Below are 288,358 nucleotides of genomic sequence, written 5' to 3'. Positions count from 1 at the left end.
AGGCCTGGGGAGGCGGGGGGGCCAGCTTCCCAGTCGCTAATAAGGTCACTTTGCAGAGATATCAGGGGCAGGCTGACCAGAGGGGAGGGGCTGCGTGCACTCCAAGCCCACCCAGCCCCCTACTTCCGCCTTGCTCCCCTTCCCCCAACCCTACCCCCAACTTCCAGGTAGGAGAAGTGAATGATGGTCATCAACAGACTTTTTTAGGGGGCACCCTCCTCCCCAGGGCTGGCAAGGCCTGAGTGGGCCCAGATCATGGGCCCAGATGCTTGCAGGCGGGGCCAGAAGGGGATCCCAGCAGAATCCGGGGACCCCCAGCTACAAGGCCCATAGGGAGGAGGCTGTACTTCCTACTTGGGTCTACCATAAGCACCCCAGAATCTCCCAGGGCCTCTTGACTTTCCAACAGCAGCAATGGAAGTCAGAAGGCAGTGGAAAACAGTATTTTCAATGTGCTGAAATAAAATTACTTTTTTGAAAAATTGAAGTATAGTTGATTTACAATGTTGTGTTAATTACTGCTGTACAGCAAAGTGATTCAGTTATACATATATATACATTCTTTTTATGTATATTCTTTTCCATTATGGCTTATCATAGGATATTGAATATAGTTCTCTGTGCTCTACAGTAGGACCTTGTTGTTTATCCATCCTGTATATAAAAGCTTCCATCCCTCCCCCAACCCCTCCCCCTTGGCAACCACCAGTCTGTTCTCTGTTTGTGATTCTGTTTCTGTTTCATAGATAGGTTCATTTGTGTCATATTTTAGATTCCACATATAAGTGATAATCATATGGTATTTGTCTTTCTCTTTCTGACTGACTTCACTTAGTATGATAATCTCTAGTTGCATCCATGTTGCTGCAAATGGCATTATTTTGTTCTTTTTTATGGCTGAGTAGTATTCCATTGTATACATATGTACCACATCTTCTTTATCCATTCATCTGTCAAGGAATATTTAGGTTATTTCCATGTCTTGGCTATTGTGAATAGTGCTGCTATGAACATAGGGGTGCGTGTATCTTTTTTTTGCTGTACGCGGGCCTCTCACTGTTGTGGCCTCTCCCGTTGCAGAGCACAGGCTCCGGATGCACAGGCTCAGCGGTCATGGCTCACGGGCTCAGCCACTCCGTGGCATGTGGGATCTTCCCGGACCGGGGCACGAACCTGTGTCCCCTAGCATCGGCAGACGGACTCTCAACCACTGCGCCACCAGGGAAGCCCCGTGTATCTTTTTGAATTATACTTTTGTCCAGATATATGCCCAGGAGTGGGATTGCTGGATCATACAGTAATTCTATTTTTAGTTTTCTGAGGATGTTCCATACTGCTTTCCATAGTGGCTATACCATCTTACATTCCCACCAGCAGTGTAGGAGTGTTCCCTTTTCTCCACACCCTCTCCAGAATTTGTTATAAGTTTTATCTATCAACACAGAAAGTAGAATGATCATTACAAAAACTCAGATAAATGTCATTTTGCTTGAAATGCTCCAGTAGCTGCTCTCTTTGCTCAAAGCCTTTACAATGGCTACAAGCCCCTCTGTTAAGCTCTGACTGCCTCTCACACCCTTTCCCCCACACACTCTGTTCCATCCACTCTGTTCCTTACTGTTCCTTGAATGTGCCAACCACACTCTCATCTTAGGGCTTTTGCACCAGCCCTTCACTCCATCTGGAATGCTCTTCTTTCACAAGTCATCTTCTCAGAGGTCTACCCTGACCACCGGCTCTTCTGCAGGCATTTCTGACTTCCCTTATCCTGCTCTACTTTTCTTTTTGATGTGGGTTTTCACTTTGTAACATACAGGACACTTGGCTTGTCCATTTTGCTTATTATCCCTACCTTGTCTTCTAAAATGTAAGATCCTCAAAGGCAGGAAGTTTTGGGGTTTTGTTCATTGAAGTGTTCCAAATGTCTGGGATGTGTCCTGGCACATAGTAGGCCCACAATAAATATATGCTGAATGAATCAATTCTATATTCGTCATGATTGTGAGATAAAGACATTTTCAGATAAACAAATATTCAGCCAGACTTTTATAAAATGAAATTTCGTTGTGCTTGAGGAATGCAAAGGATCTCTGGTGAAAAGACTGAGATGCAAAAAGTAAGGAGGAGCAAAAAATAATGGTAAATGTGGGGACAAAAAATAAACATCGCCTGTAGAAAACATAATAATGCCTAATGTGTGTGCTGGGAAACAGTTGAGCACTAAACTGCTGATCAAAAAAAGCATGGCAATTGGAAGGAGAAGTGATTTCACTTAAAGAGTTCTAGGGTTCTCATATTTGTCAGGAGGGGGAAATAAGTTAACTGTAGAATTTATTAAGTATGAATGTTAAAATAGCTATCAGGGCTAAAAGAATAGACATGCAATATATTACTCAAACAAATGGGGACAAGGTGGGAAAATAAAATGAAAAAAAAAGAGAGAGGAAACCCCCTCTAAAATCTTCAGTCACTCATGGTGGGATATATTATTGTTTAGCAAGTATTCACCCTGCCTACGTCCCACTCCACGAGGGGAATAGATAGCCCCACTACACTGAGCTTGAGCTTGAACATGTGACTTGGTTTAGCCAATGGAATGTGAGTAGATGTGGCACAAACAGGAGTTTGAGATGTCCTTGCACGATTTGGCTTTGTCTCTTGTGTTCTTGCCACTGTTACCCGCCCTAGACAGCCTTTGCTGCTTCAGCCCAGTCCCAGTGAGCTTATTTTTGGAATCGACCCACAATATGGAATAATAGGAAGACCAGGCAGAGCTGCAGCCAACCTCAGACTGAGAGTGAGAAATACCTTTTTGTCGTTGTGAGCCCCTGAGATTTTGGAGTTGTCTGTTGCAATATTACTGCAGTCATATCAAATTAATACACAGGTCAAAAGAAGACAGGAAAAGAGCAGGAGGAAAGAAGCAGAAAATGCAGGTCAAGTTAGAAAATATAATGAGATGGTAGGAATAAACCCAAATTGATCACCAATCACTAAAACATAAATGGACTAAAACTCTCCAGTTAAAAGACAAGAACTGTTGGGAATTCCCTGGCGGTCCTGAGGTAAGGACTCAGTGCTTTGCCGCGCGGTGCAGCCAAAAAAAAAAAAAAAAGACAAGGACTGTCAAACAGTATTAAAATAAAATTCAACCATATGCTCTTTACAAGGGATGCACACAAAACATAAGGACACAGAAAGATTGAAAAGCAAAGGATGGGAAAATATGTTGTAGGCATATGAAAAAAGAAAAGAAAAGTGGAAAGGCTTTATTAAGCTCAGAAAACAAATTGCCTTTAAGGCTAAAAGTTTTACTAAAGATAAAGAAGATCAATGAAGAATTAAAAAGAGTTAATTCACCAGGAAGGTAGAAAAATTCTTATTTTTTTATACATTAATAACATAGCCTAAAATATTTAAGCAAGAATGGACAGACAGGGACTTCCCTGGTGGCGCAGTGGTTAAGAATTCACCTCCCAATGCAGAGGACGCGGGTTCGATCCCCTGGTCAGGGAACTAGATCCCACATGCATGCTGCAACTAAGAGTTTGCCTGCCACAACTAAGGAGCCCTCCGGCCGCAACTAAGACCTGGCACAACCAAAAATAAATAAATAAAATTAAAAAGAAAAAGAATGGACAGACATGAAAGGAAATACAGAAGTCCAAAATGATATGGGACAGTTAAAATTATTGCTTATGATAGTTAATAAATCAAGTACATAAAAACCAGAAAGTATTTAATAGTATATATCACAGACTCAATCAAGTGGATACGTAGAGAACATTGTACCCAACCAGAGGAGAATATTTATGTTTTTCAAGTGCACATGAATACTTATGAAAAAGACCACACGTTAGTTCGTAAAGCTAGCTTGAACACATTTCAAAGGATGTGTATCATAAGACTATATTCTAGTCTTAGAATAAGACTAGAATTAATTTGTAAATTAATTTACAAGTCAATGATAAATAGATAACCAGAAAACCAGTATACATTTAGAAACTTTAAAAAAATGTCTCAGTTCACAAGTCGATCAAAAAATATCCATATTCATGAGGTAGGATGTTATGGAGAATAAAAACAAAGTAAATATAGCTATGTACCTCAATATAAATAAATCTCAAAGCAATATTTATCGAAAGAAGAAAGTCATAGAAAAATGTATGCAGTATGAGTCCATTTATTTTAAGGTCACAGAGAAGCAAAGTGAAAAACATACTATTTAGGGATACATGTAGATGGTTTTAAAGAAAAGCAAGGGAGTAATTAACCTGAAATTTGGAACAGCGGTTACCTCCAAGGACACACAGGGGGCTTCTAAGGTTCTAGTAATATTCTAGTTCTTAAGCCAGGGAATGGGTTCCTGGGTATCAAGTTCATGTTTATCATATAAAGTGTACCTATTCATTTACTCCATTCTGTGTAGAGCTGATATATTTCACAAGAAACATCGTTTTACCAAAAATCCCCAGACATGGAACTTCTCTGCGGTCATGAGCCCTCATCTGGCCAGAAGGATGGTCCAGCTCCTGGAAATAAAGAGCTTCTTTCTAAACAGATAAATCAGGATGGGCACAAAACTTGGCTTAGTTCATTAGTGGGGGAAAAAATGAGTCCTGTTGAATTGGTATTTTTTTCCAGATGGTATTAATTTTAGGAGACAGCCTGGGCATCATCACTGTCTCTCATTTGCTGAAACAAATTCCCCACAAATAAGGGCATGTTTCCATCTTGAGCTGCTGTTCCAGCAGCTGCTATTGTGGCATCTCCTTTCCTGCCTTGGGCCCTGATTTGCTCTCCTTCCCTTTGCTCCTTTTCCTCATCTCCTTTTCTTAAAATTTCAGGGTTGGAGGATTCTCATCCCACGCAGGAATCCTGCCAACACCATCCCAGCTGGGTGGAGGTGCAGCCTCTGCTTACACACCTCCCCTGATGGGGAACTCACTCCTACAGCCCTGCCCTTCTCTGCCCACGTCCCCCTCTTTGGCGACAACCACTTATAATTACAGTTCCTTAATAAGCCCTTAATAAGGGCTTCCTTATTTGAACCCAACTCTAACTGCCTGTAGCATCGACCCATGGCTGATGGCTCAGCCATCTGAGGTCCCAGATGGGGGACGACTCAGAAGGGTCTACCTCTCTTCCTTGGATATTCTGCAGATGTGGGCCAACGGCAGCCTGGTCCTCCCTACTGCCCCACCCCCATCTTCTCCTTCTGGGAAAACTTCTTTAGTTTCTCAGTTCATTCGAAACATCACTGCTGATCTGTCTGAAAATCAAATCCACTCCCTACTGTGCACATACCAGTGTGGGGCTTTATGAGGGCCTGGGGGATGTTTCTTAAGGCTTTTTTAGGTTTTGGGTGGACTTGGCCATGGACTGGGAGGGGAACCTGTGGGAGGGCAAGGAGATGAGCCTGGGGGACTGGAGGGAGCTTGGGGCAACGGACCAAGTACAGAGCTTGTCTCCCATGGCTGCAGGGCGCCAGCCTGGCTTGGCAGTAGAAACTGCTCTGAGGATCCGTGGACCCCCAGTTCACCCATCCCCATCACCCCCCCATTCAGTGAAGACCTTAGCCCCCCAAACCGCCCCCGCTTTCTCTCACACCACCCTGATGGCCTCCTGCCTTGTGGGTCACACATGCCACACCCTGGCTGGCAACTTCCTCTCCACATCACTCAGCCACTTCCCCCCACTGTCACACCTCAGCCTTATCATCAACTAGAACTTGACCCCTGAAATTTAAAAATAGATATATTAAATTTTAATCAAATTAATAAATGCACATGGGTTAAAAAGAGATCATACAGGGCTTCCCTGGTGGTGCAGTGGTTAAGAATCCGCCTGCCAATGCAGGGGACACAGGTTCGAGACCTGGCCTGGGAAGATCCCTCATGCCGCAGAGCAGCTAAGCCCGTGCGCCACAACTACTGAGCCTGCGCTTTAGAGCCCACGAGCCACAACTACTGAGCCCTCGTGCCACAACTACTGAAGCCCACATGCCTAGAACCCATGCTCTGCAACAAGAGAAGCCACCGCATCAAGGAGCCCGCGCACCGCAATGAAGAGCAGCCCCCGCTCGCCGCAACTAGAGAAAGCCCATACGCAGTGACGAAGACCCAATACAGCCAAAAATTAATTAATTAAAAAAAAACCGTATATACACACGTTCATAACAGGGCTATTCATAATAGCCCCAAAGTAGAAACAACCCAAATGTCCATCAGTGGGTGAATAGATAAACAAAATATGGTGTATCCATACAATGGGATATTATTCAGCCATAGAAAGGAGTGAAGTACTGATGGATGCTACAACATGGATGAATCTCAAAAACATTATGCTAAGTGAAAGAAGCCAGTCGAAGACCAAGTTACTATAAGATTTCATTTGTATGAAATGTCCAGAGATGGCAACTCCATAGGGACAGAAAATATATTAGTGGTTGCCAGGGGCTGTGGGGATGCTCTGGCAGCCACTGGCAGGGGTTAGAGGGTAACTGCTGAAAGGTACAGGGTTTCTGTTTGGGGTGATAGATATGGTCTAAAATTAATTGTAGTGATGGTTGCACAACAATGTGAATATGCTAAAAGCCCCTGAATTGTATGCTTTAAGTGGGTGAATTGTATGGTATGTGAATTATATCTCAACAAAGCTGTTAAAAAAAAAAGGATAGTACGCTGGATGGTGTGGGCTCTGTCTCCCGAGGCCCTCCTGGAAAGGTCTGCTATGGTCCGGCAGCTCCCACCATCTTGATCTCAAAGCACAAGTGGCAGCTCAGAGAAGGAGCTCTGGATCAGGAGTCAGCAACTTGCTGTGTGTGCTGGGGTGAGCCTGTGCCCTCTCTGAGCCTCATTCTCTCCCCTGATCCCCCCAGGAGCACTGAGAAGTGATGCAGGAAGCAGCAGTGGACAGAGGAGCCAGTGGTCCCCACGGCAGAATTCTGCCTGAGGTCTGTAGCCCGGACCCCGGCAGGACAGGGGTGGTGGTAAGATGCCCCACTCTCCCTGCCCTGAGGGATAGAGGCCACCCCGCCATGCTCTGTCTTTTAACATCCCAGAGCCCAAGGGTTTAGGTTCTGAGACTGCAGAGCATGAGAGCAAATTACCTACAACTAAAAGCCCTGGGTTGTTGGTGGTAAACAGGGCATTCAACTGTAACCTGTATCCACAACGATTTTGCCAGTCTTTTTTTAGATGATGTTTTCTTAACAACCTACAGAGAACATCAGTCTCCTCCCCTCCTAATCCCTTGCTTTGCACAAACATGAAATTAATCTTCTAAACACCCAAGGCGGTTCCAAAAAGAAGTGAGCAGAGAGAAAGTGTGGGGGTGGGCTTGGGGGGAGCCCCACCCTCCCATCATCAGAGATCTCTCTCCTGTTTGACTCACAGCCCAGGAGGGGCAGGTAGCTGAATGGCCACTGATGCTTCATAACATCCCCTGCACCAAACCCTCTAAGCTTCCGCTGGGCCCTGCTTGCATATCTCCAGTGACGGGGGGCTCATCACCTGAAAAGTCAGCTTGTTGTATCTGAAATAGCTTTGCCTGGGGCAGAATTCTCCCTCAGAGTAAGCTGGCTTCTGCCCACTTTTGCGCTTCTTTCTTGGGCCTAGCTCTGCCCTCTGGGGATTTTAGGACCAGCACCTTATGCCCCACACCTGTTATTGATTAGTCCAACCATTAACAAGAAACCTGTGTGCCTGGCCCTTAAAGGGAAATGATCCCTTCCTTGGTGTTGGCCACAGATGGGGAAGCCCATCCCCCACAGATACCCAGATACCCCCCATCCCACCTGGAACACATCCTCTTTCCCTGCACCCTTCCCAGGCTCAAAGAATATCTTATATAAATTAGAAAAAGATACCCCTGAATCCAGGTAGATGCAGCTTCATGCCAGGATCAGGGGTTCAGCCTTTGTGGCTCCCTTAGCCAAGTGCCCTCGAGCAGTGAACGACATGCACAACTGTACCAGGTGGCCCTGCACCTGCCCCCTCCTGGGTGCCGGGTCTCAGCAAATGGGTCTCAGTCATTCCCCTGTGGTGGCTCATGCCGATCAAGTTGGCTGGAACCTTGTTCCCTAGAATCCTCTCCCCTCTAGTTGGCCTGAAGAGAAATTTGTGCTCTGAGGCCATCCAGGCTAGAGGCGGGAGAGACAGACACAGAGATGCCAGCAGGTTCTGGTTTGTCCTTGCCCTTTCCTCTCTCCTCCTTTTGAGGACTGCTGGCCCTGCTGGCTCACAGTGACCTGGGCCTTCCACCAGATGCTTGGCTATGATCTCGCAGAGCAGAAGCTGTGAAGGCACTTCCATCCACGTCTACACTGGCTCTGCCTTCCCACTCCAGCAGCCAGACCCAGTTGGCTTCTAGGTTTTTCTGCAAGCTCCACCTGCATCCTTGCTTAGAGAGGGCTGGCTGGTGACATTCCCTGGTACCATAAAGCTTCCTACTTTGGACCTTTCCTTCCCACACCCTCCCCAGCGGCGTGGGTGCTAATTCCTATACTATAACCCTCACCGGGGTTCTGCTTCCCTCACTGAGCCCGAATGATGCCCACCCCTTACCCACATCAGAGTAAGTGAGAGCAGAGCCTGGATGCCCCCTTCCTCCTCAGCTCATAATTAATTGCTCCCCATGTCCTGTTGGCTGTACGCCCTTCTTGTCCCTCTAATTGACACACTGCCCCCCACCCCCGCCATGTGCTCCTCCATCCAGGCCTCTGTCACTTCTTGCCTGCACTATTTTTGCATCAGTCTTTTCTGGTTTTCTAGCTCTGGTCCAGCTCTGTGTCTGTGGCTCGTATTTCTCTCTGCCCCAAATCTCTCTGCGGCTCCCAGCCATGCACAAGGACCAAGAGTTTTACCTGGGGTTCAGGGACCCTGCCAGGCCCACACTCACCACCTTCACAGGCAAGTCCCCACCATCTCCTCATCCTGTGCCCTGTGTCAGCCACTCCAAATCGCCCCCTCCACCCCTGCTGAATCAGTGTCGCTAATGATTGTCCTGGGAGAAATGAGAGGGAAAGGGAGTGTCCTGCAGATAGGCTGTCTGAATCCCACTCCCCACTTTGCCCACCGCTCCCATGTGTCTGTCTGGAAAACTCCTATCCATCCTTCAGAACTTCAGCCTCAGTGTTCACCTCCGCTCACTTGTTCCCTGGGCCACACCCTCCCCACTGGCCCCCATTAGAACAGATCACTCCCTCTGGTTCTCCTGCGGTTCCTTGGGCTTCCAGTGTCCTCTCCCTGTCCCACTGGACGACAGTGGCCTTTTGCTCTCTGTCTCCCTCTGCCTATGAGTGACCAGTCAGCAGACCTCCGACATGCCAGGGTGATGGGAGAGCTGATGTGCTGAGGAGCAAGGGGACATCACGGGGCAGGAGCCACGTGGTCAAACTGTCATCAAAGAACTTGCGAGGGGGCCAGGGCCACACCACTTGGGGACACCAAAGGGGCAAGAGTTCTGGGAGAGACCACTGAGGGTGTGTGTCCTGCCTCCCCTCCTGGGAAGCCTGGCCCTGGGCAGTGTGGGCTCACCTGAGTGGACATATAAGAATAAGGGGTGCCTGCCTCGGAAGGAGGGACCATCTTGGAAGTCACCCAATTTGTCCTCATCCTCTTCTTCTTCCTCATCATCAGCAGCAGTACTGCTAACAATTACCATCGCTTTGGGGATTCAGAGTTTACAAGGTGTAACAATCCACAGTTGCTCTGAGGTTCTTAAGGGCCCAGCAAGTGGGGTACTGCACATGCCCACTCGTGGGGGTGGAAGCTAGGATTGGAGTGGAGTCAGGCCTGCATCGGGGCCTCTGTTAAGTGTGCTCTGGGTCCCAAGATGCCCAGAACACCTGGTTAGGCCGAGGGAGGCTGAGTGACAGTGATGACCAGGCTGCACTGAAGTCAGGAGCTGGGCTTTGGGTACCTGCAGCTCAGCCTTTTCGGGGTCTAAACTTAGTTAGCCCACAATCTCTCTATGGGAGTCGGGCAAGTCCCTTTTCTTCCCTGGGCCTCAGTTTCCTCATCCACAAAATGGGAATAACAAAGTACAGCTCTGGGGTTGGCCAAGCGACCCACATGGGTAGTGGCTGTGGAGTCGCTTTGAATCCATACATCCACTTGCTCTGGGAGGGAGGGTTTGGGCCACAGGCTGATGGTTGCAAGGCTCTCTGTGTCTCAGATTGGATAGGTGGAATGCCGTTGTCCTCTTTTTCTCAGGAGCTGCAGGATGCCCCTGTGTGGGTGAAAGGGATTCTCACAGGTGACCCGTCATGCTCATGTGGCCAACGGGGCACACTTTGCACAGAGAAGGAACAGAGTGAGACAGACACTAGCTGTGGGATGGAGTGGTGGTGGTAGTGGTGAGTGTCCTGGACCCAGAGGGATTCTGGGACTGTAGCCTGGCCTGGGGATGGGTGGCCAGAGCTGGAGGAGGATCCTGTGTACATAGAGTGAGTGGCACAGACTCTGTAGTTGGACTGCTGACCCCATCCCGGCTCCTCCATGTCCTAGGCTGTGTGCACTCCGCTGGTTACTTGCAATGCCTTTACTTACTCCTCTGAACAATGGGGTAATAGCAGCACTGCCCTCTGAGAGTTGCATGAGGATTACTTGAGTTTATATACTATGACACCAGGCCCATATTAGCTGTTATCATTCCTACAAGCTGCTGACCCGGTGCAGCAGGAAGCCAGCAGGAGGTTCTGGGGAAGGACAATGCATTCTGCAGTCCTGGCCTCCACGCAGCATCTCCTCTGGGGATGTGGGACCTGTCGCCTCCCTCTGAGCCTCAAGTCCCCATTTTGGGTAGCAATGTGGGCTCACTGGGACCCCAGCCACCGAGGGACTTTTTGGCCGGAAGCCCCGCTCTGATAAAGCCAGCGGTGGAATCAGATTCTGGACCATCAGACGCTTGTCTCAGGGCTGTCATGCGGGCTTTTATCAGAATAAACAGGTTTTGTTATGCATTTCACAATCTTAGCATCTTTAATTTATCGCACAACAAATTGGAGAGGATTTAGCATTATTTAATTAATTTGATGAAAATAGTTCAACAACTGTAAACAAGGCTGCAGAAACACTCTTGCCGGGAAGCGGTGCGTCGACTCCTTCAGGGCTTAGAGAGGGCTGTAGCTTGAGGCTGCGCTGACGCTGCAGGACAGAAGAGGTGACACAGCCTAGGCACGGGGGTGAGGGCTACACGCTGGGCGGGAGGCCAGGGGACAGCCTGGTCACAGACTAACTGGGAGCCTCGGTTTCTTGTGCTCATGAAGGGACAGTAAGCCCTGCCCTGCTTCCTGCTCAGGGGACCAGGTGAGGATTTCCTGAGGTGAGGATCCAAGAAAGTGAGAGCTTGTTATGGGGTCTTTGATGTGAAACTCCCAGCAGGAGGATGCTTTGTGTGTGCACATGTGCACGTGCATGTGTGTGCATGCCCTTCTGGCTGCCAGTGATGCCTGGATGCCTGACCAGTGATGCCTGGATGCCTGACCAGTGACAACCCCACTGGGGTCAGGAGTGCCCCTCATCCTTCCTGGGGGCACATCAGGAGCAGACCCTCATATGACCCCCAATGTACAATCCCTTCCGCTTGAGTGTGTGTGGACCTGTAACTTGCTTTTAACCAAACAAATGTGGCAAAAGTGATGAGATGTCACTCGCATGATTATGTTACATTATATAAGACTCCGTTTTAGCAGACTGGAGAGAGACTTTCATTGCTGGCTTCCCAAAGTAGTTATGTTGGAGAAGGCCATGTGGCAGGGAATGGCACAGAGCCTGTAGGACCTGAGGCCACCTGCAGTGGACTGCCAGCAAAAAGTCCCCAGCCATACAGATACCAAGAAATGGAATGAATTCTGAAAAAACCAGAATAAGTGTGGGAATGGATTCTTCCCCAGTCAAGCCTCCAGATGAGAACACAGCCTGGCTGACAGCTTGACTGTAAGATGCTGAGCAGGTGACTCAGCCAGCTGTGCCCAGACTCCTGTCCCAAGGAAACTGTCAGATAACAAATTTGTGTGTTGTCTTAGGTCACTAAATCTCTGGTTATATTTTTGTTTTGTTTTTTTTTGTTTTTTTGCGATACGCTGGCCTCTCACTCTTGTGGCCTCCCATTGCGGAGCACAGGCTCCGGACGCGCAGGCTCAGTGGCCATGGCTCACGGGCCCAGCCACTCCGTGGCATGTGGGATCTTCCCGGACCGGGGCACTAACCCGTGTCCCCTGCATCGGCAGGTGGACTCTCAACCACTGCGCCACCAGGGAAGCCCTCTGGTTATGTTTTTATGTAGCAACAGAAAACTAATTCAGGAGGCATCAGGGAAAGAACTGATCTCTGGTGTAGCTGTCCCTCACCTCTGGCAGAACTTACACTCCTTGAGGATCAAGCCCCTCATTTGTAAGGACGGGTTATCGGAGATACCCTGGGGTAGCTAAGATCTGAGATCCACTCAGCATGTAGTAGATGCCAGAACACAATAGGCTGCTTTGTGAAATGCTGAATAAAATCAGCTCCAAGAACCATGTGATTTTGGGAAACTGAGCTATGCCTGTACATTTGACCTGAGCATTGTAAGACTTGCTTCCATTATTAGGGAATTTATAGTTTACAAGGAACCTTCCCACTGGGCAGGGGAGCAGGAATTAGCCATCGGCCAGCAGTAACCAGGTAACTAGGACACGTGGTGAAAGGAGCCGAGTCTCTTTGTGGATCTGCTCTGGGCTGCTGGGTCCTGGCCCCAGGTTCCACTTGGCCCATCAGAGACATGCGGCCTCTCCTCTCTGCGAGCTGATGGAACTTGGAGAGCAGGGAACAGGAGGAGTTGGAACTGGTCCCAGCTCCCTGGCTTGGAAGCTTGAATGGATGGTTCTCAGTGTCGGGGATACAGTCAGCATGGGTGTGTGCAGGAAGTGCCTGACTCCCTGATCTGGCTTTGAGGGGCTTCCAGGAAAGAGGCAGGGGCTGGAGAGGGGTTCGAGTCCTCCTGGAGGCTGGGAGTCTGCAAGGTGAGGCTGCCCATCAAGGGATGGACGCCAGCCGGATTACCAGCCTCACAGCTGCAGGCAGGGCAGATGCCAAGGAGGTTGGGGGATGGGTAGTGCAGTGGTTACTTGCTCAGAGCCTGGAGCTTCTCAGTTACTAGCTGGGTGACCTCAGGAAGTCACTTAGCCTCCTCTGTAAATGGGGATCCTAACAGACCACTTTCTAGGGTCAGGGTGAAGGTAAAAAGAGCCAGCCCTTAAAGCACTCGACAGAGTTGTCTGGTCCATCGTAAGCACCAATGAGGCTTGGCTACTAAGAGTTACGCCCTAGGAGGGCAGGATGCTTGTCTTGTCCACTGCTTCACTCCAGGCACCCAGCATCACGCAGGAGGTCCTCAACAGGGGTTTGTGAGATTAGTGAAAAGGGAGCCCCGGGGCTCGCTTCTCCTGTTTGTCCCTTCATCGAGGTTACATCCTGCAGAGGATGTGGGGATGTCCCTGAGTTCAGTGCCGGGGCTCCTCCATCTGGGCTGGTCTAGTAGTTCCTCCATTCCTGCCAGGCAGGGTGGAGAGCCGTGGGGTGGGGCCTCTCCTGCCATCTTGGGGTTGGGGGGGCCCTGCTGCTGTATCTCTGCTGACTTCTCACCCTCGGGGTTCGGGGGAGGGAGCTGTGTCCTCACTTGACCCCGAGCTCTGACTCACACCGGCTTCTGAGGCCCCCCAGCATGATCTTCCCAGGATGGGTCCGCCCCCACTGTTTACTCTTGGCAAATGGGACCTTCCTGTTTCTAAGAAAATGGCTTTAATTGGTAATTATCTCATGTCTTCATACAGCATCTTTCATCCAGGTGCCTGCAGCACTCAGCTTGTTAAACGGAATCCTTAGAAGGTACTGGGACTTCAAAAGTGCCCCTGGGCCACTGGGGCGCCTTGCAGGCTCCCCACAGCGTGAGCACCCTGAAGTCAGCACCAGGTGTCTGCTGCACCACTGGGCCCCAGGGTCTGGTGACAGTGAGAACGTGACCTCGGGTGGCTTCCCTGAGGACCACGATGTGCCCAGCCCTGCGTGGGCTATATCAGGCCCAAGGCAGCCCTGCTCCCCACCCCATTCCCCTCAGGGCCCCCAAGACTAGGGAGACAGAGGTCGACTCAACAGTACATATTTCTTCTTTTTAATTTTAATTTGTCAAATGTAAGCAGACCCCTCAATTAGAGGCTGTAATAAGAGTTGTGTAGTTACACAGTTACACAGGCCTACCCCTCCTCCTGCCCCATTTCTCCCCTGCTGCAGAGGCCACTGCTCTCAATTCTAGCTGATTCTTTCGGAGTTCCCTCCGTAGCACTAAATAACAAGCTTGTGTTGCTACCAGTTGTCTTTTCAGTGTCAAGTTTATCTAAGGACTTCCTACTGTAGGAGGCGAGCGTTTATCTACACACACACACACACGCCCTCCACATTTCCCAACCTACCATCCTCCCAATATATCTGTGCTCCATGCCACCTAAGATGCTGACTCTTCCTTGACCTTTCCAGAAGGTCTCAAGGAAAGGTTATTACACAACTGGGACGAGTTTGAAGCTAATCTGATTCTTGAACAGTGGAGGATGCAAGCCCGGCCTGTGGTCGAGCCAGCGTTTGCAGAAGGAATCAATGCGAAGCACAGTCCACAGCTGTTGATGATAAGTGCCCACTGTGTTTTGGGTCCTCTGCTTCGGGCTGGGGTGCAGGCCTCTATGTGCGTGACACAGACACAGCCAGCATTCCCCTGCAAGTTAGCATCTGGAAGTGCAGTGACATAACAGCCGGCTTATACGCTGGGCCCAAGGATGACTGGGCCACGTGGCCTTGCAGTTGGGGGATCTTGTCACTGACAGCCATGTCTTCTGCCAATGACCAGACAGGGTTTGTAGCCCCAATTGATAATCACAGATCATGTTCCAGGCACGATGCTTTAACCCTCATAACAAACTTGCTGAGTAAATACAACCAATTTCGTTAGCAGAGGCAAACTATTATATATAGGATATCTATCTATCTATCTATCTATCTATCTATCTATCTATCTATATATATAGGATAAACAGCAAGGTCCTACCGTATAGCACAGGGAGCTATATTCAATATCCTGTGATAGACCATAATGGAAAAGAATATGAAAAAGAATATATATATGTATAACTGAGTCACTTTGCTGCACAGCAGAAATTAACACAACATTGTAAATCAACTATACTTCAATAAAATTAAAAAAAAAATACAAACAATTTCGGGTTATGGGTAAAGAAACAGAGACCCTGAGGCAATTAAGTGACGTGCACTAGGGTCACAGAGAAGTCAGGCCCAGCAGGACCCGAACCCAGGTCTAATCCCAAATTCAAGCTCTAGTCTATCCACAGCCCCCAGACCCTGGGGAGAAGATTGCAGCTGTACTGCTGTTCCCCCTACAGATCAGCCCACAGTCCTGGGCACTGGGGAGAGATGCCTTCCAGGGAGGGCTCTGCTTTCCACTGACCCTCCACTGTGGGTGCTCCAGCCTGTGGAGTGGGAGGAGGCCTGGCTCCATGATGTCCTTCACAGGAGAAGGAAGCTCCATCTTCAGACTCTTTTCCTGGGGGGTAGGGGTGGGAGGGGTCATTAAAAAGTGGCCCACCCCCTGTCCTGGCTTCTGATTCACCCCACCCTGAGCCAGGCGGGGGTGGAAGCTGCTGGATGCTGGGCAACTGGGCTAATTGCTAAGCCAGGGCAGCAGGGCGTGGCTTGACATCATTATAGTTTGTCCTGTTGCCTCTGGCCCGGCTCACAGGAGAGGCTGTGAGGAGGCCCCGAGCAGCAGAAAGCACACATTAGTACAGCAAATTGGCCTGCTTGGCAGCCTCCCGGCCCCTGGGAGGGCCCCAAGTCCAAGCATTGCCTGTGCCACTGTCTGCCGCCAGGACGTCCCACATCTCGAAGAGCGGGAAGCCCGTCTGGACGTCCCCGCTGACTCGCCTCCCAGGTGTCTCTTCCAGGATGTGGTAAAAGTCTTCCAGCGGCACCTCGAGCCAGCCCTTCCCTGCCTCAGGCCTCAGTTTTCTCAGCTGTCCGATGGGATGAGGTCTGTGCTTTGTGAACCAGGGGGCTGGTCCCCACTATTCACCGCTTGTGCCCCTCTCCCCTTCCCAGCCCAGACCCCAAACACATGCGTGGTCAAGCCTTCAGATGTTTCCAGTGCTAGCTGTCCAGCCATCCCTGGCCTTAGTCCCAGACACTACAAAGTAGAGACAAGCCTTCCTTGCTATGCATTTTCTGAATTTCTGACCCATAGAAACTGTGAACACGCCACTGTGATTTGGGTGATTCTTTACGTAGCAATAGCTAATAACCCAAAGTAGAATTAAAATGGGATAGCAGAGGGAAAGTTTTTCCCAAGGCACAGAGCTTGGAGAAAGCCTATGGGCCTGATGGCAAATACCCAGAGGAAGGACAATGGAGGCTGGAGAGCTGAAGAGTGGTCCCAGTTGAGTGGGTACAGGCCATGCATGGCCCAGCTGATAAACTGCCACAATTATGCTTCCCACCAAGGCTGTTACTCTCCAGCTGAGAGTCCCCAGCCCCTCGGCCACAATTCATGTGGCTATCCTCCACAAAGCCCTCCCCTGCAAAGCTCAGTACTAGGTTCAAGTCTAAGTTTTCTATTATTTGTGTAGGTCAACAGAAGGTTGACCCTGTAACAGGTCCTCCCTGTATTGAGGACCTAGACCTCTATTAATGCAACCCAAGAATACCTGCACTTTTACAACCACATGTCTGAGCTGAGCTGTGAGCTACAATCCCTAGGTTGCTCCTGTCCTACTATACATCCCTGCAACTCCTCAGCACAAGTTGCTGCTAGGTCTGACCTGCCTTGTGGCTACGGAGGCTGGGAAGACAAGTCACCGTCACCCTCTGCAGTGATGCTGCAGTGAGAGACCCCACTTCTACCCGTGGACCCCTGGATCCTCCTGGCTGTGAGCTGGTCGCCAAACCGTCCTGTCAAACTCTGTAGCCACTTAACTCTGAGGAAGGCGATGTGAGCATGTGAGAAGGATCTCCTCTGGGGGGGTCGGGGGGTGGTCAAGCCAGGGGTCAGGAGGTCTGGGTTCTGATACCTGCTTTTCACAATCCCCCACCTCCCCATTACATCCCCAGTCATGAGATAAGAGACTGGACAAAGGGGTCGGTCCCCTCCCTCCCCCAAGGAGGCTCACCAAATAATCCCTGGGAGGCAGGGCCCTAATACCAGGGAGGTACAAGCTTCCTGAGGACCACTTTCCCCACTCAGAATCCAGACCAATAAATCCGGCATTGGTCGAGGAACATCCAACACGTGCTGCTGGCACAGTAGTCCCTGTGCTCATGGCTGAGGCATCTGCCCCCTCCCAAGTGACCGGGGGCCAGACTCAGGCCACCACTCTGCAGTTAAAGTTTCAAGCAGAACCCGGACTTAGAGCCGATTTACCCTTTGCTCCTTCTTATCCCAAAGGAAATTGCCTTTCACATACATCAGCTTTCTAATTAGCAGATGGGATGACCGAGATCTAAAGGATAATTAGGGGGAGGTCTGTCCCCTCCTCCCCAGGCCCGCCCCTGTCTGGAGCCTTCCTCTAATTTGGAGCCACTTAGAAAAGACAAGGAAGCCTTTAAAGCTAAGAAGAATGTCTCCCAGGATGCCTCCTGCCTGTTTCATAGCAGCGGCCAAGAGGGCCAGTGTGCTCCATCTGCAGAAGCATGGGAGAGGCACCCCGTTCAAGGGGCCTGTGGCCACAGCATCCTGCTATAAAAATAGCTGCGGGTTTGAAGCCTGCAGGAAGAGAAAGGACAGGATTCCTCTGCTCAGTGTGCCAAGACTGACCCTAAACCAAGAGAAGATGGAGCCCCAAGCCCGGTCTGGGAACTCTTTGCTGGGTCCTGCTTGGGGCCTCGAGATCAACTCTCGATGGTCAGGATGCCAGCTCTGAACAGCCCCTGCCCCCTCTCCCTCTGGGCCCCGGCCCCTCCCACTTGGCCCTTCATATCTGAGCAACTCCATGGGTGCCCCAGGACACCCACACCTTATCTGCTCTCCTCCCAGAGCAGTGACCTCTCTCACTGCGTCCTCCTCATCCTTCAAGGCCCAGTTCACCGGGTCCCAGCCCATAATGTCCCCTCTGAACGGGTGGGTGTTGGCACTTTTTGTCTGGTCCCCTCACTCTCAGAGCCACACCTGTTTTGTTCAGTGCTGTGCCCAGCACCCAATAAATAATTGATGAGTGAATGAAGAAACTCAGCGTACATTGTCTGACTGGGTTACTACAATGACCCAAGCCCAGGAATTGTCAAGAATGAGTTCTTAGTCCCCCAGAACACCCAGTGGAGGGCTACAGTAGACAATCAATGAGCATTTGCCAATCTGAGTTGCCTTTGCTTGGGAAGTGGTGAGCTCCCCATCACAGGTGGTATGCAAGCAACAGCCACTTGATGGGGAGGCTGCAAAAGACACTCAGCATCTAGCAGGGCTGGACTCAGAGGACTGATGGTTCCCTCCATGCTCCCATAGGCCAGGTGAGTGGAAGCCTCTAGGTGGGGCAGTGGTGGTGAGGGAAAAGCAGGTGGTCCTTGCTCTGCGGAGTAGAGGTTGGAGATAGACAGTGACTCCAGTGGGGGAGGGGAGGGGGCATGTGACTCAGGCAAAGGCTTGGAGGAAGGAAAATGAAGGAAGGATTTGGAAAGCACTGGAGGCCAAGGTGGTGGCTGGCTGGGGCGGTGGGAGCAGTACCCAAGGGCAGTGGGCCTGGGAGGGCAGGGGACAGCCTGCTGATCACAAAGAGTTAGTGGTGAGAGGTTAGGGGTAAAGTCACCTGCCCCAGCTTGCTCTCATGTGGTCTGGGTTACAGCTGTCACCCTGCAGGGGGGTGGCCTTGTCCTAAGGCAGTTGATCTCTTTCAAGTTCCCATCCTGGCTTGGTCACCCCTGAGACCTCGAGTTGCCCTCTGGAAAGTGGGGTGCTCTTCACAAGCATCTAAGTCCTCTGACTCCCTGGGGCCCACCTGAAATTCCAGTTCCGAGACTAATTGCTCCTGGAGGCACCTGGCTGGGAGCACAAACCCCTCGGGGGTCTCTCGGCTGTCACCCAGTGGTCAGCCGAGCCAAACAATGTGACCTGGTGATGGCAACAGACTTGCCGTAGCCCCATCAGGCTGATGGGGGACTGCGGTGGTAAGTTTCATCAAGAATTCCATCCAGAGACTTCCCTGGTGGCACAGTGGTTAAGAATCCTCCTGCCAATGCAGGGGACACGGGTTCGAGCCCTGGTCCGGGAAGATCCCACATACTGCGGAGCAACCAAGCCCGTGCGCCACAGTTACTGAGCCTGCGCTCTAGAGCCCATGAACCACAACTACCGAGCCCGCGTGCCTAGAGCTCGTGCTCCGCAACAAGAGAGGCCACCGCAATGAGATGCCCGCGCACCGCAACAAAGAGTAGCCCCCGCTCGCTGCAACTAGGGAAAGCTCGTGCACAGAAACGAAGACCCAATGCAGCCAAAAATAAAAATAAATAAATTTATTAAAAAAAAAAAAAGAATTCCATCCATGTGGGGGCTCTGCCCTCCAAACCGGGCCAGTGACTCCTTCCCAGGGCACTGGACCGTCTGATGGCCGCTTCCAAGCAGCCAGCTTGCTGGCACCATTTCTCGGATGGGGAAAACTGAGGGTCTGTGTGTTGCTGAGAGAGAGTCCCACAACAAGGGTGGAACTCAGAGCTTCTTTTTCTCAGGACCGCTGCATGCTCCCCACATCTCCCCCTACTCCCCTCCACCCCAGGGACAAGTGTTTCCCGACCATCTCTCCTTGGGGGTTTCCACGGTCTCCACCAGATTTCTGACTAGCTCTTCCTGCTTTCATAATATGAAGGAGGAGGCGGCCGGGGAAGGAAACCATGGGGACTCATTTACTCAGCATTTGTAAGCTCTGTTGTGACTCACTCTGAGTTTCATTGCGATTCCCTCTTGCATTTCCCTCCTCCTGGCAGGATGGGCGGCTCTCTGAGTGCTCAGGACTGTCCTGGGCCCTCAGGAGCCCCTGCATTGTCCTGAGCAGTGATCCTCAGAAGCAGGAGCTCAGGGGCATCTAGGCCTTGCATATGGACACCTCCGGCCAGCAGGAACCAGGGGTGGTAGCCCCGGATGGCATCATCTCTCCCCACTCAGCAAGCCCAGAGCCAGGAGGCCCCAGGGCGAGGCTCATGGACCAGGCCAGGAAAAGCTGCTGCCAGAGCTGGCATGGACAGTGGCCACCTGCCCCTCCACTCAGGCCCAGAAAGGGGCAGGCGCCTGCCGTGCTCACACAGCTCATCTCCCACAGTGGGTGGAGATGGGGCTGGGACTGGAGTCCTGGCTCCTGTGCCCAGAGCCAGTTTCCCTTCACCCTGACCTGCTGAACACCTGTAGCCCGTGTGGCTGGTCCCTGCCAGGGGGCAGCATGGCAGGGCCTGGTCCCAGCTCAGGGTGGGAGATTCCATCACAGTTCTCGGGGAGGTCAGAGGGGCTGGTCAGAGTCAGCTGGTCCAGGATGGCTTGAGGAGGGGAGCATCGCAATGGGCACAACCTTCTGGAACCACTAGAAAGGAGCCCTCATCCTGACACCACTACTTATCAGCCTGGGTGAATGACTTAACCTGTGTGTGCCCCAGTTTCCTCACCTGGAAAATGGGGTAAAGGAGTCAATGTGAAGACACAAGTTTTAGGACATAGCCTGACTTGCTGTGTTTCATAAATGTTAGCTACTCTTACTGTTTTCATTGCCATCACATTCCCTCCCCCAAGACAGGGGATCAGCCGTACCGGGGCCTGGAGGCCTAAGGCCAGCTCCGGGGACAGTTAAGCCGTCCTGTGCCTGGGGCCGGGTGGGCCCACGGCCTGAGCCCAGCACTGCCGGCCCTGGCAGCCCATCAGACGTGGTGGCCCCAGGTGGGGGCCGACTTGGCTGGATGGACTGGGCAGCCGGGCTGCTTTGGACACACGGGGCCACTGCCAGGGGCAGGTGCAGGCTCGGCTTGTCACATGAACTGGAGAATTCTTGGGCTGGCCCAGGCCTGGTGGGGACGGGCTACGTCCCAATATGTGTGTGGCCAGAGTGGATGGGCATGTGATTTCTCAGTTCTCCTTCATCAGAGTCACCTCCATTTTTCTTGTTTGTCTCTTTGCTCTTTCAACTCCCTGGACTATTTTCAACGCCCTGAGGGGGCCCACGTGGGGGTGGGTAATGGTGGCAGTAGTCCTATTGGTTGAGGGGTCCCTGAGGGCCAGGCTGATGCAGAAACCCTCTCCATGGGCTGACCAGGCAGAGTCACGTGCTCCCACTTTTCATATGAGAGGACCGAGCCTTCTGGAGGATGGTGTCCCATCGAGAGTCACACAGCTTGAGGGGTCAGGCCACGTTGCTGCCCTGAGTTTCCCCAGGTGGCGTGGGTGGCCCTGCCTTGGGAGCTCTCCTGAACTTGCATGGCCCAAGGCCAAGTCTTCCCAGCTGGCTCCAGGCCTCAACTTATCGTGTGTCCTCAGCCAGGAGCCCCTTCCTGGGCCTTTGTCCCTTGGCTGCAGAGATCCTGTTGGCCCTGCACTGGCGGAGATCATTGTGGTTTGGACAGGCTCTGGATCCCACAACTCCACCCACTCTCAATGGCCCCTGACAGGTGCCTGGCAGGGAGGCCCCCTTCCTGTCCTTTGTCACCTTCCAAACTGTTGTCCGGACCTGGAGCACTATTTAAAGAGCCGTCGCCATGCTCCCCCAGCCCTGCTGCAGCTCGAGGGAGCCATCCAGACCATGGTAGGCTGGTGCTGCCCCGCCTCCTGACCTTGACCTCATCCTGTGACCTTGACTTCATTTGTGATTCTGACCTTTACCTCATTGCCTGAACTCACCCTGACCTTGACCTTGTCTCTCTCACTGACATCCTTGACCTTGACCTGATGTTGTGCCTGTCCTGACCTTTTCTTCACCCTTGATGCCATCCCTGCACCCGGCCAGTCCATCCCTGTGGGTCCTGATTTGGGTCTCTGCCTTCCTAGACTCGGTGGGGGCTGCTGAGGTGAAAGCTGGGGCGGGGGGCGAGGAAGAGGAGGGTGGAGGGGGACAGGGTGGGCCAGGCTTGGAGGTTTCAGGGAAAAGTGGGGCTCAGATCTCACTAAGAGAATATATTTCCTGTGGGGGTCGGGGTCACTATTCCAGGACAGCCTGGGTCCTATGGAGCCTGGCATGGGGGCTGCTGGCCTTGCTGCGGGGTCCTTCAGGCCATGGGGGGCCTGCCCTGCCACCTTCCCCTTGCGCCTGTGCTCCAGCCCCTTGGGTCTCCCTGCAGGCTGTCAGTGGTGCTGTTCTTTCATGCCCCTGTCTCACTCACCCTCATCAGTCCCTCCTGGCCTGAGAACTCTGTCAAGCCTCAGCTCAGAAGCCACCTCCTCCAGGAGGTCTGCCCTGAATACCCCAGTGGTACAGAGGCTCCTCTGTGCTCTCAGTGTCTTCCCCCCACCCCCCCATCACCCTCTACTGATTGTCTGTCTCCCAGCTGGACTGTGAGCTCCTTGGGGACAAGGACCAGGCCTGATTCAGCTCTAGGTCCCTGGGATTGGGCGCAGGGCCTGGGTGGAGGTCAGCAGGTACCTAATACATGTCCGGATGCTTTGAGGGAGACGTTATCTCAGTTTTATAAATGAGGCTCAGGGCAGAAAACTGATTTTCCTAACATCACAGAGGCCGTGAGTAGCAAAGCCAGGATTAGAACTCAGGTCTGCGTGACCCCCTTCTGCCCTGAGATGTTCCCTTCAGCTGATTTTTATTTTTTAGAGGCACATTATAAAAGGGAATTTCCAAGATACCTGGGCTGGAAAGGGTCCTGACTAGGAGATCAGAAGCCCGGTCAGGGCCCCGGGCCTCAGGTTTGCCTGTGCAGTAGGAGAAAACAACCTCTTCTTTCCTTGCAAGGTTCTAGAAAGGGTCTGTCACACAGTAGGGTGACATTTTCCCCAGATGGACTTGAAAGGCTGGGGCGAGACAGGGATGGGGGATGCCGTGGCTGAGGGCAGGTCTGAGGAGAGAAAGGGCAGCATATCCCACAGACGGAAGTGATTGCTTTTTATTAACCAGAAGGAAATGTATATGTAATTATGTGAGATGAATTCCACAGGGAGGTTCTTTTCTTTATGATGTCTGAAGGGATTTATAAATATTACAGGGGTTTTACAGCATCATAACGTCCTGGCCGCCCTGCCAGCCCCCTTTCAAAGGACTAGTGGAGACAAAGGACCCAGTAAAAGCTAATTATAAGTCAGCCAGGCACCGGGGCTCCTGAAGTGAGCCCAGGAACCCAGGGGAGTTGGGGGCAAGTGTGGGGGTGGGGACATTGGGTGAGCGGACAGGAGTGAGCGGGGGAGGCGGGGGAGGGGAGACCACAGAGGCGCTGGGGGCGGGCGCGGGGGCGCCGGGGAAGCCCAGGCTCTGGGGTGGGGTGGACGGGGCTGGGCACAGAGGGTGGAAGGGGCTGAGATGGAGGCCCGAGCTGGGTATGGGGACGCCCACGTCTGTGGAGGGTCCCCTTCCACCTCCTCCTTTGTGAAGTCCCGGCTGTCCTTTCCCCCCCATCACAAGCCAAGTCTGGGGCTCCTTGCGCATGGGGACCTTAGTGATGGCTGCTGAGAGAAAGGTCCCTTGGAGGGGTTTGGGAACAGAGAGCTTTCAGCAAATGCCCAGTAGTGGACGACTCTCAGGCACCGTGACTTCCGTAAAGAAACACACGGAGGCAGGAAGTCTGGCCAGAGACCCTCCACGTGGGTGGTCACCTGCTCTGCCTGCTGCCCTGAGATATGCCCTGAGCTCTGGGCAGCTATTTCCAAACCAATCCCCGATGGGAGCCGGGCCCTGGGTGGGGGAGGGGAGCCCAGCGGTGGGACAGACACAGGGAGATACGGCGGGACAGTGTGCTACGTGCTACAGGGTGTGGAAGCCCAAGACTGGTGGGGAGGGGCAGAGGGGGTGGAGGAGCTCTAAGTTGGCCTTGGGAGGGGTTAGTCAGGGAAGGCTTCTCAGAGGAGGAGGAGGAGGAGGAGGATTTGAGCCTGAAGGATGAGGATTCATCCCGATGGAAGGCAGGGAAGGTGTCCCAGGTAGTGGGAATGACAGGAGCAAATGTTGGGAGAGAAGGAAGCTCAAAGCAAGTGGGGGGGACCCAGGTTGGGGGGGGCGGATGCTCTGGGGGAGGGACAAGGGACAGACCTCGCAGGGCTAAGGGATCTGGGTGTTACCCTGAACACCGGGAAGGGTGGCAGGAGAAGAGGGCCCCCACGTGGCGGCTGGTGCTAGAAAAGACGCCCCTCTCTGCTCTGCATCCTGGGCACTGACCTCCTGCATTCTGGAGTCAGGGGCCTGTCGGGGAAGCAGCAGGTAGCCCCGCGGGGTAGCCGCTCTGTTGGCTTCTCTCAGGGAAGAAGAAGCAGGGAAACGCCCTGCTTCTCTGCCAGGCTTCATGAGGAGCCTGGTCTGTCTGCTGGGGTCCGTGGGGGCGGGCAGTGTCATTCAGGAGATGAGCCCTGAGGGTTGGGTGGGGCGAATGGGGGACCTTCCCAGGAAGGGGCTTCTGTAAGGCCTTCCCTGGAACCTCACAGGCATCCAGAAGAGCCCGGAAAAGAGCAGAAGGTGGAGCCAGCTCCAACGTCTTCTCCATGTTCGATCAGTCCCAGATCCAGGAGTTTAAAGAGGTTGGTCAACCACCCCCAGGGCCGTTGGGAGGGTTACAGGAATGCACGGAAAGCACTTAGGGAGCCGGCAAGGTATGGGGTCAGCCCTCAGTCCCTGGGGGGTGGTGACATCACTATCCTTAGAGGCTGCTATGCTATAGCTTAGACTCTGGAGATGTGACGAGCTGTCCTTGGGCAGCCCCTACCCCTCTCTTCCTGAGCCTTTGCTTGCTGTGTGAACTAGGGCAAGCCTTTCCTCTCTCCGAGCCTCAGTTTCACTCTCTGTAAAACGGGGTTGCTGGGAGCATGACATGAGGGATGGGCCCGAAGCCCCAGCACGTGCTGGCGCACAGTAGGAGCCCAGGGCAGGTTAACCATCACTCTCATGCTGGTGTCATGCTGAGCTGGGTGACTGGGTGGCCAGAGGGCCTGTATTGAGGTTACCCAGGCAACAGTGGTTGGGAGGACAGCCCCTTGCAGGGAGGGGGGATCTCTCTGGGGAGGGGGCCTGGGCTTGGGCAGGTGGGCAGGTGGCTGCTCAGTGCCCCTGTCTCTGCCAGGCTTTCACCATCATGGACCAGAACCGGGATGGCTTCATCGACAAGGAGGACCTGAGGGACACCTTTGCTGCCCTGGGTGGGTGACCAGCAGCCGGAGGCTTGGGGATTGGGGGCGAGCCGAGCCCTGGCCATCCAGAAAGAGTGGGCGGCTGGGGGCAGGCCAGGGCGGATGGCACAGTGGGTGTGAGGGGCTGGTGTTCTCTGGGGGTGCTGAGGAGGGGCGGCCACTGCCTGGCAGGTCAGGGGAGACTCCCGGGTGTTAGAGGAGGACTGGCCAGGGGAGGGAGGGGGGCATTTCAGGGGCAGTAGTGACCAGTGCAAAGGCTGGGAGGGGGAGGGGGAGGGGGAGAGGGAGGTGTCAGCAGAGCAGGGGGAGACGCAGGGGGTGGGCAGGAGGCTGGAGATACCCAGGGGCGGGACTCGGGTTACCGGGTGGTCTTCAGCTGCCAGCAAGGCTTTTGCCTTCTCTGAGGGCCCAGGGATGGGCCTTAAGCCGGGATGGGGGCACTGGGGTTGGGGGACAGGGGTGTAAGCAACTCACTTCCGGACTGAGCCTTAAGCTCCCAGAGATCTGGTTGTCCACTGGGACCGTGAGGAACCCGAGTCCCCGTCTCCAGACAGCCAGTGCATCCCTCCTGGGGCACCTGAGCCCTGAGGCCCAGGTCTTCCACCCCTGTGTGCCTCAGCTTCAGCTTCTTTGGGTCTCAGTTTCCTCATCTGTAAAATGGGGATAACCAGCAACTTGCTTTCCTTTCCAGGGAGGCTGAGGTGGTGGCAGTGGGGTGGTGGGGCTGGGGGCAGCCCAGTGCTGACCACGGCTAAATGTGCCTGCATCCCGAGGTCCCCCAGCAGGTGGGCAGGATCTTAGGGCTGAGTGGGGGGCGGTGAGATGGTAGGGCTGGGGGATTCTTCAGGATGTTCCGTGGTCCCAAGCTCAGCTCTCTTGGGCTGCCTGCAGGCAGGGTCCCCTCTGACCCTCCTTGTACTCCTGGGTGTCTCCCCCAGGCCGCATCAATGTAAAGAACGAGGAGCTGGAGGCCATGGTGAAGGAGGCCCCCGGGCCCATCAACTTCACCGTCTTCCTGACCATGTTTGGGGAGAAGCTGAAGGGTGAGTGAGGCCCCAGGGGGTCCTGGGGAGGGGATGGGCGAATGGGTGTGGGTAGGCAGGGCCCTGTGTGCTGACGTACCCCCCACCAATGCACGCCACAGCTAGGAGTATGGCGCAGCCCCAGACACCAGCCCCCAGGGCACACACACCAGACCCTGCCTCGGTTTCCACCTCTATATCACAGAGTGGGGTAAATGTAATGACCCCCAGTTTGCAGGGCTGTGAGGCGCCCAGCGGGACAGTTTGCGAGAAAGCCCTTTGCCCACCATCAGGATGGTGCCCCAGCCCCAGCCCCACCTTCCTAGTCCTGGGCTCATCTTGCCTGTTCTGCCTTACCACCCGCTGCTGGCAGGAGAAGGTGGTATGGGCGAGGGGGGTTCTGGAAGCTTCTGTGGCCAACCCCAGTACAAGATGGGCTTCTCCTCCAGGGAAAGGATCAGGGGTCTCATTCTGAGTGAGGAGACCCAGGCTCATACAGGTCACCACACCTGCTCCAGGTGTCCCAACATCGAAGTGGCAGGGACGGAACTGTAACCCCAACTTTGGCTGTAACCACTGCACTCCCCTGAGATGCAGCATCAGGCCGGGCTGGGGTTCCGTGGTCAGAAGGAAGGGCCAGCCTGGGCTGCGGCTGCCCTTGCGGGGTGGGTCTCATCATCATCCCATGCTCAGGCGGCCCCTGCCTGATACCCTCCTCTGGCGCCTCGGCTACAACTGGGCTTAAGACCTGGTCTCCCACTGACCCCCAGGGTGACCTTGGGCAAGGCTTATCTGCTCTTTGCACCTCAGTTTTTTTGTCTGTAAAATGGGGGTTGTGTTAGTTTCCCGAGGCTGCTGTAACAGATGACCACGAACGTGACGGCTCAAAAAACCAGCAATGTATTCTCTCAGTTCTGGAATCCAGAAATCTGAAATCTGGCAGGTCAGCTTCCCTGAGAGGCTTCAGGGGAGAACCCGTTCTTGACCTTTTCTGGCTTCTGGTGGCTGCTTCGCTCCCATCTCTGCCTCTGTGGTCATACTGCCCCCTCCTCTTCTGTCTCCCTCTGCCTCACTTTTGTAAGGACACTTGTTATTGGATTTAGGGTCCACCCGGATAAGCCAGGATGATCAGTCCATCTCAAGAGCCTTTCCTTACATCTACAGAGGCCCTTTTGCCAAGTGACATTTCCAGGTCCTGGGGATGAGGACCTGGGTATATCTTTTGGGGGCCACCACTAAACCCACGACAGGCTGGTGTTGTCCAGCTGACAGAATAGTGCCCTCAGGCCCACCTCTGGGCAGCTGTTAGGGGTTATTCCTGGGACCATGACCACCTCCTTGAAGAGCGCAGAAGTCCAGGGGGCAGGGCAGTGGTACACTCACAGGCAAAGCCATGCGTGACTCCAGCCATGACTTTAAAGCAAGTCCTGGAGCTCGTGTCCGTCTGCAGCTGAGCTAAGAGCTCTGACCCAGGGCTGCAGCTTTTTCTCATTTTCGCAGGGGCTCTGGGGCTGGAGCTCCAGCTGAGCCTGTCATGCAAACTTGGCTGAGCCTGGGGCGGGGACAGGAGCCGGGGGGCTGGGCAGACACCACCTTGTCCTTCTAATTGGGACAAGGACACTGTCATGAGGTTCCCAACAGCAATGAGGCAAGCAGTCTCCCTGCAGCCCATTTGATGAGGTTTGCAGCCTGCAGAGCAGAGGCCCATTCTGGGAGGAGAGAAGGGAAGACCGGGTGTGGTAAATGTCCAGCCATGGGGCCTGAACCCAGGGTAGCTGGTCCACATGCAGCCAGTCCTGAGGAAAGCAGGCTGGAGCCAGGCTGACCCGGCACGGAGGTCTCTCCGGAGACCCTGGGAGGCAGAGACTGCACAGCAGCTCCCCAACCATAATCCTGTGGCCACCCCTTCTCCTCCTGCAAGGCCAGGCTGTGACGGGCCCTGGACTGAGCCTCTGGCCTGGGCACACTGACTCCCTGCCACCCTACCTAGAGGAAGCCCATGGCTCTGCCTCTAGGAGCTCCCAGGCTGGCAAGGCCAGCACTGAGCCCGGCCCAGTCACTCAGGGCCAGCCTCAGAAATGTTGAGCGACTCAGACATCATCCTGTCCTGGATGATCCTGATGGTGGGGACACAGCTGGCCCTGACCCAGTCTGATGGGGGAGACACAGATGACCCTGACCCAGTCTGATGGGGGGGACACAGCTGGCCCTGACCCAGTCTGATGGGGGAGACATAGCTGGCCCTGACCCAGTCTGATGGGGGAGACATAGCTGGCCCTGACGCAGTCTGAGAAACAGGAGCACAGCATGGCAGAACAAGAAGGAGGCTCCGGAGGTTCATGGAGTTGGCTTCAAACCCTTCCTCCCCTTATAGCTGGAGACCTCAGGCAAGTAACAGAGCCTCTCTGAGCCTGAGTTTCCTCTTTGACAACCTGGCACATCAGGACCTACCACAAGGGGTGTGCTGGAGTCCCACGGGGTACAATGCCGAAGCAGCAGGATGGACTTGGCACAGAGGGCTCAGATGTGTCTGTGGCCGTGATAATGTTGGTCAAGACCTTTACCATTAATGACCCTTTATCTTAACTGATCCTGGGAGGCGGGCAGCAAACCCCGCCCCTGTCTCCATTTCACCAATGACACAGCTGAGCCTTAAGAAGGAAGGGGACATCCCCTGGTTCCACAGTGAGAAGGGAGGTCAGTGTGACGGGGGGAAGAGCACCAGGTAAGGGTCACCAGGCCACCTGCTGTCATTCACACAGTCCCTGAGACCTTGGGTGAGACCCTTCCTCTCTCTGGGCCTCAGTTTCCCCATCTGTGCCACCCGGGGGCTGGGTATTTAATCCCATTGGGTTAGTAGAACCATTTCTTCTAATGACATCTTTCCCCAAAGCCCACACTATAAAAGTGATAAAACCAGAACTGCTCTGGATGCGCCCTGCCTCTCCTGTCCCCCCACCCTCACTCTCACAAACCTGTGGACCCACCTGCCCCGCCTCTGGCCTGGACAACCTCTCAGACTCCTCCAATGCCACTGCCAGAGCCCCCACCTCCAGCCCCCAAGTAAAAGCTCTTTCTCCTCCATCCATAGCCGAATCACATAGCATCAGTTGTGAGAACTTGGAGAAGTAACTTAACCTCTCTGAGCCTCAGTTTCTTCATCTGCAAAATGGGACCAATGGGCAGGAGGGTTAAGCACATAGTAAATGCCTAGTAGGCCTTTCCAGGAGCATCTGTGCAGGCTGATTGTTACTATATGCAGAGCCCTTGGCTATTATTACTGTTCCTTGTTTCTCTGAAACATTCCTTCTCTGGCCTCACTGTGGACTAGAAGCTGGGGAGGAAGCTCCCTGAGCCCTTGGTCTCTGTAGGGGCCATGGGACCTGCCCCACCCCCAGCCTCTGCCTGGCCTCTTTATCCTGATGCTCCCCCTGCCTGTGTGTGCTGTTTCTAGGTACGGACCCGGAGGAGACCATTCTCCACGCCTTCAATGTGTTCGACACTGAAGGGAAAGGTTTCGTCAAGGCTGATTTGTAAGTCTCCTCTGCCTTCTGTTTTGGTTTTTCTCTCCCCAAAGTCTCAGGTGATAGATGGACTGAGGTTGGGTCAGGGTGGCTCGCAGCCCAGTCTCCTGTCCTGCCTGGAACTCAGGCATCTCAGGCAGCTTCCAGCCAGGAGCCAGGAGGCTGCTGCCCTGCCCAGTTCAGCCATTACGAGATGTCCCTTCCCCTCTCTGGGCCTGGGTGTCCCCATCTGTGTGGAAGTGTATGGGGAACATGGGATCCCCAGGCGAGGGCTTCCCAGTAGCTAGGGAGGAACAGTTGGGGGTAGAGGTGGGCCCTGAAGGATGACTAAGGATCCCCCTGGCTGGAGCAGAGAGGGCGTGTTTGGGGTTGGTGAGGAGGAACGGGCTGTGGCTGGATGGCGGCGGGTTGGGGGGGTGGCGGGCAGCACAGAGAGGAAGGCAGGGCCTGTGTGGAGTAGCCCTGGCCCTTGGGTCTGCCCTGGGGGCATGGGAGAGCCTAAGAAGCAGTTAGGCAGGGGCAACATGGAGGCCAGCCTGGAGGAGGAGAAGAGAGGGTTGCAGCTGCCACAAGGGTGTTGGCCATCGGGATGGAGGCGAGTGGATGGGTGAGTGAAATATAAGAGGCCAGCGCCAATGGGATCCAGGGTGTTGGGAAGAGGACTGGGCCAGATGTTAGCCAGGGCCCAAGTGGATGTGGGGATGGAGGCGTAGCCATGGGAAAGAAACAACTCAGCTGGGGCTGCAGAGAGAGTGAGGTGGCCGTGGGCAGCTGTCCGGCCTCCACTGGGCTGGCATCACTGAAGGAGGGACCGCTAATGCCTGCTATGCCTGGGAGCCTCAGCCCTGGGAGAGCACAGGGCAGACAGCCAAGACTTGCGGGCCGGGGCGGGCCGGGCAGAGGCAGCCTGTCCAGGGGCTGAGACACTGAGCCTTCTGAGCCAACCTCTGAGCTGTCCCTTCAGGGCCTCCAAGGCCTCCCTGGGCCTGTGGGTGACCCTGGGCAGGCAGGATGTCTTCCTTAGTCACAGGCTCGGGACCAATTACTGTGATGCTTGAGGCCTCGGCTGGAGGCTGATTTTGCTTTCTCTTCAATATTAGCATAGCACGTGATGGAGGTGGGGTGGAAGAGGGCAGGGGGGCAGGGAGGAAGTGGGGAGGGTCTTTCTTGTCTCTCAGACATTCTTACAGCCCCTCACCCACCAGAGTTTTGAGCCACACTCTCCTCAGGGGTCGGGGAGGGGTTCCTGAGGTTCCCGAGTGTTTCTTCAGGCTGCAGCCCTCTCCTTCACCTCTCCCTCAGAATCCGGGTTCCCACCCCCATCTTGGAGACCTAGGGGTGGCACTGGGGGAACCCCCTGGGGTGAACTGAACCCACCCCTCTACTGCCACCCACCTTCCCTCCCACTAGAGCAAAGTCAGGGCTGGGAGGAACCCTTTGGAGACCCAGTTTGGGAACCGCAGGCGCCATCCCCAGGATATGGGATCTGAAAGACATGGCTGCCTGCCAGGCAGGCCACAGAGGGGGCTCTGGTTGAAAGAGAGTCTGTGAAAAGTCCCTAGCGTGGAGAGTTGGAAACTGTGACTGTCCTGTAGTAACATAAATAGTGGAAAATGTGCATCGGTCTGGAGCAGGGCGGCGGCTGCCGGCGCCACAGGGCACAAGGGTGCTCAGGGCCCTGCTCAGCCCTCTGGTCCCACCCCTGCCCTCTGCACCCCCTGAGAGCTCTATGGGGCCCTCTGAGTTCCTGGGGGCACCAACCCCTCCCCCACAGCCTCAAATGCCCCACCTCTGGCCATTCCTCCAGGCCCCGGGCAGCTCTGGCCCCTGTGGGCAGCTGCTCTTCTGGACCACGCAGGGGGACAGGCCCCACCCTGCCGCTGCACATCAGTACCCCTCCCGAGCCTCAGTTTCCCTCTCTGTAAAAGGGGGATAATAGTACTCCCTTCCCAGGGCTGCGAGGAGCAAAGGAGACCTGGGCAGGCGCAGGAGGACACGGACCTGGGTAGCCTTCCTGCCCCTTGGCTGAGCGCAAGCACCTTGCACGCTGCGAAGCACCTTACAGATGTCAGCAAAAATCATAAGCTGAAGAGGCAGTGCGTCTAGGACCAGGGCAAAGAGGCTCCCCTCAGTGACCTAGAGGTTGATTATTAGTGATGGGACATCAGAGTGGTCCCCACAGTCATGTTGGGGTCCCAAGGTCATTTCATCGGGTCCCCATCTGATGTGAAGAGGGGAGTCCACGTTACAACGGAGGCTGAGAGCTGAAGTGGCCGCCCGAGGCCACACAGCCATCTGGGGGCTGTAGGGCCAGCCCTGGTTGGTCATCAGCCCCAGGATCCGCGTGTCCACATCCAGAGTGGCCCTTACCCTGAATGTGACCCTTTCTCTCCCTTGAACAGCATCAAAGAGAAGCTCATGACGCAGGCCGACCGCTTCAGTGAGGAGGAGGTGAGTGCCGGCTTTTCAGGGCCTTGCCCAGCGCTGATGAGCATCTTCCTGGGAAGTGCTCTTTCTTTAGTGACCTGCCGAGATGATGTCCCCCTTGACTCCTAGGATGGGAACAAGGATGGTGGGATCCTGGCCTGCTGGCCTGGCCTCTGTGGCCTCCACCCTGATGCCTCCCTCTCCAAAGAGGGGAGCGACATTCTACCTAATGCCCTTGGGTGACCCCCAGCTCTGGCCCCCACCTCGGCCCTGGGTGAGGCTGACTCCCGGCTCTTTCCCCAGATCAAGCAGATGTTTGCTGCTTTCCCGCCAGATGTGTGTGGCAATCTGGACTATAGGAACCTGTGTTACGTCATCACTCATGGCGAAGAGAAGGACTAAAAAGGGGACCACCGACGCCCACCCCCACCCCATACACACATTCAGAGGCAGCAAACATGGGGCTGGGGGTGGGGGAGAGGGGCGGCCGTTGAGGAGCCCCTGCAGCCAACGTGTGTGTGTGTGTGTGTGTGTGTGTGTGTGTAAGGAAAAGGCTCTCTGGCCTGTGGGTCAGAGGCAAAGTAAGAATAAATAATGTAACAAGGTCTGAGGTTTTGTGATTAATGCTCCGGTTGGGGAGAAAGCTAAACATTCCTATGTTGTTGGTTTTTCCAAAGTTTTTACTTCCTGGCTTTGCTCAAATGTTCCTGATGAGCTGGTGTTTAGAACTAATTGACAGTTTTAAAGATCCCCAGCTGGGGCACGGGACACTGCCTTCATTTATGAAGCTTTTATTGAGCACCTAGTGCGTGCCAGCCCTGGTGCCAGTCCCAGGGACATGGAGATGAGCCAGCCCTGTCCCCGGGCGGAAAGATCATGCAGTGAGGGAGACAAGAATTGGGGTGGGGACACAGTGGGGAGGAGGTGGGAGAAGGCCTGGAGAGACCTGGCAGCTAGAAGCCAGACAGAGGCAAAGATGGTGGTGGGGGGAGGGGACGGAGGGGGCGGGGGTGGTGGATTCAAGGGATGTTTAAGGAAAAGGCAAAGATTTCTTGAACAGGGCACGCATAGCATCAACCATATAATAAAAGGGCAGAAACTGGACTTCAAATTAAAAACTTCCACTCAGCAAAAGATACCATGAAGGGTGTGAAAAGGCAAGCCCAGGCTGGAGAAGATATTGGCAACAATAGATATTGACAAACATCTTCAATCCCGAATATACTTAAAAAAAAAATCCTACACATCGGGACTTCCCTGGTGGTGCAGTGGTTAAGAATCTGCCTGCCAGTGCAGGGGACACGGGTTTGAGCCTGGTCCGGGAAGATCCCACATGCCGCGGAGCAACTAAGCCCATCCACCTCAACTACTAAGCCTGCGCTCTAGAGCCCGCAAGCCACAACTACTGAGCCCGTGTGCCACAACTACTGAAGCCCGTGCGCCTAGAGCCTGTGCTCCGCAACAAGAGAAGCCACGACAATGAGAAGCCTGTGCACCATAACGAAGAGTAGCCCAGGCTCGCCACGACTAGAGAAAGCCTGCGTGCAGCAACGAAGCAAAAAAAAAAAAAAAAAAAAAAAAAAAAAGGATGTAAGGTCCATGGAAGCAAGGGTTTAAAAAAAAAATCCTATACATCAATAAGGGAAAGATAACCAAAACAGAAAACAGAAACCAGGTAGGTGACGAGGTCAATGGCAGAGCTGGGAGTGGAACCCAGGCAGCATGGTTCTGAGCCTGTGCCCATAAGCTCTACCCCACACTGCTACACCCTGCACTGGGACATGGGGGCGGGGACTGAATTTGGGGTCACAGTGAGGAGGTCCCTTTCCTTGTCCCTTGCCCTCCTGCACTCCATGTTCCCTCTGGGGGAGGTGGGGAGAGAGGCGTCCCCATCAGCCTGGGGCTCCCAGGCTCAGGACACAAGGGACAAGATCTGCAGAGCAGGGCTGGGGAAGGCAGAGGAATATTCCAAAAGATCCCTCCCTCCTCCCAGGCCTTGCTCTCTCTGCTCTCGAAGAGTTTAGCTTTCCTGGAAATCAAGGACTCAGCTGCCGAGGCACTCGTCAGACCTGTTTGTGTCCCCAGGAACCAGGCCAGAGCCAAGCTTTTGGAGGGAGTGGGAGCCGTGGCTACCTGCTCTCCCGTCCTGCAGCTCCGGGCTGCCCTACTCCGTGACACCAGGCCTGCTGGCCCTGCATCGGCCTGGCTCCACGAGGACACGCGGTGGCCAGTGGGGAAGGCCGGAGGGGCTCCATGCAGCTCAGGAGGGGAGACTGGGAGCCCTTCCTTTGCTCATTCATTCCTCCACCCTTCAGACAGCGGTCCACTTACACCCACTCTGTTCCAGGGCCCAGACGCAATTAGTAGCGCCTATAACACCCACCTGGGTTCTGGGTGGGGGACCCACAGGGACAGGAGGCTCCAGTGGCCTAGGGCAAAGAAGGCGGGAGGGTAGTGGGGGACAAGTCGTGAGGCTATTGGTGGCTCCAAGGCCCTGGCCTCTGCTTCTCTTGGCGTTTTTCACAGCATTGCTTGCTCGGGGCCCCTCCCCCTCCAGCTGGGGCTCATTGGTGGTCTTGGCTGCCCCTGACCTGGGCCTACCACCAGCTGCCTTCAGTCTCCATGACTCTCTGTCTAGTTCCCGAGGGACACCTGGGTTGGCACTCCACGACCCCTAGATGGGTTCCTCCGGGTCCTCCTCTGGTCCAGGCAGCTGGGGTGGTCCACAGAGCTGCCTCTTCCAGCGGTGGGGGCTGAGGCTCCTGAAAGCCAGAGAGAAATTGACTCCTCCCTCCTGAGTCATCATATCTGGAATCACCTTTTTAAAGGTACAAGAACTACTTGTGACCTCCCCCACCTGCCCACCTGCCCCTTTACAACCATCTTTATGGCTCTGTGCTTCCCTGCACAGCCTCATTCATTTCCTTGAGTGCCCTACATTCCCTCCTGCCACAGGGCCTTTGCATATGCTGCTTCTGCCGCCTAGGACACTCTCCCACCCACTCTCCCACTATCTCATTGGATAAGTACCCAATTACCCCTACTCAGCTTTCTGCTCTCAGCTCCATGTCACATGCCCTGTCCCTGATGCCTGGAATAGGTCAAATCCCCTTCTGTGTACTTTCATGGCACCAGGTACTTTTGCTGGGGAGATGTACATGATGTTGGCCTTCCCCAAAGAGCTGTAAGCCTGGGATCAGGTTGGATTTTGCCCATCGCTCTACCCCTAGCAACCCTCACTGGACCTGGCACAAAACAGACTCTTGGGGAACATTTAACCAACTCCAGGCAGCCCAGAAAGCTGATCTTGAGGTGCATGAGGCCTCTGGAGGCGGCTTCCATGGCCAGCACTGAGGTCTGGGCCTCCAGGAAGACACCACGGTCCAGAGGCTGAGGTCAGGGCCTGCGCCCAGGCCAAAGCCACGCCCAAGGCTCCATGGGATCTGCCTATCTGTCTGGGCCTCAGTCTCCGCATAGGCAGAATGGGAGCCTGTGGTTCTCTGGGTCTCAGGGATTTCCAGCTCCTCGGCAGCAGCAAACCCTGAGGCCGTGGCTATCCCCAGAGGTGACCTGTCTCGTAAGCTGGCCGGGTTGGCTCTCCCGGAATGCTTGGTGGCTCCAGCGTGCCCTGGAGGGTTATGGGCAGCAAGCCCAGGCGTGGCCATGGCAGGTCTCCGTGTCCCCAGGGAGCTGCGTGCAGGGATCCTGCCCTGCCCTGGTCCCGCCAGCTCCCCCAGCCAGCTGGGTCTTATTGAGGGTAATTAGCCCAGTGAGACGCCTGTGTCTGGGCCTTTCATTTTCCACTGTGATCCGTTAACTGGGGCCTTCGGACAGTGCCCCCGTATAAATCACGAGGGGGTCACTGTTAAGAGAAATGGCAAATTCCTTCCACCCGTGTGGCTGGCTAAATTGATTCTGAGAGCAGATTCCCTCCTGGCGCTCACTCAAGAATGGCCAAGTCCTTTGAAGGTCTTTCCAGGGTGGACCCCGGGGCTTAGAGCCGGCTGGGCGGGGAATCTCCCCGGGAGGCTCTGCTAACTGCGGGCGGGTGGGGCCCCTCCAGGACCTCGTGGCTGCTGGAGAGACCCTGCCTGATGTGGCTCCACCATCACTCTGTCTCCGTGGCAACCCTGGGGGTGACTCTGCACCTCTTCACAGCCAGGAAGTGGCAGGGGTGGGGGGCTGGGGGGAGCCAATGGTGTCCTCAGCCAGGAACGGGGACGCTAGATCTCAGAGTAGTAATGAAACATCCCGGTGGAATTTCAGACCTGGGGGTGGGGAAGGCAAGCAGTGAGGTTCCGAGGGGACGCCCCAGTAGCCATAGAGTCTGTTTGGTGGGAAAACTACTCCATTCCCTCTGTGAGCTGAGCCCTGGGCTGGGCCAAGATTTCAGTCTGGCTGAGGGTTCATCTGGGCCTCCCGGGACCCCCAAGTATCTGTGTCTATTCGTCTCTTCCTGTCTGTCTCACACATCCAGCCCTCAAGTCTCTCTTGACAAAGGTGAAGGGAAGCTGAAGGCGGGGAGGCCAGGATCAGGGATGAGGGAGGTTGGGGAGTGTCCTGTGAGTCTGTGCACGCAGGGTGGGGAAAACCTATTTTCTTTTAAATTTATGTATTTATTTATTTTGGGCTGTGTTTGGTCTTCGTTGCTGTGCACGGGCTTTCTCTAGATGTGGTGAGCGGGGGCTACTCTTCGTTGCAGTGTGTGAGCTTCTCATTGCAGTGGCTTCTCTTGTTGCCGAGCACGGGCTCTAGGTGCGAGGGCTTCAGTAGTTGTGGAACGCGGGCTCAATAGTTGTGGCTCGCAGGCTCTAGAGCGCAGGCTTAGTCGTTGTGGCGCAAGGACTTAGTTGCTCTGCGGCATGTGGGATCTTCCCGGACCAGGGCTCAAACCCACGTCCCCTGCATTGGCAGGCGGATCTTAACCACTGCACCACCAGGTAAATCTGGGAAAACCTATTTTCAAATCCCTGTCCTGGGGCAGAGCGTGGAGCTGGCTCAGGTGTCCCATAAGGCAGAGCCGGGCAGGTGTCTGGAGTACAGGCACCCAGCCTTTGGACCTCTCTGGCTTTCTGAGCCATCCTGGGGACAGGCTCCTCAGTAGGGAGTGAACTACCCGTGACTGGAGGTATGCAAGCCGGACATGGTGAACACGTGGCAGGGATGGGGCTGGCTGGCTTTTAGAACCTTAGTTGCTCCTCAGAGCAGAAAGACAGGGGTGCATAAAGCACCTAGCTCGTTGCCTGGTGCACAGTGGGGTATCCCTCCCCCCATACCCACGTGGCTTCACTGTGGTCCAACCAGAATCACAGAGCCCAGGGCAGGCTGAGCCAGAAGAACCCTCGGTAAACAGATGAGGAAGCCAAGGCCCAGAGGGAGCTCCCCCTTCCCAGCTCCAGACCTACCACATTCCTTCCCTCTTTCCGTTCACACCCCTGAAAACATGGTCAGGATCACATTACTGTCCAAGACCTGTTATTGGGGTGATGGGTTCTAATGCGTGTGTGTCAGTGGGACAGAGCTGGGGGCATGTTAGCATGCAGCCTCTTGGGTGATGATGGGGGACTGTGAGATGTGATTTGGGGCCTGTAGCGGATCGTGGGGGACCTGGGGCTCCTTAGTGACCAGGAAGAGGGCATCCAGGAGATGGGCTGTGTCTTGCTGAGCAGGTCCCTCCGTCTCTGGGCCCCAGACTTCTCGGTGCCACGAGAATGCTGGACTGCGCTGGGGAAGCCCATGGCATGGGCCTGGAGATGGGGCCGGGAGGGACAGGCTGGCCTGGAGCCGCCCTAATCGAGGGCTTAGCTCCGACTTCAAAGCTGGTGGCTTCAGCTTCATTGGAATTGTCCAGCCATGGTGGGGGTGGAGAGGGGGTGCCTGGTTCCCATCAAGCTCCAGAGGCCCCTTGGAGGGTGGAGTGGGTGGCAGGAGGACAGGGCTGAAGATCTCAATTGGAGCATCTGGGGTTGGAGAGCCTCAGTGCCTTATGGCTGTGTGACCTCAGGCCAATGGCTTAACCACTCTGGGCCCTCGTATTTCTCATCAGAGAAACAAGGCGAGTGGTACATCCCTCTGAGGGCAGCACCCAGTGTAGAGCCTGGCCCTGGGTGGTGGCCTCAGTCTACAAGGCCTGGTGTGTGAGCTCTCACTCTGGCTGCGAGGGTGGCCCTTATGGCCGCACAGCGCCATCTATTGACGGATGAGGAGCCTCGCCCGGCTCCGGCTTCCCCAAGGCCTTTCCGGGCCTGCATCTTCGAAGCAGCCATGGGTCAAGGTTAAAAGTGCAATTTGAGGGCAGACAAGTTGGCATGTGAGTCCCCGCTGCCTCAGTTCAATTTCTGGCTGAAAGACAAAGCAAGCTCGTTTACCTCCAGATTCCTGTAAAAAACAGCAGCAGCACTTAAGAGAACCCTCTGTGCACCAGGCGCTGTGCTTCACTTGCATTCACACGTAGAACTCCTCAACAACCACGGGGAGTAGAGCCTACTACCACCCCCTTTTACAGATGGGGAAACTGAGACCAGAAAAGGTAAGACACTGGCCCTAGGCTGCACAGTAAGTGGCAGAGCTGGGATTTGAACCCAGGCAGTCTAAGTCCTCATCCCCTACTTGTCACCACAGGCTAAGACACATAGCATAGCTGCCTTGCAAGGTTGCAGGTAAGAGTTACTCTTGGTAGTTGGGCTAAGACCCTTGGCTCAAGTGGTGTGTCACAGTGACTCCAGCACAGGAGTTGCGATTGCCCTGGGTTCTTGCCCTGGCTCCACTATTCACTCGCTAGCTGTGGGGCCTGGGTGAGCCACCTAGTGCTGGGTGCCTCAGTGTCTTCATCGATGGCTCAGCGCAAGGGTCAGAGATGAGGCATGGAAGGGACACTCAGCCCCTGGCAACCGTGAGCTCCTCATTGTTCTCAGGCACCGGGGACGTCCTTGCTCTGAGCAGGTGGGCCCCTGCTGGTCCACGTGTGCCCGGAGATGGTTGGTCCACAAAGCCATCATCATACCGCCACAGTCCTGCATCCCTGGGGCACCAGAAGGCTGGCAACTGGGGAGGAACTGGATGTTCAGAGAGAAGGGAACTTCATCCTGGTTCCCGCATCCGGAAGAGAGGGCTGAGGCCACCTGAGCCCTGCGGCCTTGAGTGGAGGGAGAAGCAGCCGTGGAGGGACGTCATCTGTTGAGCCCGCCTCACACCTTCCTCCAAGTTTGGTGGGAGAAGTTTTCCTCTTCTTGTAGGCCTCCAGGGGTCCCCTGCATAGCCTAACCCTACCACCCACTTGGGAATCCGGGGTCTCCCAGGACAACGATGGGGGTGGGAGGAAATGCCTGCCACCATCTGTTTGTGATCTGCTCTGAGACCCCTTGTTTTCCGGTCCGCAAAGTGGGTTACATTATAGCTCTAGCCACTTCCAGCTCGAAAGCTCCCACCTTTCCCTTCCTCCCACAGTGAGCCCATCAAGGTGTTGGATGAGCCAAGGACATGGTCCTAGGCCTCCAAACACCTCCTCTGGGGAGCAAGCTTCCTGGCCACCACGGTGGGGGATGGAAGGGCCAAGGATGGGGCCACAAGGCTCAGGCTGCTGGGATGGCCGTCCCGGTCCAGCCTCCCTCTTTCCACATGGGCCTCCGTTGAGTGGAATGCCCCTTCCTGGAAGTGCCCTCATCAGCTCTGTAATTACTGTTTTTTCTCCTTCCTGTCCCACGTCCAAGCTTATAGTGTTTGCAAGAGATAGAAGTCTGCTGTAGAAGCAGGAGGCCTGGGCCAGCTTGAGCATCTCCAAATAAAATGGAAAGGGAAGTGGGGGCCCCAGAAACCTGCTGTCCAGTTTGGGAGACTTGGAGACGGGACCATAGATCAAGCTGGCACAGAGGAGACCTGACCAGGGGCTGTGGACACTCCCTGGGCCACCATCCAGAGAGGCCCTCCTGGATGGAGCCAGTCTCGATGCAACCTGCCAGTGAGGGGGTGAGCTCCCTGTCACCGAGTGCTGGGTGGGGGGGTCGGCCTGAGACACCTGGTACTTAGCCCTTGACAGTCTCCACAACACTTGGACCCCCACTCTGAGGTTCAGGCCTGCCACCATCTGGGAGGTGGGCCAGACAGGCAGGAGAGCCCATTTTACAGATGAGAAGACTGAGGCCCAGAGAGGAAAAGCGACTTGCCTTTGGACATGCAGGTAGGAAGTGGCAGAATAAACCCCAGAGGCTGAGGCTGAGGACTCTGGGCCTAGTGCTCTTCCCATTGCCTGCCCTAGGGGTCTAGTCCCTGGCTCTGGGCTGTTTCCTGGGGGTGGGCACAGAGGACATGGGTGCCCAAAGAGTGCTCAGGGATGGGGCAGGTCATGGACCCCGAGGCAGACACCAGGGTAATGGTGAAGGTCTAGGACGAGGGGGCGTTTTAGACGGCCCGGGGATGAAGCAAAGAGGTGGACTCTGAGAGACAGGTGATGGGCAGTGCCTGAGGCTGGAGAGAAACTGACAATTGTTGAACACCTGGGTGCCAGGCCCTGTGCCTGGGGCTTCATGTGGTTGATCTCTCTGAAACCTCTCTTTAGCCCTGTGATAACTGAAAATAGATCTTGACAAAGACCTCATCTCCTAAATACACTTTTTAAAAATCCTACAGATCAATCATGGAACAACAACAACCCCAAATCTACAAAAACCCAGGTAGGTGACAAAAAAAAAAATATCCAGATGGCAAAGAAAGACAACGTGTTCAATGTCATTCCTCTTAAGGAAAACGCAAGTTAAAACGTCAATAAGGTGTACACGCCCCAGAATGGCTAAAATGAAAAAGATGGTGCATATAGTATTCCCTTCCTGCCGATGAGGAAGCTGAGGCTCAGAGAAGCTAAGACCCCCGTCCAATGGCCAAGGATGCCCAGGGCCTCCTGCCCTCCAAGCCCGCCATCTTTCTACTCTTAAGGGTGTGGCCAGACTGCCTTTTGCTGACCAGAGACTTCCTGAATGCATCAGTCACTTTGCAAACCACCAGTGGGCACCTCCTTTGGCCAGGTCCATGCTGGGGGCTGGGAGTCAGGGCCAGCTCACCCCTGGTCTCTGTTCCAGAGCAGCTGCGTCCAGAGAGCAGTGGGTGCATCCATAAACCGCCCACGTATGGGCTGCACAGAGTCCTGGGGGGCCTGGAGGAGGGACCCCTTGCTGCCAGGGCCAGAGGGAGAAGCCTGGGCACCAATGAGCCTGAACTGCCAGAACAGGAGGAGCTTCAGTGGGGCCAGCAGATGGCCAAGTTCTCAGGTGATCAGGAGGCAGTCCCTGAGACTGAGAGAAGCCCTCAGGGTCAGATGGCAGGGCCTTGGGCCTCTAGCCAGAGCTGGAGGTTTATCCCGAGGGCACTGGGAGCTGCCCTCCAGGGCCTGGGGGCCCACATGGGCAATGTGGCCTGGGCTTCCCTCCAGGGAATGGATGGCAGGCCAATGCTGCCATCCACAGAAGTCATGACAGAAGCCACTGCTGGACACGAGGCTGGCACAGGGAGAGGTGTGCATGCCCTGTCCTGGTCTCCTGTCCTGCGGGCACTCAGAGAAGCCGGAGGCCACTGTCCCATCTTTGCAGGTGGAGCCAAGTAATTGTGCCAGGGAGACAGAGGGCAGTGGCTTCTTTGGCCATCTGAGTTCCATTGCTTCTGGGTCACTTTTGGCTCCCGGGCCATGCCCTGTGAGCTCACAGAAAAGTCGGGCCTCCCATGAGCTGCCGGCCAGGGAATTCTCCATTCAAGAGGGAGCCAGCTGCTCCCTGTGGCTGGTCCCTCCCCTGCAGAGAGCTGGTGGCCAACAGGGGACAAAGCCCGGACCCAAAGTCCCTCTAGCTCCAGCCCCCAGCTGGGCCCGGTGTGTTATGGCCACCGGTTTAGGGTGGTGTGTGTCTGCCTGGTGTCACCAGTCAGCTTGGTCAGAGTCGACCAACCAGAGTGAACATGCTGCCGGGTCCCAGGGAGTAGGGCCTAGGGGCCTGGGCCACCTCTGCTTTGGGCGCTCGGCGGGTCCTGGGCCCCAGTCAGGCCTGGGCTTGCCGTCAGGGTGGACACCCTCTTGCCTGCCTGTGCAGCCCACGGCCCCACCCATCCGTGCCCCTTTCTGGACTGGAATGTGAGTCCGTGGAGCGAAGTGTCGAAGTGTCGGCCAGGCCCCGGAGGCCCAGGGGCCTGTAATTTGTGTCCTGCACATGGGTCATCAAAGGCTTTACGAGGCCCCCTGGCAGGCCCTCTGCGTTTCCAAAAGGTGAGATCATGCACCTGAAAGCAGGCCCGCCTGGCCCTGCGCCCTGAATGGGCTTCTTGTTCTCCAGAACCCGGCTGTCAGCTTCTGGCTTGTGAAAGGGAGGTGGCTCTGTCAGCCGCTCCTGCCCGGCCCGGCCCGAGGCCCTGCCAGAGGCCAGGCAAGGGTGGGGCAGCTCAGGCATGACCCTGATCTCTCCGCATCCCTGGTCCCAACAGGCTGGGCGTGGGGAGGAGGTGCCGCATCACGGAAACCTACACTGTTTGGCCCACTCAGCATCCTTGGGGCTTCTGATCCTCACCGCTCAGTAAGGGCTGTGGAGCTCCTTCATTCAGCAGCTGGGCTCTGATACCTCCCCTGGGATCCAGCCATTTGCCCTGGAGGTGCTTCCAGCCCAAGAAGCAGAAGGACAATAAGTGGGTCTCAATGGTATGATATGGCAGGTGGGATCTTAGAAGGATGAACACAGAGAAGCGGGTGAATGATGGCCTGCGGATGGGGGAAGGCTTTGTGTAGGGGGAGCTATGGTAGGGGCGGGGTTGATGGCTGACTCAAAGGCCTGCAGGGGCACTGGTGGAGGGCAGGAAGGTAGGCAGGGGACGAGGAGGGGGACAGATGTTGTGACCCCTCCCAGAGAGAGGCATGAGGCCTGGAGCACTGGCCAGGGCAGGATGGTGGGGGGAGAGGTGGTGGGAGGGGAAGGAGGAGGCAGTCTGCCTGGATGCTTCCAAAGCCTTAGCGGGTGACCCTGTCCTCTTTTCAATTTTTAATCCCTTTCTTCAAAATCCTCCATTCCTCCCCATCATCAGAAAGTTTCATTTTGACCTCTCCTCAAATGCTTTCTCAGCATTCCTCCCATAATTGTTAAATTTTTGTACACTCTTTGACCATTTTTATACTTCTTCGAACTTTCAAACTTTCAAGTAAACAAATAAATAAGCCAAAAATTTCACAACTTTTTTTTTTTTAATACTTAGTGGACCAAGGAAATAAATGCTTAGAAACACATACAAATCTTTTGATGCCGTGTTTGAAGTACAAAATGATGATGCACATTTAATGTCCTCCAGCAGGGGTTGGTAAACTTCCTGTAAAGGACCAGACAGTAGATCTTTTAGGCTCTGCAGCCGTTTGGTCTCTGCCACAACCACAGAAGTTGGCCATTGTGCAAAAACAGCCAAGGATCATACGTACACAAATGACGCATACCTGTGCTCCAATCACACTTTACGTACTGAAATTTCAATTTCATATAATCTTCATGCACCAGTCACCGAATCATATCCTTCTTTTGATTTTCCAGCCACTTAAAAATGTGAAAACCAGGACTTCCCTGGTAGGGCAGTGGTTAAGAATCCGCCTGCCAATGCAGGGGACACGGGTTCGAGCCCCGGTCTGGGAAGATCCCACGTACCGTGGAGCAACTAAGCCCGTGTGCCACAACTGCTGAGCCTGCGCTCTAGAGCCCACGAGCCACAACTACTGAGCCCACAAGCCGCAACTACTGAGCCCGCGCACCTAGAGCTCAACAAAGAGAAGCCACCGCAATGAGAAGCCCATGCACCGCATTGAAGAGTAGCCCTCGCTCACCTTGACTAGAGAAAGCCCACGCACAGCAACGAAGACCCAACACAGCCAAAAATAAATAAATAAATAACATTTCTTTAAAAAAGTAAAAACCATTCTTTCCTTGCGGGTTGCACAAAAACAGGCAGCTGGCTGTTTTCTGTAGTTTTTGGACACCTGTTCTATAGTGTAGAATGGTTAATCTTTTGAAAAATAGTAGTTAAATACTTGGAAATGCACACACATCTGGTAAATGCATATACTATATGTTTCAGTTACTTGTTGCTGCAACAGAGTGCCCCAAAATTTGGTCGTTTAAAACAGAAACAATCTTGCTAAATCTCGTGATCCTGTGAGTTGACTGTGCTCAGCTAGGAGGTTCTTCTGCAAGTGATGTTCATTTGGGCTGCAGCCACCCGGGGGCTCGACTGGGCTGGAATATCCCAGTGGCTCATTCATGTCACAGGCAGCTGATGCTGGAAGTTGGCTGGGACTTTAGCTGGCACTGTTAAGCAGAATGCCTGAATGTGGCTTCTCCACATGCTTGACCATGATGGCTAAATTCCAAGAGGGGGTTTTCTAAGAGGGAAGAAGCAGAAGCGGCCAGTCTCCTTAAAGGCCGGGACTGGAACTAGCACAGTGTCCCTTCCAGGGCATTCTATGGGTTAAGCATAACCCATCCACTCAAGTGGAAGCTGGCTGAAACCCATTTAGGGACTTAGGGCTAAAGCAAACCTGCTCCCTGGATTCAAGGAGCTCCTAGGGCAGCCGGCCCATGAATAGTTTGACAGGATCAGGGCAGAGGCCTGTGCTAAGGGCTGGGGGCACCAAACATTCTGGGAGGTGGACTCCGAGTCAGGATTTCGGAGGAGGTGAGGCAGGGCTGAACCTGGAAGCAGGTGCCGGAGCAGGCCAGGTAGAGAAAGCAAAGGCTGTTGATTCCAGGCCCGGGCTGTGCAAGGGACCCCGGGCCACAGCTGCTCGGCCCCCTCTGGGTCAAGCCAGGCATCCTGGGCAGCTGCAGAGGGGGATGGGGGGTGGAGGGGTGGACCAGGCCAGGGGAGCTGGCAGGCATGAATCTGCAGGGCTTTGAGCTCCAGGCTGCAGAGTTGAGACCTTGTCTGAGGCACTGGGGAGACATGAAGGGTGCAGATGTGAGGGGGGTCTCCCCAAGGAGAGAGGAAGGGTGCTGGCCTTCACCCAAAAGGCCTCTGGGCCCCTCCATCCTGGGCTCCCCGTCAGCACCATGCCACCCCCTGACGCCATGACCTTGGCCAGGCCTGGGTCCCAGAGTCACCCGCGTCGGACAGCAGAAAAGCCAGCCAGCCAGAGGCCCACCCACGACTGCCCACCTGGGAGTACGGCCCTTGCTGCCGACGGGCCGCCAGCCGCACTGGGAGACCCCGGTGCTCCCTAGGCCCGGGTGCGCGGCCCAGGCTCTCAAGTGCCTTTCTGAGAATCCCCGAAGAAGAAAGAAATCAAAGGCTGGGGACTGAAAAACAAGGATGGGGAGATATGAAACAAGACTTCTATTGAAATAATTTCCTCTAATTGCTGGTAAGAGACATTAATTTTCCTTTTGAGGCCCCCCTGGCCCCGGGCGCCCCAAGACGTGCCAAGGTGGCAGCCTGTCTAGCCGGATTATCTCAGCACCCGTCCACAGGGCTGGCACGGCGCCCACAGTAGGGGCAGGCTGGGTGCTGCTCAGCCCAGGGTTGGGGGGGCCCGGAGTGGAGAGGGAGGTGGAGAGGGAGGAAGCCCCTGATCTGGGGGCTGAAGAACGAGGGGCCTACGGGGCTCTGTGTCTCGGGCAGGCCCCCTGGTCTGGCTCCACCCGGGATGGACGCAGGGATGTTGGGACCCCGGGAGGCCTGGGCCCCTCTTCTTTGCTGTGGAACCACTGGGCTTTGGACACAGGGCATCGGCGGGGTGGAGGCCTGCGAAACTGCTTCTTCACCTCTTCTGCCCTTGACCATGGCCCCCACAGAGGACAGATGAGGCCAGCAAGGGTGAGACCAGGGTGACAGAGGCCCGAGTGAGAGCCCGCCTGTCCACGGCTCCACAAGGCTCCCCTGGGGGAGGTACGCCTCATTATTACACCCATTTGACAGGAGAGAACATTGAGGTTCCAGGTCTGGGATAGGTCTCACTGTAAGAGGGAGGCTGAATGGAGCTTCTGTCCCCAAGCCCAGGGCCCTTCCCTTCACACCCCGGTCCTCAGACAGCAGTGGGGAAAAATGCAGGGGACAATCCAGATTCTTTAGCAGTGCATTCAAGGCAGTCCTCATCTGTTCCCACCTCTCTCATCTGTTCTCTAAGTGTCCCTTCTTCTGGTCCCTCCATCAGCTGGGCTGGAGGCTTCCTCTGGCTTCCTCCAGCACCAGGCTTCCTCTCCCAGCACCCGTCACACACAGCGACTGCCTTGGCCCCTCACTGGCTGGTGCTCCCTCCCTTCTGGGAGCACCTCAGCGTCTGGGCTGCGTCTGAGCTCCCTCTGTGTCCCAAACCAGCCTGGGGCCCACGTCCACCAGGGTGCACGGGGGATGCCAGGTGGAAGGAAAGCCCCAGGCTGCAAGGCAGTGGTGTGGAGTCTTTCAGCGGGTGGTGGATCTCATGTCATCTTTTACCCTAAGAGATTTTTCCTTCCCTTTTGATCCCTCGTGATTTATGAAAAATAGAACACATGTGTTCCTGATTAATTTCTACAAAATCACAGAAATGTTGACTTTTTAAGAGAGTCATTTTATGTGGAGGCTCCTCTTAGATTCTTTCAAGACTTCCTCCTCCAGGGAAGTTGAGTTTGGGGAGGAGACGGCTCACCCTGCCACCCCCCAAGCTTCCATCGACACACGAAGCAGCTGTGTCACAAAGGCTGACCCTGGTGGCCAGGAGTCCGGGGGTGTCCCCACCTCACTTACAGTCCTCCTCGGCTCCTCGTGGCCCTTAGGATAAAGTCCAGGCTCCTTAGCCTGGCATTCAAGAGCTATGCAACCCAGCTCTCCCGGCAACTCTGGGTCCCCCTCTCCTCCCTCGGGCACCCTAATATGAAGCCTCACTGAACTTCTACTTCTTCCTAAAACATTCCATTCAGTTCCTCTCTCTATCCCTTTGCACATATGGTTCCCTCTGCTGGGAATGCTCTCCCTCAACTTTTTCCACCTGACAAATTTCTACTGATCCTTCTAAACCCAGGTTCAATGTCTCCTCATCTGTTCAGCGTTGGCTGCCTAGCCCAGGCAGTCCCCCATGCTTACCACAGCATTCTAAGCATTGAGTCCTCATTTGACCAAAGAGGTCCAGTCGCACCGCCTTTGGCCTGCCTCTTAGGGTCACCAACCCAGGCACGCAAAGATGAAAGGCTGGTATGTCATGGTAAGAAGTAATTAAAGGGGACAGGCAAACCCTCCCCAAATGAAAGCCAGGCACAGTGTTTATTTTTGGTGTTTTATGGGGTGATTTTGAGGATGGAAGATGGAAAAAGAGAATTCCACTAGGAATAAGCAGCAGACTTCCTCTTTGGGCTGGGAGGAAGGAAAGAGGAGAAACAGTCCCTCTGGTCCAGTGCTCACCATTGGGCTCCACCTGGGTCCAGAGGAACTGAGTTGCTGCCCTGGCCCAGAGCTGGTCCCAGGCAGGATTTTAGACCCCAGCAGAGGTCCCCTGGCTCCCCACCTTCCACCCCCATGCCCACCCCCACCCTGAACCCTGTTCTCAAGTGTTTTGTAGCTTATCTTGTAAGCTGGATAGAATGAATACAGATCCCCATTTTACAGATGAGCAAGCTGAGGCCCAGGAATGAAAGCATCAGCTTAGGTCACATGCTCAGTTAGTAGCCGGGCAAGGATTGGAACAAGGGGCATCTGCCCCTACAGCTTAGGCTGATTCTTTCTAGTGCAGCTGTCTCCAGCCATGGGAGAGCGGCCCTCGGTGTCTCCAACCTCCCACCCTGATAGCAGAGGGCACCAGATCAGTCTGTTTCCTCCAGCTGCACCAGGCCCTGGCCTCCTGGACTTCCTGCTTCCAAGCCTTACCATGACCTGCTGCTTCTATGCATGAGGAAGGGGGGCAGAAGGCATGAGGAGTTCCAGCTGTGAAATCACGTGGCCCAGCTGTGGGAGGCTGTTAGTGGGCGGGCGGGCTCTGAGACATGGAAGACCCTCATATGCCAGATCACTTCCTCCCTATCCAGCCACAGTTCAGAGAACCACCTACCCTCTCCCCAGACACAAGAGCCAGGGAAATCACAGAGGGCTTTCTGTAGGTGGGGCCCAGCTGTGGGTGGGAGCCATCCTCTTGAGTAATGGGAGCCTGAAGCCACAATGGAGGCTGGGAGGAACCAGGGGTTGGGAAAGAATCGGAGCTGCTAAGTGCTGCTAGGAGGAGCGGGTGGTGGGAACGTGAGGGGAGAGAGCTTGGCTCGAAAGGGAGCATGCAGTGTATCACAGAAAACTGCATGACCTTGGGTGAGTCCCACTTCCTGAGCACCTATTAGGAACCTGGCTCTGGGTCCCTCACAACCAGGCCCCAAGGAAGGCATGATGGCAAATGCTTTATCCATGAGCAGGGGCCAACACATCATTTTGGAAGAGGGCTGGGTGTAACTCCTCCATCCGCCAATACTGATCTAGATTCACCTCTGACATCTTGAGCTTCTACTAGAGCCCTTCCTTGCTGTCTCTTGTGAATTGCATTTAATTAAGCATTTTCAACCACTCTGGGAGGAATGTAAATGCTCACCAATCAGCCATGTGCTTCTCTATTTCCCAGCGTCCTTTGTGATTAGCCTGGGGCCATGTGACTGGTTCTGGCCAATAGGATGTGAGTGGAGGTGACCCACATCCCTTCTGGGCTGAAGCTGTTATGAGCCAATGTGTCTCCATGTCTCTCTTCTCCCACCGTGGCAATCTTGGAGGGCCTCACGTTCCAGATAATGAAGCTATGAGATGGAAGAAGGCCTCCACATCGGACTTTGCATCAAAAATTAAACTTTGTGTTGGGCTATGCACAAACTGAGGTTTGAGGCTTTCTCTAATGCTGGTTCCCTGTGCATTATTACCCTGAATAACACAATCCTGGGAAATAGGAATTATTGTTTCCATCTTGCAAATGAGCATACTGAGGCCCAGAAAATGGACTTGGCTGAAATCTCTAGAACCACTGTCAGCCCACTGTGCCCAACTCCAGACCCTGTGAGGTGTTCCCCGCCCCTTGCATTGTCAGCTTATTAACAATAGCCCACAGAGGCACAAGCCCAGGAGAGGGAGAGGCAGAGAACAGCTACAGCCTGCTTTTAAAAAATTGCATGTTGTGAAAACCCCATGAGGCTTGTGTAAACCATGATGTGCAGGGTGACTGCTGTTCAGAAAAGCACAAAGGACGCCTGAAATGGGCCAGACGCCTGGGTCCCTCAGGGGAGCAGCAGGATGCGCGCGGGGCACGAGGGCAGTGTGTGAGCCAGCTGCCAGACGCTCCACCTGCAGCATGATGCATGGCAGGTAGGGGCCGGCAGGATGACAGAGACAAGGCAGAGATAGGGACTGATTTACGGGCACCAGGGAAGAAAATGCAGCCAAGATTTATGGGGGCTCAAGTGACTCGTTGGAGCCGAGTTTATTATCCATCATGTGCATCTGAATGTGTATTTATGGCTTTCCAAATGATTCTGTCTCGCTGAAAATTATGTGCAAAGAACATCAACAGCAGTTCATCTGCATTGAGAAAGGCTGATCCAGAGTGGAGTTCAAGGCCTCTCCTCGTCGGCCAGGGAGGCTGGGGGCTGGTCTCCTTTGTGTGTGCACAGGTTCGAGAAGCGGACACGGGTCAATGGAGCCAGGCCTTGCATTGGAGCCAGCGAGCGGAGATGGACCCATCTCACAGGGCGCTCACTGTCTGCCCGGCACTGTGTCAGGCACTGAGCCAGGTGCTAGAGCTCACAGTTACACTAAGGAGGCAGGGAGGGTGAGAATACTAACTCTGCCACTTCACTGCCGGGTGACCCTGGGCAAGCTACTTAACCTCTCTGAGCCTCAGTTTCTTCACCAAGAAAATGGGAGTAACAGTGATGGCTACCCCAGACAGTAAATTAGGAGGCATACAAGATACTGCCTGCAAAGTGCCTAGGTTCTCTGATCAGAGGGAATTTTTTTCTCTCAGAGTTTTAGGCGCATGTGGGTCTACTGGAACCCCAGGAATGCAGATTCCTAACAGGGGCTTGTCTCAGGACAGAGACAGTTAAAAGTGAAAGAAAAAAACTGGGATCACCACACCCCCACCCACCAGGCTCTCAGTCTTGCAAGATGCCCCATTCCTGGTTCTCCTGCCAGAAGACAGAGTTTTTCTTAGAGCTTATTCTGTTTTCTTTCACTTCACTTCCAGGATTTGGGTTATGCTAAAGTTTAACCCACGAGATGTGGAGAAAAACAAACAAACAAACCAGAAAACTCACAGCTATTTCAGTCATTCTTTGCATTTGGATTTCCCCTCCCAGTCCACTTCTTAGGATTGACTTTCCAGAGTCCTCAGATAGCTGCTTTATGTACTCTGTCCAATCTTTTTAATTCTCATCAGTGGGAGAGGTAAGGTGGAGTGTGCTTACACTCTCTTAGCTGGATCCAAGAAGTCCTATAATTGGGTTAGGTATAACACGTTCAGTGACCTTGTTAAACTCACTTACTAATGTTAACAAGTTGTTCACAAGTTTAAAAAACAATTTTTAATGCAAAAATCTCTTCATCTGTGAATAGCAGCAATTTGCTTCCTCCAATCTTTATATCATTTTCTTGCCTTACCAAAGGGGTTGGCAAACTTTTTCTGTAAGGGCCAGATAGTACATATTTTAGGCTTTGCCGGCCATATGGTTTCTGTTGCAACTACTCAGATCTTCATTGTAGTGTGAAAGCAGCTATAGATAATATATAAATGAATGGGCATGGCTGTGTTCCTATAATATTTTCTGTACACAAACAGGTGGGAGGGAAGCACTTCCGGAACGACAGAGTAAAGACTTCCAAAAATATGCTACTTCATAAAAGCAACGAAAATGCTGGCAAAAATTGTCAAAATCAACTTTTTCATGGCTCTAGAAATTAACCAAAGGCTTTAAACACTTGAGGAGTGTTTTGTTTTGCTTTGTTTTTTAAATTATATGGCCAAATCACAGTCAGAACAGCAAGCTTTGTGAAGTTTTAACTTGCCTTATTCCCATTTCCCTTTTCACAGCTCCACTGCAGGTTTTGAAAAGCAATAGCCTCACAACTATGGTGGTTGTGAAAACCAGTAGCCCAGCAGCTACTAGAAGGGAAAGAAAAGGTTTGGAGCTTCCCCTAAAACCCCATGGCCAGAGAATTGTCACTGTTTGACCTGTCTGGCAGCTCCCTGAAAAGCTGCATTCTCAGGGATTGTCTTTATTTAACCTCAGTCTTTGCTCTGTGTGCCCTAGCTCCAGGACATTTGTCAAAAACAATCAGCTGCAATTGTTTAATTTCATAGCTGCCTGAAGTGGTGATACCAGTTGGGGCTAAAGAAAATATTAAAAGGAAAAGCTGGCAAATGAGATGTCCACAGGGGGCTTTGAAAAGCTCCAACATATTCTTGGGTTGCTTGAAGGCCATATGCATGTGCATAGCTCTGTACACGCCCAGGAAAGACCTGTGATGGACCTAATTTCTCACCTCTGGCTGACCTTGAGGCTCTGCACAACCAGGAAGTGAAAGCTAAGGCTAGAGCATTGAAGCTATGCCCCATCACATATACAAAGCCCCTCAACAAAGGCTGAAAGACTTAATGGTTTAAAGGGTTTAAGGAAATCTCTACCTAATCATTAGCTGACCACTAAGCTAACTGAGCAGAAACTTCAGTGGCCAAACACAACAAAGAACACAGATTTTGCAGAATTAGTTCAGGAAAGTCACTAAAGAAATAAGCAGTAGCAGCAACAATAACAACAAATAGCAGTAACAACAAACCCTCGGCAAATGGTGTTGCATGGGAGGGGGGAGATCTGATTTCCAGATTTGCCTCATTATATTATTTTAAATGTCCAGTTTTCAACAAAAATTTATGAGACATGCAAAGACACAGGAAAGTATGGCCCATTCACAGGAAACTGTTCCTGAGGAGCCTAAACACTGGACTTACTAGACAAAGACTTTATTTATTTATTTTTTTTTTTGTGGTAGGCGGGCCTCTCACTGTTGTGGCCTCTCCCCTTGCAGAGCACAGGCTCCGGATGCGCAGGCTCAGCAGCCATGGCTCACGGGCCTAGCCGCTCTGCGGCATGTGGGATCTTCCCAGACCGGGGCACGAACCCATGTCCCCTGCATCGGCAGGCGGACTCTCAACCACTGCGCCACCAGGGAAGCCCTATTTATTTTTTATTAAAATTTTTTTTTAATATTTTTGTTGCATTTCTTTTATTTATTTATTTTTTATTTATTTACTTATTTTTATTTATTTTTGGCTGCTTTAGTTCTTCATTCTTGTGTGCGGCTTTCTCTAGTTGCGATGAGTGGGGGCTACTCTTTGTTCCGGTACGCAGACTTCTCAGTGCAGCGGCTTCTCTTGTGGAGCACGGGCTCTAGGCGCGCGGGCTTCAGTAGTTGTGGCCCGCAGGCTCTAGAGCACAGGCTCAGTTGTTGTGGCACATTGGCTTAGTTGCTCCATGGCATGTGGGATCTTCCTGAACCAGGGCTCAAACCCCTGTCCCCTGAATTGGCAGGTGGATTCTTAACCACTGTGCCACCAAGGAAGCCCTAGACAAAGTCTTTAAATACACTTATAAGTATGTGCAGAGAACTAAAGGAAACCAGGTCTAAAGAATTAAGGGAACAACACTAGCAACCAACTGAACATAAACAGACATCTACAGGGCACTCCAACCAACATTAGAATGCATATTCTTCTCAAGTGCACATGGAATCATATGTTGGAATCTGCAGTTGGAATCATATGTTAGGCCATAAAACAAGACTAAATAAATTTAAAAGGAATGAAATCATACAGCATGTGTTCTCCTGTCTCAACAGAATGAAATTAGAAATCCATAGCAGAAGTATACTTGCAAATATGTGGAAATTAACTAACACACTCTTAAATAACTAATGGGTCAAAGAAGAAATCACAAGGAAATTAGAAAATACTTTGAGATGAATAAAAATGAAAACACAATATACCCAAACTTGTGAGATGCAGCTAAAGCAGTGCTGAGAGGGAGTGTTATAGTTCTAATTGCCTATATTTAAACAGAATAAAGATTTCAAACAAATAACCTAAATTTTTACCTTATAGGAATACAATAGAGAAAAAACAAAACACAAAGTTTGGTTCTTTGAAAAGATCAGAAAATTTGACAAACCTTTCGGTAGACTGACCAAGAAAAAAAGAGAGAAGACTCAAATTACTAAAATCAGAAATGAAAATGGGGACATTATTACTGACTTTACAGAAATAAAAAGGATTATAAGAGAATACCAGGAATAAGTGTATGCCAGAAATTATATAACCTAGATGAAATGAACAAATTTCCAGCAATCACCAATCTGGGTGACTGTATTTTTCTAGTCTAATTACTCTGGGTAGAATCTCCAGTACAATGTTTAATATAAGTGGTGAGAGAGGAAAATCTCATTGGTGTTTTACTGGGCATTTCTTTGATTACCAGCAAAGGTGAATATTTTAAAATCTGTTTCTTGACTTCTTTTATTTCTTCTTTTGTGCATTTCTTTTCAGCCATTTTTCTATTGGAACATTCATTTTTATTTATTTGTAATTGCTTTTTTAAAAGTTTATTTATTTATTTATTATTTATTTTTGTCTGCGTTGGGTCTTTGTTGCTGTGCGTGGACTTTCTCTAGTTGCGGCGAGTGGGGGCTACTCTTCGATGCGGTGCGCGGGCTTCTCATTGTGGTGGCTTCTCTTGTTGCGGAACACAGGCTCTAGGCGTGCAGGCTTCAGTAGTTGTGGTGTGCAGGCTTCAGTATTTGTGGCATGCGGACTCAGTAGTTGTGGCGCACGGACTTAGTTGCTCCGCAGCATGTGGGATATTCCTAGACCAGGGCTCAAACCCGTGTCTCCTGCATTGGCAGGCAGATTCTTAATCGCTGTGCCACCAGGCAAGTCCTGTAATTGCTTTTTATATATGACCCTTTGTCATATTTGTTGCAACTGTCTTAGCCTTATTTGTAGTTCCCCAATAAATTTAATTAAAATGTTCTTTAAAACACAGAGGGGCTTCCCTGGTGGTGCAGTGGTTGAGAGTCTGCCTGCCGATGCAGGGGACACGGGTTCGTGCCCTGGTCCGGGAAGATCCCACATGCCGCGGAGCGGCTAGGCCTGTGAACCATGGCCGCTGAGCCTGTGCGTCCGGAGCCTGTGCTCCGCAATGGGAGAGGCCACAACGGTGAGAGGTCCACGTACTGCAAAAAAAAAAAAACAATAAAAACACACACACATCCCATTTACCATCGCAACAAAAAGAATAAAATATCTAGGAATAAACCTACCTAAGGAGACAAAAGACCTGTATGCAGAAAACTATAAGACACTGATGAAAGAAATTAAAGATGATACAAATAGATGGAGAGATATACCATGCTCCTGGATTGGAAGAATCAATATTGTGAAAATGACTCTACTACCGAAAGCAATCTACAGATTCAATGCAATCCCTATCAAACTACCAATGGCATTTTTCACAGAACTAGAACAAAAAATTTCAAAATTTGTTTGGAAAAACAAAAGGCCCCGAATAGCTAAAGCAATCTTGAGAACGAAAAACGGAGCTGGAGGAATCAGGCTCCCTGACTTCAGACTATACTACAAAGCTACAGTAATTAAGACAGTCTGGTACTGGCATAAAAACAGAAAGATAGATCAGTGGATCAGGATAGAAAGCCCAGAGATAAACCCACGCACATATGGCCAACTTATCTTTGATAAAGGAGGCAGGAATGTACAGTGGAGAAAGGACAGCCTCTTCAATAAGTGGTGCTGGGAAAACTGGACAGGGACATGTAAAAGTTTGAGATTAGATCATTCCCTAGCACCATACACAAAAATAAGCTCAAAATGGATTAAAGACTTAAATGTAAGGCCAGAAACTATCAAACTCTTAGAGGAAAACATAGGTAGAACACTCTATGACATAAATCACAGCAAGATCCTTTTGGACCCACCTCCTAGAGAAATGGAAATAAAAACAAAGATAAACAAATGGGACCTAATGAAACTTCAAAGCTTTTGCACAGCAAAGGAAACCATAAAGAAGACCAAAAGACAACCCTCAGAATGGGAGAAAATATTTGCAAATGAAGCAACTGACAAAGGATTAATCTCCAAAATTTATAAACAGCTCATGCAGCTCAATAGCAAAAAAACAGACAACCCAATCCAAAAATGGGCAGAAGACTTAAATAGGCATTTCTCCAAAGAAGATATACAGACTGCCAACAAACACATGAAAGAATGCTCAACATCATTAATCATTAGAGAAATGCAAATCAAAACTACAATGAGATATCATCTCACACCAGTCAGAATGGCCATCATCAAGGAATCTAGAAACAATAAATGCTGGAGAGGGTGTGGAGAAAAGGGAACACTCTTGCACTGCTGGTGGGAATGTGAATTGGTACAGCCACTATGGAGAACGGTATGGAGGTTCCTTAAAAAACTACAAATAGAACTACCATATGACCCAGCAATCCCACTACTGGGCATATACCCTGAGAAAACCATAATTCCAAAAGAGACATGTACCAAAATGTTCATTGCAGCTCTATTCACAATAGCCCGGAGCTGGAAACAACCTAAGTGTCCATCATCGGATGAATGGATAAAGAAGATGTGGCACATATATACAATGGAATATTACTCAGCCATAAAAAGAAACGAAACTGAGCTATTTGTAATGAGGTGGATAGACCTAGAGTCTGTCATACAGAGTGAAGTTAGTCAGAAAGAGAAAGACAAATACCGTATGCTAACACATATATACGGAATTTAAAAAAAAAATGTCATGAAGAACCTAGGGGCAAAACGAGAATAAAGACACAGACCTACTTGAGAATGGACTTGAGGATATGGGGAGGGGGAAGGGTAAGCTGTGACAAAGCGAAAGAGAGGCATGGACATATATACACTACCAAACGTAAGGTAGATAGATAGTGGGAAGCAGCCGCAGAGCACAGGGAGATCAGCTCGGTGCTTTGTGACCGCCTGGAGGGGTGGGATGGGGAGGGTGGGAGGGAGGGAGATGCATGAGGGAAGGGATGTGGGAACAGATGTATATGTATGACTGATTCACTTTGTTATAAAGCAGAAACTAATTAAAAAAAAAAAAAAAGAGAAATCTAGAAACAATAAATGCTGGAGAGGGTGTGGAGAAAAGGGAACACTCTTGCACTGCTGGTGGGAATGTGAATTGGTACAGCCACTATGGAGAACGGTATGGAGGTTCCTTAAAAAACTACAAATAGAACTACCATATGACCCAGCAATCCCACTACTGGGCATATACCCTGAGAAAACCATAATTCCAAAAGAGACATGTACCAAAATGTTCATTGCAGCTCTATTCACAATAGCCCGGAGCTGGAAACAACCTAAGTGTCCATCATTGGATGAATGGATAAAGAAGATGTGGCACATATATACAATGGAATATTACTCAGCCATAAAAAGAAACGAAACTGAGCTATTTGTAATGAGGTGGATAGACCTAGAGTCTGTCATACAGAGTGAAGTTAGTCAGAAAGAGAAAGACAAATACCGTATGCTAACACATATATACGGAATTAAAAAAAAAAATGTCATGAAGAACCTAGGGGCAAAACGGGAATGAAGATGCAGACCTACTTGAGAATGGACTTGAGGATATGGGGAGGGGGAAGGGTGGGCTGTGACAAGGCGAAAGAGAGGCATGGACGTGTATACACTACCAAACGTAAGGTAGATAGATAGTGGGAAGCAGCCGCAGAGCACAGGGAGATCAGCTCGGTGCTTTGTGACCGCCTGGAGGGGTGGGATGGGGAGGGTGGGAGGGAGGGAGATGCATGAGGGAAGGGATGTGGGAACAGATGTATATGTATGACTGATTCACTTTGTTATAAAGCAGAAACTAATTTAAAAAATTAATAAATAAACTTAAAAAAAAATGGATAACCAGTGGACCTACTATATAGCACAGGGGACTCTGCTCAATGTTATGTGGCAGCCTGGATGGGAGGGGAGTTTGGGGGAGAATGGGTACATGCATATGTATAGCCGAGTCCCTTTGCTGTGCATCTGAAACTATCACAACATTGTTAATCGGCTATACTCCAATATAAAATAAAAAGTAAAAAAAAAAAAAAAAAAACACACACACAGAAAGAGATTTAAATTTTAAGTATTAAATTCTACCTATCTTATTCTTTTTATTTTTTCCACTGCTTTTATGTTTAGAAGTCTTTAGTCACCCCAAGATCAAATATTTGTCTATAATTTCTTCTAGTTTTTTTTATAATTTCCCTTTCTACATCTAATTCTTTAAATCCTCTGGAATTTATATTGAAGTATGGTGTGAAGGAAAGAGCTAATTTTATTTCTTTCCAAATAGCTAAGCAAATGTCCCGGCATAATTTATTGAATAATCTGTTCTTTCCCCACAGATTTGCAATGCCACCTCAGTAAGTTGAGATGCGGTGATCACCTTGGCAACGGGGCTGTGTTAAAAGCATTTGTTCTCACCAAGTGGAGGGCTGGTGCCCAGCAGGGCTCAGTCTGGCCTCACTGCACATCTTCCCTAATTAAGATGCACTTTTTGATTTTGTCTTTTTTTAAAAACAAAATTCTCCTTTTATAGCCATGATGCCAAAGGAAAATTAAGGCCAAGGTCCTTTCACGTCTGATCTGTTAAGAGCTGGGCCTGCCAGAGTGGTTGGAGCATGGGTGGGGCGGGGGGGGGGCATGGACGGTGGGGTGAGAAAGTGGAGAGTGATGTACTCCTGATACATCCTGAGGACCTGGATGGATGTCATCAAGGTCCTTGAATAGCTGGAGGGTGGGGGTGGAGCGGTTATGTTTGAGAATACAGCTATGATGTAAAACAAAGCAGAGACTTCCGCTGTTGGCTCAGAGGACCCCAGCTTGGGGCCCTAAGCATTCCTTCCCCTCCTGGGAAGGCAGCTTCTGCCACCAACAGGCAGCAAAGCCCACACTGCCCGTTCTCTGGGGTTCTGGCCTTAGGTTCCCAGAGTTCTCCTTCCCTATCAGGTATCTGTGTCCAGGCTGGAGGGGATGAGACCTGGACCTGAGTTCATTTGCCAAGAGCAGGAGGAGGAGTCCTCCTCTGGGGTGGTGCCAGGGAGCCTGAGCCCTGGAGTGGAGACCGTGAAGATGCTTGATAACCACCCTGAATGTTGGGTGACCGCAAAGCCACCTACTGTGAGAAAAGAGTGAGCAAGAGGCCATGGCAAGCTACGGTGGGAAGATGCAGAAGCTGTGGTGGGAACACACAGAAGCCACGAGCAGGCAGAAGCCTTAAGGCAGGAGACAGACAACAAATCGTGGTGAGAGGAGGGATGGACACGCAGCAGAGCCATGAGAATCAGCAACCTCCTCCAGCTGCAGAGGTCCCCAGGGCTGACTCAGATCCGGTGTTATTCCCTTGGGGCCTGCCCCTGCTCCCGCCCCTATCCTTTGGGTCCCCTGCGGTCCCTGGAGCCTTGCAACAAGCCCTGTTACTCTCGGAGGCCCTTGGAATGGGTTCATCTCGCTTATAACCAAAGCAGCCCTTATCGCAGTCAGTGTGAGGGGCCCCAGCCTGGTGCCCTTGGCCTTCCACTTGGCACAGCTGTAGGCAGTGCTGGTGGCCCTGGGTCTCCAGGCTTAATTAACCACCCACCCCCTTCCTCTTCTCCGTGAGGACCCGGGTACCGAGGCCTGTAGAGCCCGGGTCCAGGCATCCTTCATCTCGTGACCTCCCTTCCCCTCCTTAACCAGTGACAGAGGATGGTCTGAAGGCCTGGCCCCTGAAGAGCCAGCATCTCCTCCCGCCTCACACCCAGCAGGAGCATCCTTTGGGTGAGAGCCCTGACGCCCGAGATCAGAGCTTCCCAGGCCTGTGCTGCAGGTGGGCTCCAGGCAGTCTCAGGTGGCGGCCCTTGGAGGCTACCAGGGTGGTGCTGGGACAGCCAGAGACCCTGGGCTGGGCACATTGCTGGGTGCACTTCTGGCTGTTTACCCCGAGTGCTGTGCAAATAATATCCTATTCCCTGTGAGCCATGTTGTGAGAAAGATCAGGAAGCTCTGCCCCAGGTGAGGGCCGAGAAGCTGCACTTCAGGAGTGACCGGGCCTGACGGCTGGTCTTCTAGCTCACCCACTGGTGCCTGGCCTCGCCAAGGCTCTTGCCACGCCAGCAATCTTGTAAAGAGAGAGGACAGTGCCGCGGGCAGAGAGGATGAGAGATTCTGTTCCCCAAGTCCTACAGAATCTTCACAGATCAGACCTCAGGGTTTGACTGAGATTTCTGGAATGTGTCAGTCCTACAGAGGGGCTTTCAGAGCGGCCAGGGACCTTACAGGTCATTGTAGTGGTTAAGCATATAGGTTCTTGTTTTGCCACAAAGAGAAATGAAGCCCTGATACAGCCACAACATGGATGAGCCTTGAAATCATCATACAAAGTGAAAGAAGCCAGACACAAAAGTGTCTGATTCCATTTCTATGAAATGTCCAGAATAGGTAAATCCATAGAGACAGAAAGCAGATCAGTGGTTACCTAGGGGTGGGGGGGACAGGAGGATTGGGGGGTACTACTAAATGATGTGGGATTTCTTTAGGCGGACGCAAATGTTCTAAAATCAACTGTGGTGATGGTTGCACAACTCTGAATATACTAAAAACCCCTGAATTGTACGCTTGAAATGGGTGAGTTGAATGGCATGTGAATTATTGCTTGATTTTAAAAAGCTCAGTTACAAAAAGGGGGGTGTAGGCTGCAGGGTGAGGTGGCCTGGGTTCAAATCCTCGCCCCACGACTTGGTACCTGGGGCAAGTCACTTAACCCCCTGGTGCCTGGATTTGATCACCTGCAACAAATGAAGATGACAAATCCTGGGGCTGGCGTGGGGACTGAATGAGTCAATGCACATGACGGGCTCGCCATGGCGCCTGACCCACGGCAGCAGCTGCTCTTACTAGTTCAGTGAAGCAGCCCTTTGTTGGACAAGGAAAACGGAAGCCCCAAGAGGTTAAGTGACTTGCCCAAGGTCACTGTCATAGACTGAAGAACGGCCCCCAAATATATGTCCAAGTCCCAATCGCGGAACCTCTGAGCATGACACTATTTGGAAAGAGAGTCTCTGTGGCTGGGATTAAGTCAAGGATCTTGAGATGAAGAGACCATCCTGGATTACCCAGTGACCAGTGTCCATATGAGAGACACGTAGAGGACAAGACAGACATAGGAGAGAAGGCCGTGAAGACAGGGACAGAGGTTGGATTGATGGAGTCAGGAGCCAGAGGGATGCCTGGGGCCACTAGAAGCTGGTAAAGGCAAAAATGGATTCTCCCCTGGAGTCGTCAGAGGGCGCACGACCCTGCAGACACGTTGATTTCAGATTCCAGCCTCCAGAACCGTGGAGGATAAGTTTCTGGCAATTTGTTAACGCAGCCTCGGGAAACTGGTCCGGTCACTCAGCCCATGGGAGCAAAGAGCCAGACTCTGGATTCTAATTATCACCTGAATCCCCTTCAAGTTGTATTTATGTGAATAAAAACCAGCTTCAACCCCAGATACCGTTAGAGTTCCGGAGACGGGTTCTGTGATCCCCTTTTAAGATGGGGACACTGAGCCCGGTTATCACTTGCCCATCAACATGTCACACACCCATCAATATGGGGGGGTGGGAGACTGGGACGTGTGAGCCCAGCTGTCTCCTTTGGGACACACTGGCTCATTAGATTTACCAGCCCCCGCCTGAGAAAATATTTAATTTGCCTTTTACAATGCACCAACTGCATGTTAATTAACTGGGAATTGAAAGTTATAGGTGGCATTAGAATTTATTAATAACATTGGAGATAAATCTCCCTGGAATTCAAGTAATTGCAAATCTCATGAAATTCTCTTTTTTTTATAATCCATAAAACAGGTCTGGCAGAGAGGTGTTCCAGAAACCTCGAGGTAGTTGGGATTGCAGGTGTGGGATTGCCAGTGGGGAGGGGCTTCTGTTCTGACCAGAACCGTCTTGGATGCCCACCTGGCCCCCTACCCACCACCTCAGTCACTGCCTCTGGGGTCTGGGAAGGAGTCCCTCTCCTTTGTGAACGTCCTGTGACTCACTGCAGTGATCAGAGCTGGGCACACGTGTGACCCTGCCCACAAGAAGATCACAGCCGAGTGGGTGACGTGGGGTGGGGGGTGGAGCTGTGAGGGTGCCTTGTTGATCCAGGGAGGTGAGGGCTGGGGGACCCCAGTAGCACCTGGACCACGTCTGGCTGGGGCCCAGGGCCAGAGTTTGGCAGTTCCTGCCCATCCAGCAGGAGAATAGCCCCCTGTGTGTCTTTGGGACATGCCAAGTGCAGGACGAGAAGAATGTGCCCCCAAGTGCCCTTCCCCCCAGCCTGGAGGGGGCCAACCTCGCCCAGTGCATTCTGGGAAAAGAGATACTCACAGGTGACCTCTGAACCCCTGGGGGTCAGGCGAGTGTCTGATTAATTTCCAGCCTCACCCTGATTCCCTCCTGGTCCCAGGAAACAGGTCACCATGTTCTTGAGTTCCAATCCCAAGGTGGTGCAGCAGGAAACGTGGGGTCCTATTGGAATTCCCAAGAGGAACCCCAGCCTGGGCTCACCAGGGCTTCTGGCCCACTTCTCAGTGTTTGACCATGACCATCCAGCTCCTCCATCCGGCTCCCCATCCCAAGGCAGCACATCAGCTGTGAATTTCTGCCTGAGGTCAGGATGTGCCCCGAGCAGCGGCAAAGCGTACCCCCTCAGCCCCGGCTCCTGCCATCAGCTTCTCATTGCCCATGTCGGGAGAGATGTTAAAAATATTTTATTATCCGTATGGCACAGGATCTCACCCATCAGAACAGGTCCTCTTCCTAGCACTGGAGCGGGGTCCTAGATTCTGGGGAGGCTACGGGAGGGGTCGGGATGGTGGGGGGCATGTGAGGAGCTGGGGTCCGTCAGCACAGGGGTGTTTCGATATTTTAACTACAGGTTTCGCTGCCCCAGTGGGAGCTACTGAAGGTCAGCCCAGCCCGAGTCCCCTCCACGCTCACTGTGGCCACCACATCCGGGCACTTGCCAGAAGTCACCATCTGACTAAGGGGATCCTGAATTTCTGCTATGGCTGGTGGCTGACTAAGGGGGGCTGGCGGGGGTCCCTGGCTATGAGTTCAGGAGCTGCATCCAGGTCCCACACCTACCCTGCCCAGGAGACCCTGGGGACCAGACCAAGGAAAGGGGGGCCCAAGCCGGGGCCCTGCCTGAGCCTGTGCCTTCCCTGGGCTCAGCTAGGCAGGAGGGTGAGGAGAAGAGGGTCCTGCAGACTAGGGCTGCTCAGCGTTCTGGGGGAGGGGGGTCTGGAAGGGAAGGTATTAGTAAAGAGCTGTCGGCCCCTGTCCTGGTTTGATCTGGACACTGGGGCACAGGAGAGAAGTGTGTGCAGGAGGCATTGCCTGGAGGGAGGCTTGGTGTGCCCTGAGGGTGGCTGGAGGATGTAGAACAGAGCAGACTCGGGGGAGGAGACAGGGAAGGGGGTGCGGGGTGAAGTGAGGGGAGGGGAGGCCAGGGGGTCGGCCTGAGCCAATTCTCCCTCCTTAACCCCCTGGGCGGACCCTGCAGGCGGGGCTGGGGTTAGGAGCTCAGAGATGCCCATCCCCTGCACTGGGCTGACCCTCATGAACCCCGTCCCCAGGAGCTGCAGGGAGAGGGGCAGTTTCAGGCAGAGGAGGGTGCTGGCCCTGGAAGCCCAGTCATGGATCCTAGGGGCGCTCTGAGCAATGCTCCCCACCATCTGAATCCATCTTGGGACCTGCAGGCTGAGCAGGTTAGGGTTTCCACACATCACCACAAAGATGCTCATGGTCATGACAGAACCTAGGACCAGAGGGACACAGCCCAGCTGTCAGGCTGCAGGGGTCAGAGGAGGTGATGCGTCTGAGGCCTTTGCCCAAAGCCAAGAGCTGTGCTCCCGATGGGGCTCTAAGTGCCGGACGCCCCAGGCACCCCCTGCTCTCTCCCACGTCCTGCAAGCACCAAGCGCTGGCCTTGCAGGGCACCAGCACCCACAGGCTGCACAGAGACGAGACCAGGTGGTGCCTCTCTTGTGTAGCCGGCAGCCAGGAAGATGGAGGCCCGGATGATGGCACCAGGTTGCAGAGCCCAGGCTGGGGGCCAGAAACAAGGGAGCCACTGCAGATTCATGATTAAGGGGGAATGCTGCCAGGCTTGCATTTCGGAAAGATCGATCTAGCATCCAGACGGAGGGGAGAGGCCAGACTGGGGGGTCCCTGGCTATGAGTTCAGGAGCTACATCCAGCACGAGCCCCCATTGGACGTTGGTTCCCTCCTGAACCCCTTCTGCTCCCAGTGGCTCTGAGATGGGCCTGGGAGCACCTGGACATCCAGTCCTAGGGGGAGGGTCACTCCAGACTCTGCCAGCCCCCAACCTAGGCCTGCCCCGGAAAGTGCAGGGTCCAGGGCCAGGGTACAAAGGGAGGCATCGTACGTTTAAGTATTTAAAACTTATACGTTCAGCTAACCAACTGTTCAATAAAAGATGCTCTACGCTCCTACTTTGACAAATGTCCTTTAGAAGGACCAGGAAGGCCAGGTTGATTTCAGGTTGTGACCTTGCAGAGTTCTGCACTGGACCGTGATGGCCCGGGCAGAGCCAGGCCCTTGCCCTTTGAACCATCCCACGCGGCCCACTTGCCTGTTTGCACTGAGGGTCTTTCTGTGTGCATGTGGACATGAACCCTGCCCGCCTGTGCTCAGTCTACACCTCCCCACCTCCAAACAGCAGCCCTGGATCTAAGGATGCTGATGTTTGTGGGGTCTGTCCTTCAGACATTCAGGGAAAGAGGCCCATGCAGACCATGGGCTGGGGGCCACTGGGGCAGCAGATTTGGGGTCCTGGGTAAGGCAGGACAATCTCTCTTAGGGCCCCCCATCTGCTGCTGGCTCAGTGAGAACGAGATGCCTCGTGTCCTGCTTCACTAAGCGGTGGGGGGCTTAGCTTGTCAGATGGCATCGGTCCTCGCATAGCCCCAGGAGGTGCACTGCTCCATCAATGAGGCTGCACCCCACAAAGAGGGGGTGCTCTGGGCAGGGAGGGCTCCAGTGAGCTGGAGAAAGAAAAGGGGGCTCAACCCTCGGGGGGAGCACTCACACCTCTGCCCATCCCACCCTCTCCCTCCTGCAACCCTGCCCAAGGGGTTAACCAATGATGAGCTGCCCCCTTCCCTCCAAGCCTTTGCCGATGCTGTTCCCCCTGCCCTTTCCAGCTTAGCAGGTTCCCGCTGATGCCTGAAGACCCCTTTCTCCTCCGAGGCTCTTCCTCAGACCCCAGCAGATCAGCTGCCCCCTCCATTGTTTCAATGTGGCCACATGGCATGTCATATTGGACAGGATTCACCACTGTCACTAGAAGTGGACCTTCCGGGGATGGCCTCCTGCAGCATCGGTGGGTCACTGCGGCCGGGCTCGGCAGCAGCTCTCAGCAGCCGTCACTAGGTGTTCTTGTTGGGTAATGGGGTGGGTGTCCCCATCTGGGGGGAAGGCATTCCTTTATTAACAAACTAATGTCTCATCTGGGCCAGGCCCTCAGCGGGGGCGTGGGGAAGGGAGGTGGGCTGGGAAGGTGGAAGTCAGCCAGACCCAGCCCTGCTGTGAGGGAGTTTGTGGAGTGCCAGCTCGGGACGAGGATATTCTAGGGAGACAATGCGGGGCCGGGGGCAGGGGGCACCAAGCCCGAAGCTTCCGTCTGGGAACACAGGGTCTTGCAACGGGAAGGGGGCTGCCATCAGTGCAGAGCTCCCCTGGGTCCCCTCATGTGTGGTGGGGTGGCCCCAGCAAGGGTGAGCTCTGGCTGGACACAGCCTGCAGGAAGCCCTGGGTGGCATTCAGCCAGTCCCCCACCTCGGCTGAGGGCTCAGGGGAAGGTCTGAGATGCTGGGCCCCCAAGTGGACGAAAATGTCCAGGACCCCAGGCCCGGGGCAGGAGCATGGTGGGTAGGGGTCCCTCTGCCCAGAGCCCCGAGCCCTCCCCACTTCACTTTCCATCTAGCAAAGCGGGGCCCAGGCCCAGCCCAGATGCAGCGCTGCTGGGTAGAGGGTGGGGAGCCTCTGAGGGGCTCCCCTCGCTCTTCCAGCCCCCCATGGGGCTCCAGGGGGCAGAGCCAGGCCTCCCTGCCTCAGGGCCTTGTGGTCACCTTGGCTCCCAGGGGCTCCCGTCGGACACTCCTGGGGCTGGGCCTGGCCGAAGCTGACCCGGCACAGCCAGCCTCCCCAGCAGCCGCTGCCACAGGACACCAGAGCACAGTGGGGAGAGCACCTTTATTGTCAGAGGGTTACAGGCTTCCCGCTGCCTCTGACCGCCCCTCCGTGAAGACAGACCTGCAGGAAGCCACGTCTTGGCTCCCACACGGCCAGCCCTGCCTCAAGGGGGGCAGTCGAGGCCTCAAGGGCAGGGAGAGGTTACCAGGGCCCAGAGGGACCAGGCCACAGCCTCCCCGGTGCACCAAGGGCGGTGGGGACGAGTCGCTCCTGCCACAAGGGGAGACGCACCTGGGGCGGTGCCAGCACCTGTGAATGTCTGAGTCTGCGGCCCTCGCTGAGACAGCGAGAGAGGAGCACCAGGGCCAGTCCAGGGCACAGGGCACCCGACACCGGAGAGGCCTCGAGCACTGTGGCCTTGAGAGCTGCTCTGGGGCACCGGGGACCTGGGTGTCTGCTGCGGAGCCTGGCTGGAACCACAGCGCCGAGGGCCGGAGCATCTCTCTCCAGCAGCGCCTGGGAATCAGGCAGCAATCCCTCCTCCTCCTTGGGACATAGGACTTGCCATGTAATGCAGAAGTGGCCAACCCTGCAGCTTCCCAGAGAGCCTGGGAGAGGGCAGGGCTGCAGGGACGGCCCCTGGAGGGTGCACATTTGCATTAAGTCCTCCCTCCTCCCAGCTCAACGGTGGGAGGCCCTGGCAGGGTGGGTGGGGTCAGAGAGATTGGGATGCAGCGGTGGGCAATGCCAATTCAGTTTGAGGGTCCTTGCACCCCAACGCTCCTCTCTCACGGTCTCCAAGTCCACGTGACTGTTTTGGGTTTATTCAAGGTCTCCCTGGCCTCCGAGAGCAGCTACAGGCCAAGCTGCTCCCCAACCCGTGGAGCAGACCCCGAGCCCAGGGAGGGTAGTTGAGGAAGGAAGCCCAGGGCCCCCGCCGTCTCATGCTGGGCAGGGCCCTGCCCTCCTTCCCAGCTGGAGCCTCAGGAGCTACCTGGCCCGACACCCGTCCTGAGTTTCCCTGTGAAGAGGGGAAGCAGGCAGGGTAGAGAGAACATGGGTTCAAACCCTGCCCCAGCCATCATAGTCCGGGGGCCTTGGGCAGGTGAGTTATCCTCTCCAAGCCTCTGTCCCCCGTGTAAAGTCGGGGTAACAAGCCTACCTCCTAAAGGTTAAATGAGACAATGCAGGGAAGCTCCTCGGACAGGCCCAAATGATGCAGGGACCCAGTAAATGATGAGTATTATGACTATTCTCACAGCCCACCCGGCCCACCAGACCCCGTCTCCAGCAAGGAGTGCGGGTGAGGAAGGAAGGGACCAGGGCAGGGCTCTGGCCTCTGGCCCCTGCCCCTGGAGCTGCCATCTGTCCCCAAGGCCCCCAGCCCCCAGGAGCCAGTGTCCCTGATGATCATCCAGGCCTGCAGCCCGGTCCCACTCCGGGTGTCCTCAGGTGCCAGCACAGGCCCCGGGGCTGGGTCTCTGGCGGAGTCAGGGCTTGTCCTGGAGCGCTGGCCTCTTACTTCCCGCCGCTGGCCCGGCCAGCGCTCCTCTGCCCAGGGTCGGGGCCAAGCAGGGCAGCCAGGGAGCCATCGGGTGGGGGGCCACCACGCTTCATCTTGAGGTTGGCTCTCAGAGCGGCATCCTGGCCGGAGCCCCCATCAGGGGAGGCTAGGGGATCTGGAAGGAGAGCAGGAGGGTGGGCTTGCACAGGGCCTTGGGAGCAAGCAAAGCACCTTCACTTCCAGCCCCGCCAGCAACAGAAGCTCTGTGCCCAGCAAGGACACGACAAAGCAGCAGCTGGCTTCTACTCCTCACGCAGCCATTCACTCACTCATTCATCCATTCATTCATACACTCATTCATTCATTCATTCATCCACTCATCCACGTGCTCATTTCATTCATTCTCCCATTTGCTCATCTATTCATTCACCAATTCACTCATTCATCCACTCATTCATCCATTCTTCAATAAATGCTAACCAGGGCCAGGCTCCAGGCCCTGCAGAAGTGCTAGGGAGAGACATGGAAACCCCACCCCATCAGGGAACAGAAGGCCCAGCAGAGCATATGGTGGGGAGATAGGAAGGCGGCTTCAGGGAGGAAGAGATCCTGGAGCGGGTCCTGAAGCGGGAGCTGGTGCCCAGCAGGCCGAGGGAGCAGCCTGAGCAAAGGTGCAGAGGTGGGAAAGGGCCTGGGGTAACCAGATGACGGCTGTGTGTCACCGGACACCAGGCTATGCTGGAGAGGGACTTGGGACCTAGATGTCGGTCACGGGCAGCAGGGAGCCACGGAGGGTCCTTGAGCAGGGGTGGGACAGGGCCAGACTGGCAGCCAAGTGAGGGGCCACTGGGGCAGGGAGAGCAGGCACCAGAGGCAGCACCACGAGGGCAGCAGGGAGGCGGAACAGAGGGAGATGCGGACTCGGCGGCCGCCTGTGGGTCTCCTGTCCGCAGGTCCTGGTCACCACGCACCGTGGATCCCAATCATGTGCTCCAGGATGAGGACTCTCTCAGCCAGGATCTTCAGCGCCTCCCGCAGCTGCTGTACCCCCTCGCCCTGGGGGTGGGGGCGGAGGAAGCAGCCAAGGTCAGGGCTGTCCTGCTTCAGTGTACTGTCCCAGTCCTCCCCACGCCCCCCACTTCCCCCCCGTCACCAACATCAGTACAGCAGCCATCATAGGGTGGACATCCTGGCGCCAGGGCTGGGGTTCCAATTACTAATCACAGACGCGGAACTTGACGCACAGAGAGGGTAACCAGAGCCCTGTGGCCACACAGCCTGGCAATGGCCGACCGGGGCTTCACACCCAGACCTGTCTGCCTCCAGCCTGGGCTCGTCCTGCTCCCGTGGCTGCCTGCCGCTTCCTCTGTGTGCCCTTCTTTCCAGAAAATACTCAGCTGTGGGCAGAGCACCTAGTACGGGCCCACGGGCCGGGGGTGCTTTGCCTGTCTCCTTCCTGGCACTGCCCACCCGAGAGATTTCCAGGGTGGTCACCCGGGCGAGAAAAAGAGCGGGCAGAGCCACGGCTTCTGGAATGCCGGCAGGAGGACGCAATGAGGGCACGTCTGCATTTCTGGGACCCACAGCCCACACACGGGCGAAGGACCTCGTGTGTCGAGACACGTGAATGAGCTGATTAATTGAGAAGACAGGTGACAAGGCCACTTTGAAATAAAAAGTGATGGTGGAGAGACAAGGCCCCGCCCTGGAGTCAGCAGCAAACAGGCATCTTTGGCTGGTAGAACATGACAGCTCTGTCATGACATTCAGATTAATTTAGCTTAAAACAAAAGAAAACCAAAAGCATGCTACTGAGTTACAAGAGAGAGGTCTTCCCACCATAGGCCGTGAGAAGCCGGGCTGTGGGTGGCATCTGGGATGGGGGTGTCCCAGTGAGGAGCAGGCGGTCCAGGCCCCCTCTGTCAGGACCCGGCTAAGCCTCAGTCCCTGGGCCACAGGATGCATGCCGATGAGATGGGGCGGGGGAAGTCGTGGGTATCCTCTCTGTCTCCCATCCCAAGTGACCCCTGCATCCACATCTTCCTCCCACTGCCTCCTGTGCCCACCACGGCTGCCCTGATTCCAGCCTCTTCCCCCTTCTCCAGTCCCGCAAGGACCTCTGGAATGCCCCCTGGCCCCAGCTTCACCCCTCCAGCCCAGCCCGCCTCCCGCAGCTGTCCGCCTCCAACCTCTGCAGATACCCCGACCCCCGGCTTAGAACCTCCCTCAGCTCACTCAGTTAAGGGGCACTGTGTACCCACTGAGCTGGCCAGCCCGCTGAGCCCTGACAATCCCATGGGACTCATTCTCAGCTTGCAAGACCTCTCCTGCTGGCTCTACTGCCTCTGCCCCCTTTATCCATCACCTTGGTCCCCAGCCTCCTCTCCTGGTCCCAGAAGGCATGGCTCCCCACAGCCATGCTCGCACTCCATCTGTGCCCCCTCCCCGTCCCATCGTGCCCTGGCCCCTGTGCTCCCAACCTCACTCTTTCATCGTCCTCTCCCACATCCACGTGCCCATGTATCCTTCAGTCCACCACAGCAACCTTGGGCACACCCATGTGCCAGGTGCTCTCATGGGAGGGTCCAGTCCCTGGAGAGGGACCCCACGGCTTGAAGCCTCCTTAAAAGAAAGGTCTTTTCTGCAGGTCCGTGGTTCCTCCTGCCCTCTCCGGCAGGGTCTCCCCCCGACTCAGGCCCCAGGCTGGTTACCCCATCTGTGCTACCCCATTGCAGCCAACTTCAACCTGTGCTGCAGTTGCTATTCACTCAGCTGTCTCCCCCGCTGGGCTGGGACCCCATTCACCCCATGACTGATGCCCGGCTCAGGGCTGATGGTGTCAGTCCAGCTCTGTTGGGTACCCGCTGTCCTGCTGAGACACAGCCAAGGGGCAGGAGGGAAGCACGGGCCCAGGGGCACAGTTACCTCGGCGGTAGCTTTCTCCTCCTCTTCCCCCTTCCCACCAGGCTCGCCCTGGGAAGAAAGTCATGCAATCAATGATGGGTGCGGGGTGGGGCGCTTCTCCACCCTCTCCAGCTTCTCTCCCTGGGCACCCCTGCACAGCCTGGCACAGGGTTGATTTTAGGGGCTTAATTCTGTTTCTAGGGAGGGAAGAGTCAGGTTTGGAACCCCAAGAGCTCAGGTGTTGGCCCTTCCAGGGATCAAGTCCCCTGCATCTCAGGTCTCTGCTTCCCTGACTCTAAAATGGGGCCAGTAACATCAGCCTCACAATAACACCTAGGTGGCCACTTACTCCTGTGTGACCTTGAACAAGTTACTTTACCTCTCTGTGCCTCGATTTTCCCATCTCCAGAATGGAGGTAATAATAGCCTCATAGAGCTATTAGGAGGGTTAAATAAATCAATCTCAATAATAAGCTTGGAGAAGGCATGGCTTTGGTGGCTAACACTCCTGCGTTTAAATCTTGGCTCTACCATTGCCTAGCTGTGTGACCTTGGGCAAGTTGCTTAACCTCTCTGAGCCGTAGCTGCCAGTTCTGGCAAATAGGGAAAATAAAACACTGTCTCATGGGGTTACTGTGAAGCTTAAACACGCTAGGGATGAAGAGGGTTTCCACATAGAAGATGCTCACCAAAGATCCACCCCTTTCCCCCCAGCCCCATGCCCCTGACATAAGACTTGGGCATGAAGGAGGTACCCACCTCCTTGACCCTGAAGATAGGGGCTGAGACTCATGAATTCTTATTTCCAAGAGGGGAATTAGAGGTCAGCTATCTATGTCTCTATTCCTAGAAGGTTCAGAGAAGGCAAGGGACTCTGCAGGTCACACAGCACATTAACCCAGGGGCCTGGGCTCCCTGGAGGGGACCTCAGGACTCTCATCCAAGCCTCGCAACAGGAGGCTATCTCAGTCCTTACTTCATACGCTCAGTGAGGGGGCTCCCACCTCCCAAAGTCACCCTTTCTCAACTTGGGCAGCTGGCATTGCACCCAGGTTGCCCATTTCTCTCCCCCCGCCCCATCCTGGCTGGGCTGGATCCGGCCATGCCTGGGGAGGCTGGGGGGCTGAACTCAGCCAGGCCGCCTGGGGCAGATGCCCGTCCACCTGGTACCCTGGGCCTGCACCAGAGCCCATCGTCCTGGGGGTGGCCCATCCACACGGTCACACACTTACAGGCGGCCCTGTCACGCCCCGCTCTCCAGCCAGGCCCTGCAGAAAACCAAACAAAGCAGATTAGGCTTTGCCTGCCCTTGACAACCTCTCAGTCCTCCGCTCGCCCTCCCCCTGCACTGGGCTCTGGAAATCTGAAAAATGGATGCAGGGAGGAGGATGGCATAGAGGAAACACGAAGGCCACAGCTGGGGGCCTCCCCGGTCCTGGCGTCCCCGCTCCTGGCCTGTGTATGACCCTGGGCCTCAGCTGAGCCCTCCATCTCCTCAGCTGTGAAATGGGGCAATGCCAAGTATGGTTATCACTCGGAGAAGGGGACCGGATGGCAAAGCGCACATCCCCCCAGCACGCGAGAGAGGGGCCCTCAGAGAACGAGTGACAGCAACGGTGATTGTGAGGGTGCCTGCGTGGACTCCCCATCAGCGCTGATGCCCAGCTGGAAGGCTCCCCAGGGCCCCAGACCTGTGCATCCAGCCATCCTCCAGCACCCTCCCCCGGCCAGCCAGGAGGTGCCCCCTTCGACTTCTCCAAAGTGGAACTCCTGGTTCCCCCCCAGACCCGCCCCCACCCTGCAGTCTCTCCTCTCGGAAGGGAAACGGCTCCACGGTCCCGTGGCTGCTCCCACACACACCTTGGAGTTAACCTCCCCTTTCCCTCCCTCGCCAAATTTATTCCATCAGCCAGACCTGTCAGGTTCACTTTCTAAGTATGTCTGTTCACTTTGCCATTTCCTCTGTGCTGCTGTGGCCTCCTCCCTGGTCTCCCTGCTCCACTGCCGCCTCCCCCGCCTTCCATCCCTCCCGCGATAGCCAGAGGGGCCTTGGAAAGCTGTAAATCAGGTCACGGACTCTCCCTCCCTGAACCTCGATGAGTCCCCTTTCCACTGTGACCCAAATCCACACATCAGCCCTGCAGGTAAGGCCCTGCCCACTTCCCCACCTCATCTCACCCCACACTCTCCTCCGCTCAGTATGCGCCAGGTGTTTCCCTGCATCAAGGCCTCCGTACCTGCCCTTCCCTCGACCTGGAACGCTCTTGGCATCTCTGTAGGACTTCCGGTTCCTCAGGTCTCAGTCAGAATATCACCTCCTCCTATCTGTCACCCGCTCCTGTCACCATAGGTCCTTTCCCAGTTATTCTCTATCACGTCTGCCTCCTGCACTAGACTATCAGCTACCGGAGGACAGCGATCCCCACGTCCTTGTTCATTTTTTTTTTTTTTTTTTGTGGTACGCGGACCTCTCACTGCTGTGGCCTCTCCCATTGCGGAGCACAGGCTCCGGACGCACAGGCTCAGCGGCCATGGCTCACGAGCCCAGCCGCTCCGTGGCATGTGGGATCTTCCCGGACCGGGGCACGAACCCGTGTCCCCTGCCTCGGCAGGCGGACTCTCAACCACTGCGCCACCGGGGAAGCCCGCCACGTCCTTGTTCTTGTGCCCAGTACAGTGTCTGAAGCAAGTGAGGCCCCAGGACATACATAGTTAATGAATAGCATTCATTAAGGGTCTCCGAAGAGCCTGGCATTCTCCACCTGTTTTCCCCATTATTTCTCACAACGAACCTACCCAGAAGGGACTTTTATCCTCATTTCAAAGATGGGGAAACTGAGGCCCAGGGGCTCAAGGACTTGTTCAGGGTCACCCAGCTGGAAATTGGCAAAACCAGGCTTCAAACCCAGGGCTGTCCATCCCACTCGAGAAAGTCGGGACCACGTGGTCCCCTGTTATTGTCCCTTCTCGCTCTTCTTTGACCCCTGCCTAGGAGACATCCCTCCCCACAGACTGCCAATTCTCAGAGGCCTCGACTCCTTGGCAAGGATGGAGATGGAGACTGGGTCATCAGACTGGCCCCACCATCCACAGTGAAGCCACAGTCCAGCCCATTTGGTGGCCATTCTGACATTGTCAATACTGGGACAATGGAGCCTTGGAACTCAGCTCCATCCCTGCAGTGTAGGGGCCTCGGTGGGTCCTGGCGGTGGGTCCTGGCAGTGGGTCCTGGAAGGGGGCTCTTCGACACCTGTTCAGTGGGGCCCTGGGGAGCCAGGGACAGGCCGGGCACTGTCTGGTGCCCCTGGCATCCCAGCCCTGGCTACAGACCCTCAGGTTTAAGGAAGGACCACCGCAAGAAGGAAAGGGGCCAAGATGCCACCAGCCTGAAGACTCCCCGTGCCGATGCCCGGTCACACCATCTTGAGCGGGGCTGGACGAGCAGCTCTGACTTGGTCCCCTTGAACCTGTTGGAATCTTGCAGACCCTGGGTCCCCACAAGGCTGCTGTGGGCACGGTCTGCACAGCCACCCAAGGCAGCCCTGCCCGCAAGGGCCTGGGAGACCCTAAAAATCAACCGGCCGGCAGGATCAACCACCCCAAAGCACCCACTGCATTCTTGGCACTCTGCTGCCCTGCTGTGTGACTCTGGCAGGTGACAGAGTCTCTCTGAGCCTCCACTGCCCCATCGCTGCTGGGATAGAATGATGGGATCCCTTCACATCGCTGACCTGCCCTGTCACTGTGCTCTTGGGCCTCTGGAGGAGCCCCACTGCCCCCAGCCCTTTCCGTGAGAGTATCTGTTGGCCTTTCACGTGCCCCCCTCCCCCTCTTCCTGCCCTTTTGTCAGGGCTGAGCAGGCCCAGCCTGAAGGGAGGAGGGAGCCCCCAGCACCGGAGAACCAGGAGAGACCGCGTTGCTGGCACAGAGCTCCTGGCGTGTGGAGCTCGGCCAGACGACCCCTGCCAACCTCCTACAGTTCCCGGGGCCTCTCCGACCCTCACTGCAGTCCTGTCACTGTCACTGCCATTCTCTCCCACCCGCCCCCACCCCTTCTCTCTGGGGCCTGGGCCTGTGGCTGGGAGCCTGAGGGGCCAGGAGGGCGCTCTGGGGGGCCCAGACCCCTGGCTAACCTGGCCACCCCACCTGATTCAGGGGCAGATCAGGTCTGAGGGCCTCCTGTCCCCCCTGCAGCCACCCCCACCCCCAGGCCCCGCCTGCCGGCCTGGTCTGTACCACATCCACCCTGGCTCTGCCCTACGCCGTGCACCCCACTGGCCCTTCTCCTCCACGCCACATCCTCCTGGTGTGAAAACACGTGGGGGACAACAGAGAGAGATCAGTAGCCGTGGGGCACTGGTTCTTTGACGTCTAGTACATGTGCTCTAGAGGGCTGGCCTGTGGCCCCGGGCTCCGGCTGTGTCCTCGGCTGGCGTGGCTGGTGCCCTCCCTGTGTCTGGAGAATATTTGTCAAATGACTAAAGGGATGAATGAATGTGTGGGACTCCTGAGGTCCCAGCACCCACAGGGCCAAGGCCCGGATCCACCTCCCTTGCAGTGGGAAGGAGGGCACCTCTCAGCCACTCCACCCGACCCAGGCCTGAGTTCCAGGGACCTCGGAGCCCTCGGTCTGGATGAGACCCAGGGGAGGGGCTGCAGGAAGCTCCATGCAGACATCCCCAGCCGCCACCCTTGCTGCCTCCACGTCCAGGACCGCCCCCTCCTCCATGTGACCTTCCCCCCAGGCCCCTGGGCCCCTGCAGCACAAGGCACATCCCCCTGGCAATTTACTTCTCTTTCACTCCCTGTGACAATCCACCAGGGAGGCCCTGTACACCCCGTCTTAGCATCTGAGGAAGCCGGAGCCCTGGCTCTGCCCACGGCCACACAGCTGGGAGGCAGAGCCAGCTGGGGTTCCGGGCCGCACAGTCAGGCGTCAGAGTGCCCCCCCCACAGGCAGTCCTCCTTGAGGAGGGGCCACGGGCCGGGGTGGACGTTCTGTGGTACTGGCCCAGCTCCACCACACACTTTGGACGACCTAGGGTGGCACCTGGGTCAGCTCATTTATGAACCGGGAGCCATGTTAGCACCTCCCTGGCGTAGGCAGAGTGGGCAGCAGAGGGTCACTGCTGCTAACAAAACCAGGACCCCACGCCTGCCTTCCCCTGGGGCCCGCCTGGACCCAGGTGGGGACCGGCCAGGTGGGCTGGCTCCTTCCTGAGCAACTGTGCTGGTAAGAAGCCTGGCTCCTCCTTTCCTGGCTAGACAATGCCCCCTCCCTTGCCAGAAATGGAAAAGACCTTACCTGGGATCCTGGTGCACCTGGGGGTCCTGGGGGACCGTGTGGTCCAGGGGGCCCTGCCGGCAGAGTCACAGATGGTCACCTGGGGCCAGAGAAGCCCGCTGCCCCCATCAGCTCCGGAGAGGACCTTCCCACTCTCCCACCCCAGCCCCTGCCCTGGGTCTGTCTCCATGGGCAGCAAAGGAAGGTGCGGTGAACGAATGGTGGGGGAGGGAGCACCCGTTCCCTTGGCCTCCCCTGTCCACCGCCAGAGCGGAGAGCCCACCTCCACCCACTCTCCCTGCAGCCCTGACACCACAACCAGAGCCTCATCCACGGGGCCACCCCGCAGCCCCTCCCCAGCCGGCTAGTCCCCCGGCAAATCTTGAGTCTCTCCCTCCTCGGGACCTCAGACCTGACCCCTCTGAGGCCATCCTTCTTGCCTGGGTTACTACAACTGCTGCCTGACCATCTGCCCTCCACGCAGCCCCCCAGAGTGACCTTTCAAATAGGTCCCTGTCAGCCCAGCCTCCTCCACCTTCATCAGTCAGATACCCCCTTCTGGAAAGTTCCTCTGCATCCGTGCCCTTGCCGATGCTGTTGCTTCCTCCTGGAGCTTCTCCAACCCCTCCACACCCCAGCAAACTCTTTGCTACTAGTCTCAGGCTAAGCATCACCTCCTCCAGGAAGTCTTCCAGGAACCTACCCCACCTCTTCTCTAGGCAAAGCCCTGACACAGACGAGCCGCCACCTCTGGCCACTGTCGGTTCGCATGCCTGCCCCCCACCACAGGCCAGGGAGTGCCCAGAGGGTCAGGCCAGGCCTGACGGGTGCAGCGCAGGGAGTGGTGTTCCTGACTGAACTTCCCAAATGCTTGGAAGAGTGAAGCCTCCGTCCCCAGCGGCCAGCACAGGTCTGTGCCTCTTGGGCTGCTAGGCTGTACCAATGTGCCCCCGGCATGCTTAGGGAGGACCCGCAGGAAAGTGTACCCCTGGTGGGGTGACGAACTGGACTCAGTCTAGCTAAAAGACAAACACCCTCCTAGCTCACTCCCAAATACGACCTTTTTTTTTTTTTTCCAAATACGACCTTTTAAATGGGGCCACCCTGGCCCAGCTGCTCGCCCAGCCCTGCTTTCTCAGACCCTATGGGATTCACTGATAGTATGTGGGTACTGCTCGCCTTCTCCACTAGAACGTAAGTACCAGTACCACGAGGACGGGAATCTTTGTTTTGTTTATTTAAGTATCCCAGGAACTTAGAACACTGCCCAGCTGAACAGTGCTCGGTGAATATTTCCTGAATTATGAGAGAGTGAATGAATGACAGAGAATGAGTGCCCGGGTCTGGAGCCCTAATCAAGAGGCGCCCCACCCGCCGGCCCCCAGGGCCTCTGTTGCTCCTTCATTCACAGGTAGAACCTGTCAGAGGAGACGCCCATACACCTGGGTGCCAGCCCCGCCCCCCACTCCCCTCCTCCCCAAGCGAGGGCCCCATCCCGTCCCCTCCCCACACTCCCCTCCTCCCCCAGCGAGGGTCCCATCCCGTCCCTCCCCACACTCCCCTCCTCCCCCAGTGAGGGTCCCATCCCATGCCCTCCCCCAGGGCCCTGCTCTCTGCCTGCAGGCCCAGGGCTTCCTGTCTCTTATGGGCACCTGCCCCACCAGCTCCCTGGGTCTCCCGCATGGCCCCCACACCGCCCGTGCAGATGCATGCCTCCCCATACCCAGAGCATCCCTGCTCTGGCTCACACGAGGGCAGCCCGGGGCTGCATCATGTGGGTGTCAGGGCTTGTTCTGGCAGAAACACTGTGTCCAGTCCCAGGGGAGCTGCCGCCCGGGAGCAAGAGGCCCCACCTCAAGCCACTGCTGGCTGGGGCAGACCCAGTGCCCTGCCAAGGCCATGACCCCCAACTGCCCCCCTCAAGGCCCCTTGGTCCAGGCCAAGCCCAGGAGGGGTTACCAGTGGAGACCAGCCTGTGCTGTTGCCCTCTGTGCTCACCTGGAGGGCCGGGGGGGCCCCGGGGCCCTGGGACGCCCGCCAGCACCGTGTCCACGGCGGCAGAGGCCAGCTGTGCGTCTGCATCTGCGGGAAGGGCAGAGCAGCCTGTGACCTGGGGGGCAGGGCCAGCGGGGCTGGGGGGCTAGAGCTGAGATCCCCCGGAGCCAGGATGGGCATGCCCAGCCCCGCTGGGCCTCACTGCAGCCCTGGCGAGCAGGTGCCATTGCTCCCACGACTCAAGAGGAGCGCACAGAGGCCAAACCAGAGGGCAGGGGAAGCCCCGTGGGCTCCATTTAAAGCACAAACTCCTTCCTGAACACTCCAGGCCCTTGACTCTGGCCTCACCTTGCTTACAACCCAGGCTGGACGCTCTTCCAGGGTCCACCTCACATACCCATCCTGACGTACCTGACTAGCTCATTCCTGTGGGGCCTCCTCCAGGAAGCCCTCCCTGCCCACCCCTCTGAGCTGCAGGGCCCTGGGCTGCCTCCATCAGGGCCCCAGAGCCGGGTGGAGTCTGTCTAATGGCCTGGGTCTCTCCAGGGTGAGCCCCGTGTGACTTCACCCTGCCCTATTCTCAGAGCCAGGACCAGACAGCCAGGCTTGGAAATGTCTGGATGGCGGTGGCTGCCTCTGCCTCTCCCTCCACTCATGGAAGCCTGGAGAGCCCTTCCATAGGCCTCACGGCAGGTGGCCTCCTACGGGTGCTCAGTCCTGGCCAGCCAGGTGCCCCCACTGGGCCACTCCCCACTGTCCCCAAACATTCACACCTGGGTCTTCCAGGAAAGCTGCACTCCCTCGGGGACCCCAGGGCTGGGGAAGGAGGGTCCTGTCTGAGAAGGGCTCCCAGCACTAGACGTGGCAAGCGGGCAGTGCCAGATGCAGGGCATCGCGCCCAGGCCAGGGCAGGCTGCAGCCCTCCTGGCCCAGGGATGCCGGCTGCTGAGCCCTTAGACTCCCAAGGCACTTTACACGCATCATCCATTGTCCCCACTAGGGGGCACCACTGAGCCCACCGTGAGGGTGAGGCGGTTGGGTTGTCAGGGAGTTAACACTTTCTCCTGCCCCTGTACCCACTGAGGGCAGCCCAGGCCCCTTAGTCCCCTTGGGAATGAGCCCCTCCCTCATGGCTGGGGGCTGTGTTTTTTCACCCCCAGAGCAACTCCATCAGGATGTATTACCACCCCTCCTCTACGGATGGGGAAAGTGAGGCTCAGAGCGGGACACTGAATAAGCACAGGTCTTAACGCTCAAGGGAGGGCTATGCTGCCGCGGGGCGGAGGGCGCAGAAGCACCAGCAGTAGGGGGCTTGGGTTTCTCCGACAGCTGACAAAGCGGTCCCTGGGATGTCACCCATTCAGAATTTCAAGTCAATCCTGCATCTTAAAACCCTTCCCACTCCCCAGGGCCCTTAACCAAAACGATGCCCGCCGTGGGCCGCCGACCCTACCCCCAGCCCCGTCCTCGGGGCCTCCCTGGAACCGCCCTCCCCGCGCGCTGGGGCGGCTTGTGTGTGCTCAGAGGCGCCCTCTCGCGCTAGACTGTAGCCTCTGCAGGCAGGAGGCTGTTTTGCTCACGGCTGTACGAGGCGGGCGGGTAAAAACAGAGTCCCACACGTCGTAGGTGATCCATGAACACATGTCCAGTGGCCTACAGTGAGGGGATTTGTGGGAGAGGACATGGGGTAACGGATGACCCGAGGCCAGGCCAGAGAGCGGAGTGACCCGTGGGGGTCAGACCCCGGGGCAGGAGCTGAGCACTGGTTGCCGCCCCACCCCGCGTCAGTCCCCCCCAGGCGACCCCGCCTCCCACTTGGCAGAGACAAGGCTCCCCTCACTGACAGTCCGCTTGCTTCATGGGGTCCTCTGGGGAGGGCTGGTCCCCCTGAAGACAGGCTCAGGCCCGCCCTCCCGCCCCACCCCGCAGGCATGACACTCACTGTCCTTGTCTGTCGGCGGCTGCAGGGAGTAGAGGACGCCTTGGGGGCCGTTTGGAGGGAGGCCTGGGCTGCCTGCTGGGCCGGGGGGGCCGGGGGGGCCGGGGCGCCCCATCTCTCCAGGAAGCCCACGGGGCCCTGGTGGCCCCAAGAGGCCTGCAGTGGGGAGGAGAGGAGTCACAGGAGGGCCGGGCCTCGTGGCTGATGTAACAGGGACGAGAAGCGGACCCTGCAGGGGACGGGGCCGGCAAGGGCCGGTGATGGCCTCCAGGCCCAGGGACACCCTGGAGGGCTCTTCCAGGAGCTAATAACATGACTTCCCCTTCCCAGCCCAGTGCACAGGGGACCCGGGGCAGCTGGACGGGAGGTGAGGGAGGCAGGGACCACAGAACCAGTGGGGGCTCCAGCCAGATGCCCTCTGCCTGCTCCAGGGACCTCAGCTCTGGGGAAGGGGTGCCGAGGGTGGCAGCCAGCCTGGGCCAGCCCTGTACCTGCCCCGACAGAGCCCAGGAGGAGCTGGGTGGTCTCTGGAGGTGTTGTTTACATGGCTGAGCACAATCCCCAGCCCTCAGGAGCCCCCCCCCGGACACCTGCACCCACAACTCCAGAAGCCCTCTCTTCCCACAGCCCCGGGGCAAGATGGAGCCCTAAGGTGCTTGGGGTGAGGCTGCCGTAAGGGTGGCAGTGGGAAGAAGTGAGCCTGGAGCCCCCCAAGATGGCAGTCATTAGCCCCAGCAAGAAAGGGGGTGTCTGGGATGCCTCGCCTGCTCAGACAGGGGAAAAACCCCAACCCCCTTCCGCCAGTGGATAGAGTCGGGTCGGGGCGTGTGGGGGGGTGTCCTTACCAGGAGGACCCGCTGGGCCCTTCTCTCCTGCCTGGCCCCGGTCACCTTTGGAGCCTGGGGGACCTGCAGGCCCTGGTGGTCCCGTTTGTCCCGGGGGCCCTGGGGATAGAATGAAATGAGGCCTGAGAACACTGTGGTCTGACCTGCCCCCCGTGGCTCCAGGCTTGACCACCTGGGCTGCGGTCAGACCTGCCTATAGGAATCCGGCCCACCTGGGGCTCCCCACAATGGGCAAAGGGACCATCATTAGCTCACATCAGTCATTACAACTTGCAAACCATTTTTGTTCCTATTAACTTCTATGATCTCAAGAGCTACTTGTGTCCCCACTTGACAGTTGGGGAAACTGAGGCTCAGAAAGGTGTGGCCCTTTGCTCAAGGTAGCAGAGCCAGGCTGTAAATGAGTCAGAATCCTCTCTCCGCGTCCTGCTGTCTCCTTGCTCAGGCTCAGGAACTGGGCTTCTGGCAAAGAGCTTCCCAATGAGGCCTCCTTAGAGACCCCAGGAAGCCCTGAAGGACATGCCTGCCCAGCTTCAGGGTCTCCAGGCCCCAAGGGTGGGCAAGAGTAGATGGAGAGGCCAGAGTCCCCCTGTGTGGCCTGGGGACAGCCCCTTCTCTCCCTCTGGAAGCCCTGGGCCTGGAGAGGATGCTCAAAAATGCCTGCTGAACTGATGGAGGCCCTGGAGCTGCCGGTTTCCAGAGAGATTCCCACCGGCTCGCGAGGATTCCAGGGCTCACCCAGGTGTCAGCATTTGTAGGGTTTGTGCTCCACCTGGTGGCCATTCTTGGGAACTGCACGTCCCGGTAAGAAGAAAGGTGCCGCAGGAGACCTGGAGCCCATCCCAGCTTCCTCCCTTCCCTCCAGGGGGTGTTGGGGCCTGGGTCCTCCAGGGGATGAGAAGCCCCCCTTCCCCCCAGCCCCCGCTTCCTCCTCAGTCCCAGAAGAAGGATCTGAAGATGAGCATGGGGCAGCCCTCTGGAAATGAGACTTTGGGGAGAGTGGCTAGAGAGGTATGGGGGGCGGGGGGGGCCCAAAGTGAGATGCCCCCTCCTCTCATAGCAGACCTAAGCTCACCCCTACACCCTCCCAGCCTCCAGAGACTGCAGAAAATCTGATGCTTCCCTGGCCCTGGGACTGGCCACTGGAGGCAACTCTCCCACTGCTGGGGGTCTACAGTCAGGGAAGGGGATGGAGCGTGTGCTCAGAGCTGAGTCTGGGCAGGAGTGCTAAGAAGATGGGGGCTCATCCTGGGGACAGGAGGAGGGAAGGTGTCACCTGCAAAGGGCTCCAATGGGTCTGAGAATCACTGAGTCAAAATGGCCCTGGATCGCTGGGTGACCCCAGGGGTCACTTTTCTGAGCCTCAGTTCTCTCCTCTGTAACCTGAGCTTTACGAGCTTACTGGAATGATTAGCAATGATATCTGTACAGACTAGGGTGATATAAAAATATTTAATAACTGGCACAGCACGGATACTGACCAGTCAGACGAGATCTCAGCCTTAAACCCTTGAGTTCAGCCACACAGACAGTGCCAGCTCACCGCCCAGGTTCTGGGCGCTTCTCCTGGCATGTGGCAGGCATTCAACAATGCTGACTACCAGTATTACAGTTATTATTACTTTCTGCAGTCCCAGGGAGCAGAGCCCAAACCAATGGATAGAAACTGAAGTGAGAGAACCTTTACCTCTGACTTCAAAATGTGGTGGGAAGGGTGAAAACAACAGGTGAGTGGATGTCTTCCAACTCAGAGAAGACCCCTCAGAAGGGGGGCAGTTCAGAGAGGATCCCCCAGAAGGGGGGCAGTCAGTAAGCTGCCCGTCCCTGGTGGTATGCAGGCAGGGGCTGCTGTAAAATTGAACCAATCAGGGCTTTCCTGGTGGCACAGTGGTTGAGAGTCCGCCTGCCGATGCAGGGGACACGGGTTCGTGCCCCAGTCCGGGAAGATCCCACATGCCGTGGAGCGGCTGGGCCCGTGAGCCGTGGCCACTGAGCCTGCACGTCTGGAGCCTGTGCTCCGCAACGGGAGAGGCCGCAACAGTGAGAGGCCTGTGTACCGCAAAAAAAAAAAAAAAAAAAAGAGCCAATCAAGGATGGAGCTGGGCTGGGGACCTAAGTGCAGATGCTAAGGGGCAGCAGGGCAGCCAGTAAGGACAATAGCTGGACTGTGAGGCAATAAGGAATGGTGAGGACTGCGGCAAACTGCAGAGCTTGAACGGGATCTGCAGGGGCAGCTGTGGCTTAGCTGCAGCCAATTGTTTCTCTTAAAAATTTTTTTTTTTTATATATATGTTTTTGGCCACACCACACGGCATGTGGGATCTTGGTTCCCTGACCAGGGATCAAACCCGTGCCCCTTGCATTGGAAGTATGGAGTCTTAACCACTGGACCACCAGGGAAGTCCCAGCCAATTGTTTCTATTAAGAGACAGCCAACCCCAATGGCCAGATCTTCCATTTTTTCTAAGAGAAGCGAGAAATCCTGGTTTTTATGTGAAATCCCCCCAGGTTTTAAACATTAGCTCAGTTTTTCAAAATGTCACGTGGGCATGTATGACCTCCTTGTGCAGGCCCTGGGAGGCCATGCCTCCCCTGTAGGCCTCACTCACCGGCTGGGCCCGTGGGCCTTCTCCTTTGGGGCCCGGGGTGGGCGAGAGGGAGGGCGTCAGGCAGGAAATCCTCGTTCCAGGGTGGTGGGGTGCTCTGGGGGGTCGGCAGGTCATTGTCCGGGCCCGAGGGCCGCTCTGCTGCTTCCAGAAGGAGAACCTGGGCCGGAAAAGGGCAGAGGGTCAGGCCCAGGCCAGGTCAGGGACACATGTGAATGGGAACGTGTGCCCCAGGAGACCAGCAGCTGCCCGCTGCTCTTGGGACCACCAGTCCCCTCGCTGGAATGTTCTCCCACCCCTGCCCACCTCCCCTTCCCATCTCAGGAAGCCCTCCTGACCCTTGGGCTCAGGCAGGTCCCCTTTGGACACGTTCAAAGTCACCGTACTTTTCTCGTAGAGCGGCTGTCACTGGGATTAGACAGTGGCTGTTGGAATAACGACCACGGTCACCTTCACTTCACCTGCTCCTCTCAAGGGAGGGACTGGGCCCGCCTGTCCCCCACACTGCCTGGCTCAGGGCACAAACAACGAAGTCAGGGAATGTTTGTGGCTGAACGGATGGATGGAAGGAGGGAGGGAGGAAGGAAGGAAGGGAGGGAGGGAGGGAGGGGCAGAGGGAAAGAAAGGGAAGGGGAAAGGAAAGGAAAGAAAAAAAGAAGAAAGAAAAGAAAAGGAGAAAGAATAAATAAATGGGCCCAGCTTGATGCATGATATTTAGCAGGAGCTCCAGAGAGACAAAAGTGGCCATGGTCACTCAGGGCCAGCCTGGAAAGCAGCCTGTCCTCTCCCCTGGAGGAAAGCAGGGGTCAAAAACCGAAAGAACCCAGGGCCTCAGTGGGACACTCTCCCTAACTCACGTGAACTGGGAGCCAGGAGGCCTCAGAGAGGCCCTGCTGTCCCCAAAGAGGCAGGCAGGGGGCGCTGCGTGCCCGGGATCTGCGCAGGGCAGGTAGGCAGATGCTAGCACACAGTAGCCCCACCCACCCCGGCAGAGGGGGCCCTGGGGGTCCAGGGCCATATCAGACGGATCCCAGCTTCCTGTCCTGATCTGCCAGACAGGAAGGAAGAAGTTCAGTGTCTCACGTCCCCTCCAGCTCTTAGAAACCCAAATCCCGTGTCCTGCTAGAGTCTCCGACTCAGTGTGTGAGGTGAAAGCGTACTGAGGATGGGTCTGAGGGTGGGCCTGGCTGGGCCCCCAGGCACCCCCCATCAGAGTCACTGGCGTCTAATTCCGCAGGTGCTGCTGCCTGAAGGCATCCAAACTCCAGCCCCCTGGCCTATACCCCACCCTACGCCCGCCCCAACACGGGAGTCCATACTTCCCGGAGGGCCTAATGGGCCCCCAGGCCTCTTCCAGTGCCCCTCCACCTGCCTGTGGCCTCAGGCTCTGTGACAGCCCTCTGCCTCCCCCACCTCCGCCTGCCCCCTCCCTCTCCTGCAGCCCCCGGTCCCCACAATCAACAGCAGTGCGTGAGGACCTCCTGCAAAGCAACCCCCCTAAAAACCGCCAGTATCTCCACACACTTCGTACACAGGCTTCCGCCTTGGCCTCACCTGCGTCTCTTCCACCCTGCTCTGTTCCAGCTGCCCTGAACTCTCCCAGTGCCCCTCAAGCCCAAGACCTCCCCACTTCCAAGCCCGAGCTCCTGCAGGGCCCTCCACCAGCCCTGCCCACAACCCCGACCCCTGGAAGATTCTGAGATCCAGTGAGCTGTCCCCTCCTCCCTGTGTCTGTCTGACCCTCTGGGCAGAAGGGGGGCCTCCCCTCCTGTGTGTCCCCTCAGCTCCTGTACAATCATTTTGTGCCCACAGCCAGGGCGGCGGTGGGAGCAATGCCACCAGCCCTGCCCTCAGGAGTAGGGACCACCTGGGGAGGGGGCTCCCTCCTTGCTCTGGGTCTCCAGAGCCCAGCACAGGTTAAGTGCCCTGTGGTGGGGGAGGCTGGGACCCTACTACCAGCCAGTCTGGTTTGAATCCCTGCTCTCCTACTAGGTGACCACTGTGTGACCTTGTGCAAGCATTGTGACCTCTGTGGGCCTCAGTTTTCCCATCAGCAAAATGGGGGTGATAACACTGACCCTGCAGGGCCACGGGAGATCGGGAACGCTCAATACATGGGCAACCTGGTTAGTCCTGTTGATGCTGGGACGGTGGGGGGGTCACGGGAACAAACAGCTGCCCTCCCAGCGCCCAGGCCTGGCTGGGCTGAGGTTTTGTGGCTGTGCAGAAAGGGTCCCTCTGAGCGCCCCCTCCCACCAGTTCTGCAGTGTTCCGGGGCCTGGGTGACAGAGTCTCTGAGGACTCTTGGGAACAAAGTGGCACCCCTGCATCAGATCTCAGGTCCCCATCTGTGTTGGGTGGGTGGGTTCCTGACCCTTGAGGCTCTGGTGACCCCCAGGGCCCCTGTCTCTCAGCCCCTCTCCTTTCTGGTCCTCACAAGGGCTCATGAGGCAGGAAGGGCCACTGCAGCCCCATCACAGGTGAGGTGGAAATAGAGGCTCAGAGACTGCAAGTGACTTGCCCAAGGTCACCCAGCAAGTAGGTGGTGGGGCCAGGGCCCCATGTGGTGCCTCACCCACCTCCCCACAGCCGGGCCACAACCTTGGCCTCAGTGGAGCTTCACGGAGGCACAGAGAAGGGGAGCAGCTGGCTCAGGTCACACAGCAGCTCGGGGGTGGAACCCCATCTCCTGAGCCCTGGAACCCCCTCTAGGAAGGGAGGGTTACAGTTCCTGTCCCAGCTACTGACTGTCCACTGGGAAGCTGACCGGCCACGGCCAAGTGGAGGAGCTGGGCAGCAGGGGAAGGAGACTTGTCTGTTGGTGCCCGTGATGTGGGACCCAGAGCCATGGGCGTGAGGATGGAGGTGAGGAGAACTGTCAGTACCTGGTACCCCAGGGCTTGGGGGCAGGAGGGTGGGGGAAGGCAGGAGTAGCTCCCTTGTTTCTGGCCTGGCTCCGGGGATGGTGGGATTGCCACCAGTCAAACAGGGGCACAGGAGAGGGCTGGTTTGGGGGTGAAGGTGATCAGTCCGGGGGGTGAGTTGAGATGCAGTGTCTCGGGGGAACCTCCAGATGGAAATATTTAACAGGGAGTAGCCAGGAGCAGAAGGGGGTTTGGAGCAGCTTGGAAAGATCAAGGAGGGGGCACCCAGCCTGGGCTCCTGGGGTCAGGCCCAGCTCTCCTTTTGTGGCAGAGCTCCCAGGACTCCCAAGGGGACCTGCCACCTGCAGCCTTGCCCCTGCACCAGACACCCGGCTCACTTCCTCCTGGGGCACTTCCCACACAGACACCAAGGCCCACAGAGCCCACGGACCCGGGCAGAGCAGCCCTGGCCACGGTCAAGTTAGAATCAGCCCCCACCAGAATCCAAGTCCTCCTGGCCTGGCCATGGCCAACCTCCCAGAGAAACTGACCCCATTCCTGCCAGACATGAGCACACCAGGGCGGGCAGCAGTGGGTGTGGGGACTTAGCCCAAGAAAACCAGACCTCGGCCAGCCTCGGAGGGCAGTGGCTTTGATGACGTCATGGCGGCCTGGCTGATTGGCCAGGACGCCGCCCTCCTGCACTAGAAAGCAGTCGAGTTCCGAGGCTCCTGTGACCCTCACTCAGGGAAATGCCCTCGGGCTGCCTCCCACTCAGTCTGGTCCTTGGAGTCAGAGTGTAAACTGAGGGGCAGGAGAGGAAGGAAGGCAGGAAACTTTTTCTGCTGGCCTTCCATCCCACCATCGCCCAACAACCATTCCAGCCTGTCCCAGGAAAAGAAGGTGGCAGGAATCTAGATGAGCTCCTAGGTCTGGGTCCTTTGGCAACTCGGGCACCGTGCGGAGTGTAAATGGAACAGTCCTTTGTGGTCGCCTGGCCTCCAACCTCCTCCTCTTCCCTGGCTCCAGAACCCCCTACTGTGTGCCTGCAGGTGTGCCCCAGAGGAGGAATCATGACTGGCCAATTACTCATTTTCCCAGCTCCCTTGCAACTAGGAGGTGGGCATATAGCCCAGTGCTGGCCAACGACACATAATGAATCTGTTGAGTTGCTTTACTTCCCCCCCAATTCCTGCCTTTGAACAAGGTATAAGGATGTGAGGCCTTGAGCTGCAGCAGCCACTTTGTAACCATGAGGCACTGACCATGACACCAAAAGCCAATTCACTAAGTAGGTGGAGAGGAAGGCTGTGAAGAGTCTGGGTTCTTGAGCCACCAAACCAATCCTGAGACCACTAACTTCTGGACTTCCTATTGAACTAACAATAAATGGTAAGGAATAAGCTGCCAGTGGCTAGGTTTCTGTTACTTGCCACTGAACACATCCCTTCTGATATGCCAAAACAGGTTTCTGATCTGAAGAAGCAGAAGTTGCAGTTTCCAGGCCTCAGAGTTACTGCTCTCTTATGCCAGCTGCCTGGGTTCTGACTCCCCATCTGGGGTCTGCCTGCCTGGTTCTGCCTTCACCCACCTGACCCCAGCCCCTGACCCCAGCTCCATGTTCTCTCTGACCCCTGCGGGCTCACCTGACCTCAGCACAGCCCCTGAGGCTGCGGGGCTGTCCTGGCTGCTAGCCTGGCTTGTGTCCCCCTCCCTCTGCAGGCTGCCGCCTCTCAGGGCCCTCTGACCGGGCTGACGAAGCTCCCAGGGGCCCAGTGTCTCCAGGGACACTTGGGCATAAAGCAGGAAGGTGGGCAGCTGGAAGATGATCCAGATAAGACAGGAGTTGAGACAGGAGTCTCCCACCGCCTACCTGGGGATCCAGAAGAAACGCAGTGGCAGCCACCTCTCTGCACACCCGTCTCGAGCTACCTCTCCTGCTCCCCACCCAGGAGCCACCTGAGCTCACCCCGTCCACCAGCCTCAGAATGACCCAGTGAGGGGCTGGGAAATGTCTCCTTCAATTTCCATTTTACAGGGCAGCAGACTGAGGCACAGAGCTAGGAAGGGACCTGCCAAGGCAGAGCAATTACTGGGACAGCCCGGCCCCCCACTCTGTAGTCCCCTGAGGTCTACAGAAGGGTCATGACCCTCACCCTCAGGGCCAGAGAGTAAGCCCCACCCCCAGCCCACTGCTGTGGCCTTGGCCATGGTCGTGGTGCAGCCTCTCTAGGCAGAGGGAGGTGTCAGGGTGGGAGGACCAGGGGAGGAATTGCTCATGGCGGGAGGGCATGGGCGAGGGCTAAGTGGGTGGGGGACAGCTGGCACGGTACCAGTCCTCCCCCAGAGCTGTGACTTTTAACACCCCAGTGTATTGGGCCTGGGCCAGAGCAGGCTGTCAGCCAATGCTCTGCCAAACCATGCGGAGGTTTCAGGTGCCTGGAAAATGTCCATCAGGCCAGCCAGCCTGGGGACCCGACCTTTTCTAAAGTCTCGGGTACCAGAAGTTCATCCCAGCATCCTCCCCAGCATCCCTCACACCTGGGACCCTCAGGTTTCTTGCTCACCCCACTCCCTTCCCCAACCCCAGGAGACTGGCCCGGCCCAGAGAAGGTAAGTTATCCCAGGCCACTGAAGCCCCAAACAGCACCCATCCCCCAGGACTAGGCTGCTCAGTCCTGCTGGGCTCCCTGGGGCTGATGCAAGCCCCTCCCCAACCAGCTCCCCAGGCCCATCTGACCTTGGCCTCCAGCGTGGTCAGCCGGTCATTCATGTCACTGAGCCGGGTACAGTTCATACATTCTGAAAGAGAAGAGGTGAGAGTGGAGTAGATCCTGGGGACAGAGCAGCCCAGCCAGAAGGATAGCCTCTGGTCAGGCAGGCAGGGAAATCTCTGAGCTGTTGCTAGCAAAACTCCTACCCATCCTTCAGAGCCTTATCCTTAGCACCCCCTCCTCCATGCAGTCTGCCTGACCTCTGACCCTCCTTTCTGGGCATCCACAGCACAGAGTACTGTCTGTTTACTCAGTGAATTGTCTGAGCCAGCACCTGGGATGCCTTGTCAGTCTGTGGGTGCCGTATGGGGGGGGGGTCTTTGTCTATTTTGTTTGTTCATGAATTTCAGTGCCTGGCACAAAATAGAGGCTCAAAAAATATCTGATAATTGATGAATGGATAGTAAATGAGACACGTTCCCTGACTTTGATAACTACAGTCTGGGGAAGGATACAGGCAAATAGAAACAGGCTGGTAAGGGCTGTAAGAACAGAACATGCAAAAGAGCATCATGGGGGATGTCAAAGCCCATCTGGGGTGGGCAGTGGTCCAGGAGGGCTTCCTGGAGGCAGTGGCACCTAAGGTGAGGCCTGAGGGATGCACAATGACTGGTCAGGTTCAGCAGAAGGAAGAATAAGGGCTGAGGCCCCAAGGAGAACAGAACAGGGGAGCATCTGCCAGCAGCCTGGCCTATCCAAGCACACCTGCGGGCCACCAAGGCTGGAGCAGTGGGCTGGGCCCTGACACAGGAGGCCTGGGGGGAAGAGCTTGGCAGTATCCTGAGGCCAATGGGCTGCTGTTGGAGGGGGTGAAAGCCAAGGTCAGATTTGCATTTTTAAAAGCTCACTCTGGCAGCGGAAGTGTCCCATGGGTGGGAGTGGGAGGGCCTGGAAGCCGGAAGGCCAATTAGGAGACCAGTAACTGTTAACCTCCCAGGCATACATCTCCCTGGGCTGTAATCATCTATTTATGTCTGTCTCCCCCAGAGACCCAGAGCTCTTTAATGAGGAAATAGATGGTTCAAAGCTGTTCTAAAGAGCTTTTATTGCTCTAGAAGTCAAGAGATGCTTAGATTCCTCCCTCAGTTCAAAGCCTGACCCTACAGGAACCCCATTCTGGTTAAACAGACACACGAGAGGTATTAGGGTAACTCGGCAGGTCCCACTTGGTGTTCAGAGGCCCCTTGGCCACAGCGAGGCCCCCGGACCCCATCATCAGCCTTGTCTGTCCCCCATCTTTGTCGCTGAATGCAAACCACCTTGTAAATGTCCCTATTTTTAAATAAGGAGTGCTCTGTGAGAGATGTGAGGAGACCACCAGGATCTTAGGACCATGGGAATAGGTGATTCAGGCTGTGTCCTCCCCAGGGGCGCCCAGCCTTGAGGCCAGGGGTGCTGACAGTCCCCACTTTCTGCTCACCAGCCCTACCTGGCTTTACAAGGCACCAGCCCTACCTGGGTTTATGTGGGCTGGCAGGGGTCCCCTCATCCTCATCTCCCTCCCCATCTAGCCTGGGCTGGGCCCAGTCAGTGGTTTATAAGCCTTTTTTAGGAACACAACTCTTTCTCCCCCAATAAAACCACGTCAGTAACCCCGATACATAAAAGAGATTAAGGACTGAGGCGTAAACACTGAAACTTTAAAACAACCAGAAGAATGTATACAGTTGTCTGACTCAGGGACGGGGCAGGACTTCACAAAGGATCAGCGAGAAAGGAGGCGGTTTTCTGGTTAAACATGGGGAATTGAACACACATGTTTCTCTCTAGTTCCTCCCAGGAAAGGGATGGTAAAGAAGAAAAAGGTACAAACCACAAAGCAGAGAGATGGGCAGAGGAGACTTTGCAGTGAAAGGCAGCCAGGGGCCGAGTCCCAGGCTCGCAGACACAGGAGGGCTTGGAGATCAGGGAAAGGCGAGGGTCCTCTCTGGGCTCAGCGACCCACCCAAGGGGAAAGGCCCACAGGCGCTGATACCTAGGGAGGCCCCCTTCCCCCTGCGCCCCCTGTACAATGGCCTCCAGTCAACAAGGCCAAAACACATGGAAAGAGCCCCAGGAGGCTTTTAGTGCCTCCCTCCTAAATACAGATGGTCCAGGATTCCCGTGCCTCTGAAAGAGGCCCTTCATGGGAAAGACAGACATCAAAACAAACAGGGTCCCATTTGTCATTCCACCCACGCTACCCTCCACCCTCCACCTTACTTTCCACCCACCCACCTTCCCATTCATCCATCCCCCACCCCTCCCTTCACCCCCCGAGGCCACCCATCCCCAACCATCACTTCATCCACCTGGAGGCACCGTGGCTGCCCGTGAGCCCCTTGTTGACCCCGTGCTGATCCTGATGGGCGGGTGGCAGGGCAGCATGAATGGGGTGCCTGCCCTCGCAGCAAAGGCCCAAGAGCATCTCATGGGGGAACAGGTGCTGACTCTGGAGGAGGGCTGGCCTGGAGAACTTTCCTGTTTGAACCTCAGCTGTCCCCTCCACACACAGGAGGGCACCACCCCACCCCGGGGCCCAGCAGGAAGCGGGGAGGGCAGGATGGCCATGGGTGAGGTGTCAATCAGAGCCCCAGCCCCGCCCAGTGAACATTCCTGAGGCATTTAGGGGCTGTGAACACGTTTCCAGGGTGTGAGGCAACAAATAGGACTCGCTGCAGGGGGGAAGGCCAGCAGAGGAAGGGGTGAGCCTTGAGCTCTCCCAGAAACCTATTTCTGGAAAGTGTGCTGGGCCCAGACCTAGTTTGCTCTGGCACCGGGCACCCTGCTTGGCCTGTGGGGAGCGGCTTGGCTGCCAGCAGGCACAGAGGGGTCCAGCTCCCCAGCCGCGGAGAGGTCCAGCCAGCGGGCAGGGGCGAGGCTGCCAGCTCAGCCTCCCTGTGCCACCTGCCCGGGCAGGCGCTCTGAGACTGGGCGGGTTTTATGGTTCCCCTGGCATTCTGTCATCGACAGCAATTAAATTATGCATTTGACTTTCTCTAACTATTCCTCGGAGCGGTGGAAATACGGAGATGGGCCTGGTGGGGACAATCTTGGCTGTGTGACTGGCCGAGGCCCTGCCGCCTGGCTCTGGGCCGGTTCCCCCTCCCTGAGACGCAGACTTTAACTCTCTGGGATTCTGAGGATTCCCACGTTCCCAGCACACACAGGCCCGCGAGTGTTTCCTAGTTTTGAGGACACAGCGGCAGAACCTGTGTTGGGAAATCTCTGCCAATATATCAGAAGGGTGGATGTGCCAGGCAAACTGGTGTGTGTCTGTGTGTGTATGTGTGTGTGTAAGAGAGAGAGAAACTGACTGCTTGGCGTGGTCAGTAGAGAGAGCACTATAGAGGCCACTAACTCACTGTGTGGCTTGCAAGGCCCTCTTTCTCTCTGCACCTCAGTTTCCCCATCTGTAAAAGGGGTTTACATTGCTCAGCTCCAGGGACCTCGGGCTCCTGGTCTCTTTGCTCCTGCTCTCGCCAGCCGGCTGCCCTCTCTGCCTCTCTCTTTCTGTTCCTCCTCCCAGGGCACCCCACCTTGGTGCCTCCAGCTTCTGCTTACCTCATCCATTCCTTTCCTGCTTGGGCCACGAGACCCTGACAGGCGCAGCCAGGGCACTTGGATGGTCCTGTCCCCAGAGGCCCAGCTCCCTCTGAGAGGTCTCTGAAATGGTCTGCAGGTACGGGGCATACGCAGGGTGGATGTCACCTGCAGCCAACCCAACGGGGCCCAGCTGGAAGAGACCCCTAAAATCCCCTGGGAGAACTTCGACCCTAGTCAAGACTCCTAGGGGAAGAAACTTCCAAGGAGGTCAATAGGGTAAGATACTGCAGGGACAGGGGTAGGGCAGGCCAGCTAGGCTGGCCATGGGCGCACACAGGGCACCACAGGAACAAGGCAGTCTTGAGTGATCTGTTTCCCTAATGTGACAAGAGCTATGGAGGTAAGCTCCCCCCTGCCAAAAGCCTGACTCTAGGGAATGAAAACTGGGGGTAAAGAGGGGTACAGGGGACTCTCCTTTCTCATGGTAAGCCTTGAAGAGCTATTGGCCTTTTTAAAACCATGTATATATTTAATATACATTATATAATTTAAATTTTTAACTGAGTGAAAACATGAAACGTGCTTATGATGCTATGTGGAAAATATACAAAATTGTATCTATTCATGAGCCGGCAGGAAACAAGCCAGCTGCAGGCTGGAGTTCCAGAGATGGTGCCACCAAGACATGATCATTCCCGATTTTTCCAGTCCTGGTGTTTCCAATTCTGCCTGCAGCTCTTAAGTGCCTTCTGGTGCTCTGAGCCTAGCTCCGTGGGTAGCAGCGAGGACCTGGTAGGAATTTTGTAAATACCTTCCCTGGGGGGCTTCCCTGGTGGCACAGTGGCTAAGAATCCGCCTGCCAATGCAGGGGACACGGGTTCGAGCCCTGGTCTGGGAAAATCCCACATGCCGTGGAGCAACTAAGCCCGTGCGCCACAACTACTGAGCCTGCACTCTAGAGCCCGTGAGCCACAACTACTGAAGCCTGCATGCCTAGAGCCCGTGCTGTGCAACAAGAGAAGCCACCGCAATGAGAAGCCCGCGCACCGCAACGAAGAGTAGCCCCCGCTCGCCGCAACTAGAGAAAGCCCGTGCACAGCAACAAAGACCCAACGCAGCCAAAAATAATTAATTAATTAATTTTAAAAAAAACCCTTCCCTGGGCCTGGGAAGCCACCTTTCCAGTTAACTTGTAGAGAGCCACTCGTCCAGGTACTTGCAGACAGATCGGATTTTTCTAAGACACATACCTAGATACATACTTCCCAGAAGGAAGCGTGGAAAGGACAAGGCCAGGCCAAAGATGGGGGCCCTACTCTGGGCCCCGCTGTGCTCCTCCACACATGCCAGAGCAACGAAGCCCATCAGGGGCCGGGAGCCTGCTGGTTGGATGGAGCTGTGGCTGCTTGCCAGGCCCAGCCGTGGGGCTAATGGACAGGACAGAATAATTAAATTCCATCTTTTTCTATATCACGGATCACAGAGAAAGCCAGATATTTTTTCAAGAACTTCTGCCAAGAGTTTTTATTGAAAAGTAATTTGAGTTTCTTCTTGGAGAGGGGCAGCCTTGCATGGGTGTCATCGCTTTAGAAACACAAATCCCCAAAGGACCAGCTGTGCTGAAGCTGCTCAGAGCACAGTGGTAGCTGGCCACCTCCACCCCCGACACCAGCAGCCCCTGGACTGCAGAGCTTTCCAGTGATGTTCAGAAACCCCCCGTGGGGAAAAGGGACAACAACACTGGTGAGTGAAACCAATTCACTAATGTTAATCAGTCACCTACAGGGTGAGAGGCAGAAATACCCTGGCATGTGTCCCTCCCTTTATGAGTGAGGATGATGAGATTCAGAGAGGTTCAGCAATGCACTCAAGGTCACAGAGCTTGTCGATTAAAGGCCGGAATCAGAACCCAGGCCTTCCATTCCCCTAAGGCCATGGTGGGCTGGGCTAGGTGCCCTGGCTGGGGCAGCAACTCTCAACGTGATGTGAAAACAGTGCCTGGACCATGGCTGGACATGGGTGACGTTTGTGATTTCTTCACCCACCATGGCCCTAAAGACTCTGCTGACCTAATTGGCCAAGTCTGTCTTCCTCCCTCTCTACCTCCACATCCAGCCCAGAGGTCAAGATTGTTGGGTCTTGTACCATGGCTGGATCACACCCCAAAGCATCTTTGCCCCAATGAAATCTAAAGAGGAATTATGGGAATTATTAAGTTATTTTAGCAAGGTTGATGGAATACAAAGACAGCTCATAAAAATCAACCATACTCCAGGACTCCCCTGGTGGTCCAGCAGTTAAGACTCTGCGCTCTCAGTGCAGGGGGTCTGGTTTGGATTCCTGGTCAGGGAACTAGGTGGTGCACGGTGCAGCTAAAGATCCCACATGCTGCACGCCACAACTAAAGATCCCCCATGCCACAACTAAAAAGATCCTGCCTACAGCAACTAAGACCCAGCACAGCCAAATAAATAAATAAATAAAATAAAAAGCTTGCCTTCAATTAAAAAGAAAATCAACCGCATTTCTATATATTGACAATAACATCATTCACAAAAGCATCAAATTATCTAGGAATAAATCTACTGAAAACTATAATACATCATTGAGAGAAATTAAAGAAGATCTAAATAAATGGAAAGATATGTTCATGGATTGGAAGGCCTTATATTATAGATGTTAACTCTCTCCCACTTGATCTATAAATTCAATGCAGTCCCATTTAAATCTCAGAAGGCTTTGTGTATGTTGTGTGTGTGTGTGTGTGTGTAAATTTGCAAGTTGATTCTAAAATATATATGAAAACGCAAAGGTCCAAGAATAGCCAAGGCGATCTAGAACAAATAGAACAAAAGTTGAAGACTTTTAGGACCAGAAATGAGATCTATTATAAAACTACAGTAATTAAGACACTGTATTATTGGTGCACAGACCCACACTTACACATTCACCTGGTTTATTTAAAAGGCACATATGAGTACAGGAGAGAAAGGATGGACTTTTCAATAAATGGTGCTTGGTCAATTGGACATCCAAATTGAAAAGTAAAATAAAGTAAAATAAAAGAATCTGACCCCTAACCCACACCACACATGAAAGTCGATTCCAGATGGATTGTAGATCTAAATGTTAAAAGAAAAACAATACAGCTTTTTTTTTTGCAGCGCAGCATGGCTTTCAGGACCTTAGTTCCCCAGACCAGGGATCAAACCCACGCCCCAGCAGTGAAAGCTCCAAGTCCTAACCACTGGATCGCCAGGGAATTTCCAACAATACCAGTTTTAGAAAAAATAGGTAACTTACCTTCATGACCTCAGAATAGACAAAGGTTTCTTTGGACACAAAAAGCACTAACATTAAAGAAAACTTTGATAAGATGGATCACATTAAATTTAAGAATTTCTTTTCACCAGAATACATCATTAAGAGAATGAAGAGGCCTATCACTGAGTAGAAGAGGTCCTTGGAATACATAAAACCACAAAATAAGATGCCAAATGATCCACCTGCCAATGCAGGGGACATGGGTTCGAGCCCTGGTCCAGGAAGATCCCACATGCTGTGGAGCAACTAAGCCTGCTCGCCACAACTACTGAGCCTGTGCTCTAGAGCCCGCAAGCCACAACTACTGAGCCTGCGTGCCACAACTACTGAAGCCCGTGCGCCTAGAGCCCATGCTCCACAGCAAGAGAAGCCACCGCAGTGAGAAGCCCGCATGTCACAATGAAGAGTAGCACCCGCTCACCGCGACTAGAGAAAGCCCGCGCGCAGCAACGAAGACCAATGCAGCCAAAAACAAACAAACAAACAAACAAATAAATAAATTTATTTTAAAAATAAATTAAAAAAATAAAAACATCTTAGTGATGGTGAAGAAATTTTTTTTAAAAAAGGGCTTCCCTGTGGCACAGTAGTTAAGAGCCCGCCTGCCAACGCAGGGGACACGGGTTCGAGCCCTGGTCCGGGAAGATCCCACATGCCACGGAGCAACTAAGCCCATGCGCCACAACTACTGAGCCTGTGTCCTAGAGCCCGCGAGCCACAACTACTGAAGCCCGCGTGCCTAGAGTTGTGCTCCGCAACAAGAGAAGCCGCCACGATGAGAAGCCCGCGCACCGCAAAGAAGAGTAGCCCCCGCTCACCACAACTAGAGAAAGCCCACGCGCAGCAACAGACCCAATGCAGCCAAAAATAAATAAAAATATAATAAATTAATTAAAAAAAAAAAGATGCCAAATGGCCCACAGCCATAGGCGGAGGGGTCAACTCATTAGCCGTATCAGGAAATGCAAATTAAACCATACCCACAAGAATGGCTAAAATTAAAGACTAACAAGAATGGCTAAAATTAAAGACTAACAATGCAAGTATCAGAGAGAGTATGAGCCACTGGAACTCTAAGAGAGCATCAATGGAAAGTCCATGGAATAACCACATTTTTAAAATGTGGCAGTTTCTAATAGGGCTGAGTAGGAGCAATTCCATCTCTAGATACAAAAATGAATAAATCCTTTCACCAAAAGACACGTGCAAGAATGAGCAGCATTGCTCATAATAAACAAAAATTATAAATAATCCAAATTCCCATCGGTGGCCAACTGGGTAAATTGAATATTCACAAAATGGACTATTGACACAGTAAGAAGCACACGCAAACCACGTGCAGCCACGTGGATGAACTTCACAAAGATGACAGACCCCCCCACAAAGAGCACACACTGTGTGAGTCCATTTATCAAAAGTTCCAGCACAGGCAGGACAGGTCAAAGGCAGTGGCCTGCGGGTTAGCGGTTGTCTTGGGGAGGGCAGTTACCAGAAGAGGCAGGAGAAGGGCTTCTAAGATGATGAAAATATTCTCTTTCTTGAGCTGGACGCTAGTACACAGGTGTGGTCAGTGTATGTAAAACATGTCAAGCTGCTGTCCTGCTCATCCTAAACCAGCAATCTGACACGTCAGCCTCCAATGCTCCCCGATGCCCTGAGGACAACCCCCAACCCTGGGATGGGCTACTTGCCATGCTCTGAGCAACTCTAACTCTTCTAGGCCTTTAGCATTTGTCTATCTTGTCATCGCATCTAGAAATGTCTTGCAACCACTCCACTGATTAGCGAATTCCTAGTGAAGCACCACCTCTTCCAGGAAGCCTTCCTTGACCACTCTAGGCAGATTCAGGCACCCACCTTCCCACCAATTGCCATGCATCCTGTGTACGCCTTGCTGACAGCACTCGGCGGCGTGGACGGGGAACCTCTTGTGTACCCCTCTTCCCTATGGGGCCACGTCTCACCCATTCTCGTATTCTGAAAAATGGGGGCAGAGTATTCCTCCATCATATGGGGCTGCAAAGATGCTCATGTGTCCTCTTGGGAAGCAGCAGTGCCACCCTTGGGGAGTGGGGTGAACAGATATGGAAGGGGACCCGCAGCTCATTGTCCAGGTAGCCTGCCTTGGAGGACCTCAGGGGGCCCCGGGGGAGGGAAGGGACTGCTCTCCTCCCGAAGGGGGCCGTCTGTCCCAGGTGCACCCTGGCAGCTCTGCGCTGGGAGCTTCCTCACTGTACACGGCAAGCACTGCAGCCCCTGAGCAGCTGTTTTCCATTTCCACCAAAGTCAGGGAAAACGGAAGAGGTTTAAAGTAGAGATAAGGAAGATGTTTTGATGCTGAAGTTCATTATATTCTGGCTTGTGTCATGGTGGGAGGGGAGGAAGGGAGGAAACGTTCTCTTCCGATTTCACAAGAGCAGAGGGTCTGGCCCATGTGGAGCCATGCAGGTCATAATAATGATCAAAAGAAGAAAAAGCAACTGGAGTTCACAGAGCACTCAATCTGCCAGACGCTAATAGAAGGGCGAGACCTTGATGCACCGCTTTTCATGTAAATTTGTCTAATTCCCGCAACAACCCAATGAGGGAAGAACCATTATTATCTCTGTTTTACAGATGAGGCAACCGAGGCACAGAGAGGTTAGGTAACTTGCCCAAAGTCACACAGCTAGTAGGTGCCAGAGGCTGGATTCAAACCCAGGGAGTCAGGGGCTGCCTTTGGCTCTTAGCCATCATCCTGGCAGCCTCAGGAACTGGCCTGCTGAAAACGCCTGAAGTCCCAGGGGGCTCCTTGGAGCCCTGCCCTCTGTGGCCCCCACCCTGCTGTCCTCTGGAAGTCCTACCCCCAGGGTTGTGGGGTGGGGCTCCACAGCCTTTCCCCAGATGCCATCCTGGCCCCTCACCCCAGCTGAGGGTACCATGGCATTTCCTTTCTAAAACATTAGGGCCCTCGACTTCTGCGGGGAAAAGACAAGAATTAAATAAATGTAATTCTTTAAGAAATGAGACCCTTCCCAAAAGTGAGTAGAGTCCCGCTGCTATGTAGGGATGACATGGTCCCTTTGCCCCCCTTCCCCAGAAGGCAGCTGGGCCCTATTGAGAAGAAACCCAATCTGGCAGTGGCATGGGGTGGGGACTGTGGGGCCAGAGGGGCTGGCACGCAGGGAGGGGCATCAGAGCAGCATCAGTGGCTCCAAGAGGGTCAGGGCCCTGCTGCTGGGGAGGGGGTGTGGGAGGGGGCATAGAGAGAGACCAACCCACAGGCCACGTCCCTGTACCAGAATGCAGACATTCAAGGGTGCGCATGGGAGTGAGCATGAGTGTGGATACAGTCAGGTCTAAGGCAGGGGGTCTACATGGGAGTGTCTCTGCGCGTGGACATTCGTGTGCACGTTGTGTTTGTGTCTCTGTCTGGTACTATTTCTTTCTTTCTTCTTTTTGGCCACACCACACAGTATGCGGGATCTTAGTTCCCAGACCAGGGATCGAACCCGTGCCCCCTGCCATGGAAGCGCAGAGTCTTAACCACTGGACCGCCAGGCAAGTCCGTGTCTGGTCCTATTTCTGACACGTGGGTGGAAGCTCAGAAACATTCTCTATTTCCACGGGCCCCAGGGTTTACAAAGCCCTTTCGCATCTTTGACATCTCTTGGTACCTTTGTGGCCAGTGAGCCCCACGATCCATGGTCCCAATTTATAGCTGTGTTAAGGGCAGCTCAGAGTGGGAGAGGACCTCCCCAGGTCACACAGAACTGCAGCAAAAACCCCAATGTGTTCTGGGGAAGGCCAGGAACCCTCCCACCCCACCTACAGCCCCCATGGGGACCCAAATGAGCCAGAAGAGGCTGCAGGAGGAGGAGCTGTTAAATCCAGGGAGCTGGTCCCCTGCTCTGGGAGCATAGGCCTTCTGATGGACCAGGAATGGGGTCAGCATTAGGAACTGTGCTGTGTGTCCTCAGGCAGAGTGCAGCCCTCTCTGGGCCTCAGCTTCCCATTGGTCAGATGCAGGGATGGACTGAATGCTCCCTTTCAGCCTTTTGTTCTCTGAGTCAGTAACCGTAACTGGAGCCAGAAGGCATATCAGCTGGGCATCCACCTTTCCCCTTCTGTCTCCTGTGGGAAAAGGAGCCAGGCTTTGCTTCCTGCAAGCAAATGGATCATATCACGGTGGCCCATTCCCTGGCTTCTGTGGTGAAATGTGATCCCCTGGGAAGCATCCTGTTGGGCTGGAGAGGCCACTTGGTGGGTCCAGGCAGTCCACAGCCCAGGTGAGGAGCATCTTAGCTCACCTCCTCCCCATCACTGGGCCCTCAGCTTTCCTCCACAATAAAGTGGGACAATAGTCCCTGCCCTGTGTATTCATGAGGCCCAATCCAGACCTTTGCCATGGGCTTTGGTACTCGTGCTTGCGCAGGAAGGATATGCAGGAAGGGACAAACTCTCCTGGGTCCATGCTGGGTGGGGCAGTTGCTTGGACATCCAGAAGCCGTCAGGAGGACAGCGCAGCTGGAGAGAGCACAGTGTCCTCGGGACTCTCCAGGCAGCAAAGATGCAGCCTTCTGGCCAGCAAAGCCTTTGGTATTTGGACCATTTTGGAGAGAAACTCATCTAAGAAGTACCTGACTGCCCAGCCCCCAGAGTGGAGGTATACAGCACACCTGTGCTGACCACTCACAGGGCACCCAAGTGTGGAGGGCGCTCACCCCTGAAATGAATGTCTCCACTGCACTCCTCCTTCTGCCCTCACTAACCACCGGGATTCCTGAACCCTGGATTCTGGGTCTGGATTCATGCTCTCCCTGAGTCCTTTCTGTGTTGATGATGACGTAGTAACGAAAGCCGTACTTCCTGGGTATCTCTAATGCTCTTCTGGCATCATCACGTGCATGACGCATCCTCCCCATAGGTGTTTTGGTTCCTCTGTTACAGATGATGAAAACGGAGACTCTGAGAGGTTATGAAGTTGCCCCAGGCCCCACAGGCAGGGGCAGGAACCAGATCAGAGATGCTGCAAAGCCAGTGCTCTTTCCTTAACAATTCCTGGCTTCTGATTGTTCTGGTCATGTTGGAAACCTCCTAAGCAAGGGAGTTAGAACTGTAACGTTGGTGAGTGCACCCAAGAAAAGTGTGTGTGCTTTAGTGCCTGGACCCTGGGGCCCCCTGAGGCTGATCTATCCCTGTCATGGCTGTCTCTGGACAGGTGAGTTATAGCAGGTGATGGCAGCTTTGTTTGACACAATGAATGACTTTCTCATCAGCACTGCTCCCAATGGGCTGTGGAGTTGCTTTCCTTCCGACCGGCATGGCTGGGAGAAGTCCATCTCCAGAAATCCATGGCATGAGAATGGAACAGCCAGAATCCCGCAGGATAAAGGACTTCTTGGTCCTTGGTTGGGGCTGGAGTAGGGTCCCCACAGCTGGGGGGTGCTTGGATGAAGGTGGCTGTGGGACCATTTGCTCAGCAGAGCGATTTCCAGCCTTCCAGGAACATCCCTCAGCACTTAAAGGGGGGGTTTATCACAACAGAAATAAGAGATACAGTCTCTGCAGCCATTTGGGGGATCAAGAAACGGGGGGGAGGGTCATCCCTGCATATGTTTTATCTTTCAGGGTTCACTGAGCAAGCTGCCTCTTTTGGTTGGATTTCTGAGGTTTGTGTTCTTAAACTGAAATTATTGTTTGAAGTGCTCTTCCTCTTTTTTCCTCATCCAGAAAGAAATCATAAATATCTCCAGGGTCCCACAAAGCTGGCAGGCGGCCTTGCCTGGATCTGAAAGCTGACACCAGGCACAGCCCAGGGAGACGAGCTCTGATTCCCGATCCTCTCGGACATGTGGCGTCAGTACTGCCACCATCACTCTGTGTCAGTGGGAAAGAATCCCTTTTAACAAGGCTCCAAGCCCAAGGTCAAGGTTCAGGGGCCATAAAGCAAAGCTGGCTGACCGAGAGCCTCCAGAATATGGGAGGGGCTGCCTGACTCTGCTGGGTAGAGCGCCCACAGCCTTGGCCCCGGGCTGGGGCCTCCCCCTCCTGCAGCGCTGGTCCAGGCTCAGGAGAGGTGATGAGCTCTCTTGGGGAAACAGATGAGGTGCCCCAAAGACAGCAAGAAGGGGACATAGTCACTTTGGTCTTGGGGCTTTCAGAGGAAAATGGTGGCAGAATTCAAAGTCCCCAGGCGGGAGGTCTGGACAGGGCAGTGCATCAGAAGAAGCCCAGGCAAAGAGGCCTGGGAATCAGCTCTGACCTTTCCCTGCATGCACCTGGGCAGGCCCCTTCTCCTCTTGGAGTCTCTATCCCTCCAAAGGCAAGGGGAAGGCCCAAGGTAGCTTCAGCTTTTATTCAGGGGTCATCTGGGCTCCAGGAAAGGCCTTGGTCTCTTCATGGAGCCATCTGCCTCTTGATGGTTGTTTAGGGGAGCTGGGACATGAGTGTGGGATGCTTCCTCTGACACCAGGTCTCCTGAGTTCTCTATAAGAGGTCGAACCTCAGTCTGGAAGACCATGGGCCTGACCTCATGTTGGAGAGGGCCCAGAGCAGCAGTTATCAAATGCCGCCCCCCCTTTTTTTTTTTTGGCTGTGCCCTACGGCATGCAGGATCTCAGTTTCCTGACCAGGGATCAAACCCGTGCCCCCTGCAATGGAAGCACAGAGTCTTAACCACTGGACTGCCAGGGAAGTCCCAACAAATGCCTTTTTAAAAGGAAGAAGTCTTTTTCCTACACACAGTGGCTTCTGGGACCCCAACAGGTAACAAATCAAAGAGAGGCTGCTCCGACTGCAGGGGGTGGGAGCCCAGAGCCCCCAAATCAGCCACCATCTGCCCCCTGGGTTCAAGGTGGGCAAGAGGTGGATGGGTCTCGGTGTCCCCATCCCTGGTTCTCAGACACCCAAGGGAACAGCATGTGATGAGGCCCATCCCACGTCCAGTGGGGGACGTAGCGCCCACACAGAAGCTTCCTGCTTCGTGACAGGGTGCCATCTGGACTCATCTCCCCCAGGCAATGTCTGGGGCTTACATTCTTCCGGGCCTGGCCTGCCCCCTCCCTCAGGGGCCACCATGTACTGGTCAGCTGCCCCTCCACCCTCCTAGCCAGGAGTGGCTCTGGCTGGAGCCCAGGCCCACATGGCCTCCTGTTGAGACACGGAGGGAGGAGGAGCGGTCAGGTGACAAGACTCCTGACTCCCAGGGTCAAACCTGGACTGCATCCTTCCCAACAGGAGGAGGTTGTCATGGCAACTAAAAGACCACTTGAGATGGGGCCAGTCCCCTCATCAGGCACAGACCTTCACTGAGGATGGATTTTTCTGCTAATTGCCTGTAGTTTTCAGCCCCTGATCTGACTTTCTAGATCACAAGTCAGACACAATCTGACTGTTTCTTAGAGACACTTCCCCTCCGCTGACTGTCCCAATAGCTTAAAACACATTCGAACAACAGAAAGGCATTTGTGCAGGATTTACAGTGTTTGCCTAATAGCTCAAGGCTTAGTCATCTCTCTGGGCCCTGCCCCTTGACAAGAGATGAGGATAATCAAGACCACCTCCTAGGGCCCTGAACCGGTTAGAGAGAATGCAGGATCAGCACAGAGTACATGCACAGAAAAGGCAGCTATTATCTGTACTCATATTAGAAAGCAAGTCTCCCATACAACTGTAAAGAACAGAAGGGTCTTAGGGCTATCTCACCGGGCCCTTTCTTTTAACAGATGAGAAAACAGATCTGGGGTGGTAAGTGGTTCATGGCCACAGTCACACATTTGAGGTGGTGGCCCACCCAGGACTAAAACCCAGTTCTGGGTATGCACCTTTTCACCTTCCCAGGGCAGGCACCTCATTACTCCCCCTTAGTCATTTACACCATAGTAAGAATGAGTCCATACAGTACCACTGGGAGCACAACACCTTACAAAAAGCACTCTGCCATCCCTCTCACCTGCCAGAAGAGCTTAAGAGGGAGATAATATAATCCCCATAATTAAGGAGGAGCAAGATGGTCCAGCCCAGAAAGGTAAAATGTGGCCCAGGGTCCGGAAATGCCAATCCTCCTTGCTCAGCGGCTCCATCTGCGTGCAGATTAGAGGAGGGGGATGAGAAACCTTCTGCTCAGGCACGGAGTGCGGTTACTGGGTCGGGGTTCTTATTGGCCACATTTTCCCGCATCCAGATCCTGGTCTGGAGCAGCGGGAGAAGTTTCTTTTCCATGAACAGGGCTCATGTCCACACTGGTCCTACCCCAGGCTCCTGGGAGCCCCACTGGACTCACCAAGTGGCAGATGGGAGAGGGCTCGGGCCAGAAGCAGAGCCGTTGCAGGGGAGCTGAGGGGACGGCCAGAGGCTGGCCTCGGTGTCTGATGCCTGCTCCCTGCTCACAGCTGGGCTGCAGTATGCGGGGAGGGAGAGCCCCACCCTCCTCCCTTCAGCTGAGCTTTAGGGATATAGGGGGTGGGGGGCAGGCGGGCCAGGGATTCTGACAGATTCCAAGGAAGCGGTTTCGGTTTCGCAGAACCCAAGGGCCTGGAGTGGAGGGGCAAAGAGTGGAGCGGGGAGGGGCTGGGGTAGGACCCAAACAGCACCGCTTTGGGACCACTCACCGTCCCAGCCAGAGCCAAGTCCAAGGATGAAAGGAGTCTGGAATGAGCCTCCTTATTGGGAGTGTGGGGCACCGGGTCTCCTCTTCCTCCAACACCGCCCCCTCAGCCCTGTATCCAGGAGCCCCAAGAGGCAGCCGTCCAAGACTACAAAAGTCTGCCCATCTGGTGGGTGTGAAATACTATCTCATTGTGGTCTGAATTTGCATTTTCCACACCACTAATGAGGCTGAACATCTTTTCATAGGTTTTGGAGCCATTTCTCCCCAGCGCCTGCCCTCCAGCCGTGAAGGACTGTCCGTGTTCTTGACCCATTTATCTATTGGATTTTTCTGTCTTTTCCATATTGATTCATGTGAGTTCTTTCTGTATTTCTGATACCAGCCCGTTGTCAATTTTACGCATTGCAAGTATCTCCTCCCAGTCTGTGGCTTGTGTTTTTGCCTTTGGTAAGGCTGCCTTTTGTCAGAGAGAAGTTTCCCAAACTACTTTTTTTTTTTTTTTTTTGCCATGCCATGAGGCATGCGGGATGATAGTTCCCCTGACCAGGGATTGAACCCGTGCCCCCTGCATTGGGAGTTCAGAGCCTTAACCACTGGACCACCAGGGAAGTCCCCCAAACTATTTGCTTTTAATTCCTTTAAAGGTATCAGGTAGAGTCGTGATAGTTACTTCCCTATCCCGTTCACAACTTTAAAGAGGCAATTCTAATAACTCACTCATACTAGCGTGATATGGACTGACTCGGTAGCTGAGTTCTACATGGCCAGAAGTTCCTTCTTCTACCTTGTTTGCCAGGAGTTTCCATCATGAATATGTGTTTAATTGTATCTCTTAAACTGTTTGTGAGCTGAATCACATGAATAGATTTTCAAAATTCTCCTTGGTCACAATCTATTACTTTTTGTGCATGGCCAGATTTAAATAGCTAATATTTTATTTCTGATTTTTCACTTGACTCATCGATAGCTCCAACCCAGAAACAACTTGGTGGTCCCAGAACTAGGGTAACTTTCAGTCCTGAACCTGTGGGAGGTTGAAGCCCAAGGCTTTGGTTTCTCAGCCTTATTTTTCCCCTTCCAAAGTCCAGACAGACAAGCTTCCTCGCTACCGCGAGCCAGGGGTGGACTTTTCCTGTCTCTTCTTTCACTACGTCTCAGCTATTGCACCCCGTAACACAGGAGCCCACCCTTTCCCTCTGTTTTGGCTCAGGTATAAAACTTGGTCCCAGATTCCCAGGACCCACTTCCCCGCCTACCACGGGCAATCACAGCAACAGCGTCAGACCCTCTGCTTCCTTAGCTTACTGGGCACCGGAGCTTGAGGGGGTCACAGAGCCTGGATGGATCCTGCGGGCCCCTGCTTGGTCTCTGCCCTGGAGGGGAGGCACAGAAGCACCGGCAACCTCTTCCCTGCTTTTTTTCAAGCTGAAGTTCTATGTAAGATGTAAAAGAAATGGTTCCTGAAAATGCTGATGAATGAGGCAAAAGGATACAATCTTCTTCCTAGTCAACCAGCCGATCCAAGCACAGGGTAATAATACATAGTACTTAAGTGCCGGTAGAATTCACAGTAGTCTACTGTTAAGAGGTCACCTGGGCCTGGATTATGGAGAGATTCTCAGTGTGTGAGCTCTGCCCTGGGTTCACACCTTTATGAACAAGGGCTCCTGCTACTGGCCAGAGCCAATTCCCTTGGGCCCAAAGTCCCTTATGTAGCATACACATATATACTATTTACATATATATATATGTGCATATATTCACACACATATATACATATCCCCAAGGACTGATGTCCAAGCTCTGAATGAGCATGAGGAGTCTGATGCTGGGATCACACACACACACGAACATGCACGCACATACACACACAGGCACACACATGCACATATACTCACAACACATGTGCAGATGCCTACACACATACACTATACATCATGACACTCTCTGAAGTCTTCCTTTTTCTTTTTTTTTGGCTGAGACTTGTGGCTCGTGGAATCTTAGTTCCCAGACCAGGGATTGAACCCAGGTCCCTGGCAGTGAAAGCACTGAGTCCTAACCACTGGACCGCCAGGGAAGTCCCTGAAGCCTTCCATATAGGACATTCCAGGTTGAGACTTGACTCAAAAGCCAAGAGTTGGGACACCCCTCCATCCAGCCCTGAGGCCTGTGGCATGTGAGGGTCTAGGGGAGCCAGGCAGAAGCAGCAGCCAGCTCTGGGAGGCAGGCCTGAGGCTGTATGTGAAGGGGGAGGCCAGGTTTCAGCACCGATCAGCTCCCAGAGCATTCCCCAGATGGCAATGACCCTGGAAAATTCCGGAACACAGAACTGGGCACTCACAACTGCCCAACATTGGGAGAAATAGATAGTAAATGACCTCACAGATATTCATTTGGCAAACACTGCCCAGGACCCTGGCACTGGCCCTGGCATTCAAGATTCAGGGAGTGAGAACACAGACCCAGCCCTTGAAAGTTCCATGGCCCCAGAGGCAACCTATGGGACCATTATAACAGCGAGCCAAGGAAGCCAAGGGGATGGGGCAGGGTAGTCAAGGAGGGCTTCCTGAGGGTGGTGGCCAGAATAAAAACAGTAAGTTGGAATTACTGGGAAGGGAAAGTGGTACTTAGGTCGTTTCCAAATCTAACTTGGTTCATAATTCCCCAGACTGATGCCGGGAATCCAAGACTCCAGCCCAGGCGTGCCCAGGGCTCCACCAGGTGCCTGTTGGTCCAAAGCAGCAGGATCTCTCACCGACTGTAGAACCTGTTTCTCAACAAGTGGGGCTGGTCTGCATTCCCAGGAGTCCATGATGGCTGTAACCATAGTTGGTCCCTCAAGGAACATTGAGGCTAAACTCCATCTTATCTGGATAGGGACAATGGTCCAGAGAGGGTAGGAATCTACCCAAGAAAGCCCAGCCAGTCAAGAGCATAGCTGGACCAGAGCCTGGGGCCCACACGCCAGCTCCAGAAGGGCTCAGGCCTCTGCACGTTCTCCATTCTGCAGTTGTCCTCAGCCCCGTCAGGGTTCCCCAGGCTGTTACCAGCTCCCTTAAGCAAAGTCTCAAATCCTCTGGACAACGGGCTCCCCATCACCTGTGGTGTCAAGTGCAAACCCCTCAGCTTGCCCTTCAACACACTCACAGAGTGGCTCTGGACATCCCCAGCCCGGATCCCCCACCTGTCACCTTCCCCACACCCTCCCTATGCATCTCATCGCATGGCCTGCAGTTCCCAGAACAGATCTTGCCCTTCTCTGGCTCCTGAACTTTGCACAGCATCTCTGGGACAGGGCCCTCCTTGACCCCACTGACAGACGCCTCAATCATGGCCGAGCAATGGACCTGGAAGGACTGGGGTCCCATGGTGGGAGGTTGGTGGTCTCGGGGGACTTTGAGGAAACCATTGCTCCTTGATGCTTTGGGCAGGGTTGGGCTGTGCCCATATTTAGCACCACTGTTTATGAGCCGACTGCAGCCCCACCCTAGGACAAGACATGGAGACTATGGTTTTGATCAAAGGCTACAGAACCCAGATCAAGTGCAAATACAAGGAGGCACCAAAGCATCCTTCACTTTTTGAAAAAGGAGGAGGAAGAATTTTACCTTGAATAAAGATAAAGAAATAGACTCAACAGATGCAAGCTATTATATATATAGGATGGATAAACAACAAGGTCCTACTGTACAGCACAGGGAACTATAATGTCCTGTGATAAACCATAACGGAAAAGAATATGAAAAAGAAAGTGTGTGTGAATATATATATATATATATATATATATATATATATATATATATGACTGAATCACTTTGCTGTACAGCAGAAATTAACACATTATAAATCAACTATATTTCAATAAAATAAATTTTTAAAAATGAAATAGACTCAGAGACTCAAAGAAGAAATGGGAATTAGACAAGATCACCCAAAAGAAGCCAGGGCTTGAACCCCACCTGCCTACCTCCCAGGACAATGCTTCTTCCCCCGTCCACACTGCCCACCCCACCCCAGGCCAGGGGGGCTGGAGCTGGGATCCTCAGATGGAGAGTCAGCACCACTGGACCAGCCATCTGCAGGCCGCAGAACCCCTGCAAGCCTGCAAGGGGACAGCACCTCCAAGCTTCATGACCTGATAATAAGAAGATGTCTCGAGAAGCATCTCCATGGGAGAGGCTTCCGTTTCCACATCTGGCCAGGAAGGGCTGCCTCCAGCTCTGTGAGTTCTTGGAGGCCCAGCAGCAGAGCACAGCTGGGGCTCTGGGCAGCTGCAAGTGATGCAGAAGCTCAGCAGCTGGAGCCCTTCTGGGTCCGCGCAGTGAGGGAGCATCAGTCTGCTCCATTCTGGGAAGTGCAGGAGACCGGGCAGCAGGCTGGCATCACATCACCAAGGCCGTGAACCTGGAGGGTCTGGGGCTGGTGGGGAGGAGGGAATGGCTGGTCAGGGGAGTCCACATCCCACGCCCCATCCTCCAGCAGGCAGCCGAGGGCTCTGAGTCACTAAAGCTACTGGGGCTTAGGGAGAGGAAAAGGACCGCACACTGAGGTCAGGAACAGAGAAGCCCTCAGGAGAATACGTCTATTGGAAAGGCAGGGGGTTATTCCCCTAAATGTATCACCCAGCCACACTCGGCAGAGTGCAGGATGCTCAACTCAGCAGGGCTCAGCAGCTGTGTTAAGGCCAGTAGAGGGCTCCAGGCAGGATGGGAACCCAGGATGCTTCTCCCTCCACCGTTCACACGTTCAACCTTCCATCGTCCGTTTATGCAACAGATGCTCTACTGTGTCCTGCCGCGGGTCAGGGGCTAGGGCACATAGTAGCCAGTGGGTCCAACATGCTCCGTGACCTTGAGTCTGATGGAGGAGACATGGGGTCACCAGACAGCTCCTGTGATGTCCCATGTGCTGTCATAGTAGTAGTGATGGGCCATTTGAGAACACGGAGACATGATTTGTCAGCAGAGGCCCCCAGAGCGGAAGCAAGCAAGTGAAGATGGCAGGGATGCTGTTTAGGGGAAAGGCCAGCCCGGGCAGGGGCCCCAGAGCACAGAGAGCCCAGCACGTCCCGGGTCAGGGTAGCTAGAACATGGGCCCCGGTCTCATCATGCCGGGCCCTGCACGCCTGCTAAGGTGCCTGGGATTTATCCTCAGAGTGGCAGAAGCAGATGGACAACTTAAAAGCCTCTGCAGCAGCAGAGGCTTCACCATGAAGCTTAGGCTTCTGGAACCTTCACTTGCAAGGGGTCCTTCAAGAGAGAAACTCTAGGCAATGTGTTCACACGCTCACGGGTTTTTGTAAAATTCACCAAAGTAAGAGTTTTCTATGTATTCTTTTTATTTAAAAGCCCCTCAGATTGGATAAGCTTCAGGGCCCGTGAACCTGGATCTGCCCCTGGATGATGAGATCAGATCTGGTTCTTAGAAGGTGCTCCCAGCATAAGATGTACGACACCAGGGGTGAGCCCGAGCGTGAGCGATGGACCTTGGGTGATTAGGGTGTGTCCGTGTAGGTTCATCCATTGTGACAAATCCACCTGTCTAGTGGGGGATGTCAATGATGGGAGAGGCTGTGAATGGGTGGTGGCAGTGGGTACAAGGGAACTCTGTGCTTCAGCCCAATTTTGCTGTGACCCTAAAGCTGCTCTGAAAAAAATTAAGTCTTTAAAAAAAACAATTGCTGGGGAATTCCCTGGCGGTCCAGTGGGTAGGACGCTTCCACTGCGGGGGGCATGGGTTCCATCCCTGGTCGGGGAATTAAGATCCAGCAAGCCGCACAACGTGGCCAAAAATAAATGAATAAATAAAATTTAAAAAGTTGCCGTTGGAAGGTGCTGCCCGGCTGAGTGTGGGAGGTGGACGGGGTCCACTTTCTTAGAAGAGGGTCTTGCCCTCTTTTTCTGGACACACAGTAGGGTATTCTGGGAACGCTTGCTGATGGAGTGAGACCTGCCCCCTTCCCTCTGGGAAAACTTTTCCCAGCCCTGCACTTAGGTGGGTTCCAAATGTTGAAGGCATTTCCTATAGACAAGCAAGATTCCCATCACTTGCTCGACCCCCCTGTGGCCGGTGACCGTGACACCTCCCAGGCCCACACCTGACCCCATGGGATGGGGCAGCTGCAGGGAGCTGGTGACAGAGCCTGGCCTGGGAAGACCAAGGGCATCTAATATTCAGCCTGACATCATCTGGCTGCAGTTCCCAGAGACTAAAATTAGGCCGAGGAAATTTAGGATGCTGCTTCAGATTTCCAAAAAAAACGGGTGGGGGCCAGAAAATGGATCATAAAAGAATTTTTGTGACTCAGTCCCAGCTAGGGAAAACAGACATGAGCTCCACTTATGGGAGGAGGTAGAGGAATCTTTTATCTATTCACTGTAAAGGGAGACCCGAGCTCCCTGAGACAGACACTCCCACTAGGGGTTTCCTGGTTTAGCCCCATTTCACCAGTGGACCCGAGAGATGCCAGGCCCTGTCCAGGGTCAGCTGGAAGCTGGCTGGGCTCCATCTGGAGCCCAACTCCCCCATACACTGCTCTGCCCCCCAAGGACAGAGTTTCCTTTGGGTTTCTTCCCCAGTTATGAGGGATGGGGGGCGGTCCCAAAAGTCCTGCTGCTCTATCAGGACTTAGTGTGTTTACCCCCAAGGATCAGCTGAGAAAGGTCTGGGCCACTCTAGTGGGTGGGCAAGTGCCTGAGAATTTGTGGGGGTTTTGTGGCTTTTTTTGTTTGTTTTTCTATAAATCTATTTATTTTATTTATTTATCTTTGTCTGTGTTGAGTCTTTGTTGCTGCGTGCGGGCTTCCTGTAGTTGTGGCGAGTGGGGGCACTCTTCGTTGCGGAGCACAGGCTCTAGGTGCACGGGTTTCAGTAGTTGCGGCACACGGGTTTAGTTGCTCCGCGGAATGTGGGATCTTCCTGGACCAGGGCTCAAACCCGTGTCCTCTGCCTTGGCAGGCAGAATCTTAACCACTGAGCCACCAGGGAAGTCCCAAGTGTCTGAGAATTTGAAAAGTGACCCTTATCCCATGTGAAATGGGACCCGGCAAGGATTAGGGGGGTCTCTCCTTGTTTTCCCACTGAGGCCGAAGGACCTTGGATTCAGGCTTCTTAATGAGACGTCAGGGAACCCTCGAAGGTTTTCAGTCTCTGAACCCTTGGAAACTGTAAGCAAGATGATCTGTCCTGGGCATGTTTTAGAAGAAACTGTCTGAAGTTTTGTCCAATTCTCAGAGTTGGGGATCCATGACCCCCCTAAATGTTAAGACCACTGCCTTGATTGTCCAGTTCAATCCCTCCTCTTACAGATGAGGAAGGAGGGAAGACTGGTTGGAGATGCTGAAACACACACATGCAGGTCAAAAACAGGTAGAAAGATGGAGTGGAGGAAATATCAGGGCAGAAAATGGAGCCAGGGGTAAGTGAGGGGATGAAAAATGGAACTGGGAAAACCACCACAATTGTCAACCGTTCAATAGTATGGGACTCTAGGCTTTCTAAAAGGTAACACAGAGAATCACATCCCTAGAACAGAAACCACCAGCTGCTGGAGAAAACGGAACTTGCACTTCTGGCAAAGGTCTGAGGAGCTCCTTCAGGGGCCTCCCAAAAAGGAGGGTAAGTGGAAAGGTGACGTCCCCAATGCCTCCGCAGCAGAAAGCCATATCGGCACATAAGGAGCCTCTCCCAGGACCTCCCAAGGCCTCTAAAAGCAAACCTGGGCAAGGCAGCCCCCTTACCTGTCCTGCGGGCCATTCTACTGCCTTCACATGGCTATGGTGAGAATTATAGGCGCCAACTGGCATGAATCCCCACCCCACACTGAGCCAGGCCCAGAGTAGGCAGGAGCTGTATACAGATGTGAGTTTTCTTCCTCAAAATGAAAAGAACAGGGACTTCCCTGGTGGCGCAGCGGTTAGGAATCCACCTGCCAATGCAGGGGACGCGGGTTCGAGCCCTGGTCCGGGAGGACCCCACACGCTGCGGAGCCACTAAGCCCATGTGCCACAACTACTGAGCCTGCACTCTAGAGCCCGCGAGCCACAACTACTGAGTCTGCCTGCCACAACTACTGAAGCCTGCGCCTATAGCCCGTGCTCTGCAACAAGAGAAGCCACCGCAATGAGAAGCCTGTGCACCACCATGAAGAGTAGCCCCCGCTCGCCGCAACTGGAGAAAGGCTGCATGCAGCAACGAAGATCCAACGCAGCCAAAAATTAAAAAAAATAAATAAATGGTTTTTTTTTTAAATGAAAAGAACAGGACAAGTCACCATCGAAAGGTAGGGAGAAGCCAGGTGGGCAACTGTTAGGAATTTTCTGGCATCTTCAGGACTGCAGTATTCCGAGAGCATCCCCCAACAGAATTGTAATCCTGGCAGCACAGCAGAGACTTGGGTCTGGTCTGGGGATTTCATTTCCAACTTACTGGGCAAATGCTTTCAGAGTTGCAGAATAAATAAACAGGGAGGCGGATGGGAAAACTAACATCCTCCACCCACACCCCCAAACAGCAGATTGAAAGTCTGACTCCAACATAAGGGCTATGGAAGACTGCAGACCCGGAAGATTTTCAGTAGCTCCACCAACGGGAAAGAGAAATGTGCTCTCTGAAGAAGCCAGAGAGGGATCAGCCGTAAGTGGGAGCCAGGAAAGGGCGATACTCCTCCACACTGGCAGAGCCAACTCAGAACTGGCCTGCCCACGGCAACTACAACTCAGAACATGGAGCCCTTGAGGGAGCCACACAGCCTCAGTGTTGAGCAAGCCCAAGGATTCATTTCATAAACAAGGAAATGGAGGCTCAGAGAGCCTAAGGCCTTCCCCACGGCACACACTGGGAAGTGGCAGAGCCAGGGAAAGAACCCAGGCCTTTAAAAAAGCCAGAGCCATAAGTCTTGGCCAACTGACTTTCTTTTTTCTTTCTTTTTTTTTTTTTTTTGCGGTACACAGGCCTCTCACTGCCGTGGCCTCTCCCGTTGCTGAGCACAGGCTCCGGACGCGCAGGCTCAGCAGCCATGGCCTACGGGCCCAGCCTCTCCGTGGCATGTGGAATCTTCCCAGACCGGGGCACGAACCTGTGTCCCCTGCATCGGCAGGCGGACTCTCAACCACTGCGCCACCAGGGAAGCCCCTATCAAACTTTTAAAAGTGGAAAATATCTATCCTGAAGGAGAGCCCTTTGGGGAATATATTAGATAAATGGGCAAAACATAGCCGTGAGGCTATGACTAAGAAAGATATGATGTACTATTGTAATAGGGTGTGGACCCAATATATGTTAGGATCAGAAGAACGATGGCCCCTGAATGGCTCACTCAATTATTACACAATCTCACAGTTGGAAATCTTCTGCAAAAGAGCAGGGAAGGACTTCCCCGGTGGTGCAGTGGTTAAGAATCCACCTGCCAATGCAGGGGACATGAGTTCAAGCCATGGTCCGGGAAGATCCCACATGCAGCAGAGAAACTAGGCCCGTGCGCCACAACTACTGAGCCTGAGCTCTAGAGCCCATGAGCCACAACTAATGAAGCCCGTGCGCCTAGAGCTGGTGCTCTGAGACAAGAGAAGCCACCACAATGAGAAGCCTGCACACCACAACAAAGACCCAACGCAGCCAAAAATAAATAAATAAGTAAATAAATAAATTTACTTAAAAAAAAAAGAGCAGGGAAAAGAGATGAGATTTCATATGTAGGAGCATTTATGTTATTGCATCAGGAGGAAAAGGAGTCAGAGGGCTGCCCCTTTATGGCCCAGCGGTCTGAAAGGAAACCCAAGGGGAAACCTGTTCTACAAGGGAATAGAAAAAAATGAAGAGTGGGGACATGTTGTTTCAAAACTTAACCCCCCTTCCAGCCTATCCAGCTCCCCCAGTGGCTGAGCAGGCTGCACCAGCAGTTGTTCCAACTGCCCCTCTCCCGTGCCGTCAACATATTCACTGCCTCCTATTTCCCCTACCCAAGGGGATCAAATAGAAGTTTCTATGATAACCCCCAGGGCCCAGGGACCTGGTTTAGTACCACCATCTAAGACCCGACAGGGCACCCAATTTGGACCGGGAGCCACTTCTGCAGCAGGGCAATTTCCCTTGCCCCAATATCTTGTAAGAGGCCAGGGGACTCCCTTGTACTTGAGGCGTCTGATTCCGATTTCCGCACAGGGGCCTGGGTAACATTGACAGTGGGGAACAGGTTGATTGATTTTCTAATAAATACGGGTGATCTTAAGAGGCTTGTAAATACTAAACAAAGGGGAAACAAAGTCGTCCTAGGAGAAACTTGACTGTATCTTTGAGATACAAATGTCCTATCTGATCTTCTCAAAAACCCTTATCTCTGCCATCTTTTTAAAATGCAAATTTTGAAAAAGCGGGTACAGTAATTTAGAACTTGACTTGTTTTCCTTTCCATAAATATTAGTAGAAAGAGTTTAGCCGTCTAGACAAGTGAGCTTGATTTGTTCCATCTGCCAGAAAACCAACTTTAATCCAACCTCTTTTGTAAACTGATGGGTTTTACATTGCTGTACCTGACTCAGGGCTGAAATTTTGAAATGAGAACTATGATGTTTCTCTGTTTGTGTATTTGTATGTGTTTGTGTCTTTGGATAACATTGCTGAGGTTAATCTGTAAATGAGCTCTATTTAATTGGCTTAAAGAAAAGTAAGCGCTTACAAACCAAACAATTCTACATACAAGAGAGATTAGGGCTTCCCTGGTGGCTCAGTGGTTAAGAATCCGCCTGCCAATACAGGGGACACGGGTTCAAGCCCTGGTCCGGGAAGATCCCACATGCCACGGAGCAACTAAGCCCGTGAGCCACAACTACTTAGCCTGCTCTCTAGAGCCTGCGAGCCACAACTACTGAGCTTGCATGCTACAGCTACTGAAGCCCGTGTGCCTAGAGCCCATGCTCTGCAACAAGAGAAGCCACCGCAACGAGAAGCCCGCGCACCGCAAGGAAGAGTAGCCCCCGCTCGCAGCAAAGAAGACCCAACGCAGCCAAAAATAAATAAATAATAAATTTTAAAAGAAGAGAGAAATTAAGCTAAATGAGTTTCAGGTTCACGTAAACTGGGAAATATATAGTATTAAATTAATACCTGGTATTAATGTTTAAGTTTTGATCTAATTAATATAGACATGTCTTTAGAGCCATCAACATTAAGTACAGTACTTTCACTGCACCTAGGTTTAATAAAAGTTAAATAAATCTTGTTATATCTGTTGCAAATTTGTCAGCAAGAAAAATAACTTGATATGATGAAACTTTAAATATAAATGAGATAAGAGTTTTTAGGTAAACTATAAGAATAATTATGGGGCTTTCCTGGTGGTGCAGTGGTTAAGAATCTACCTGCCAATGCAGGGGACACAGGTTCGAGCCCTGGTCCGGGAAGATCCCACATGCCAAGGAGCAACAAAGCCCGTGCACCACAACTACTGAGCCCATGCACCTAGAGCCCGCGAGCCGCAACTACTGAAGCCCATGTGCCTAGAGCCCCTGCTCTGCAACAAGACAAGCCACCACAATGAGAAGCCCGTGCACCACAACGAAGAGTAGTCCCCGCTCGCCGCAATTAGGGAAAGCCTGTGCGCAGCAACAAAGACCCAACACAGACAAAAACTGAATAAATAAAATAATAATAAAAAAAGAATAATTATGTTCTAAAAATCATCAAAAATAGTTTCTCCAGATTTTGGTAACTATTACTTGCCTCTTGGTTGTCACTGGAAATTAAGGTTTTTAAGAATCAGGGGTTCTAATTTAAATATATAATTAAAGCTACTGAAAATAATAAGACATTTCAGTATGGTAGAATGTGTGTTTTCAGTTAAGAAGGTAGTAATGGAATTACATTTTACTGAGAAAGTTTTATACATGGTCAGGATTAACTAAATTTATGTTGAAGTTAACTAAGTAAATGGATTTTTTTAAGTAAGCTAATACAAGGCTGGAATTTGATCTCTCTCTGTTAGACTGTGCTCCTTTTGATAACAGATGATCCGTATTTGTATTCTTTTAATCGTTTTGTGACTTTGGTTAAATGAATAAGTACTGTTTCACAGTGACCTACGATCCTGTTGTGTTTGAAAACCTTTTTGATATTTTTAACAAACTTCCCAAATATCAAAATCTGACTAAAGCTTTTTAGCCTCCAGCTGACTCTGGGATACTTCAAAAGAACATCTCTGAGACATCTCAGAGAAAAATGTCAAACTAAGTTTATTTGGTATGTTAAATTACTTCAAAAACATTGTCAAGTTATTGGAGATGAACCTTAGGTTATAGTGTATGGATAAATGTCATTTATATAGATATTCCAAAATTCATATGGAATCCTTAACATCTGATATGTCCTGATATGTTATCAATCATAATACTAGTTATTCTAAAATGTTATATCCAAGTTTCCTGCTAATTGCATTGTACTCAAATCTTTAACCATGCTATTTTAAGTTTTGTCCTGATGCTTTTACAAAATGAAGATTTTCAAGAAAGACCGATTAAAAAGGAACTTTTTAACAAACATAAGTTTCTGATAGCCTTTAGATAATATCACTGGGCTGGGTAACAAGTGACAGAACTAATGGGAAACCTGATTATTTTATTCCAATCAATGGGAATTAATTACATGGGACTGAATGAATTGGTAAATATGATTTATAACTTTATGACTTTGGGAAATATACTGGCTTTAATCTTTGTTTTTTGGAAAAGCCTTTTCTCTTATGCTATGACCTACACAAGTTTGTAAAGTATGTAAACAAAGATAAAACGTTTATCTTTTTCTCTCTACCTGGTCCTGCCAGAATTTGTTGTCTCCAGCTGGCTCTCCCGTGGACTTGACATTAGGCTAACCATTGTTTTAATTTGTTCTTTCTTTCCAAATTGTTTGTGCTTTGTCTCCCTGCTGCACTATGTCTTTGTCAATGTTACTAGCTGCATTACTTATATCCTGTCTATTTTATAAGATTGTTGTCTTTTTTGTATGTGTGTGTGGTACGCGGGCCTCTCACTGTTGTGGCCTCTCCCATTGCGGAGCACAGGCTCCGGACGCGCAGGCTCAGCGGCCATGGCTCACGGGCCTAGCCGCTCCGCGGCATGTGGGATCTTCCTGGACCAGGGCACGAACCCGTGTCCCCTGCTTCGGCAGGCAGACTCTCAACCACTGCGCCACCAGGGAAGCCCAAGATTGTTGTCTCTTGCAGTACCCAGTGTGTAACCGGGCCTCCAACAAAACTTCTATGGCTAAACATCTTAAGGAAATATATCACTTTTATAACATAAAATAATTGTAATAATGTGATTCTAGGTATGGGAAGAAGCAACGAGGGAAAATGTCTCCTGGATCATAATTAGACAGAGCATCCAGAGAATCCTTAATTATCAATAGGACCTAATCCGAAAATTAGCACCTGGAGTGGCATATCAAGAATTTTTGCCTGACCTGGGATGAGCCTCCCAGCGCCGTGGACAAAATTTGATCGTGAAATGTCTCCCAAATATTGGTCAAATTCCTGACCAAGAGGAGAGGATCAGTCATTGGCGATTGCAGCCCTCCAATGTGAGCCGGTGAACCCTAAGGAAACTCAGGAAGGAGAAGAATACCTGCCACCTAGGAGCCATCAGACTGCAGCCACTCCCTATGGCGAGCCCTGAGGAAACTCAGGATATGAAAATACAGGACACAGGCCCCAGATAGCTGAGGTGCATATCTTACATCTTCCCATACATAGGAAAACACTAAAGTCCTTAACTTGAGATGCGGCCTCCTGGGCTGCTTGAAGTCTTCAAAATTCCTGATAACTCTCAACTTTTAGGTTGTGAATATTTTTAAGCCTACAGGTATACAGTAGACACTTGCACAGCGGAACGAAAGACAAATCCAACATTTGGAACACTGACACCGATGGCGGACTCTCCCAGAAAGATCCGTCTGACGGAGCTGTTAGAACGTTGTCACCTCTTTGTTCCACAAGACTGTGGAATGGACATGGACAGTGGGGAACTGTCACAGGCAAGAGCTAAATCGGACTCCACTTTGGATCTGTTTCTTTGACTTTAACCTTTGCTTTTCGTTGCTTTTGTTATTATAATCATACAGAATGGCCTGTCTCAAGGAACCCTGTCCACCTGTGAATGGCTGCAAGAAACAAGAAACTAACACGTCCCCCCACGGAGGCTGGTCATTCCAGGAGATGTTTTGCAAGACTGATGGCCCTTTTACTTATTACTTCCTCACCGCCTCTCCCTCTCTGACTCCATAAAGGAAACTGGTATCCAGACCCAGATAAGATGGTTTTTCAGCGGCACTAGTCTGCCACCTTCTCAGTCTACCTAAAGTCGTATTCTTTGCCTCAGCACCTTGTTTCCGACTCACTGGCCTGTCGTCCAGCGAGCAGAGCGAGCTTGGACTCGGTAACATTAGCAATTCTACCCTTAGACCTTAGGTACATGCCAAGAACTGAAAACAGGTCCTCAAACAACCAGGCGTACATAGAGGCTCACTGTTCATAACAGCACTATTTCCAAAAGGTGGAAATAGCCCAAATGCCCATCAATAGATGAATGGATAAACAAATTATGGAATAATATTCAGCCATGAAAAGGAATGAAGTACTGATACATGCTTACAATGTAGATGAACCTCCAAAACATTATGCTAAGCGAAAGAAGCCAGATACAAAAGGTCACATATTGTATCATTCTATTTATATGAAATGTCAGAATAGATAAATCCACAGAGACAGAAGGTAGATTGGTGGTTGACAGAGGCAGGTGCGGGGTGGCAGGGGTGGGGGCAGGGTGAGGTGGGAAATAACTGGTTAAAGGGTTTTACTTTGGAGTTATGGAAACATTTTGGAACCAGAGAGAGATGGTAGTTATACAGTATTGTGAATGTGCTAAATGCCACTGAACTGTTCACTTTAAAATGGTCAGTTTTATGTTATGTGAAATTTACCTCAATAAATTATTTTTAAGATAAATAAACCTGAAAATCTAGTAGAAACTATAGGATATACTTCCCTAGGCTGGACAAGACCCCCATCCCATCTCAGGAGCCTGATCCAGTAAGTTGTCTCCAACCGCCCCACGGTGGTTGAGCCGAGTCCCCGGAGCTAAGCCACTAAAGGACACATCCAGCCTGACCTCTTAGGCTTTGCTCTGGTGTACGGGCCCCACCCCAAGAATGACGGGCAAAGTCACGCCCCAGCAGGAAAGGATGTTGGCTCAGTCCCAGACTCCCATCTCCTTTCAGATAATTGCCAACCTCACTAGAGAATTCCTGGCCCCCAGGCACTGCTTCTCTTTGGGACCAATTTACACAGCCTTTCTTATCAGTTGCCTCCACGCAAGCCCCAGGCAGATGCGATATTTGCAAGATGAAGCTGTGGCTCAGTCAGGTGAGTGACTCTCCAGGGCCACAGCGGGTGACAGAGCTGGGAATGTGAGCCCAGGCTTCTGATCCCCAGGCTGCTGTGATGCCCAATGTCCATTTCACTTCCTGTCTCCCAGCATACAATCCCATGGCTCCCACAGAATGGTCATGATGCCAAGACAGACTCAGAGGGCGAAGCCCTGGGTACCGCCCTTCCCTCTCCACCTCCTTAGCATGTCCCTTTCTCAGTCCCTGGAGCTCCAGGCCCTGCCCCCCCCATCCCACCTCAGGGCAGAAGTCAGCAGCCTGCAGACCATCAGGCTTCTCCACCTCTCCCTCCACTCCTGCAATCAGTCAGACCCAGACCTAGGCTCCAATCCTGGATCCACCCCTTACTAGTCGACAGGTCTTGAGCAAGTTACTTAACCTCCAGGGCCTCAATGTTCTCTTCTGTAAAATGGGACTGAGATGGGAAGGGGGCAGGGCACAACCTTTAAAAGAATGACATAGCCCAAGGACACAGCATAAACGGATTAAAACCTACAGGGTCCAAGATGGCGGACAAGTTGACTTCCACTAGAACTCGAGCCTCATTATACGCTTGTTGTAACACATCAGCATATGCTAAATGACACACCTGCAGGTGCCATGACAGTTCCAAGGCCGACCACAAAGGTCAAAAAGTGGGAAGTGGCCCAATTCCTGGAAATCCCCACCCCTTCCCCAAAATAGCTGGAATACTCCTCCCACTCATTAGCCTATGAAATTACCCACTCCTATAAAAACTGACAACCCCATTCCTTGGTGCCTCTCTTGCCTTCTGAGATGGCCCACACTCTGTCTATGGGGTGTGTATCTCCCAGAGTAAACCTCCTTTCTCTTTATTATGGCTCGCTCCTGAATTCTTTCCTGTGCGAAGCCAAGAACCCACACTCGGCGGCCGTCCCAGGGACTTGCCTGAGACCTGGGACATGACCGTCTTCTCTGGCCCGGCTTTTCTTTCCTGCAACAGGACTATGGGTAGGGTTGTTTTTGTTCTTGTAAAAATTCATGAGGAAGGACACAGGAGGTGCTCACCTTAGTGGGCAATTAATGTGCATTGTTATTATTCATTTTCCCCTTAAGCTTCCTTTTGTAAAAGGGCTTAGTTACTCCATAAACAATATCGACGAAGGAATATTTATTTTACCATTTTGAACTGAGATCCTACATGGTGGCTACTTCACTTAAAACCAGTACGAAACAGCAAAATGCTCGAAATGAGTTGAGGTGATTTTCAGGACAAGCTTTGGGAAGTTCCTATTCTGAGGCCAGCATTGGGCTGGGGCCTGAACATTCACACCCTAATAAAACCTCTTTCCTGCTGGCAAGGAGCTCACAGCCCAGGGACATCTAAGGGACAAGGGCTATGCCCGAGGGTCACCCAGGGGCTGGGGAAGCCTGGAGGAGGAAGGGAGGGGACCTGCCTGGCCTTGGTCAGGAAAGGCTTTCTAAGTCCTGAAGTATGAGTAGCTGACCAAACAAAGAAGGGCAGAGTCGGGTGGGAGAGAGGCCGTTCTCAGCAGAAGGAATATATGCAAAGGACCGAGATGTGAGATGATGATGATGATAATAATAATATAATAAAATATACAATATAGCATTTCAATGCACCAAGCCCTATTTTATTTTATTCTACTTTATTTATTATTTTGGGGGGCTACACCACACAGCATGCGGGATCCCCCCTGCAGTGGAAGCACAGAGCCCTAACCACTGGACCACCAGGGAATTCCCCACTAAACCCTATTTTAAACATTTTACAAATATTAACTCATTTAATCCTCACAAAAACCCAGTGAGGAGGGTCTTATTCTCATCCCTGTTCTACAGATGAGGAAACTTATTGGACCCAGAAGGTAAGGAACTTGACAGCCGGCATGTGGTAGAGCTGGGATTCTGTCTCCCAAATCATCCTTAACCATCATGCGTTTGGAGCATAGACAGCTCAGTATCCTTGGAGGGTAAGATGTGAGCACGTAGAAGGGGCTGGAGATATGAGGGCCCTCAGGAGATGTCTGGATTCGGGCCACTGCGCATGCACAACCCTAGGGGGCGCCATCACTGCCCGGCCATCAGCGATCCGTATATTTATTACAACCTTTTTCCAGCAGATGGCAGTCAAGTGCCTTGAGGAAGAAGCACCTTTTCCTAATCTGCACAAAGACACTGTATGCACTAGTGGTGATGCTGTTTGGCTTATATCCAGAAGGGTCTCAAAGAGGGAAAGGGAATGTTTAATTTGCATCTTGGACTGGAGACTGCTGGGGCGGTCCAGGTGATAGGTGGGCGGGGTCTAACCAGGGGCCAGAGAAGAGAGGATGGATTCAAAGGCTGTGAATCCACAGGACTTAGGGATCCTTGGAACCGGGGTTGCAAAGGAAAGGAAAGCGTTGGGGCTTTGAGGTTTCTGGACTCAACAGCCGCTAGAGTAACAACACTCATCCCTAAGCAAGGAGAACCCGAAGTGGTTCTAGGGAGTGATGATGAGCGAGCTGGCTTTTGGACGTGTAGGGGGTGAGGGGACCTTTGGAATCTAAGAAGGACATCCAAAGGGTGGTTGAAGGTAAAGGAATGAATCTCAGTGCACGACCCATCAATTCGAAAAGCTAGCACTCTGGCTGGGAATCCCCTCGGACCCAAACCATCCTGCAGAGCTATCATGGGAAACCTGGGAGGGAGTGGGATCTTTCTGTGGTCTCAGAGCAAGTCAAGGTGAAGCCAGGATATACTTCTATCCCACCTGAGTGGGACCCTGAGTCACTGTCCCCCTCCCGTGCCAAGAAGATCCTTAAACATTCTCTCTCCATGGGGGCTGCAGAGCCCCCTTACTAATAAGAAGGAGTCCGTGTTGCTGGGAACAGATGGAGCCCTGACACCCCAGAACACTGCAGCTGAACCAAAAAGAACAAAGAGATCCAGCGTCCCGCAGCCTGGATGCAGCAGACACAGGCTGGCACCGAGGACCCACCTCCAACGTCTGGACCAGCCGCATGGCCCACCCAAGGTCTCGGGTCCCCTTCCCAGCTCCCTTGAGCCGGAGCCGCTGTCGCTGTCCATGGGGGCTGGGTGGGCAGGTCTGGCCTGGGATGGGTTTGGTTTCTGCTAAGAGGCCCCCACCAGCTCTTTGATTAGCAGCCAAGACATGCTTCTTTCCAAGTCAAAAATAAAATAAAATAAAGCATGTTACAAAGTGACTCCCTCTCCTCGGCTCATTTTAATGTGGTTTTCGGCATCAGCTTATTAGAGAACATGTGTGTGCAATATGGCTGTCACAGCCGGGATCCCGGGAGGCCGCCGGGCTGCATAATCAAGACGAGCAGGAAGCAAGTCAAAGGCATGTCTTTGAGGATCAGGTAATTGGTGACTCTCAAATATTTGTCCTCAAGGCTCTGAATGGGTTGGCTTTTACTGTGTCCTTTCCCTTTATAAAACCAAGGCTTTCTCAAGCCTGGTGGAGGGGAGGGGGGAAGACAGAGTGGAAGAAATCAAGGGTTGTGGCTTGGGGGGTGGGAGGACAGTCTCGGGCCTGGCTTCTCCCGTCTTAGGGTCCTCAGAAGTGGAACAAGGTGGGGGAGGGCAGAGCGCTCCAGCGGGCGATCAGAAGACCGAAGGTCTAGCCTGTAACAACGCTGTGTTATCCGGGGCAAGTGTCTGTTCGGCTCTGGGCTGCTAGGCCTCGGTTTCCCCATCTATAAGAGAAGGTGCTTGACCTAGATGTCAGAAGGTGACTTCCATCTCTGACATTCTCTGGTTTCTCTCGGCTGGGGGAGAGGGGGAGGTGGGACAGTGGAGCAGGGCTGGTGGAGTGGCCCCAGTAACAACTGGATCTTGTGGGGTCCTTGCAATTAAGTAGAGTCAGAAGGTCACTTAAGCGCGATCAAGCCCACCCCAGTGTGCCATGTGACTCTTCGCCTCAATGTCCCCCCACCAATAAGAAGTCCACTGCCTCTCTGGGAACCTGCCAGGGGGTCATCTCTCCCTCTCTGTCCCTTGGTCCCAGGTGTGCTTGCTGGTCCTCCTTCCCCACCCATGACAGCACTTTAGATGTCTGGGGAGCAGGGACAAGTCTCCTCTGAACCCTTGGCCCACATCCCACTCTGCAGCCTCCACCTGCAGGTCTGGTGTCCACCTGGGGCAGGCTCAGGTGGACAAGAGCCCATTCTGCTAACAGCTCACTCCACCACCCCCTCCATGGGTGCGTCCAGAGGGAACAGGCAGAGGAGGGCAGGGCATCTCTTGAGCACCTATGATGTGCCAGGCATGCTTCCCTCGCGTTCTGTCATTCACTCCTCGTGGGGACCCCTGTTTTACAGTCTTGTTATTTGCACAAAGTCGCCTGATTCGTGTGTAGCACTCAGAAGTATCAGGAGGCAGTGCATCCCAGTGGTCAGGACCTGAGTCTAAAGATTGGTCTCACCTCTATTTACTTATGTGACTCCCGGCAGGTGGCTTAACTTCTCTGAGCCTCAGTTTCCTCATGAGCAAAATAGAGATAATAATAGGACCCACTTCCTTGGGCTGTAGGGGGATCTAGTTTACGTAAAGCACCTGGTACAGTGTCACACAGGGAGTGTCACAGTGCAGTGCTGAGGCACTATGTGGTGATCCCGGATCCACCGGACTCTACAGAACAGTGGGGGACCAGCAGCCACCTCACAAAAGACTCCTTCCAGGGGTGGGGCGGGGGGGCACGAAGGTTGCATTTGCTTCTCTATGAAATGACAGATCTCTACGGATTCTAGAACACTTCCAAGGATCGGAGGCACAGAGCCCTTGCTCCCTGGGCTGTCACACACCACCTGGGAGGCTCAGACCGTGAGTGTGAGCCCCAGTCACAGATCCTGCCCTTCCTCTCTGTGCATCTTCCTTTTGTTCTACGGATGCCCTATCCCAACTTACCAGAACCTCCGGGGGCCTGGTTCCAAGGGAGTTGCACTTGCCATGGATGTCAAAATGAAAAGCAAATATTGCAGTTTGTGGTTTCCCATGGTCATCCCAGTCCCCAGGCCATTTCTGAACGGCAGGGGAGGGACAGTGCCACACATGTGCTGTGTACAAACATGCACATGCATGCACACACACATGCACTCAGGCACACACATGGGACTCACACGCATGGCCACATCCAGGCCCACTCAGGCCCATCCACACATGTGACTAGATACACAAGCACACACGCGCACGTGCGCACACCACACTGTGGGCGGGGCTGACAGTGGCCCGAGTCCTCGCTGGAGTCAGAGAATCTGAACAATAATCAAGAGGCTAGGCTGTGACACTTGGTGGCCAGGGACTCTGGGCAAGTCACTGAGTTCCTCTGAGCTCGGGAGCCTCGTGTGTGTAATAAAAAAACATCATAAAAACCCTCTCCACCCTGATGGCCTCCCGGGGCAGCAGAGGGAGATGTTTTATGAATCACAGGCTCCGGCGCACATATCAATGCTCAGCTTTGGTGTCGCCCGGGCAGACAGAAATGCTGGAGCCTTGGGCATGAAGGGGAGCTTGGTGGAAACCCCCTGCATTGGGACTTGCATATGGGGGGACACAGCCTGGATCCCTAAATCCCGAAGCGTGAGGAGGGGTCACCTTGAGGCAAAGAGGGGGCACTGGCTCACGCGGGGCAGTAAACCCAGGGGGGCAGAGAAGTTGGGGTCCATAGGAGCCAGATGGACATGAGGGTTCAGGTCAAGGCCACCTCCTGAGCCTGCTGCTGAGAGAAAGGGTCAGCTGGTGCCTTACACACACCCTCTTCCCAGAAGTCACTGTAAAGGCTGAACAGCTGTAAAACAGGCAGGGGCAGACCCATAGTAGCCCAAACATGTTTCTACGACAGTTCCAGAGCTGGATTCAATAACCCAAAAGAAGGCTGAAGCAAAGGACTCTCTATGGACAAGAGCGACACCTGCCACGCACACCCCTTTGCTCTCCAACCTGCCCAGCGCCCACGATTTCAGGCTGAAAGATGAAGAGTCCCCACGTCTGGCCTTGAGGCTCCTTCTCTGGGCTCTGTGTTTCATCAGCACCTTTGCTACTCCAAGTGGGGTCCACAGACCAGCAGCATCGCCTCTCCCGGGAGCTTGTTAGAAATGCAGGCTCTCAGGTGAGGCCCCAGACCTGCCCAGCCCAAATCTGCATCTTACCGAGACCCCAGGTGATTCATGAGCAATGAGATAGTTTGAGAAGCGCTGGCTCATGCCTTATTTTCCGGCCACGGTTTCTGAGACACAAAGAACCAGGAACAGGGAGACAGGGCAGTGACAGCTGTGCCACCACCAGTGCCCTGCATCCTCAGGGCCACAGGAAGGAAAGCGTTGCAGGAACAAAGGAGAAGGGGAGCCCTGCAGAGTCTCTGCACCTAGAACCCTAGACCTGGGTCCTGCCATGAAGTCCCATCGCTGATGAGAGGAGAAATAATGAAAAAGGTGTGTGACAGGAGGGACCCAGTACATGTAGCCCAGGCTTGATTCTTTGGGAGTTATGGGCAAACTGGGGTGGTTCTGGGGGAGCAGGCAGGCGGGGTCCTGGGGAGCCACAGAAGGTACTGGGCCAGTTCACCCTGCGGAGGAGGAGGTCGCCTGGGCCAGCAGATGAGCGCTGGGGACAACCAGAGTGAGTGTGCAGACACCACGCAGGGTCGCAGTCCCCTCAGAGGACATGCTCCCTGGAGAGAGCAGGGGCTTCCCCAGGAGGGAGGGAGAGAGGGAGGGAGTGCCCATCCCTAGAGGTAGCCAGGAAGAGGGTGGACAGCCACTTGGTGGGCATGCCGAGGGGAGGATTGATCCCCCAAGAACGCATGGGCTGAGGCGCCCATGGGCTGAGCCGCCCACTCACATGGGGCCAGGGAAGGGGGTTCCTGGCCAAGCCACCCTTCCAGGTTGCAGCTGCCAGGCCCTGTTCACGGGTCCCTGAGGACAGTGGGGCTCCAGCCCAAATCCCACCCAAGCCCCGTCTCCTTCCTGGCAGCCACCAGTCCTTTAGAAGACTCCACCTCTAGCTTTGAAAGAGTTTCAGAGTCAGGGCCAGTAGGTATGGAATGCCCAATACCTCTTCTGAACCTCGGTTTCTCCATTTGAACAAAAAGAGGGTTGGACCAAATGACCTCTAAGGCTTTTCAGGGATAATGCATCCCACGTGTATTTTTCTGGAGAGCTGTTTGAACTAAGATTGCAGAGCCATGTACACACAGCTCACACACAAGCATTTATGCACACACAGAGTCCTATACACACACATCCTAGGTTCACACACATCCCAAGCACACATATACTATGCACACAGCCCAGGCTTGCACACGAGGTGCACGTACACACCGGGCTTAGGCACACACACCTAGAATCCGAGCACCAGTATAGACCAGGGTGTGTGCTGGGCACTGTGGGGACAAACCCCACGACTATCTTGCCAAAATGGAGCGTGTGGCTGAGCAGGGGATCGAGACCTGGGGCAGAAACAACAGGCAGAGAGTGACAAGAGCTGAAAAGAGGGCAACTCCTAGAGAGAGCCTGGCTTCCACCTGGAGAGACCCAGGTAAGCATCCTGGAGGAGGTGCCCAGTGAATCTGGAAGAAAGAGTAGAAGGTTTTGGGGTGTGACGAGATAGGCTGTCTCCAAGGGGTATCACCTCTGAGCTCACAGCCCCTCCTGGCCTCACCCCACCACCGCCACCACCTCCAGACCCAACGGGGTGGCAGTGGGAGCTGCAGCAGGGCCAGCAGTGAGGGTGTGTGCAGGTCTGCCGGCCAGCAGCTCTCACGGCCACCATCCCGTTTCCTCCCTAATCCTGCAGGCTTATTTCAGTTGGCAGGTCCCTACATATTTAACGGCCTTGTTTAAATGATCAGGGCAATTTTCTTTTTAATAAGAACAAAAATAAAACACCTCCGGATATGAGGCCCAACTCCTCAGCCCTGCAGTGAGAATCTGGTTCTAATGAAGCAGACAGCCCCACCCCAGAGGCCTGGCTTCATCCTGGAGCCGATGCTGCTGGACCCATGTGAGGAGATGGTTGGCTTACACAAAGGACGTTAAAGATGAGTGTGACTTACAGAGGATCACCCTGGAAGTCTGTGATGTAGGATTTGCTGTCAAAAGACCCCCTTCCTCCCCAGATCAGGGGTCTCTGCATAAGGCCAGGTGCAGCATGCTCCTTGGGCCTCACCATGATCTGGAAGAGATGCCACCAGCCCACCAGGCCCGGTTCCATGCCCACTGGGCTACCTTTCTATGTGATTCCTGGGGCCTCCAGTACCCAAGCCCTGGGCATGTCAGCCAGTGGAAAGAGAGCCCCCAGCTGGGCATTTTTACACACCCTCCTAAACACACCAACTCCCAGCAGAGGCCTAAGATCCTCGGAGATTCAGGAGGAAAGGGAGTGGTTTGCAAGAACAACCCTGCTCCTTCCAGCACGGTGCAGATCAGCAGTTCAGCCTGTGTTAGCGCCTCGAGGCTGCCTCTGCCCCCATGGGCAGGGACATTTCCTGCACGTGAACTTTGGAAAAAGACAGATCTCGTTCTGGCCCTTATGCCTGGATCAAGGCAGAAAAGCCCAGTGGGTAAACAAAGGACTGGCAGTGACTAGCCACTTGCTGGCTGTGTAGCCTTCGACAGGTTACCCGATCTCTCTGAGCCTCAGTTTTGTCATCTGTAAATGGGGATAACAATCGTAATAATATATGATAATATATATTATGATGTTATATAATAACACATATATTAATGTGATGATATGAAATAAAATAAAATAATATAATATAGCCTGCTTCATGGTGTTGTTGGGAGGATTCAGTGAGAGAACACTGGCAGCAAGAAAGCGTTCACTAACTGTGGTATTGTTTCCACCATGAATCAGGACGTCCCCACTGGAAGTTTCCACTAAAGCACTAAGCTGTCAAATACCAAAGTGAATTTAGAAACAAACCATCATGTAGGAAGTTCAAAACAGGTGACGGAGAACCTCTTAGCTCGCTCCCATCAGAGCTATCCAAGAGTTGAGAGGATTTTTGAAGTTTTATTCGGACAGGATGGGGCGTGCTGAGGAACCCCAAAGTGCTGGCCTCTTACCTCAAGTCTGGTGAGCGGGCTTCAATGGGACAGCTGGTCCGGCCACTTGGAGAGCTTAAGGGGAGTTCCTTGTAATTACAGGATACTGAGGCTGTCAGGTGGCCCTGGCCCTGGAAATCTAGAGGGTGAGAGGCTGGCAGGCTGGCTGCTTTGGCAGTACCAACAAGAATTGTAGAGTCAGCCTGCCTGGGCATCATCTTAACTCCTGTCCATCACGGATGAACAGACCTCAACAGAAGTCAGAGATGGCCTCTGGATTCCCGGCCGTTGAAAAGGGCAGAAGCAACTGCCAGAAGAGAGTGCATTTGCCCAGGTGATTGGGATGGGGAAGTGAGGGGTGCCCCTCCAAAAAGAAGGCAGCTCTAAGCATGGAAGCCCCACACAGAGAAGCCATTTATGATCATTACACAAGTAGCCACTCTCCTGCCCTTCTGGCCTCACCTCCACCCCACACCCCTGCTTCAACCCTGGAGAGGCCAGAAACAGTGCTGAGAGAGATGGAGGCATAGCAATGAGGCAGAGAAGGTGAGAATGCCCACTCCACTCTGAGTAGCTCAAGAGCCGGGGCAGAACTCCCACCTTGAATACATTTTAAAGGGAGTGTGGGAAACAATAATAAAAGTGCTTCCTGACCACATCCACAAGTCCTGCTTCTCACACACCTTCTGGGATAAAGGCATCTGCCCCATGGAAGGGCATGCCCTTTGCTTGTTTTCCAGCATGTTTAGAGGGATGACCAACATTCCAGTGGAGAAAGATAGTTAGCATGATAATTAATTAATTAATTAATAATAGTCAATTATGTGGCACTCATAGGTTGTGGGTGATACATGTCATGGGGAGAAATAAAGCAGAGTAAAGGAATAGGTAAAGTGGGGCAGGGGCCACTCTGCTTAGATAGCTTGATAGGAGAGTGTCCCAGCTGGAAGAAACTGTAAGTGCAAAGGCCCTGGGGTGGACGTGGGCTTCTGGTGTTGAGGTACAACCAGGGGGTCAGTGTGGCTGAGATGGAGGGGGCAAGGGGGGCTGAGAGGTGGGGTGGGGGAGGCAGATGCCAGAAGTTGCCCTGTTCCGTGGCTGCCCCCCAGGGTGGGCAGAAGCCAAGTTGGAGAAGGGTCCCAAACACCTGAGAACAGATCACACAAGGGTGGGACTCTGGGAGGCGGACGTTTCCTGAAGCATTTCTGGGGCAAGAAGCAAGGGGCCCGGGGGGAGGCAGGAGACCCCAGTGGGTCCCCACCCAGTCTATGACTCAGACCCCAGCAAGCTCCATCACCACCATTGCTCAGCTGTAAACTGAGTCCTAACACCCACCTTGCAGGATGGGAGGACATGGAGACCACAGCTGGAGATGCAAGGTCTTGGGGTCAGCCAGTGGCCCTGCACCCATGCGGAGAGAGGGGCTGAGGGCCTCCCCTTCCCCAGCCCGACCTTCCCAGAAAGAAGCATACCTCTGCTCCCCCAATCTGGAAAGCATTGAGACCCATGGCTCCATTTCAAGCGCAATTATTACAAACCCTTCAGGGAATGTGCGTTCCAAAATGAAATCTCTCTGTCAAAACTTTCATTAATGCGCTGTTGCTGTGCGCGGATCAGCTTACACCCATGCCTGCGAGTGTTCAATGGAGACCAGATTCTCGGGGGTGCCGCGTGCGGGGAGCCACTGCACGGCCTCTCTGTCTCCCTCGAGTATGCAAATCCCAAAGAATCCGTCTCCAGTCTGTGTCTCCAAAAGACAGCAGCCTTCGCCTTGGGAACACATCCACTGGGATTTCACGAAAGCTGGTGACAAACATGTCAAGGAAAACACACTACTGTTCGCTAGTCTCCAAGAGCCCTTCCTGACCTCAAACCAGTGTCATGAAGTAACTCATGGGTGGGTAGCATCTTGAGGACACCATGGATGTTGCAGATACAGAAACGAGGCTTAGCGGCGTGGGATGCTGCCCAAGGTCCACCAGGGTGCTCAGAGCCAACATGAGAACCCGGAGCTCCCAACCCCATGCCCGGTTCTCACACCTGGATTTCCTCTCTCAATCACTCTGATGTGACTTTGATGGCCCCCGGGGGAGGATGCCCAGGGAAGCACCAAGCAACCTAGCACAGGAGGCAGCCTTGGGCTTAGTTTTCCTATAAGGCGAACTAAGGGCTTTAGTTTGGGGAAATTCCTGGACCAGAAGCCTCCTTCCACCAGTCCACGTAGCTCTTCTCAGATGGACGTGGTGAGTGAGGGAAACAGCAGAGCAGTGACCACCACTGTCCCTGAATTCCCTCCCCGATCTGGAATCCTCCTCCTGGAACTCCACAGACTTCTTTCTGAAACGTGGGTATGAGCTCTCCTCACTTCCCCGCTCACCAGCCTTGAATGGCTCCCCATTGTCGACAGGACCAAGTTCAAGTCCACCTGGCCAGGCGGCATCACCATGTGCAGCCATGCACCCCACGCACCCGTGCTCCAGAGCTTACAAAGAACCACTCATTTCTTGCTGAATCTGCCTCGTGCATTTGCTGTCCCCCCACCAAGAGGGCTTTCCCAACACATCTCACCTGGCCAATTCCTCCTCATCTTTCCAGGTCCGCCTCCTCGAGGAAGCCCTGTCCCTGGGGGAAATGGCCGCCCCACCCCTGAGTACCCACAGCCTGTGTCCTCCTCTGTTATGGTACATATGAGGTTGTGTCCAGTTTATCTGTCTCTATGTCTGTCCCCTTGCTGACTGGCATGAGCTCCTCTGGGACAAAGACTGGGTCTTATTTCCCTAATTTTCCACTTATTGCCTTACTTCTTGGGGCCATAGATCATTACAGGTTATAAGTTCAAGTCCTGACCCTGGCACTTATGTGCTGGGTGAGTTCAGGCAAACTATTCAACTTCTCTCAGCCTTGAGAGGTGAGTTTCCTTGGCTACAAAATGATGCCAGCCTCTCATGGTAGTTGCAGGGATTCAGTGAAGATTAAATGTCTTTAAAGGGCTGAGCCCAGTTCCCGGCACGCAAGGCGCTCAGCACAGGACAGACAAAATGAGTTAAACACAAAATAGGATGAACTTCCTGCTGCCCTAGCCACAGGTCTCAGCTCCAAACACTGGGAGTGCAGAGCGATCGCCCACCTTGCCCGCCAGCAGCCATACAGGCAAGGTCCTACTTTGCTTCCTAAATGCTGCAGACCCATTTTGGTAACAAACTAGATCCAGAGGAAGTAAAAAAAAAAAAAAAAAAAAAAGGCTAAGGATGATGCAAGTTTTCCAGCCTGCCAGACAGAGCATGCTGTGAGCCACAAGCATCCACCTCTTGGGGACATCTTGCTCTGATGAGGCCATGCTACCTTTGGCACCTGGCAGGTGCACGTTCCTCCCCCCGATGGAGGCCAATGGCTGAAGCCACTCTTTGCTCCTAAGACCGGATGGCTCCTGCTGGACGTGGCCTGCCATCAGCCCCATGGCCCTGGCCACAGCCCCCTGGTCCAGGAGTCAGCTGCATTGAGACCGTGCTCCACTCCAGACGGTAGCAAGTGATCTTGGCAAGTGTAATGTCAATTTTGCCCACAGACATGGGGCTGCTACAGGCCAGGTCACATGGAGGAACGCTGAACCACTTTCTGGTTTCTGCAGGGGGTCTTTGAAGGCTCCGGGCCCAGAGCGTCTGGATGGGGTGCACAGCACCCCGGGCTGTCCACAGTGCCTGGCTGTGCCCTTGCTCCAAATCCCATTGCCGGAAGTCCCCTGGAAACTTGGAGAGCTGGACAGCTTCTCTTGGGAAGAAAGGGAAATTGAGGCCACGTGCTTTGCAAAGCCCCGAACTGCCAGAGCTTGGATAACGTTACAACCCTGCACTGCGTGCCAGTGACAGCTGGGGGTGATGGCTCCTCTTCCCAGGCAGCTCCATGATAGCCTGACATTCTCAGCGGATAGTGTAATGCCTCTTTAAGATAACCCTCGAAGTCTTTTTTCTATGGGCCAGAATAGTATCAGGTCAATTAATTTCTCCTGTGGCAGCTCCTTCAGGCTGCACTTGCCAGGAGGAAGGTTTAGAAGCAGGGGGGAAGCTGGGGATGATTACAGCTCCCCTCCCCCAGAGATAAGATGACTCACAGCCAGTTTGGGGCAGCAAGTGACAAGCACTGATTCAGAGAGGGGGTGTCTCACTTGCAACCTGTGGTGGTCCGGACAGCCAGCGTATGCTCCCCACCACAGAGCCGGGCTAAGCCAAGTCACGTTCACACCATTAAACCAGTACAGGTGGAGGACCAGAGCCTGGGGAAGAGTGAGGCCTGGCCCCCTGCCATGCCTTCCTTCACTTAATTCACTCACTCACTCACTCACTCATTCAACAAACGTGCTGTTTGCTAGATTCGGCTTGTGTGCATGGTCCAAACCAGGCACGACTCAATGTCCTGGAAATGCAGACAATCCCGGCCCTCAAGGAACCCTGACTCTGGAACACAGGTTCTTAGCCAGGGTCCAAGGATAGAAATCAGGAGTGTATGAACTCTGATGGGAAATAGAATTATATATATATATATTTTTTAAAAATAAAATTTATTTATTTATTTTTGGCTGCTTTGGGTCTTCGTTGCTACGTGCGGGCTTTCTCTAGTTGCAACGAGTGGGGGTTACCCTTTGTTGCGGTGCGCAGGCTTCTCATTGCAGTGGCTTCCCTTGTTGTGCAGCACAGGCTCTAGGCAGGTGGGCTTCAGTAGCTGCGGCCCGTGGGCTCAGTAGCTGTGGCTCGCAGGCTCTAGAGCACAGGCTCAGTAGTTGTGGCACATGGGCTTAGTTGCTCCGTGGCATGTGGGATCTTCCTGGACCAGGGCTCGAACCCATGTCCCCTGCATTGGCAGGTGGATTCTTAACCCCTGCACCACCAGGGAAGTTCCCTAGAATTACATCTTTATTTTCACCAACTTCTAACTGAAATTTGGTATTTCTTTCCATGGTGACCGTACTAACAACAACGTGAACGATGCAGAAGTAGAAGTACCTGTATCTTTGTTCCCTCCAGAACTCACAGAGTTCACGTTACAGTTGTTACAGATATCTAGAAATATTATTTACGTTCAGCGCTACTTTGACGTTCTGGGAGCCATTAGGCTCGCTATTAGATCTTCCTATTTGTGTGTTAGTATAGAAACACATGGGTTATTCTACCTATAATTTGTATTTTTTAAAAGTTGGGGGTTTTTTCAGGGTTTTTTTTGTTTTGTTTTTTTGCCAGGCGGCTTGTGGGATCTTAGTTCTCCGACTAGGGATCGAACCCGGGCCCTCGGCAGTGAAAGTGCAGGGTCCTAACCACTGGTCTGCCAGGGAATTCCCTAAAAAGATTTTTTTTTTTTTTTTTTTTTTTTTTTGCGGTACGCGGGCCTCTCACTGTTGTGGCCTCTCCCGTTGTGGAGCACAGGCTCTGGACGCGCAGGCTCAGCGGCCATGGCTCACGGGCTCAGCCGCTTCGCAGCATGTGGGATCCTCCCAGACTGGGGCACAAACCCGTGTCCCCCACATTGGCAGGCAGACTCAACCACTGCGCCACCAGGAAAGCCCCCCTAAAAAGATTTTTTGATAACTGTAGCTTGCAGTAATTTGTAATCCTCATCGTTTCTTTTATGCATTTAAAAACATTATTCATGGGCTTCCCTGGTGGCGCAGTGGTTGGGAGTCCGCCTGCCGATGCAGGGGACACAGGTTTGTGCCCCGGTCCGGGAAGATCCCACATGCTGCGGAGTGGCTGGGCCCCTGAGCCATGGCCGCTGAGCCTGCATGTCCAGAGCCTGTGCTCCGCAATGGGAGAGGCCACAACAGTGAGAGGCCCACGTACCGCCAAAAAAAAAAAATAAAAAAATAAAAAAATAAAAAAATAAAAATAAAAACATTATTCTGAGAAAAGACCTGCAGGCTTCTGCAGACAGCCAAAGGGGTTTGTGGCACCAAAAGTGAAAAGGGGCTGGCCGAGATGCCCAGCAGTGTTCACATAGTGTGGCCAGGACTCTGATGATGGAGCAGAGCTGCCATTGCAGGAACCCCGGGGAATCTGGGGCGCTTCACGGAGGAGGTGATTTCTGAGCTGGGTCTTTGCAGAAGAGCAGAGCCTGCTGGGAAAACAGGGAGGGGCTGGGGTGGGAGTCCTTGCCTAAGCTGGGATGGAGGAAGGAGGAAGCGTGGCCAGTTTGGAGGGGAGGGGTGAGGAGGGGTGGGGAAGGGTGGGGAGGGGGCGCAGGTGCTGCGGGGGCAACCAGGGTGCGGTGAGGGCCAGGCTGGTCTGTCCCAGCTTCTCTCTCCCTAGTGCAGTGAGTGGGGCTCAGACAGCTCTGGGTAGGACCCCAGCTCTGGCCATTTACCCACTGGATGCCCCTCAAAGTGACTGTGCCTCTCCGAATTTGATTTTGCTCCCCCGTGGGAGGGGTATGACAACGCCTGGCTTGTTTGGACGTTAAATGCAACAAGGGGCCATAGTTTGCCGACCATACTTGGCACCTGGCAGCGGCCCAAGAAATGGTGACAAATCGTTGTCATCATTATCCATATTATTTGAACCACTACTTCGATCTACTGTTTTTGTTCTTAAGAAAAAGCAAAGAAGGCTTTTCCCAGAAGGTCCCACTGTCTGGGCGAGAAGAGAGAGTAGGAAATGTCACTTCCAGCAAAGTTCAATTCTTACCCTCTTCTCTTCAGTTCAGCACCTGTGCTGACCTGGATTCTGAGCCACTGGACTCTCCCTCAGGCATCCAGAGTCTCAGCCTCCAGGCCAGGACCGCCCCCTTGTCAGCCCATCCAAACCCAGTGATCTTGCATCCTTTTACACCAAAGTGCTCTCACCCCAGAGGGGACAAGTGTCCCAAGTACAGGGCACCAAACACCTGCTATGCATTCACACAACCTCCAGTGGCGTGCTGGCAAGTGGTTAACAATTGGTTCTCCGCAGGGGCGATCCTTTATTTGTAGTGTTTGCTGGTTTCCGTGGTGGAAATACTCCCCCCAACCCCCGTGGCCAATTTCAAGCTACCAAAATGACATCACTGAACACAAAGGTGGATGGTGATATGCAACATCGGCTCTTGTGAGCAAGTAGGAGGCAGCTCCAGTGCACAGCTGACCAGACCTTGCAGGGAAAAGCACGATCGTCCCCATTTTACAGATGAGGAAACTGAGGCTCAAAGAGCTTCCTTGGAGACTCTGAATTTATGTCTCTCTGCTTTACCATGAGGCCTCCCATAAAAGTGCATTATTTTTAGAACAACCCTGGAGAGCTGGCAGAAGGACAGATGGACAAAGAGAGGCTGTGGGGGATGCTATGATTGCCGGGAGCCAGCTGTAAGGGAGCTCCACTATCCACAGACCCCTGGGAGGGGCCCAGCCTCGCACCCACACTGCACCCACCCCACACCACCCGCCGCCGCCGGTGCAGCCCTGGACTCAAGGTGACCTGCCGGCTCAGACAACTGCGGAAGGGACCAAGCCTGCAATTTCCACCCAGTGACAGATGCATTTTTTTAACCAAATGAACAGCCACCCAGTGGGCGGTATTTACATTTCCCCCTGCAAACGCTTTTTATTGTTTTGTTTTTTTCTTTAACAACTCCCTTTCTTCTGAACCAAACAAAAGCCCATTGTTTGAGCAGTTCCAGGCACCCTGGAATGTGGTTTGCTCCCCTGGGGACCACTTGGGTCCCTCTGCCTCTTGACCCTCCAATGTCAGTGGGTGGACAGGGCTTGAGGCCTGGGACCCTTAGCTGCTGTCCATCTGGCCACAGTGGGACCTGGGCTGGTCACCTGACCCTCCTGAGGCTCGGGAAGTTCATCTCCACACCTCACAGGGATGTCCCAAGGGTCAACAAGGGCAGATGTGATGGGCCCAGAGTAGGTGCTGGCACACAGCACTCAGAACCCGGCCGGATCCAAACTGGCCCCGCGGCCTTGGCAGTAACACAAGCAAGTTGGCGGGTGACGTGGTCGCAGGAACCCGTCCAGCTCTGGCTGACTGACTGTGTCATTGCTGTCATTTTCTCCCAGGGTGACAGGATGGAATATATCTGGCATCTCTTTCTCCAGCTCTGACAGCTGAGAAGACCCCAGGCCTTGCCCTTTCTACAGCTGGGTAAAGGCCCACCCCCAGCCCTTCTCCCCACCCCCCTCCTCTCCCTTGTGACTTTCTCATCTGTCAGATCTGAGCTCCTCACAGGTTCCCAGTGAGGCTAAGGTACAAGGAATCCCCAGCCCTGCTGAGTATCCACATATTCCAGCCCCATGTGGGAATGTGACTTTGGCTGAGGAATTTCAGGGGTCAACCACTTCGCCCCCAGCTCCGCAGACTATAATCTTGTTAAAGGACCAATTCTAGGGCTTCCCTGGTGGCGCACTGGTTAAGAATCCGCCTGCCAACGCAGGGGACACGGGTTTGAGCCCTGGTCCAGGAAGATTCCCCCATGCCGCAGAGCAACTAAGCCCACGTGCCACAACTACTGAGCCCGCGTGCCACAACTACTGAAGCCCACACGCCTAGAGCCTGTGCTCCACAACAAGAGGAGACACCGCAATGAGAAGCCCGCGCAACGCAACTAAGAGGAGCCCCCGCCCCCGCCACAACTAGAGAAAACCCGCGCGCAGCAACAAAGACCCAACACAGCCATAAATAAATAAATAGATAAATAAATAAATAAATAAATTTTTAAAAAGGACCAATTCTAACAAAAGGGAAAAAAAGCCATAGTTCTCTAACAAACATAAAATGAACATATGTCAAAGATTTTATTTAACACATTAATTAAAGAGGGAACAAACCAGTAAGATGCTACAAGCAGCACAAAGGAAAACTCTGAGAACCACAAGACCATGTAGGCAAATAAGGAATGCTGGGATGAATTTACAAATAAATGCAAACCGACTCATCCCTAGGGCAATAACCAACTGCATTTCACTGGACTCAATTAATTTATTTTAATATGGACAAGCACCGTTCGCATTATTCCCAGTTTGGTACAGCTTTACAGAGCTGTAAATACCTCAAAGACAACGAGAGGTGGAGATAACCCAGAAGAATACATTGGTCAGGAGACACAGTCAACTTTTTTTCCCCTTTAAAAGTCTGCAATTTAATTGGGATGATGAAAAAGTTCTGGAGATGGATGCCGGGTAATAACTGTACAACAATGTGAATGTACTTAATACCACTGCACTGTGCGCTTAACACTAGTTAAAACGGTCAATTTGATCTTATGTATACTTTACCACAATGTTTTTAAAAAGGCTTCCACGTGAAAGATACGGCAGTAGCCCCACCAGTGACGCGGAGGGTTTGCTTCGTGGCCTCAGAGACCAGTATTGCGAAGGGCTTTGATCTGCCCCAGGGGCTCTTTTCTGCTCAGAACCTCTCCATACCCAGCTTCAGGGGGGAGGCGTCCCTCACAGGGGGTGGAAAACTAAAGGGCTAGCGTGGGGGCGGGAGGCCTCAGGGCTGCACGTGAACATGACCGTTCCAGAAGAGGGAGGGGAGCCTTGGACTCCATCCACCTCGAAGCCCCCACAACACACCCCCAGGCAGGGCGGCTGGTCCTGAGCCCCTCCCCTTCTCGAGAAGGTGTCCGGGACGGCAGGAGAGAACACTGAACATCTGGTCGTAAGGGGAGAGGTTGAGGTCACATGGAGGAGACCCTCCCACCCCACCCCCTAGGGCCATGTCAGCCCCTAGCCCCCAGGGCCTGGCAGCAGGCAGAGGGGGCAGGTATGACTGGGGAGCCCTATACGGGGTGGCAGGACTCAGACTACAGCCCAGGCTGTCTGGTGAGGAAGGAGCTGCCCACCAGGGTGGAGAGAGCACCTGGGGGCAGGAAGGACCCAGAGATCTGCCTGGGCTGTGCACCCCTGGAGTGTGTGTGGTCCCGAGGCACAGGGTACAGAAGAGACCCCTGTGTCTCCCCCACCCTCGGGGCCTGAAGGAGAGAGTTCCCCGGAACCCATGCTCCTAGAGGCTCTTTCTCTAATTCAAACGAAGGTACCCTGCGCGGGGAAGGGACCTGGCAGAGCTGGGGGCAGGTTGGGCAGTGCACTGGACACACTCTGCACTCAGGACCAAAATCCGCAGGCTTCTCCAGAACTTGCACGTGTCCACGACACTTCTGATGTGTCTCTCGGGCTCAGTGATGGCTCTGGGCAAAGAATGCCAGCCTCAGCGAGGGGCAGTGACCATGCTAGGGTCAACCGTGAGCTAGAGGACTCAGGTCACCAAGCTCAGCCTCGGGTCCAGGTCTGGTGGCTCCCAGGGCAGTGTTCTTGCTCACATGGCCTTGCCCTCCTCCGGGAGACACCTCCCTGGGGCTTCGTCCCTCCTGGATGCCCAGGGTCCAAGTTCTCTTCCCCAAGGGCTCAAAAACCGTGGTCCAGTGTCTGTGACCAGCTCCCCAGGGGTTCTGCTCATGTCCGAGGTTTTTGAACATCTTGTGCCTCCCCCTCCTGGCTCTGCATCCTCTCAGCTTCCTTTGTCTCTACCAGCACCCTCTGGCCTCCTCTCCCACGCCTGCCTGGAATTCCCTTAATTGGGAGCTGTCGGCCTGGGCTCCCTCCCTCTCCAGCCCCTGGACTGTGCTTGGGTTCCTGGTGCCTGTCTGATGACCAGGGGGGCAAACAGAGAACTCCGGCCTCCCTGGAGATTGCCCAAAGGCTTTAGAATTAATAGTACAGAGTCTGATTCCAAAATAGCATAAATTACATCCTGGAATCCATTACGTTCTGATCTGTTAGGCAGGAGGAAACGTGGTCTGTAGCAAAATAAAAGACATCCTGGAACCCATTATGGAGGCCGAGAGAAGACAAAGGCAGCAAAAAAAAAAGGACATTATGGGATCGAGGTGCCTAATAAACGACGTGTTGGCATCCCCGTTCCCCGGGATGTGGATTAACAACAGATGTACTACACTAATGTCGATTTGTATGCTAATCTAAAACAACTGCGTGGCCTTTGCAGACAGGGTCCTCTTCCCCGCAGCTGCTGAGGACAGAGGCTGCGGCTAGCTGAGGAGCGTGGGTCTGGCTCCAGCCCTTCCCCACAGAGCCGTCCTGGGGACCCCCATCTCAGGCTCAGAGTCCCAGCCCGCTCTCTTCTCAAGGTCTCTGCTGAGCCTGGTCTGTGAACCCCAAGACCCAGGGTGAACCCCAAGACTGCTGTAAGGTAGACACAGGCAGACTTGGGCTCTGGAGGAGCCTTGGAATCAAGAATTCAGCTGGGGGCTTCCCTGGTGGCACGGTGGTTGGGAGTCCGCCTGCCGATGCAGGGGACATGGGTTCGTGCCCCGGTCTGGGAAGATCCCACATGCCGCAGAGCGGCTGGGCCCATGAGCCATGGCTGCTGAGCCTACGCATCCGGAGCCTGTGCTCCGCAACGGGAGAGGCCACAACAGTGAGAGGCCCGCATACCTCAAAAAAAAAAAAAAAAAAAAAAAAAAAAGAATTCAGCTGGGTCCTCTGTGGGGTTTGATCCCTGCCCAAGCCTTTCCCAAGGTTCAGGTATGCGGGAAGGTGAAGACAGATCCCAGAATCCCAGAGAATCTCAGACCCGCTGGGATCACTTTGCCCCCCAACACCACCATCCAGGATGGGAGTCGGAGGCTGAGAGAGAGAAGTAGCCATCCCAGAGTCACAAGAATGCAGCGGCCAGGCTTGGACCCACCCCAAGCCTCCCCTGTCCACTCCCCAGCAGCCCAGGCAACACAGGTTTGTAACAACCTGCTCTCAAGGATGTCAGAACAGTCAGTTCTGTCCCACCAAAGAGCCTCTCCTGAGGCCTCTTCAGGGTCAGGCCCTGTCCTGGACACTGAGATAAATTAGATGAAGACCCCAGCTTCCTGACCAAAGCAGACATGCAAACAAAGGCAGCCACAGGTCAGGGGACAGAGGCTGAGAGTATGAGGACCTTTCTGGTCCATGAGCTCCCAAGTGTATGTCCCAGGGGAGCCTGGGTGGCCCCTGCAAGCACAGCAGCCTATGGCACAAAGGATCCAAACTCACACTTATCACACAGCATTCATGCCTGACTTTGGAATGTGTCCATAACTACGCATATGTCTGGCACGGCATGACTAGCCCCTGAAGCCAAGGGGTGAACCCCTCACACAGGTGAATTGGAAGGCTGATCAGACTCCCCTGCTGCTGGGGCTTCAGGGAGAGGCAGCGTCACCTCTCAGTGCCAACATGTCCAGTGCTGACCTCTGGGCTCCTCTCACCTCCCTGCATGTCTCTGGCCCTTTTTGTCCCCTGGCAGAAGTAGATAACATGGAGTCAGAAGGTAGAATCCAAATTTTGGCTCTACCACTTATTAGAAGTGGCATCTCACGTGAGTTCCTTAACCTCTCCAGCTCCTGTTTCTTCATATGCAAAGTTACCTTGAAGCACTGTTGAGAGCTGAGAAAGTAGGACACATGGCTAGCACAGTGCTGGATACTTAGAGGGCGTCTGAGAAAAGTTCCTATCTTTCCATCCTGCCTGTGGCAGAGACAGATGTAATCACCCCAAACCCCACTATCTTCATTATATTTCCTCGACTCCTTAGAGTTGACCAGGGCCACATGACTAGTTTAGGATAGTAAGTTATGAGAGACTGAGACAGTGAAAAGTCCATGCACAGCTTTCCAGTTCCCCACCTGTTGTACAGGGTGCAGGTGCAAGATGGTGGAACTTCTGTCAACCTAGAGCCCTAAGGAGCTCTGACACGCTGGGTCCTCTGCTGCCCTGAGCCTGCTGGGCAAACAGGGAGGGGCTGGGGTGGGAGTCCTTGCCTAAGCTTGGATGACATGCAGCTTGAGCAAGAAAGTAACTTTTGTTGGATCAACTACCCCTAAAATCATGGGGCTGTTTGTTACCATCCTGACTGTTACAACATCCTATGTCATGGGGTTATTATATGGATGATATGAAATAATATATATTATTGTAATTAGCATACCATGTGAACCCTAACTTTTAATTTTATTGCTTTTCCCCCACCTCCCTCTGAGAATAAATATGGTACAATTAAAGATCACAACCTGCATGGGGAGAAAATTAGCTATTTTATTTTCAAAGGTCTCCAGCTAGTCTACCCACAAATATCAATAAAAAGAAAAAGCACATATGATATCAATGTAACAGTAATCATTATTGCTAGCATTTATTGAGTACTTACCCTGTGGCTAGATCGATTATGTAAACCCTTACTTGATCCTGATAACTCTTTGTAGAAGGTAACATTATTCCTACCTTCTAAGTGGAGAAATTGAGATGGAAGGAGATTAGAGACCTCGGGTTCTAACAAGATGGTGTATGAGAAAATCAGAAAAACGCCTTTCTACAAACACTTAGAAATGTTGGATTAAAATAAAAAGAAATGCTGGACAAAATACAATAAAGATTATTTTAAATGCATAGCTGACTTCCCAAGAAAGAAAGGAGGTATTTACAAGGATAAAGAGGAAACTGAAAACAGAGTAGCTACTATATGAGCAGATTGTCTAACTGACCTTGGGGAAGGAGTGAGAAGGTTATCACCAGGGTAACCTGGCTGCTTCAGTGTGGGGTTTCCACACCCATGTGCTTTGAGTGTCCATGAAGGGGGGAAGGGGAACACTCCCTCATAGAAGATTTTCTAGAAGACTATCTCCAGTCAGCACAGGGAGGGAATAATGAAGCTCCTCTCTTTTGCTTAGATTTAAAGAGAAAATCTCCCCTGATGCAGCCAACCTCAGGCCTGTGCCTTGTGTGGATCTCGGGTTTGAATTAATATTATAAACCCGGAAGTATTTACCCAGAAACCCACAAACCAAGAAATTAACATAAAAATCTATTCCTAGTCAGTGATACTCTGAAATACCTTATAAAACTTTGTGGGAGAATGGATCCACAATCCAGGCTACAAGGGATCCTTACAAAAAAAACAAGCAGCGACAAAGAAGAGTTCACCATAAAATAAAATTAAAGAAGAAACAAGGAAAACAGCTACCATAAGTGAGAGAGCAAAGAAGACAACCAGGAAGAGTAAACCCCAACAACAGGAGAAAATAAGATTCCAATAAGAAAGAAAATATGAAACATATAAACTAAGGATGTAGAGTGCTAAAAGAAAGAAGTTGGGGGCTTCCCTGGTGGCGCAGTGGTTGAGAATCTGCCTGCCAGTGCAGGGGACAGGGGTTCGAGCCCTGGTCTGGGAAGATCCCACATGCCGCGGAGCAACTGGCCCCGTGAGCCACAAATACTGAGCCTGCGCGTCTGGAGCCTGTGCTCCGCAACAAGAGGCCGCAATAGTGAGAGGCCCATGCACCGCGATGAGGAGTGGCCCCCACTTGCCGCAACTAGAGAAAACCCTCGCGCGGAAGCGAAGAGCCAACACAGCCATAAATAAATAAATAAATTAATTAATTAAAAAAAAAAAGAAAGAAGTTGGAAATTGGATAGAAATAAAAAAGAACTAAATATAATCTATAAAAATTAAAAATATAATAATTAAAAATGAAAATGAAATGGACAGGTTAAAAGGCATGTTGGACACTGCTGAGGAGAAGACTGATAAAATAAAAGTTATATCTGAGGAAATTTTGCCCAAAGTGCAAAAGTGAAACATAAAGAAACAGAAAGAATGAGTGGTTAAGAGACATAGAAGACGAAATGGGGATCCTATCTGCCTAAAAGGAATTTCAGAAGCACCGAATAGAGAAAATGGTAAAGAGGCAAAAATCTGGAGAGATAATGGCTTGGACTTTTCTGGAATTGATTTAAAAATATATGGATCCTCATATATCAAGGATTCAAAGACTGCAATGAGTCCCAAATAGGTAAGTAAACTGATCCAGACCTAGACAAGTCACAGTGAACCTGCAGAACACCAAAGGCAGACAAAAACTTACAATCAACCAAAAAAAAAAAAAAAAAACCCACGATGAACTATCTCCAAAGATCTCTTCAGTAGACCACTCAACAGCAACAACAGAGGCCAGAAGATGATGGTACAGTATCTCCAAAGTGCAGGGGGGGAAGTAACTGTCAACATAGAATTTTATACCCAACTAAACTATCATTCAAGAGTCAGGGCTACATACAAACATTTTTGAACAAACAAAAACAGAAAGAAGCCGAAACTCAGAGGTACTAGGGGACTGCAGATTTTTAAATTGATATACATTTTTTTCATCTAACAGAGTACAAAAAAAATCACATCTGGCAACACCAAATATTGGCAAGGATATAGAGCAATGGGGAACTTTTGTACACTGCTGGTGGAGTGGAAATTGGAACAACGAGATTGGAGAGCGATTTGACACTATCTAAAAGAGTTAAAGATCAGCATTCTCAGTCTGGGCAAGCCTTTGCTCATGTGCAGAAGGACCTGAGGGCATTCTCTGTAGTCTTGCTTGTATTTGTGAAAAAATGGAAGCAATACGTCTTTTAGTGGGAGAATGATAAATAAATTCGTGCTGTGGAGTAGTATAGTATATTCATGCAGTGGAATACTAGAAATCAAAATTGATGAGCTAGGGGTAACAAGGTCATTATGAATAGAGCTCACAAATATCTTAAGTGAAAAAGCAAACTGCAAAAGGATGCATTCAGCAGAATATCACGTATGCAAATTTTAAAACACATACTCATATATATTTTTATAGATATAAATATATATAATAATAGTGTAGAAATTTGCCTGAGAAGGGCACACACCAACTTGAGGTTAGTGTTTTGCCTGGGAAGGAAAAATAGAAAAGGCATGGAGAGTGGGGCTTCAGCTGTACCTGGCTTTAGCCATACCTGTTAACATTTTAGGTTTTTAAGACACTGTTCTGAATTATTTCAAAGTTTAAAAAGAAAAAGAAAAAACTGTTCTGAAGCAAATAAGAGATGATGCTGACGACCGCTGTTTAGTCTCAGTGGTGGGTACCTAAGTATCTTATGGGGTGTTTTATGTACTTTTTAATTAGTTTGAAATACTTCTTATGTACATTTTTTAAATTAAGAGTTTAACTTGACCATTCGTATGGTAAGAGGTACTAAGGGTTACTGAGCTAAGTCACCCTGTGTCGTGACATATGCCTCCACAAAGGGACGTGCCATTTTCCTTGGCTCACCTGTTTTCAGCAGAGATGTCAGATACACATTTATCCACACTCTCCTGAAACCCCACTAAAGTGACAGGAAGAGTTTTTGGGGTTTGGGTTTTTTAAAGATATAAATTGACAAGGATAAAGAAAACAGGAGGGGCTTCCCTGGTGGCACAGTAGTTAAAAGAGTCCGCCTGCCAATGCAGGGGAAACGGGTTGAAGCCCTGGTCCGGGAAGATTCCACATGCCACGGAGCAACTAAGCCCGTGCACCACAACTACTCAGCCTGTGCTCTGGAGCCCGCAAGTCACAACTACTGAGCCCATGTACTGCAACTACTAAAGCCCGTGTGCCTAGAGCCCATACTCCACAACAAGAGAGGCCACAGCAATGGGAGGCCTGCGTACCACGGTGAAGAGTAGCCCCCACTCACCGCAACTAGAGAAAGCCTGCGCACAACAATGAAGACCCAACACAGCCCAAAATAAAAATAAATAAGTAAAATTTATTTAAAAAAAAAAGAAATAGGAGAGGAGTCAACCGCAGCAAATGTGAAAAGTGCAAAACAAATGGACAAATGGGAGCTGCCCTTGCTGACTCAAGGGTGTTGAGTCCTGAGTCAGCAGTTGGACAGGCTGAGAAAAGCTCGTTTCCCTCGCCCAGAGGGCAGCGGATCAGGTACTCAGAAAAGTGAAGCTATATGGAGGTGCTCAAAATAGGACAGATGCAAAGTCTCAAGGAGGAAGAAGTTTCTAGGTCCTCACGCCCACTCAGGCATAAAACTGGAGACTTAATCTCTGGAGAGAAAAAAACCAGAATCTCGTGATGGAAGAATACCAGGTGTGATGGAGGGTGAGGGAGCCATACAGAAAGCCTGAGGGTTAAGTGCAAGTTTACAGGCTGAGGGTCAGAACCTCCCCCCCAGCCCTCCTCCCCATCTCAGCTCCCAGTATACAAGTGGCCAGACGGACACCCTCCAAGTTCAAGATTAGACATATTATCTCAGGGGAATCTAACCAGTCCATGAGAACATCACGGAGGGTTTACTACACACTCACCACATATCTGCACACACCACACACATATAAACCTCACACACTAATGCACACATGTGCACAGACATTACACACATCATAATTCACTACACACATATACCACATAGACACAAATACCTTACAATCCACTCGCCAAAATACACACCCCTCACATGCTCACACATATCACAAGCACCCACCATGCATACATAGCACGCCCACCCCTCACACACGCATGCACTTGCACCAGTGTTATGCATACACGGACAATATGCATAGTCACCACACACATCCCATACACACTAGGCGCGCACACACATTATAAACAGGACACAGATGCACATGATATATGCAAACAGCCCTGGTCCATGAGTCCACCTTGTGATCCAGTGGCCTGGACATCCAACCTGGCCCTCGGTCTCTGAATGAGGCCTCTGGAGACCTATCCTGATGCCAGAACAACCAGCCAGCCACCTGCTTCTCTTCATCCTTCCCAGGCCTTCTCCCCGAGCCTGGGGAAGCAGAGCCAGCTGCAGCCACAGCGTGACCCTGTATGTAATCATTCATTCATCCATTCATTTCCTCCTTAGTGAGTGTGGAGCAGTTCAAAGGCAAGACCAGGTTTCTGGTCCAGGATCAATCACTTACTAACCATGTGGCCTTCATCTACCCACTTAACCACTTAGCCTCATCTTTCTCATCTGTAAAATGGGAACATGGCAACGCCTGCCTGTTCCATGGGGTTACCGGGAAGGTAAAAGGAAATCGTGCCCTAGGGCCAGGTGTAAGGCAGCACCTGCTTCTTTCGGGCCAGGCACTGGACCAGTTGAGTGCTCCCAGGAGCTGGGCAGTGAGCTGGGCACTTCCAGAAGCCTCTAGAACCTCCTAAGACCCCTGCAGGGTAAGCCTTAACTTTCCCATTTCATTGCTGGGGAAAGTGAGGCTCTAGGCAATCATTTGCCTGTCCAAAATTTCATACCTAAGAAATACTGGGGCCAGATTTGACTGTAGACCGATAGGCTCCAAACCCCATTTTTCCTCCTTTGGGTGGCGTCCTTGCAGAACAAAAGGCAGCAGAGAAAGACCCAACCCCCAGGCAGCTCATAGAGTAGTTGGGAAGATGGACGGACATGCAGGCAATTGAGAGAAACAGGAGGAGGAGGAGGGGAAGAAGGCGAGGGGGAGGGGCAGGAGGAGAAAACCCCAAGACTGGGAGAGAAGTGCTAAATAAGAGGCCCAGGCAATAAATAACTGTTCAAAGCAGAGTGAGGCACAGAGATTCTGGAACATTCCAACCCCAAGTCAGGAAATGCAGCCTCTCCTGAGGGGCAGTCCAGGCAATGCTTGGCCACAAAGAACATTTAGGAGGTTCTTATGGGAACAGGGGACCCAGGGCCAAATGCACCCCCTCCGCAGAGTCTGAGGGTCCCAGGGAGGCCCCTCCGCCCCCTGCAACACTTCAGCTGGAATGAGTGAGGGTTTGCGCCATAGATTCCAGTGTTTATGGGCTCCTCAGATATGTGGGCACTTCATAAATGTGATTTGATGGTGAAACAGTTGGCTGAGGGACAGGCTGTCCTCATCCCAGCTGCTCTGTGGTCCCCTGGGGGTCATTTTCCATGTTCAATCACATTTTCATGTGATGAACATGACCCTGGTCCACATGTACAGGGATCGCAGAGTCCGTATCCTTAGCGCATGCAGTGTACCACTGTCTGGCATCGATGCCTTCCATGATTGAATGGGTCCACCTACACAGAAAAGGCACAAGTGCCCCGCAAAGCTAGCCACCCTGTTCAAAAGCTTGGCCATCCCTCTTCCATGTGCATGACTGCAGCAGAGTCCTCATGCTGTCAGGTATACAACGTCTGGGAACAGACCCCTGTATTGTGCCCCACGGCTTCTGGCACCATGGAATGTCATTGCCAGACACCAGGGCCTCCCCTGTCTCAAACCTAGGGCCCAAGGTGGGCGTCCTCAGCATCCTCAGTATTGTCAATCCCAGCTACAAAGGCCTTCGTGTCTGCGGTATTATAAAATGTATATATTCGATCTCTGTCCCCAGTTCCTGGCACCAAGCTCCTAAAACCCTTGGAATTTCCAGAGTGAAGGGAGCATCTTTTGATACCCATAAGGAGCCCCTTTCAGTCACACCTGAGTTCATACTAATGAGGTGACTCCTGTTGGGTCCCTAGATAAATTTAGGCTGGGGGCTGGTAGCCAAGGGAACCAACCACGTGATTAGGAGGTTGGAAATTTCGGCCCCAGCCCTGACCTCTGGGGAGGGGAGAGGGGCTGGAGATTGAATTCAATCACCAGTTGCCAATGATTAAATCAATCTTGCCTATGTAATGGAACTGCCATAAAGATCCTAGATGGTGGGGTTTGGAGGGCTGGGTGGATGAACACACAGAGGTGCTGGGAAGGTGGTAGACCCAGAGGGGCATGGAAGCTCAGCACCCTTCCCCCAACCCCTCGCCCTGTGCATCTGTTCCATTTGGTTGTTCCAGAGTTGTATCCTTTATGATAAAACTGTAATGGTAAGTCGAGTGCTCTCCTGAGTTCTCTGAGTCATTCTAGTGAATTATCACACTTGAGGGGGTGTCGTGGGAACCCACAGATTTGTAGTGAGCAGGGTGGCAGAAGTGCAGATAGCCCGGGGACCTCATCTGCAGCTTGCGTCTTAAGTGGGGGGCAGTCTTGTGAGACTGAGCCCTTAACTTGTGGGGTATCCACTAACTCCAGGTAGCTGGTATCAGAACTGAATTGGAGTGTTGAATCCCCAGTCGTGGTCAGGGAGTTGGAGAATTGGTGTTGGAACAATGTATTTGGTGTCAGAAAGAAAACCAAAAACACAACAGCGTCCATCTATGCCACAAAGATATCCCCTAAATTGCTACCAGCATAACTTTCAGCCTTTTTCACAGAAGGAGACCCCAGGATTTCCGGGCCAGGTCCCCTCATGTCAGCACTTTACAGCCTCCCAAGCTGTTCCTCTGTCTTGCTACATTTCTCATCACCAAAGCCACAGGAGGTAAGTCTTAAATGCAAAAAGGCATTCCTTCTGCTCCACACGCGTGTCTACTGCTTTGCTCTGCCAGGCCCTAGCGGACTGGTAGGGGGAAACGTTCGTGCAGGAAGCTTCTCTCTTCCGCCCCCATTTTACAGATAAGGAAACTGAGGCCCTGAGAGGTTGGGACTTGCCCAAGGTCCACCCAGCTCAGCAGGGCAGAGCTCCAGCTACCAGGTCTCCGGAAACCAGTGCCGGTCACTTCCTGCTCTGGAGGAAGCCGCCACCTGGGACCAGAGTCTCCATAAGTCCAAAGGGCCTTGTCCCAAAGGCGGTGCCTGCCACCCACAGACGCCAGAGAGGAAGTGAAAAAGGAAGAAAGCGCCTTTCCTCCTCCTCCTCCTCCAAGAACAGTCTTGCCCAGCACATGTTGGAGTCACAGAAATCTCTCGTTAAAGTTTTACAGTCTAACCACTGAACATGTTACTTTGTCTCCATAATTTATACCTGACCTGGGTGTCTAGACATGACATCATGGTAAGGTATGCCTCGTTCTGTGGGAAGTTTACAATAACCAGAGCTCAGCATCATTGTTACAACAGCCTTGCTCCTGCTGAGGGGAGCCCAGAATTGCAGGCTTGCAGACCTCAAAGCTACACTCCTCCCCAGCAAAACAACCACTTCCAGGGGAGAAACGGATGCGCAGGTGACTTACAAAGGTCGCCTGGCCAGGAATAGCCACAACTTCTGGCCTCGCACCCCAAGCTCTGTCCACACCACCTGCCACCTCCCAGGTTCCATTCCCAGCATCCTTGGTGTTGATCAGCTGCCTTGAAGGGGGATTTGGTTGGACCCCAGCCCCTGGCTGTAAATTTCCACTCCCCAAAGGAGAACAGCACCTCAGCAGGTGAGATCACTCACCTGGCCTTCAGCCTAGGACACCCAGCACCTCCAGCAGGACCAGGGACCCCTTATGCCCTCTCCCTGCTGGGGCTGCTCAAAGTCACTGGCAGCTGAATGAGCCCCACTTCTGTGGCCCCTAGTGCCTGGGAAACTGTGGGCCTAATTCTCATGCTGCACTCAGATCCCAGTCCTGTTCAAAAACAGCAGAGACTGAATCAATCTTTCTCTCTCTCTCTCTCTCTCTCACGCACACACAAGCGCGTGCGCATGCGCGCGTACAAGAACAGAGATGTTAAGGTCCATTTCAGCCCTAAGCACCTGTATTTGGAAGGGAAAGACACCATAATCAGTCAATGTATATTTCTGGTACCTAGCACTGGGCATCGTGTCTAGCACTGGGCAAGTTGAGAGAACAATAATAGTAACAAGAATCCCACATTAAGGGCCTCCTATGCCCATCAGGTACTTTTTATTCATCTCATTTGATGTGCAATAGAATTAATAATTCTGCAAGACAAGTATCATTGTGCCCACTTTACAGATGAGGAAACTGAGGTTCAGAGAGAGGAAGTGACTTGCCTACAGAGCAATTGTGTGGAGCCAGGATTTCAGCCCTTGGTCTGGGTTGAAGCCTGTGGCCTTTCCACTGTCCAAGCGAATGAGGGATACAGAATCTTTCTGCAGGGATAGACTGATTGCTCCATGGTGCTGGGCATGTGAATTGTGCTGGGAACCAAGCCTAGATCCCCTGTCTGGGAGCTCTAACTGGGAAACAGCCACCATGGGCAAAGCAGGACCATAGGAAGGGGGAGGTTGACCAACCCTTCCTTTCCTCCCAGATGGGTGGAAAGCCATTGCCCCGTGGTGCCCAGGGTGCCCTCACTCTGGGCCAGCTGGCCTGGCTCACTCCACACTCCAGGGGATCACGTATGGGTCCTCAGGGAGGTGAGACTTTGTTCTCCACTCTGCTTGTCCTGTTTGCAAAATGACCACACTCTGCCCACGGGTTTCTGGTTACATGGGAAGGGGCCTGATGCCTTACATCACCGCAAGGCGCTTCCTGATGCCTGCGTGGGCTGGAGTTCTCCCCTCCCCTCCCCCAGCCCAGGGCCCAGGGGCTGCAATTCTGTTAAAATGGTGCAGAGAGAACCTTCCTGGGCTCCCAGTGGACCCCAAGCAGGCCTTGGTCGGTCACATGGCATTGGAAGAAAAACATTTAAATGGAGCCCATAAAGCAAATCAGACTGAAGCTCCACCCACTGGTCCTGGTAGGTTCATCCACCATGGTCCCCAGGGGCAGGAGAACCAGACAGGGCAGCAAGGATGGAGGCCACAGTGGCCTGTGTGATCTGGAAAAGGACTGGGGAAACTGAGTCTGCTCAGCAAGAGAGAGGGAGAGATACTGTATGATGGGAAACTGTAAATATGAAGCAGGGCTTACACATAGACACAGGCTCGGGGTGGGATTCAGATGAGATGTTAAAGAAGCTGCCTCTCTGAGTCCATCCACCTAGGACGTGAGGACCCAGGTACCAAAAAGTAATATGGAGAGAGGGATAGAGGGATGGATAGATATGTCACCAAGCAAATATTGCGGGTGGGCCCCCATGATGGGATTAGTGCCTTTACAAGGAGAGACGCCAGAGAGCTCTCTCCCTCTCCCTGCGTCCCCACCATGTGGGGACACAGCGAGAAGGTGGCCAGGAAGAGAGCTTTCACTGAGACCCGAATCTGCCAGTATCTTGATCTTGGACTGCATAGCTTCCAGAACTATGCAAAACAAATGTCTGTGGTTTAAGCACCCCAGTCTGTGGTGTTGTGTTACAACAGCCCAAGCTCAGACACGCAGATCCAAAGAGCCTGTCGTTGAGCTCATGAGCATACAGACTGCTGCCACCTCATCCAGGCAAAGGGGGCACGCGGGCAGCCCAGAGGGCGGCTCTCTATCCCTCCCTGGGGGAGGACAGCCCAGCCACCCTCACAGAACAGTGCCTGATGGGGCTGCATTGTGTTCCCTCCGGGGACCCTGGACGCAGCCTGCGGAGGTTGGAAGAGTGAGCTTGGCGACATCAGGCAGGACTCCAGCATCCCCACCACCTCCTGCCATGACTCCGACAGGGCTGGTGAGGATTATGGTCAGGCACCAAGAGAGCAGGCTTGCGCAGCTCCAGCACGTGCTTTGCACACACAGCTGATTCTGTGGTTCCAGGAGACTCAGCTCCCACCAGCCCCTCCTCACCAGGAAGGCCCTGCCATGCTCTCAACTTCCCATCCTGAGAGCTGGGCCCTCTCTGCCCAACACTAGGATCAACTGTAAAAAAATGTCCTGTCCAGCCTTCAGAAGGGCTGGACTGCCACCCACCTCCATCCTCTTTCTAGAAAAGACTGAGCTGAGGGTCAGGATAGCAGCAGGCTTTAGCAGAGGAAGCCTAGTCCAATGAGCCCACATCTGCTTGTCAATCATGGTCTGTCCTTGCCATCTAAGAGGTTTGGACCACTCTCCTGGGGAAGGAGAGAGTGGTTCACAGCCGTGTCACTCTTTAAGATCATGAGTCACGGTGGGACACCCTCCCTGTAAGCCCCTCCTCAGCTCAGCCATGGGGCTCATGGTCTGCTTTGCTCAGTCTCATCCTGTGGACACCACTGTTCTCCAATCTTCAGTATACCCCAGTTCTAGGACTGTCGTGATGGGTCCAGACCTCCCCTCACCCTCCCATGTGTCACCTGGGGTCGAGATATGGAGGTCCCCAGTAAGAGTATGGGGAGCTGTTGATGACACTGCAGTCCTGGAGGTCCCAGGAGGAGAAGCAGAAATACTTAGAAGATGGAGTTATCGGGTCGAAGGTGCTCCCTGGGTGGGGCCCAGACAGTGCCATCCACCATAACAGGCCAAGGCTTCTGCCAAAGCACAGGCAGGCCCCAAACAGTCACCCCTAGACCCTGAGGGTGGGGCTGGGGTGGACCAACAGCCTCTTCCAGCCAGAGTCCAGCTGGGCTCTGCCCAGCCTGGACAGCATCGCACGTATAAGCTTATGGCTAATGACCATTGGCCAAGGCCCTTCCCCTTTCCCGGCCACAGCGTGGGTGTGATGTGCTCACTGCCTGGGACCCCAGCCCCATTTGGAAGGTTCTGGAAATGCTTCCCTGCAGCTGGCCAACCCAGTCCTCTCCAATGCATTGGCCCTGGCAACTACTGCAGCCACCCAAAGCCAAAGTGTGTGACCTTGAGTCCCAGCATGTGGACTTGGCCCCAAAGAGGACCCTAACGAGAAGCAGGAGGCAGAGGAAGAAAACCAACTCCTTGAACTGCTGAGTTAGTGTAACTACTCCTCTCTTTATGTTTTCCCCTACTTTCCTAATACCACGCCACCCCAGCCCAACTTCTCCCTGCCAGCATGCAGGCTGTGTTCTAGAGAGTCGTCCACTCCCTTCCTGAGCGTTCTGGAAAGAAGCCCTCCGGCATCTAGCAGGTCACTTAGGGGACGAACATGTTCTCCCTGGAGCCTCAGATGGTAATTGAGGGACCCAGTTTCCCCCACAAAGTCTGCCTTGGCCCAGCCACTCAGCGGGCAGAACACACATCTGCTTCCCTTTTCCTGGCCCCTCCTTCTCACCCATGCACAACTCCCCGGCATCTCACCCCATACCAGGTCTATGTGGTCCAGCCCCCAGTCTCTGGACTGGCTGATACTCACCTCTGAAAGAGGTGGTTGATTAGAGCAAGAGAGCCTGACTGTCCCAGGCTCTGCCCACCTCAGCAGAGGCCCCCATCTCCCTCCCTGTGTTCAGCACATCAGAGGGAGTGACAGGAGAGCCTTGTCTTAAACCTGGAGCCTCTGCCCCGGAGAGACGCCGGATCCCTGTGGCCAACGGGAAATGTCTAGGTTCCCCTGGAGGTCGTGTAACCCTGGACAGGAGAGTCTCAGAAAATTCACGAGCTTAGCAATCATCTCCCTTGGCATCACTGTGGCCCCTGCCATGCCCTGTGAAATGCCTGTGGATGCAGAAGCAGCAGCCTCGGGGAGGGCTGAGAGCCTTCTGGATGTGCAGACAGCCCAGCAGTTGAGCAATGCGCCAGCAACCTGGGCTAGCCCCTGTGCAAGCGCTTTCCAGAAAAAGAAAAGGTAGGTGACATCTGTGGATATTTACAGCCCCACACAGCATGACGGGAGGTGCTGAAAGATGCTTGCCTGACAACAAAACCCATCTCGATGGCTGGAACCACTTCAGGCTGGGATGGAGTATCAAAGGGCCCGGAATCTCATCAGTGAGGCCACACTGTCTGTTGAAGCAGAGAGCAAGAGCAGATGCTGAATGGAGCAGACCCTCAGCTCATTCTCCACATCAGGTCAGGGCTGGAAGTCTACCAAAGATGCCAGGAAAGAGGCAGGTGTTATAAGCGGTTGAATGGTCAGCGCCCTAGTGGTCCTCCCAGCTCAGCCAGCCAGAGAGCGGGCAGTGGTGGTGGTACTTTCTTCTTCCCATCACTCAGTCTCCAGCTCCCCCATGGGCTCCAGCAGGCCTCACACAAATAATATCAGCATTTCTCTAAGCCTCAGTTACTCGTCTCTACAATGGGGAGAATCATCCATCTGCCATCTGAACCTCATATCTCACACCCATGAAAATGGCCTTTGTAATCATTGATCCATTCAAGAAATGTATTGCATTCCAGCTCCTGGCCAGTGACTGGTCACTCAGTGAAAAGACCTCTGAGTGGTAAGTGGAGCAGAGGTTTTACCTTGCAGGTTGCAGAAGACCCTGGAAGCAAGGAAGCCAAGTCGGGGAAGGCAGGGAAGGCAATTCTTCCAAGAAGCTTGGCCAAGAAAGGAAGCCCGAGATGGGGTGGTGGGTAAAGGGTGATGCAGATTCAATAAGATTGTTTTCGTAAAGATGGCAGATGCTTTATGTGCTGACGGGAAGAAACCAGTGAGTGAGAAAGATGGAACCTACAGGAGCTAAGGGATACCCAGAGGAGTGCAGACCTGAGAAAGTGAGCTGAGTTGGACCCAGAGGATAAGGTCTTGAGCTGGAGGAAGATAGCCCCTGCCCCAATCCCGACCTCAGGTGGGTCCCGCAACACCTCTAACAAGTCTTTATCAAAGCCTTTTTTGGACCAGATTATCTGCTCACCCTCTATCCCCGGCACCCAGCAACACATACACAACCCCCATCTGGGAGCTCCTGAGGTCTCCTTTTCATCAATGTGACCCAAGCATCTTGCACAGTGCCTGGAACCTCCAGGCTAATTTGAATATATGGTTCTACTGGCTTGTCCCACCCTTTAATGGCAGCCATGGTAGCAAGTCTCGGAAACATCAGATTCACTGAACATCATTTCCCTAAAATGCTGAGCTCTGCAGATTGGCCAGGAGGCTACAGCCTCCTCCCAAGAGGACTCCTTCTGGCTTTGAACCCTCAGCCATTCAAAACACAAACACACTCATATACAGAGCTCGAGCCAGGGGTGAAATGTCAGCATCATCTTGGACTCAAATCAATCAGTTCAGTGCTTGGATGCACTGGCTGAGCCACCTCGCCCCAGGCCTGCCCTTGTCCATATGGCGGCCCAGAGGATTCATTTCCTGTCCTGGCCAGGACTCCAGCTCACACACACACACACAGACACACAGACACACAGACACACACAGAGGAAACATCCCCTAGTTGAATGAAACTTATCATCTCCTGATGAATTTGAGGCAAAGCTCCTCCACGACACCAAAGCAACATGAGATCTGGCCTTTAAAACACCAGGGACCAGGCCACATCAGGTACTGCATGAAGGAGCCAGCTGAGAGTCCAGCTGATCTGTCCTTTGTGCTGGGGCAAATTTGAGTGGGATTTCCCAAGACCTTAAAGGTCACAGGTAACTAAGAGTAAGGATCATTTAATCAGGAGCAAGAGACCCAGGTTCCAATTCTGCATCAGCCACTTCTCAGCTGGATGAACTTGGCCAAGTTCCTGGTTCACAGGTGTCTGTCTTCTTCATGTGTCTTCACATGGCAGAAGGGGTGAGGGAGCCCTCTTGGGTCTCTTTTACAAGGTCACTAATCCCATTCATAAGGGCTCCACCCTCATGACCTAATTACCTCCCAAAGGCCCCTAATATACCTATATTTTGAGGAACAGGTTTCAACATATGAATCTTGGGAGGGAGGACACAGACAGTATACAGCAGCATCTATACTGTGGAAATACAGAATAACGTGACTGAAAGCCCTTTTGAAAGTATAAAATACCATTTCAGAGGTGAGGAATACTGACGTGATTATATGATGTTGGTAAAGGTGTTGGTGTGACTTCTGCTGCCAGCCAGTTGAACTCACTGGAGGGACATCTACTGGTGGAATGTGACTTAAGGAACACTTTTAAAATTAGTTCTAGTGATGAAGTAACAGTACTGTATCCCATGCTTAATGCTGACTCCTTTGATCAGCACTGGCAAAAATCATGTTCCAGATTCAGAGTCAGTCAACAGCCTTTACAGACCCTAAGTGCCAGGCACTGTGTCAGGTACCACAATGGAAATTATCCTCTAGAATTTATCAATCTGTCCACAGCAGTGTAATCAGCAACCTTTCTAGGGACTAATTTGGCAGTATGATTCAAAAACCTTGATGTGGTGTGTATGCTCCTTGACCCAATAATTCTGCTTAGGAATTTATCCTAAGGAAATCATTAAAGGTATGGACAAAAATTTAACTAAAAAGATGGTCACAAAGTTCCAGTGCCAGTAAGGATAGAGTAGCTTGTGTCAGACTAATTCCACTTTAGATAAAAATAACAAACTCTATATAAAAAATTTTAAACAACTATTTGAAGGCACTAGAGAGCAACAAAAAGCCAGCAGAAACTGGTGGGAATTCAACCCTTGCAAAAAGGGAATAGCACTGAGTGAATTCTACATTACATGGCTTTTCCCCCAAGGGCACACCCCAATTCAAGCAGTGCAGGGTGGCCAAAACTCAAATCAAAAACTGCAGTTGTTTAGTCTTAAGGCTGCCAGAGGACCTGGAAACTGGGGGAAGAAATCTAATTAGGGAGGAACAATATAGAGCAGAGAGCCTCAAACTCTGTGTACAAACTACCCAGAAATCCTTGGCTGATCCCTGAACTGTGCATGTGTAGCGGAGATTCCAATGAGCTCAGCAGAAAACAACAGTGGGAAGGCTACAAAAGCTGAGCTGATGTATCAGCTGCTACCCAATAAAAGGAAGGTGATTTAGAGCTTGAGTCTCTCCAAGTTAAGGGGTTTAGTTAACACCTAACTAAGCTTGCCTTTGAAACTAGAGAAAGGCTATGCCTTAGGTGAAAAAGCTATATCCCAGGTCTAAGAGATTTACATATCCACCCCAATAAAGTATAAAAACCAAGCCTTCACAAATGTATAGTGATTTAACTGCTTGCTACAACAAAAATCAACACTCTCCCAAGAAACTAGAATCTCTACAAAATATCATTCAAAGGGTCCAGTATACAAGCAAAAGTTGTTAACATGGAAGGTAGGTGGGAAGGAAGAAAGAGGGAAAGAGAGAAAGAGGAAGGAAGGGAGGAAGGGAGGAAGAAAGGGGGAAATGTAACCCAAGTCGAGAGAAAAGTATCAATACAAACAAACCATAAGATGGCCCAGATGTTAGAAATAGAAGACAAGGACCTAAAAGCAGCTATTACATATACATTCTTGGATAAAAAATAAATTATACGCAGAAATCTTATCAGGGAAATATAAACAAAACAAAAACCCACACATACACACACACACAGAATTTCTAGAACTGAAAAGAATAATATCTGAAATGAAAATTTCACTGGATGGCTTAAAAGAAGATTGTAAAAGTCAGAAGAAATAGTCAATGAACTTGAAGACAGATCAACAGAAATTATCCAATCTGAAGAACAGAGGGGAAAAAAGATCCTCAATGACAGTATCAAGCAATCTAACATGTATGCAAATGGAATCTCAAGAGGAGTGGAGAGAATAGGGCAGAAAAATATATTTGAAGAAATAATGGACAAAATTTTCCTAATTTGGTCAAAAACATTGACTTATAGATCCAAGATGCTCAAACAACCCCAAGCAGGATTTCTAAAATCCCACTTGGTAACATCATAGTCAAACTGCTGAAAGGCAAGGATTAAAAAAAAATCTTAAAACAACCAGAGGAGAAAAGGAAACAATCTTAGTGTGGAAACAATATGATGACAGCAGATTCTCACCTGAAATAATGGATGCAAAAAGACAATAGAATGACCAAACTTTAAAATAACTGAAAGAAAAAAAAAAATCAATCCACAATTATAAACTCAATAAAAATATTTTAAAATTAATGGAAAATGAAGTACTCTAGATAATGTGTAGAAACTGGAGCCCTTGTACATTGCTGGCGGAAATGTGAAATGGTGCAGCCACTATGAAAACAGTTTTGCAGTCTCTCAGCAAGTTAAACAGAAAATTACAAAATGACTCAGAAATCCCAATCCTAAGTATATACCAAAAAGAATCAAAAACAGGTGTTCAAACAAAAAACTGTACATGAATGTGCATAGCAGCACTAATCACAATAGCCAAAAGGTGGAAACAACCTAAATGTCCATCAACTGATGAATGAATAAACAAAAGTAGTGCATCCATATAATGGAATACTATTCATTATTCAGATATATGCCACAACTTGGATGAAGCTTCAAACATTATGTCAGGGGCTTCCCTGGTGGCACAGTGGTTAAGGATCTGCCTGCCAATGCAGGGGACATGGGTTCGATCACTAGCCCAGGGAGATCCCACATGCCACAGAGCAACTAAGCCCGTGCACCACAACTACTGAGCCTGCACTCTAGAGCCCGCAAGCCACAACTACTGAGCCCACGTGCCACAACTACTGACCCTGCGTGCCACAACTATGGAAACCCACGCACTTAGAGCCCATGCTCCGCAACAAGAGAAACCACGACTATGAGAAGCCTGTGCACCACAACAAAGACCCAAGGCAGCCAAAAATAAAAACAAAAAACCCCCACATTATGTTAAGTAAAAGAAGCCAGACACAAAGGCCACATATTATATGATTCCATTTACGTGAAATATCCAGAATAGGCAAATCAATAGAGACAGAAATCAGATTTGTGGTTGCCAAGGGCTAAGGGAAGGAGAGAATGAGAAATAACTGTTTAATGGGTGTAGTGTTTCCCTTTGGGGTGATAAAAAATTCTGGAACTAGATAGCGTGATGGTTGCAAAACATTGTGAATGTATTTAATGACACTGAATTATACACTTTAAAATGGCTGAAATGGTAAATTTTGTTATGTGTATTTTATGATATATATATAATATAGATAGATGATAGATGGATAGATAGATAGATAAATATTAAGGCAAAATAGTTACTAAAATTTTTTTTTAAGTTGAGAGAATTCACTACAAGCAGATCTGTACTACAAGCAATGCTGAAAGAACTTCTTGGGGTTGAGGAAAAAGGATTCTGGATGAAGGCTCAGAGTTCCAGGAAGAAATAAAGATCACTGGAAATGATAACTATGGAGTACAGAGAAGACTACTTTTCCTTCTCTTCACTTCTTAAATAGTAATCTGACTGTTTAATGCAAAAAAGTATAATATTGAATTGTAAAGTTTATAACATATTCATATTTAAAGCATATGAAGGACTTCCCTGGTGGCACAGTGGTTAAGAATCTGCCTGCCAATGAAGGGGACATGGGTTCAAGTCCTGGTCTGGGAAGATCGCACATGCTGTGGAACAGCTAAACTACTGAAGCCCATGTGCCCTAGAGCCTGCATGCCGCAACTACTGAGCCCACATGCTGCAACTACTGAAGCCCGTGTGCTTAGAGCCCATGCTCTGCAACAAGGGAAACCACCCAATAAGAAGCCTGGGGACTGCAACGAAGAGTAGCCCCTGATCACTGCAACTGAGAAAGCCCATGCACAGCAACGAAGACCCAATGTCCCCCTAAATAAATAAACAAATAAATCTTTAAAACAAACAAATAAATAAATAATAAAGCATATGACAACAATAGCACAAAGGATGGTGGGGTAGATAAATGAACTGTTAAAACTGTACTGTTAAAATTTTCTTTCATTTTACATGGAATAATCCCATATTTACTTTAAGTTTACTATGATAAATTAAGGATACAGATTTTAATCCTTAGAAGGAGTACTAATACATGATACAGAGAAGTATAACTAGAAACCCAATAAAGGAAAATATGTAACTTCTGCTTCCGGTCATGATAGACTAAGTCATACTGAATTTGCCCTCCCACCATAAACAACTAGAAAATGGGATGAAATTTATGAAACAAATGTTCACAGACATTGAACAATATGAGCACTGATTCCTGAGAGAAGGAAAACAAACAAGGTCATTCCTGGAAGCACTTTCTGCACTGGAGCACATGAGGGTGACACTATGTAGAACATGGCAATCTCTCTGAATTGAAGAGTGAGAAATCAGAGTACAGGGAGGCTGAGGCAAATTTGGTGAGAGGAATACCAGAGAAAAGAGAATTATGTAGAAAATTATTCATTCATGGGGTCATAACTTATTGAACTGTATACTTCTGGTGTGTGTAAATTAAATACATGTAATGAGTTGTATGCAAATTACACTTCAATAAAGTTACTTTAAAATGTGTAAATAATTATTAAAATAAGAAATAGAAAACATGTGTGGCCCTATATAGATGAAAGAGAATGAATTTGTTATCAAAAACTTCCCCACAGGGGCTTCCCTGGTGGCGCAGTGGTTGAGAGTCCGCCTGCCGATGCAGGGGACACGGGTTCATGCCCCGGTCCGGGAGGATCCCACATGCCATGGAGTGGCTGGGCCCGTAAGCCATGGCCGCTGAGCCTGTGCATCCGGAGCCTGTGCTCCATGGCAGGAGAGGCCACAACGGTGAGAGGCCTGCGTACCGCAAAAAAAAAAAAAAACAAAACAAAACTTCCCCACAAAGAAAACTACAGGTCCAGATGGTTTCACTGTGAACACAAAGTTCAATTAAACTCTTAAGGAAAAAGCAATATGGTCTTTAAAAAAAAAAAAAAGTTTTCAGAAAATAGAGGAGGAAAAATGCCCAAGTCTTTTTATGAGAAGAGCTAAGTCCTCATAATTAAAAACTGAGAGACATTAGAAGGAAGGAAAATTACAGATAAATAACAAATATGGAAATATAAAAAAGAATAAGGTATCTAAAAGAAGTTTATCCCAGTAATAATAAGGTTATTCCCAGGAACAAAAAGTTAGTTTAGTATTCCAAATCAATGCAATGTGCCACACTGGCATAATGAAGGATAAAAATATAATCATCTCAATATAGATGCAGAAAAAGCATTCGATAAGATTCAGCGCCTATTCCTGACAAATACTCTCAACAAACTTAGAAGTGACTGTCCTCATCTAATAAATGGCATATATAAAAAATCTGGGGGCTTCCCTGGTGGCGCAGTGGTTGAGAGTCCGCCTGCCGATGCAGGGGACACGGGTTCGTGCCCCGGTCCGGGAGGATCCCACATGCTGCGGAGCGGCTGGGCCCATGAGCCATGGCCGCTGAGCCTGTGCGTCTGGAGCCTGTGCTCCGCAACGGGAGAGGCCACAACAGTGAGAGGCCCCCGTAACGCAAAAAAAAAAGAAAAAAAAAAAATCTGCTACTGGGCTTCCCTGGTGGCGCAGTGGTTGAGAGTCCGCCTGCCGATGCAGGGGACACGGGTTCGGGCCTCGGTCTGGGAGGATCCCACGTGCCGTGGAGTGGCTGGGCCTGTGAGCCATGGCCGCTGAGCCTGTGCGTCTGGAGCCTGTGCTCCACAACGGGAGAGGCCACAACAGTGAGAGGCCCGCGTACCGCAAAAAAAAAAAAAAATCTGCTGCTAATCACATACTTAATAATTAATTGTGAAATATTGAGAACTTCTCCCCTATGATAAGGAACAAAGCAAGTATATCTATTCTCACCACTTCTATTAAACATTTTACTAGAAGTTCTAGCCAGTCCAATAAGGCAAGAAAAATAAATAAAAGGCAAAATATTTGAAAGGAAAAAGCAAAAATGTTTTTGTTCACAGAAGACATGATAGTTTATTTAGAAAATCCAAACAAATCAATAAATAAGCTGCTAGAACTAATAAATGGATTTAGCATGGTTTTCAGACACAAGATCAATATTCAAAAATCAAATATATTTCTATATAGTAACAGCAAAATGATTATAATATGAAAAATTTTAAAGCAATCCCATTTTTAGAAGCACTAAAAATATGAAATACTTAGAAATACATGTAATAAAAGACAAGCAAGCCCTCCACTGTGAAAACTACAAAAATTGCTGAGAAAAATTAAAGGCTTATATGAATGGAGAGCTATACCATGATCATGAATCAGAAGATTCACTATTAAGACCTCCATTCTCCCCAAATTGGTCTGCAAATTCATCACAATCCTAATCCCAATTCCAGTACTTTCTTTCCCGTAGACATTGATAAAAGGATTGTAAAATTTTTATGGAAATGCAAAAGAACTAGAGTGGTCAAAACAGTCTTAAAAAAGAAGAAATTACAATTACATACCATTCCATTCTTACTGGAACAGCTAAATTTAAAAAGACTAATAACATCAAATCTTAACAAGAATGTGGAACAATTGGAACACTTTGCTTGTGAGAGTATAGAACGTTAACATCTCTTTGGAAAACAACTTGGCTGTTTCTTATTATAATTAAACAACTCAGTTAAAAACAGGCAAAAGTCTTGAAAAGACACTTCACAAAAGAATATATACAAATGGCTAGTAAGCACATCAGTTAGGCATACAAAAAGATGCTCAACATCATAAGTCAACAGGGAAGAGCAAATTAAAATCACAATGAGAAAGCATTTCATACCCACTAGAATGGCTAAAATTAAAGGCTGACAACACCAAATGTTGACAAGGATATGGAGCAATTAGAACATACTTTGCTAACAGGAGTGTAACATGGTAAAACCACGTTAGAAAACAGTTTGGCTCTTTCTTATAAAGTTAACCATACACCACAACTGAGCAATTCCACTCCTAGGGATTTACCCAAAGGAAGTAAAAACATACATATTGATAGAAAGACATATACAAGAATGTTCACAGAAGCTTTATTCTTAAAGGCTAAAACTAGAAATATCTCAAACATCTATCCACAGGAGAATGGGTGAATAAAATTGTGGTTATTTATACAATGGAACAACACTTAGTAACAAAAATAAACTACTGATACACATGTAACAACATGAATAAATCTCAAAAACATTATGCTATGTGAAAGAAACTATACACAAAAGAGTATATACTGTATGGTTCCATTTACATGAAGTTCAAGAATAGGTAAAACTGATCTATGATGACAGAAATTAGAACAGAGGTTGCTAAGTGGGGGAACTTTCTGGGAGGTGATGGAAACATGTATGCATTTATCAAAACTCATCAAATTGTACACTTAGAACCGGTGTACTCTGTATATGTAAATTTTACCTCAGTTAAAAAAAAAAGATGTTTACAGCAATTTTTAAAATGCAAACGACTTAAATATCTTCTAGTGGGGGATAGTTAATAAAGTGTATACCCAAACTCCACACCACTGAAAATGATACGAGAGAAAGCAACCTATTGACAAGGAGAGATGTTCATGATAATTTATGTGTAAAAGAAAGTTATCAAACAGCATGTAGAGTACAACAGACGTGTAAGCACAGAAAAAGGTCTGGAGGCTTTTCATCAAAGTGAGACTGGAGGTTACCTTAAGAGGTATAATTCTGGATGTTTTCACTTTTTCTACACGGAACACGTACTTGCTTTTGTAATAAGAAAAAAATATTTTTAGATAGATGTTATAGATCCATAGATACAGTTGATTCTCCTTATTCATGGTAGTTAACATTTCATAAAGTCCCCAGAACTCTGAATTAGTGAATACTGAACCATCACTCATGGGGGAAATACAGGATTTGGTTCCTGTGAGTGTCTGGTCACAACATTTTCATCAGCTAATCAATACATAACCTTGTTTTATGTGGGCTTTTATCTAAAGACATCTTATTGAACATATATTGTAGATTCACTAACGTTGAACTCACAGCCAACAGCACTATAACTCATGCCGAACAAAGCTTACTTAACGCGTGTATTTTCTCAGGAAGGCGCATCATAGTCTTTTTGCACTTAAGAACACTGGACAGCACTATGCTTGGGGACATTTTGGACAAGGGAATTGTCACAAAAAAAGCGGGGGGGCAAAAAAATGCGAAAAACACGGCACTAAACAGACCATGAAAAGGACACTTGTTTGCGTGAGAACTGGAACGAGGAAGCAGAGGGTCACCTTGTTCAACCTCAGCTGGTAACACACGTGTTAGGCGACTCAAATTTTCTGTCACTCTGCACATAGCTGTGAATGACCACAAAAGTGGTCATTGATTGGGGGGGGTAACAAATAAATTTCAGCAAGTAGGCCAAATTCACAAATATGGAATCCTCAAATAGTTAGGATCAACTGTATATAGACTTATCTATGGAGGAAAGTATCCCCAAGCCTCGGGCCAGCACTCCTGGGGTGTCCAGGGAGGAAAGGGAGGGGGAGACCCATCAGGGGGGAAGCAGGCCCAGAGACAGGCCACCTGGGAGGCAAGAGCCACCTACCCCAAGGCAGTCCCAGCCCCAAGTCATAAGACCAGAGACCTGACAACTTGGAAGGAAAGCCAGACACAGCAGAGAAAGATGCATCTCCTGGGGAATCTCATCTGAACCAAAGCAAAACCACAGAGGAGGGCACCTCTGACCTGTTGGATTTCCAGAGAGGCTGGACTGGGAACCGAGTGGGAGTTCATGGTCCAGACCCCTCCACAACCATCTCAGGAATGTGTCTGAAGTCACGGACACCGCCTTGATTTTGTCTTCTGTCATTACTGTTTCATGTTTGGGAATGCAGAGTCTTTACCAGGGCTTACAGGAGCCAGTCCCGACCTCAGCCCAGGGCCTCACGCTCCCAGGAATTCCTCAGCCCCGCAGGGTTCCCAGGACCCTCGTGCTCAGAGCTGGGAAGGGGCTGCTCAACCCTGATATTCCCTGAAAGAGGCAAGCCTCGTCCCATGCCCTAAGATGAACACACATCCCTCATCGAAGTGGGCGAATCTGGAAGGTTCCTCCACCAGGGAGGGGCTGGCAGAGACTCTGAGGCTGACAGTGTCTGGAGTGGTACTGACACCTCTTAATAATTAGCTCAGGACGCCCAGACGTTTCTGGTGAGTGCATTGATAATCCATATCCCTGTGGTCTACCAGGTCAGAGCTTTCTTCTGGAGGTGAGGTGCCAAGCTCTCAAGGGCGGGCACCTTTGGGGGCATTTGACTCACAGTTACATCTCCTCTCCCAGGAAGGATGGGCCCCCAGCCCTGCTTGAACCTACTTCTGTCCAGATGGGCAGAACCTCCCTGAGGACGAGGATTGCCCCCCACATATGCCAGGTCTGCTGCTCGCCAAATGCTGTGCTTCATCCATTCGGTCTGCAAGAATTACCCAAAACATGGACGTGGGCAAAAAGGTGATGGCCTAACCTTTCAGTGTCACGCTACAGCATTCTCTAAGGAGCCCACCCAAGGGCCATGGGACATCCTGGGGGAAGTTCACCTCGTTTACTTGCCATTCACTGTGTATTACAGCCCAGGTTCTGCAAAGCTGGATGCTAACTTGTACAAAACTGGGGATATGTAAATGATTTCTGCTCAGTAGAAAGGATAACCCCAAAGGTTTTGTTTTTATTGTCCTGTAGGATCTAACGTAGTGATTTTATTTCAGGTTCTTATTTCATATATATTTAAAATATATCATAGTTCCTATATTTTCATATGTGTGAAATATATGCATTATATATGTGTATATACATATATATGTGTATACACACACACACACACACACACACACACACACACACCAGTAAACCTAACCCAAAGAGAGGTCTAGTCTTTGCACTTGACTCCTGGGAGGTATCTCTAAGCTCTTGAAATGTCCTATCTGATAAGAGGGTCTGGGAGCCTTGGGCCAGATAGTCTATGCCAACATTGTGATTTCTGGGGGCATCCCTTGTGCCAGCTCAACCACCAGAGGGGCTAGAAACAGCTCAGCCATGCAGGAAGCCACCATGTATACACGACTGAGTCCCACTAAGAGCTCTGGTTCAGGGAAGCAACCTAAGCATGGTCTTGGGGACCCCAATCTGCATATTTATCAGTTTCTCTAATCTCTTTTGAATCAGCTTTGGCATGTTGCTGGTTCCACAATCCATGAGTTCAACACAACGCATGCTCACAAGCCACTTGTGTGAGAATTATGACTTACACATTTTGAGACTTACTACACTTCATCTCGTGGTTCATTCATTCCTCTAATGAAGAGAATATGAAGAGAGATGAAAAACATATACGCTCCAGCACTGACTGCAGTGTTTCCAAGAGAGAAAGGAAGGGGCCCCATTCGGGTGGGGCTTAGTTACCCCTAGAGGAACTGGACAGCCCTGCAGGGTGGTGAGGGGCGGGGGAAGGCCGATGTGAAGACATATGATTATAGTTGGCTGAGGCCATGACGAGGTGGCGGTGGTGGGGGGGGCCCTCGGAGGCTCCGGAGCTGAAAGAAGGACTCAGGAGCCTTCCTAAGGATTAGGGAGGGCTTCTAAAGTTGAGGTCTTGATGGCAAGCCAGTACTTCATCGGGTGGAGCCAACGGTATTTATTTTATTGGTCACTGAAAAGCGCTGAGTCAGTTACTTAAGGGTAAATCAGTCACTGCCCTTGAAAGCCCTGTCTCCCCAGCCCCTCGCAGAATCCAGAGGACAGGTCTGCTCTACTCTGTTGGAGGGGCCAGAGTTCTCTCCCACAACCATGGTCCAAATCCTGGTTCTGAGGGCCTCCGACCTCAACAAGGGACCCAGTGTGAGCTGTGGTCACTCAACACAAAAAGCACAAAGTCCTGCCACCCACGCCTTCACCTGGGGGAGCCAGGCCTCCCCTCAGCCCCTCACACCTGGGGTCCCTTCTGTTTCTCCCCAAAGAAAGGCAGTCCTGTGCCCCCCAAGTATGGGCCAGCCCCTGAGGCTGTCCACCTCCCTTCCCAGAATCAGGCTCACAAACCAGTAAAGGAGGTACCACTGGATGCTTCCACGTCCCAACCCCTTCCTTCAGCTCAGCTTTGGGCCACAGGCTCACTGAAGCATCATCATCATTGTTATTACTGCTCTTCCTGTTCTTAGGCTATTATTTGTAATCCAAAGACTTTTAGGCAGTTTACAATAGAAGTATACACATATAGAGTACTTATATTTTAAATATACATATAACTAAAATCAGTAAGTTATGTAATAAAAAAAGATGAGAGAGGATCATTTTGTCAGAAAGTAGAGGTTGAGGAGAACTACTGTTTCCAAATTCAAAACTGACCCTTGAGCCTTGGGACTGCCCAGCTCTTCTGGAAAACCAGGTGGGCTGCAAACCTGTTTGTCAGGCAGGACCCACTGTCCCTGGATGTGAGTGTGGCAGGGATGGGCTCTGTCGCTGTCTCTGAATCCCACCTGAGCGCTGCTCTCTGGGCCCATCAAGCTCCAGAGCCAGAGTGAGCCTGGCTCCGGGGCTCAGAAGGAAGGCTCCGGCTCTGGGTCCCGACCTCCCCTCCTCCCTCTGGGCACCTGCCCAGCAACAGGGTCAGGGCAGCAGGGTGAGGCCTTCCTGCTGCTGCCGCCCACCAGGTCCATCTGCCTTATTCTACAACCGGCATGGCTTCAAGGCTCCTGGCTCCTCATCTGCATTTGCTCAGAGCCCAGATATCCAGCTCTGCCTGCCCCGGCTCTGGGGTAAGTCAGAGCCAGAGCAGAAGAAATAGGCTGTACACTGACTCTCCTCCTCAGGCCAGGGCTTACGATTCTCCTTCATGCCTGGCCCAAGCAGTGCACACGGGACCCCACCTCTGTGCCCACACGCAGGACGCCGGGCTCTCCCCAGTTTGGCCAGTCCCGAGCATTTGGTTCAGAGATGCTTAGGAAAAAGAAGGAAGGAATGTGGAAGAAAGGAGAGCTGCTCACAGAAGGAGGGCAGGGGAGGGAGGAGCATCCATAGACTCTGAAGCTCGGCCCGGCCAGCACCCCTCCTCTTGCCCCCTGCCCCCGGCAGACTCACCCTCGTCACAGTTGCTCCCGGTAAAGCCAGGGCAGCACCTCCACTCCAGCGCCGTCACTGTGCGGTAGGACACTCTGTACGTGGGTCTGATCAGAGTCCTGTAACTAACACAAGGGCAGAGTCAGGACAGTGTGAGCACCTACCCGCCCACCCCAGATCCCACTCCTGCTGAAACCACCCAGCCTAGGGCTCTGGGAGCCCCCCAGGCAGTAGAGCCCATCATCCTAGCTCTGTGCTCACAGGCTATGCGGCCCAGGGTGAGTGACCACCCCTCTCTGTGTCGGGTGCATTGTAAAGTCCCTTCCAGCTCTGCCTTCCCACAAATCTCCAAGGGTGGCCCCCTAGGGTGGGGAAATGACTGCTATGGACTGAATTGTGTCTCCCAGAAATCTTATGTTGAAGCCCTAACCCCACAATGTGACTGTACTTAAGCATAGGCTCTGAAGAGGTAATTAGGTTAAATGAGGTCAGAGGGGTGGGCCCATAATCCAGTAAGATTGGTGGCCTTTTAAGAAGAGGAGGACAGACAGAGATCTCTCTCTGTGTACATGTACACATTGAACAAAGGCCATGTGAGGACACAGAGAGGTGGCTGGCTGAGAAAATAAATTTCTGTGTTGCAGCCATCTGGTCCATGATATTTTGTTAAGGCAGCCCAAGATAATGAATAAGGAAAAGAAAAATATCATTAGAACCTGTACAACTTCCAACCACCCACAAGTCACTTAACTCCAACCTTTTTCCCAATCATTATTTCTTTTGGTTGATTCATCCAATGAATATATATATGTATTTTTTTTGGCCGCACCCCATGGCATGTGGGATTTTAGTTCCCCAACCAGGGACTGAACCCCTGCCCCCTGTGGTAGAAGCATGGAGTCTTAACCACTGGACTGCCAGGGAAGTCCCCAATGAATATTTATTGAGCATCAACTACAGGCAATACTGTGGTCACAGATTAATAAAATGGAGTCCCATCCTTGAGAAAATCCCAGCCTGATAGATGAGAGAGAGACACTCCAGTGAATACTTGCAATTCAGTAGTGGGGCCCTTGCAGCAACGAAATGCTCCTGCAAACTGCTGTGGGATCCCATGGTAAATTTTCACCCAATTTTGAAATTTTTCTTGAAAATAAGTTTGATACTATTTTGTAAAACTCCAAGAATAGTGAATATAAAATATATGACCAAACCACACTGAGATATCACCTAACGCCTGTTAGAATGGCTATTATCAAAAAGACAAGAAATAAGTGTTGGTGAGGATATGGAGAAAAGGGAACCTTCATGCACTGTTGATGGGAATGTAAATTGGAAACCACGGAAAACAGTATGGTAGTTGCTAAAAAAGTTAGAAATAGAACTACCATAACATCCACTTCTGGGTGTTTATCCAAAGGAAATGAAAACACTAACTCAAAAAGATATCTGAACCCCCATGTGCACTGCAGCATTATTTGCAATAGCCAAGATATGGAAGCAACCAAAGTATCCATCAATGGGTGAGTGGATAAAGAAAATGTGGCACATGCACACACACACACACACACACACACACACACACTAGAATATTATTCAGCATAAAAAAGAATGAAATCTTGCCATTTTTGACAACATGGAAAGACCTTGGACAAATACTGTATGATCTCCCTTATAGGTGGACTCTAAAAACAAAAAAATGAAAATAAACCAAGCTCACAGATACAGAGAACAGACTGGTGGTTGCCAGAAGCTGGGGGAAGGTGGATAGGGAGCAGTGCAAAATGGGTGAAGCTGGTCAAAAGGCACAAACTTCCAGTTATAATAAGTCATGGGATGTAATGTACAGCATGACAACTATAGTTAATAATACTGTATTGCATATTTGAAAATCGCTGAGAGTAGATCTTAAAAGTTCTCATTACAAGAAAAAATATTTTTATAACTACTTGTGGTGACAGATGTTAACTAGACTTATTTGTGGTGATCATTTCACAACATACACAAATATCGAATCACTATGTTGCACACATGAAACTAATTCAATGTTATCTATCACTTACACCTCAGTGAACACACACACACAAACACAAAAACATATGACTGATTTTCACGAGGGGCAAAAATTCGGCTTTATTATTCGATTTACACGCATCATTATAACTTGGCTGCTTGATAAAGTCTGCACAACTTCCTCTTGAAAGCAAAACTGCATGACTTCACAGAATTTGCATCTGCTGACACCAAGCAACTTAATCGTGAATGGGAAAATTATGAATTAATTGGTGGCAGCAGGCGTGACGTTTTGAGATGCACTGTTGACAGGAAAATACATAAGTCAGGTTTTGAATTTCAGAAATACTGCACTAAATCTGAAGAATCCTGCTACACTAATTTTTCTTTCAAAAAAAAAAAAATCCTCTCACTCATGTTTCGTAAACATTCCGGCAAACCAGCTTCCCCTCTGGAGCTCTAAGTGGGAAGGCGGGGGGCGGGGCAGGGGCTGGCAGTGCACAGCCAGGGGCTGGAACTTTCAAGTGAGGAGCCAGAAGTCTGCACGGAGAAGTGCCCAAGAGCAAATGCAGGCCTTTGGACTCTCAGATCCACGGCAGGAAGCAGCTGGCATAGGCCACTGTGGAGGGGGTGGGAGGGTGGCAGAGGACCAGTCATTGTCACCACTAGTTATAGAAGGAGCCTGGTGGGACATAAGTGGGTAGGCGAGACTGGGTCCAAGGAGTCCAAATAGACTGTCTGTATGACAAACACACACTCACACGATTTCTCACTCACATGTACACTCACATGCTCACACACACACACACACACACACACGCTCACACCCTCTTCCTGCTGCAAATTTCCCAGCCAGGAACTGGCCCAGCTGGGAAAGGAAAGACGCTTTAATTTCAATTTTAAAAATCAGTTTTAAAACTAATTCTTGAAAGAAGATTGTTGCTCTGGCTGAGAGGGACCAGAAAAGCTATGGAATCCCTCCCATAACCACTGCACCATGGAGGAGATGGAGCCCTGGGCTGTGGGGTCATAAGCTGAGAGTTTAGGGCCCTGCCCCTGATTCACCATGTGAACTGCACACGTTCCTTAACCTCCCTGAGCCCGTTTCCGGGTCTGCACGCTGAGGACTGGGATGCTGGCTATGAGGCTCCCTGGGAGAGCACGTGTGAGAGCGGAAAGGGATGTGTAGCTGCTGGGCTTGCGAAACACAGATCTGACCCCTTTCTTCCTGGCCAGCACCTTTCACCTGTCCCCACTGTGGTCAGGAGAGAGTCTGAGCTGTTTAGCCACGGGGCCCAGCCCTTCTCCAGCTGCCACAGCTGCCCTCAGGCCCCCTGTGCCATAGGCTGCCCCTCGGCCTGCAGCCCATGAGCCCTCCAAAGGCGCCAGGCACTCCTCACTTCGTGCCCTGAGTGATGATGGTGATAAAATAATAATAGCTATAGTAAGAGCTTTGCGTACTTACCACGTATCAGGCACAGTTCTGAGTGCTTTACATTTGCTGACTCATAACAACCCTGACAGGTGGATGCTATTACTATTCCTAATTTACAGATGAGGAAACCGAGGCACCGAGAGCTTCAGTAACTTTATCAAGGTCACACTGCTAGAAGATGGTGGAACTTGGTTCCAAACCCAGGCAGAATTAGCAGAACCTAGCAATACTAATTTGTGTTCGTTCAGTACGGGGGAACATTGTTCCTCCCTGCATCTGCACAAGGGACTGATCTCAGGCCCCTGAACCAGAGGGAGAGCTCATACCCCAGAGAAGGTCTCTTTCTGCCCCCTCCTTCTGAGGGCCACGGGCTGGCCTGTCCCACTGCGGGACCAGAAGCATCCTGGTGGCCTGCGAAGTCCAGGAGCAGGGCAAGCCAGTAGGTGGCGCTGCTTCCCCAGCCCAGCAGGCCAGGGCTCAGACCCTCAGATCTCCCCTGAATGTCCAGGGCAGGTGCAAGTGTTCATGGGCTGTCCCCATCGTTTCACCCTCCATGAAGAACTCCCAGCCCTTCCCCTGGGCTCCAGTCTGCAAACTCACTGATTTTTCTAAAATGAAGATCCGCTTTTGTGACTGCCCACACTCTTTAGGTCAGCAAATAAGGCCCTGCCTACCTTTCGCCCCTCCACTCCTCCCACCACAGCACAAACAAGCAGCTCTTCCTGCCTCTGGGCCTTTGCACATACATGCAGGCTCCTCTGCCCACTCACCCTCCTTCTTTACTCTGCTGAGAAAAATCCCCAAGAGCCTTCGGGTTGTGACTCCACATCCCCTTCTCTGTGAAGCACCCCCAGCCCCAGCCAGAGCTGACAGGCTCCCTCCTCAGTACCCCCAACACCCTGTACACAGCTTGGTTTTACGTGTGGGGTGCCTGCCATGTGCCGGGCACTGGGAATACAAGAATGAAGGAGGCAGCACGAGCTCCACTCTGCCAGAGCTGGTGGCACTAATCCTGTATCACACATATGAATATGTGGCCATGTGTGGTGGTCAGTGCCAGGGAGGAAAGCGCTGAGTTCACGCCTCACATTGTAATGGATTTGTTTTCTCTTTTTAAATTAAAATATAATTTACATGCAGTAAAACACAGATGGTCCCCAACTTATGATGGTTTGACTTACAATTTTTTGGATTTCACGATGGTGCGAAAGTGATACGCATTCAGTAGAGACCATACTTGGAATTTTGAATTTTGATCTTTTCCCCAGGCTAGCCATATGGGGTATGGTACTCTCTGGTGATGATGGGAAGCTCCCAGTCAGCCCTGCGATCACAAGCGTAAACAACCAATACTCAACAGGGTACTGTGTTGCCAGCATTTTTTTCGATACTGTGTTTCACGTTTTCCCGTCCCATCGTATCTACAAAATGCCCATCTGTGTCTCCTGCTTCTGGTGAGAAGAAGAAGAGGAGGGCAATTACTCTTGAGATGAAACTCAAGATAACTACCCAGCATGAAGGCGGTAAGCCAGTAACAGCCGTCACAGGTGAGTTAGGACTTTGGCAATCGATGATCTTGACCATCTTAAAGGATAAGAAGCAAATGAGTGATGCAGTGAAATCATCAGCATTGGTTAAATTCACTGTCATCATGAAGAAAAGGGCTGGGATGACGGATGACATGGAAAAAAAAATTGTCTGGGAATTTCCTGGTGGTCCAGTGATTAGGACTCTGTGCTTTCACTGCTGAGGGCGCGGGTTCAGTCCCTTGTGGGGGGACTAAGATCCCGCAAGCTGCAACGTGCAGCCAAATAAATAAATAAATAAGAAAAAAAGAAAAAAAAAAACTTGTCACGTGGATGGAAGACCAGGTACAGAAGTTCATAGCCTACTGACCAGCCAGGCTAAGGCAAGAAGTCTTTCCATACACTAAAAAAGTGTGTCGATGATTCTACAAATAACGCAAATGTTTATACCAAGTTATGGCCGGTTCCAATGCTTCAAAAGGCAGCATAGTTTTCATAATGTGAAAGTCAGTGGTGAGGCAGCAAGTGCCAATATTGAAGGTGCCAAAGTTTTTAAGGAAGAGCTGCAGAGGATAATTGTGGATGAGAAATATTTGCCAGAACAAATATTGAATGTCAATGAAATGAGCTTGTTCTGGAAGTGTATGCCAGAGCATACATACATTCATCAAGAGTCCAAGACAATGCCAGGATTCAAGGCATTCAAACACTGTGTAAGGCTGCTTTGGGGTAGAAATGTTGCAGGGTTCGAATTAAAGTTTTTCCTAACCTACCACTCGGAGATCCCTAGAGCATTCAAATATGTGAGTGAGCATTCATTTCCCGTTTGTTATCACCATCACAAGAAAGCCTGGATGACATAAGCATTGTTTGAAGCCTGGCTTTTGAAGTGTTTTATCCCTCAGACAAGAGAATATTGAAGACAAAACAACGTCCCATTCAAGAGTCTGCTGATCTTAGACAACACTCCAGGGCATCCACAGCATACCAGCGACATGCATCCTGATGTCAAGGTTGTGCAGTTGCCACCGGACACAACTGCACTCATTCAACCCATGGACCAAAGCACCACAGCTACGTTCAAAGCACACTCTTTACACCAACTGTCTGTGCAGGCTGTTGAAGAGATGGGATCTGGCCGAACACTCTGAGAGTTTTGGAAAGCTTTTAGCATTCGAAATGCTACCCAGACCATCGCTGCCTCATGGGAAGGAGTCACATGGCAATGCATGAACAGCATTTAGAAGAAAGTTTTAAAGACATGCGTGAACACGTTCAAAGGCTTTAACTAAGATTCTGCTGTGGATGAAATAGTCCCAAGACATTAGTGCTTGGGAAACAGCTAGAATTGGACATTGACGAAGAGGATGTTCATGAGATTGTTGGTATTGAAGCTGAAGAACTTTCCACTGAGGAGCTGATCGAACTGGAGGAAGAAGGAAGGAAGGAAAGAGGAAGAAGTTATGCCTGAGGCACCAGGAAAGTTCACAGTAAAGAAACTGGCAGAGACGTTTGCTGCTATCAGCAGTGGTGTAAGGATGTTAGAAGAAATGGACGTCAATTATGAGACATTAGCAAGAGCTGACAGGCAAATACAGGATGTTCTTGCTTGCTCTAGAGAAATATAAAATGGAAAGAAGAAACAAACCGGACAGTCCAAACTTGATATCTCCCCAAAGAACACTATGCCTGCTAAACCATCAACAAGTGCCGATGCCCCAGTGCCTTCTCCCAGCTATTCTCCAGCCTTATCAGAAGAGAGAGAAATTGATGACCTTGTTGCTGTAGCATCCCCATCATCCAGCAATTAATCTTAGTTCAATGCTTCAAACATTCTTCAGGCCCAACGTGCCTTCAGCTGTGTATGATAACGGTGGGTACCCTTCCATTCTGTTATTCACTTTTAGTACAGTATTCAATAAATTACATGAGATGGCCAACACTTTACTATTAAACAGGGTTTGTATTAGATGAGTTTGCCCAACTGTAGGCTAATGGAAGTGTTCTCAGCATGTTTAAGGCAGGCTAGGCTAAGCTACAATGTTCAGTAGGTGTATTTAATGCATTTTCGACTTGCAATGGGTTTATTGCAAATGTAACCCCATTGTTAAGTCGAGGAAGATCTGTAGGTAAATCTAGTGTTTAGCTCAATGAACTCTTACCTATTCAATATGTTTACACCAACATTCCCATTGCTCCAAAGTCCTTTTGTGCCCCTTCCAAATTGATTACCCAGCCCCCAGACATAACCATTCTTCTGACTTCTCTCGCCAGATACCAGTTTTGCCTGTTCTAGAATTTTATATAAATGGAATCTTACAGCATGCACTCATTTGTGTCTGCCTTCTTTCACTCACCCATCATGTCTGTGAGGTTCATCTATGCTGTTAAGTGTAGCACTCCTTTGTTTCTTTTTATTGCTAAATAATATTCCATTATGCAAATATACCACAATGTGTCTATTCTCCTGTTCATGGACATTTGGATTATTACCAGTTTTGAGCTTTGATGAATAAAGACGCTATGAGTGTTTTCGTACAAGTCTTCATGGACACTTTTTCACTTCTCTAGGGTATAAACCTAGAAATAAAATTGATGGGCCATAGGATGATTATATGTTTAACTTTAGTAGATGCTACAAACACTTGTCCCAAACCTATCTGGATGAACCAAGTTCACATGCCCAGCAGCAGTGTATGAGTTCCAGTTGCTCTATAACCTCGCCAACATTTGATACTGTCAATCATTTTCATTTTAGTCATTCTAGGGTGTATGCAGTACTCTTTTATTATGGTTTTAACTTGCAATTCCTACTGACTAAAGTTGAACCCCTTTTCATGCTTGCCAATTAGATATCTCCTCTTGTGAAGTGCCTGTTCAAGTCTTTTGCCCACTTTTAAATTGGGTTTTGGGTCTTTCTTGTTGATTTGTAAGATATATGAGAGACCTTTGTCAGATATATGTATTGTGAATGTTTTCTCCCAATATGTGGCTTGCCTTTTCATTTTCTTAAAGGTGTATTTTTTTATTAACTTGGAAGTATTTTTGATACCAGTTTTTAAAAAAAAATTTATGTATGTATGTATGTATATATTTATTTATTTTCACCAGGTCTTAGTTGCGGCAGGCGGGTTTCTTAGTTGTGTCATGCAAACTCTTAGTTGCAGCATGCATGTGGGATCTAGTTCCCTGACCAGAGATTGAACCCGGGCCCCCTGCATTGGGAGTGTGGAGTCTTATCCACTGCGCCACCAGGGAAGTCCCTTAAAGGTGTATTTTTAATGATCAGGTTGTAAATTTTGATCAAGTTCAATTTATCATTTTTAAAATTTTACTATCTGCTGGGTAGGAGTCAAGGTTCATTGTTTTCCATTTGGATATCCACTTGCTACAGCACAATTTATTGAAAAGACCTTCTTTTGGCCTAAATTTTCCCACTAAAATTAAATTATTTAGTGCCTTGTTGAAAATCAAATGACTGTTTAAATATGAGTATTTCTTGACTCTCTGTTCTGTTCCATTGATCTGTTTGTCCATCCTAGCACCAAAACCACACTGTCTTAATTAATATAGCTTAATAGTAAGTCTTGAAATACAGCAATGTAAGTCCTCCAATCTTGTTCTCCTTTAAGGTTGTCTTGGACACCTAGGTCCTTTGCATTCTCATTGACTTTTTAAATTGGCTTATCAATTTCTGCAAAAAAAAAGCCCACTATAATTTTGATAAGGTTATATGGAATCTATAGATCAATTTGTAGAGAATTGACATCTTAATAATCTGAGTCTTCTTATCCATACATATGGTATAACTTTCCATTTATTTAAGTCTTCTTTAATTTTTCTCAGCAGTGTGCCATCTTTTGTTAAATTTACCCCTAGGTATTTGTATTAGTTTGCTCAGGCTGCCATATCAAAATATCGTAGTCTGGGTGGTTTAAAACATCCTCACCAACACTTGATCCCAATACAACTCTGCCCATCTGTGAGCCGTTGAACAAGTCCTGCCTCTCTGAACCCCCTGTGAAGTCTGGGCTGAGATGCAAAAACATACAGATCCCTTGCTACCCTGAAATTCTCCAGATACAATGTGGAGTCTCCCATCTGGTGTCTCACTAGCCCTGGTTGTTGGCTTTTTTTTTTCCAAGACAGACCAATTCTAGGGACTTCTGATCTCTGTGTATTTGTTCCCTCTGTAGGGCAGATCCTGGGACTTCCCTCGCCGTCACTCGGCAAATTCAGGGACATATATTCTCCAGGGGGTTGTTATTCACTCAACAAATATCCATGGCCCCTACCCCTCTCTGGCGCCTCACATCGACGAGTCCGTGGAGATCGCTCACCAAGTAGATCCTACCTGCCCACTGCTCTCCCCGACCCTGCCCTAGTCCAGCCTCCCTCATCACCCTCCCAGACAGCAGCAATGGCCCCTGACTGGTGCCCAAGCTTCCAGCCTATACACAGAAGCTGGCTCCAGTGATGTTTTCAAAGCACAAATCTCCTCCATGCACCCTTCCTGGCTTCTCTTCAATCTTAGGACAAAAACCAAATCCCTAGTATGACCACGTAGACTTCTAACCACTGTCTACCTTGGCTGCCCCGCTGCTTGCCGCCCCGCCTCCAGGCTACTCAGAACTCCAGAAGCAATCGGCTTTTGAGTTTCTGAACCCCCAGAGCTCCTTCCTATATCAGGGCTTGTCATCCACTGTTCCCTCTGCCCAAGATGTCCACTAACTCCAATGCAGCCTCTAGTGTCGCCTCCTCTGAGAAGCCCTCTTTGATCAGCCCACCCATCAGTTCCACCCACCCCACTGCAGGCTGAGTCCCTTCGATTTACACTGTCATAGAACCCTGACTTCTAAACACTTATCAGCCTTACAAGTATATAAGGGTGATCGCACCTGTGCGATCATTTGTCTGATATCTGTCTCCTCCACTAACCCCAGGCCTAGTTCAGGGTTTGGCACATCATACGTGCTCAGTAAAGACTGGTGGAATGAATAAAACAATCGCTGAATCATTTGTACCAGATGGAGTCCCAGGCCAGGAACTGTAATGCTAACCAAGATGGGGTGGCTCCCTGGAGGAGCTCAGGATGGCATCCATGGAAACTGATGGATGCAGGGAGAGGGAGCAGGACATGGCCACTTCCATCCACCAGGAGTGGCCAGCAAAGACTTCCCACATGAAGTGACACTTGAGGGAGCTCTGCTGAGCTAAAAAGGTGAGGAGGCAACCAGCACCAGGAGAGCCAGGAAATGTGGGTGAAGTTTGGTGCATTTGGGGGGCAGAGTGCTTGGACAGGCAGACAGGGCATTCGGGGCAGCTGTGAAAGCCTGTAGTGCAGGCAAGGAGTCTGGACTGCGTCCGTGGAGACTGGCTATGCTCTCCAGGCATCCAGGGATGCTCCTGATCAGTAACATATTTCTGAGCCTGCAGGAGATTCTATTAATTTATACATGTATATATACGTGTATTATTTACCATCTTTGCATGTATAAAAAATCAGTAGAGCTTAATTTCTCTCTTATTTTGTAGATTAAAAAATAAATACAAGACTTGATATAGTTTTTCCACCCCTCTACAGACAGCCTTGTGTACCCACGGGGAGACCACCCTTTTCCTGGCCATGGGGAAGCCACCCAGGCACTGTGGCTCAGAGGAACATCATGATCAGATCTGCTTTCAAGAAAGACCCCACCTGTGTTGGCATGGCAGCCGGATTGGACAGGAGAGATGGGAGGTGAGGAAGTGAGTCAGGAGGCTGCTGGCCGAGAAAGAGGGGCCAGCAGGGATGAATGGCCACACGTGATGGAGGGGAAACTGAGGCCAAAGAGGGGGTCAGATTCCAGGTGATAAAGCAGCAGAGGTTTGACTGAACCAGACCTCCTGATGGGAGCCCCATGTCCTCTCCTGCTCAACAACACATCAAAGCTGCCCCCCGGCCCCTCCCAGGAGTCAGAGGAGGTCCTTGCCCTCTGCAGCGCCCCCGGGACCCTCCCAGTGAGCACAGCGGTCATGAGGTGCTCTGAGAGTCCCGGCTGCAGTCCTCCAGCCACTCAGTGACTGTCCTAGATAGGGTGCAGATGAGTCCTGTGTGTCCCCAAAGGTGGCCCTGGGTGCACAAGGTCATGTGAGAGGGAATATGAAGAAAGAGCTCCAGGAGGGGTGAGGTGCCCGTCACTGGAGGTGTGTAAGCCCAGGCCATGGCTCTCTGGCCTCCAAAGGCCATGTCCCCACAGCATCATGAGGTCCTTCAGTGGGTGCCAGGACAGGGCCATCGTCCGGGCATTGCCTGCTGGGAACGACTCGGGTGGAGGCGGGGGGCCCCCGGGGCCCCCCTCCCTCACTGGGCACCGCAGCTTGCAGGCCCCGGCTCCTGCCCCAGCCCCACTTCCTCAGCAGGGACCACCACGAGGAGGACCAGACTGGGAGGTACCGAGACAGACTGGAGACTCAACAGGAAACGGGAGTGGGGGTTTCAGAAAGGGAGGCAGGAGATTATTAATCTCTTGATTAATAGCAGCGGGCCGGCGGGGAGGGGGATGGGCAGTCCCACCGCAGTTCTGCGGCAGCCGGCAGGGTCCTCCAGGCTCTGGTCTCCCCACAGTGCGAGCTAGTCGTTCCCAAGTGCGGACGGAAGGGACAGAAGGCCCAGAGGGCAGTGTCCCCCCGCCCAGGCCGCCGCTCCCACTCAAGCCCAAAACCACGGTCCAGTCGGGGGGAGGTGGACACATCGTGGGCTTCTCGAACCACACAGGCTGGCCGAGGAGGGGCAGGAAAGCAGGCCACGTTTTAAGAAAGCACTAAGTCCAGGACTTCATGTGGCCTTGAGGGCCGCAGGCAACCCAACCCGAGGGGGGAGGTGGCCTGGCAGGGGGCCGTCTGGCGGAGGCAGATGAAGTTCCGGCAAACCCCTCGGCTCAGCACATCTGGAAAAGGTTGGCTCTAATGCCATCAAAGAGCTCGGAGGGGCCAGGGAGAGAGCTGAGGGCAGGAGAGCCAGGCCGAGGAAAACTTAACCCCCGAGGCCCTGGGGCTCCTCCTTCCAAATCTGTCTGGCCCTGGGGCCCACCCCCTCCAGCAGCTGACCGGGGGCTCGGGAGGGCAGGAGGGCAGCGATGAAAACGTGAGACATCCGGCTGCAGTGAACCAGGCACAGCCAGGGCTATGATTTCCACCCCAGAGCAAGACGGGGGCGTTTATCCCCATTTCCCAGAAAGGAAAACTGAGGCACGGGGGGGCAGCACCCCTAGTCCTCTCCACTGGTTCTGAAGGCCCCTCACAGGGAAGTGTCCTGGTCCAGCCCCTCACTACAAGCCAGGAGAAGCCAGCAGGGAAGAGACTCCCACCCCCCTCCCCCGCCCCGGCCAGGGCCCCCTGCCTGGCTGTTCCCTCTCCCCAACCTGCACCCCTTCCCCTAGCGAAATCCCCTCATCCCCCAGATCTCAGCTCAAATGCCCCCCAGGGAGACCCCAGAACCAGGTCTTATAGCAGGGACACCCTCCTCCCCCGCATAGCTGTGAGTCTTTGATTGACATGTCCCTCCCTCCACTCGACCCCCCCAACTCTGAGAGGGAGGGGCCATGATCTTTTTGCACACTAGTGCCTGGCGCTTAAGTGCTCATTCAGTACCAAACAAACAGCTAAACAGACCAAAGGCATGATCTGAGAAATCCGAGTCAGGGCCGCAGGTCCTGAGACCAGACCCAGCCCGGCAGGACCCCGCTCCATACCAGCTTGGACTGACTGGGCGCCGGGCACCATCCTCTGGGGCTCATGTTTGTATGTGAACATTAGTTCTGGGTGTCATCCTCACCTACATACACACAGACACACACACACACACAGACACACACACACAGACACACACAGACACACTACAAAATCCCAATATAAAAAAATCATGGAATGGGAAAAACCAAACGGGACACAGTTGTATTACAATTTTTTTTTCATTTAACAAGAGGATGGATACGTTTCTTTAATGAACATTTGTTAAGCAGCTTAATGTGCCCAGGCTCTGGGATGAGGACACTGTGGTCCTGCCTTTGAGGTGTTCATGAGTGGGTGGAAAGAGTCAGCCCCGAAATCAGACCGTCTTGGTGTCACATGGTTGGACCCGCATGGGTGATGGATGCCCCCCACCCCGGCGTTCTCTCCTAGTGCTGCCCTGACAAGGCCCTCCCCCTCCCTTCCGGGTCCACCCCCCACTCCTCTCACACCCCCTAACTCCCCCCAACCCCTCACCCCCCACCTCTCCCCACCGCCACCCACCCCCACCCCCGGGCAGCTTTGCTCCTACAGCCATCCTCTGCCCGCCTTCACCAGCCGCCTCCCCTCTCTCCCAGGTCATTGCTGGCAGTTTACAAACATGCTCCTGTATCTCCTATCTTAAAAACAAACAAAAAAACCACCTCCCTGGACCTCTTACTCCCCTCCAGCTACCAAGCCCCATTTAAAAAAAAAATTTTATTGGAGTATAGTTGCTTTACTATATCGTGTTAGTTTCTACTCTATAGCAAAGTGAATCAGCAATACGTATACATATATCCCCTCTTTCCCATTTCTTCTTTTTTTAATATTTATTTATTTGGCTGCGTTGCATCTTAGTTGTGGCACGCAAGATCTTCGTTGCCACGTGTGGGCTCTTCCTTGAGGCATGCAGGATCTTTTTTTTTTTTTTTTAGTTGCAGCATGAGGAATCTTTTAGTTGTGGCATGTGGGGTCTTCAGTTGCAGCATATGGGTTCCAGTTCCCTGACCAGGGATCGAACCCAGGGCCCCTGCACTGGGAGTGCGGAGTCCTAGCCACTGGACCACAAGGGCAGTCCCCCAAGCCCCATTTCTTGCTTCCTTCACAGCAGAACTTCTTGAAAGAGTTTTCTATCCTTTGGATCTTCATTTCCTCACCTCTCATTTTTCTCCTCCACCCATGTCATCTCAGCCTCCATCCTCACCACTCCCCAAAACTGCAGTTGCCAGGTCCCCAGTGACTCCACATTGCCAAATCCAATGGTCACTCCTCAGCCTTCATCCCGTCGGCCACCCAGAAGCATTGAAAGGCTCACACTCTCCCTCCCAAAAGTCTCATCCCAGAACACTGGGTTTTCTCGATGCTCCTTCTGACCTGGCTGCTTCTTCTCATCTCCTTAGCCCTATCTCAGAGGCTGGGGTACCCAGACTGTTCTGGGATCAGCACCTCTTCTCCATCTATTCATCCCCAAGTTCACATCCAGTCCCATAGCTTTAAATACCATCAAAATGCTTATGATTCTCAACCATCAAGTTTCCCCAATTCTAACATGCACATACTGTTACACTTTAACATCTCTGACATTGGGATTCATGTAACAGTTGATGGTGCACTATAGCTTAATTAGCAACATTCTTAATGATCATAAGATAATGCACTTCTTCCAAACTAATGGCATCTGAGAATCCATGAAATTCAATATGGCCCCAGGGTCTCCTGGAACTCCAGACTTTTCAGGTCGACCTCTTGCTTGATACCCCTCTTCCCATGGATGCCCCATAGGCATCTCACACTTCACTTGGCCAAAGCAGAGCTGTTGTTTTCCACTTCCAAGGGGTGACCTCCTGTCAGTGTCCCCAACTCAATGAATGGCATGCCCAGCCAACCAGCCACTCACACCAAAAATTTAGGGTTATCCCAAAGTGCTCCCGCCCATAAGTAATCAGACATTTCTGTCATCTCAGTTTCCAGAACACCTCCTGAATCCACTCACTTCTCTCCACTTCCCCAGCTATCACCCACCATCATCTTGAGCCTGTGTCCATTTTTCCCTCGGCAGCCAGTGATCTTTTTGAAAGCTAAATCAGCCGATCTCAGGAACCTCCAAAAAGTAGAGAAAAAATAAACACAAAGCAAGCACAAGGAAAGACATAGTATACATAAGAGCAGGAATCAATGAAATTGAAAAGAGAAAAACAATAGAGAAAAATCAGTGAAACCAAAAGCTGGTTCTCCGAAAAGATTTTTTAAAAAATGATAAACCTCTAGCAAGACTGGCAAAGAAAAAAGGAGAGAAGACACAAATGATCAATATCAGGAATGACATTGGGAAGATCATGATACACATAAATTTAACAACTTAGAGGAAAGGGACCAATTCATCAAAAAACACAAATTACCCCAGCTCACTCAATATGAAATAGATCATTTGAATAGCCCTATAACTATTAAGGAAATTGAATTTGTAGCTGAAAAACTCTCCCTAAAGAAATCTCCAGACCCAGATGTTCACTGGAGAATTCTACCAAATGTTTAAGAAGAATTAATACCAATTCTATATAATCTCTTCCAGAATATAAAAGAGGAGGGAGCACTTCCTAACTTATTTTATGAGACCTTGATACCAACGTCAGACAAAGACAGTACAAAACCAGAAAACTACAGACCAATATCCATCATGAATATAGACACAAAAATCCTTAACAAAATATTAGCAAACAGAATTCAGTATTACATTGAAAAAATTATATACCATGGCCAAGTGGAGTTTATTCCAGGAATGCAATGTTGGTTCAATATTGCAAAGTTAGTCAATGTAATCACCATATTCACAAGCTAAAGAAATCACATGACCATGTTAATCAATGCAAAAAAAATTTTTGGACCAAATTCAGTGCCCATGATAAAAACTCCGAGAAAAATAATAATAGAATTTACTCAACTTGATAAAGAACATGTACAAAAACTTTACAGTTAACATTATAGTTGATGGTGAAATGCTTTCCCCCTATAACTGGGAACAAAGCATTCTCTCCACTCATTTATAAGTTCTGGAAGTTCTAATCAGTGAAAGGTTGAGAAAAGGAAATAACAGACATACAGCTTGGAAAGGAGGAATCAAGACTGTCCCTATTTACAGATGACTTGATTGTCTTTGGAGAAAATCTCAAGGAATATACCCCAAAACTCCCAGAACTAATACATGGATTCAGCAAGGTCATAGGATCCAAGATAAACATACAAAAATCAACTGTGTTTCTATATACTAGCAATGAACTCATGGACATCAAAATCAAAAATACAATTTTACCAACTGTATCAAAAAACCTATTTACAATCACTCCAAAAAAAAAAAGAATAGAACTTGTATGCCAAAAACTATAAGAAATCAATGAAGAAAGATGAAAGAAATAAAAAAAATCTAAATAAATGAAAAAAATATCTAAATATATGAAATCCATAGTTCTGGATTGGAAGAGTCAATGTAATAAAGATACCAATTTTCCCCAAGTGGATATACAGGTTTAATGCAATTCCTGTTAAAATCTCATGAAGATTTTTGGTAAATATAGACAAAATTAGTCTAAAGTTTATATGAAAAGACATAGGAACTATAGTAGCTAAAACAATTTCAAAAGAGATGAATAAAGTGGGAAAAATCAGTCTACCCGATTCCAAGACTTGCATAGCTACAGCAATCGAGACTGTGTGATACTGGCAGAACTACAGACACACATGTCAATGGGAACAGAAAAGATAACTTAGAAAGAGACCAACACAATTGTGCCCAAATGATTTTTGACAAACATGCAAAAGCAATTCAGTGAAGGAAGGATGTTTTCAACAAATGGTACTGGTGTAGCTGGGATATCCACAGACCAATAACATGAACCTCTCCCTAAATCACACACCTCATGCAAAAACCAACCCAACATGGATCACGGACTTATGTGTCAAATATAAAACTTAAAATTTTTAGAAAAAAAAAATAGGAGAAAATGGTCTTAGACTTGACACCAAAAGCATGATTCATAAAATGAAAAACTGATCCATTGGACTTCGTTGAAATTAAAAACCTTTACTCTGCAAAAGAGTGTTAGAAGATGAAAAGGCAAGCCACAGAGTGGGAGAAAATATTTGCAAACCACGTATCTGACAATGGGCTAGTATCTAGAATATATAAAGACATCTCAAACCTCCACAGTAAAAAAGAAAAAAATCCAATTAGAAAGTGGGCAAGAGACATGAAGAGACATTTCACAAAAGAAGATATCTGGATGACAAATAAGCACATGAAAAGATGTTCAACATTATTAGCCCCTAGGGAAATGCAAATTAAAACCACAATTAAACAGACTACACAGAATGGCTAAAATAAAATATTGTGACAACACCAAATGCTGGCAGGGATGCATGAAACTGGATCACTCAGACTTTGCTGGTGGGAATGTAAAATGGTACAGCCACTCTGGAAACAGTTTGGCAGTTTCTTTAAAAACTAAACATGCAAGTACCATATGACCCAACAATTACACTACTGGGCATTTACCCAAAGAAATAAAAACTGATGTTCACACAAAAACTTGAATGTACTTGAATGTTTATAGCAGCTTTATTCAATATAGCCCCAAACTGGAAACGACCCAGTTGTTTTTAAATGTCTTTTAACAGACACATGGTTAAACTAACTGTGGCACATCCATACTACAGAATACTACTCAGCTATAAAAAGGAAGGAATTCTTGACACACCCAACAGCCCGGATGAATCTCCAGAGAATTATGAATAAAAAGACCCATTCCTGAAAAGTTATATACTGTATGATTCCATTCTTGAAATGACAAAATTATAGAAATGGAGAACAGATTAGTGGTAATGGTGGTTTCCAGGGGCTGGAGGGAAGGGAGAATGGGGAGTTATTGTTTAATGCGCATAGAGTTTCAGTTTTACAAGATGCAAAGAATTATGGAGATGGATGGTGGTGACGGCTGCACAACAGTATAGACGTACTTAATACTGCTGAACTGTACACTTAAAAATAGTTAAGATGGTGGGACTTCCCTGGCAGCCCAGTGGTTAAGACTCCACGCTTCCACTACAGGGAGCACGGGTTCGATCCCTGATTGGGGAACTAAGATCCCGCATGCCACGTGGTGTGGCCAAAAGAAAAAAAAATGGTTAAGATGGCAAATTTTGATTTATGTGTATTTTAACACAATTAAATTATGTCTTACAACTGCTTATGAATTTACAGTGACCTTGAAATAAAAAGTTTAATTATTTTAAAAACCTAAATCAAGACATTTATCATCAGTACTTAAAACCTTCAGTGACGTCCCAGTACTCTTATAATAAATTCCAAACTGAAGCTTGTTGAGATCAGTCTCTGCCTCTGTATCCTCCTAACCTGCTCTGGACACGGACCTTTCTCTGTTCCTTCGGGACCTCACGGCCTCAGGGCCTTTGCACCAACTATCTCCACCCCATCTTCACACGGAGGCTCTTTCTCACCATTCATGACTCAGCATCAACGTCATCTCTTCAAAGAATCTCTCTCCCATGTCCTCTAAAGTAGCCCGGATTTATACTCAGTCATTACCCTATTTTAATTTCCTGAACTCATTAGGAGGGAATATTTTTTTCTTGTTTTTATATTTACGTGAATAGAAACTCCATCAGAGAGAGGATTTGGTCTTATTCACCATCATATTCCCCCCCGGGTACAAAGTAGGCCCTTAATAAATATTTGTTGAGACGCTTGAGTGGATGAACAAACACAAAGAGGCCTACGTGGAGCCCCTGGGGGAGTGGGTGGGGGCACAGGGAGGGATTGGGGACACATGCCAGTCCTCTAGTGCATTCCAAATCGGCTTCAGTGTGCCCAGATTCTGTTACACTCATGTTTTCATAACCACACCCTCCCTTCCCCCACCTGCACAATTTTGTCATAAAAATGTCATCGGGGTGTAATGAGATAATGTGCTGACTTCATAGCGCTCAGCAAAGAGAGGCGCCACCAAGGATTATGGTCCCGCTGATCCCCAAATCTAATTCTGCAGAATTGCAGAAACGCCTTCTCCCTGTGGTGGCCCCAGCCCAGCCTTCACACTGAGCAGGACGGGCAGCAGGAGGGTGCTGGTGCAGGTGCCCCAACCACTCGGCAGCAAACCAGCTCTGTGTCCCCTCATGAGTCACTTGGTATTTATACCTCTTCTCTGGGAGTCGTAGCCAACGTATCAAGAGCATATCACCAGCAAGACACTGGCCGACACACGCTGTCGCCCCAGCACTGAATTTCCCCAATAACTTCATACAACGCATCATTTTTACAAATGAAACAAGTGAGACCTTGATCCCCACCCCTTCTCTTCCTACCCTCAGCTCCATCCCACACTTGGTGTGTGGACCCAGCCTGCACGTCCCAGCTCCATCCATGCGCCTCACTCCCACAAATAGCCACCCCTCACCCTCCTCTTAAGGCTTGGGGTGCACCCACCACAGGCACCGTCCCCCAGATTCAAGGAAGAGGCCAGGGCAGGCCTGGAAGCCACTCAGGGCTGTTTAGCCAGGTATCCAGAGAATGGTCTAGAAGCGGGGCATAGGATCCAGATGGACACATCCCCCTGGCCTCATGAACTCTTTGCCCCATGAGGATGGGCACGGCTGAAGGAGGGCCAGAGTGGCCTCCTTAAAGGGTCCCCTCTGCCTGGGTAGAAGGGCCCTAGGACCCAGGCACTCTGTTCTGCGGGGTAGGGGAGGGGGTGCAGGTAGGCCCCCATCATGCCTGAGTCCGGCTCCATCTCCTACGGCTCCGCAGATGGTAGAGCGTGGCCAGCCTGCTCCTCCGAGAAAACCCGGAGCTCTGAGCCAGCAGGACACTCCCCAGGCACACATGTGATGGGTAGAGGGCTTCTCACGCAGCTCCTGCTCCTTTCTGCCTCCTCCCTCCTGCTTTGGGCTCTCGCTGCCCAAGGTGCTCCCATCAGAGGAGAAAGCAGTCCCTCAGCCAGTTGTCTTGGCAGGAGGAGTGAGGAGATAATTCTACTTAACTGAAGGCTCCTGGACTAGATGCTGCAGAATTGAAGGGAAGGACCAGCTAAGCCCCAACTCCTCAGCTGAGTGCATTGGGCCTGTGGTCCCCCCACCCCTGCTTCATGTGCCCCCCCATCTGTCATCACCCAGCCCCATGCAGGGGTCTGGAGCCCCTGAGCCCCTTCCATCGTGGCCACCAGCTGTTCTGTTTCTTTGCTGCGAGGCCCTGCCTCAGCTCAGATGTCACCTCGTCCCAGGAGCCTTCCCAAGCCCCCTGTCAGGATGAAGTGCCTGGCTTACCTTGGACCCCAGCCACCATTCAAACCATCCTTCCTCGCTCTTGGAGAGTCATGTCTTTGAAGAGAGACAGATAGTCATGGGCTCTCTTTCGGCCAGGGCCTGGCATGCAGCCGGCCTCCAGGTAAACATGAATGAATGAATGAATGAGTGAACAAACAAGACATTCCAGGCCTCCTGGGAAGGGATATCCGGGGACAGGGGTTTTCCGAGCACCCCAAATCATGTTACCTATTTCTAGGCAAAGCTAAGCGCACCTCTAGGAAAGGGAGGAGGCCATTGCCTGGACTCCAAGGAGGGGACGCCCATGGACAGCCGTGTCCAGGTGACTGGGCAGGCCCACCAGCATCCAGTTATTAAGTTCGACTCCAGATCGAGCTCACGGTGAGTGAATGGAGTCGGGGGAGAGGGATGGACTAGGATCCGGGCCCAGACTCAGCACCCAAATTGGGGAGAAGGGGGGAGGAGGCCAGCAAACAGCCAGGGATGAAGACAGGGCTCCTGACTGGACCACAGGCTCCAGACACACAGGTCAGAGAGCATCCCCTCCCCTCCCCAGGCGGTGCCCAATCACATGCCACCCAGAGCCCCTCGGATCTCACTTCCTGGCCCCACCCACCGACCAGCCCTTCCCACCAGCAGGCTCACTGCCCGAGACAACAGCCAGGTTAAACCCGACATTCCAGCCCTTCTCTACCGGGGCTCAGACCGCTCTCCTGACAACTAGGCTGGGGCCCCATGTCCTCCCTTTTGGTCACACCGTCACAGCCACACGAGGGAATTGGGATGGAGCCCCGCTTCCAAACACGGCCAGAAGAAGACAGGACGTTTAGGGTTCTACAAGCTTCCTTGTCATGTTTATTCTTTTCTGGTCGGACTGCCCACAATTCTACACAGGACCTGGTGAAGCCTGGTCCAGGAGTCTTCAGTTAAAGAAGAATTCCCCTGAGGTGTGTCACACCTCTGGTGAAGGGATCCAGCTGAGGGAAACCCAGCCAGTGGGGGAGTGGGGGACAGGAAGCAGAAAGGAGGGGGATGTGGGCAAAACTTTACCAAGTTCGTGATAACCTTCTCCAGGCAGACACAAAACACCCAGAGGATCCCAAGGTGAACGGCAGACACCCCCTGCCCTCGAGGGACAGACTCCAGCAAGAGGAGAGCTGGCCAGGCAGGCAATTAACTAAAACAAGTCCAGCTGTGCTCTAGGAGCGGCCAAATAAGATTCTGGGGGAATATAACCGAAGGACTTATCACTTCTGCCTGGGAGGGTGCAGCTGGACCTCCAAGGCAAAGAAGGAATTCACTGGCCAACGGAAAATAACAGTTAACAAACAACTGTCATTAGCACGTCCCAAAACACATCACGCACACAGCACGAACTAGCACTTTCTCTCCTGGAATCCTAACAACCGCCCTACAAGACAGGCATTGTCTCCGTTTTAGAAATAAGGCTCAGAGAGGGCAAGTAACTTGCTCAAAGTCACACAGCTGGTCTTTTTGATTCTGCAGCCCACCTTACTGTATACCCCCCAACCCCCATAACAGGCTATAAGGATGGCAAGGAGGCGTGAGATGCATAGAACAAAGTAAACAAAATGCCACAGGTAGAAAGAGAGTGCAGGTGAATTATTCCCAGGACCAAAAGGAAAACTCCTCCAAGAGTCAGAAATGAAGAAGGAAATAAGGGAGGAGAAAAGCAGTGGGGGGAGCCTGGGTGTCTTTAGTGTGCGATGGTGAGAACAGCCTCTTCCTCTTCCAGTGAAATGTGGACAAATATCTGTTCAAACATTATCACATTATCTTAGATGACACATTTGGGGGACATTGTGCACAAGCTAAACTATATCAGCCCCAATCAAAACATTCACGGGGATCTTGACGAATTTGCACCAGCTCTCGTGAGAATGAGTCGCCCTCCCTCTTTCTCTTTCTTGTGTCGTCATGACCAGAAATCTAGATACTGATGTGACGTGATAAGGTGTTAGCAAAGGCTACTGCAGCAATTGGATTGTAATATATAAATGTATCAACTTGTACAACTCAAATTTACACAATGTTGTGTGTCAGTTATGTCTCAATTTTTTAAAAAAAGAAAAAAGGTAAGAAATCTAGGATCTGTTCATGTCCTAGAGATCAAAGGGATGGTAAGATGGAGGATGAAATGGAGAATTGGGAGAGGCAATCTGCCACTGATCACGCCACAGTCATGCGCCATCTTGTTTTCTGTGCAAAATTCTGTGTGAACTCAAATAAAAGCATCCAAAATGTTTCCAGAAATGAAGGGAACAACGGATTGAAATATGGCAAGACACAGCTGAGTAGCCAGGATTATAAACAAGAGAATACAGCACAAGGTGGCTATGGGGGTTCAGCTGGGGTTTGTCACCCTAACCTCAGAATGAGAAATGCAAGCTCAGAGCACACCCAGGCCCAAACTACCTGCTGGGAGCTGCCTTGGGGTGGTTTTCCTGGGATCTGCTTCTTTATTTATTTTTTTAAATTTTATTGAAGTATAGTTGATTTACAATGTTGTGTTAATTTCTGCTGTATAGCAAAATGAATCAGTTATACATATATATATATGTACTCTTTTTCATATTCTTCTCCATTATGGTTTGTCACAGGATATTGAATATAGTTCCCTGTGCTATACAGTAGGACCTTGTTGTTTATCCATCCTATACATAATAGTTTGCCTCTGCTAATCCCAAACTCCCATTCCTGCCCTCCCCTACTCCCCTTCCCCGTTGGCAACCACGAGTCTGTTCTCTCTATCTGTGAGTCTGTTTTTGTTCTTAGCTGAGTCATGGCCCGGCCTCAGGTTGCATTCCCAGAGCACTTCTTACAAGCCAGGGTCTGTGCAGGACTTTCCCCACTGAACTTCAAACCATCCTCCAACAACCTCTTAAGGAGCACTCTATCACTCCCATTTTAGAGGCAGGGAAACCCAGGCTGAGAGGACAAATCCGGGCCAATGAAACATCAGGGGAATCAGCTGAAGGTTCTGGAAAAGACAATCCTCTCTGATAGGAAAAAATGATGCCAAATCCCCTTTCCTCCTTTTTTGGGACACTGTTATATGAGACGTGATGCCTGGAGCTGCTGCCGCCCTTCTATAATCTTGGGGAACCATGTGGCAGACACACAGGGGCTAGCAGAGAGGAAGATAAAGGAGGCCGAGATCTTGAGCGTATCATCGGCCCAAACGGAAGCAGCTCTTCCAGATCGTTGTGAGATTAATAGGCTCCTGTTATCGAAGCCTCTTTTAGCAATGTCATCTATTGTTTTCAGCCCAAGGTATTGTGAGACACGGGAAAACATGCATAAGACACAGTCTCTGCCTCAAAGGGCTCCCAGGGACCTCCCAAGCTCCTCCCACCCTGAGGCTCTGCTCTGGGTAATCAGCCCAGCACACAGACTTTTGCAGCATGCAGACTCTTAAGAAAACTGTAAAAATATGCTTTAAAAAATGAGGCTGGGCTTCCCTGGTGGCGCAGCGGTTGAGAGTCCGCCTGCCGATGCAGGGGACACGGGTTCGTGCCCCGGTCCGGGAAGATCCCACATGCCGCGGAACGGCTGGGCCCGTGAGCCATGGCCGCTGAGCCTGCGCATCGGGAGCCTGTGCTCCGCAACGGGAGAGGCCACAACAGTGAGAGGCCCGCCTACCGCAAAAAAAAAAAAAAAAAAAAAAAAAAAAAAATGAGGCTAAGAAACAATAATCTCCCTGAGACAGGGCCATACAGTCTGGAGCTTTGTCTTTATTTTTTGGCCACACCACGTGGCATGTGGGATCTTAGTTCCCAGACCAGGGATCGAACCCATGCTCCCTGCCCCTGCATTGGAAGTGTGGAGTCTTAACCCCTGGACCACCAGGGCAGTCCCTGGAGCTCTTTCTTACCTCGGAAAACTCCCCTCACAGGATGCCCCAGCTCAGGAAAGCTCTCCCCGGGGGTCTGGGCCCCACTCAGTCTCCACACAGCACCAGGGACAGACATAACTGTGCACTTGTTACTGTGGTGCTCTGACTAGTGTTCCCCTCCCCAGGCCCACAGTCATCTCTCCAAGTCAGGAACTGGTCTGTGTTCTCACCCACACTCTTCTGGGAGCCTCGGGGCCTGTATACAGGAGGAGGTCTACAAATGTTCATTTGGGGTTAAAGGGAGCTGGGCCTTGAAACCTCAGGAGCATCCCAATGGGGCCTGCTTGATGGGCCAGCATCAAACCCAACCCAGTCCCTGTGACTCTCCTTGTGACCTTGAGCAAGTCATTTTGCCTCTCTGAGCCTCCATGTCCTCATCGCAAGTTTGCAGACCAGTTTAGAAGACAAGAACTTTGCTCCATAAAGATCTGTAGTCACAGCTCACCATCACGCACTGGCTGTGCACGATTTCAAAGTGTTCTGACAACTTTATCTCATTTCACCCTCCCGACATAGAACCATCAATTCGGTAAGGCTTTTTCAAGGCTTCTTGAGCCCCTGAACGCTAGGCACTGGGGATACAGAAGGGAGTAAGACAGCCCCCACCCTCCCCCAGCCCCCAGGCTAGAGGGCCAGGCAGACGATGACCAGGCTGACCACAGGATGAACACTGTGGGTCAGAGAGTGACAAATACTAAGAATAAGATTAAGCAGGATAGGCCTTCCCTGGTGGTGCGGTGGTTGAGAATCCGCCTGCCAATGCAGGGGACACGGGTTTGAGCCCTGGTCCGGGAAGATCCCCCATGCCGTGGAGCCTGTGCTCTAGAGCCCGCATGCCACAACTACTGAGCCCGTGTGTCACAACTGCTGAGCCCACATGCCACGACTACTAGGCCCGTGCGCCTGGAGCCCGGGCTCTGCCACGAGAGAAGCTCCCGCAATGAGAGGCCCGTGCACCGCAACGAGGAGTGGCCCCCACTCGCCGCAACTAGGGGAAGCCCATGTGCAGCAACAAAGAGTCAACGCAGCTAAAAATAAATAAAATAAATAAATTTTAAAAAAAGATTAAGTGGGATAAAGGCTGGAGAATTATGGGGACTGAGGTAAGACAGACGCTGGAGCAGAGAACTGAATCACGTAAGGATATCTAGCTTTTCCAGTTTCTCGGGGTGAAAGCAGTCGAGGCAAAAGGACAAGCAAATGTGAAGCTCCGAAAAGGGATGAAGCCTCCAGGCCAGCAAGGTCTGTGTGACCGGAGCCCAAGAAGCGAGGCAGCCCATGAAAGACCATGGGGTCAGGAAGAGAACAGGGTCCATGTCACATGAGACCTTGGTTGGCCGCAGAGAGAGGTGTGGACTTTTAGGTGAGATGGAAGCTTCTGGAAGATTTGGAGTAGGGTCGTGCCATGATCTGCCAGAAGGAACTGGAGGGGGATAGGAGGGACGTGGGGACACAAGTGAGGTGGCTGCTACAAAAACAATGCATCGTATGTGAAACCAGCAGAACTGGGACCTGAAAGCAGGATTCACGCGATACCCCAGGTCACCAGGGAGCACCACCCACCACCCTCCTGCCCAGCCAGCAGCCGGAGACCACAAAGGGGGTACACCGCAGTTCTAACTCAGATATGTGTTACTGGTGAGGAAGAAAAGTGGGGTAACCCCTCCTTCCTTAACAAATAATAACAGAAGTAGAAATGACAATTACATCAGAAATACAGAATTCCTTGAAAGAATGGGAATTAAGTTTTCCTTAACAAAGTTCCTGCTGGCTAAGTTTTGAAGGCAGAGGGAAGGCTCGTGACAAATGCACGTCTGCCCTGATTGAACATTCTGTTCTCAGCTCCTGATGCCAAGGAGAGGGAGAGGCCTCCCTGAAAGGCCTGTAAACACCCACCCCAAAGACAAGACCCTGATGCTTCTGAAACATTATTCCTGTAATTTCTTAGTCATAAAGCAAAGGGAAGTTGTGAAAATTAATGATCATTTAACATTTTTTCAGTTGAGGTCAGTAATTCAGTACTCAGCTCGTTTGGCTTTTCTTAAAGGTGCCTTATTGTATTTAGAAAATATAAAAACCTCAAGCTGTAATTTTGACATTAAGAAAGCCAGCCCACTGTTCCCTTCCTTCCAAGGTTTTTCAGTAAAGGGAATCCCGACAGTTCATTCTCTAAACCCAAATACAATACAATGGCACGTGTGTGTGTGCGCACATGCTTACGTGCTCTTTTTTGCTTCCATCTTGGGAGCTGACCGTGGGGTGCACCCAACACATGGGACTGTGGCTAAAGTCGAGGCATAAACTCTCCGTGTGCCTCAACTCCAAAGACAATATGAGTTTGCTGAAGTCAAATCCCATGTCTTGTAAAGAGCCACTTCCAAGCTTGGCTCCCCACTTGCAAAAAGCGAGACTGGTGGGGTTGGAACTGTGAGACAGGCATAGCCTTGCTTCTCAGTGGCCTGAATTCTGGGACCAACCAGCAGCTTCGCTGTTTGAAGGGCAGGGCAGCCACTCCAACACTGAGCAGGATCCACACTGTCAGGTCCACTTAGAGACCAGACTCCAAAGACCCTTCTCAGAAGATGCTCCCAGGATCAGGAGGTGGTGACCTGGTCATCTGACCCTCCCTGATGATGAGAAAGGCAGGAGGTTCTTGGAATTCGGCTCCTGGGAAATGAGGGAGGGAGGGAAAGGGGCAGTGTCTCTGAGCCCTCTGCTGAAAAGGAAAGGGGGTCAGCATCTTTTCTTCATTATGGATCCACTGGCCATCCCTCTAGCACAGCATTTAAAAGCAGTCCTTTAGGGACTTCCCTGATGGCACAGTGATTAACAATCCGCCTGCCAATGCATGGGACACGGGTTCGATCCCTGGTCTAGGAACGTTCCCACATGCCGTGGAGCAACTAACTCTGTGCGCCACCACTACTGAGCCTGCGTGCCTAGAGCCCGTGCTCCGCAACAAGAGAAGTCATTGCAATGAGAGGCCTGCACACTGCAAGGAAAAGTAGCCCCCACTTGCCACAACTAGAGAGAGCCCGCACGTAGCAACAAAGACCCAACACTGCCAAAAATAAAATATAAATAAATAAATAATTTTAAAATAAAATAAAATAAAAGCAGTCCTTTGCCTTCAATTTTTTAATGGACATATCCATTTACTTAGCCATTCTTCCTGCAGGATGAGTATATAAAAACACTTGTGTACCATGCGGACCCCAAGTTAAGAACCTCTACTACTAAAAAATGATGAAAATAGAAAATCACTATTTGGCCAACACCATAATAATAATTATGGCAAGCAAGAATCACCAATGGATGCTAAAATTACTGGGTGAAAGTAGGATGAGGAACAGGACGTTTGTCTAGACTCAGATATCTCCCCACAAGATACTTATAAATGAAAAAGGGAGAAATAATTACACAACAGTGGAGAAACCTGGCAGACACCACCTTAATCAAGTGATCAAAGTTAACATCACCAGTATTGATTGATGTACCTCTTAATATGATGCCCTGAGAAAGGTACAACATGCCTTTTACAGTCTCCTTGCCAAAAATGCATAACCTCCATCAAATAACTGGCCAGTACATTCACAAGTGTTAAGGTCGTGAAAGACAAAGTAAGACTAAGAAATGGCCCCAGATTAGAGGAGACTAAGGAGATATGACAACTTAAATGAAAAATGGGGAAAAAAAAAACCCAGAAAAAGGATATTAGTGGGACAGTTGGTAAAATTTGAATAAGGTCTTAGTTTATAGTATTGCATTGTTGTTAATTTCTTGGCTTGGATAATTGTACTATGGTTATAGAAGATATTAATCTCTTTTTTAAGATTTTTTTTGATGTGGACCATTTTTAAAGTCTTTATTGAATTTGTTACAATATTGCTACTGTTTTATGTCCTGGTGTTTTGGCCACAAGGCATGTGGGATCTTAGCTCCCCAACCGGGGATCGAACCCGCACCCCCTGCATTGGAAGGCAAAGTCCTAACCACTGGACTGCCAGGGAAGTCCCAGAAGATATTAATCTTAGGGGTATGCTATAGACTCAATATTTGTGTCACCCCACTAAATTCATATGTTAAAACTTAATCCCCAGTGTAATGATATTTGGAGATGGGGACTTTGGGAGGTGATTAGGTCATGAGGGTGGAGCCCTCATGAACGGGATTAGTGCCCTTATAAAAGAGACCCCAGGGAACTCCCTCATCTCCTCTGCCATGTGAAGATACATTGAGAAGAGGGCTGTCTGTGAACCAAGAAATGAGCTCTCTCCAGACAATGAATCTGCCAGCACCTTGATCTTGGACTTCTCAGCCTCCAGAACTGTGAGAAATAAATGTCTGTTGTTTAAGCCACCCAGTCTACGGTGGTTTGATATAGCAGCCCAAACGGACTAAGACAGGGAAGCTGGGTGAAAGGAAAAGTTATGCAGAAACTCTGTTTACTATTTTTTGCAACACTTATGTAAATCTAAAATTGTTCCCCCAAAAAAAGTTTGAAAAAAAAAAAACAAAAAAACACTTGTAGGGACTTCCTTGGTGGTCCAGTGGTTAAGACTCCGCACTCCCAATGCAGGGGGTCCAGGTTCAATCCCTGGTCAGGGAACTAGATCCCAAATGCATGCTGCAACTGAGGAGCCCACAAGCTGCAACTAAGGAGCCTGTCTGCCGCAACTAAGAACCAGTGCAACCAAATAAATAAATAAATATTTTTTTAAAAAACACTTGTAAAAGTATTAAAATATATATAATGATGCAATTGAAGCATGGTCTGGAATGGCTAAACTAGGAAACCACTTAAATATCCATCAATTGAGGACATGGGAAATAAATGATGATGCTTTTCTACAGTGGAATACTACACAGCTGTTAAAAATGAGGTGGCTCTATGGGAATATATTTCAAAATATTTTTCTGGGGGAAAAGCAAGTTGTAGAACAAAATAACATCATTTAGTATTTGTTTAAGAAAATACATTTATAATCAGGGACATAGAGAAGAGACTGGTGGTTGCCAAGGGTGGTGGGGAGGGGATTGGGAGCTTGGGATTAGCAGATACAAACTGGTATATATAGAATGGATAAACAACAAGGTCCTACTGTATAGCACAGGGAACTATATTCAATATCCTGTGATAAACCATAATGGAAAAGAATATGAAAAGAATGTATATATGTGTATAACTGAGTCACTTTGCTGTACAGTAGTAATTAACACAACATTGTAATTCAACTATACTTCAATAAAACATAAATTAAAAAAAGAAAATATATTTACATATATACATATAAGTGGAGAAAAAAGTCTGGAATGACATATTAATAATAGGATTATGGAGGTGGCATTGGGAGAGGAAAGAATGCTCATTTTTTACCTATTCAGTTATTACCAAATGTTTGAACTTTTTCTGCAGTGAGTATGTATCACTATCTTCATAATAAAAACAAACAATAATAATTCTGGCCCAGGACCAGACTCTCTGCCACATTTGTGGGTCCCACTAATTCATGCTGCAGGCTGATTCTGGTGTCAGCTCCATGGTGAGCCCTATAGGGGACAGCACTGTGTGGGCACAGGCCCTGACTCATGGGCTCATACTCCATCTCTGGTGATGAAAACATATCCAACTCATGATGACCCTCTGATGGTTAATTTTATGTGTCAACTTGGTTGAACGACAGTATCCAGATATTTGGTCAAATGCAGATGGATGTTGCCATGAAAGTATTTCTTTTTTTTTTTTTTTTTTGCGGTATGCGGGCCTCTCACTGTTGTCGCCTCTCCCGCCGCGGAGCACAGGCTCCGGACGCGCAGGCCCAGCAGCCATGGCTCACGGGCCCAGCCGCTCCGCGGCACGTGGGATCCTCCCAGACCGGGGCACGAACCCATGTCCCCTGAATCGGCAGGCGGACTCCCAACCACTGCGCCACCAGGGAAGCCCTGAAAGTATTTCTTTAGATGAGATTAACATCAAGGCGGTAAACTTTGAGTAAAGAGATGACCCTCCATAATGTGGTGGGCCTCATCCAATCAGGTGAAGGCTTTCAGAAAAAGACTGACTTCCCCTGAGGAAGAGTATATTCTGTCATCTGATTGCCTTCTGATTCCTTCTGAAACATCAGTTCTTCTCTGGGTCTCCGGCCCATTAGCCTATCCTGCAGCTTTTGGATGCGCCAACCTCTACCACCACATGAGCCAATTCCTTAAAAATCTCTCCATCTCCTATATATCTATCCAACACACACACACACACACACACACACACACTTATTCTATTGGTTCTGTTTCTCTGGAGAACCTTGCCTAATAACAGACCTCATGCAGTAAGTCCTTTCAGTGGAGGGCACAAAGTGCTCTCTTAACACAGAAGGGAAAGGGATTTGGAGATTGAGGAGGGTGGTCCCAGGCAGAGATGAGGAAGGGTCTTTGAGGCAGAAACGCGGGGCTGGAGAGGTGTGGGGGTGAGGGCGTAAGGGAAGCCAGTCCCTGGAGCTGGAGCAGGGCCTGGAAGGGGAGAGGACAATGAGGCACTGCAAGGTGGGGTCGCAGAGACCCAGAAAGTCTGGTCATTCATTCAGAGCTCTCCCTGTGAACACCGAGGAGCTGCTGAGGGCTGGGAGAGGAAGGCACTGGCGAGAGGAGCAAGACTGTGAACGGGGCGGGGCGTGAGGTGGGCGGGGCTATGAGGGGGCAGGGCTTGAGGGGGCGGGCCTATGAGGGGGCGGGTCTTGAGAGGCGGGGCTTGTGGGGTCGTGTGTGAGGGGGCCTCACCTGGCCCTTCTGCTCATCAAATACCCACTGGATTGTGAGGACTCTTCTGTGTGGGAAGCATGTCCCTTTCATCTTTGCGCACGCACACCCCCCATGCCCCGTACACAGAAGGTGCTCCATAAATGCGTGTCCGACTCTGTTTCCGAGAGTCAACCCCCCTATCCCAGCAGCTGTGCGAGGTTTGGATTCATCCAAGGGAACAGAAAGGCAAGGCAGAGCTGGTCAGCCCCGCGGCCTTTACCTCACGAGGTTGGCGCAGGGCCCGGGCCACCGGCAGCTCTGGTACACGCGCTGGACCACTGTCTCTGAGCCGTTCTGCACCTGGCAGGACACCGTCCGTGTCACCGTGTGATGGCACCAGTGCCTGTGGGGAGAACAACAGTCAGGTCAGTCCTGCCTGTTCCTGAGATGCCGACTGTGGATCAGAAGGCCGTGTGGGCCAAGGAGGGGCCCCTCCACAAGCCTGAGGGACAGTGCTCCTGGGTAAGGGGCCCACTGAGACCCTGCGTACCAGTCTAAGGGGAAGGGAGAGTACCCACACCCCCTAGCCATCAAGCCCCAGCATCATTTCAGTCTTCAAACACTCCGTGCGAAATCAGTGATAAAGGCTGTCCCCCTGCCAGGAAATCCCACCCTGGAGGGGAAGACGGTCGGCGAGATGAAGAGAACACACGGGAACGCTGGGTCATAGGAACAGCCACAGGATGAGCACAGGCAACTATGGGAACCCAGCAGGGCCCCCAACCCAGGTCCTAAGAAAGGCCAATCAGCTGAGAACTGAAAGGTCAGAGTCAGCAGACCCAAAGTGTGGGGGCAATGAGGGGGGACAGTTCACAGAGGAGAGAGCAGGGTGAGCAAGGGCACGTTGGCGAGACGGACTGCAGCTGCCCTGGGACCAGCGTTCCACTAGGCGTGGCCTGAAGGCTGGAGGAAGGGGAGTAGCCAGGAGAAAGGAAGAGGCGGGGAACCTGCCAGAGGTGGGTCTTATGAACTGGTGGGGAGCCACTGAAGGACTGGGGGGGTGGGGCGCGGTGGGGAATGACTCAGATGGGTCTGATTTTAGAAAAGCCCCTCTGGTGCAGTGTGTAAGAGCTGAGGAGGCCTGAGCTGGGGCCTGCAGCAGGGAAGAGGGGACATGTGCAAACAATATGGTGATTGGATCAAGATGGCAGACACCTCCCCCTCCCATCTCCAGATCCTAGATATTGAAAATCTAAAAATAAGTCCCCACTGTGACATCAGCAAGATGGTGGGAGAGGAGGTCCCTTACTCAATACCCTTCAGTAACAATAATTTGGCAGCCATTCTCGAACAAAAATGCCTTTGTGGGAGCTTTGGGATTTTTGCAAACTATCTGATAAGGATTGATATCCAAAATATATAAGGAACTCATAAAACTCAATAGCAAAAAAAATAGTAATAATAATCCAATAAAAATGGCCAAAAAGTCTGAATAGACATTTTTCCAAAGAATACATATAGATGGCTGACAGGTATATGAAAAGGTGCTCAACATCACTAATCATCAGGGAAGTGCAAATCAAAATAAGATATCACCTCACACTTGTCAGGATGGTTATTATCAAAAAGACATGAGACAACAAGAATTGTTGAAGGTGTGGAGAAAAGGGGACCCTGGTACAGTATTGGTAGGAATGTAAATTGGTGCAGTCATTATGGTAGGTTCCTCAAAGAATTAAAAATAGAACTACCATATGATCCAGGAATCTCAATTCTGGGTATCTATCCAAAGGAAACAAAATCAGTATCCCAAAGAGATATCTGCACCTCCACGTTCATTGCAGCACTATTCACAACAGCCAAGATGGAAACAACCTAAGTGTCCATATACAGATAAATGGATAAAGAAAATGTAATGTATACGTACAATGGAATACAATTATTCAACCATAAAAAAGAAGGTAATCCTACCATTTGTGACAACATGGGTGAACCTAGAGGACATTGTGCTCAGTGAGTAAGTCAGACAAAGAAAGAGAAATCTGTATGGTCTCACTTATAAGTGGAGTCTGAAAATGTCAAACTCACAGAACCAGAGAGTAGAATAGTGGTTGCCAGGCGAGGAGGAATGGGAGAGATGGGGAGATGTTGGTCAAAGGATACAAACTTCCAGTTATAAGATGAATAAGTTCTGGGGATCTAATGTACAGATTAGATCTGTATGTAGTGATTATAGTTCATAATACCATATTGTATACTTGAAATTTGCTAAGAGAATAGATCTTAAGTGTTCCTACCACACACATAGAAAAGGTAGCTATGTGAGATGACAGAAGTGTTAATAATCCATGGTAATCATTTCACGATGTATATGCAATTAAATCATCATGTTTTAAACCAAAAAACTCAAGTTGTACAACTTGAATAAACACTTTTTAAATTTGTCAGTCGGAGCTCAATAAAGCAGAAAATACAAATAAAGTAAAAATAAGTCCCTAACAGCACTGGAAAACAAAAAGCAGTGGGCCAGATATTTTGAGGAATCCTTGAGAGACTGAAAAGCACATGGGAATAAACTGAAGGAGGAAGCACAGTCCAAAACACACAGGGAAGATGGGGGCTCAAGGTGGGTGCAACATAGGAGCAGCAGAGGTGACTGTCAAAGGACCATGGTAGAAGGAGCCAGACAGGTAGGACCAGGATCCCTATCCCTGCTGGTGTCAAGAATCAGGCATTGAACTCACTTGTTTTGTGGCAGGTGTGGTCAGGATGGGTGCCTCAAAGGTTGATGACCCTCAGAAGAAACAGGGACCCTCTCAAGGTCAGACAACTGAATTCTTGCACATTCTTTATCCTATACCACCAACCCTCCAAGAGGCAAGCAGCAGTGAACAGAGAAAGAGACAAGCTGATGGAAAAACCCAAATGCCAAGAATTTCAAATTATTTAAGAAAAAAGGCCAATACCCTGAAAGAAAGGCACTGGCTCAACAGATAATAAATCACACTTCAAGAAAAAACAATTAATGAAGCAAATAATGGAGACAGTTTTTTCAAGCACAATTAAAGTCCTTAAAGAGAGAGGATTTTTCACTCATAAGAAATACTATGAAATCAAAAAATTAGATATGTTAGAAATGAAATGTATGACTGTGAAAATAAAAAGGCTCGACAGATGGGCTGAAAACACAGAACAGACAAAGCTAAGGAATCAGCTGATGAGCTGGAAATCTGAGCCATGAACTTTCCAAGGATATACTGCAAAGGGACATAGAGATGGAAAATGTGTGAGAAAAGGTGAGGTACCTGGAGGACAGACCAAATTCCAGGATACATCTATTAGTAGCCCTGGAAGGGGAGATCAGAGAGAGCACAGGGAAGTATAGACTTAAAACGATAATAAAGAATATTTCCCAGAGCTGAAGAAAGACCTGAATTCTTTTGTGTGTGTGTGAATAATGTTTATTTTTTAATTGAGATATAGTTGATTTACAATGTTTCAGGTATATAGCAAAGTGATTCAGTTATATATACATATTCTTTTTCAGATTCTTTTCCATTATAGGTTATTACAAGATACTGAGTATAGTTCCCTGTGCTATACAGTAGGTTCTTGTTGTTTATCTATTTTATATATTGTAATGTGTATCTATTAATCCCAGATTCCTAATTTATCCCTCCCCCCACCTTTCCCCTTTGGCAACCGTATGTTTGTTTTCTATGTCTGTCAGTCTATTTCTGTTTTGTAAATAAGTTCATTTGTATCATGTTTTTAGATTCCACACATAAGTGATAACCTATGATATTTGTAAAAGACATGAATTCTTAATTCAGAAGGGCCCACTGAGTGCTAAGCAAGATGAACAAAGACAAACATATTGCGGTGAAATTTCAGAACACTCAGAATGAAGAGAAAATACTAAACACTGAAGAAAGAAAAGAAAAAACAAATCACCTACAATAAACTGAAATTAGATTTCTTATGAGCAATATCAGAATCAAGAATATAGTGACACAACTGCTTCAAAGTTTTGAGGGGAAATATTTAGAACCCAGAATTCTATACCTGAACAAACTCTTCTTCAAAGGTGAAGGCAAAATAAAGACATTTTCAGATGCACAAGAACTCAGAAAGTTTACCAGTCACCTTTTCTGAAAGAATTACTAGAGGATGTATTCCAACAAACTAATGGACATAGGAGAGCATAGGAGGAATATATTAAATATGAGGAGCAGTTACAAACAAAGAAACAATAATAAGATTTAAAAACAGCCTAGATCTAAAATCCAAGGTGATCTAAATATGGACAATGGCAAAGAGGGGACAGAAGGAACTAATATTTGCTGAGATTTTTGTCTTGTTTAAGGAAAGGATATAGAAACTGTGCAACTTTAGGTGCAGTAGATAAATATACAATTAAATTTTTTAATTTAAAAAAATTTTTTAATTTTAAGATAAATACTAGAGAGTGTAGGAAGAGGACATAAAACTGACAAACCATGAAAGAAAGAAGTAAAACAAAGATTTGATTAACCCAACAGAATGCTAGAAAAGCAAGAAAGTAGCAAAGAAAACACAATAATTAGAAGACAATGAAATTAGAAAGGAGAAGAAAGGATTTAACAAAGATGGAAGCAGAAATTAATGAAATAGGGCTTCCCTGGTGGTGCAGTGGTTAAGAATCCACCCCCAATGCAGGGGACATGGGTTTGCTCCCTGGTCGGGGAAGATCCCACATGCTGTGGAGCAACTAAGCCCGTGCACCACAACTACTAAGCCTGTGCTCTAGAGCCCTCAAGCCACAACTACTGAGCCCACGTGCTGCAACTACTGAAGCCCACGCACCTAGAGCCCATGCTCCGCAACAAGAGAAGCCACCACAATGAGAAGTCCACGCACCGCAACCAAGAGTAGCCCCCCCCGCCACAACTAGAGAAAGCCCGCGTGCAGCAACGAAGACCCAATGCAGCCAAAAATAAATAGAAATTTGTTAAAAAGAAATTAATGAAATAGATTACTTCCAAAAGTGAATCAACAAAGTCAAACACAGGTCTAAAAAAAATCAAATAGACAAAACCTAGACAATTTTTAATGAGTAACAAACAAAAGACATAAGAAGACATTAAGAACAAGAAAAAAATCCCCATAGAGATTAGAAATTGTAAATAAATATTATGTCTGATCTTACATCAACATTTTTCAAAATCTTGACAACTGGACAATTTTCTAGGAGAATATATTGGCACAGTCAAAAATACCATGAAAGAACATGAAAAAGTAATCAAAAGTTGATCCCTCTCCCCAAAGGCATCAGGAGACCTGGTTCTGCCACCAGTCTGCTGTGTGACTTGAGCAAAGTGATGTTCCCTCTCTGAGCCTCAGTTAAATAAAAAAATTCTATCTCTCAAGGTTATTGTGAGGACTAAATGAGCAGATCCATGTGGCACTACCTACCCCAAGGTGTCATGATTGATTAGCTGGCTACTGAAACCCCACAACGTTCATACAAGTGTAAGGACTGTCCTTCCTATTTTGCAGATGGGAAAAGAAGTACTGAGAGATGAAACGTCACTGCCCATGGCTCAAATCAGAGGCAGAGCTGGGAAGGGAATCCAGCCTTCCTGCCCAGGCGGCCAGTAGGGTCCCACCTGTACAATTAAAACCACTGCCTCTGCTAGTTACTCAGGGAAACTGGGCCTGGACCCCTCCTCCATCTCTACCAGGGAGTATCAGTACCACCTTGGGCATTCAGCATGAGTCTCCTCGGGATGAACTGCTGTCCAATCCAAGGACAATGCTCCACCCTGAGATCTGCCGCTGGCGATCTGGAACAGACAGAGTCCAGCCACCTCTGGGTCAGAGCTTTCTATAGGGAAATGAGCTATGAACTGGAAAACATTTTCAAATGCCTTGATTCATCATCTCCAGACATTTGATCTTTTAACGGGCTGTAAATGGCTTCTCAAAATTAAAACCTGGCCAAAAACAATGAAGAAGGCAGGCAAGAGACAAGGAAAGAGGGCTCCGGGCCTTTTCAGATGGAATTCTAAACCCCATTCATCTCCAGGCATCCGCAGTTCCCGGGAATCTTGGTGTCAGGCACTCTGCTCCCATATGGGGTCCCCCTTAGGATCCCCATCTCCTGAGTATCATATCTATGTCTCCTGTTTTGTGGGTGGCATCACACCACCACCGCCACCCCTGACCATGGTGGGTGCACAGTGATGGGTCAACAAGGCTGTAAGGGCTACAGGATGACTCCACCCAGAGACAGGCTTGGCAGGAGAAGTACATCCCTTCTGTGACCCTACTGGAAGGACTGGCCCAGGGGCAGAGATTTTGGGAGTGGCACGGCTGGTCTTCAAACTGCCTAAGAAGTAAGGGTGGCCTCAGCAGCCTTCATCAGGATGGGGCAGGACTGGCTTTCTTTGGGGGCATCATCTCAGCGACCTCCCTTCATCATCTCCCCCCCCACCCTCCTCAGCTGAGCTCTCGTGGAGGGTCCAGGATGGGAAACTCACTCCCAGCCTTGGGGACGGAGCTGCTCCCCTCCAGGTCCGTCTTATGAGGACAGGCCCGCTCCCTGATGGGGAAGAGAAGCTGACTTGGCCCTGCGCCACCAGGCCTGGGGGCTGCTCCTACAGCAGCTTTTGCCACGCTACGTGTCTGGCTCTGTGGCTTGGCCAAGCCGTGAAATCCTTAATTTAGAGTCCTTTGGGAAAACAAGTGCTAAGTGCTTTCAGGAAATCATGTCATGATGGAATGGAGGGGTCTTCAGGACACCGCCAGCCCATGCCCTCCTCTGAACATAACTAACCAACCCATCTATTTCACCCGGGGGATGCAACCACACCAGCCCTTCTCCCCTTAACCCTGGGGCCCCCTCCTGCACCGGCCCATGAGCCCCAGTTCTATCTGAGCTTTGCTTTGGGACCTGATCTCCCCTTCCCCTCCACCCCCAGGACCCTGAGCCTGAACCAAGCCCGAGGGCTTTGACAGTGATCTCCCTCCCCACGAGGACCACCCAGTCTGCCCCCATGTCACTGTCCCATGCTCTGCTCCACCCCAGTGTGGCATCACCTCAGTGCTTCCTCTTGAACCCCAACATATGTGCTCCACTTGCCTGGACACACATCCTCATAGCCCATGGAACACCTCAGGACACACTATTTCAATCCATCCACTACGGAGACCATCGCTATCCAACCCCTTCTCGCTCCATCTTGGTGACCAGCACCAGTAAGTTCCCGGTCCCCTGACCCAGAACCGCCCGGGGCAAGTCGCCACAGAAGCCACATTTTCCCTCCCTTACTCTCCACAGCTGATCAGCCCCCACGTCAGGCAAGTCCTGCCTGCATCCCAGCCCTGGTCCCTTAGTCCTGATTCCCACAGCCAGGCCCCTGCTGGTCGGCCAGCATCCGTCCTGTTTCCCTGCAGTCTCCTCGAGGTGCCACCAGAGGGCGCGCCCTAAACCACAAATCTGGCCGGGTCACCCGGCCTCTGGAAACCCTTTCCTAGCTCCCCATCCTCCACGGTTCCCACCCACCTCCTTGTTGTCACCTCCCACCACGCTCCATCTTGCCATTTACGCTGTTACTTTGTCCTCCCTGGCATGCCATCCCACCTTCTTTCACTCAGCCAACTCTTACCCTACCTGTCTCCATTCAGGCTCTGTCCCCTCCTAGAAGCCCACCCTGACCCCCTGCTCCACAGGGCCCCCTGCATGCCTCTATCTTAACCCTCATCACACCTGAAGACCACAAGCTCCGGAGGACAGCAGGCTCAGGGCAGGCCCCATAAAGGTGTGCTCATCTGACCCCAAGCCCTGCATCCCAGAGGGACCTTTTCCCATCCACATTCACTCACTCTCTTACCAAAAACTGCTTCTTGGGCTTAGCACCGTGGGGTTTGCTCATGTGGCTGCAGCCACCCACCTCAAGGTTGGGGGTGTCCTGTGTCAGGCCCCTCTCCACCTGGCCCTCACTGTTCTATTACCTGACCACACCTGCCTGACCCCTACAGAGGCCAATTCCAGTGGGGTTGCCTGCCAGCTTGGCTCAAGAAACTCTGTGAGAAATGAGGTTTGCAACCTAAAGGCCATGGCCAAGTGGATAGGCAATTCAGATGATGCTGAGGCCACACCCATGACAAAGAGCCCACAGGGCCTGGACTGGCTCCCTGAGAGATGCAGGCAGAGGAGCCAGCTCCCAGCCCCTTCCAGGGATAGGAAGAACAACTCTGGAGCAAACAGAATCAGCCTGCCAGGATCCTTACCATACAGAGACCCTCTTCTGTGGGCAGAGTCAGGCCCAGTACCCCAAGACCCGTTTTATGGTTGGCAAAGCAGTTTCACATACTGTTATAGGCTGAATTGTGTCCCCCTCACACACAAATTCATACACTGAAGCCCTAACCCCAATTACCTCAAAATCTGACTGTATTTGGAGATAGGGTCTTTACAGAGAGAATTAAAGTGAGGGCCTTAGGGTGGGTTCTAATCCAATAGGACTGGTGTCATAAGAAGAGGAAGTTTGGGGGCTTCCCTGGTGGCGCAGTGGTTGAGAGTCCACCTGCCGATGCAGGGAACACGGGTTTGTGCCCCAGTCCGGGAAGATCCCACATGCCACGGAGCAGCTGGGCCCATGAGCCATGGCCGCTGAGCCTGCGCGTCCGGAGCCTGTGCTCCGCAACAGGAGAGGCCACAACAGTGAGAGAGGCCCGTGTACTGCAAAAAAAAAAAAAAAAAAAAAAACAAAGAGGAAGTTTGGATTCGAATGTGAGCACAGGGAGAAGGTGGCCATCTGAGAGGCCTCAAGAGAAAGCACCCTTGTCAGCACCTTGATCTTGGACTTCCAGCCTCCAGAACTTTAAGGAAATTAACTTCTGTTGTTTCAGCTGTCCCCTGTGTGGTACTTTGTTATGGCTGCCCTAGTCAACTCACACACATACGTGACCTTGTTTAATCTTCTCAACAAGTCTCAGGTAGGAATTCTACAAAGAAGGAACCCCAGACTGCAGGGGAGACTCGAGGTCACACAGTGATAAGTGATCAGTTTAGGTTCTTTTCTTTTTTTTTGGAATTGAAGTATAACTGACCTACAACACTATGTTAGTTCCAGGTGTACAACACAGTGGTTCAATATTTCTATACATCACAAAATGATCACCACGATAAGTCTAGTTACCGTCCGTCACCATACAAAGTTTTTACAATATCATTGACTATATTCCCCATACTGTACATTTTATCCCTGAGATTCGTTTATCTTGTAGCTGGAAGTTTATACCTTTTATCTTAGGTCTTGAAGATCAGCCTTCTGATTCCAAACCCCAGGCTGTATCCACCTTGCCAGTGAGAACAGCAGAGAGTTAGACAGCAAATACAGCATCCCCTGGCAGGCCCTTACGAGCCGTTTCCCTCAGGGGACCACCCCACATGCAAAACAGCAAGCAGAGGGGATGGCCCCACCTCATGTGTGAAACCACTGGGACAACTGTTGAGGGCAGTTCAGGCCACAGCAGGGCTCACAGGGTGGGCTCCAAGGCCCCTGCCCTGTCCCCTGCCCCCTCTTCCCTGCGGTTACCTAAATCAGACCTCCATTCAGCCTCACACAATCCTGGGTGGTCAGAACTGCTGTTATGCCAGTTTTCCAGGTAAGGAAACCGAGGCACATCCAAGGCCACCCAACAAGTCAACAGACAACCCAGATTCAAGCCCAGCCCTTAGACCCCTGACTACCCTGCCGAATTGACTTAGAGCTCACCCTAAGTGCGTGGGTCTCGGCATACGGTGGTCTGTCCACCTGGGGACGTGCTGCCAGGAGAGGGCTGTGCCACAGACCATGATGAAGGCAGCGGGGCTGCTGAGAGAAACCGCGGAAGACCAGGAGCTGGCAGATGCAGGGCCTGGGTCTTGGGAGGGGGTCAGGATCCAAGCTAGAGCTCCCCAGCCCAGAGCAAAGAGCCAAATCTAACAAGATGAAACATGACCAGGCAAATGTGGAGTCCTGCACTGCAGCCCCCAACCCAGCGGACAGGCCCCAGATGGGCGCAGTGGTTCTCGCCAACAATAAGTTCGCCGTGAGTCAGAGGTGTGTGCAGCCTCCAGAAAGCAAAGGCAATCTCAGGCCGTCTTAATAGCAGAAGAACGTCGAGAACATCCCTGCTCGCCTCTGCACTGGCCCACATATGGTGGACCCTGGGCCATGCCACCCAGATCCCCCTCAGTGAAGGGTCTTTAGACCTCAGCTGCCCAGGACCACCTTGCCCAAGGGCCGGCTCTTCCTGGGGCCCCGTCCAGTGTCTGGTCCCTGCATAAGATGAAAGGCTCAGTCATATGGACCTCAGGAATGACTCGAAGGGCCATTGTAGGTGCAGGGTCCCCGGGAGGTCAATGGTAGTTGTCACTGGGTCCACATCAAAGCTCAACTTCTTCTAACTCCTGCTTCTGCCCCTCCCTTCCAAGGGCATCAATCTTAAGAGGCGCCCCCAATACACGTCTTCCCTCTTGGACCGCATCTCAGAATCTGCTTCCTGGAGACTCCACCTGGTGTCTGCCATGAGCCCCAACAGGAAAAGGAACAAACTGAGACCCAGTGCGCTGGGAGGAGAGGGCTGCGACCGCTGTCCCCTGAGCAGGAGACACCAGGGCTGGGAGGAGGGGAAGGTTGGCCTGCAGAGCAGTGAGTGTCCATGGGAGGAGGACAGGTCAGAAGCCCAAGATTTGGTGACGTGGAGGGGAAGGCCCCATGCCCCTCGGGTCCACATCTGCCCTCTCCAGCAGCGGAGGCCTGTTGACAATGGAGCGTTCAGATATACTGAGCAGAAATAAGCTGAGGGCCGTGGTGGCGGGAAGCAGCTCTGGGAGGCCAGCTCTCCCCCCCACCAAGATAAGTGCAGGGGAGCTAGACAACACTTGCTCGTGGGGCCGCAGAGGGCCCGGAGTCGGGTCAGAACACGACATCCACCAGTAGGCAGAATTCCACTCAGGCTGGGGAGGTACCTGTTTCCAGAGGGTGGGCCATGGGTGCAACGAGCTGCCCGCACGTTTGTAGTGGGCGCCCTGTCCTGGGAGGGGAACGGTGAGCAGAGGCAGGACACCCACTCGGTGGATGGAGGGTGAAGATACACAATTGACCCTCAAAGAGCATGGAGACTCACCCTATTGGAAAAGAGGAGGTAAGACATGGAAGATTTGGGGGGTTTTTTGGCTGCACTGTGCGGCTTGCGGGCTCTTAGTTCCCCGACTAGGGATCGAACCCAGGCCGCCAGAGTGAAAGCGCCGAGTCCTAACCACTGGACTGCTAGGGAATTCCCAAGACTTGGAAGATTTTTAAATGAGAGGGGAACCTGGTCAGTGGGGTTCCAGAAGGACCCTCTGATGGCGGGGGGGGTGGGGGTGGGTGCAGAGGCTGAGCCCATTTGGGATAAATGGGCACAGACCATGAAGGGACCAGCCGAGGCCCTGCGGAAGCCCCCTGAAATGGTCTTTACCACCTGGATCCAAACGGGGCCAACCCATGGACCACTACGCACTGTCTCCCAACAAAGTGTCTCTACGGCTGACGTTGCTCTCCATCTCTCATCTCTCATCCACCTAAACCACTGTCCGGAGTGAGGGTTTTGTTTATGTAAGGATAACTGAGTGTATGTTACACTAAGGCCTGATGGGTTTTCAGGGCACAAAAACCAGTAGGAGTGTTTGGATAAGCAGATCAATTTGCCTGCATCTCCTCACAGGCGTTTTTACTGGAACGGTCCGTTTCAAGGCAACACTGGGGAGGAATTTAAGTACATTTAAGGTCACTGACTTTTAGAGGTAAAGGATGTTGATCCGAAAGCCCCGCGGCAAGTGACCAAATGCTTCTGTAAAAGAGGAGGGCGATGGCACAGACTCCGGGGTCCCGCACGCACGGAGGCTTGGAGGGCGAATGCACATTTGCGTGTGTGGGGGGCTGGAGAGCCGGCAGGCCCCGGGGAGCACGGCTGTGCCACAGGCAGCCTCTGGGCTTCCTCCCACTTAATTATTGTCTGCATTCATCCTCTAGCACCTTCCACAGCTGAGAATTCCTGAGGCCTCCCCCCACTGAGAGGAGGCTGGAAAGAGCCTTGCACAGAACATCAGCTACTTAGGGGTTGAATTTCCCATTCAGAGGAGGGCAGCTAAGGGAGTATATGATTTGGCCGAACAGACCATGTGGTTTTGAGCATTTTGCCACAAGTTGTGAAAAGATGGGGCCAAAGGCGTTGCATGGGGTCAGCGTTCCGGCCCACGTTTGGGGGGACCACGTGCTGAGATGCTCTCTGGCTAAGCACTTTAGTGGTCCCGTGACCAGCACTTTTCATGAGAACCCCTGAACCTGGCACATCGTAAGTGCTCAGTAAACGTTACTCTTACTCCTGCTTTAGCTTCCAACTTCCTTCAAGTGGATAGGGTCACCTTCCTTCCTCAGCATCACCCGGAAACCTGTTACACATGCGTACTCCTGGGGCCCGTCCTCACAGAATCTGAGGCAGTAGGTGGTTTTGAGAGATGGTGCACTTGAGAAAGACCATGAAGGACTGTGTCTTTGAGAAAGACACTGCTAGATCCTGTCCTGATCTTGGACACAAGAAAGCTCCGCTTTCCGCAGAGGTCACTCACTGACCAAATGCATCCTGGTGCCCCAGTGGACACCGAGGACCATCGGCAGGTCCAGAACAAATGCACAGCACCTTGCTGACTCATTGCGGGGATGAGTAATGTTTACTGAGCACTTACGTTGATTGTACTTCATAATGGAAATATAATCATGATCCTGAACTAGCTCTATCTTTTCCAGGACAAAGGAAGACTTTGCTCTTTACCCAATGGTATCTGCATTTTTTTTCTCCACTAGATGATGGACAGTTTCAGAGACTATATCTGGGTCTGTGAGGGTCAGACTGCTCTGGCTTGACCAGCTCCTTGGTTTGGGGTTTTAGGATCCTTGGGATATAAATGTTTCACTTCCATAAACATCAGCATAGCATGTGCCCCAAGACTCCTACTGTTGACTGCCAACCAAGGCGCTGGCTCTGTGGGGCCGAGGGGGCATCACTCGCCGATTTGCACAAATGTCCATGGAGCCCCCGCCTCATGCAAGGCCCCTGACTAGCTGCGTGATCCCACACACTATGGGATGTGGAAAGTGCCCAGGATGTGGGTGGGTCAGGAGAGCTGGGCTCCAGTCCTGGTTCTGCTCTGCCTAGCTGAACGGGCTTCATGGCACCTGAGCCTCTGTGGCCTCCTCTCTAAAATGGGAATAATAACATGCAGCCCGGGATCCACAAAAATAAATGAATGTGTAAGCAGTTTGTCACTTGTAAAGGAAAATCAGTGGTAGTGACCACCATGGTTACTGCTGCCAACAGGTACGGCCAAAGGCCATACAGCAGACTGCTGGGCAGGGAGGTGCAAATTACTGGAACATTCCCCTGAGGGCCCAGCCCCTTGGAACTCAGAATGCCCACCTCTGAGAATCTCTGCTGCAACATCCAGGGGAAGGAACGGTGCCCCGTGAGGGAGGGGACACATGGAAAGGCCACCACTCCTAAGTTCCCACCACTGCAGATGTGCTGGAAAATTCTCCTGCTTGGTGAAGCAGTCGGAATGTTGTTTAGGTGTATTTTCCAGACAGCATCTTGCTATGGACTTGGATGGAGGATGACGAAAGCTTTGTACCACAAGAGGTTTTGCAAAGATCATCTTGTCCCAACCCCTTCTCTTTACAGGTGAGAAAAGAAGGGAAGGACCCAAGGTGGATGGCAAGCTGGTGGCAGAGTCGGGGACGAAAGCCAGGACTCCTGTTTTTAATTTTCTCCCCTCCTTCTGCAATCAGCGGGGAGAGTGGTTCCCAGTGTTCACTTGAGGAAAAAAAAAACTGATAAGAATCTGAGGAATGTGACGGCTGAAAGGGACTGACTGTGGAATTTGGCATTTGATACCCGCGGAGGATCACACACAATTACGACCAAGCGAGTCTCCTGTGAGCAGAACACCTTCTGGACCTGCATCCCTTTCCAGAGGAAAGGGGTTCTGGCTCTAAACACCAGGCCCAGCTGGGTGGCCCATGACACCCCAGAAACCCACAGCTGTCGGAGTCTCTAAGGAATGCCTCAATTCCCCTGCAAAGGGCAAAATCCAGGAGAATGAATGAAGTGTTCCAAATTACATCCTGCTGTTGGTGAAGTTTGCCTTTTCTTTGGGATCACCACTTCTCAAATCTGCCTTTGCTTCCTACCTCTTAGAGGTATCTTGCTATCAGCACTACTCATTGATGGCCCATTCACCCCTCCAGCAGGTAGCCGGGAAACATGGGTAGACACCAGTGGATCCTGCCCTTTCCATCTGAGATCAGCCAGTGGGTTCCAGGGGTCTTCCTCACAAGAGCTTCCAGAGCTCTGGACTGGGGGGTCCGGCTGCAGGAATTGCTGTGTGACTTTGTACATCCCCTTCTGGGCCTCTGCCTCCTCCTCAGCAGCGGATGGAACTCACAAGGCAGCATCAGAGCTGGGGGACTATTACAGAGGCCATCACCCCCACCTCGGCAGAAGGGCCCGAGCAACACTGCCTCTCGCCCAGAAGCCAGAACAGTTGGGAAACTGGACTGGCCGAACAAGGTACCACGTCCTCCAGCCGGCCAGGGCCAGGCTTCTACCACCTACAGAACTGGTGGTGTCAGGGAAAGCCTTAGCCCTACATCCTTTCCAGGCAGGTAGCTCTGCAAACACCTGGGTCTCCAAAATCATCCGCCAGCCAGGGGCTCGGAGAGAATTTCCAGCAAAGCAGAGCCACCCGTGTGGGTCACGTCAGGCACAGAAGTGAGCCACTGTCCACCTACCCCGTCTAACTGCGGCTTCCAGAGCAAAGACACTCTGAGCTCCTGATGGTGGTTCTAAGCCATTTGGTCCACTAACTTTTTTTTTTAATATAAATTTATTTATTTATTTTTGGCTGCACTGGGTCTTCATTGCTGCGCGTGGGTTTTCTCTGGTTGCGGCGCGTGGGGGCTACTCTTCGTTGTGGTGCGTGGGCTTCTCATTGCGGTGGCTTCTCTTGTTGTGGAGCACGGGCTCTAGGTGTGCAGGCTTCAGTAGTTGTGGCACTCAGGCTCAGTAGTTGTGGCTCGCGGGCTCTAGAGCACAGGCTCAGTAATCGTGGCACAGGGGTTTAGTTGCTCCGCGGCCTGTGGGATCTTCCCGGACCAGGGCTCGAACCTGTGTCCCCTGCATTGGCAGGTGGATTCGTAACCACTGCGCCACCAGGGAAGTCCCCGTCCATTAACTTTTATTAAGCCCTCTCTAGGCACCAGCCCCTGACGTGGTCACTGGCTGACAGAGCAGGAAGGAGAGCTGCGATCTGGGGGAAGGACACAGACGATGCGAAGGACCACAGAAATAGGAGGCAGGTGATGAGAACAGGCCAGGACCTGGGTTGCTGGGGGAGCCCTGAGGAGGAGATGCCTGGTTCTGCCGGGGAGGGAGGGTAAGGTCAAACCGCCCCGGCCCTGCCCCGCTGCCCAGGGACTCTGATCCCCCAGAGCCACGTCCTGCCTGGCCCCCCCAGGGCCCTCCATGCCGGTAGCAGCTCAGTCTTCCCTGGTCCCCCACTAAGATGCTCTGCTGTCCTCCCCTCCCCTCCTCTCCATTCCCCCCACCTGCAGGCCACCCACCTCCCAATCCACTGAGAACGCTGAGCCCACAGGCGCACACTCCCTTGGCTTCTTCCCCAGCCTCCTCCAGGCTTACCAGGGCTGAGTGCTCCCCCTCCCACTCACCTGGAAGCAGGTGGCCTCTCTGCCTCTCAGCTCACCTGGGATCAGGAGGCCATGCCAGGTGTCCCCCCCACCTCCCAACCCCTATATATTCCATGTTTTCATGTCCATTCTCCACTGGATCTTACTCCAGTGACCTGCATGTTCCAGGCTCTCGCACCAGACCTGGGTCCCCATGCCCAGGGTTCGTCCTTCTCTCTCCTGCTCTTCTTCAGGGTCGCAGTTCTCAAAAGAGGAGTCCACACGCCCGTGTCTCAGTCCCTGTCTCCCAAATCTCCCCTCCTGACTCTCTGAACCCTGTCAACTCCTCCTTTCCTCCGCCCTCTCTGAGCCTCATCTAGATGTCGGGGTCCCGCAGATCCCATGAACCCTCCCCCGTCTCCCTCTATGCCCACCTGGAGGGAGCTCGTCCACTCCAGACCTCTACGGGGAAGGCCCCCGGTCATCTTCTCCAGGACGTCCGGGCACTGCACTCTCCCCAGGCTCAGATGCAAACCCAGCATCACACCAAACCGACTTCCCTTCGCCACACCTCGGCCCTTCGTTCAGCAAACAGCAGCATTCCCCAGCATCTCAGCCCCCTCGCCTGCACCAGGGCTTTATGCTCTCTCCTCAGCACCCACTGGGCTGCTACATCACCCTCTCACTCCTGCTGCCCCTGGTCCAGGCCTCCCAGGTCCCTCCCAAGATGCACACAATCCTGGGCGGAGGGGAAGGACCCCCAGCATCCAGCATCAGCCTGACTCCGAGCTGGGGCTGAGGAACTTTCATGAGGAGGATGGTCATTGGCAAAAGCTTGAAAGCGCTAGAATTGCCAGAGAAGCGGTATGTGGCTGGAGCGGCCTCGGGGTTCCAGCCTTGGCCTGAGGCCGGGGGAGCCTTCAGAACAGTTTGTAAGCAAGGGCAGGACGTGAACACAGCTAAGTTCCAGGAGGTTTTCTCCAGAGCCCCTGTGTGTACGACCCCAGGGCTGAGACACCACCCGAAGGCTGCAGCCTCCAGAGAAGCCTGCTCCAATGTAATTCCTCAGCCCCACTTTGTTCTCCACTGTGATTGAAGGCAGATGTCCCCCAGGTCGGGCAGCCCACCTTCCCCTCACCTTTCGCCTTTCATCTGGTGGCTTTGCCCAAGTCCTCCAGGCACCACAGGGCCGGCCACAAGAAAGACACAAAATCACCGGAGAAGAATTGCCCCTCTCCCCTGGCATCCAGCAGAGAGACGCACTTTCAAGTTCTTGGTTTGTTTCTGCAGTGCCGTTGTCCCTCCATTCCCGCTGATGAAAGGCCTTTCCTCCCAGGAATTCCCGCAGACAGGTGATGCCCACAGAGCAACTCAGGAGGGCCCTTCCATCCGCACCTCATTCATCCCAGGAGCGCGGCTGCCAGGACCAGGCCGGCTAATGCACTCCTATTTGTGGGTTTTGCCATGGGATCAAGAAAGAAAATTAAATGCATCACAAGCTGCAGGATGCTGTGAACCAGGCCTCCCAACGGTCGTTCACACGAGAAAAAGCTGAAAACTAATGACTTGCAGTTTTCCTGCTAGAAAGGCTTCTCTTCATCAGGCCTATGGTGGGGTTGCCAAGCTTTTGGTTAGAATTCCTCTGGATAAGGGTTTCTCCCCTCCAGAAGAGACCTCACAACAGTGAGGCCTGGAAACCCGCTTTTTTTTTTTTTCTAAACCATTTTATTGAGGTATGATTGACATACAAAAAGCTGTACATATTTAATGGATACAACATGATGAATTCAGAGGTAAGTATATGCTAGGGAAACGATCACTACAATCTATGCCACAAACATATCCATTACCTCCAAAAGTTTCCTCCTGCCCTGTTTACTATCATTATTATTATTACTATTATTTTGTGGTAAGAACACTTAACACAAGATCGACCCTCTTGGCAAATTTTTAAACACACACTACAGCGTTGTTAACTACACAGCATTTCTAGAACTTACTCATCTTTGTAGCCTTTGACTAGTACCTCCCCATTGCCCCTCCTCCCACCATCCCACCCTCTGCTTCTATAAATTTGACTATTTTAGGTCCTTCCTATAAGTGGTCCCAGGCAGTATTTGTCCGTCTGCATGTAGCCTATTTCATTTAGTATTCTGTCTTCCGGTTCCATCCATGTTGTCACAAATGGCAAGATTTTCTTCTTTTTAAAGGCTGAATAATATTCCACTGCACACCAATACCACATGTTCTTTATCCATTCATCCGTTGATGGGAAGAAACCTGCTTTAGGTGACAGAAAGTTCCAGCAATAGCCCAGAAGAGCGGAAGGTCTCCTGCTTTCTGATCCCCAGAGCCTTGGAGTCAGGACGTGGGTGCTGTGACCATTCTTCAGATGAAAATACTGTGGTTCAGAGTGGGGACATGGTGTGTTGGTGTGCTAGGGCTGCTGTAACAAAGTACCATCAACTTAGCAATGTAAAATGATATATATTTATTATCTCACAGCTCTGGAGGCCAGAAGTCCAAAATCAGTCTCACTGAGCTGGAGTCAAGGTGTCGGCGGGGCTGACATCGGTGGGGCTGGTTCCCTCTGGAGGCTCTAGGGGAGAATCTGTCCCGAGTCTTTTCCGCCTTCTGGAGGCTGCCTGCAGTTCTTGGCTCAAGGCCCCTTCCTCACATCACTCTGACCTCTTAATTCCGTCGTCACATCTGCCCTCCTGCCTCCCTCTTAGAAGGGCTCTGTGCTTAGCTTGTGCTCACCTGGAATCTAGGGACACCTTCCACCTCAACAGCTTTCATTTAGTCACATCTGCAGAGTCGTTTTTATCACGTAAGGTAACATATTCACAGGCTCTGGGGAGTAGAATGTGGACATCTTTAGGGGCTTTTATTCCACCTCCTACACAGGGTTGGCCCCAGGCCACACAGCCGAGTGGTGGCCACACCAGGCCTGTGGAGGGAGGTGCAGTTCAGACAAGTGAGAACTGGGTCACAGACCTTTGCCACCTTTCCGGGGTTCCCAGATGTGACCATAAGCCTGGTTTGGGGAAACTTGGTCCCTAGTTAATACAGAAGGCGTGCAGTACAAAACAACTGATACGAAAAGAAAGGAACTGTTGGAAGGTGCCTACAGACAGGACGCAGGGGTGGGTGTGGATGGCTCCAAAGGGCCAGACCCGCTGCCCTCGGGGCGCCTCTGCTGCAGCTGTTTCCACCAATCTGGAGAACCCTCCCGCCTCGGCACCCACCTCCCACATCCCAGCTCTGCTGTGACGCCCAGAGTGACTTCTCCCTCCCTAGGCAGTTTCCCTACCTAGAAAATGGGGATAATACCAGCACCTAACCTGTGGGGTCATTGTGCGGAATGAGTCAATATACGTAACACAGGAAGAAGACCGCCTGGCACAGAATAAGCACGAATGAAGTGTTTGCCATTGTAATTAGGCATCGAGGATGTTCCAGGGACTTCAGTGAGCAGGACAGACGCTGTCTCTAAGCTCTAAGGCCTCTAGAACTGGGTCCAAATGCAGAGATCGCTCCCTCCCCCAGAAAGCCTTGGAGAAGACGAAGACTGTCTTTTCTGTCTGAAGTCTCCTGGGACCAGCTGTCACTCAACCAGATCTGTGCCGACACACACCCAGGGTACACAGGAACTGGGGGGTGGGTCACGGCCCCTGCCCGGGATGAATTCACAGCCCAGACAAAGTCAGGCCTTCAGGAAGGTAAACAACAACCAGAATCGCCAGCAGGGCCCAGCACTTCCAGCAAAAAGGGGGTGACCCACCCCCCCACACACATATTCCCACGTGTGCTTGTGTGCAAGCAAACTCCCGAGACTGGAGAAACTCCCCTCTTGTACTGGAACCGGACCCCCGGCGAGGAAAACAAGCCCCTTTTCTTCGCCATCTGCTCCGGCTCTGAAGGTTGGGGCCTTCCCCATCCCCCTTTCCTTCCGCTTCCCCATCCCCCAGGCATCCGCCAGGCAGCGCTGACCTCGCACAGAAGGCTTTGGTTAGCAGGTCAGGCTGGAGAGGCAGGGTGGGGGCAAAGGGCACAGGCCAAAGAGGAGACCTACAGAGGGGGGGGGGGATGCTCTACGGAGGGAAACCTGGAGCCACAGGGGAGGAGAGAGGGGAGCGGAGCTCTGGGGGGGTGTGGGAGGCCCCAGCTGGCCAGGCCCTTTCCCACCCCTCCACCCAAGCCCTCTGCAGCGGGCCCTCAGCTTCCCAGCCCCAGAGAAGCAGTTCCCAATTCCTAAGACCTCACCAGATATTTACATTGAGGCTGCCTCAAGGAATTTTCTGGAAAACTCCTTCTCCACCCACTCCCACTTCAAAGGAGAAAGCAAGACCCCTAAAGCTGGTGGCATCTGTGGCTTCTTTAAAGTGGCTTCTGGAAAGCTGGTCTGGTGGGAACAAAGCACAGAAGAGGACTTTGCTCCAGGACCCCTCGGAATTATAGACCTGTCCCTGAGGAGAGGTGAGGCCAGTGCCTCAGTTTCCCGGAAGATGGTGGGTCAGGCGTTCACTTGTGTGTTCACGTATTTGTCCCTTGGTTTTGTCCCCGGTTGTTTGCACCTGTGACTGGGCTGAAGTTTGGGTCTTTGCTCCCAGGGGGTGCCTGACCCATATGAGCCCCTGGACCATGCAAAGCTGACTTTGCCTCAGTCAACTCCATAGTTGCTGGCACTCATAGGCCCACCTGGAGTGTTTGAGTGTGAATTCCCTACAGGCAATTTTCTCTGTGGCCTTTGGAGAAAGGCTCTGGTTCTTATCTTCCCCAGACGGTCTCTCTTCCCCTCCCCCACCCAAGGCCCTTATCTTGTGCACAAAATCCTTCCTGGTTCAGCACAACTAATGATGCTGGTTAAAATATCAAAAATACATATTACTGAATGCATGGCTAAGTTGGAGAGAAAGGAAAGGAATTTGTAAGAGGCCAGAAACTAATAAAAAGTATGAATTCAGAGGGATAAGCTTGCATTGCTGGGTTTATGGATCCCTGGCAGTCTAGCCTGAGGATGATGGGAAGTCAGTGAGAGACACTGGTGTAAAGCCCCGTGGACAAGGCAGGCAGGAGCAATATATAAATGTCTCAGCCTTGGCTCTTGGGTAGAACACCTAACCTTAAGCCTCGTAAACATGCCACCTTTTCTCAGAAAGCTACTGGAGGATGTGTTCCATCACAATGAGGGAGCAAACCAAAAAGAGTGGATATGAACAGTAGGAAAGAGGGTGCCCAATACAGGGAGGAAGCCTGGGGCAAAGGAAATCCCCAGGTTGTTGGTGAAGAGCAATCCCAAAATTGTAGGTTTCTACGTGCCCAGATCACAGCAGATCAGAGGTTCAAGGAGGAATTGCTGGAAGAAGATGAAAGTAATGGAATATCTCATGAAGTGTCAGGAGGAAATCTGCACAACTGGGAGAGAGTTTGGAGATGAATTAATAAAAACACAGAAAAGCTAAGTGAACAAAAACAAGAAGGGTCAAAAATGTGTTCAGGGGGCTTCCCTGGTGGCGCAGTGGTTGAGAGTCCGCCTGCCGATGCAGGGGACACGGGTTCGTGCCCCGGTCTGGGAAGATCCCACATGCCGCAGAGCGGCTAGGCCCGTGAGCCATGGCTGCTGAGCCTGCGCATCCGGAGCCTGTGCTCTGCAAGGGGAGAGGCCACAACAGTGAGAGGCCCGCCTACCGCAAAAAAAAAAAAAAAAAAAAAAAAAAAAATGTGTTCAGGAAAAGCCCTCATGGTATACTGCATGGCTCAGCTATCACTTGGCATAGAATGTAAGACCTGAGTATTGTGCTAACTAGATTGTGACATAAAGTGTCTTGGGAAAATGGGGGCACAGGAAATGTGTGTGAAGGGGAGGGCAGCGTGTGGAAGATGCTCCACTCTCTTCTTTCATAGTGGAAAACTGATACCTAATGCCCGAAACAGAAAAATCAAGCTGTAGCAATGTAACTACGTATCTAATAGATGTGGGTGCAAATACTAAAAATATGAAAAGTTAAATGAGTTGGAGTGGTTGTCTCCAGAGAACATGAGAAAGAAAGTGGATGATGGAGGGCTGTTGTTTTTCATTTTAAGACTTGTAGAACTATTTGGTTCTTGAAAATATGTACATATGCAACTTGCATAAAAGTTTACAAATGAAATTAAAAGTTAAAACACATGATCCAAGATGGATAATACCAAGTGCTTTAAAGACTTTTCTTGTTTAATCTTCTCCTCCGGGACTTCCCTGGTGGCACAGTGGTTAAGAATCCACCTGCCAATGCAGGGGTCACGGGTTCGAGCCCTGGTTCGGGAAGATCCCACATGCCACAGAACAACTAAGCCCATGTGCCACAACTACTGAGCCCATGTGCCACAACTACTGAGCCTACTTGCCTAGAGCCCTTGCTCTGCAACAAGAGAAGCCACCGCAATGAGAAGCCAACGCACTGCAATGAAGAGTAGCCCTCACTCGCCGCAACTAGAGAAAGCCCGTGCGCAGCAACAAAGACCCAACGCAGCCAAAAATAAAATTAATTAATTAATTTAAAAAATAATAATAATTCCTAATGTGATAAAGTCTATTATAAATCTTCTCCTCCACTTTTGGGGTAGATATGATGGTGGTCCCCACTTTACAGATGAGGAGATGGAGGCTTGTGGAGAAGAAATGGTTTCTCCTAGGTCACACAGCTAGCAGGTGGTAGAGGCAGGACTCAAACTACAAGTCAGACCCTTGGCCACCAAATTATACTACCGTCAGAAACAAACCCCCAGGCAAGATCACCTCCCCTGTGCTACATTACTCCTCAGCCTCCACAGGCCTTGAAAGAGGCTGGTGGTGAATTGTGAATGGTGAGATATTCTCCAGAAGGTTTTACCATTTGCCATTTTACCATTTTACTGTTTGCCAAGCTGTACTCATCTCTGCAGACTGGTGACATAGCATGAGCCCCTGACTTTATATGGCTGCAAGGCTCTGATGGGCGTCATATCTGGTGGCCCACATCACTCCACTCCAATCCTTCCAGACCTCCAGAGGCTCCTCATGGCCCCCAGGATGAACCATTCTCACCTCCATCCTTGCTTCTGTCTCTCGTTCTCAGAACCCAGGGCCACACCATGCCAGGCCCCCTCCCACCCTCTTGCTGGGCCTTTGCTCACTCCTTGTCCTCAGTCTTCCCCATCTCTGCCTCTTCTTCCTCCAGAGGCACCTCAAATGTCACCCCTTTTGGGAAGCCTCCCCAGCTGTCCTGGGTACCACATTGCTCCTGCCTCTGTTTCCTTGTATCCCTTTGTCCAGACTTTTGTGACTCCAGACCTCCTGTGATAATTGTTCATTTAGTCTCCTTTATTGGACCGTGCTAATTGTTCATTTAGTCTCCTCTATTGGACTTTGAAGACAGTGACCGTCTCTGAACCATTTCTGCACACTCAGCAACCGTTTAACAGTCCCTGCTAAACCCTGGGCATCTGGAATATCTACATAATGACTGAAGACCGCTTCATTGAGGCTTCCAGGCGAATGTGTTAAAAGGCAGGACCCGGGCTTCCCTGGTGGCGCAGTGGTTGAGAGTCCGCCTGCCAAGGCAGGGGACACGGGTTCATGCCCCCGTCCGGGAGGATCCCACATGCCGCGGAGCGGCTGGGCCCGTGAGCCATGGCCGCTGAGCCTGCACGTCTGGAGCCTGTGCTCCGCAACGGGAGAGGCCACAACAGTGAGAGGCCCGCGTACTGCAAAAACAAAACAAAACAAAAAAGGCAGGACCCAAGACTAAATATATTGACTTTCCTCCTTAACAAATCCTGTGTGATCTCAACTGTGCAAAATTATACATACATACATACATACATACATATATATATATATATATATATATATATATATATATATATATGCAAGCACACAGCAAAGACCAAAGGAAATATGCCTCTCAAAAATGGAATTATTGGGAAAGGACAGTCTTTTCAACAAAATGTGTTGGGAAAATTGTACACACGTAATAGAATGACATTGTAATAGAATGACGTTGTAATAGAATGACGTTGAACCCTTACCTTACATCACTTACAAAAATTTACTCAAAATGGATCAAAGACTTAAATGTAAGTCCTAAAAGAATAAAACTCCTAGGGCAGAAAAGAAAAGAAAACATAGGGCCAAAGATTCTTGACACTGGATTTGGCAATGATTTCTTGGATATGACGTGAAAAGCACAGGCAACAAAAGAAAATATAGATAAATTGGACAACATCAACATTTAAAACTTTTATGCATCAGAGAACACAGTCAACAGAGTGAAAAGGCAACCCACACAATGGGAGAAAATATTTACAAATCACATATCTGATGAGGGGTTAATATCCAGAACACTGACAATTCAACAACAACAACAAAAAACCTGATTCAAAATTGGGCAAAGGACTTAAATAGCCATTTCTTTACAGATGATAAACAAATGGCCAATAAGCACGTGAAAAGATGCTAAACATCACTAATCACTGGAGAAATACAAATCAAAACCACCGCTTCACACCCATTAGGATGACTACTATCCAAAAAAATTTACAAAATAACAAGTGTTGGTAAGGATGTAGAGAAATCGGAACCCATTTGCACTGTTAGTGGGAACATAAAATTGTGCGGCCACCATGGGAAACAGTACGATGGTTCCTCAAAAAAGTTAAAAATAGAACTACCATATGGCCCAGCAATTCCACTTCTAGGTATCTAGCCAAAAGAATTGAAAGCAGAGACTCAGAGAAATGTGTACACCCATGTCCTTATCAGCATTATTTACAATAGCCAGAAGGTGGAAGAAACCCAAGTGTCCATCAACAGATGAATGGATAAGCAAAATGTGGTCCACCCATACGATGGAATATTATTCGGCCTTAAAAATGGAGGAAATTTTAGGGCCTCCCTGGTGGCGCAGTGGTTGAGAGTCCGCCTGCCGATGCAGGGGATACGGGTTCGTGCCCCGGTCTGGGAGGATCCCATATGCCGCGGAGCGGCTGGGCCCGTGAGCCATGGCCGCTGAGCCTGCGCATCCGGAGCCTGTGCTCCGCAACGGGAGAGGCCACAACAGTGAGAGGCCTGCGTACCACAAAATAAATAAATTAATTAATTAAATAAAATTTAAAAATGGAGGAAATTTTGACACATGCTAGAGCATGGATGAGCCTTGAGGACATTATGCTAAATGAAATATGCTAGTTACAAAAGGACCAATACTGTATGATTCTACTTATACAAGGTACCTAGAGTAGTCAAAACCATAGCGAGAGAAAGTAGAATGGCAGTTGCCAGGGGCTGGCAGGGAGGAGGAAATGGAGGGTTAGTGTCTAATGGTTGCACAGTTTCTGTTTTGCAAGATCAAAAGGGTCTGGAGATGATAGTGGTGATGGTTGCACAGCAATGTGAATATACTTAATGCTAGTGAACTCTTCATGTAAAAGTGATTAAGGTGGTAAATTTTAAGTTGTGTGTATTCTATCACAATAAGAATTAAAAATTTTAAACCTACAAAAATGGAATTATAAATGATTTCTTTCTTTCCACTTTTCCATATTTTCTGAATGATCTATGATAAATATAATCGGGGGAAAATAAACCTTTTTTGAAAGAAGATGTCAGGCCCCTTTCACCTACATCTGTGCTGGCCACCGGAGCCCCAACCCCTGCTGCTCCCAGGCCTGCTGGGCCGAGAGCTTCCATCAGCGTTCTCTACCTGACACCAACATTTGGTTTCCATTCCCAACGCTTCACATAATTCTTGGAGATCAGCTCCTGCCGGTTTCGGGCCCAGCGGAAAGAAAGCGGCCCTTGGGAGGGTCAGCTTGCATCCCATCGGGGTGCATTTGGCTGGGCCCGCACTGAGCTGTCTTGCCCAGACACCCCCCAGCCCCCAGAGCCCATCCATCCTGCCGGCTAACCACCCACTGTCAGTGGGGCAGGCAAATTTCCTGGTGCGCGGTAACCCAAGCCCCTCTCTGCTCCCCAAGGGCATGGCCAGGCTCTGTTATTAATCTTGGGGCAGATCCTATGTCCAAAGCTGAGACAGCTGTCCCCACATGCAGCTGCCCCGGGCCAGCAGGCAGACAACTTCCAGCCCTCCCGCCTCCCTGCCAACGGCCAGCCAGGGAATTGAACTTTCCTTCCAAACCCCTTGCTCGTGCAATGCCTGGACCCTCACACTGCGTCATGGCCCAGTGGGCCCCTGTTCACTCCCTGGTTCATTCCAGGTTAGAATGCAACTCCAGGATCCTAAGTGACTTGGACTTCTTGGCCTAGAAAGCAACTGTGGTGTCCCAATTGGGCTGCGGTTGAATCAATAAGGGATTGTTTGAGCCCACGCTCCATGCTCAGCCCCGGGTTACCTGCTGGGGCAGACAAAGCCATCTAGGATGGGGCTCCTGAGCCCAAGGGGCTCGAAGCCCAGCTGCAGAACAAGCACATGAAACAAGAATAAAGCAAGCCAGGACAGGACCTGGGGAAAGCTGCTCGTGGCGGCCACATGGCCAGGTGCTCCGCCATCCAGAAGGCAGAACAACCCACCCCAGGGGCCACTGTTCACTCTAGATTCCAAGTAGAACACACAGCCCTGATTCAAACAGCTCACTGAATGCTCCCACAGGAACTGGCTAGGATTAGTCCCATTTCACAGATGTGTAAACTGATGCAAGGTAATAGGAACTTGCCCGCAGCTAGACGAGGCGCCAAGGTTCTGATGTCAATTTGCCTGACTCTAAAGTTCTGAGTATTAGGTCTGTGCTTTTGGGACCACCCACTGCAGCCCAACTTGGCTGAACCTTTATAAACTGACCTGCCTACCTACTCACAGATGGCAGATGCCTACCCAGCATGAACCTACTTGGCTTTATCACCGATTTCTGGCTCCATATGGGCAGATTCCAGGGATATGGCAATAACCAAGGCAGACAATCCCAGGCCCCCGAAGCTTCCCTGCTAGGATGTGCCAAGATCCCAGGCACTGATGACTTTGGCCCTCTGTATTCTCTGGGACACAGCTGTGACTCAGTCTTAGCTGTCCCTGTGATTCCCCCACCAACGGGTGCAGAGGACCAGAGTTGGCCCACGCGGTCAGCCCCAGTCCATAGAAGCAACTGGACAGCTAACGCATGGACTAAAATACAGCTGGCATCAGTCTATAAAAGAGTGTCATGCCAGTCTGAAACACTGCTCTCTCGCCTTAGGAATTCTTTGGGCCACCTGTGGTTTTCAGGGAACACCATCTACCTGAGCACCAGTGTGGAAGGACATAGGTTCATGTTCTTGGCTCTGCTAAACAAGATGGCCCTTGGTTTTCATTTTAACTGCATTTCCCGGCATAGGACAAGCTGGGTGGGGGGAGGGAGAAATTCACATGCTCCCCACTCCCAGTGCAGCATCTGCCTCCCCACCCGCTTCAAACAGATGCTGGCTTTGTTAGAGAAAAAGAGATAGACCAAACAGAAGCTGATAGCTCATGGTCTAGGACCAGGGCTGTTTTCAGGAAGAATAAGTTGTCACTGATGGGGAAGGAGAGGGCAGATGCGTGATAATGGCAGAAATAATTTAGCCTCATCAGAACGATCGGCCCTACAAGGAGTCTAGAAACCGCAGTCTATTATTAGGCTATTTGTTTAATAAAGGGGGGATGAAAGGGAGGGAAAGGTGGGTGAATCCTGGGTCCTCGGACTCCAAAAATATCCTATCTATAAACCAAGAAGTGAGGCAAATATACCATCATCTTCTAACCACGTCCAGGACCCACACATTGTCTGCCTCTCTTCAGAGTAAACAAGGAGGAGAAGAGGCAGCAGAGAAGATGACTCTGGGGGAGATCAAAGCACAACCCACTTTCCTTTCTCTCTCCTCAGAGCCCTCTACCTCACCATCCTTTGTAAGAAAGATGAAGCCTCGGGCTTCCCTGGTGGCGCAGTGGCTGAGAGTCCGCCTGCCAATGAAGGGCACACGGGTTCGTGCCCCGGTCCGGGAAGATCCCACATGCCGCGGAGCGGCTGGGCCCGTGAGCCATGGCCGCTGAGCCTGCACGTCCGGAGCCTGTGCTCCGCAACGGGAGAGGCCACAACAGTGAGAGGCCCGTGTACCGCAAAAAAAAAAGAAAAGAAAAATGAAGCCTCATTCTTCCAACTCAACCAAGATGTTGACTTACACAGTGACCAACACACACACACATACACACAAACGTACACACACACACACATTGTTAGACTATAGGATTCTCTACCTCAAAAACCCTAGAGAACCACCTGAAAAACCATCAAAATATTTTTTTTAATGCCTTATGGTAGCAGGACATAAAATCAACGTACCCCATATCAACAGCTTTCCTATTTGCCAGACATCAACATTTAAAAGTGTCAGGGAACAAAAAGAACTCATTCACGATAGCAATAAAAACTACAAAATGCCTAAGAATAAATCTAACAAGCTCTGGATAAATGGAGCAGAAAGACTGAAAAACACACAGTATTATAAACATTGAATTCTATTAATCCATTAAGTCAACACAGCCTAGATCAAAATCCCAACAGCATGTTTTATAGAACAAGAAAAGATGATTCTAAAATTCACCCAAGATCTTTCAATTGTGTTCGCTGCTGCTGCCGCGCCGCTGTCGCTCTCCAACGCCAGCGCTGCCTCTAGCTCGCGGAGCTCCAGCAGAAGGAGAAGTGGGGTAAGTCAGGAGGTCTCTTTACCATGGCTCATACAAAGCAGACTGCCCGCAAAGCGAGCGGTGGTAAAGCACCGAGGAAGCAACTGGCTACAAAAGCCGCTCGCAAGAGTGCGCCCTCTACTGGAGGGGTGAAGAAACCTCATCGTTACAGACCTGGTACAGTGGCGCTCCGTGAAACTAGACGTTATCAGAAGTCCACTGAACTTCTGATTCGCAAACTTCCCTTCCAGCGCCTGGTGCGGGAAATTGCTCAGGACTTCAAAACAGATCTGCGCTTCCAGAGTGCAGCTATTGGTGCTTTGCAGGAGGCAAGTGAGGCCTAGCTAGTTGGCCTTTTTGAAGACCCCAACCTGTGTGCTATCCATGCCAAATGTGTAACAATTATGCCAAAAGACATCCAGCTATAGCGCGCCGTGTACGTGGAGAAGGTGCTTAAGAATCAACTATGATGGGAAACATTTCATTCTTTAAAAAAAAAAAAAGAAAAAAATTTCTCTTCCTGCTATTGGTAGTTCTGAACGTTAGATTTTTTCCCCCACACGGAGTCAAAAGGTACCTAAGTATATGATTGCAGGTGGAAAAATAGGGGACAGAAATCAGGTATTGGCAGTTTTTCCATTTTCATTTGTGTGTGAATTTTTAATATAAATGTGGGGACATAAAGCATTAATGCAGGTCAAAATGTTTCAGTAAACAAGTTTCAGCAGTTCAACTTTATAACAATTATAAATAAACCTGTCAAATTTTTCTGGACAATGCCAGCGTTTGGATTTTTTGGGGATTTTTTTAAAACAAGTAAATTTCTTATTGACTGCAACTAAATGGTGTTTGTAGCATTTTTATCATACAATAGATTCCATCCATTCACTATACTTTTCTAACTGAGTTGTCCTATATGCGAGTACATGTTTTTAATGTTGTCTGTTTTCTGTGCTCTTCCTGTAAGTTTGCTATTAAAATACATCAAACTATTAAAATAAATAAATAAATAAAATTTAAAAAATAAAATAAAATTCACCCAAAAGAAAAAGTGTACAAATGCTAAGAATATTTTGATAAAGATGAACAGCAAAGAGGAATTGCTCTATCAACTAACAAAACATAGAATAAGGATATAGTAATATCCTTAGTAATAGTGTAGTTTTGGCACCAGATCAGATTAAGAGTTCAGAAAAAGAGCTGTGTACATAGGGAAGTTTAGTATGTGATAAAAGCGGCATTTCAAATTATTGGGAATAGATGGATTTTTCAGTAGAAGTGTGAGGGGAGGTTTGCAGGGGAAAAAAAACAAAAGTTAAATCCCTACCTCACAGCCTCTGTAAAAACTTCAGTGGGAAGGCCATGCCCTTATCATGACTCTTTACACAAGGCTGAGTCTTAACAGGTTTCTTGAGGCTCAAAGCCACTTTCAGTCTTAATACTGTTTGAAATCTAACCTCAATCCAACTCTTCAAGGCACCAAATCTTTCCCTTTTCATTTCCATTTGTGCTGTAGGCTAAATAATGCCCCATCCTAATCCCAGGAACCTGTGAATATTTATCTCACATGGTAAAAAGGACTTTGCAGGTGTGATTAAACTAAGGATCTTGAGGTGGGGAGCTGATTCTGGATTATTATCCAGGTGGGCCCAATCTAATCACAAGGGTCTTATAAAATGGAGGCAGGAGGATCAGAGTCAGAGAGAGAGGCTGGAGGAGGCCCTTTGAAGATGGAGGAAGGAGCTATAAGTCAAGGAGTGCCAGCAGCCTCTAGAAGCTGGAAAAAGCAAGGAAATGGATTCTTCCCTGGACCCTCCAGAAGGACCAATCCTGCGAATACCTTTTATCCCAGTGAGACCCACTTCAGACTTCTAACCTTGAGAACTGTAAGATAATAAATTTGTGCAGTTTTAAGCCACAAAGTTTATGGCCATTTGTTACAGCAGCAGTAGGAAACTAACACAGCTTGCAAAGTGGTTAGTCCTTTCCTGGATACTCTCTGTGATTCGGGCACTCTGCAAGAACCAAGAGATACAGCAACAAACAAGATCCCTGCCCTCAGAGAAATGACAGTCTTAGCATAGACAACTATTAACTAATTATCAATCAATTAATTATAGGATTGACTTACAGTTATCATGAACTTCTAAGTATGAGAGTAAGCTCTGAGGGCATTTAACAAAAGGGCCTTACCTTACCTTGTGGAGGGGGGGCCAGCAAAAGGTTCCCTGAAGATGTGATGTTTAAGCGGATCTCTAAGCTTTGAGCAGGAACTAGCTAGGCCAAGAAAAAGCAAAAACTGATCAAGGCAGTGCAAAGGCCCTGAGGCAGGAAGCAGCTTGAGATTAAAAGGTAGCCAGTGATGAGCAGAGCACCCAGAGAGACAAGAAGCAGGCTAGACAGGGTTCGACTGGGCTCCTTCCAAGCCCCTGATATAGGGGTCTCTCCCATCAGTTCAGCTGCCTCTCCAGGAAGGTACGTATTCAGAGCTCTTGCATGAAGACTTTCAGGATCTGAGCTAATTGTCATCGTCAGCTAGGAGACAAAAGAGAGGGAGAGCCTGGCAAACCCTGTAGAGGCCCAGGATCCCATGACCCCAGAAACAGAGGGTGTCCGGGCAGGTTGAGACCTCTCAGAAGGGAGAATCAGCCGTCTGGCCAAGTCAATCAGGGAGGGGCAGGAAGAGGTAAGTGCTGATTCCCCAGATAAGCCCTTGCAGGAATGACAAAAATGTCAGATGCCAGAGGCAACTGGCGGGGGTGCAGACAGCTGGAGCCAAATCAGAAGGAAACTGCCACCTTCTCCCCAAAGGCCCTGGCGCCTCCGGGGGCCAGCAGGGCCGGCTGGGTCAGCGGGCAACCTGCAGCAGGGCCAGATTCCAGAAGGTACTCTCTGGGGAAGAGGGAAGCCTGAGCTTTTCACAATGGCTCCAAGCAGAGAAGCCCCTCTGCCAGGCCTCCTGCGTGCTAGGAACTGGGGGACTTCTCAGCAAATGTCACACAGTCCCTGACCTTCCAGAATGTGGAAGGGGGAGGGGACCAGACCCTTTCAAAGACATAAAATGTTTGCCCCCAGGCTTGTTCAGAGGGCGGACTGGGCTGGAGGGAGCTGCAAAGGTGGGGCCCTCGGCCAGTGAGCAGGTTGCACTGAGTAGCAATGAGCCTGCATGTTTAATAAACACATTTCCTCATTTGATCTCAGCCCAATCCTATTAGTTTCAGGTTACTTGTGAGGCGCTGAGTCAATGAAGGGAAGCACTGGCCTGACTGTGGGTCCCCCAGTCCCTTCTCCCCCATCCTGGGGCCACACAGGGTCCCCTCAGCTGTCACACTCCCGGGACACAAAGTTCCTCAGAATTCCTCAGCCTCTGACTCGCCACGGGCATCTCAGGACCCCAGACCCTCCAACCTGCTCGCCAGTTATATTTTGAGGGCGACCCTCTGTGCTCATCCACCGCCCCACCCCACCCAGTGGTGGAAGCTCTGCTGGGAGAGAGGACCAGCCCCCATCCCTCACTCTTGGCCTTGAAAACCTGAGCAGGCTCTCAGGGGTTCTGAAACCCTGACAGGACCCTCCCTTCTGTATTTCTCTGGCTCCTCCACTGCACCCGGGTGGGCAACTGCAGGGCGAGGTTGCAAATGACCCCAGCCAGAGGTCCTTTGCAAAAGGCAGAGGGCACCATAACTGCTGAGGCATTTAACCTTGACCCACTAGGCCAGCGTTCCCCAGAGCACCGCGTCTGGAACACCAACCAACACGCTCCCCAGAAACGGATCCAGTGGTCCCAGATGTCTGCGAAACTCCTCTTTTCCCCAAGCTTTGCAAGGTCCATCATCACACTGCCCACTCTGGGAAAGCCTTTATCATTTCATGGAGCTGCGTAGAGTGTCTACTAGATACTGTTCTAAGCCCTTTATGAAAATTAACTCATTGAAGCCCCAGAATGACCTGAGGAAGTAAACCCATGCCCATTTTACATATGAGACTGAGGCACAGAGAGGTCAGATGATTCGGTCAGGGCCACCCAGAGCGGGGATTCAGACCCAGACCGCCTGGCTCCAGAGCCTGCTCTTCACACCCTCCCTCTTTCTTAAGGAAACTCTTGAGCTTGGTTCACGAGCATTTCCCAGGCTGCTTCTCATAACTTCCATTAACACCTGACAGGAACAAGCTTGGCAACATCGTTACAGGCAGCAGGGGAGCTGGCAAAGGTCAGCAGTCAGCTGGCCAGCTCTGACCTTCCCACCCATCACTCCGGACACAGCTGGGGGTAGGGCAGACAGAGGCCCAGAAGGTGGGAGCCCCCGCCTCTTGCCCAAGTGTTACAGAATTAACCTGGACTGGGTCCAGCTTCTTTCAAGGTGGTCTTGTCCAGGCCGCCAAAGAAACATCCAGACCCTGGTTTCAGGGAGGCAGGGAAAGGAAGCCCAGGCAAGGAAGCTGGGGACCCCTGACTCTTCAGAGAGGAGAACAGTGTGCCGTGTGTCTCCTTCCATAGGATCTGCTTCAGGATTCCTGAAAATCCTCTAACAGTTAGTTATTGTTACTCTATTCCCCTGCTCCAGGCAGAGCTGGTCTGGGTCCAGCTTGCACACTCTCGAAGCGGCAGTGAAGTGTCGGACCAGCTCAAGCCAAGAGAAGCCTGCAGCCGTGTTCTTATTGCCATAGGAATTGTTTCTCTGGGAATGGATTTTAAAATAACAGAGAAGCTGAGGGGGGAGAGGACAGCCAGAGGAAGGGCAAGGAGATTCAGAAAACCCTGGGGCCTTAAGAAAAGGCCTCGCCAGATATTTACATCGAGGCCATTCCATGTGATTTTCCACCCAATCCTACTTCAAAGGAAGAAGCAGGACCCCCTAAAGCGGGTGGCCTCTGTGGCTCCCCTAAATGTGGCTTCCAGAGCTGGCCTGGTGGGGGGTGGAGCACAGAGAAGGACCTCACTCCAGGACCTCTTAGAAGGACAGAACTGCACGGGGGCAGAGGCCACCCCCTCTCGGCTTCCCAGAGGACAGAGGTCAAGGCACTTGTTCACTCACTTGCTCAAAAAGCAACCACGGAACACCTGATACGCGCAAGCCTGCGCTAGATGTTAAAAATACAAGTATTTTACAAAAACACAAGGTGCGTGAACACCACGCTTTGTTGCCTTTTCAAAGCTGCGAAAACACTGGGGAGTCTTTGCAAGGTTCCAGGAAGCAAAACAGCCAGCTTCTGGCATCCCACAGGCACCGGGCAAGTCCAGGAGCCCCAGGCTGCAACCTGTTCCGGCCTGTCCGTGGTCCAGCAAGTGGCCGGATGCTGCCAAATGCACAGACTCTGAGCGCTCGTCACTCGGCGGCTCCATCCCCACTGCCCCAGCCCTGTTTCATGGTTCCTGACACTGCCTGTTAGCTGCCTCCCTCCTCTGGCCCCATCTCCTCCACACCAATAACGCTGACACAGGACCCACTGTGACCAAGCCTCGACCCAAAGCCCAAGCTCCTTAGGGCTGGCAGAAAAGGGGCTTCACCCTCAGGCTCCAAAGGCCCCACCTGCCCCACACTCGCAGCCCTTGGTCCAGCCACTCTGAACCCAACTGCACAAACCATACATGTCAGGCACCGTCACACCTCCCAGCCCTTACACAGCTGTCCTGCCGCCTGAAATGTCCCCCTCAGTCACTGCAGAGAACACCCCCCCTCACCCTACAAGACCCACTTCAAACGTGATTCCTCCAGAAAGGCCTTGGCATGTAGCCTTGGTCCACCAGGCCAGCGTTTCCCAAGGTATGGAGTCTGGAACATCATCCCAACAAAAGGATTCCACAGCCTCATATGTTTGCAAAACCCCCCCTTCTTGGCAATCTTTGCAAGGTTAGCACACTATACACCACAAGCACGAACAGAATGTTTAGTACATATTTCTCTAAGCAATTTATTAATTTTAACTCATCTAAGCCTAGAATAACCTTATGAAGTAGATCATCCCCATTTTACAGAGGAGAAAACCGAGGCACAAAGACACTCCAAACTCCCACACACCTAACTCCCCTAAACAGGTACTTGTTCATACGTCCCTTGCCTACCTGGCCCACTTTGCACACATTTGTGTCACAGCAAATTCCACACTTGCTCCTGGGTCTTCCCCAACCAGCCTCTGAGCTCATCAAGGGCAGAGGCTGAGTCTGAATCAGCAATCATCTCACTACCCCCAGCACCAAGCATGCAGTAGGTGCTTGTAGTAACTTCCTGAATGTAAGGCTCCAGGGAACCTGGATCCAGTGGCAGGGAAAAGGCCCACAGGTCGGGGTGGGGTGGGGTGGAAAGGGGATCATTCACCCCCCTGGAGTTTACAGAGAACCCCTCCCATTCAGGGCTCAGGGCAGAACACCCCTTCCCCCATGGTTCAGCCCCCAGCATCAGCCTACAACCGACCGACTGTGGGATCGGAAAAGGTTGGGTGGTTAAATGCCCAGCCTGGATAAGCTCACATGTCCAAGAGGCAGGGGTGGATGGTGGGCAGCCCAGGCTCAGGGCACAGGCCCGGCTCATGCACTCATGTCCCAGGTGGGCCCATCAGGGCCATGCTAGGGGCGAAACAGGTAGGAGAAATGATTCCATCTGTGGGGAAGGAGAGCAGGAAGTGAGTTCTCGGTACAAAAACCACCAGCAATCACGGATACAGGAGGCACAGGGAGCCGCCCACAGAGACGGGAGCAGAGCAGTCCAGGAAGACTTCCTGAAGGAGGGGGTGTGTGACTGCCCCCAGAAGAGGGTGGAGCCGAGGTATGGGGTGCGGAGGGGACAGGCCAAGCACCTCGGCTCAGCAGAAAGAACAAGAAAGAGGTTTCGGAGTCGGAGTCTAGAGAACCAGGCAGGGGAACTGGGGTGATGGGGCCAGAAGACCCCTGAATTCCCCCAGGGCATGGGGTCTCCCACTGCAGGTCTTAAGCCAGAGGGGCTGTGGAATCAATTTTCTGAGTCTTGGCAAGCACTTTTTTATGAACTAGATAGAGTACCATAAAAAAGAAAGTATCACATATGGTAATAGTAAACATGATTTTGTGAAACTTATTTCAGGGGTGTGTGTGTGTGTGTGTGTGTGTGTGTGTGTGTGTGTGTGTGTGTGTGTGTGTGTGTGTGTGTGTGTGTGTGTGTGTGTGTGTGTGTGTAAGTGCGCGCGCATGGACTCAGGCACCATATAAAAGGTATTTCCTACTACGGGTCATGATGAAAGAATCTCAAAAAAAAAAACTGCTTGGGGAGGCCATTAAATACAGCTCTCCAGGACCTAGACTTCCTGAGTCAAGTGTGGGTCTGGATGCCCAATTCTTTAATCACCCAGTTCACCGTGATGAGCCAATCAGCGACCTGCTGTATCTAAGACCAGCTAAATAATCTGTGGGACTCATGGCAAAATGAAGTTAAGGGACCCCTCATTCAAAAAGCTGGGTCATTAAAGATAGTAAAATACAAAGTGTTTTCCTCTCTTCTGGGGTCTCTGTCTCTCTGTCTCTCAACCTGTCATTTGTTTAGTGTTTCCTGTGTGCTCCCTCGTGCACAGGGATCCTTGGGGGGCAAGTGCAGACCACTCCCTGCAACTCCACGCTGTGTAAGTGCGCTTGCCACCCTTCCCACCAGCCAGCGGGCTGAAGTACAGCGCCCAGGTCTGGAGCAGGGAAGTCAAGCCAGGCATATCCCCTTCCCCAGGGCCCACCATCGTACATCGGATGGGCAACGCTTCAGGGTATTGCAATCTCTCCCCAGGACACACTAGGATCGGTGTGGCCAGAGGCTCTCCCCTGTTGAGTCACCCTTTAAGCACACGGTAGCACTGCCAGCCCAGGGCCGGGACTGCAGCCGCCATGTCCTACTCCAGGGTGGCACGGGGTGCAGGCACCCAATCCCAACCCTCTCTGAGCCCACACCCAGGCTCCAGCCAGAGGCAGAGGGTGGCAGTGGGTACTGGGCAGGGGTGGAGAGGGGGAGGCCAGGTGGACCTGGGGTGCCAGAGGGGTGGGGAGTGAGTAGCGGAGAACCCACCCCAGGGAGGCGGTAGGAGGTGGTGAGAGGTGGGTCATGGTCAAAGCTGAGGGTCAATTTCCTGGTGCCCCGTGGTCCCATCGGACTTCACTTACAAAGCACTCATTTAAGAATAAGAGTATCGAGAATTTGGAGATGGTGAGCGCAAAGCATTAAACTCCAAGCAGGGACCCTGCTGAGCATTGCGCCCTGGCCTTTGCACTGGTCAAATGGTCCTGCCTGGGAAGCCGGGGGTGGGGATGGGGAGGCTGGACCAGGAAGAACGGGGAGGAAATAGCGCGGTCTAGCACTGTCATCATAGCAGGGATTAGACCCTTTCTGAAACTGACTCCCAGAGAATTTCTCAACGGAAAACCATAGCAGTAGCAAGTTCTGAAATCCATCCCATCATTTCTTAGAATAGTCTGAAAATGGGTAAATACCCTAACGTCAGGCCAGAATACAGCTGTGCTTCTAAAAGAGCAGGAGCAAGTCCCTGTGAGCCACCCTGAAGCCTCCTTCCCCAAAGCTCCCCGTCATCTCTGAAAGGGGTCTTTACATCCACAGAGAGTATGTGACCTGTGCCACTGGGACTGCAAAGTGACCCCCCGTGGGACCCACATCCGCTCTGGATTCAGGGCCTTGGTGGGTCCTTGGTGGATGCGATCTGGTTCACTCCACACAACCGACAGAGCCCGACTCTCTTTTGGGCCCTGGGCTGGGTCGCAAACAGGTGGGTCATGTCCCACCTGGCGCTCACAGTCTAATGGGGGACATGGCAGGGAGGACACAGGAAGGGAACATCTGGACACAGCTTAGCTCTGTCACCACGACGCAGCCTTTTTTGACCGTGGACATCTGGGGAAAGGCTGTCCAACTTTTGAGGATTCAGGGTACACGTGTCCTTGCTCCATCCCCAAGACTCACTCCACATCCCCCCAGAACTGCCTTAAACCTGGGCGAGAGGAGCCCCATCCTGGGCACTGAGGTTTCAAGGACCCCAATCTGGCCCCTCTCCAGCCACACCACACCCCACAGGGCGAGGAGACTATGGGGCCTAGGGGACGTGACCCTCCAGAGACCACAGCCCCCCTTATGGAGCAAAGGTGGGTACCCAGGGGCCTGGAACTCCCTCCCCAAACAGCTGGGCACACTCAAGCAGGAGGTATGGCCAAGTGGCAGTTGTCACGGTAAGGAAAGGGGATTCTGGGCTGGACTAGAGTGTCCACAGGGTGTGGGTGAGGCCTGACCAGGGTGAGGTATCTGGTGGGACACGGAGGGAAGGGGAAGGTGGCTCTTCCTGCACTGCCAAGTTCTCACACAAAATTCATGGAGGCAAGACTTCTAAACCTGAGCCTCAACCCCCACCCCCAGGTCACGAGGAGGGTGTGTTTGTCAAGGTCAATGACAGAATTTATTTTATTTAACAGTCCGTAAGCTTGAATTATACCTTTTAAATATTTAGACATACAATGTGTGGGCTTCCCTCTGTACACTTGCCCCAGACCCCTCAAATGTGAGGAGTGGGTCGGGCTGGCAGGTGGTATAGGCCAGGGAAGGCCGCTCTCATCCCCACAAGGCTATTTTGACCCAGCATCATTGAAGCGTCATCTTCAAATGTATCCCAAGAAAAACCTGCTTATGGGAATACAAAATGGTGTAACTTCTATGGCGGGAAATTTGACACTATCTGGCAGAATTACGCGTGCATTTATCTTTTCACTCAGAAAATCCGCTTTAAAAAAATGCATCCTAAAGATTCATTTGCAAAAATATGAAATGAATAACTCACAAGGCTATTTATTATGGCATTACACGTGACACAAAAGGTTAGAACAACACGATGTCTCTCAGTAGGGGACTTGCTGAAAAAACTACAGTCATTGGCACCACCGAGAACTACAGAGCTACAAAAATGAATACAGGAGGGAATTCTCTGGAGGTCCAGTTGTTAGGACTCAACGCTTTCCTTCAGGGGCCTGGGTTAGATCCCCGGTCGGGGAACTAAGATCTCGCAAACCGCAGGGCGTGGCCAAAAAAAAAAAAAAAAAGAATGCAGGAGATGAACATTCTGGTGATGGCTGGACAACCCTCTGAATGTATTTAGTACCACCAAACTGTACACTTAAAGATGGCTAAGATGGTAAGCTTTATGTGTATTTTAACCACGAATTTTTTTTTTTTTTTTTTTTTTTTTTTTTGCGGTACGCGGGCCTCTCACTGTTGTGGCTTCTCCCGTTGCGGAGCACAGGCTCTGGACGCGCAGGCTCAGCGGCCATGGCTCACGGGCCCAGCCGCTCCGCAGCATGTGGGATCTTCCCGGACCAGGGCACGAACCCGTGTCCCCTGCATCGGCAGGCGGACTCTCAAACCATTGTGCCACCAGGGAAGCCCAACCACAAAATTTTAAATCGTGAAAAACAAGATGAATGCAGAAGCTATCTATGCCCTGATCTAGAGCAATCTCCACAGTACAATGTGAAACAAAAAAAGCCAAGTGCAGAACAGTGTTACTAGAGCACCACCTCTGCATGAGAAAAAAAGGAAGGGCTAAACAACAAGGTTCTACTGTATAGCACAGGGAACTATATTCAATATCCTGTGATAAACCACCATGGAAAAGAATATAAAAAAGAATTATGTATATGTATACATATATATGAATCACTTTGCTGTACAGCAGAAATTATCACATTGTAAATCAACTAAACTTCATTAAAATTTTTTTTTATAAAAGAAGGAAGACACACTCACACACTTACATTTGCAAAATGAAACAATGGAAAGATAAATCAAAAATGAATTCAAAACATGATTCCCGGGGCTTCCCTGGTGGCGCAGTGGTTGAGAATCTGCCTGCTAATGCAGGGGACACGGGTTCGAGCCCTGGTCCGGGAAGATCCCACATGCCGCGGAGCAACTAGGCCCGTGAGCCACAACTACTGAGCCTGCGCCTCTGGAGCCTGTGCTCTGCAACAAGAGAGGCCGCGATAGTGAGAGGCCCGCGCACCGCGATGAAGAGTGGCCCGCACTTGCCTCAACTAGAGAAAGCCCTCGCACAGAAACGAAGACCCAACAGCAAAAATAAATAAATTAATTAATAAACTCCTACCCCCAATATTTTCTAAAAAAAAAAAAAAATATATGATTCCCTACAAATAGTAGATAAGCGGGAAATTATTTATGCAAGTATTCCAGTAATTAAATGAAAAAGAAATGTCAGAATTAGAAGAGGACCGTTTTGTAACCCTTAATGAAATAATGACCTAGGCAGTGATCATCAACACCTGTTAACATCACAAGAGGAGAGATGACAAGATGTTGTGTGATTCCTGATATGATTCTGTTTTTGTTTTTTTGTGTGTTTTTTTGCGGTACGCAGGTCTCTCACGGTTGTGGCCTCTCCCGTTGCAGAGCACAGGCTCTGGACGCACAGGCTCAGCGGCCATGGCTCACAGGCCCAGCCACTCCGCAGCATGTGGGATCCTCCCGGACTGGGGCACGAACCTGTGTCCCCTGCATTGGCAGGTGGACTCCCAACCACTGCGCCACCAGGGAAGCCCCCTGATATGACTTTTTTTTTTTTTTTGCGGTACGCGGGCCTCTCACTGTTGTGGCCTTTCCCGTTGCGGAGCACAGGCTCCGGATGCGCAGGCTCAGCGGCCATGGCTTACGGGCCCAGCCGCTCTGCGGCATGTGGGATCCTCCCGGACCGGGGCAAGAAACTGTGTCCCCTGCATCGGCAGGCGGACTCTCAACCACTGCGTCACCAGGGAAGCCCCCTGATATGATTCTTAATGGAAGAAGGCTGCACAACCATAGAGGTAATTTTGCCCAAACAAATAATAATAATAAGGAGGAGGAGAAGGAACCAAAATCCAATCGAGCCTCCCTATCCAATTTCCAATTTTCTGGACACACTGAGGACAGGGGAACACATTCACAGGCACCATCAGGATATAATCAAACAAATCCTGAACAAGGAAAACGCTATCAAAGCCTAGTTGCTTCCAAAGAAATTGCAAAGTAAAGAGAGCAAAGAAGGAGGGAACCTATAGGCAGTGGTATTCCGGTGAAGGTTTGACACCCAGCTCTCCAGGAAAAACTTGCCATGCTCTCCCATATTAGTCAGCTCAGGCTTTCATAACAAAACGCCAGAGACTGGGTGACTTAGGCACCAGACATTTATTTCTCAGATCTGGAGGCTGGGAAGTCCAAGATCAAGGCTGATTTAGTTCCTGGTGAGGACCATCTTTCTGGCTTGCACACAGCAGAGTTCTCTCTGTGTCTTCACATGGGAAGGAGAGAGAGAGAAAGAGAGAAAAGGCACCCTGGTCTCTCTTCCTCTTCTTATAAGGACACAAATCCCATCGTGGGGACCCCACCTTCATGATTTCATCTAAACCTTCATCTTCATAATTACCTCCCAAAGGCCCCACCTCTAAGTACCATCACATTGAGAGTCAGGGTTTCAACATATGAATTGTGGGATGGCGAGAACATAAGCATTCAATCCATAACACCTCCTGATATGATATAACACGATCCACTGGGCCAACTATAAAGCATTCTTGTCCTCCCCCACCACCATCAAAAAAAAAAGATCCTCAATCTAATCAAACATTTACACCTAATCTCTAACATAGAAGAGATACAGGCATAGAGGATCCAATTATTTACACCACTGGGAAGCAGTCAGCCAAATCTAGAACCTGGGATTCTACAGGACAACTGGCCTTCTTCACCAGGTCAATGGCAGGGGGAAAAGCCTTCTTTTATTAGTTTTTTTAAAGTATTTATTTGTTTGGCTGTGCCGGGTCTTAGTTGCAGCACACAGGATCTTTAGTTGCAGCATGTGGTATCTAGTTCCCTGACCAGGGATCGAACCCAGGCCCCCTGCGTTGGGAGTGCAGAGTCTTAACCACTGGACCACCAGGGAGGTCCCTGGAAATGCTTTCTTTTAAAGGAGAGGATTCTCCCACAATGAAAAAGACTAAAGAGACATAACAACCAATAAGTGGAGAGGAAGTTGAAGGTCAAAAGCAATGAAGATGGCTGGGCCGTGGGGAGGCTTCCCCCTGCCACCACTTGCCAGAGCAGAGAATTCTAAAGCATCTAAGAATTCCTCATTTGAACTTGGCTTTCCAGGTCACTGTGAAGGTATTACTCATCAAGGTTAGAGGATAGGACCTACTTATTTAACCATCCGTTAGCTTGATTCATAACCTGTAGATATTCAGCCCTGTAGTATGTGGTCTCTCTTGTTTTCATGCCTCGGGTCCTGTACAGAAGGAATAGGTTTATGGAATACGTGCCACTCTTCAGGGCAGAAACATAAAGCAACTCTGTCCCTCATCCCCTGTGCCACGAACCCGCCCTCTGGGTGTATTCATTCCTTCCTCTGCTTAAAATCCAGGCAGGTCCCACCACTCTTCTGGTTTCTCTTAGAAGAACATTCCCACTCCAAGAATATTAACTTTTATCCAAATTAAAACCTCTCCATCAACAGCTGGGAGATGTGCACCCCAGATGGGGTGCGGGGCCCCCTTTCTGGTTCTCACTCCTCGTGCCCGGATGACTCGCTGCTATGTTGGACCCTTTAGGGTTGGATACAACAGACAAGACTTCTAATCACCATCTGTGAAAGGGAGGGAGGGAATGATCAGGGGAGGGAGGCGGGGAGAAGAGTGAGATTTACATCCATTAAAGAGTTTCACCAATGTGTTATCCTTATACTGGGAAGTTCTTCTGGGAAGAACAGGGCTGGGCAGCTGAGAGGCTCCATCCTTGAGCAACCCTGCCGGTCAATTAATGTTACATTTCCCTTTAGCTTTTATTTGGCATCCGAACAACACTGTGGATGACAAAAGTCATGAGTGGCCCAAGCACAGGGCTGCAAAATTCTACTGGAAACAGGCCTCTAAGGAATTGGGGTCCTCTTCTTTTTGCCAAAATAGCTTCATCAGAGGGGCCCACCCTGGGCTTGTGATGGAGGTGACCAGAGCAGAGCATCCCTGGGCAAAGCAAGATGCCCCCAGCACGTGTTAGACACAGACACCCAGCCCAGGAAGGTAGGTACAGGTACACACACACACACACACACACACACACACACACACAGAAAGGAGAACACAAACTGCCAACAGGAGCAATAACCATGAAATAAGACTATTTGTCAAGAAACAGCCCTATAGCCCTGCCCATCAGCTGAAACCAAGCCACTGTAAACAGATGTATGGAGCCAAGCAGAGGCCAAAGCTGTGAAGAGCCCTGTGCCAAACGCCGTCCCCAAGGCTTCTGCTTCTGGAGCGAATAACACACAGGAACATGTGACACCAGGCCAACTCCAGCCCATAACTCGCCCAGACCCGAATCAGGTGCCTGCAGTGCCCACGCAGGGCTTTGCACGGAAGGGCTCAGTTACGGTCCGGAACACCCATCTCAAGCATCTGGAACCTGCCCCAAGTCCTTAACACCCCCCAATATCCTATTCAGAAATCCATTTTCCACAAATTCATCCAGATCCTCCCTGAACCTAATTGTACCTTCTCCCTGCTCCCAGCCTGGTAGAAAGAGTTCTGGAAGATTACATTTGTTTGGGCCTCTTTTTACTTGTGCTAAAACTATCCTTTCCAAGTGTCTCTGGAGGTCCCCAAGTTCCAGTCCACCAAACGCTAGAACCCCCGTCCCCATTCACTGGTTCCCTTCATGGACTTCCCCTCTGGCCCCTCTCTGCATGCAGAGTCCAGGCTGCAGGAGCCTTCCCCCAGGAGCCTTCCCCCCCCCACCCCCCCCACCCCCCCCACCCCCCCCCACCCCCACCCCCCCCCCCACTTCCAGCCCCCAACACACACACACTTTTTTTTTTTTTTTTTTTTTTTTTTGCGATACGCGGGCCTCTCACTGTTGTGGCCTCTCCCGTTGCGGAGCACAGGCTCCGGACGCGCAGGCTCAGCGGCCATGGCTCACGGGCCCAGCCGCTCCGCGGCATGTGGGATCTTCCCGGACCGGGGCACGAACCCGTGTCCCCTGCCTCGGCAAGCGGACTCTCAACCAGTGCGCCACCAGGGAAGCCCCCCACACACACACTTTTGAATTACAAAAGTAATACATGAATGTACCCTCCTTGTAAAACATGCAAACAAGACACAAGCAGACAGAGGGGAAAAATGGGAGTCCTTTTTCACTCTCTCCCCTAGTCTAGCCCCAGGTCTCTCCCTATAGGTAACTGCCAAAAATGGTTTCCTACCAACTTTTTTTCTGGATAGATAGGTAGATAGGTATCTAGATATAGATCGAATTTTTTTTCATAAGTGAGATCATGCTATACGTATCATTCTGCGATTTGAGAAGCTTAGTTTTTAAAATATGCTCCTATAGAAGTGTGCAGAGTCCACACGACTGTGGGTGTTTGGAGAGTAATACTAATAGGAGCCTTGGAGAAGTACTTCCAAACAAAATGAAGGAAATAAAATTGCACGCAAAATTTTCCTGAAGCACTTTAAATGCTCTTCTGAGAACCTCCTTATCCAGCCATTAAGCGTACCGCTCTTCTCAACACAAAATATTCCTGTCTCCTTGATACAAGACGTTGCCAGAATTCACCTTGGTAGCCCTCCCTGGCTTGGTAAACACCATGGAGGACAGAAGAACTGGGACCTGTCTCTTGCCTTGCTCCATAAACGATAAGCAGAGTGGTGCCATAGAAAGCACAGGATTTGGAGAAAGAAGACAAGAGGTGAGCCCTGAGTTGCCACCGAATTTGGGGACCTCTCTCTGAGCCTCAGTTTCCTCCGTTAAAGGAAAGATAATACTCTAATAGCTAACCCTGGGGTGGTTTTAGGATCAAAAGAGATGGATGCTACCAATGCATGTTGTGTGTTCTAGAAGGCTATTACAGCCGTGTGAGTCGTAATTACTATTAAATGGGAAAAGCTAAATTCGAATGAGTTACGCAGATGAGAGATTTGGCAACTTTTACTTGAGTACTTAACGCGTTTTCTGGGGGAATTCAACCACGGATTGAGAAGTTGCTGCCCTAACCGTCCTGGGGTGGCCAGGGCGCCACCTGCCGGCGGAGGAGGAGGACGCGGGTGGGTCCGGGCACCGCGGGCTCCGTGACCCTGCTCCCTCTCCGACCCCACCGCGGACTCCTGCGATCGGAGCCGGCACCACGTTCCCAGGTGGCTGGGGAGCCGCAGCCGAGGCTCCTCCGCGGGCCCAGTCCCAAAGACCGGACGGAATCGTCCCTCCGGTGTCCCTGGCGGCCGGCGTGAGAGTAGGGGGCCCGGATGCAAGGCCTTGGCATCGCGGGAACCTGCTCCCCAACACAAAGCCCCGGCTGAGCAGGTGAGCTCGGCGGAGCCACGTGAGCCGGTAAACGTCCAGGAACTGAGCCACCGAGCCCCAGCCAGCCACGGTCACCCCTTCGCGCGCCCCCGCCGCAGGTCTGAGCCACCTCCACCCGGATTCGGGAGCCGAAGGGGCGAAGGTTGGGAGAGCAAGGAAAGGAAGGGGGGTGGGCGCGGCCAGAGACCACCGCAGTCCCAGCCCCGCACCTTCAGTCTTTCCGTCCCGAGCCCCCAGCCCCCACTGTCTGTGCCCCGATCACTCCGCGTCCCCAGCCCCCCCAGTCCTCGACCGCCCCACGCCCCCAGCCCCCAATCCCACTTTCCCAAGCCCCAAACCCCGCCCCCGCGCCCCCAGCCCCAGACCGCCCCGAGACCCGGCAGCCCGCGCCCCCAACCCCCAATCCCAAGATCCCAAGCCCCAAACCCTACCTCCCCGCGCCCCCAGGTCCCGCCGCCCCCAACTACTCACCGGCGGCTCCCGTAGCCGCTGCCGGGAGAGCCGGAGCCCTGCTCAGGATAGCCGTGCTGCTGCAGGGCTGCGGCCGGGAAGGGGTAGAGGAAGCCGGTGGCCAGCGCCGACCCGCAGAGGCAGCAGCATGCCCAGGGCAGAAGCAGAGCCAGCTTCATCTTGCGCGGCCGCCCGCGGGGACCCGGAGTCCCAGGCGGGAGGACAGTCGGGAGCGCACCGACGGCCGGACCGAACCCGCGGCCCCCGCCGGGAGCCGAGCGAGCGCGCCGGTGAGCGAGCGGAGCCCAGGTCCGAGCTGGAAATGTCTGGGGGGCGCCCACGCCTCTCAGGGCCGCCTTTTCAAATTCGGCGAGGTGGGCTCTGCGCCGTCAAAGGGGGCGTGGGGCTTTCTCATTAACCCTCGGCGGTCCGGGGCCGAGGAGGCGGCAGTGGCGGCAGAGCTGGGGTTCCTCCTCCGCTGGGGGTCCGGGGAGTCGCGCGCCCCGAAAGCCAAATCTTGTGCCTGGGTCCCCAAACACATGCTCTTTAGAACCTTCCCAACCAAACCCTCTTCGGGTCGCAAGCGCTTACGGAGTACCCACTCTGTGCCTGGCAAGTTCACCTGGGCAATGTTGTTTAATCCCTACAGCACTGCTCTCTATATAAGGTGGTGCCGTTCCCATTTTTCAGAGGTACAAACTGAGGCTCAAAAAAGTTAAGCAGAAAAAATACACACTCCTTGTCCAAGGCTCTTTTGACCAAACCATTGCACACCCAGACTTCCCCAGAATTCTATCCCCCTTTCACCTCCAGCCTCTACCTTGCCAGCTGTCTCTCTAAGCTGAGAAGCAGCTGGGAAGGAAGGAAGCATTTGATGTGGGGTGAGAAGTTGTCCCTAGACTCACAGACTCATGAGGCATCGTATCTGGGAAGGAGCTGGGGGAAGATGTAATACAATCCCACCTTTTACAGATGGGAAGGCTGGGTCTCAGATCGCACCCTGAGCCCAAGGCCAGCCTGGCCCCAAGTTGGTCTTTTCTGGACTGCAGGATCCCCATAGGGCTTGTACCCAGCACAAAGCAGGGGGGACCTGAAATCCACCCTGTGCCCCACTCCCCCAGGGAGAAAGTCTTTTTCTAATTCTCCCCAGAGCAACCAAGGGTTGGCAGAGGTCCTGAGGCCAGCTCTGTCCCTGCTAACAGTGGGAAACTCCTAGTCCGTAAAATGCCAGTAGGACTGGAGAGAAGCCATCAAGTATGGAAGTGCTCCGTGGACTGCAACCCATTTTGTAAAAGAACTGTGGGATTGTTGTTAAAGGAAGAACCGGAAGATGCTGTTGAAAATGTGGAGGGAAAGGGCCGCTCCCAGGGCTTTTGTCCTCTTGTTTACATATCCCAATATGTATCCATATGTACATTTCCCCTATGTACCCTCTTGAGTACAAATACCAAGATATCATCTCCAACCCCCTTTATCCTCTCCCCAAACCACCCATTCAATTCCCTCAAATCCTACCTGGGCCTTTTATTTCTTTCTTTCTTTTTTTTTTTTTTTTTTGGCCACTAGGCATGCAGAATCTTAGTGGGATCTTAGTTCCCCCACCAGGGATTGAAACCTTGCCCCCTGCAGTGGAAGGATGGAGTCTTAACCACTGGACTGCAGTCCCCTGCCTGGGCCTTTTAAACGGAACTTCCACACTTCCCAAGTCCAGAGTTTCCATCTAGGAATCGGCATGAACAGTCCATCTCTGAGTGGACAGCCCCCTAATGGGAAACGTCACTTGCACCTAGGACCACTTCCTTCATCTCGCCCTCCATCCTTTTCTCAAGGCCTAAAAGATTTGGAGAATTTGGATTATCAGGGGATTTTCAGTGCCTCCCCCAAAAGGAATCTGAACTGTGTTCCTTGGGCTGTTTTCCAACACCCAATAAATGATGAGGTCATCCTCCCCCCTACCCTGCCAGGATTTTGTAAGTATCTGTCTTCCTCCTTTCCCTCCTTTACTTGCATAGTGAGATTTTTTTTTTTTTTTTTTTTCTGTACGCGGGCCTCTCACCTTTGTGGCCTCTCCCATTGTGGAGCACAGGCTCCGGACGCGCAGACTCAGTGGCCATGGCTCACGGGCCCAGCCGCTCCGTGGCATGTGGGATCCGCCCGGACCGGGGTACAAACCCGTGTCCCCTGCATCGGCAGGTGGACTCTCAACCACTGTGCCACCAGGGAAGCCCGCATAGTGAGATCTTAAAGACCAGAGGAATTCCATGTTGCTGTAAATTGGCTTTATGCTGTAGACATTGCAGTAAGGGAACAAGAATTTAGTTTTTATCTTAAATTCATTTTTCCAGTGCCATGGGCTGCACCCAAGCTAGAGGGACCAAGGACAGGAAAGGATACCACTATTCCGTAACTGCAGGATTCTTTTAGGATGAAAAGCTTTAGGAAAAGAATTAATACATCCCAGAAACTTCAGGACTAAGGCAGGTCTAGTTTGGTCCTCTGTTTCACTTCTAGGACAAAAAGTTCATTCTGGCCCTGTGAACATGTATTGAGAAACTTCTGCGTGTCCAGCACTGTCCTGGTGCAGTGAACACTCTTAGAGAAGCAAATAACATAGTTCTCACCCTCAGGATGCTTACACTATTCTTTAGGAAGCATTAAAATGGGCTTTTTTTTTTCCTTCAAAAGCCAGCAGGGGGACTTCCCTGGTGATCCAGCGGTTAAGAATCCGCCTTCCAGTGCAGGGGACGCGGGTTCAATCCCTGGCCGGGGAACTAAGATCCCACATGCTGCGGGGCAACTAAGCCTGCACGTCACAACTAGAGAGCCCACGCACCCCAACTACTGAGCCCTTGTGCTCTGGAGCCCCTGCCACAACTAGAGAGAAGCCTGCAGGCCACAACGAAAGATCCTGCATGCCATAACAAAGACCTGACGCAGCCAAAAATAAATAAAAATTTAAAAAAGCCAGCAGGCAGTCTGGAGAAATACTCTGCAAACAAGAGGAGGTTCCATTTAGAGGGCAAGGGATTAAAAAGACAAAGATGCAGAAAATCAAGAAATGTGATATCACACACACCACTCAGATGCAGAAGCCCCAGGTCTGCTCCTGGTGCCCCTGCTGACTTGCTGGGTGACCTGGAGTAAACCCCTTCCCTCTCCGGTCCTCCCCAGCATCTTCATCTGTAAAATGAAGAGTGGACTGGCTTGTCTCTGAAGACCTTTCCAGTTGTGGCCTTCTATAATTCACTTTGCCTTCATCCTCCACTCCTATCACCAAGGCAGCTGTGGATAAACCCAACCCTAGCAAGCCATCACTCTTGTAGGCAAGATTTCCAGCGGCAGCAGTCCCGTAAGGGGGGGCCATGGGAGCAGAGAAGAATGGAGAAGGATTCTGTGGTATCACATTCTAACCCCTCCCTCGCCCCCAGAGGACATCAGGTAGTAGAGTCCAACTCCAACCGGTACCAGCTGTGTGACCTTGGACAAGTTACCTAACCTCTCTGAGCTTCTTCATCCGTAAAATCAGAATAATAACTGTACCTACTGTATGGGTTTGCTAAAAGAATTCAATGAATTATTCACACAAAGTGCTTGGAATCATGTGCCTGACACATTGTAATGCTCAATAAATGTTAATGATTATTATTTGCAGAGCTTTGGTGAAGGATAAAACTGAAGAATGGCCCCCTTTTCAAAGCCCCAAGTGGGCTTATACCCAGGAGTGCTTGGAGCTTTCTCAGGAGACTCTGGAGCCCCGGAATAAACCTGGTACATCTTTCTCTGTGGTAGACAATTTAAAATGAAACTTTATTTTAAAACAAATACAGGAATAGTATTGAATAGAATGCGCCATTTGCATTATTTTTCAAGATAAAACATACTTGTGAGTGGTGGCAAAAGTGGGAAAGTTTGAGCAGCCCCTAACTGAAGGGCGTACTGGTGCCCTCAGAAGGTCCAGTGCCTCCTCCAACGTCAGCCACCCCGGCTGGCCCCTGATCCAAACTCCACACGAGTACTGGTCTCTGTATTTCTATACTGTGCCCGCGGCACTCACCAAATACATGCTAAAGCCCCAGGAGAGACAGAAGCCACTGTTCCCAAGAGCCCAAGAAATCAAGCATTGAAGCCTTGGAGTTGGGACCGGGGTCGTAGTTCTGGCTCCCTCCTCCTCTGTTCCTTGGTGATCTTCAGGCATCATACAGCGTGCCCCCACCCCCAAACCTCGATAAAATGAAAACTGGACCAATGAGGGTCAGCAGGGCGCCACTGAGCCCTTAACTCCTCGACCTCTCACCACAACTCTGACACAGACAATCAGGGTTCTCAGAATCTCCCCATTTTTCATCATACAAGGAGATGAGAGAAGTGATCTGTCTGCGATCTTGTGCTCTCTCCCCCATCTGTAAGTTCAAAAGCGCCTTAGAAACGGGGTTGTTTGTACAAAGAGGGATCAGATTTCTTGGTGGAGGTAGACAAACCCCCCAACAAACACACACTAGAGAAGTGGGCTCCTCTGCAACTATGTTTCCAGGCCCTTCTGATAAGAAAATATCAGTCAGCATCCTCTTAGGCAGACAAAAAGCAGATCTTCACTTCTGCTGAAGTCAGCAGAGAGACCAACTGAATGGAGAAGTAAATACTCATCAAGCTGAAGCCAAGGTAAATATTGACCTTCTGGCATGATAAACCCTCCTGTTAATCTAAAACAGAAATCTCCCCCTCCCCCTTGAGTACCCTTATAGGACATGGATCCTGCAATTCTCCCAGAAGTTCAGGGAAGCAATAGTAGGGACAGCCTGGTTTTCATACTGATCTCTCTAGCAGCCCATCCTCCCAGCTGTTCCAGATCCCAGGCCAGCACAGGAATGGGCTGGATTGACTCAACATAGCGGGACAGTTGCAACAAAGGGCCTTCTTTGTTTTGCTCCAAGCTTTCTGTACTTGGCCAGGGGCAAAATATGAGCAGAATGTGGATATAATGGAAGATGCCGACTCTGAATTTTCTTCTTTACCTGGACACCCGCAAAATTCCACCCAACCCTATAAAAGGGAACACTTCCTTGCTCAGCATACCTGTTTCCCTAAACTTTGGCAGTGAAATAGACATTCAGAAGACAGCAAATTAAGACAAATACTTCATGCATCTAGGTCTTTTTTGCATTAACATTCATGTATGGCTTTAGCAAGTCGATTGTCTCTGTCTTCTCTTGTAAGAAATAAATGATGACACAGACACACACACAAAAAGTAGACAGCAAATTAGATGGCTACCACCATAGCCCATGATCTTAAACACAAATTTGGAAGGGAAAATGAAGTATTAAAAGCAAAACCTAAAAAACGCTAAAAACATGGAGTCTGCCCAACTGCCAATGCCAAAAGCCCAACTCAAACGTGGTGATAAGAAGTTTGACTGCTGACTAATGCAGCCACAGCTAAACAAATGCTTCCGTAAGAACTTAATGAGATTACTGGGAAAAAATGAAGAAACGGGATGTCTTTTTCTGGCTGGCTGCTATAACAGAATCCCATAGATGAGGGGGCTTAAAAACAACAGAAATTTATTTCTCACACTTCAGGAGACTGGAAGTCCAAGATCAAGGCACCAGCAGATTCGTAGCCAGGTGAGGACTTGCTTCCTCGTTCACACAGAGCTGTTTTCTCACTGTGTCCTCACATGGTGGAAGGTGCAAGGGAGCTCTCTGTGGTCTCTTTTATAAGGGCACTAATCTCACTCAGGAGGACTCCACCCTCATGACCTAATCACCTCCCAATAACCCCACCTCCTAATACCAAAACCTTGGGGTTAGTATCTCAACACATGCGTCTGTGGGGAGCACAAACATTCAGTCCTTTACAGCCATAAAATAAAGAAGAGACAACACTTGGGGAGTGTTGGCTTAACAAGCTTTATCCTCGCACAGGCATGAAGATGTAGGGGGTTTAGACACATTGAACCCATGTCAATGATATCCCTCTCTAGCTGCCCCTAGCTGGGGGTCTGTGGTGGGGGCTCTGCTCAGGGCTCCCCACCCTGGTTCTCCATACCCCCTCCACTGCCCAGTTCTGCAGTTCAGCACTTAGGGCTCCTACATGAGAGCTTGCTGGTAAAACAAACCAACTGTGAGTGAAAAGGAGAGCCATCAGGGCAGGTAGGTAACAAGAGAGACGTTGGGCTTAGAAAAGGAAAAGGGAAAAAAAAAAACATGCAGGAAAAAAGAATTAAACTTGTTCTCTGAGCCACAGGGATGAATTGGGGGCCAATGGATGGAAGATGTCAGCTGAATATAAGGAAGAACTTTGAAATAGGTTGTCCACAGTTGGATTTAGCTGCATGGTGGGTCGAGGGGTGAGTTCCCCATCACTAGCGGGATCCAACCAGAGAGTGGGGTAGCACCTAGTAGAAACATTATAATTAAGCAGGAAGCACTACCTATGGCCCTGAGACCATGATTCTTGAACCTCAGAGGCAAGAAAGGGATTTAATTAACTAGAATTTTCCCTGAACAGGCATGAATAAGTATGGTAGACTTTACCAGTGCTCACCAACATCTGGATCTCCTGTCATCTCTGGGCACAAAGAAGACCTCCCTTACCAGCCTCTCTTGCAGTTAGGCAAGGTCATGTGACTAGCTCTGGCCAGTGAGCTCTGAGCAGAAGGGAGCTGTGCCACGTCCAGGACAAAGAGGAAAGAAAGAGTATGAGTTCTCTCCAAGCCCTCTCTGTCCCTGCCACAGCAGATGTTCTCCAAGGCTGGGCCTTTGTCAGCCTGGATCCCTGAGTGCAGAAGACACTCCCCACCACCAACCCTCTAACTAGCACTGAACATCTTTTGTTTTGTTCAGCCATTGGGATGTTAGGGTCAAGTTGTTACAGCATCACCCAGGCTTTCCTGACTAATACACTGAGGACGTATGTGTGGTTTGGTGCCTTGGTGCAAAGGGGTCTTTTGCCCTGCAGGAGCTGTTACAAAATGACCGCATGAGGGCTAGGTTGGACCTTCTGATGCCTGTCCATCTGCATTTTTGCAGGACCTAGGTCGCACTTTCCCAGCTGTGTCCCTTATTCTCACTGCATTTTTGCAGGACCTAGGTCGCACTTTCCCAGCTGTGTCCTTTATTCTCACTAAGTCCTAATCCATGACAACCAAACTTCATAGGTGAGGGTAGATGCTGGCCCTGGTGGTGGCCAGCCAATTTAGGCATCACTTTCACCCTTAGTTGGACTTACAGGATCCTTAAGAAGGATGTAAATAAAGAGGCATTGCCCCTGATGCCGTATGATCCAAAGTCAGCAGCTCCAAGGAACGAGTGGGGGCTGAAGGTCTGGTTCAGGGACATCCATGTAGAGTCGAGAGAGGCCTTGAAACAAGAGGAAGGATTTAGACCAAGCTGAGAGGCAGGGAGGGCGCTGTGAGTGGTAGCCTGTCAAAGGAGTGAAGGTGGATCTTGTGCTGTGGTGGAAGGGCTGAGGAGTGGAGGAGCTGGGATGGAGGGGAAGGGGCATGCTCAGCTCAACACACCTGTGCACACACCAGGTACACGCATGTGTGTGCAGGCACAAACCCCTTCTAGAGCTGGAGAGAGGCCACTGCCCAAAGGCAGCTGTCCAGGTGAGCGAGGGCTCTGGCCCCCTACACATTTCTCTCCCCACACCTGATTCTAGGAATCATCTTCAACTCAGCTCCCCGCTGGAAGCCCAGGGTTCATGAGAAAACCCAGGAGGAGGAGTCGTTTGTGGGACTTTGGGGAGCCCCCAGGCTAAGGGTGGCAATAGGGGACCAAGGTCTTCTTATAAGCAGGTCTAAAGTCAGAGGGCTGAATGTGGTGAGGATTGCAGATCCGAGAGCAAAAATCAAAGGTGCGTGCGAAAGCTGGACCCTGGAAATCGCCGACAGGGTGGTGCTCAGTCCTATTGCTCTGAATGCCCGAATCCTCTAAGCATCACAGGCTGCTGCCACCTACTGCCCCTCGGACCACTGCATCCTCATCTCCTGGACGCTCCCAAACTCAGCACGTTAAAACTGAACTCGCCTCGCTAGGGCCACTGCCAGCCCATGCTCATGCAAATTAGGGAAAGGTGCCCCCTGTTTTCTGGGTGGACATAGCCCCTGTCAGGCTCAGCCCTCAGAGCCCAGGCTGGATGTCAGCTCCCACTTGTCCATTTGGAGAAGCAGCAGGACACCTACTCACCAGCCCTGTGGGCCAGCCCCACCGTGTCTCTTCCACCTGGAATCCATATCACAGTGTTACTGCGCCCCCCACTACCCAAACTGAAATCCAGTCCCCCTGCCCCAATAGCTGATGGAGTCTCCAAGTCCCATCTATTCTAGATAACTCTTCAATTCATTCCCTGCACACTCCCACCCCTGCCAGCTCTCACGGCCACCACCATTGCCCTTGTTCTGTCTGGCCTTTGTCAGGTCCTCTATGAGCTTTTAGAATAACTTCCTAAGAAGTCCCCTGGCCTCCTGTCTCCCCTCCCTCTGCCCTTTCTTCTGCCTGGCTGCCAGAAAGCTCCTTCCAAAACACTCTGTGATCCCCTCGCTCTTGCTGAAAGAGACATCTGCTGCTACCCCATCATCACAGGGAAAATCCTCACTTCCTTGACTGGGCACTCACATCCTCTGCCACCTGTTCCCGTCCTGCCTTCCTTGTCTGTCCTGCTGCCACACCACCCCCACTTCCGCCTAACCCCCACCCACCCCATGCTCCAGCCACAGAGCAACACCTGCATTCCCTCAACAGGCTGAGATCTTTCCCACTGCCATGGCTTTGCACAGATTGTTCTCTCTATCTGGCATGTTTTTGGCATAGACTGAATGTTTGTGTCCCCTCTAAATTCATATGTTGAAATCCCAACCCTTAATGTGATGGGGCCTTTGGGAAGTGATTAGGTCATGAGGGTGGAGCCCTAATGAATAGGATTAGTGCCCTTATAAAGGACCCAACAGAGCTCCCTCCCCTCTTTGGCCATGTGAGGACACAGCAAGGTGATGACCCTCTATAAACCAGGAATCAGGCCCTCACCAGACACCACATCTGCTGGCACCTTGATCTTGGACTTCCCAACCTCCAGAACCATGAGAATTATCATCCCCCCAGTTCATGGTATTATAGCAGCCTGAATGAACTAAGACACTTCCATCCTCACTCAGTCTCCTCCTGGTGAGCCTTCTTCAGAATGCAGCTCTTCACCAAATCCCCCCAACTAGGATTGATACCCATCCTGTGCTCCCAGAGGTCTTTCCACAACCTTCTTAGTCCACATCCACTTCCACTTGCCATGGTTACTTCTTAACATGTTTGCTGTCTCCCCTACCACACATCACACACTCTAAGAACAAGGGTAGTTTTCCGCCCATCTCTGTCTCCCTGGGCCTAACAGCATCACACTCAGTCCAAGCTAAATAAATATTAGCTGGATATCTGAGTAAATCAATGAACCATTTGGTTCGTTTTCCCAAGCCCCCAGGAAGAGGAGGGCCGGTGTTGGGAACCTGAGCACACAATTGTTTACTCTGTATTCTTCCTTCTTTGCATGTGACAAAGAAAAAGAGAGAAGCACAAATGAAAATGTCAGGTGGGTCCTACAGATGACCAGACCAAAGAAGGAACTTGCCATTCATTTCAAGAGAGACTGGTATCTAGTCCACTCACATCTCTATCCAAAATTGAGTTTATCCTAACTTAAGAAAGGATTGTCAGGTGCAATCTTCAAACCAGAAGTCTCCAGATAGCCCCGTAAATACCAGCCCACCAACATCTTACAAGGATTTACCATGTTGGTCTTTGTTGCACATAATCAAAAACACCTTCCCAGTGCTTCTCGGAAGGCATCTTTTGCTGAAAAGCAGAGAGGAAGGCAGACCATGTTCCCTAAGGGTGGTTTTGCACTGATACCAAGACCCAAAACAAAGAGAATGAAAATGTTGTTCCACTTGATAAAACCTCACTGCAGGGACTTCCCTGGTGGCGCAGTGGTTGGGAATCCGCCTGTCAATGCAGGGAACATGGGTTCGAGCCCTGCTGTGGGAGGATCCCACATGCCGCGGAGCAGCTGGGCCTGTGCACCACAGCTACTGGGCCTGCGCTCTGGAGCCTGCGAGCCACAACTATTGAAGCCCACGTGCCACCACTGCTGAAGCCCATGTGCCTAGAGCCGGTGCTCCACAACAGGAGAGACCACTGCAATGAGAAGCCCGCGCACCGAAACAAGGAGTGGCCCCCACTCACCACAACTAGAGAAAGCCTGAGTGCAGCAGCCAAGACCCAATGCAGCAAAAAATAAATAAATTAATTAAAAAAAAAAAAGAATCCGCCTGCCAATGCAGGGGACACAGGTTCGATCCCTGGTCCAGGAAGATCCCACATGCCACAGAGCAACTAAGCTCCTGCACTACATCTACTGAGCCCGCATGCCACAGCTACTGAAGCCCGCGCACCTAGAGCCCGTGCTTCACAACAAGAGAAGACACTGCAATGAGAAGCCCGTGCACCACAACCAAGAGTAGCCCACGCTCACCGCAACTAGAGAAAGCCTGCACACAGCAACAAAGCCCCAACACAGCCAAAAACAACTAAACAGAGGGCCTCCCTGGTGGCGCAGTGGTTGAGAGTCCGCTTGCCGATGCAGGGGATACGGGTTCGTGCCCCGGTCTGGGAGGATCCCATATGCCGCGGAGCGGCTGGGCCCGTGAGCCATGGCCGCTGGGCCTGCGCATCCGGAGCCTGTGCTCCGCAACGGGAGAGGCCACAACAGTGAGAGGCCCGCATACCGCAAAAAAAAGGAAAAAAAAAAAAAAAAAAAAAAAAAAAAAACTAAACAAATAAATAAATAAATTTATTTTTTTTAAAACTCCCTTCAATTTACTATCATGAAGTATCTGTTTGAAGTCGAGACAAGTTCTAGATAAGCCCTTCATTGAGAAACCAGGAAAAAAGGGGAGGGGGGTGAGAAAACAGCCAGAGTGGAACTCAGATTATAGAGTCATTAATTAAGACCATGACAGTCCATGGAATTGCCTTTGATTGGAAAAATAGATGACTGCAGAATTAAAGGCTTTGGGGGAAAATCTTTTCATGCTTAAGGAGAGCCAAAACTTATTTCAAAGATTTTAAAATTAAAGCACTATTAAAGCTAAGGCATTGGTTGTGACCAGAAGACCCTGTCAATTTAATCAAAATCTTATGGGGAGGAGGGGGACAAAGTAAGTGACCCGTTTTGTTTCAAAGCCCTGTACAACTGTCTGATTTCACACACAGGCTTTTTTAAGGCTGGCCTGGACACCCTCACAGAGCCACCCAGAGGGACCCCGCCATGGGGTCTTGGGGGGGAAGCAGCCCCCAAGTCCAGCGTGCACCTCAGTGCTATCCAGAGGCTGCTACCCACCTGGTGTGAGGGTGGGGCTCAGGGTGCAGCACCAGCCTGGTCCCGCCCAAATCTCTCCCTGGTGTCCCCACTGGCATCTCCTGGCCCTCCAGCAAGCATCCAGGCCCAACAGAACCCCAGCTCAGACACTTCCTACAGGGTGCTTTGGGCAACTTTTTTAACCTCCCTGAACTTCAGTTTCCTTCTCTTTCTGTGAGGTGGAAAGAATATTCTCACCCAGGGTCACTAGGAAAATCCATACCTATATACATTTATACCGACAATATTTGAAAAGAACTGGGCCTATGGAAGCTCCATGTGTATTGATTCTCTTCCTCACTTCCTCTCTCCAACCCTTCCCTAAGTGACCTTCAGAAAAGATGGTTCTAGAATGCAGATCATATCATTGCCCTCCAGGACTTTGCAGAGGGTGCCAAGGATTTAGATTTGACCGCACTTTGAGCCTGATGCTCTGACCAAAAGGCCCTCTTGGCCTCACCCCTGGCCCTGCCTGCTCTCCCTCAAACACCTGCCATGGCTCCCGATTGCCTACAGAATAAAGTCTGAACTCTCGTTTAACTGGCATTTTTCGAAGCCCTTCATGAACTGGCTTCAAACTACCCTTCTGGAATCACCTCTCACTGCTTCCTTCCTTACCAGCACATATCCCAGAGCAAGCCATATACACAGGGTTGGGAAATTGCATGAGCTAAGATGCAACAGTACCTGGCTCAGTGCCCAGGACCCAGAGGACTTGGGGAGACAGATAAGTGAACCCACAGATACAAGCAGTGTGACACCTGCATGGAGTGTGTAGGGAGTCCCAGGAGAGGGACTGGTTGCTAGACCAGCCTGTGGCACTTAAAGGTGTCTCAGAAGAGCCCTATGTGAGCGAAGACCTAGGGATGCGTAGGAGTTCGCCCGAGAGAAAATGGGGACAGTGTACAGAAGGGGAAAGGAGGAGCAGGGGCAGAGAAGATGTGGGCAAGGGCAAGAGATGAGGCCAGTACAGCTGGACTGGCACAGACACATCATTAGGGGCTCAGTGGGCCAAAGCTGTCCCACTGCAGAGGATGGAGCCCCCTGGAGGAGTTTCAAGAAACAAGGGACAAGAAATAATCAGGTTTGCATTTTAGGAACATTTCTCTGGCTGCAGAATGTAGAGCAAACAGGCGCAGGGAAGGTGAGAGGCTGGGAAACCAGTTCAGAGGCTCTTGCAGAAACCTGACTAGAAGTGGAGATGGCGACAAGGGAGCAGATTAGAGAGAATCCCCCAAACTTTCTGCCCAGTTAGAGATGCATTGCCCAACACAGTAGCCACCAGCCGCTTGTGGATGTTGAGCTCTGGAGATACATCTGGTCCAAAGTGAGATGGCCTACACATCTGGCATACACAACAGATTTTGAAGAGTTAGTTCAAAACATTTTCTATTTATTTATTTATTTTGCTGCGTCAGGTCTTCGTTGTGGCACGCGGGATCTTCATTGCGGCATGCGGGACCTTTTTGTTGTGGTACGTGGGCTTCTCTCTAGTTGTGGCGTGTGGGTTTTCTCTCTCTAGTTGTGGCGCATGGGCTCCAGAGCGCTTGGGCTCCAGAGCGCATAGGCTCTGTAGTTTGCAGCACGCAGGCTCTCTAGTTGAGGCACACGGTCTCAGTAGTTGTGGCGCACGGGCTTAGTTGTCCCGCAGCCTGTGGGATCTTAGTTCCCCGACCAGGGATCGAACCCACCTCCGCTGCACTGGAAGGCGGATTCTTTACCACTGGACCACCAGGGAAGTCCCTAGTTCAAAATTTTAAAAAGAATGTAAAATAGGGGCTTCCCTGGTGGCACAGTGGTTAAGAATCCTCCTGCCAATGCAGGGGACACGGGTTCGGGAAGATCCCACATGCCGCGGAGCAAGTAAGCCTGTGCGCCACAACTACTGAGCCCACGTGCTACAACTACTGAGCCCACGTGCTACAATTACTGAAGCCCGCACACCTAGAGCCCATGCTCTGCAACAAGAGAAGCCACCGCAATGAGAAGCCCACACACCGCAACGAAGAGTAGCCCCCGCTCGCCACAACTAGAGAAAAACCATGTGCAGCAACGAAGACCCAATGCAGCCAAAAATTAATTAATTTAAAAAAAGAATGTAAAATATCTCACTAATAACTTCTATATTGATTCTATGTTGAGATTATATTTTTGAGATACTGGGCTAAATAAAAGTGTTAAAATTAACTCTTTGTATTTCTCTCAAATGTTTTTTTTTCTTTTTTCTCTTTTCTCTCTCTTAAACGTTTTTAATGTGGCTATTAAAAACTCAAAATCACGTCTAAATCTTACATTCTATTTCTATTGGGTGGTGCTGGATTAGCGGGACCATGGAGGGGGAGGGGGTGCCTACAATGACTCTGGGTATCTGCTCAGGAGACTGAGTGATGATTAGGGTGATAGCGGGTACCACACGCAGCCCCGGCTTCCTGGATGCAGGTATGGTCCTAAGCGCCTTAATCCACATGCTCTTTTCATCCCTCCCAACAATCTAATGAGGCGGATGCCAATGTTATCTCCATTTTGCAGATGGGAAAACTAAGACACAGAGAGGTCACAGGCAGAGCAGGGATGTGGACCCAGGCAGTCTGACTCCAGGGTCCAGGCTCTTAGTCACAGCCGATACTGCACTTCTAGAAGTCCCATGAACTGAGGTTGGGAACGGGGGAGCAGGCTGGCAGGGTGAGAGAAAAAAGGAATTCATTTGAGGATGCGTTGAATGTGGATATGCCTCTAGGATATCCAAGAAGGATATTTCACTGGAAGGACAGGCCTGGAACTCAGGGGGTAAATCCATGCTGGGGACGGAAACTACAAATCACTGCGCAGATCATGACGAGAGAAACAGCCAGGATAACTCTCCACACAGCCTGTCCTGAGCCCCTTCCTTCCTCCCTCACCCCCTAATGGCCCACCTCCGACATATACAGGATCATCGATTTGCTGATTCATTCGACAAATATTTATTGAGTGCCTATGACATGCCAGGCCCTTAAGTGGGACCTCCAGTCATTAGTGCTTCATAAGATGATGCAATAACACAGCATCATCCACGAAGAATCCCTGTCACAAAAAGACATGGAACCTCAATCTCATGAAGCCTCTACATTTAACCATGAATTTATTGGAAATACGGGAGACAGAGGAACATGTTAGACAATACCAGAGGGAAGCAATCAGCCAAGTCCAAATGCAGGACGTCCATCAGGCCAGTTGACCTGGTTTCTCCCAAACACAAAGGGCATGAAGGAAAAAAAAATGTGATTAAATTAGATCAAAATTTAGATTAAAGAGACTTAACCAAATGCTATGGTATCCTGGATTGGATCCTGGGACAGAAAAAAAGATATTAGTGGGAAAAAAAACTGATGAAATCTGAATTAACTCTGAAATTTAGTTAATAGTAATGTATTCATGTTAATTTCTTACTTTTGACAAATGCACCATGATTGCCCAAGATAGTAACATTAAGGAAAACTGTGTGAAAGGTATACAGGAACTCTTGTACCAGCTTTGTAACTTCTTTATAAATCTAAAATTATTCCAAAATAAAAAGGTTTTTTTTTTTTTTAAAGAGAGAGGGGCTTTAAAAGTATAAGAGCCAAATACAATGGATGGCCCTTGTTTGGATCCTGGTTTGAACAAATCCATTGTAAAAATGTCTTTATGACAATAGGGGAAATTTGAATATGGACTGGATATTAGATGATATTTCTCAGGAATCGTTGTTCATTTTATTAGGTGTGATAATGACATGGTGGTTATGTTTTTTAAAAAGCCCCTATCTGTTAAACACATGTATGTACCGGTGAAATGACATGATGTCTGGGATTTACTCTAAAATACTCCGGAAAAAAAAAAGTGGTGATGGTAGATAAAATGGGGTCGAAAATGGTTGATAATTGTTAAAGCAAATGATGCGTATATACTTAAGTTGTCCATATTGACAAGTGAAGAAGAGGAAGGAAGCGGGGAGGAGGGGGGTGGGGGGGGAGGGGGAGGGGAAGGAAGAGGAGGAGGAGGAGGTCTGTTAATGGGTTTAGAGGCGTCCCTCTGAGATGGAACAGTTTGGTCATCAGCTTGCTCTGTTTCCCTGATCAAGACTCACTGCCACTCCCAATGCAGGGGGCCCGGGGTTGATCCCTGGTCAGGGAATTAGATCCCACATGCATGCCACAACTAAGAGTTCGCATGCCACAACCAAGGAGCAGGTGAGCTGCAACTAAGGAGCCTGCCTGCTGCAACTAAGACCCGATGCAACCAAATAAACAAATAAATATATATATATTTTAAGTCTGCTCTTAAAAAAAAAAAAAGACTCATTGCCAAGCCACCAAGTGACCCACATCCCACCCTAATGTTGGCACCAGCAAGGTAGCAGGACAGGGTAGCAGCAGGGAGTTGGGTCCTGGCTTCCCACAGCCTTCATTCAAATCCTGGATGGCCTCAAACAGTCCCTGTACCTTGGTTCTACCTTCTATAAAATAGAAATGAAGGTAATAATAGTACCTACCATGAGGGGTTGTTGAGAATTTTAAAGGAGTGGATAGGTGCAAAGTGCTTCAAGTTGGGTGTGGCACCCAGTAAGGACTCAGCACATGTTAGCTGATTTCATTACCATTAATACACGTTCCCTAGCCACTGTAACCCGGTGACCATCGTGTTCCTGTCCCCTGCTCCCCAGCCTCCCCTGGACTTTGTAACGTATCCCATATGAATGCTAAGAATTGCTTCAAGTTGTTTGGCTACAACTGTGCCTTTTAGTTTTCACATGCTCCTAATCAGAAACAATTTGATTAATGCCCTTCACCATTTTGAGAGTCTTCAGATGGGTCAAAGAGATCTCTTTTCAAGTAAGAATTTGCCAAACTCTCTGGCCTTTCCTCATAACTAGCTGATGACAGAAGCGATGTGATGGTGATCCTTGATGATTCATTTGCCTGGGGGAGAGGGGACCTCATGTCCTGTGGCACCAGGCTCTCCCATAGTCTGTGTAGGAGTGAGCACGCATTTGATTTATGATCTGCCCTGCTGTCCTGCAGCCCAGCGTCCTGTCCAGCCTTTGCAAGACAGCTGTGCCGTGAGCTGAAAGACATTGAAAGGAATCCTTTGCTGACCCATCCTCATCTGAGCACACTTGCTCTTTGCAGGGCAGGTATGTAACTAGTCAGTTTACATGTGACAGCATTACACAACACAATCAAGCCTCTTTCTGGCTCCTCTTGTGGTTCTAATTTGTAGAAATCTTAAGTGCCTTTCTTAGCAATTTTTCATGCCTACGGAGAAAGACCATTCCACGAAACAGCGTTACCCTGGAGTTGGGCCAGGTTTGCACAGTTTTAAAAATCTGATGGTGATGGAGCCCTTCCCAGGTACCAGGAACTGAGCTGAGTGCCTGGGGTGGGTTAGCACATTTGTCCTCAAAACAGTCCTACAAAGCAGGTGCTATTATTATGGCCATTTTACAGGCAAGGATACCGAGGCACAAAGCAGTTAAGTAACTGATCTAAGGTCACCCATCTGGGAAGTTATGGAGCCAAGCTTTGAACTCAGACCGTCCAGCTGCAGAGCCCAAACTCCTTGTAGCACTGCTTTGCACAGCAACTCACCCAACAGGGACAGCCAGGGACTATAAAGTTCCTGTCTGATATGTTGGGATGTTTTTCTGATGGCTACTGAACTGATTGGATCAAACCATTTTGTTGTTGATGATGGTAATGATACTGCTTGGTTGGTTGGTTGGTTTGGTTGGTTGGTTGTTTTCCCTGCCTGAATTAATTCTGGCTCTGATGTGTCAAGCATCTTCATGTACATTATCTCATTTTATCTTCCCAATTATCCCATGACATGCTGATTACTATTCCTATCTTACAGAGGCTCAAACAAAGACTTATGCTTACCCAAAGTCATATTACTAGTGTTTAGACAGAGTGCACAAAGCTGAGTTGCCAGTGGCTATGGGAGAGGGCCTTCGGCTCATAGACTAGAGGACATGATCCTGACCTCCAAACTTCCACCAAGAGATTCAAAGAGAAAAGCTGGAGGTGAAACAGAGCAGGACTCTCCCAAGGCACCAATGGGAGGACAGCTACAGGAAACCTGCCTTCTTCTCCTCATGTTTCCTGACTTGCAGTCACCATGACATGAGGAAAACAATCTTCCCTTCCAAAACTTGCTATGAAGATTGATTAGATACCAGAGGCAAAGTGCTTTGAAGGGCAGTGATGGAGGAAACACCCTGTGTTTGTGTTTGGCTTGATTCCCAAGGGACTTCAGACAGCGCTTAACGCCATTGAATGGATCTGCTCTGGTGGCTGGGCTGCTTTGTGTGACAAAGGAATTGTTTCCCAAAACATGTCTCCTGGAAGGGCTGCCAAAATCACCAGGCTCTGCTCCACACCCAGGCAAGTCTTCCTTCAGCCTGGCCATCACGCGAGGAAAAGGAAACTCACACAGTCAGTTCCACCATGGGCTGGTCCATGAAATGTTGACATGTACTTAGACATCAAAGTGTGCCTTTGGAGAAAACAATTACCAAATGTTTTAGAACATGACTCCAATATGTAAATTTTATTGGGAGGAAAGAAGAAGATGAGATCAGTGGATGAGACGCAGTATCAAACCACAGAATCAGGATGGAAGGAGTATCTCAGGACACTTAGTCCAACCACATCCATGGTCTATTCCTCCTCTCCCAGCCAAGGAGTCAACAGCTTGTATCTGAACACCTTACCCACTGGGCAGGTGGTATATGAATTACTAGCTGATGATAAGTAAGAGAAGAAACACATCATAGAGGTTAGCCGATGTTTTCAACATAAATATTCCTATCCCAAGCCATAGGCATTGTTAGTTTGGGAACTTTGAAAGCTGATTTTATAATATACTCTGTGGATGACACTGAAGGAAAACAGGGGCTGTTATACATTGCTGGTGGAAATGGCACAATCTAGGTAGAGGTCAAATTAGCTCTATTTATTCAAATCAAAAAGTGCACATATCCCTGGTAATCCAGTGGTTAAGACTCCATGCTTCCACTGCAGGGGTCACAGGTTCGATCCCGGTCGGGGAAGTAAGATCACACATGCCATGGAGTATGGCAAAAAAAAAAAAAAAGTGCATATACCCTTTGACCCACTTCTGGGAATTTATCCTACATATATACCAGCGTATGTCAGAAATGAGATACACATAGTGTTTGTTATTCATTGCAGCACAGTTTGCAATGGTATCATGCTGGAAACTACCAAGTGTACATCAAAACAGATCTGGTTAGGGCTTCCCTGGTGGCGCAGTGGTTGAGAATCTGCCTGCTAATGCAGGGGACACGGGTTCGAGCCCTGGTCTGGGAGGATCCCACATGCCGCGGAGCAACTAGGCCCCGTGAGCCATGACTACTGAGCCTGCGCGTCTGGAGCCTGTGCTCCGCAACAAGAGGCCGCGACAGTGAGAGGCCCGCGCACCGCGATGAAGAGTGGCCCCCGCTCGCCGCAACTAGAGAAAGCCCTCGCACAGAAACGAAGACCCAACACAGCCATAAATAAATAAATAAATAAATAAATAATTTAAAAAAAAAAAAAAAACAGATCTGGTTAATTAAAGTATGGTATATCTACATGGCAGAATACTGTGAAGCCATAGAAAAGAAGACAAAAGCTCTCACTACACTGATATGGAAAGATCTCTAGGCTATACTGCTAAGTGAAGAATAGAAAAGCGTGGAGGAGGATATATAGAGCATGATGCCTTTTGCGCAATAAAGGGAGAAATTAGGCCATATACTAATACTTGCTTATATGGGGAAACAATGCAAGGTGCATGAGAAATCAAGAAAAGTGGTTCTATATTTGGGAAAGGGGTTGCAGAATTGGGGGGGATGGGAACAGGTGGGACAGAGACTTCCTCCGGATTTTTCTTTTTCTAATTTTTATTTTTAACCATGTGAATTTGTTACCTATTTAAACACACAAATAAGCATAAATAAAACAAAATTTAGCCTTAAGTTTTTGGAAGAAAGTTGGTGAGCAGATAGTAGAGAGTCCCATTTAAGCCAAAGTCTCCTGAGCTTTCTCTTCTCCATCCCCCTCCGTAATCCAGCCTTCCAGCTCAGGGATCCACCCCTGCTATGGAATGCTCCATTCCCTCCCCACAGGGAGAGGAGACCTTGCTTTTCTCTCCCTTCCTGGGTCTTGCATCTCCAGGGCCTCAGACTTTGTCTACAGGCTACTGAAGCACTGCCAAGGCCAAGGGGAGGACTGCGCCCTGGTTCCCAGGCTGAGGAAGGCTATTGTGGGCAGGGGGTTTCCTACTTCAGTTTCTCTAACAACCAGCGTTGCAGCTAACTTCCTTCCTAATTATTTAAGAAGCAAGCACGTCTCTCCAAGTCAAATAGCAATTGTTTCAGGAGACAACGTGATCTAGTCTCATAGGAGGAAAAAATGTTCCTCCTGTCTCTTGGGAAATGATGACCTGGGATTATCCTGCTAGGGCACCTTGGATGCTCCTCCAGCCTGGCCTGGAGGGCAGGTGCTGTCACGAGGAAACAGCTGTTCCTGGCTCCTCTTCCCTGTGTAGGGTACCACGCAGCACCTCCCCAACGAGGGTCTTCCTGACCCCAGCTCTCCCACCTCTAAAAGAGGGACTGAAAGAGTTTTTCTGCACTCCATCACACAATAATTACATCTCCAAATACAACCTATTAACAAAAGGTTTACCTGATTACTGATATAAAATAAAAAATAGTGATTCAACTGTATTGAGAGGATGGGGAGACAACAGGTGGAGGTGGTAACAAGAAAGCTAATACTGGGACTTCCCAGGCGGTCCAGTGGTTAAGACTCCACGCTCCCACTGCAGGGGGCACGCGTTCAATCCTCGGTCAGGCAACTAAGATCCCGCGTGCCACATGGTATGGCCAAATAAAAATATATATATTAAAAAAAAAGAGGGGCTTCCCTGGTGGCGCAGTGGTTGAGAGTCCACCTGCCGATGCAGGGGACACGGGTTCGTGCCCCGGTCCGGGAAGATCCCACATGCCGCGGAGCGGCTGGGCCCATAGGCCATGGCCACTGAGCCTGCGTGTCTGGAGCCTGTGCTCCGCAATGGGAGAGGCCACAACAGTGAGAGGCCCGCGTACCACAAAAAAAAAAAAAAGAAAGAAAAGAAAGCTAATACTTCACATATTATCAAAACAGAAAAGTCAATCAATACACTGTGTCTAAAACTGATATATTGAGGAAAAAAGCAGTGTAAGCATAAAAATTTTGTATTATAGAGATAACTACCAAAAGAAGTGGGTGAAAGTGGTTGTCTGGGTGACTGGTAGGGGGACAGTGTGGGGAATGAGGTGAGAGGTGAATTCTCACTATTTTTCATTACAGAGTTTAAAAATCACATACGGATATTCCTTTCATACGTTGTTTTAGCTTAAAAATTAAATGTAAGTAAAAGAGAAAAAAAGGTTTAAATATACAGTATTAAAGCAACGAGTAAATCCTTCAACCCATCCATACCAAGTGGCAAAAACAGTCTATAAAAATAATGACCTTTACTGAAAGGCAAAAAGTACATTTTATAATATGTTAACTACTATTAAGTGATGGGCTTTTGAATGAACCATGTGCTTCTGATGCTTCAACATCCAGGGCTCGTTGACTCTGGAGAGACCACCCCTCCCCTGACTAGCTAATTCCTAGAGACTGTAAACCACAGGCCTGCCTCTGAGCATGCTTTTCATATGCAAAGCAACCAATCGGGAGCCCACATCCCAACCACCTCCTTTCTCTCAAACTCTGGACCACTATCCCCCTGCCCTAATCACCTGAGGGCCAGGTGCCAGGCAACTAGGGACAGCCCCTACATCCCAGAGCCCCCTGAAATGATTCCAACCAGCCAATCCTAATCCTGCTGACCCTGCCTTAGCCTCTCCTTCCTACAGAAACCACAGTAAAGGCTCCTGCCCACAGTTTTCTCTTGCTCCGTCTGTCTTTCCACTGACCCTGGTGCTTCCCCATGTGGTCCCCCATGGGGTGATGTGCACCCTCCTCTTAGGAATTGTGAGAACAAACTCTCTTCCCAATTGCAACCATCTCCTGATCTGTTGGCCTCACCAGACCTGAATAATAAAGACGACATTTCAAAACAGCTTTATATGAGAGTGGCATTCTTTCAGAAAAGAAGGCTCTAGAATCATCTTGGTTAAATTTCAGATTAAAGTCTGGCCCCAGAAGAGACAATGCATCAAATCTGAAACTGCATTAGGAAAGTAAATCTTTCCGTGAATACATAAATGTTGCACACTCCGTAACACAAACCTTCTAAGCAATCCACAGTGTTTCCCAGACATCGTCAGCTACAGTTTCCCATGCCTACATGATCTAATTTGCTCCTAAACAAAATCTCAGTGTGGGAGGTGAGTTAATGAAGACTTCTTTAGGTAATGAATGTGGCTGGAATTTGCAGCTACCCATTGACTGGACAATAGCCTTCATTTCAAGCAAACAGAATCTGGAGCAAACTAAGTCGAGAAAGCAGGAAATTAGCTAAGTTCAGCAAGAGTGAAAAAACTCTCTATGAAGAAATTTCAACAGGAATATATCATGTGTTAGTCAAGGCATTAACTTATTTGCAATAAGTTAAACATATAAATGCTCCCTCCTCCAAAAGGAGGGGGGAGGGGTACAGCAAAGGTAGACCAGTGCTCAAAAGGTACAATCAGTATAGTGGAAAAACTCTTGTGATCAAGGGCATGGAAAGAGTGCATCAAAAACATCACAAGTGTTATAAAGATCTGAGAGTGTTACAAGTGATGGTAATTGCCAGATATCAACCACCTAATGTACCAGGAACTGGGCTACATTGCTTGTACGTCTTATCTCATTCAATCCTCCTAAAAACCCTATAGGATTGGTCTAGGAATGCCATTTCACTGAGTGAGACACTAAGGTTCGGTGTTATCTATTGCTACATGACAAATTACCCCAAAACTTAGCACCTTAAAGCAACAATAAACATTTATTATCTCAGTTTCTGTGGGTCAAGAGTTTGGGAGTAGCTTAGCTGGGTGGTTCGGGCTCAGAATTTCTCACAAGGTTGTAGGTAAGATGTCGGCAGAGTTGCAAGTCATCTGAAGGCTTGATTGGACCAGGAGGATCCATCCAGGATGGCTCACTCACATGGCCAGCAGGTTGCTGCCAGTTGGTAGGCAGGAGGCTTCAGTTTCTCACCCCATGGAGCTCTCCACAGGGTAGCTTGTGTCCTTAAGACATAGCAGCTGGCCTGCCCCAGAACGATTGATCAAAGAGAGTGGAAGACAGAAGTTACATTGTCTTTTTATGACCCAGCCTCAGAAGTCACATATCCCTCACTACCCTGTTGGTTACACAGGTCAGCCCTATTCAGTGCAAGAGGGACTACACAAGAGCATGAAAACCAAGAAGAGAGAGTCATGGGGCCATCTTGAATGCTGGCTCCCACTGAGCCCAAGAGTATAAGTAATCTTCTATGGATCACTCAGCTACTTTCAAATCCCGGCTCACTCCGAAATCAGCGCTCTTTCCACCACACAACTGCCTCCCCAAAGCCTGCATGCAGGATGCTGCCAAGTGAAGACAAAAGGTCCTAGTTATGCCACATCCCTGTTTCATTGTTTTTGCCAAAAGTTTTATTTTCAACCTCCTGGGAATTTATATATATGTATATATATATATATATATAGGAAGCATAGCTCAGGCTTTCTAATGGGAATTGATGAAAAATAATTTTATCTTATTGACCTTTCCCTAAACCAAACTTGCTGAGCCTTATCCTTGGTTAGAGCTTTTTAAAAGACAATAATAAAAATAAGGGGGCTTCCCTGGTGGCGCAGTGGTTGAGAGTCCGCCTGTCGATGCAGGGGACACGGGTTAGTGCCCCGGTCTAGGAGGATCCCACATGTCGCGGAGCGGCTGGGCCCATGAGCCATGGCCGCTGAGCCTGCGCGTCCGGAGCCTGTGCTCTGCAACGGGAGAAGCCACAACAGTGAGAGGCCCACGTACCGCAAAAAAAAAAAAAAAAAGGATGCCTGCATTAATAGAAGACAAAATACTTCCAGGTTACAATCCATTTTGTGATCATTCCTATCTTTGAGAGCTCATCTGAATATGTTCAAATCTCTATGTTGTAGGAGGAGGTGATTGAAGGGCATTTTTATTCCCTTGAATAACAGGAAATCCATCATTTACTCTTTAGTTATAAAAACTGCATGTGTAACAATTGGGACCATGGAAGGTCAACTCAAATTAAAGATTTTATGACAGGGCAGTTATATTAAATCTTTTCAACAATTTATAGAAAGGATTTGAAATATTTCAAATGTATTTCTTTAAGTTTTTTCAAGTGAGAGGTTTTATTGCATCAAGTCACAGAATCAGGAGAAAAATTACTCTTAGGTCATCCAGGTCTGGTCCCTGCCAATGTCATTTTGCTCCCTTCAGGACCAAAGGCTGGGTATTAAGCCATCTGAAGTCAACCTCTTCTAATTAAAATGAAAGTCATAAAGCAAAATATTTCAGTAATCTACTATAATAATAATCCCAAATTTATATAGTAACTATATCCAAGAAATGTAAAGCAATTCACAATTTTTATTTCTCTCACCTGGAAACAAAAACTAAAGTCCCCAAGGCAAGTATAAGGGAACTTTCATTAACTTACATATTTATAGAATAAATGAATGTGCACGTGTATGTGTGTCTGCACGTATGTGTGGGGAGAGAGGAAGACAGAACTGAAATTTATTGAGCACCTACTGTGCACCAGGCTTTGAACTGGGTCCAGTGGACCCAAACATGAATAAGACTCTTCAAAGAAGTCACGGGTTGTTAAAGGATGTAGCATCTCCCAGTGAGGCTCAGGAAACACAGGGGCTGAGGAAGCCCTGACTCTGGACCCGACACAGCTGGTGCAGACTGAGAGGAAAAGCCATTACTGTGCACAGAGGAGACAGCGTCTTTTCACACAGAAAGGAGAACCACTGCAAAGCCTCATGGTTCCTGTCTCCTCCCTGACATCAATTTAGGGTATGGACTCATCACGTGCCTTTTAGTAATAGCTCCAGTTGTGAATTAAAATGAGATTATATTTGGAAAAGCACAAGGTGAAAAGCACAATACAGGTTGGTCTCCCCATCTAGACTCGAGCTCCATATCTTGAGCAAGATGGTAAGATAGTAAATGTATAGGAGTCTATGCATTTTTCAAAACTCAAAGAAGACTTAAAATAGGTATACTCTATTATATGTAAATTATGACTAAATAATGTTAATTTTTTTAAAAAAGGACAGACTCAACCAGAAAAGCATATGCTCTTCCCGCTTCTTCTTTCCTTAATTGCAGGCATGATGCCTAGAGGCACAGCAGCCATCCTGTGCCTATGAGGTAACAAGCATGAGGACAAAGACTAAACCTTAGGACAGCAGAGAAAAAAGGTGTAAAGAACCTGGTGCATGAGGCCATTTTTGTGCTGCTGTACCATCTCTAGACTGTTAACCTTCACACTAGAATACAGTTTTGTTATTTCAGTCAAATTAATTCACACCCAAAATACAAAGCCCCTCCATCCAAATTATTTCCACTCTATCTTCATTTTTCATCAGCTGAGAATGCATCCCTCCTCTTCTTCCAGAACCCCAATCTAAGGATTCAAGCACATAATCCTCAAAGGTGCATTGTGAAAACAGGGGGCTGCCCAAATGCCAGGGGATACAAGTTCTCTGAAGACTCATGTCTCACTTGACCCGAGATGAGCAAACAGCATGCTCTTCAAAGAAATTCTCCCTTTCTCCCTCTTCAACTTCATGACTCTTTGATAACTCTCAGGTGATGTGCTTAAGTTCTACAGAAAGGGACTAGACTCTGGGAGACACTCAACACCTATTGTCAGCCTTTAAAGCTTCAGCCAAAATTGGATACAGTCACCCTTTTAGCAACCTGTTACAGATCTCTATGTATTTAGTGCCTTGTAGAATGGGGATTTATAAGATGTATGGAGAAAAATATTGAACGATGCACCCCAGGTTGTAATCATAGCCTCTCCATTGGGAGTTTACTCACTGTCTGTACCTTCACTAGAATGAAAACTTCAAGCAGTAAAGAGGGAAAGGGAGAGGTCAAGGGTGAGGTAAGGGAGCCAAACGAAAAAAGAAAAAGGAGACTGCACCAAAAGAAAGCAAACGCATGATCATATTTAGCCATTTTTACAAAGCTATATGTATGTGTGGTCACGTGTTTAAAGATAGTAAGTGAAAAGTATTTTTAAAAAATGGTCAATGACCTCCACCACATCTGATGGTTGATTCCTCACCTTCCTTGACTTCTCTGGATCTCTTGGAAGCATCTGACAAAATGGATCACTCCCTGTCTTGCAACACCATCCTGACTTGGCTTGCATGATGCCAAACTCTCCTAGTTTCCTTCCTGCCTCTCTGGATGTTCCTTTTCAGCTTTCTTTGCTAGATTCTCCTCTAAATAGCAGAGTGTCCCAGGGCACTATCTGTCTACACTTATTTTCTCTGCCAACACTTACCCCCTACGTGTTCTCATCTAGTCCATGGCTTTCATGGCATTCCACATGCTGACTGATATCTTGTCCAGATTTATAGCTCTAGTCCTTACCTCACCTATCAGGTACAGAATCTTATATCCCATTTCTCCCTCAACAACTAGCAGGCATCTCAAAACTAACATAACCAAAATAGAACTCTTAATCTCGCACCACAAACCCTGCCCCAGTCTTCCCAAGTCTGGAAATGGCTAACATTATTCATGTCAATGAATAAGGACATTCATAAGTCGATGTCCTGGGACTCATCCTTAACTCCTCTTTCCCTGACATCTAATCCATCAGCAACTCCTGCCACCTCTACCTTCAAAATGTGTCCCAGACCCAACCTCCACTGCTGCCCTAGCCAAACCACCATCATCCCTCTCTTAAGCTACCTGAATACCCACCTAATTGCCATGTATGCATCCACGCTTGTCCCCTTTGTTCCACAAGCAGCCAGTGATCACTTTTAAACATAAATCAGATCATGTCAATCCACTGCTCAGAATCTTCCATGATGACTTTTTTGGCTGGCCAGTTTCCTAGCCAATATCAACTCCCCATCCCCACCCCCACTCCCACTCTGGGCCCCACTTCTTGAGAAAAGAAATGTGCAAAGCTACAATCTATATTTCCCAGATTCCTTTGCAGTTATGGAGGCTACGTGACACAGTTCTAACCAATGAGACAGAAGGAGGAAGCACTGGATAGGGATTCTAAGGAAGCCATTGTTTTCCTGAGAAAAGGGAGTCTGTAGTACTCTATATCTTTTGACATTTGCTCTTCTCCTTTGTTCCTGCCTAGAAAGCAAATACACAAAGGTGGAGCAGCCAAAAGATGCCAGGAAAGTAAGGAGAAGGCAGCTGCATCAGCCCTTCTATGCCCATCCTTGGATTCCTTGTTAGGTGAGAAAATAATAAATCCCTTATTTGGTTAAGTTGCTGTGGTGGAGTTTCTATGACACATAGCCAAATACAGTCCTGGCACAGGCTTCCAATCACCCTTAGAATGAATCCCCAAAGTCTTATACAACCTCTCCAAAAGCATCTCCTACCACTCTCCCCCTTACTCTTCCTGCACCGGTGTCACAGGCCCTCTGGTCTATTTTTGGAAGATACCACATTTATTTCCACCTCAGTGTCTTTGCCCTTGCTGTTCTGCTGCATTGCTCATACCCTAGATCTTTCACATGCTTTATTTGCGCCCTCTCTTTACTCAGTTTTCTGCTTTAATGTCACCTCTGCACCAAGGTGTTGCCTTGACTACTCCAACCAAAATTGGCTCCTTCACACTCTTTAACTCTTTAGTGATTTATTTTTATTCATAGTGTTTACCAATATCTAAAATTGTCTCTACCTGAGAGTACTTTTTTAAATTAAATTGTTTACTTAATATCCATCTACTCCACTGGAATGAAAGCTTCAAGAGGTACAGGCACATCCCCAGTACCTAGAAGAACACACAGCAGGCATTCAAAAGATATTTATTCAATCAATCAGTTAAGGACATCTTGAACTTAAGGCAGTCTCTTCCTTACAGTTCATCTTGTTTTTTTTGTTGTTGTTGTTGTTGTTGTTTTGGCTGTGTTGGGTCTTCGTTGCTATGCGCGGGTTTTCTCTAGTTGCGGCGAGCGGGGGCTACTCTTCGTTGCGGAGCACGGGCTTCTCATTGCAGTGGCTTCTCTCGTTGCGGAGCACAGGCTCTAGGCGAGACGGCTTCAGTAGTTGTGGCTCGTGGGCTCTAGAGCGCAGGCTCAGTAGTTGTGGCGCACGGGCTTAGTTGCTCCGCGACATGTGGGATCTTCCCGGACCAGGGAACGAACCTGTGTCCCCTGCACTGGCAGGCCGATTTTTAACCACTGAGCCACCAGGGAAGTCCCAGTTCACCTTGTATTGCAAAAAAAGCAGTTTGGTATTGGATTTATTTTGGGTTTGTTGTTGTTCTTGTTGTAGTTGTTATACTAGCACTTTTGGGGGACTAGCGTATTTTGTATTGGCACCCTTAGCATACAATTTCATGGCCTCACCCAGATTTCTGGACCGGCTCCGCCTCCGTAATTTAAAACTGACCTAGTGACTGAATTTAGCAGCAATGCGTTCAGACACCTGCACTGCCCGTGAACAAGGCCGGGGCGTTATCATCCTTTTGGTTTCTCCCAGATTATCCAAATGACGGTGAGCGGTGAACCATAGAGACTCATTTTCTCCCTGACCTTTTCTAGACTGGGCCAGGGATATGATAAATCCGTTCTCAATGTGGGCAGTATCATGCCAGAGTGATACAGGCTTCAGATGCCTGGTTCCCACCCCACCTCACCAGCTACTTGGCCCGTTTGAGCTCTCGGGGTTACGGGGAGGAAAAAAGGAGATTTGGAACCCCGCGAGCTCTGCGGGCTTCCCCGCTCACAAGCGAATCTGGATCCGGGTTTTTACTTCCCCCTTACCCTCCTGCTTTGCCTTGCCGCCCACCCCCAACCCGAAACCCACGCCGCCCCCTAGACGGCCGGCAGACCAACCCAGAGCCCCTCGGGCGCCCGGCCCCCCCGCCCCGGCAGAAACCCGCCCACTCCCGTCGGCCCCCGCGGCCGCTCCCGTCTCCATGGGAACGAAGGCAGCCAACCGGCGCGGCGGCTTCCGCTCCTCCCTGACGGCGGCGAGGACTTTGGCAGCACCTGGGGTTCCGGCGGGTCTGCGGGCTGCGGGCCGCGATGATGAAGGCCAAGATCCTCTTCGTGGGGCCCTGCGAGGTGAGGCCTGGGCCGGCGGGGCGGCAAGCGGGACCCGGGCGGGCGTGGGGCCCAGGAGCCGGGAGCCCAGTACCACCGCGCCCATCCTGGTGTGCGCCGCTGGCTTCACCGTGAACTCGATGTTCCCAGACCTCGACCCGGTTGTACTAAGGCCCGAAGGCCCAAGGTAGTGAGTGGCGTTATGGAATCAGAGCCTAGATCTCACGACTTTCCTTTGCGCCTGTGGCTCTCTCTAATGAGATATGTCTGTGGAACAAGAAAACCAGGAGGAAAGACTGAACCATTACCTGGTCTTGGAACATTTAGCTTTTCCATGTGGGTGGTGATGGCCAGGGATTAAATCTACCTGTGTACTTCACACTGTACACAAGAATAAAATTCAGATCGACTAAAAAGCTAAATGTGTGGGCTTCCCTGGTGGCACAGTGGTTGGGAGTCCGCCTGCCGATGCAGGGGACGCGGGTTCGTGCCCCGGTCCGGGAGGATCCCACATGCCATGGAGCGGCTGGGCCCGTGAGCCATGGCCGCTGAGCCTGTGCGTCCGGAGCCTGTGCTCCGCAACGGGAGAGGCCACAACAGTGAGAGGCCCGCGTACCGCAAAAAAAAAAAAAAAAAAAAAAAAAAAGCTAAATGTGTAAAAGAACAACTGTGGACGTAGTAAATGAATAACTCTCCAACTTAAACACCCATCAGAATTGCCTGGTGGTCAGTTGCACAACTCGCTGGTCCTATCCCAGAGTTTTGATTCAGTAGGTCTGGGAGGGACCTGAGAATTTGCATTTTGCTGATGCTGGTCGTCCAGGGACCACTTGCTGGGAACCACTGTAGTAGATGAATATATGGAAAGCTATGTTTTTAATCTTGTGACAGGGAAGGTCTTAAACACAGCACAAAAATGAAGAAGACTTAAAAGAAATGACAGCAAAGTTAAAGCCAGGGGAAAGTATTAGCAAAATGCATGACAAAGAAAGGATTCATAGGTAGAACATACAGGAAAGTTTAAGAATCAATAAAGAAAAGAGAAGCAACTCAAGATAATGTAGCAGAGTCTGTGCACAAGAAATACAACTGACCAATAAGTATGAAAAGATGCTCAGTCGCACAGTCTCAGAACATAGAACAAACAGATGGCACTTATTTGCTCATCAGTTTGGATGAGAAAAGTTCAGAATATTGATAATATGCAGTGTTAGAATGCTTTCAGGGAAAGGAGTATTCTGGGATTGCAGTTTTAAATGTGCACAGCTTTTAGCATGGCAATTACATTTCTCAAAAGCTACTGTAGCTAAAGACTCCTCCACGTTCCCCATGAGTCCTATACAGTATTGAACAGATGGAAACACCCTCGGTGCCCATCAATGAGCAAATGTCTGAATAAACTAAGGTACATTCTTACTTTGTGCAGCAGTGAAACAAAATAAGGCAAATCCATGTAAACTGACACACAGAACTCTCCAAGACTTAAACTGTTAAATAGGCAAGTAACAACAATATGCTCGGAATTATGAAAAGCAAAACAAACATAGATATCTTTTTTAAATGGAAATTCTCAAACATATACAAGGGGAGAGAGAACAATGAACCCTAGTATCCATTACCTAGCTTCAACAACAAAATTATTTCTGCACATACACATCTCCCTCTCCCTTACTACTCTTCTAATTTACCAGCCTTTCTAGTCCTTAAATGTGCTACGTCCATTCCTGCCTGGTGCCTTTGGACTAGCTATTCCCTCTGCTTGGAAGCAGGTAAAGTCACTCAGCAGCAGAGCCAGCACTGAAATCTGCGCTCCCTGCAACCCAGAGCAGGCTGTGCCCACCCAACCAGAGAGAGCCCTCTGCCTTGGTGATCTCAGGGTGGCCGTGGCCTCTACTGCATCCCACCTGGGTCCAAGCTGGCTATTGGAGGGCCTGCTTATGGTTTACTTTTCTGCTCTTCAGCAACGATCTTTCACTGTCTTCATTTTCACAGAGTGGAAAAACTGTTTTGGCCAACTTCCTGACAGAATCTTCTGACATCACCGAATACAACCCAACCCAAGGAGTGAGGTGAGCCCTGACCAGTCCATGTCCCATGGAGTCCCTGACCATCACCCGCCCCTGACTTTGGTGCTGGTGGCATTCCCAAAGTATAATGTTTCCTAAGGAGAGGTGCTGCTCTTGTTTTTATGTTTAGGATCCTGGAATTTGAGAACCCACACGTTACCAGCAACGACAAAAGCACGGGGCATGAATTTGAGCTCTGGGACTGTGGTGGCGATCCAAAGTATGTTTCCTTTAGAGCATTTGCTCCATCAAATGACTCAAAACTCAGCTGCCTGCCAGGCACCTTGGACTTGGGCCTAGCGAGTGCCCTTCCTAGCATGTGTTAGGGGCTCCATCAATTACTGGTGACATGCATTGCTCTTGAAACTTTAGTGACTGGGTTATGATATAGTGAGAAGTCATCCATCCATGATTAATACTTAGACATTATTTTCAAAGTCCACAGTTAGAAACCAGAACCATTGCTTATACGTGGAATCTAAAAAAAATGGTACGAGTGAACTTATTTATAAAACAGAAATAGAGGGCTTCCCTGGTGGCGCAGTGGTTGAGAGTCCGCCTGCCAATGCAGGGGACACGGGGTCGTGCCCCAGTCCGGGAAGATCCCACATGCCGCGGAGCGGCTAGGCCCGTGAGCCATGGCCACTGAGCCTGCGCGTCTGGAGCCTGTGCTCCACAACGGGAGAGGCCACAACAGTGAGAGGCCCCCGTACCGCAAAAAAAAAAAAAACCAAAACAGAAATAGAGTCACAGATGTAAAAAACAAACTTATGGTTACCAGGGGGGAAAGTAGCGGAGGGCTGATAAATTGGGAGAGTGGGATTGACATATACACACTACTGTGTATAAAATAGATAACTAATAAGGACTAACTAATAATAACTAATAATATTAGCACAGGGGACTCAATAGTCTATAATGACCTATATGGGAAAAGAATCTAAAAAAGAGTGGATATGTGTATATGTATAACTGAATCACTTTGCTGTATAGCGGAAACTAACACAACAGTGTAAATCAACTATACTCCAATAAAAATTAAAAACAAAACAAATGCAGAAACCAGAGCCACCTACCCTTCATGCTGCGTCCTTTTCTGCCATGCAGGTTCGAGTCTTGCTGGCCAGCCCTGATGAAGGACTCTCACGGGGTGGTGATCATCTTCAATGCTGACATCCCAAGCCACCTGAAGGAAATTGAGATGTGGTATTCCTGCTTCGTCCAGCAGCAGTTTTTACAGGATACTCAATGTCTGTTAATTGCACACCACAAACCAGGCTCTGGAAGTGACAAAGGAAATCTGGCTTTGGGTAGGAAGCCTGGACTTCTCCTTTCTGCTGTAGTCTGAAATGCTCTGGGCATTTGTATATTGCCCTGTGTCTTGGAAACCAGCAGCCCTGTGCAGTTAAAGAGCATCTGCTGTGTCCTAGACATTTGTTTTTCTTACCATGTAAATAAGAACTGCTGGGTTGGAAGATTGCTGTACTATCCAGGCCAGGATGCAGACACTTTAAAAGTAGGCAGACACTAAGAGGGGAAAAAAACCTGGTTTTAGCCACTCATCGGTACTATTAGGGACACTCTTTCCTGACTTGCCTTTAAGCTCCAATTTGCATGTGACACACACCATTACAGAGGTGTCAAAGTGACCATAAAAAACAACTCAAAACTCAGAAATGCCTTCCTCTGGTGTAAGAACAAAGAGAGCCTGGAAGTGGCTTGGAGAGCTGTGATCCTGTTGCCAGGTGGCAGTGTGATGAAACCTTTCTCTGTTAAATTGTGTCAAGCAAGGCACAACTTTATTTTTGGACTTGGGAAAGTTAAACAAATTGGCTCCTATACGACTCAGGTCCTGGGACTTCCCTGATGGTCCAGTGGTTAAGACTCCTCGCTCCCAATGCAGGGGGCCCACATTTGATCCCTGGTCAGGGAACTAGATCCTGCATGCCACAGCTAAGACCCAGCTCAGCCAAATAAATAAATAAATATTTTCTAAAAATAAAAAATAAAAGACTCAGGTCCTTTGGAGCTAGAAATAGCCCCTCACTAAAAGTTCATGCCTAATTACATTATTTTCTTTTTTAAGCGCCACCCTTGAACAAGCTGAAGCTGGTGCACTCAGATCTTGAGGATGACCCAGAAGATATCAGAATGGAGTTCATAAAGTATTTAAGAAGCATAATCAACTCAGTGTCTGAGAGCAGAGACCAGGAGGAGATGTCAATTATCACCTAACCGGCCTTCACCTAGATGCTTCCGCATCCCAAATGAAGTCAATTTCAGTGCAGATCTGAAATCCATCCACCTACTAAGGTTCTCATCTCCCTTTGGCTGTAGAAGACATTTTCCTTATTTGGCCAAAGGTAACAGTCAGCCAGGGAGTTGATTCATACCATCTATTCTCTGTCCTTAGTTCAGCTGAGAAACTCCTGTTATTGAATCCTGATTCCTTTGCCCCACATCTCTCCAGAGAGCTGGAAAACTGAGGTGTTTTTTTTTCCCCTTCACATTATGTCATACTATAAAAGTTGTGGAATTGTAACTGTCATAGCCCAGTGATACCAACAGTAGTTTAATCCACGTACATTGGTTTAAATGTGATTTTCATTCCTTAATCTGTACAATTTGCCTAGGATATTTTTGAAAAATATTAGCATTTAGCCTCTCCAAGATTTTATTTTTATTTAGATGTCCTTGATATCTGGACACCATATCACACTGGAAGGTTGAATACATATACATCTTCTAAAAACGTTTTTATTATCTCAGGGGAATTCTTTTTTTTTTTAATTTAATTCTTAAATATTATTTCATGTAATACAGGGAAATACAATGTTATGTTGTCATAACAACCATTTGTAAAAATAGTCAAAAGATTTAATGCTCAGGATAAGCAAATATGGTGAGTTTATAGCTTATTGTACAAGTGAGTTTGTTTTAGTGATCTTACGAATTATTGTTCTTTCATAATTTGTACTTTTTGAATTTTTTAAAACAGCCAACCTGAAAATATATTAAGTAGATCGAAAGTTAGATGTAGGGACTTCCCTGGTGCCGCAGTGATTAAGAATCCACCTGCCAACTCAGGGGACATGGGTTCAAGCCCTGGTCCGGGAAGATCCCACATGCCACAGAGCAGCTAAGCCCATAAACCACAACTACTGAGCCTGTGCTCTAGAGCCCGTGAGCCACAACTACTGAGCCTGCGTGCCCCACCTACTGAAGCCAGTGCGCCTAGAGCCCGTGCTCCGCAACAAGAGAAGCCACTGCAATGAGATGCCTGCGTACCACAATGAAGAGTAAGTAGCCCCTGCTCGCTGCAACTAGAGAAAGCCCGCATGCAGCAAAGAAGTCCCAACGCAGCCAAAAAAAAAAAAGAAAGTTAGATGTAGGTCTTTTCAACTGAGAGTGGAAGAAAAGTAGAGACACAAGAGATGAAAAATATGCTTGGCTGCGTTTCACTCTTACAATGAAGAGGGCTGAAATGCAGCTGTGTGGGCAGTCTACTTGAGAGAGTGGTGTTGGCAGATAATGACAGTTCCCTGGTAAATTTATTTATTTATTTATTTATTTATTTATTTTTAAATTTTATTTTTATTTATTTATTTTTGGCTGCGTTGGGTCTTTGTTGCTGTGCGCAGGCTTTCTCTAGTTGCGGCGAGCAGGGGCTACTCTTCATTGTGGTGCACGGGCTTCTCACTGTGGTGGCTTCTCTTGTTGTGGAGCACGGGTTCTAGGTGCACTGGCTTCAGTAGTTGAGGCACACAGGCTCAGTAGTTGAGGCACACAGGCTCAGTAATTGCGGCACACAGGCTCAGTAGTTGTGGCTGACGGGCTCTAGAGTGCAGGCTCAGTAGTTGTGGCACACAGGCTTAGTTGCTCTGCAGCATGTGGAATATTCCCGGACCAGGGATCGAACCCATGTCCCCTGCATTGGCAGGCGGACTCTTAACCACTGTGCTACCAGGGAAGCCCCCCTGGTAAATTTCAATTGAACTACAGTCAACTCTTAGTAAACTGCCTGGATTATCCGTGAGCACATTTTAGGCCCAGGTTAATTTCCTTCTGCCTGACCTGCTCTCCGTTGGAACTTTTGCAAGGAACACAAGATTACATTAATGCAAACTGTAGTAAATCTTCTTAACGTAATAGCTACAATAATAATAATTGATCTTGAGACTACAGCTCCAAAACAGAGATTATTTTTATCTGATTTTTAATGATTATCCAAGAGCTCAATAGAAAAATTAACCCAGCAGCTTTCATTTATGTTCATAGCCAGAGTACAACCCTTGTGAGCCCTTGAATCGAGAAAAATGTTTTAAAATTTAAGAGGCCACATGTGCACAGGTTACAAGAGACCATTTAGTGAAGAAGTCTCCCTGTCTTCCCTGTCCCCAAACCCTGTTCCCCTCTCCAGAAGCCCCCTTACCTTCTGTATTCTGTCAGGAGAAGTCTGTGCACATACGATTGTGTTTTATTAATGGAAACAGTAGCAAACTATTCACACTTTTTTACAACTTACTTTTTCACTTTTTTTATTTGGAGGATTTGTGTAACTATATACAGAGCTGCCTTTTTCTTTTTTACAGCTGCGTAATATTCCACTTAATCATTTACTTGGGAATTTTATATTACATTTACTAACAATTTATGTTGAAATATTATATTTTTATTGATGGACGTTTTAATGGCATTGAAAAACATGATTTTGGACATAAGTATGTTGAATGTGGAATTTTAGGGAAGTGGTTTCAACCGTCAGCGCTTTTGAGGGAAGGATAAGATGGCTGGTCTTAGAATCCTAGTTCTGATTTACAGTGTCACAGAACCATTTTCTAAGTGCACAATGATTTTTGCTGTGTGTGCTGGCATATGGTTAAAATTCCTTTCTCTGTATCACATGAAAGCCACAGAACCATGAAACAGCCCAGACGTGTGGGAAACTCGGTAGTGGATCGTCACTCAAGGATGTGTGGAGGAGGGAGTGTCTGAGTGAGTGAGGCGGAGTGTGTGGAGGAGGGGAGTGGAGGTGGGTGGGTGTACGTGTGGGTGAGGAGAGAAGACCAGGGGTCAGATGGTGAAGGGATTCTTACACCCGGCCAAGGTGTCAGGGTTTGAGCTGCCACTGAAGGACGTTCACTGCAGGTTGATGTGGTCGGATCTCCATGGTAGAAAAGCCCCTCTGACCGCAGCGTGAGGGCTGGATCGGAAGGAGGACGAGTGTAGAGATAGCTGCTGTCATTCCTTGGTTTGTGGCTCCATCACTCCAGTCTTCAAGGCCAGCATCTTCAAATCTCTTTCTGCTCCATTTTCACATTACCTTCGCCTCTGTGTATCTGACTCAAATCTCCCTCTACCTCATTCTTGTAAGGATACTTATAATTGCATTTAGGGCCCAGGATAATCTCCCCATCTAAAGGTCCTTAATTTAGTCACATCTGCAAAGACGCTTTTTCCAAGCAAAGTATCATTTACAGGATGTGCACGTTACAGGGAGGGGGGTCTGATGTCTTTGTGGGCCATTATTCAGCCGACCACAGATGCCGTTCACTGAGGCATTAATGGAAGAGGAGGAGCAGGTTTTGGGGGATGACAAATGACTAGTTCAAGGTGACTCAGCAAGTTAGGGACAGGGACAGAACTGAATCCCACGCCCCCACTCTTCCCACTGTCTTGTGTAACTGGGCAGATGAGTTTACAAGTGGACCTGGCTAAGAGTCTCACCCTTTGAGACTGAACCTAGTAAAGCAATAACAACCACAGCAACAACAGCAGGGCAGATAACCATTTTTGGAGCTAAACCACCCACAAAATGGTTTGCAAGTATGTTGCAGATAGATCTGGCATCATATTTCTTTTTTTTTTTTTTTTTGCAGTACGCGGGCCTCTCACTGCTGCAGCCTCTCCTGCTGCGGAGCACAGGCTCTGGACGTGCAGGCTCAGCGGCCATGGCTCACGGGCCCAGCCGCTCTGCAGCATGTGGGATCTTCCCAGACCGGGGCACGAACCCATGTCCCCTGCATCCGCAGCGGACTCTCAACCACTGCGCCACCAGGGAAGCCCCATCATATTTCTTGAAACCAATCAAATGACCAAGTAGTATTCTGAAGCTCTGTTGTAAAGAAAATTACAACTTATATTGTAACCTGAATGTCCATATCTCAAAATTGTTCAGGAAAGCTCCTGGAGATCATTATACATTTGCTGGAACACCAGAAGACCCTTATGTCCAAAGTGTAGGCTAAGTTGCTATAACACAGATGGAGCTTTGCTGGTAACTGAGAACATATAAGAGTTGATAAAAGAGCAGTGCTCCTGATACCCATTGAAAAGGTAACTGCATTGGTACCACTTAAGAAAATCATTCTGAACTGTGGCCCTTCTAGGTCTTGACTTCAGCTTTCCCCACCTGATTGCTGAGAACTACATGAATATCCTGGCTTTGGCTGATGCTTTTTCAACAAACGTACTCTTTCCTCAGGCAAGACATGAAGGATTCTACATTTTAAAAACCAAAACCAAAGAAATAAATGAGGAAGATGGAAACTCTGCTTTTGAATGTTAAGAAGAGATTACGTATTTTTGACTGTGACTTCTAAACTGCTTTATCAGTTAAATAATTCTCTATGTTTATGATCTGGGCCATTCTTCCTACCGAAGTTAAAAGCTAATGGAAATGTTGTGTCTGCCAAGTATTCCCACTTCAAAAGGAAAGTTTCTTGGTGCTTTGATGTGAGCAACACCTCATCTGTCTTCTTACACGGTACAGTTCACTCCTATCTAGGCTTTCTGATAGCCTTTAAAAGTATGCCTCCTTTCTCGAAAGCCTGAGGCAGATTCACTCCACACTTACAGCTCTTTGGATCAAGTGTAATTATAGATCTTAGACTTTCAAAGTGTTGTGTAAAAAAAAAAAATCTATTAAGACTGTTTATAATCCTACCGGAATTTTGTGATAAGTAATTCATACAAGAACCATCATGTTTTTGTTTTTTGTTTTAATCTTTTGTGTGACTTTACAAGGCCTGGAAAACACCTAGGTGTGAATTAACCAGATCATGTAATGAAATATTTTGTTCAGAGAAATAAAATCCTAATTTTATCAAAGTATGAGGAACTTGGTTTCTACTGATAGAAACCTATTTCAAGTACTTTTCAAGAATATTTTGCAAATCCAGCTACACTTGGAATGTATCACCATTTGGGGGGGGCAACTGTTAAAAGCAAGAAGTTGTGCTCTGCATTTTAAAAAAATGGTGGCAATGGGCTTCCCTGGTGGCGCAGTGGTTGAGAGTCCGCCTGCCGATGCAGGGGACACGGGTTCGTGCCCCGGTCCGGGAAGATCCCACATGCCGCGGAGCGGCTGGGCCCGTGAGCCATGGCCGCTGAGCCTGCGCGTCCAGAGCCTGTGCTCCGCAACGGGGGAAGCCACAACAGTGAGAGGCCCGCGTACCGCAAAAAAAAAAAAAAAATGGTGGCAATGGCTTTAAGATATCAATCACAAATGAGATGAACAATCTAAAGAGAATGGTTCTTACATATGAAGAGACTAGTGGGAGACAGTAGGTGAGAGGTCAAATATACATGCCAGCCGGTTAATGTGTACTTGGTTCTATTAGCTGTGTAAGAGCCCTAAGAGAGCAGGGACAATTACTTTGGTGGCTACGCGGAGAATAGATTTAAGGGAGTGTCTGAAATACAGCACTGAGGGTTGGCACGAAGAGAAAGGGAGAGATTCTGTAAGTATTGGGGAGGTAAACATTGTGTTTGAGTGGAAAAGAAGGGAGAAGCAGGGAGGATTCAATCCCGTTTCCTTACTGTAGGTGCTCGAGGTACTTGCTATTAATCAATGACTACATTTCCCATAGCCCTTAGGGCAGCGCCATCTGCATTTCCCAGAGGGCTGTGCGATGCTCACGATGGCCCTGAGCGTTGGTGGAAACAAAGTTAAACAGGAGGGAGTGTACTCTTTATGTTGCTTTAAAACAAATTTCCCATCGTCATTCTCTCTTCTATCCCTCTTCTCTGTCTCCAACTCCTCCGTCCACGGGCTTCAGGGGCCCAAATACCCCGGGACTGGTCTCCTTGGCAGCAACTCGATGTTACCTTTTCTGTGCCCCGCGCGAGCGTGCCCGGAGGCTCCTGGAAAATGTAGTTCAGCCTCCCGGCGGCCCAGACCCAGCCAAATGGCTGTGCCTCCTCGGGCTCCAGAATCAAGGGCTGGGTGGCGGGCGCGCGTGGCCGGCCCGTTTGGAAGCCGTGGGCGTAGAGGCTGTTCTGCATACGGCCACCCGGAGGCCCAGGCCACGGACAGTCTCAGAGCCGACTATCCCGGCCCGTCTCCGTGGTAACCGGCTGGCTGCAGAGGGCTGTGGGAAGTGTAGTTGGGCGGGGCCGGCCCATGCGCAAAGTCTCTGCCTTTACAGCTCGCTGCCGCGGTCAGAGCGATTTTCCGGCGTCCGGGCGAGCTCCTCCCGCTTTATCTCGACCTCCGAACACCCCGACAGGTGGGCGGCCACCCAGAGAGGTAGGGTGTCGGCCCGGCCTGTCCCCACCGGCCCCGCTCGGTAGGGTCAAGGCGAGGGTTCCCTGGGAGTAAGTTCGACTGCGTTTCGCGTAGACTCACACAGTGGATCCCAGTGATGAGATGGGGATCCGAGTGAATCAGAGTGGAGCCTTTAGAGAGCATCTAGTCCAATCCTCTTCTGTTAGAGAAGCGGGTACTGAAGCCCAGAGAGAGTCAGTGATTTGCCCCAGATCTGCTCACGCCGTTATTTCCAGCACAAAACACAGTGCCTGGCACAGAACTGGCGCTCGAGCGTTGTGTCATTCCGTTCTAAGGACAAACTGTTGAAATACTTAAACAAATTACTATATTAAAAAAAATTTTTTTTAAAGAGGGAAGTGGACCTGAAGAGACTAAACCAAATGCAACCTGTAGACCTTATTTGGATTATGATTCTAACAACCAATTGTGAAATTTTTTAAAATCAGGAAAATGTGAACATGGACGATATTAAGGAATTACTGTTTAAAATTTTCAGTTGTGATAATGATATTGGGGTTATGCTTTAAAAAGGAAAAGCGTTTTAGAGACACATATTGCCGATTTTATTGGTGAAATGATGTCTGAGATTCGCTTGAAAAATATCCATTGTGGTGGGAGAGGGGAGAGCAGATGAAAGGAGATTGGCTGGGTGTCTACTGGAGGTGGAGATGGGTACAGGAGATCACTAAACTATTCTGTTATCATACATATTCCCCCAAAACGTCAAGTGTAATTTAATTATCTGCTAGAGATACATACTGAGTTACCTATCAGAAAAAAGATACACTGTCTGAGATTTACTTTAAAATACTCGACAGACACATACACACACAAAATGCGGTGAGGTGTGTTGGAAACAGGAATGGCAGTAAATGAATAGCTATGGAGGTTAGGTGATGGGAACATGAGAGTTCGTTGTATTATTATATTCTCTTTAGTGGGATTGAAAATTTCTATAATGAAGGGGTTTTATTTGATTTTTTAAAAAACATATTTTATATATTTCAGAACGTTTCTGAAATTAAGCTCATGAGGAGTTTCTTTGAAATGTAACCCTCCCACGGCACAAGTGAGCCTCCTTGGAAACTTCTCCAGTCAAGGATGACCCTAGCAATGATGGGGGCTGTGTCCTTGGCCCTCCAGATCCAGTCCCTTAGACCAGCAACAGGGAACTTCCCAGAGGGGAGGCCGAGGAGCTGCCCTGCCCCAGAGAAGAGTTTCAAGCAAGAGAGGGAAGAGAGAAGCTGGGAAGGTGACCAGAGTGACCAGAACTGCTGGCCAGGTGAGCTACTTGTCCCCAGCCAGAAAAGTTGTCCAGGCAGAGACCCCATGGATGGAACACACGTGGCTGTAGTTTCTGAGCAGACCAAGCCCTCATTACAAATCAGAGACCACGCAGAAGAGAACCCTCCAGTGTGAGCGTGTGGAATACACTTCCAGGTCACCCAGAACCTGGCGGTTGGGGCCACTGCGAGACCAGGTCAGGAGTGTGCTACTCTGATGGGAGAAGGATGAGCACATGAGAGAAAGGCAGAGGGGCAGGGACCCTGAGGCTGGGAGTGTGTGAGCTGAAGGACGCAGCTAGAGAGAAATGGCCAGGAGGGCAGCCTCCAGGAAGCCTGGTCCCCAGCACGGACCTTCTCAGCGTGGCTCATGCTCCGCAGGTGTGAAATGCCCAGGGCTGCCTGGGCAGCAGCTCCTCACCAAGCCACTCAGCTCTCACACTAGCCACCTGGCCTCCACTTCAGTACCCCCTTGGGGCACTTTTCTGTCACTTCTGCTCTTTTAAAAAAATAAAATAAAATACATTTTTTTTCTCTTATCAACAAAAGTAATACATGACCAAGTTTTAAAATACGTATAAACGCGTTGAAAAATTTAGTCACCTATTCCAGAGCCTATACCAGAATCACTGGTAACACTGAGTGTCTTTCTAGCATTTTCTTTCTAAGCATATATATACATTTTATCCGCTGTTCAGGTTTCTAAAAAAACAAACACAAAAACAGGTGGGAACCTCCTGGGATCCACAGCTCCTTGCAGCCCCAGCTTCATTTCACTGGGCTTCCCCAGCCCAGCGAGAACCTAGAGTCCGGCCTGTTTGGGAAACACGGGTGCAGTACCTCTTTCGGCCACAAGAGGGGGGTGCCTGCCCACGCACGTCCATCCCAAAGCTCTCGTGGGGCCCTTCAGGTCTGCCCTTCACGCACCAGATGTTTCCTCCTTGGGATCAAGGCACCCGCACTCGGCCCTAGCTTTATTGCTCACTCAGCTCACTGCACCTGTTGGAGACCTCCTTGGTTCACGAGGAAAAACGACAGAACTCACAGGCTCTCTCTGACCACATCTGCCCTAATTAGACGAATCCTCGGACAACTCTCTCCTGGCAGTTGCAGCCCTGGGCTTCCGAGGGAAAGGATAAACTGCAGACCGCTTGGGGCCTCCCCGCGATTAACATTCTTCAGGGCTTCCCGTTTTTCTCAGGGTCCAGTCTGGGCTCCTTCTAAGGGCCCTGGGTGACCTGGTCCCTCCTCGCGCCCCTCCGTGTCTCGCGCTAGTTTCCTCACGTACATGACACTGGCCCTCTTTCGGCTCCGGCTCCTCCCGCCCTGCTCATCACCCACAGCCCTGCCGGCGCGGTTCTCTCTGGAAGGCGCTTCCCAGCACACACCAGGCTGATGCTTATTCTTTCGGCTCTTACCTGACGTGTCAGCCCTTCCCAGAAGTCAGCCTTAGCGGTGCAGGTTGAGGTTAGGGTTCTCCTCTGGCTTCCCCTTCAAAACGCATAGCTTCCTGGATCGCCCGCCTCCTTCTAGAATAGAAGTCCCGTGTCCGTCTTCCTCACTCACATCCCCAGCACTGAAGCACAGCGCCTGGCCCTCCGTAGGGCTCTGTAGAGATTTGCCTAGTGGATAAAGGGAGGAGTGAATGAATGAGTGTGCCTTTCTCTGCTCCCTAAAGTAGAGTCTACCAAAGCCAGTCCCCTTCTCCCCTTCCATCCCCTTTCCTCCCGCTTCACCAGAGGCCTCCCACTGTCCCCGAGACCTCTGGCAACATCGCCCAAGGAACGGTGGCACTAGAGGACCCATTCTCTCTCTGTGGTGATGGGAAGACATTGGGATCAGGAGTGAGACAGACCTAGACCAGCTGTGCCACTTGCTAGCTATGCATGCACCTAATTTTCTTTATTTACAAAGTGGAGACCATGGATGCCACGCACGCAGGGGGCTCAGAGACAGCACATGCTAGCCTGTCACCTGGGAGGCAGTCATTAGATCAGAGTTCTTCCACCCTCCCTCCCCAGCGCTCTCTCCAAAGCCCCCCTCTGAAACCAGGGACACAGACACCCCTGCAGTCTCGAAGGTGCTCCTGGTTTCCTGATTCCCCTCTCTCTTCCCCAGGGTGGCCTGAGCCACTTGTGGCTGACACCTCCTTTTCCCCTGTCCTTTATCCCAACACAAACAATGTGCCAGCTACAGAGTAGAGGAGATGCTTGAAAGATATTTGTTGAATGAATGAATGAATGAAGGGACAGGTCACAGCAGCATCCCTTGCGGCGTGTTCGCAAGTTGTCAGATGTAATGGTGGTCATCACCCTCTTGGTGGGCAGATGGCCTCCTGCCCCCTGGGCAGCACCAGTGACAGGTGGGCACATGGCAGACACAAGGCTAGGACTTTACTGAGGGGAGAGGAAGGAGGAGGGACCATGAAGAAACATCGACATCGAGGCCCTGTGGAAAAGGAAATTGCTGAGAGCTCCGGAGCCTGGCTTCTTCTCCCCTGCACAGCACTAGGTCCCTGGGCAAGTGGACCCCACGGGCTGCAAGCGAATGACCGTGTCCCCAGAGCAGACTCTCTCCCAAGGGGTGTCTGCATCCCTTCCAGCCCAAGTCTGTCGTTCCATTACAGGTGCTAAAAGTGCAAGTTCCAACAAAACCATTTTCTAAATTTGCCCTTTCATCATGTTTTCCTCTTCCATGACCATTTGATACGATGTGTGCTCTGAGGCCCCTCTGACAGTCCTCTTGGGGCCCTGCATGGTCTCCGTGTTTCCTGAGGCCAGAGAACCCCCAAGAGCCCCCTCATTTAAGACGAGCATCTGCCCCCTCTCCAGCTGAAACCTTCGGGTGATGAATGAGGGCTGATTTCTCTTGAAATGATCACCACCCCTGATTCATTACACAAATGAATCTGCAGAAGGGCTTAGCCATTGTTGGGTGAGGGTTGTGTTTTCTCGGAGCGCCGTTGTGCTCATGAGGATGTAGGTTTTCTCCCGTGTGATGGGCTCCAGGCTGAGCTCTTTGTTTGCGCTGTCTTTGCTTCCCGTGCCCCCAGCCCTCCCCCTGTGAGTTCTCAACTGTGATAGCGGCTGACTCGCTCAGAGGATTTTCCTACATTGGCGCCATTCATAGGGAATCTCTCTAGTATGAATTACGAGATGAATGGAAATTTCCCCTTATTCAGAATATCCAAAGATTTCCTCTGCCGAATGAATTCTTTGATCTTCTGCCAGAATCCGGTCCAAGTGTTTGGCCACGTGTGTCATGCCGGCGGAGCGAGGTTTGGGCTTAGAGTCTGTGGTTTCCCAAAATGATACCTTCAGCATAAAGGCTCCAGATCCTGGCCCCTGAGGAGCAGCAGTCCCCCACATGGCCCCCACCGTGCTGCTTTGGCAGTAAGGCTGAGCACAGGTGCTGACAGCATGTCCTTGGCCCTGGCCTCACGCTGTGATGACACCATAGGAAATGAGAGTGTCACAGGCCCCCACTTCGGCCACACAAAGCTCTGTGCCTCCGCGAACCCTCTAGCCTCTGGCTGTTGTGATTACAGCAGCGAGAAGAGGAACCACTGGCTGAATCCTCTGTTTCACAAGGGGGTGATGAGGGAACCACGTTCTGAGCACCCATGGTCATGGCTCCCCACTCCCCACCATGAGGGGCCCCAGCGGAGCTCCCCGTCAGAACCGCCACGCCAGCTCTTTCGATGGGGACTGGCAAGCGGCCTCTCCCTGCTGGGGCTCAGCCCCACTCACCAAGTGGGTGGGAGGCTCTGACTGTAGCAGTAACTCACGTGCATTTAGTGTAGCAGTAACTCACGTGCGTTTAGTGCTTCACGTGCAGCATCTCATTTAATCCTCCCAACAACCCTTAAAATGGGACGTTTCTGTCCTCAGATTGCAAATGAAGAAACTGTCTCCTGGAGAGGTGACGTAACTTGCCCAAGGTCATGCAACTAAGAAGCAAAGGAGCAAAGGTTCAAATCCAGGTCTGCCCATTATCCATGCTCTTGGAAGTTCTCGTTTTCCCATTGCGGGCTTTTTAATTCCCTTTGCTGGAATCACCGGTCCATTTTCTGTCCCTGTTACATGGTCATCTTGAATTAGTCCTGCTTCTCCAGTCAGTCTCTTCTGTGGCCTGTCAAAGCCACAAAAGGGTTTCTAAGATACAAGTCCAGTAAAGTACCAAATGCTTCCAAGCCCTATTAAAGCCATGTTCATGAGAATGCCCAGCTTCCTACTAGCAGTCACTGGAATTTCTGCAGTAGGAGTTTGGGGAGATTCCAGGTGGTGGCAGACTCAAGAATCTGTGATTTATGCTCTCAATTCTGTAAGTCAGGTAACAGGCAGAGTGAAGCAGGAACGTCTTATTTCTGCTCCACCATGTCTGGACCTTAAATAGG

General features: G+C 50.7%; 3 protein-coding genes and 1 pseudogene across 4 annotated transcripts; 3 read left to right on the top strand and 1 right to left on the bottom strand.

Moving 5' to 3' along the window:
• Nucleotides 1–24,651: 24,651 nt before the first annotated feature.
• MYL10 (myosin light chain 10) lies at nt 24,652–32,710 on the top strand (the record flags this gene model as incomplete). Its single annotated transcript, XM_081256002.1, has 6 exons — nt 24,652–24,729; nt 25,269–25,344; nt 26,274–26,378; nt 29,812–29,890; nt 32,284–32,332; nt 32,612–32,710. Exons 1-6 carry the CDS (start codon nt 24,694–24,696, stop codon nt 32,708–32,710), a joined length of 444 nt encoding a protein of 147 aa, XP_081112128.1. The 5' UTR covers nt 24,652–24,693.
• A 32,971-nt stretch (nt 32,711–65,681) lies between these two features.
• Nucleotides 65,682–243,527, bottom strand: COL26A1 (collagen type XXVI alpha 1 chain; the record flags this gene model as incomplete). Its single annotated transcript, XM_081257567.1, has 13 exons — nt 65,682–67,279; nt 68,076–68,160; nt 70,030–70,077; nt 71,241–71,276; nt 75,314–75,366; nt 77,291–77,374; nt 79,230–79,382; nt 80,072–80,170; nt 82,681–82,837; nt 88,282–88,343; nt 167,430–167,533; nt 198,398–198,520; nt 243,370–243,527. The coding sequence occupies 13 exons, from the start codon at nt 243,525–243,527 to the stop codon at nt 67,119–67,121; spliced, it is 1,323 nt and encodes a 440-aa protein (XP_081113693.1). The 3' UTR covers nt 65,682–67,118.
• On the top strand, nt 226,594–227,089 carry LOC308628989 (histone H3.3A-like; annotated as a pseudogene). Its single transcript has one exon. The product of its transcript is annotated as a histone H3.3A-like (transcript).
• Nucleotides 243,528–271,291: 27,764 nt separating the features above from the next.
• Nucleotides 271,292–278,942, top strand: IFT22 (intraflagellar transport 22). Its single transcript, XM_081257568.1, has 5 exons — nt 271,292–272,083; nt 274,055–274,131; nt 274,259–274,348; nt 275,236–275,438; nt 276,215–278,942. The coding sequence occupies exons 1-5, from the start codon at nt 272,045–272,047 to the stop codon at nt 276,361–276,363; spliced, it is 558 nt and encodes a 185-aa protein (XP_081113694.1). The 5' UTR covers nt 271,292–272,044; the 3' UTR covers nt 276,364–278,942.
• The last annotated feature ends 9,416 nt before the right edge of the window (nt 278,943–288,358 follow it).

This window comes from Mesoplodon bidens, assembly GCF_964165515.1.
Source record: "Mesoplodon bidens genome assembly, chromosome: 15".
In the NCBI taxonomy this organism is placed as follows: Eukaryota; Metazoa; Chordata; class Mammalia; order Artiodactyla; family Ziphiidae; genus Mesoplodon; species Mesoplodon bidens.
This window is presented reverse-complemented; position numbering and strand designations above follow the sequence as displayed.

Excerpts from the sequence above, each read along its gene's own strand:
- IFT22 (XM_081257568.1), top strand. The coding sequence starts at position 272,045 with ATGATGAAGGCCAAGATCCTCTTCGTGGGGCCCTGCGAG. Across the intron at positions 272,084-274,054 it reads TCTTCGTGGGGCCCTGCGAG|AGTGGAAAAACTGTTTTGGC; the intron begins GTGAGGCCTGGG and ends TCATTTTCACAG. Across the intron at positions 274,132-274,258 it reads AACCCAACCCAAGGAGTGAG|GATCCTGGAATTTGAGAACC; the intron begins GTGAGCCCTGAC and ends TTTTATGTTTAG.